We start from the raw sequence: 288,358 nt of genomic DNA, 5'->3' as shown, positions 1-288,358 counted from the left end.
CCCAGAAATTAGGATGTAAAGTAGACATGAGAAGGCACATATATAGAGAACGCAGAAGAATGCTAACGGATTTTGGGTTTTGTTGGCTTCAGAGAGACAAAGCCATTCTGCAGTGAAACTGCAGCTTGCCCGCACGGGCATGGGAGATATTCTTTGTAAGAGAATTGGGCTGAGTGGAGCTGGGAAGCTACATCGCTAGCTGGGGGGAATAATGGTAGAAGCCTTAGGTAAAAGGAGGCTGTTGCTATTTCAGGCCAATCAACACAAGCAGCCTGAGGCATAGGCAGATTCCGAGGGCCCTGCTCCCATGGGTACCCATCATGCCATAGCCTCTGGGTACATTTACAAATATTATTTTTAGATGTCATTTTTTGTTGCTTTCAGAACTTCTAGCTGCAGCATCACTGTATCCTCCAGCTTTAAATCTGTATCTCCCCCCTCAACCCCCTTCCCCCATGGAACTGTCAAGGAGTCTATGATGAAACTGCATCCACTCAGCTCAAAATTCCTGTGAAATCACCTCTTCTGAATGCTGTTTCTATTTCTCCTCTGTAGCACACGGGTTGCTTGGTTTGAGAGAGTTGAAAAGGGAGGAAGCCTTTGTTAAGAGTTGCAACAGTGGGAAATATTTAACAGTATGTAAATCCTGCGGGCAGATGTGAGGCTGAGAGGGGAGGAGGGGGCCACTCTGCTCTTTTAAACAAGGAAACATATTAAAATGCCCTCATTAGCTCATGGAGTGTTCTAGAATTGGCAGTTGCCTGCTGGGAGTTTGGGTTAAGATTCTCTGGGGGCATTACTAAATTGTACAACCTCTTGCAGAGGAAGACAAGAGAAGAGCATCTCATCTCATGATTTGTAAAATTCGGAGTTGCGGAGGGGAAAGCCTCCCCCCCCCCCCCATGCCTCATTCTCAGGGAAGATGAGGACAGGTTGCCTGAAACCAGTCAGGTAGGAGTTGCTAACCGTAGGGAGAGCTAGTCTAGTGGAGCAAGCTGAGGACTGAGGACGACAAGGTACCTTGTAAAACAGTGTTTGGAAGAGGAATTTATCACTGTTTAGGATTTGTGGGCCATTGCTGAGGAAAACATAGTGCAGAAGGAGACCTGACCCTTGGACCTGCCACCCTTATGCCTTAGTGCTGGTGACCCTCCTCTGGTCTTCATCCATCCCCCCACTTAACCCTCTCTTCCTATCACTCCTCCTTCCCCTTCACATCGCAAGCATTCTGCTAGCCCCCATTCCTTAAGATCTTTCTTCCTGATCCTCACCCAAGCCTCCAAGTCTTTTGGATTGTAAATGTTCCAACAGTTCAACGCTAGCATCCACATGTGACAGAGAACATATGGCATTTGTCTTTCTGGGCCTGGGCTACTTCCCTCAGCCTGATGGTTTCCAGATCCTCCCATTTACCTGCAAATTTTGTACTTTTGTGTTTTATTTACAGTTTAATAAAACTCCATTGTTATAATCTATTCACAAGTTGATGAACATCCATGTCCTAGCTATTGTGATTAGATCAGTCATCAGTTGAACATGTCTCTGCTGTAGGCTATAGAGTCCTTTGGTTGCTATGCGCAGGTGTGGGAGCGCTGGGTCCTAAGGTAAATATATTTGTAGCTTGAGGAACTGCCACACTGATTTCCACATGAGTGGTACCAGTTTATACCCCACAGACAGTTCATGAGACCCTCCCTTTCCCTCACACCTTTGCCAGCACTTTGGTTTTTTGTTTTTCTAATATTAGCCATTCTGAGTGGTATAAGATGAAATCTCAAAGTAGTTTTAATTTGCATTTCCCTGATGGTTAAGGATAAAAGTCTTTTGAGACAGATTCTGTCTATATAGCCCCTGGCTATCCTAGAACTCATTATCTAGACCAGACTGGCCTCAAGCTTCCAGAGATCCACCTGCTTCTGCCTACAGAGTACTGGGATTAATGGCAGTGTGGCACCATATCTGGATTCAGTAGTGAATACTCTTAAAAATATTTATTTGCTGTTAGTTTTTTTCCTTCGAGAATTCTTTGTTCAGTTCTATATCCCCCTTTTTTTCTGTTGAGACAGGATCTCACCATGCCCCACCCCCTGGCCTTGAAATCATGAAGATATGCCTACCTCTGACTCCTGAGTGATGGGAAGGCCGCCTCAGATGGACTGACACCCATTATAAATGGATTCAAATATGCAGTTTGGTCTCTCTTACCTTCTGCCCTAGGATGAAGACCCTTTGAAGATGCTGTTCTTTAGTCATGGATCTCTTAAGTCTGCATAACTATAAGAAATAAATTTCTGGTCATCAGAGGCTACTTAGTCTGTGGTATTCTATTATATCAGGAAATAATTTTCTCAGCAGAAATGAACAAAATAGACAAAATTCTCATGCTGGTAGAGCAATAGTTCCAAAACAAACCAACAAACAAACACACAATGAGCAAGAAGAACAATTTAAAATGTGGTACAATGGGTGACGGCACCTGTGAAAGAGACATGTAATAAGATGTGGAGTGGAGGTGTAGATTTGTGGCAACAGTCCATTTAAATGATACTAGTGTGAGAACAAGGAGTAGGTGCAAACAGGAAATCAGAAGCACAGCTGGGGAAGAATATCTGGAGCCGAGAGACTCTGCAAAGGTTCCTGATGAGCACAGCTCTGATCCATGGAGAACACAGAGAAAGGGACCATGGGCTCAGAAAGGATGAAAGAAGAGGCAGGGAGAGACTGAGACAGCAGGGACTTAGGAGTGATGTCCAAAGAAATTGCCATGAATTTGAAGGTTCAATATGTACTGCATTGGCTTGAGAAAGTATCTCCCCAAGGCCCTGAGTTCAAGGCTTGCCAGCCTGTGGTGCTTCCGTGTTGGTGGAACCTTAACAAGGTATTGCCTGGTGGAAGGTGGGTTGAAGGGTGTGCCCCTGTTGGGTGATTTAGAGCACCTCTCTCTCTGTTTATTACTTTCCTTGGTGCTACTGGGTGAGCACATGCTCTTTACTATGAAATTCTGACTTCCCATGGGCCCAAGAAGCAATGGTACAGACCTCTGAAACTCGAAGCCAGAGCAAATGCTTCCTCCTTATAAACTGATTGAGATAATCTGAGATAGACATTGTCATGCCCACATATCATGTCAGTTTCATTGAGCAGGGTCCGTGACAGCATTCTCTGTCTGCATGTTACAGGTTTAATTGGAGTGAAGGCCAAGCTACAGTCTTACCTAGAGGCTCGACTAAGTCCACTTAAAAGCTCACGCACATTGTTGGTAAAACTCGTTCTCTGTACTTGAAGGCCAGCAAGCTTTAGGCTGTTTCCTGAGGGGAGAAGGGCGCCTTCATTTCTTTGGGGTGATGAAGAATTCTCCACATAGCAGCTCAAGGCATAGCAGCTTGCTTTTCAAGACAGTCAGGGGAGTCCATGCATGTCAGTCATTTTTGTGATTTTTACAGTAAAGGCAGTTCTTTAGGTCACACTATAAACTGGCTCCTACATGGTTCTGGTGAGGGCCTAGTAACCCTTGGAATCATGATGATGATATCTGTATGGAAGAATTCAGAGGAGGAACCAGGTTCCCTCATAAGTCCATTCTTATAGGAACCAATCCAGTACCACAGACCTGACACGGTCTTTGAGACCGCATCCATGTTTATAGGAGCTCACATGACCTCTCACTCTCACTATGCCCACCTCTGATAGACAGTGCCGTGTCTTCAATTGCATGAGGCCCTGTGTTCGGGAACCAAGATACTAAGAGTGAATAAGATAAAAGATAGCCAAGTTGTCATTGCTTCTAGTGGTGGCTCATTAATCCTGCAACTTAAAATGCCAGTGAGCTGAACAGTTTGGATTCCAGAAGGTTGATCTCCTTGACTCTGGCAACACGGGAATTGCATGAAGTGAACTCGAGGCTGCACCCTGGTCTATGACTCAGTTTCTTCAGGAAAGGAGACTATCAGGAAGGAGTCAGCTCTGATGTTTACAAATCTATGTAGGGTAGAGGGGTAGGAGTGAGAGGTTCACAAAATTCAAGGAGGAATTAACAAGGCATCTTAGAAGCAGCCCCAAGTGGTGAATTCTGTGGTTGTGAACCCAATATACCATGAGCAGACCCCTGCGCCTATGCACATTGTCCCCTTGATATCAACTGCAAGTACAGTGAGCAGTTCCTCTATGTGCTTCAATGGTTGGCCTCCTGTGCCTTCCACATCTATTTTTCTTCATTAGAAGAACTTCCTCTGAAGATATAGTACTTCCTTCAGTTTTGGACAGTTGGCAGGAAGTTCATGAGACACAGCACTTCCTGGAGCAGGCTTAGAACAATAGTTAAGAATGAAGCAGGACGCTGGGAAAGGAGCTCAAGGCCAAACATCCAAGTTACTCGAATATATTTTGTGAGAACAGAGGCTACAGTTAAAGGGAAGATGGAGGGTTCACAGGGCAAAGTCTGCAGCACTGAGGAAGAGGGATAAGAAAAATAATACCTGGGTGTCAGCTAGCCACATCAACCAGTTAGAAGGAAGGGTGGAGCCAGAGATGGCAGCCAGCCCAAGCCCTTGGGGAATGAGAGAGCTCCGTTGTGTTTTCACAAGTCCTTGCTTCAAACATGTTACTGATGTTAATAAATCAAGTGAAGACAATTTCTAAAAAAAAAAAAAAAAAACCCTCACCAACTCCAGGAGTCCACCCCACACCATCTTACAGACACATGCCTATGTAAGAACAGAGACAATGTCAGCTGCACTTAAAGACACTTGCAAGGCCAGAGGTGGCAGCACCAGTTTGTGACTAGCAGCTAGTAGAGCACCGAGGTCCACAGCACAAGTTAGAGATGGAAACATGGCGGCACTTCAATCTCCTAAACTTGGAGAGTGGTACCTAAAGCGTACATGATCATCTACATGGCTAGGCCCCCGTAGCATACACAAAACATGTGAGCCTTCCATTGGCTAGATAATCTTACACAATGACATCGGTCAGGTCTCCGCCTTAGCCCGGTACAACCCTCACAATGAAGCTTGATAACTTTTTCTGCTTTTGCAAACTCCTCCATTCCTGGCAGTTTTTCTCATTTTCCTCTATTTCTTATCTTTCTATAACCTTTCTTAATGAAGTTCATTTCTTCTCTGCATCCTCCCACGAACATCTGTGTCTTTAATCCTCATTGACATAGACGACAAACTCAGGCCTCTGTCTTAGGTTGAGTTTGAGTAACTGTTGAGTGTCCTGCACCTGAGGATCCCAGGTCAGGCACAAATGGGCTAAGAAAGGTCATATTATATTCAAAACCTCTGTATCAGTGGAACCCACAGACTCACTGTGGATAGATGCATTTGGAGTTGCTCTGTAAATGGATCTATATGAGTTTCCAGTGGGATTTAGGCTCTGGTGTCTGGGCAGCAACCAACTCAACAGTACAATTCTACATTGATATTCCATCATCTCTCATGTGTCCCCTTCCTGGACTCTTCTCTTAGGGATTGCCTCAGATAACCCAACCTAAGACACCAAACCCTCTTCTGCCCACACGGTATGACAGCATCTGCTTTAATGGAGAGACAAAGAGATAGAGGCAGACAGACAGACTGACTGACTGACTGACTGGCTGGCTAGAAACACTCCTGCCCCAGAATATTGCTCCATGATGCACTTCCTCCAGCCTGGCCCCAGGTCCTAAATATTCTAGAGTGGATTCATTACCTTTTCTATTGCCTTGACACTACTCTGGCCAAGAAACACTTTGGAAGAGAAGGGCTTGCTCGGCACACAGGTCTAGGTGGGGATAGGTCAGAGGCAGCTGACCATATTGCAGCCACAATTAGGAACCAGGATCCCACTAGCTAACCTCCAGACTGGCCTCCAGTGACCCAGTTCCTCCAGCAGGGCTCCACCTTCTAAAGCTTCTACCATCTTTGCTACCACAGTCACCAGTTGGGAACCAAGTAGTCAAATACAAACACCTGTAGGGGACATTTCACATTCAAGACCCAACTCTTTGCCAAACAACTCTACCACCTGGGGACCAAGTATGCAAAGAGAAGAGCCTATTGGAGAATTTTCATATTCACATCATAATAGAGTTTAAGACCTGTTCCTGCCTGGAATTGAAAAGGAGCCCCAGCTTCCCTAGCCCTGCCCCAGATAGGCTGTTATTCATAATCCCTATCTTTAAATCAGATTGACTGTGCATTTCACGTAAATAAATACACACGCTGCATATTCATGTATCGGTTATTGCTTTTAAGCTGACGTTCCCGTTTGATTTACATGATCCCCATTCAGAACGGGAATCGCCTAGTAGGCAGGCAGGAAATACGTCTGCCTTGTTCTCCTTGGTATGCAGTGGCATATTTACTCTATATTTCTTGTGCTGGCAGAGAAGTCTTTCCCTCCTGTGGAGGATTCCCCTCTCCTGACTCAGTTATGAGTGGGCAGTACAAAATGCACAGCATAGAAACCTTTAAATCTTAAGCATTCCCTCATCTCAATCAGTTCGGAACTATGATGTCTAGAGAAATGTCCTCAGTATTGTCAAATCTAATTTCCTAGAGATCAGAACACAGGAGAAAAGACCGTAAAGGAAGATCTTTGGGCTTGCAGCCTCCCAGGCTTCTGTGGGAAGGCGGCGTGTGCCAGATACAGTGGTGACACACATGTGTCCCTGTGCTGTATGTACTTCATACCAGCTCCTACATTGTAAAACACACCTGCTTTTTTTAGTTCTCCATCACTTTTGTTGGGCGGTGGCATTTCCCATGATTTTCCCTTCTTGGCGGCAGGGGGGGGGTAGGGGCCGGGGTAGGGGCCGAACACAGTCCTGTTCTTTCTGACACACTGTGCTTTACAGAGAAGAGTGGAGCTGAGTCTCAGAGCAGCTTGTCCCTTGATCAAAGAGAAATTAATTAATGAAGGGTCGGGTTCTCTGGGGTGTGATGATCGCCTCTCCTAGCAAAGCCACTCTTGATAAGAGGAAGAGCCCACAGCGTTTTATGACAGGAGGCTTCTGTCCTCAGAGACATGCACCTTTCCTTCTGTCCTTGGAAACATGCACTTTTCTTTGTTTTTTATTAGATATTTTCTTTATTTACATTTCAAATGCTATCCCCTTCCAAAAACCCCCTCTTCCATCTCTCCTCCCCCTGCTCACCAACCCACCCACTCCTACTTTCTTGTCCTGGCATTTCCCTACCCTGGGGCATTGAGCCTTCACAGGAACAAGGGCCTCTCCTCTCACTGATGTCCCACAAGGCCCTCCTCTGCTGCCTATGTGTCTGGAGCCATGGGTCCCTCCATGTGTACTCTTTGGTTGGTGGTTTAGTCCCTGGGAGTTCTGGGGTACTCTCTAGCTCCTCCATTGGGCCCTTGTGCTCAGTCCAATGGTTGACTGCAAGCATCTGCCTCTGTATTTATCAGGCTCTGGTAGAGCCTCTGAGGAGATAGCTATATCAGGCTCCTGTCATCGAGTGCTTGTTGGCATTCACAATAGTGTCTGAGTTTGGTGACAGTATGCACCATTCTTGAAGATGTGGTACTGGGCTGTTGGGAGCAAGGAATGTGACCCAGGTTCCCATTGTTCACGGGTGGGGCGGGGGTGTGTGTCACAGACCATCTGTACCAAGGAGGTGACACAGCCATCCCAAACGTGTCTTCTGTTTTGATTAGTGCTAGAGACCAATTAGAGTGACCACAGCTCAATCGTGCAATTTGTTGGTGATAGTTTTTTTCTTTTAATGACACAGAATTTGAAACGAAACAACCATATGTACATTCATATATATGTATATACCACATTATTATATTTATTAATTCATAGAGCACTGCTTGTTGCTGGGTACTCCTTACACTTCACAATAACAAAGACCAGGCTTGGTTCAGCAGAATGCTTGCCCAGCGTGCTCATGTTCCTTCCACAGCACCGCAGAGAAAAACAAACAAAGAACACATCAGTGCATGCCTGTAATTTAGTACTTATTAGTGTAATTTCATCCTACGTCACATAGGGATTTGGGGCCTATATAAGACCCTACCTAAAAACAGAAAACTTGATTATCCCAGCCTCCACCACCAAGGAAACCTGATTCTGGTCCAGGTGTCTCTTGCTGGGGTTGGGTGATATCTGAGCAGCATCACCACCCGGAAGGTGGAAGGAGGGCTGAGCGCTGCCAGACCTTAACTCTACAGCTCCCCAAGAGCAGGGCCAGCTCCCCCTCGTTCATTCTGGTTTATTCTTTAGAGTTGAGCTCAGGTTGCCTCACTCCCCAAAACGCATCTAAGGATGCTCATCATCGTCCATCATCCTTCTCTCTCTGACCGCTCAAACAACTGCTGTCTCTGGCACCCGCCCCACAGTTTAGTCACGGGCCTTTAGTATTGTTCCTCTGCAGTCACTGCGTTTACATCCCATTTCCTTCTTCACATCTGTATGTTCTTAAGAATGAGCTTATCAACTAAGCCCAGAGCTGGGAAAACAACGGAAACTCAACAGTAGATGTCAGAATGGAGGGAAGAAAGGAATGAATGCATGTGCCAAGAGAGGCATGGCACATATGGGTGACTTGGCCAGTTCTGGGATAGCTTCCGCAGCTGACTCACCCCAAGGATGGCTCAGAGGAGCTCGGGCTTTGGCAACCATCATTGTTAGAAAGACAATGGCCTGCGATAGCATAGCAGGACATGCTACATGGTGGAGGGGGTGGGGACAGGAGGTGGCCTTGTACTCCACGTGCTCTTAAAGTGATATCTGAGTTATTATTTATTAGTTATTATTTTCAGTTTAGAAAACACAAGTAACAAGCATAATACTGCCCCCCATTCATTTCTTCCTTTTTAAAAAATGAAATAAAATTCAATGAAGGAAAAGAGGTACCAGGTACCACCTCTGCCTCCATCACAGGCAGCTCAACACCCTTGAAGGTCCTCATTGCATGGGTCTGACTTTTGTGACCTGTTTTCTCTAAGGTAACTACAGGATTCAGAGTCTACTGTTGGAGAAGCAGGCTGGTCTCAAAAGTCAGGTCTCTTCAAGGATTCTCCTCCTCCTCCTCCTCTTATTCCTCTTCCTCTTGTTCCTCCTCCTCCTCCATTTCCTCCTCCTCCTCCTCTTCCTCCTTCTCCTCTTCCATTTCCTCCTCCTCCTCTTCCTCCTCCTCCTGTTCCTCCTCCTCCTCCTGTTCCTCCTCCTCCTCCTGTTCCTCCTCCTCCTCCTCCTGTTCTTCCTCCTCCTCTTTCTCCTCTTCCTTCTCCTCCTCCTCTTTTTGATTTATTGCCAGGCGGTGACACACGCCTATAATCCCAGCACTCTTGGAGGCAGAGGCAGGTGGATTTCTGAGTTCAAGGCCAGCCTGGTCTACAGTGTGAGTCCCAGGACATCCAGGGCTATACAGAGAAACCCTGTCTCGGAAAGCAAAAAACAAAAAAAAAATTATATAATTTATATGAGTACACTGTAGATGTCTTCAGACACACCAGAAGAAGGCATCAGATCCCATTACAGGTGGTTGTGAGCCACCATGTAGTTGCTGAGAATTGAACTCAGGACCTCTGGAAGAGCAGTCAGTGCTCTTAACTGCAGAGCAGCCATCTTCTCCAGCCCATCAAAGTATATCGCTAATCTCAAATTCTTCTGGCTTTCTTGCTTTGTATTGAATCATAGGCATCCTTTTAATTATGACAGTTTGTTTTTAGTTAAAGATGGGAAAATGTTTTCATCAGATTTGATTGAGTAAAATATCTTCGAAGCATTAAAAAGAAGAAACAACAGCAACAACAACCAAAAAAAAAAAAAAACCCTCAAGTTGGGTGTGGTAGTTTAGACCTGTAACCCCAGCATCCAGGTAGATACAGGAGAATCAGGAGTTCTAGCTAGTTAGGGCTATGTGCAAAATATAACAAAACCAAAACACTCAATTTTTTGTTTAAAAAATATGGGCGCCTGCTATGATGGTGCATTCCTGTAATCCCAGCAGTTGGGAAGCAGGGACAGTAGGGCATCAAGTTTGATGTCAGCCTAGGATAAGTTGTGAGTCCCTACCAAAGAGAAACAAAAACAGAAAATAAACAAACAAAAAACCCTCCAAAGGCTGGATCTAGATACCTGGTCTTGGGTGGATTTTTCCCCCCTTGTCCAGTCTTGTTCCAGTTTGCCAAGGTCTGCTAATTAAAACCTCAGGAGGCAGAAGTTGCCTGAGATGCATTTAGATCTTGTTTTAAGGTTTGCTTCCTGGATAAGGAACAGGACACGGTGAGCCTGTTAAAGCTTATGTTACATAGCAGCGCTAACTTAGCTATTTTTCCCGTTGCTGTGACTAAACACCAGATATAAGTAAGCAATGGAGGGTGAGAGGGTTCTTGGCTCATCGCTCAGGGACACAGTCCGTTGTGCTCAAAGGGCAGGAGCTTTAAGCTTGCTTTATCACAGGAAGCAGAAAGCTATGAGCACACACATGTGTTTAAAGCGCTTTCTCCGTCTTGTCTGTTCAAGGCTCGCTGTCCAGGGAACAGCTGGCCCATGGTTAACATGTGTTTTCCCATATCAATTAACCTAATTAGGACAACCCTTTCTACAGGTTCAGGGAAGGGAGGGTCCCTCACACAAGTACAAGACAAGGAGAGTTGTCTCCTCCATTATCTAAAACCTGTCAAGTTGAGAATCACCACTAACCTCATGACTGCCCTGTAACTTGCATCTCAATCAGGTCCCAAAGTTTTAGACAACCCATTCACTGTACCTCAGGAACGCAGAGGTTGGCCCAGTGGCCTAATTAACGTGGCCTATCTGCTTTGCATTAAAATGATATAAAAGTTAAATTTCAGTGTCTATTACTGGAGTTTTACTGGGCAAGGTTATATTGATTACATCTGTCCACGTATATAACAGCTATCATATTGATGGGGCAGACCATCACTGACAGATTGGTTTATACTGAGAAGATTGTCCCTGGGGTTTTTCACCAAAGTTTGGCAGCTGCTTTAGACCTGTCCATTTTCTTTCACAGAGAGAACCCTGTTGACCTGCCCTGGTTGACCAGTTCCTAGCATTTTATTACCTTTAATTCCAAATTTTTAATACTTGTAAGCTTTTGTTTATAAATCCACATTGAGTATTCCCCTTCTTAATTTCAATAAATCCACTTCCAAATAGGGCAGCCAATGTGTAAGATTGGTGGTCAATGTCTGAGCCTGTAGAATCTGACCCACACCAGACAAGTTCTGTACGGCTGGCCTCCCCTCTCTTCCCATATTATTAGGTAGTTCTTGTAACTTACCACATACATGCTTTGTGACTGAGACCAGACCCAGTTTTACAAATTCATGCAAGAAAAGTAGGCTAACTTGTGATGATCATTATAGAAACTAACTATACAATGAGGGTTTGTGACCGAGCATTGAATGAATGTAATTGTCATTCTCAAATAAATAAGGATGGGTGGATTACAGCCATCAGAAAAGGGAAAGGCCAGACAGCCTGGACCGGGAATCATGTCCCTTGACTGCCAGGAAAAGCAAAGGTTCACGCACAACTGATTCCAAGAGAAGAATTGGGGCTAAGTTGGGGCTTAAGCGATCTGAATGAACCATAATGACGTGCTTCCTTGTGGTAGAGCTATAAAGAACAGGAAGGGAGTTTAGTAACAGATCATTCAAGCCAACTGGGACTCTCCTCCTTGGGATATTTTTCAAATGGAATTAAAAAGCACTTGTTTCTGACTAATTAGTTACAATTCACCTGGGGGGCTGAGTTGGTCATAGAGGAGAAAAGCTGACAGCAACTTTTAGAGTCACAGTCAAATGTGCATTCATTTCAAAAGAAAATAAGTCATAAACAGTGGATCTGTGGGTCCCAGCTACTTACATTCTAGAAAATGAACTTTTATCTTCTTGGGGTGCTAGGAGTTGAATCCAGAACTTTGTGCACATAAGATGTGATTTCAATACAAGATGTCCCCCATAGGCCATGTGTCTGAGCACTTGGTCCTATGTGGGTATTGTGGGGAGGCTCGCTGGAGGTGCTGGAGGCTCGCTGGAGCCTTGGTGGAGCTCACTGGAGGCTCGCTGGAGGCAGGCCTTGCTGTCTTATAGCTGTCCCCATGTCCTGTTCTCTTCTTACAGACAGAATGAGGATACAATGTCACCAGGCTGTTTCTTGCTCCTTCATGCACTCGGTCCCACTTGAGAGCATCTATCTCTGAGGATTTGGGACCACGATAAACCTGTACAATGTTTTCCTCACAGTAGCTTACTGGACAGCAGCAAGGAACTGAAGTCATGACGCAATTGCTGGACTGTTTCCTCCACCTGTGAGAGTGTCTCTGAAATGCCTTTTCTAAATGTTTCTATGTTATGAGTCACGATTAAGTTAACTCCTCCCCATCTTCTATAAGGTTAACTCAGACCCAAAAGGGCATGCATGGTATGTACTCACTAATAAGTGGATATTAGCCAAAAAAAAAAAAAAAAAAAAAAAAAAAGAAGAACAGAATAACCAAGATACAGTCCACAGAACTCGAAAAGGTCAACAAGCTGAAGGGCCCAAGTGAGGATGCCTCAGTCCCACTTGGGAGGGAGAAGAGAGCAATCACAAGGAGGGAGGGAGGGGCCTGGGTGGGAAAGTGGATGGGAGGGAGGAGTGGGTGGGAAAGAGGGGAACCTGATCTGGTATTGGGTGAGGGAAAAGGACTGAAGCCCTGAGGGCCAGCAGAAAGAATGGAAACAGGCAACCTCAGGAGATAGGAGGTTGAGGGGACCCACCAGAATGAACCAGAGACCTGGGAGGTGAGAGACTCTCAGGACTCAAAGGGGGGGGGGACCTTAGATGAAATGCCTGACAGTAAGGAGAGGGAACTTAGATGGAGTCCACCTCCAGCAGAAAGACAGGGCATCAAGTGAGCAATGGGGTTGCCATCCACAGTCATAGCTCTGACCCATAAGTGTTCCTGTCTGAAAGAACTGCAGGGATGGAAATGGAGAGGAGCCTGAGGAAAAGAAGGTCCAGCAGCAGGCCCAAAGTGGGATGCAGCTCAAGGGGAGGTCCCAAGGTCTGACACTATTACTGAGGCTATGGAGTGCTCTCAAAAAGGGACCTAGCATGACTGCCCTCTGAAAGTCCCAACAAGCAGCTAAAAGAGTCAGAAACAGATATTTGCACAGAACCAATGGACAGAAGCTGCTGTTTTCTTCTGAAAGAAGCTGAGGAGGAGGGGGTGACCCTGTAGGAGGACCAGCAGTCTCAATATGGTTCCCCAAGATCTCTCAAACACTGGATCACCAACCAGGCAGTGTATACAATCAATAAATAAATAAATAAATAAATAAATAAATAAGACAAAAAAAAAGAATTAACTCTATTTTCTAATTTCCTCCAATGGGCAGATATTGTTTTGTGATTGAAAAATGATGTGGATCTGGAGACACAGCTCTTGGGAAGAATGGCGGCCTAGCACACACACGAATCTGGGTATATGCCCTAATAAATACTTACAAACAATAAATAAAAGGTAAGTAAACAATAAATATGTGACAGCTTACAGAGAAAAGAGTGAAATAGTTTGGAAAACATGATATTAATATCAACATTTTGGGCAATATTTTACTTTAGATACTATTAAAACTATAAGGCAAACATCATACATAACTAGACATAGTACTATATGACTGCTTTCAGTAAACAGATATGAGTCAATCTGAGTCCAGAAACATGTGACACATTCTAACCATTTTATCTTGATTAAGCCATTAATTTCCACAAAGGATAGAGAAGCCTGGTTTGTTTAAAAATCAGTCCTGGTACACCTAGTCGCCCTTTGCAACAGCTGTGTGCATGTCCCTTGTCTTGCTTTCTGGTCGGAACACCCAGACAGACCAAAACAAATAACCTCTAACACAGTGCATACCTTATGCCCAAGAGAGTCAGAGCCCCAAACGCCAGCAATTAAATGTGGAGACCAGTTTTCACACATGATAAATTATTTGGCATAAATGATTTGCATTAAAATTCATCCCTCAAGGAACATATTTATCACCCTCAAACACGTCACACACACATACACACATACACACACACACACACCACACCAACACCCCCTCAAAGACCCAATAAAACCAAAAGCAAAAAAAAAAAAAAAAGAAAGAAACAGAGGTAAAATAAATTCAAATTAATATTATTGAAATACTATTTTATAAGATTCAGTAATTCCTTAAGATAACAATTGTATTAGAAAGATTTCTAAATTTCTTCCTGTGGGTAGTGATTTTTGATGTTCACTGGCCATGGCGAAATGTATTTTAAATCTATCACCTCCATAGCTATGCTAATATTTAAGGATTAAGTCATGACTTTAATTGAAGGGTTACAAATACTTTAAAACTTTTTATTCTTTTGTTTGTTTTGTAGTTTCTCAGAAAAATAACAAGGGTCTATAATGTGTAATGAGAACGAATACTCACAGAGCGGTCTGAGGGCAGAGCTGTTGCGTCTGCTCAGGAGAGCGGCTGTCTGCTCGTCCCCTTATCCCCTATCTTATTATAGGGGTTTAAAGAAAAATCCTGTCCAACCATCTTCTCCCACCTCTGAAATAACAAGACTCCACCAAAGATAACCCTGAGTGAGCCGTCAGAGTGGCTGAGGCCTGACATCCCAGCCTTTGGGAGCTAGAAGATCGGGAGGTCAAGGTCACTGTTGGCTCCTTAGGGAGCGTGAGGCCATCTTGGTGTAGCTGTAACCCCATCTCAACAAATGATTCAATAATATCAAGTGATAGTCTAGCAGACGCCCGCCCATTCTGTGTGGCTGCTTCATAGAAGCATGGAACAGATGAATGGATTTGGGGAAGAGCATCATCCAATAGCCGGTGACTCCCGAGTTACCTTTATGTTGCTTTAATAAGATAGCATAGCTGTGTTGGTTAGTGTTATGTCAACAAACTAGGGTCAGCAGAGAGAAGGGAACCGCAACTGAGAAAATGCCTCCAGGAGATCAGGCTGTAGACAGCCAGGTGGGCATTTTCCTAGAGACTGATGGGGTAGGGCCCAGCCCACTGTGGGTAGGACCACTCCTGGACTGGTGGTCCTGAGTTCTATGAGAAAGCAGGCTAAGCAAGCTACGCGGAGCAAACCAGTAAGCAGCACTCCTGCGCGGCCTCTGCATCAGCTCCTGCCTGCAGGTTCCTCCCCTGTTTGTGGTCCTGTGCCGACTTCCCTCAGTGATAACTACAATGACATGGAATTGTAAGTGGCATAAACCCTTTCCTCCCCAAGTTGCTTTAGCCATGGTGTTTCATAGCAGCAGTAGTAACACTGACTAAGGTGGTGGTGACCAAGACAACTTATAGAAGGAAGAGATTATTCATCGCATGGTTCTAGAGGAATCAGAGTACTCACGACATGGAAGACTATAACAGCAGGCAAGCATGATGGCTCCAGGTAGCTGGGAGATAACATCCCCCATCTGAGGCAGAAAAGAAGAAACAGAGTGAAGCTATAAAATTCCCACAGTCCCTTCCCAGTGACAACCTCCGCCGCCAGGCTGGGCCTCTAGAGCTGCTCCGGAAAGTGCCACCTGGGGACCAAGGGTTGCAAAGCCAGCACCTAGAGGACATGGTCCCCATTTAAACTGTTCATCCTCTTCCATTACTCACTTCTGCTACATCCTACCTAATCCCATCCCTACCTAATCCCATACCTACCTGCATGCTTAACCAGTCCACACCCACTTCTAGAACCTTCCCTGACTCGTTTCTTCAAGTCTCTCAGGAAACTTGTAGTTTCTTTAAAGATTTATTTTACTTATTATACATGTATGAGTACACTGTAGCTGTACAGATGGTTGTGAGCCTTCATGTGGTTTCTGGGAATTGAACTTAGGACTTCTGCTCGCTCAGGTCAACACCGCTCACTCCGGTCAGTCCCTGCTTGCTCAGGCCCAAAGATTTATTTATTATTATTATAAATAAGTACACTGTAGCTGTCTTCAGACACACCAGAAGAGGGCATCAGATCTCATTATGTATGCTTGTGAGCCACCATGTGGTTGCTGGGATCTGAACCCAGGACCTTTGGAAGAGCAGCCAATGCTCTTAACCACTGAGTCATCTCTTCAGCCTGAAACTTGTAGTTTTACAATCCCCCTTCTTCTCACATCTCTAACAAGTCCTGCCAGCCTTATCTACAAAACACGCTCAGAATTTACGACTGTCCTAACTATCCATTATTAACCTGACTAAATTTCAATCTTTCTTGCCTGATCTCTTTATACGGATTTCACTGCTTTCTTAACTTTCATCCTTCCTAACTAAACAGCAGTTAGTTCCTAAAATTTCTGTGCACCAGCGACTCCCCAGGTCCTCATCTCACCCAGAACCAAGCACTGGTATTTGTGGTGTGCAAAAGTCATGCCCGTCTCCCCCCCTCTCGCTTCATCCTTAGGTCAGCCTTGCTCCCTCTCCTCCAGGCAAGTGTTTTAGAATGGGAGAGGAAGTTGCAGACACCTTCCCTGCCATATTTGTAGTTACACAGTCTCCTCAGGGCTCTTCATCGGCTCTGGACTTGGTCTGCTTCCTCATCCACTCAGATGATACACCCTGGCTATCTTATCGTATAGACTTCTGGCCATTCTCCCAACCTCTGCCTCTTTACCCACCAGGGAGTCCTCTTTCTTTGTCTGTTGAAATTGTGACACACACTTTTTTCTTATCTGTCTCACCAGACTAGCAGTTAAGTTCCATTGAGAACAGGGACTGTAGTATCCACTGAGAACAGGGGCCATTGTATTCCTCCAGCCAAGAATGATGTCTGCTGTGTTACAGGTACTTAATAGGCATTTGCTGAGTAACTTTATAAATGTATGAATGAATGGATGGATGGATGAATGAATGAATGGGTTGCCATTCATCTCCCTTCTCCCTCCAGTGCCCATCCAGTCATTACTAGTTGGGAATGCCTTACCCAAAATGTTTGAGACTTTGGAATATTTTCAGGCCTATCATGAGAACCTCACAAATCAGAGCCAAATCTAAACACAAAACTCATTCATGCCGTACGCGTGCTCCCACACAGACTGAAGGCAAGTTTTTTATTATGCCTTTGATTACATCATTCCCTCCTTCCCTTTCATTCCTCCAAATCCTCCTTGCTCTCCTCCAAATTCACGGCCTCTTTTTCATTGTTGCTGAATGCATGTCTATGCATATCTATCCCTAAATACAATTGTTCCAATCTGTATAATGTCACTTGCATGTTTTTGTTTTTTTTTCAGGGATAACCCTTTGGTAGTGGATAACAAGTGGTGCACTCTTCCCTGAGGAAAACTTTCTCCTGTAACCAGAGTCCACCAGTTGCTTGTGGTTCTTTGTGTAGGGCTCATGGGAGTTTTCCTACCCACTTCGGCATGTCCATCGATGCTGTCCTTGTTCAGGTCTTCTCGGGGCAGTCATGTTGGGGAGACGTTACGGGTGGAGCATCTGACACTACCTGGAGACAATCTCACAGCAAACTCCCTGCTCTGTGACTCTTAAAATCTTTCCACCCCATCTTCCTCGGCGTTTCCTGAACCTTTGGTGCATTTGCTTTTATTTTTATTTTTTCGTAGATGTATCCATCAGGGCTGGACTCCAGACTCTGCATTTCAATCAGTTGTGGTTTTGTGTGGTTGTAATGTAAAGGAGAGGGTTTCCTGATGAAGGGTGAGGACTACACTTACTTATGGATAAGTACACATATTTTTTTCTACATTCTTTGTTTACATTCCAAATGATTTCCCCTTTCCCGGTTTCCCCCTCCCCATAAATCCCATAATCCCTCTTCCCTCCACCCATTCCCCAACCACCCCCTCCCACATCTCTGTCCTGGTATTCCCCTACATTGCTGCATCAAGCCTCTCCTTCCTTCTTCTTGGAAATCATTTGATATGTTAATTGTGTCTTGGGTATTCTGAGCTTTTGGGCTAATGTCCACTTATCAATCACTGCATTCCATGTATGTTCTTTTGTGATTGGGCTACCTCACTTAGGATGATATTTTCCAGTTCCAACCATTTGCCTAAGAATTTCATGAATTCATTGTTTTTAATTGCTGAGTAGTATTCCATTGTGTAAATATACCACATTTTCTGTATCCATTCCTCCATTGAGGGACATCTGGGTTCTTTCCAGCTTCTGCCTATTATAAATAAGGCTGCTATGAACATAGTGGAGCATGTGTCCTTATTGCATGCTGGGGAATCCTCTGGGTATATGCCCAGGAGTGGTATAACAGGGTCCTCTGGAAGTGTCATGTCCAGTTTTCTGAGGAACCATCAGCCCAGACTGATTTCCAGAGTGGTTGTACCAGCTTGCAGTCCCACCAGCAGTGGAGGACTGTTCCTCTTTCTCCACATCCCAGTCAGAATGGCTAAGATTAAAAACTCAGAAGACAGCAGGTGTTGGCAAGGATGTGGAGAATAAGTACACATATTAAGAATGTTGTTAAGGATTGTGCTGGTTTAGTAAAGTGGAAGTTGTAGGTTCTCCTCCAAGATCCATGACATCAGGAACCCTGGGTAGTTGGCTAGGTTTCCAGTTCCAGGCACAATTTTCCTCTTGTTGAGTGTGCCTGAGCAGAGAGCTGGTGGTTACTGGTGAGACATGTGTGCCACTACTGTACCCTTAGGATCATCATGCCAGGCTGCTTAATATTGTGGCTCAGAGGTGACATAGCTATGTAGGACTGTTGGCTACTTTCCTCCTTGGGTGTATGCATGGTGTTTTCTGGTACCATGAAAGTTAATCCTCAGGTAGAAGGTATTCAGATCGGAAGAAAACTTTTATAAATCATTTAGAATATTTTAGGTTTCGGATTAAGAATGTCCATGCATAGGACCATCTGTGTGTTCTTCAAACTATTTGTTATTCATCTCATTTCCTTTCATTCTCAAAACCACAATCTTGGTTAACCCTTTATCCACAACAAAACTCTGTCTGCTTATACTATCTGATTCCACCAGTGACTATCACACCTGGTTCCAGCACTGACGAGCACATGTGGTTCCAGCACTGATGAGCACACCTGCTAGCTGTGATGAGTACAGCTGGTTCCAGCAGTGATCAACACATCTGTTTCCAGCAGTGATAGGCACACCTGGTTCCAGCAGTGATGAACACACCTGGTTCCAGCTGTGATAAGCACACCTGGTTCCAGCAGGATGAGCACACCTGGTTCCATCAGTGATGAACACACCTGGTTCCATCAGTGATGAGCACACCTGGTTCCAGCAGTGATGAACACACTTGGTTCCAGCAGTGATAAGTACGCCTGGTTCCTGCAGGATGAACACACCTGGTTCCAGCTGTGATAAGCACACCTGGTTCCAGCAGGATGAGCACACCTGGTTCCAGCAGTGATGAACACACCTGGTTCCAGCAGTGATAAGCACACCTGGTTCCAGCAGTGATGAACACACCTGGTTCCAGCAGTGATGAACACATCTGATTCCAGCAGTGATGAGCACACCTGGTTCCAGCAGTGATGAGCACACCTGGTTCCAGCAGTGATGAGCACACCTGGTTCCAGCAGTGATGAGCACACCTGGTTCCAGCAGTGATGAACACACCTGGTTCCAGCTGTGATAAGCACACCTGGTTCCAGCTGGATGAGCACACCTGGTTCCATCAGTGATGAACACACCTGGTTCCATCAGTGATGAGCACACCTGGTTCCAGCAGTGATGAACACACCTGGTTCCAGCAGTGATAAGTACACCTGGTTCCTGCAGGATGAACACACCTGGTTCCAGCTGTGATAAGCACACCTGGTTCCAGCAGGATGAGCACACCTGGTTCCAGCAGTGATGAGCACACCTGGTTCCAGCAGTGATGAACACACCTGGTTCCAGCAGTGATAAGTACACCTGGTTCCTGCAGGATGAACACACCTGGTTCCAGCTGTGATAAGCACACCTGGTTCCAGCAGGATGAGCACACCTGGTCCCAGCAGTGATGAACACACCTGATTCCAGCAGTGATGAGCACACCTGGTTCCATCAGTGATGCGCACACCTGGTTCCTGCAGGATGAGCACACCTGGTTCCAGCAGCGATAAGTACACCTGTTTCTTTCCTGATTTTTGGAAGAACAGCCTTGGATCATCATTAGCACATAGTGACTACTGGGGTAGTGGCTCTGACAGTTAGTTTTCAACTGACTGGACAAGATATAATTCTGAATGACAGACCTTGGTATGACATGAACTGTGTTAGGACTCTTGGAATAGTATGAGTTTGCCTATCTGTCAGGCTAGTATTTATAAATTTTAGCTGCCATCCATGCACTGGACACCTAGTTTGGTCTTTTTGGTTTGTGTGATGGATACTTGCTGGCAGAAAGAAGAAGAATTTCATAGACTTTAGAAAGACTAAGCAGCAGAGTCACATTCCACTCAGATGGCACTTAGAAATTGTCTTCATAAAGTGTTCTTTCCTCTTAAATGTAATCCATTCATGTAAGCTAATTTTTTTCTTTAACAAATATGTATGTACCTTCATTTGTACAAGAGTTTTGTTTGCAGATATGTATACATACAATGTGCATGTAGTATCCACAGAGGTCAGAAGAGGGCATCAGATCCTTGGAAATTGGAGCTACAGATGGTTGTGAGCTGCCTTGTGGGTGCTGAGAACTGAACCTGAATTCCCTGCAAGAGCAGAAAGTCATCTCCCCAACACTTCAGACAAATTTAAGTCAAAAGAAAAGCAAAAGAGCCAGCACTTCTGGAACCAAGAGTCATAATAAACTTCCTTTCAGGCATCTGTCAGGGTGACAGAAAGCCTGGCGTATGCAGCTGCCCAGGACAGACTGGGAAATAGAGACACCTTAAAGCAGCAGCATCTGTTCCTGTGGCTGAAAGATGCTAAGCAGCACGTTTCCATGCTGGGCTTTAACTTAAGGTAAAAGAGTGCTTCAGTACCAAACCTTTACAAGCTCATTTTCTTGCTTGGAGCTAAGAATCAACTGGTGTTGATTCCTGTGTGCCCAGAGCCATTATTTTAAAACATATTTGCAAAGTCTTAGAAGGTTTTCATATGCCCAAAGATGACTGAGGAATCATCTCTTTATTTAATATATGCCATCACCTGGTTATAAAGAACAGGCAATTTCTCAGTGTCTTTCAATGGAACAGGAGAGATTGTAACAGTCAAGTTGTCACTCATCCTGACTGTGACATCAGAAGCAGACTTCTCAGTCTCCCTGCTAAAGCTACGAGATCAGCAATCAGTTAATGAAATGTTTTCATAAATCATGGACGAGAGTAATTCACTTCAGTGTTCCTGGAGTCTCAGAGCCTATTCTGGCTTGGGAAGATAAAGCTATATGCAAACTTATATAATAACGGATAGCTTCCTGTTCCTTGCACTCCATCAGCATTTGGTAGACTTGCCTTTGGAGTTTGAGAAATGACTAGATCATTTTTGAGATGAAGATTTCTGAGCTATAAGACAGACTTTTAGCATATGCTTTACTAGGTATCAAATAATATCCCTACTGGCTATTTGAACTTCTACTTGCATATAACTATTGTATATGATAATAAGTTTCATAGAACTTTATCTATCATTCTAGTGTATCATGTATTTTGGCCATATTTTCTCTTTCTTCACTCTCCTCCTCCTCTTCTTCTTCCTCCCAAACATTCTTTTTTTCTATGACCATCACACACATACATACACACACACACACACACACACACACACACACACACACACACACACAATTTTATGCACCTATACAAACTCTTATAATGCACACTTGAGAAAAAGCATGTAATATTTGCCTTTGGAGCTCCTGTATATTTTGCTCATATAATTATCTCTAGCCGCATCCATTTTGCAGCAGATGACATAATTCCATTCCTCTTTGAAACCCCACTGTTTACACACACCACATTTTGTCTCTGTATCCACATGCTAACAGATACCTAGGCTGATTCTAGATCTTGGCTCCTGGGAACATTAGAGCCGTAAACATGGATGTGCAATCCATAAGTATAACTGTGATCACTGACTTTAGGTACTGATCCAGGAGCATTATATCTGGGGTCATATGGATTCTCTGCTATGTAACATATTTAGCACAATATTGGGGCCAAATAAATCCCTACCTGCAGTGCATTGGGCTTCTCCCCCCTAACCATCACCATCCCAGTTCTATTATTTCCTCAACCATTACTTTCCGATTGGTTTGAGATATAATCTCAGTGTAGCTTTCCTTTACATTTCCCAGACAACTGAGAATATTGACTATTTTTCACACTTATTGCCCATGTATACTTTACCTTTAGAAAACTCACTGCTCATTTCATTAGCCCAGTTATTGAGTGAGTTGTTTGCCTTGCTTTTTGTAGGTCTTTGAGTTTTTAAAACATGTGCCTGTTTATATAACCTTTTAACATCCATACAGACTGCAAAGATCTTTCTCCTGTTCTCAGACGACTTGTTTTTACTAGATTATTTTCTTTGCTGCACAGAGGCTTTAATGCCAGGTTATCATGATTATTAGTTCTTGAGATTATTTCATGGGTTATTGGATCCTCTTCAGAAAGTTCTTGCCTGTGCCTATATTTCAACATGTTTCCCATACATGGCCCTCTAATTTAGAGGTTTATGGGTTTAGGTCTTTGACTAATTTTAATTCATTTTGTGAATGTGAGAGGTGGGGATGCTTTTATCTTCTATATGAAGCCATCTGGTTCTTCCATGTGAAGAGAGCCTCTTCTCTGGTGTCTGGTTTTGGCATCTTTGTAAAGAACCAGGTGGCTGTACATATGTGGCTCTTTTTTCGAGGTCCTCTGTTCTATCCCAGTGACCTGGCATCCCCCTACACTGGGGCATTCAGTCTTCATAGGACCAATGGCCTCTCCTCTCATTGATGTCTGAAATGGCCGTCCTCTGCTACATATGTAGCTAGAGCCATGGGTTCCTCCATGTGTACTCTTTGGTGGTTTAGTCCCTGGGGGCACTGGTGGTGGGTACTGGTTGGTTCAATTTGTTGTTCCTCCTATGGGGCTGCAAACCTCTTCGCCTTCTTGGGTCCTTTCTCTAGTTCCTCCACTGGGGACCCTACGCTCAGTCTATTAATTGGCTGTAAGCCATGGTTATTTTGATCCACCTTCCAAGAAGGATCAAAGTATCCACACTTTGGTCTTCCTTCTTCTTGAGCTTCATGTGGTCTCTGAATTTTATCTTGGGTATTCTGAGCCTTTGGGCTAATATCTACTTATCAGCGAGTACATACCATGTGTGTTCTTTTGTGATTGGGTTACCTCACTCAGAATATTTTCTAACTCCATCCATTTGCTGAAGAATTTCATGAAGTCATCGTTTTTAATAGCTGAGTAGTACTCCATCATATAAATGTACCAAATAAGGCTACATTGACTTCTCTCTTTACTGGTTTTATCAATTCTCATCCCACTGTTTTTTTCTTATTGCTCTAGTTTAGACATTTTAAGTCTTTTCCATTTAGAGCAATATTGGACTCAGGGTCATCATAAGTAGTCTCACTGAGACTGAGTCACTAATCAAAAAGTGTACACAGGACAGTCCTAGGCCCCCTATACATATGTAACAGATGTGCATTTGGTCTTCATGTGTGTTGCCTAACAACTGGAGCAGGAGCTGTCTCGGACCCAATTGCCTGTCGAGTAAAGACTGCCTTTGGGCCCAGGTTAATTCATTCTGTAGGTTTTCTTGTGGTGTCCTTGACCTCCCTGCTCTTTCAATCCTTCCCCCTGTCTTCCACAGGATTCTCTGAGCTCCCCCATTCTCTGGGCTATTGGCCTCTGCACCTCAGTTGTTTCTATCAACTGCTGGGCGGGCCTCTCAGAGGACAGTTACACTAGTCACCTGTCCACAAGTGTCGTAAATATGGCCATCTTATCAAAAGCAATCTACAGACTCAATGAAATTCCCATCAAAATTCCAACACAATCCTTTAAAGACCTGAAAGAACAATTTTCAACTTCATATGGAAAAAACAAAATATACAGGATAGCTCAAACAATCCTCAATAATAAGTGAACGTCTGTAGGCATCACTACCCCTGACTTTAAGCTGTACTACAGAGCACCAGTAATAAAAACTGCATGGTATTTGTATAGAAATAAACAGGTTGATCAATGAAATCAAATCAGAGACCCAGAAATAATCCCACATACCTACATACACTTGATCTTTGACAAGCCAACACTAAATAATGGGAAAAGAGAGCATAATCAATGACTGTGGCTGGTCTAACTAGATACACTAAATCTAACAGAGGAGAAAGTGGGGAAGAGTCTCCAATGCATTGGCATAGGAGACAACTTCCTGAACAGAACACAAACAGCTCAGACAAATCTTTTACTGAGAGTCATATGGACCAAAACTGGATGCACTAATTTTACAAAACAACCTACTGATTTAAAGATACAGATTAGTCTCAACATAATAATAGTCTGTAAAGTCAATTTCCAGCTCTCAACAATAGACAGATCATACAGACAAAAAACTCGTTAGAAACATCATAATTAAATGATATTATAAGTCAAATGGACTTTGCAGACATATGTTGAATAGTCTTCCCAAACTCTGTAGAATTCACACACACACACACACACACACACACACACACACACATCAGAGAAATCTCAAGTGACTTAGTGATATACCTCAAGGTCTTAGAAAAACAAGAACCAGTCAAAGCACCAAATCAATAGGTGGAAAGAAATAATTAATAATAGTATATAAGTTAATGATATGGAAATGAATAATAACACAGCATCAATGAAAAACAAGTTGGTCCTTTTAAAAAATAAATGAGATTGAAAAATCCTAAGCAAAACTAACTAAAAGAGAAAGATTAGATCTCAACCCATAATACTAGAGACAGAAAGATGTACAAGGTGGTAAACACATGTAACTCCAGCACAGGGAAAGGGAGCCAGGAGGATCAAGGACTTAAGGCCATTTCCTGCATCCCCATTTAAGTCCACCTGCATTGACCTGCCTTAAAAGCATCAAACGAAAGGCAAGAAAGGGGAACATCAGAACAGGTAACAACAAAACCAGTGGACCATAGGGGCATACTTTGAAAACCTGCATTCCAACAGCTTAGAAGATCCTCAAGAAATGGGTATATTTCCACATACACACAACCTGATAGAATTAAACACGAACAGGCAGAGAAATGGAAGCACTAATAAAATGTCTCCCATCTTACAGTGGCCTGTGTCCTGGTGGATTCAGGGCTGAAGTCTGCTTTATATTTAAACAAGAGTAAACACCTCTATGCCTCAAGGTGTCTCATATGCTAGGAAGGGACACTGCCAAACTCATTTTTATGTATCCAGCACTACCCCAATATCCAAACTGGGTTTAGATACTCATTGGCCTTTCAAAGGAGGGTTTTACAATCGAAACTTTCAAGGCCCCTTGTCTCCATCTCGTGAAGTCAGATTTTTAAAAGAATCTTTAAGAATCTGTGTCTCTTACAGACACCTGTCACACCAGTTCTCTTTTCCTTCCTTAACTCTGTCTCCACTTTTTATTTATGTTTGTTTGTTTGTTTGTTTGTTTGGCTTAATTACAGAAGACTGATCTCCTGCATTCACTGCATGTGGATAACTGTGGAAATTATCCCTTTGGTTCATAGATAAGCCTTTCTACTGTTATAAGGCAAATCTCTTTTCACTGCAGTCTTCCTTGTCATGACACTTCACAACGTGAGCTGCTTATCACAGGAAACCTTTAAATTCGGCACGCATCCTCGTGTGTTCCTTCTAGGAAAAAAATGCAGGTTGTTTCTTGAGCTTTCACTTATTTAAAGTTTTCATTACATTTTCTCTTTGTGCGGATGTGGATAGCTGTGTGTGTCTGTGTGTCCATGTGCCATGGGGTGTGCACATACAGCCGCCTGATGACAACAAAGGTTTCTTCTCCCACTGTATGGGTTGCAGGGAATAAACTCTGTCATTTGGCTTGGATGTGGGTGCCGCTACCCTCTATGCATGTTCGGATTCTGTCTAAGCTCCACCCCACAGTTACCTGGCAACAGTCAGGTAGGTCTGGCCCACTATAAAAGGGGCTGCTTGCCCCTACTCTCTCTTTTGTGTCTTGTTCTCTTGTTCTCTCTTGGCCTTTTCCCTTTCCTCCTCCCTTCCCCCTCTCTCCACGTGGTCACTGCCAGCCTCTACTTCTCTCTCTCTCTCTCTCTCTCTCTCTCTCTCTCTCTCTCTCTCTCTGCCTCTACTACCCCCTTCACTCCCCTCCCCATGCTGTGAGTAAACTCTATTCTATGCTATACCATTGTGTGTCTGATCCCCCAGGGGAAAGAGATACCTTGGCATGGGCCTGCTGAGGCACCCCTTTCCCCCACATGCCCATAGAACATATTCTTACCCCGCTTTCTCTTTTTATGTTCACAACAATGTGGCTACCCCAGATTTTCATAAACTGCTTTTTAATTCCAATTGTTGTGCTTTCTGTGTTTCTTAGGAGTGAATGAATTAAGACTAAAATGGGCAATTCCTTTGCTTGTAACTGCTGAGCTTTCTTTCCTGGTGTTGGAAACAGAACGCCCCATTTTTCATGAACAGAGATGCAGTGCAGGCACTCACATGACTCTGCTGGGCAAGCCTGAGGACTTGCATTGCATTGTGCTAGAGTGGAGGAATCGCATCGGATAGGACCCACCTGGATCCTGCTGCTCTCTGAAATGAGTATCAGAGTCCTTGTCCCATGGCTTGTCACTCTCGACCCTCTGCATGCTGCTGAATCGGCACCTGAGCACACCACTTGCCATTGCTTTGACCACTGCTCAGCAAGGATACCACACAGGGCAAGCAACTTCAACCCTAATGTGGTATGGCTCAATTAAGGGAGGGTTGAGTCAGGGGAAGAAAGAACATTGGTATAAGTCAGAGCAATGCAACAAAAGCCCAGTCATCCTGAGAGAAGTCTGGTGTAGACAATGGAGCTGAAGATGCTATGTGATGGATGGAGGGATCTGGGGCTCAGTGGGCTCTAGATGACACAGTAGCCCTCTTTCAGCATCCTCTTGTGTCTTAGCCATCAGTGCCAAAGCCAAGTGGTGAGCAACGATACAGCTTCGCCAACATGTCCCCGTCTCTCTCATCAAATTAATGAGGTTGATTTTAATGTTACTGCTTTTTGTGGTTCTGCTTGTAATTAATCTGTAAATTTGGTTTGGTTTTACAACTGTGAATGAGCCACAATCATAAGGAGCTTAAACCTAGTTTCTAGTTTTATGTTTCCTTATATTTGACTAGCAATATCAATATGAGTATATGTATGTGTATGTGTATGTGTGTATATGTATATGTATATGTATGTATATGTTATATCTGACACCACTGACTTTGGGACCCACCACTGGTTACATGGATTTCCTCTTTGATATCTAGCCCTTGGTGATGTTTTCAGTTATTCTTCTACTATCTAATACGGCTTCCCTTCCTTCCGACTTCATGTCTTCAGCATGCTTTGGTCAACACCATTAATTTCTAGCGACAGTCATATGTCTGAGGTAAGTAGAGGATTGGAAGAATTTGGGGAAGTCATAACCAAGACCCCATAAGCTGAACTGGAATAGATGTGACCAGAAGATGACCCCATCTTTCACTGAACTCCACGAGGCTGATGAACCGATTAGCTCAGTGGTGGCTGTGGAGAGGGTTGAGAATGTGGCAGATCTGGAACCTCATACTTTATTTCCAGCTGTCTTTAGTCCCCTTGGCCATTCCATGTGCACCTCGGGGTCTGACCTAGCATCCTGTGACTCTCAGGTAAAACCTTCTAGGGTGAATTAACTTAATAGATCATTAGCTCACAGTGACTGAAAGGCTACAATGGTCAGCAGATAGAATCTGAAGCATCTAGCAGCAGTTTCCCACTTAGCTTTAACCTGCCTATCACTGTTCCCACCAATTTATGACAAGTTTTGCTCTGTTTTCATAAAAACTTCATGATATCTAGAGTAACCTGAATCTCAGTTCCTGGTCAGTTTGACTTCAGAATAAACTCTGTGTCTTCGATTTTGAGGTGAGGGTGGTGGTTTTTTAGTTGATTTGTGGAGAGGGTAGCCTGAGCAACCCAAAAGAGTTATCATACACACTCTGCTTATGCTTCCTGTAAAGGATGCTGCTTCCTGGATGCGGTGACACTTTCTGCCCAGTGTCTCTCTCTGGACTGTGAACACAGTGGTACTAGCACCACCCTGGGAGGGTAAAGTTGCTGCCTCTACCTCTGCAGATGGCTGCTTCTCAGAGCTCCGCCTTCTGGTGACAGATAGGTGTGTGAGAGCCTGCACAGCCACCCCACTCATCCACACTCTAGCAGCAAGGAAGCAAGAAGCTACACATCTGCCCTCTCAGTATCTAGTTTTTGAGGTCAGCTCTGCTTCTCATCAGGATTTGTTATATAAGCAATCACACAAACACAGGAATGAGGTTCAGACACTAGGCTGGGAGAAGGAGGAAAAAGTTAGAACCTCCCCTCTCTTCTGCCTTTATCCAAGAACTTGTGAAGCATGTAGCTGAGGACCTGGATGAGGACAGATGAGTTGGCAGGCCCTCCTGTCTGCCCATATGGCTGGCTAGTGCGACAATTCCACGGGGCAGACCCACACAGCACTTGACATTTGCCCCTGCTCTCTGCCTTATCTCCAAAACACATTTCCATCCAAATTTCACATTCATGAGGGGAGGAGGGGGGAGGAGACAGGAGGAGCTGCATGTTAATTCTTGTTTCCCTTGCGTTCTTTCATCTATGGAGGTGCATTTCCAAAACCTTGTAAATCAATGGATGTTTTCATTACTGCAATAAAGTCTGCCTTTGTACCTAGCTCCCCAAGGAGTCGGAACACAAACAGAGCCTCCACAATTCACACTTCACCAGCTCAGGCGCAGTGCAGTCTTTGTTAAGACTCTGTTTGATCATTTTGCTTTTGATCTGCTTGTGTGCATGGAAAGAGCCATCTCAGTCAGCCAGGGGCCCTTCTACAGCAAACCCTCTGAAGAGGCCCTTTCAGGACCCACACCAGGTGTGATGCTAATTTTATATGTCAACTTGACTTGGCAAAGGGATGCCCAGATAGCTGGTAAGACATTATTTCTGGTTATGCCTCTGAGTCAATTTCCAGAAGTGATTTGTGCTTGAATCTGTGAGTGTGGTAAAGAAGATTGCTCTCAGCCAGGTAGGAGTGTATCCTCCAATCCACTGAGGACACACAAAGAACAAGAAAGCAGAGGAAAAGCAAATTCACCCGCTGAGCTGAGCTGAGGTGAAAATCTCCTGCCCTCAATCTAAAAGCCCCGGGGTAGACAGAGACTTAAGCCCACATGTACCACCGAGGCTCATGCCTTTGATTTAGAGAGGACAAAGTAGGCAAATTATATGAATAGCCTCTGGTGGCCTTTAACTGGTCAACTCAAGACGAGCTATTTTCCTGTTGGGATTGGAATGAGGAACAAAGAGGGTCCTGAAAGAAAGAATGAGTGATATTTTCTCTCTACTTCTGGTATGGAAATGCCTCCATAGAGGTAAGGAGGTCTCAAGGAATGTGAGTCTATTAAGTGGTTCTTAGTTATCTTTTCAACAAACAGTGCTGAGGCAATGGAATTTATAATGGAAGCCGCACCTTATACCTGAATCCAGGAAGTCACTAACTTTCACATGGATGGTTATCAACACTGAAGTCTGAGTACGGTGGGTACTCAGACTTGCCCAGTGGTCCAGCAGCCTCATAAAAGTCTTCATGTGTCAGGGATCAGCTACCAGCACCCAAGGTTTAGGGAATCGCAGTAGGACATCCCTTTCTCAAAGAGGTAGACCCTTCCTCTTGCCACATGCCTGAGGCTGAGGTGGCAGACAGTCTGACAGCCACCAGCCTTCAGGTTCCCAGACATGGAACAATAAGGAAAGATTTAATTCTCCCTCTACCCTGAGCATGTCTTAACCTGGAAAGGAATGTAGCCAGGTGCCCATCCTATGGGAAACTAAAGCATTTTCTTGTATGAGGTAGACTGCAATTTATAGAAAGGTATGGGTATTCAGCTCTCTGTCACTGTGACAAATTACATAAGGGAGCCAACTTAAAGGAAAAAGTTTTTGTTTGCTTGATTTGTTTTTGTTTTTGCCTCACACTTTTGGAAACTTTTAGTTCATGATCAGTTATTCCATTTCCTTTGGGTCCGTCTGTGGTGGCTCCATGTTTGGAAGAAGCACATTTACCTCAAAGCTAATTGAGAGGAGAAAGAGAAGAGACAGGGTTTCTAATATCCTATCCAAAGGGATGCTTCCCAGGACCAGCATATCTCCCACCAGCCCAATCTTTCAGAGGTTCTATCACCTCTCTGTGGCATCTGGGCCCAGGCCAAGCCTTTGGCACAGCCGCTGCTGGGAGATACTTGCCCAAGCCACGGCACATGATCAACCACCTGTTAATATTTCATAATTTTCTAATGTCAAAATGTTAGTCCCAAGTTGACATCTCATTTTATGCAGAAGAACTCTTTATATTAGGTGTTTTAAGATGGGAAGAGATAGCTCTGGAGTTTTCCCTAGCTGTTTAAAGATGGGAAGAGATAGCTCTGGAGTTTTCCCTAGCTGTTTTAAGATGGGAAGAGATAGCTCTGGAGTTTTCCCTAGCTGTTTTAAGATGGGAAGAGATAGCTCTGGAGTTTTCCCTAGGTGTTTTCAGATGGGAAGAGATAGCTCTGGAGTTTTCCCTAGGTGTTTTCAGATGGGAAGAGATAGCTCTGGAGTTTGCCTGGCCTTGGACGCTGGATCTAAGGGCAGCTCATTCTGGTTGCTGTCCTCACTATCCAGCACAAAAGAACTTGGATAAGAAAGGTGCAAGTAGAGACACAGGAGAACTGAACCTATGTAGGGTCAGCCCAGCTGTTGTCAGACTGCTTAGGTAACTAGAAGGATTCTTACTAGACATGATAGAGGCAGATTCACCATGAGTCAGTGAAAATACACTTGTTTTTTAATCATTGGGAAGCAAAATGATGTTTGGCTAATAATAAGGAGCTAAGGTGCGCGTGCGTGCGTGCATGTGTGTGTGTGTGTATGTGTGTGTGTTCGGGTTTGTGTATGCACGCATGCAGTATGTATGTATGTAGTGCGTGTGTGTGTGTGTGTGTGTGTGTGTGTGTATGTTCAGGTTTGTGTATGCACGCATGCAGTATGTACGTATGTATGTACATATGTATGTGTATTTTCTCCTGGTGACTTTGGACAACTGTCCAGCAGCATGTTTATGTACCCATTTACTCTAATGACATGATTTTGCTCATCCTAAGCAGGGGAGGAAGAACTCAGAAAGTTTCCTCCAGGTAGGAGGAAAGTACTTGATCAAGTACTTGTCTTTCTCTCTGGTGATGCTCCCTTCAATATTGTCTTAGTCAGTGTTCTACTACTGTGAAGAGACACATGAACAAGGAAACTCTTATAAGATAAAGCAGTTAATTGGAGGTTGCTTACAGTTTCAGATGTTTAGTCCATTGTCATCATGGTAGGAAGCATGGAGGCACACAGATGGGCACTGGAGCAGTAGCTGAGAGCTCTCCATCCTGATCTATAGGCAGAAAGGCAGAGAGAGACTGGGCCTATTATGGACTTCTGAAACTTCAAAGCCCAGCACTGGTGACCCACTTCCTTCAATAAGGCCACCCCCCCCCCAATGCTTCTAATCCTTTCAAATAGTACATTCAAATAGATAAGCCTATGTGTGACATTCTTATTCAAACCACCAAGAATTCCACCACTATATTTATGTTTAGCACATAAACTATCTTAGGGGCTGTTAAGAGTGAATCCATCTATACTCATTAGATTTTATTATCAAACTTAACAAAACCTAGAGTAACCTAGACTGATCAGATTGGCCTCCCTCCCCCTCTCTCTCTCCCTCTCTCTCTTTTCTCTCTCACACTTATACACACACACACACACACAAAATCAATCAACCAACCAACCAATCAATTTAATGAAATACACTTTCAAAAGAAAGAAATGGGAGGTTACCTAGAAAGAGCTGTCTACCCGTATCTCCCAGGGCTGCAGTACCTGATCTACAGCTGCTAACCTGTGGTCAAAATCTTCAAGATTCTGCTGCCTGTAGGTAGGATTATAGGATGGACAAAATTCAGGCACCCGTTTCTTACCATTTTCACCTTGCTGTACCATACCTTAGACCCAGAGGCAACTGAAACCAACATAGCACTGGAAATGACCATGGTCTACATTGCTGTGAGCTTCCTGTTGCTAGGGTGGACTTGTGCCCCTAAACCACTGCACCTTGCTGAAAATGCTGCTAATTAGAATAAAAGTTCAGTACTCTGGAGCTATGTGCCTTACTCTGGCATTGGGGAAGAACCAGAGGTGCTGTTCATAGGTGAGCCTAGAGATGGAGCTTAGAATCTGTTCCATGCTTAATGTTACTGGCCTAGCACTAACTTCCAAGGGGGAAGGCTTGCATTTATCACCTCTCCTACTCATGTCTTTTCACCCATGTTATGCTGTTTGAGTTTCAGATACTGTTGGTAATGGTGTCTCTTGGCCATTGGGGCTGACAATAAGTAGCTGGCAGAGGGGGGGTACCTGAGTCTCACAGTTGCAGGGCCTGTAGGCATAGGAGGATTGTAAATGTGTTCTAGGCCCATCTCATGCCTGAAAAAGGATGGACCAGACCTTCCACTCTTGAGTCTCCCTCACTGATGTCATTGGTGTCACTGATGGCCTAGACGCTCTATGAGCCCCGCTGTTACAGCTTCTATTGAGTGCAGGGGCTCCCTGGAGTGGGCATGGTACTGAACTTTAGACTATGTATCTTGCTAGCTTCAGCAGGAAAAATCCTGCTCTGGATGCTGCAGCAGAGCCTGAATGAAGGGGTGTGGCTATAGTCAGGTGCTTTGCCTAGACATGCCCAATGCAGCTCCAGGAGTTCAGTTCCTGGGGTCCAGGCATGGGACAGGGGTCTTAGGGCTTTGCTTCACACTAGGCTGTATATGGTAGACAGAGTACTAAGGTTCAAGTCTTAACGTCTTGCTCAGGCTGGAGGCATCTCTCTCCAGTCTGGGCCACTTGGGTTGGGGGAGAGATGACTGAGAACTACCTATGTCTCCCTGCTTTTCCTATGCCTTCCTATGTCAATCCAGCCTTCCCTTGTTGTATGATAAAACCAGACACTAGGTTCCACCATTTGATCTCCTTAGCTCTGCTGAAGGTGACTGAAATCACCAGAGGGTTTGGGTCACCATCTTGCTTCTCTTTTGTAATAGTGGAAGGGAAACCAATTTTCCCCTTTTGTAATGGTAAGCTTGTTAGCTAATGCTATACCATAGGAACACTCATCCTCCATGTCCAAGAGCAAACAATAGGATGCTTATGTTTAGCCCATGAGAACAAGGAAGAGAGACATCCATGAACATGCCCTACTGTTACATCTCAGTGAATGCTGATATCAATATTGACAGGAACATTTTTACCCTTCCAGACAAATGGAGGACAAGATCAAAAATTAAGAGTGGAAATAAATGTTAAGAGAGTGTCGGGGGCAAATGTCAGGGAGTAGAAATCTCCCCTGCTTGGAATCTTGTTAATAACTAGTTCCTCAGGCCTTCTGAAGAGTCTTATCATTATTGTTAATAACATCGCTTCACGCTGAATTCTTCCAGTGGGCCAGATGATATGCTAAAAGTCTTTGCCTACGTCACGTGTCCTTCAACGCGATTTAGTGAGTCAGCCATGCAAAGGCAGTACAGCTCGGGCCAGGGAGCCTCCAGCCTTCATGATGCCTCACCCACAGGAAGCATGTTCTGGTTTCTCCCTGGCGCATATCTGACTTACATCGCCAATTCTAGCTCCTTGGGACCATCACTAGGTGAGGTAAGGAAAACATGGATGTAAGCATTGTGGTATTGAGAGAATGGATCTGTTACCAGAGAGAGACATTAGCTATCTAAGGACAGGAGCCTATCACATTACTTTGAATGGTGTCATTTTAAACACATGGGTTGCTTATTTCTGTACTTTTCCATCTAAGTCTATTGAATTACTGCTGGGTTATGGATAACTGCAACTGTGCGGAGCAAAGCGACAGGTTGGGAAGGAGGGAGCCGTAGTTTGGTAAGTCAGAGCAAAGGCACCTAAGAATACCATTTTGGAAACCAAGTTACTGTTTTTAAACAGCACCTAGATCTTACACCACCACGGTCTTAGTGTTTTCCAAATACAGCGTGTGGTGTGTGCTTTAGTTAAAGCAGACTGATGTGTGAGTCATATGTTGTGCTTCTTAAAATGTAAAGGAAGGGAATCCTGTGGGCTTTGTGGATAATCACCCAGGGAGAGTGGGATGCTGATGGCCTCCCTGTCAGCGCTTCCAGGGATAGAGTCCTGCATTGTCACTGACCTCAGAGTAAACTAAATCAGCAGCTTAACAAAACAGAAAAAGGAAAAAAACAGAACAAAACAAAACTTACTAAACAATCACTGTCTGTGGTTCTACCAGACATATAGCTCCTTAGGAATTCTAGCAGGTCCCCTTGACCCTCCCCCAAAGAGGCTGAAGATGCCCAATCCAACAGGAGCAGGGTGGGAACTTGGCAGAGACTCTTCTAAAAATGGGGCTCAAAGAACATGTGAACCAGTTTGCTTCCTCCTAAATTTTGGGTGTTTTGATGTCTTTAAATAACAGCAATTACAGCCGATGGTAATTATGGTCTAGACGGTAACTTTCCCCTCTGCGGTGAGGACAGTCGAGTTGACTCACGTATTGGGTTTCTAGGGTCCTCGTCACGACAGGTGCACGTGAGGTCAGATGCCGTGTGAGGGGTCAGGGGGGACCTTTAGCCCAGGCTGCTCTCTGCATCTCACAAGCTGCTGCATTTTTATTACATCTCTGATGCTGTCACCATTGCAGAAATGCCATTATTCTGAAAACTGGTGAGTTTTTAAACTTGTTCCTAATTTTTAGTGTAAAGCACAGTCCACAGAAGGACACAGCCTGGTTTTAGAGAAGTCATGGAGGAGGGATAATGTGTCTTAGAATCAATGAGAAACTCACTGTTCCTTGAAGCCTCCCACCACATACTAGATTTGCACATGTAACGACAGTGTTAAGCTTCTGGCTGTTTGTTTTGGTTTGGTTTTAGTTTTGTTTTGTTTTATTCACTTGGTTTTCAGACAGGGTCTAATGTAAACCAAGGTGGGTTTGAATTCCCATTGTACCTGAGGATGTCCTTGAACTTCTGATTCTTAGGACTCTGCCTCTGTGTGCCGGAATTACAGGCGTGTACCTCATGCAGTCTTTACAGTCCCAGAGCGTTGTGCATGCTAGGTAAGTAATTTACCAACCAAGCTACACCCCTAGCCCCCAGCCTTGAATCTTTAAGCAGAAGATGAAATAGAAGGAAGGACCACAGAGCAGTGATGGGGCATGCGTGTGTCCACAGAGACACTGAAGTCAACACAATGCCTGCTGCTGCCAGCCAGAGCCTGGCAAAGGTCGTATAGATGGGTCACCTGGACAGACTCAAGGGACTGTTAACCCGGGTTGCAGGCTCCCTGGTCAGAAGGAACGGGGAAGTAGCGTGAGCCTCTTTGTCTCATGTGCGCAGGCTAAAGGGGCAACAACTCCCCTGGGAAGGCGGGACGGCTCTCTCGACAGCCTCCAGGTCCACAGCTGGTAAGGAGATGGGAGCAGGTCCATCAGGGTGAGGTTGTGGGGGCTGAGAAGGGGGAACGATGAGTCTTAGTCTTTGAATTGGACCTAGAACAATCGGTCTGTAGCTAGCAGCCCAAGGTGGCATGCTGAAGAATAGCCAAAGTATCTGGGTCGGATAAGTCTCTCTCCAGGAGAAACTGGAATTCTCATGAGCAGGTACCTGCAGGCATTGTCCTTTGATACCATCCAGCGTGCCACATGCGCCAAGCTCAGGCAGGATGTGGATGGAAAAGAGCTAGTCCCATTCTGTTCAGACATGGTGGCAATGTTGCAATGATCCTGTTGTTGCAACAGACAGTGGTGGTTGTAACTGAGGTAGCCCAGGAGCAAAAGACGGCCTAGCTGTGGGCTACCTAGGGCAAAGGAGAAAGTCTCTGGCTATGGTTGTTAAGTCTTAGGTTGGAGGGTGTCATCTCACACATTGGTAGCTCTGTGATGACCCACCCTCCTTCAGTGTCTTGCCACAGTGCTAGAATCCCAGGTGTCTCCTTTCCAGATAATAAAACACACCTGCCTTCATGCTTACACGGGCAGAAGTTAGTACACAGGGAGCCTGCTTGCTGGGAGCTGCTCTGACTAGAGGTCAGCAGGAGGGGCAAAGTTCAAAGGTCACTCAGGGACAGGACAGGTATGAAGTGCAGGTCCTAAAGGAGATGGTGTGGAGGACCAGGAAATACAAAGCGTTAGAAAGTGAATGGCTAAGTCAGATAAAGCTGAGTGAAAATGAGGGTGTATAATCACCCAACTGCCAAGAAAAAAAGAATAAAATGAGGAGGAAATTAACCCAAACAATGCAGAAGTGGGCCAGGAGAGGGGGAAGGGCCGGGCGGGGCAGAAATCCAGAGAACCGAGACAACAGAATGATAAAAAACGAAAAATGACTGCGATGACTCCAAATGTACGTATGAGCACTCATCACCAACTTGAATATGACAGATGGCTTTTTTTGTTAGACTGACAATAAACTTAAGACCTGGCTCAGAAGCTGAAGAGTCAGTAGGTGGCCTCAGGTCTCTGGGGGAGGCAGTTTGTATGGGGTGGATCTATTTCCAAGAAGGCTGTTTTATTCTAGACTGCAGCTTTGAATTTTAAGTTTGTTTGTTTTTTTAAACTCTGCAGCCTGGCACTCATTTTCCACACAAGCTAAATTAAGTACCCGTGGAGCAGGAAGAGAGCTCGACTTCCTGCTTCCTCGACAGTCCTGCAGGGCACCTGAGAGCTCTGCTGTCCTGCCCAGTGTGGATATGAGTCACCAGCTAAGGTCTTGCTGCCACAGGAGATGGATAGATGGTAGAGAATTGTTTCCAAAGTTACACAGAGGAAAGGCCAGGTGTTGAACACAGGCCCCATGGCCAAGATCCCTGAACCCAGTGTTTCTTCCACTCCACTGATAGCATTATCTTCTGGAGGCTTTTTGCGGTCTCAGCCTGGCCCTGGGGCTCACATCTACCCACCCCACCTGCAGCTCTTAGGATGCTTTTCTTGATCTTTCTCAGGGGCAAACGTGAATTAGTTAAGATCATCAACCCCTAATTTACTCACGACACAAATGAGCAAGCAGAATTATGTGCTTCTCTGACAGCAAATGAACAATAGGTGTCCCCAACTCTGTCAAGGGTGGGGGTGGGGCAGAGGCAAGGGGACATAGTCCTCTGGGATCGGGGCAGGTGATGTGCAGACTGGGGCACTGATCCCAGGGTCAGACAGACAGGCTAGCATCAGTTCTCAGTGCTGTTTTGTGAACTTCTAACTAAGCTTTATTTCTGAACCTCAGTTTACCCTTCTAAGACAAAAGTGGATCATCTTTCCGAAAATCTGCGCAGACGTATTATTAGCCTCTTCATTGCACAGAGAAGGAAGGAGGAACTGAGCTAGAGATGGCAATCGCTCTCTCAGTCACAGCCTTGGTCCTTGTCAATGACCACCACACAGTGCTTTCCAAGGTGACAGTGCCATCACAGAGCTCTCGTGGAACACATGCTGCACAGCCCACACATGACTGTGCTCAGCCACAGTGTCTATGACCCTTCACCTACCGCCGTCTGTACCCTCCCTCACAGCTATCCCCTTCTGGGGATCAATAGTGGTACTGTCTGTGAATCTGATAGCATGGAAATCTGAAGATGCTCCTTTGACTGCACCTATTTACCCAGAGGCATCATTGATTTATGGCACGTAGGTTAGTCTCTGTTTATACATTTCGTACATTGTGTGGATAAAGGGCTTTTTAATTTCCTGTCCCCCATCCTCTGAGTCCTGGAAGTGGACTTTACCCATTCAGGAAGCAATGCTGTAAGACAAACCTGCCTTCCTTCTGATGGAAGATGCCATTGTTTCATCCGTGGCAATGACTGTCTGCTAAGCCTCTCTATTAAAAGACTCAACGGTCTCTAGAGAGACTTACCAGACAATTATCCTCTAGAGACCGATGCTGTGATACCAGAGAGCAGCCAATCATGCAGCCTGGAGAATATGCCGAAATAGAAGCCAATTATTACATGCAGACCCCCTTTCCCCTTTTGTCTTTATGCCAGTTCAAATTTAGACTGAATCAGGAAATAGGAAGGGCCATGAGGGGTTACGGAGAAGTCCGTAAATGAAGCCACTGCTCCAGCCACCGCCGAATGGATGCCTCGAAGCTCCTGATGCCTTGCTCACATTCTACTTGAGCACACCGTGACTGCTGCTACTGCTGCCCTGAGGGGCCGCAGTCCTCAGCTACGCAGACCTGCGATGTTGTATGGAAATAAGATCATTCCCAAGCCCGGCATGTGAGTCCAAGTCACCAGCTATGTGCACCCACATGTCTGGGGCAGACAGGGAGCTGCACTGTGGGTACTGGTGTCAGAATGGCTGTGACCCTGGGACCTGGCTAAGTTAGCCTTCAGAAAAATGGAATTCCCTTACTCTTAGCCTTCCTCTAATGGGATGTCAGTCACCAGTTCAGCTGCTTACATATTAGCTGAAATTGAAAATTTTGAAACGAGCCCTTAAAGGGAACCATGAGACAGCACAGTGAACTCTTGTAAACCCAGGACTCGGGAGACTTCATAGGACTGAAGGTCCCAGTTTTGAAGCCAGCCTGGCTACCTAGGAAGATCCTAGCTAAGGGTGGGGGCGGGGAAGAAAAGGAGGGAGATCAGACTCCAGACTCGTATTTTGCTGTATTTCTATTGCCTTTGTCTAAAATGCAAATCAACCCTAAGTCGACTTCATAGATACAAACTACCCAGGAGTGCAGAGTCTCTCCAGAGTATAAAGAATAAGGATTCCAGATCAGAAACTTTCCGTGCTGCTGAGCTAGGTGGTTAAGACAAAGACGCCCTCAAAGAGACTGGAGATGGTAAGGATGCTAACAGAAGCCATGAGGATACTTGTTCCTTTCGATGTTGTCTCCACATTCCAGGGTCCCAGCCTTCTGATAGCTAGGTCCTCAAAACAACAAAAGTTCCTGTGTTGCTGAGCAAAGCCAGTGGGCCATGAAAGACTACTTCCTGTCAGCTGGTTTCTGTTTCTTCTTTGTATTAAGCCAGAAATGAGCAGACAAAATATCCTGTCAACCCTCGCTTACCCGGAAGAGTGGTCCAGCTCCTCCGGATTTGTAACCGGACCTTCTGGCTGTCAGTGAGCATTATGTCTCAGCATACTTTGGGTGAGAGGTACTCTGTTTTCTGTATGAATGCTTCACAACAGGCCACAGATGAGTCCCAGAGAGATCTCTGTGCCAGAGGTTTTTGGGAACATGTCCCTGTGACCACATGGAGGTCAGTATTTGTAGTGGAAACATCTGTCACTGCGGAACAATAACATGATGTTGTGGATAGTTACAGAGCCAAGTACCTGATCTGCAGGTCAGATAGAAGATGGAAGCTTGGTGTCGTCTCTTATCACGAGTGAGCATGTTTTATAGAGTGAGTGGGAAGTGTGAGGAAAAGCTCCCTCAGCCACTTTGGACAGCCCCACTGTTGCCATATTTTTCCAACCCAATTACCCAGTAAAAAAAAATCTCAACTCTATCAAGACAAGCTATATGCCTAAACTGGGCGGATCTCCCTCTACACTATTCCCACCTATGTTATTCAATATCACTTGCGGTTTGTCCAGGCCATGAGCTTCTCTCTATCCTCATCCTTAGTCCGTTGCTCTTCCAGGTTCCCTGAAGTAGATCCTTTACTCCTCCCCCCAAACCTCTCAGCTCCTCCCCCTTTTCACAGCAATCCTTTTCTCCTCCCCCAAACTCTCAGCTCCTCCTCTCCCTCCTGCGCAATCATTGGCTCTAGCCTTTATTTGAAAAGTTAAGGTAGGGAGAGGGTTTACAAGGCTCCTGGAAACCTTCAACCTCTCCCAGGAGTGGAATTAGCATCAAAATGCAAGCCTAGGACCATCCACAACAAGATGGCTACTGAGATTCTACCTCATTCCAAATCAAATTCAAACAGCCTGCTAAGGACCGACTTTCACGTCTGCAAAGCATTCTAAAACTTCTATTTATTTTTCTCATCTCTAAGATGCTGTCTGGATGGCTCTGAAGGAGCTTTAGTATTTTGGGGCCTGAGCTACAGGGAAATGAAAGGGTATGGTGCTGGCTGGGGTTCAGCACATACGGTTTCAGAAAAGTCCTTTGAGAGAGTGCAGCGGAAATAGACAAAAATCCACATTCATGTGTCATCAAAGGGACCGAATGAGCACCCAGGGTGGCCGCAGTATGCAACAGCTAGCCTCTAAAAAGACACCTGCAGTCCTTGGGAACATTGGCAGAGGCCTGGAGAAAGAAAGGCTTTCTGGGGACAGATGACTGCAGCAGGATTTGTCACTGGTGTACAAAGGGACAAGAGAAGCAGATCTCCAACCAGGACAACTGCTACATCAAACTCAGCTTCCAGAATGCTTAAACTGGGTCTCGCTGTTCCTTCAATGCCCTGATTTCTGTGCGAGAGGGGAGCTGTGGAAATGAGTCCAGCCCAATGCTGGACTGCAGAACTAGATCAGAACAAACCTTAGATACTTAGAGCCTTAGAAACGAAATTGTTCCCATGTTGATTGTAGAATGTTAGCAGAACATCAGAAAAGCCTGGTGCACTGTGAGTCCACAGCAGTATATAAAAAGCATTTGTCTGGGTGCCACAGATTACAGATCTGAACTGGATCTACCTGTTTCCTGTTCCTAAAAGGGTAGGGTTGAGAAGTTCACCCACTTTGTACAGGCTAAGGAGGAGCCGCCCTTTGGAAGCAGATGCTGAAGGCTCTCCCATAGCTTAGACTGTTGTGTTCAGGAAGGGCACAGAAATTGTAGACTGGTAACCAAGACACCTTTCATTCCAGCCTCTAGAACTTGGATCTGAGATGACAATGTAAGCCGCACACAGCCCATGAACTGAGGGAGAAAGGCAGGAGCTGCCAGTGACCATGTCCTGGGGGATGGACAACTTCCTAGTGCAGAGAACATTTTGGCCTCAACATAAGAAAAAAAACATTGACTGATGTACCCAAGGAAAGATTGGACAGTACTGGACAATACCTAAATACTAGAGGACTAATAGATTTAAATATCAATGGTGGTAAGAGGTAGTATCGGTTGACCTTTTGGAAGAAGGTTGAGAGGTGCTGGGAGATGCCTACCGATTGAGAGAATTTATCAAAGAGGATTTCAAAGGTTTTTTGTTGTGTTTTTGTTTCCTATAATGACAGCACTATCAGAAGCGATGTAAACTATGAATAGAAATAATAATATTTAGTAATCTAGTCACAAGGGGAACTGTCAAAATTAAATAGTCCTATTTAATTTTAGTCCAATTTTAGATTTTTTGCAACAAAAAGAAAGTAATAAAGATTGTGGCTAAAAACTTTCCCCTCCCACCTCCTTTTCAAAACACATATTCCATAATTAGAACTAATTTTTCCCATTCTAATGAAATGGCATGGGGGCCTGGGTATTTGAAAGAGGTGGGTAATTCATTACAGAGTCTTCACAAGAGTTCCAGCTTCCTCCTCAGTGGACCACACCATCCAGGGTGCAAGGGCACATCCAATCTTGACTTTGGGACCTTTGCATTTTGTCCTGTCATTGGGTAAACTAACATGGGAACATTGAGCTGTCATAGCTGTTCTGGTTTACTCTGGAGGTGGGTGTGTTAGTATTTGGGTGTCAGATGACATCAATAAGATGTTGATTCATCTTAGGTCACCTAGAAGCTCCTGGAAACTCTGAAAGTCAGGAGCTGTAAGCAGTTTGGAAAGGGTGGAAACATTCAAACTCAGAATCTAATAATTAGCTATCTCCAAAGAAGATTGTTGGCCTGGGGTGTAGTTCAACTGTTGAGTATGTGTTCAACCTGCACAGGCCTTGGGTTTGATCCTGGGCACTGAAGAAAACAAAGACCACCCAGGGAGAGGGAAACAGCTGGGTGGTGGTCCTAGGAGATCTTAATCACCATCTACAGCAAAGATAAGCTTCTCTGTTGTTTGTGTATTGAGATGTATCTATCTATGATGCGACAATAAACCATTGGATGTTGGTTTAACAGTATTCCAAGTTAACAGAGTGATAGTACTAAGCTATCTCTGATGGCCTATGGCCTGGCTAAACATGGGTTCTTGACCCCACAATAATGTAGGTGTGGGTTTTATGTTGAGGAAAGGGGGTTTCATTCAATCTACTCAGAAAGTAGATTATTGCTCCCATGAAGTTTGTACCATTACTATGCCAAGGGGAACATCTTGCGAGGTCAGACTTTATTGAAGCTCACAAGGTAATTAACACAGAGACCAGGATGCAAAGAATAAGAAAGCTTGAGTGTTCAGCCTTAAACTCAACATCTACATCACACCCCTCCCTTCAAGGCTCAGGGATCATTGGGGAAGAGGGGATAGAAAGACTGAAAGAACAAGTGGTGGATAAATACAAGGAGACTGTATATTTTAGATATAACGGAGCAGCTACACATATTATCATTGTGTAGCTATATATGCATACTTCCTATACAAGCTCAAGGTAGACCAAATCTCAGCTTGGTAAGGGGAGGAGGACAGGAGGTCTCACCTCTATCTGAGAAGCTATTGATGATTAATAGCTGCTGGGAAATAGTTTTCTTTAAGAATGTAGCTTTTGTTGAATTGGCCACTTGCCAGCAGAAAGCCACATCTCCATGACTACATGTGCAGCATGAATGGAACTTGACGCATGACAGAACAGAGGACACAAACTTGCCTGGGCAGGAAAGTGTATGCCTGTCTAGGTGGGGTCAAAGGATGGGTGAACATGACCAGGACCCATGGAATGGAATTCTCAAAAAAAAATAGTTTGAAAAGCAGAGATGTAAGGCTCATGGTGAACCTGTGTGTTAACCTGTATTTTTTCACGTTCTTGGTACACTGGAATTTGGGGAAGGGTTGCCCCTGTAGAGCTAGCTAATTCCTAGAGAACACAGTTAAGCCCATAAAATCCTCCCTGCTTTGATATACAATCAATCAATCAAGAGCCTCACCCTTAACTAGAATCTATTAAAGTCTCACACAGTAAATCAATACTCCCGATGGCCCAAGTTACCCCAAGATTGAACAATTAGGACCATCCCAATGGTCTCGAGACCATCAGAGTGAGTTAAACTATCAAATCCTTAAAATGACACAGCATACCTACCATGCCTGATCTATCCCACCCTTGGAAATCCAACTGAAGGTCGAGAACATGTTCTCTCTCCTCTATTTCTGCTCTTGATCAACTCAGTCCTGCCCCCACTTGACCTTGCATGGTGTGCTTTGCCTCTTGCTTGAGTATGGCTGTCTTTCTTCTGCAAGATGCTTTCAGTGCATTAGTCTGTCAGGCACAGACTGAACACACAGGATTGTGGACCACCAGAATCTGGCTGGTAGCTCATCTGCGGCAGTTCTAAGGGAGTGGGTCAGTAGACCTTTAAGCCATGGCTGCAGGGACAGGGGTAAGGCACAGGAGACCATTTCTGTAAGGACTCTTCTGTGGAAATCTGTGCAGGGTGGTCTATATATTCAAATTAACAATGAAGGAACTGGGAACCTTGTTCATGTGGGCCTGATCCTGATTCTTGAATCCCACAAGGCAAAAAAAAAAAAAAAAATAACAGACCATTGAGAGTTGCCCTCTGACTTTTGACCTTTATACATGAGCAGTGGCATGCCTGCACTTGCATGCATGTGTGTATACACACATTTGCATATACGCACAGTAAGTAAATAAACACATGAATACATAAAATTAACAAAAGAAGCATGAAGACTCTCAAGATGTTCTGGGTGGACCATCAATAAAACGCATCTTGAAATTGAATTCCCAGCATACAATGGGAACTTTCATCATGAATAGGGCAATTTGTTAATGATTTGATGGGATGAAGAACTAACAAACTACTGGGCCAATAGGTTATCATGACATTAAGTCTGTGATCAAAGTTAGTTTGGTCTACTGCTGTTTGCAACCTCTTGCAATGTGAAGGCCCTGAACTGCCTTGACCCTCTGCAGAGTCCCCAGGAGCAAGAGGCTCTTCACCAGGTTCAGCCTGTTAACCTTGGACCTTAAGGTACCAGAAGCATGACTGAGTAAAACCTTATTTTCATACAAATCACCAGCCTGTGGTATTTAGTCATAGTGACAACAGACAGTAGACTAAGATACAGTGGGAAACAGAATAGCTAGGAGCAGATCAAGAGGAGGCCTTTTTCTTTAAAACTTCCTTTTTTAATACAGCAACTTCTATTCTAGAAACTTATCTTTAGGAAATAGCTAGATTTGTCAAATCTTTTTGAGAATATTTTTATGTTGCCCATAAGTTGGCACTAAAAAAGAATCCCTTTACAGAAAGAGAAAGTATAGGATCTGTCCATTACATAATGACACAGTCGCACACTGTACAACTCAGCTGTCACCTGTCGCAGTGCTTCGCACCACGAAAGGCAATAATAAAAATTTCACAAGTAGTTTACAATTTTTATTTATAACATAATGAAATGGTGTTCTTTTATAGTTCCCTTTCACGAAATGCACACAGCCATCCACGCAGAGACGACAGTCAGGAGATAAAGCTAACTCACGCCACAACAGTTAGCCCACGTATATGTTTATTTTTCAGTATTTTCCAAATTACGGGTGATGAACATACACACTCATGCCACGCGGTGCTCAGACCGGTGCTCCCTTGTGAAGGATATGGAAACCTTGAGTTCCCAAAGGATTTCTGTGGCAGTTTCTGTAGAGCCAGAGTTAGAGTAAAGACTATTTCCAAAGCTGAGGACCTTCCCACACAGTGAGGGCAAAGGCTGTAAGGAATTGTTTTCCAGGCTCAACAAGTGATGGGTGAGTTTCTAACACATGGCAAGACTGGACCCACCACACCATGGTGACTGGAGTCTCAGCAATCAGAGTGCTATGGGGATGGGAGGTGGGGGTGCTGTCCCGTGTCCCCATTAGGGCAAAAAAAATTCATAATTAGCAACAGCAGGGCTGCAAAGCAAAGCCAGAAAGAGAAATAAGAGGTGAAGACATCTTCTACCAGCCAAATGAGAGCAATCACACTGGAGAGCGACGGGGCAGCCAGCCCTTTGGTAGTCAAACGTGAGAGTGTGCCCATTAAGTCCGCTCCAGAGGAGTCAGTGTAGAGCCAAATTATGATAATGTTTGAAAGGAGTAAATAGAAATGAATAAAGTTACAAGGAAGGGAAAGCGGCATTAATTCCCTTCCAGTTCTCCTTTCCTAATGAGGAAAGCATGATATGCTCAAATTTCAGGATGAGGAGGTATGCCTGGCCCTTGTCAATCTTCAAGGAAACACTAGGATTCAAGAGCAATGCCCAGACCCGGAAAGCCAGATGCATGGAGAATGAATACTGCAAAATCATTTGTTGTATGAAATTAAAGTTGCATAGATTTTTGTTATTACAGAGGATTATTATCAAGATGCAGGCACCCCAAATTTTAAGTCAGTGTTGGTCGTCACCAGCCAGCTGCTTTCTGACAAATAACGTGTGACAATTTCATAACGCACCTCAGAAAGCTCATTAGGCCGCTTGCATGGTGCCAGTGAAGGACCGAAGGGCTTCCTGGGGCTTGCGAGAATGTAATTAGGCAAACCACAGGCATCTGTGAATATGGTGTTTTTGTTCCAGATGGGCGTAACCTCAGGGTACCCCAGAGCTTTCCCAAGGACAGTTTCTCTCAGTGTCAGTGACTTGAACACACACCTGAGATGGTCTTTTTGATTTTGTGAGAGGAGATGTTGCCAGGTTAGCAGATTAAAGAGCACTTGGCTGCTCTTAGTTCGCCACCAGTCACTGACAGAGAAGCTAGGAGAAGCCAGAATGTCTTTCGTCTTCCAAAATGGTCCTGATAGGACAGTCTTGAGGCACTAGGCCTATAATATCCCTGCATGCCGGAAGAGCCGGTCCTTGCCTCTCCATCCGGGGTAGACAAGGCTTCTTCCTGAGGGATGAGTGGGCCCACTAGTGTGTGCCACAAACTCGTGACTCAGTTGACAACAGAGGAGAGAAAGAATGTGTCAGCATGCTCTCTCCTCCTTAATTCTGTGGGGAGACTGAAGCTCAACACACCCAAGTGACGGGCTGTCTCTCTCTTTCATGACCCTTGCTATGCATCACCTTATTTAGTGTTCTCTAAGTAGTCCATCTTTAGTGGGTAGAATTATTTTCCTAATTAAAATTGTATGAGGATTAGCCAGGATAAGGCGAGGCATTTTGAGAAAGTATCCATTTGTGTGTTCCTCACACCCACCCACTTCTCCCTGTTAGGGTGTCGTTACGTGATCTTCTGTTGAGGCCTCTTAACCCCATGAAATTTGAATCAGAGGGAAACAATACACTAGATCCTTGCCCTTTGATGAAAGACAAAACAGAACCAAACAAATCCTTAGTGAAGGAGCAATGCAAAATGTTCTTCCCAGGGACACTTGAGAAGGGAGGCTTCTCAAGTTCTCAGAGAACCACGCTGGGCTCCCATTACCCTACTAGACTGTCTGGAGATGCCCTGTCTAGGGCACAGATAAGGAGCCTGTGAGTATGGGTCCAGAGAGGTGACAAATGGGGGCTTTCTGAAGGACAGTGTGTCACCAGTACTCACAACCTTAACTTCCCTGACTGCAAATGGCACACTACCTTACAGAGTAGACAGATGCATCGTAAGGATGTCAGAGACCATGGGTATTTAAAGTACTGAGAAGTCCAAAGACACTGAGTAGGAAGAGCTCCAGCCAAGGCCTCATCACCTGGTCAGGCTGTCACTACCATTAGAAAATAAATACCTGGTTATCGGCATCACGTTTGCAGGGGAGACTGTGGCTCTCTCCTGAGATGCCAAAGAAAATTTTTGTGCCTTGGCTTCAGTGAGAGTCTTAAAAAGGTAGATACTGGCTGGTATCTCTCATATGTCAAGCATAAGATAGCCACATCTAGCCTGGGGTGCATTCCAGGCCTACCCTCTGCCTCTTCTGCAGGACCTTGTGACCATGGTGAAAAGAGTCTCTAAGGAAATCCAAATCTGAACAGACACTCATGAGTGACCACAACCACTGGGGACTCTTTTCTCCCCTCAGCTCTGAGAGAAGCCAGACCAGCACAAGGATCCTAGGACAAAGGACTCACAGACTTGCTTCCAGGAGGGACCAGGAACCCACTGGAGAAGGACCCGGCACTGGAGCTGAGACATGACAGGCTATGGGGACTTATTCTAAGGGCTCTGTTGGAGACAGGGGAAGGCCTGTAAATGTTTGGGCTCAGGTGGGAGATGTGCTCTAGGGCCTACGGACCTTGTCAGAGGGACAGAATGGCATTTAGACTTGCTGTGCTGAGGGAAGGCAATACACACACACACACACACACACACACACACACACACACACACACCCATGGACCTCCCTGTGAGCTCCCTGCTGCTGAAGAATCTGATGATGATTCATCCTGCTGATGAGTGGAGACTGGAGGCATCAAACCTCCCATCTCCTGGTCAGTGTGACTGAAAGGGCCTAATGGTGACTGTTTTCTGGTGTTGGGTAGAACAGGGATTGAAACGAAAGCTAAGTCACAGCAGAGAGTATGAAGCATGAGGTAAAAGAGACAGGGACAGAAGATACACCGAAGGAAGCAACCCGGACTCGGAAAGACAAATGCCATATGTCCTCTCTATATGTGGATGCTATCTTCAGATTTTTTAGATTGCTGCATTTAAATTGGAGTGTCTGTAGAGACCAGGAAGGAAAAAAAAGGCTAGGGGAGGGGCTACGGGGTAATAGTTAAAGCACAGAGCATCTGAAAGTGGTGATGGGGTATGTGTGTGTTTGGGGGGCAGAATACTAGGTTGAATAATTTAAATGAGTAGGCGAAAGTTGACCAAAAAAAAATCCCAAAACTAAAGATGCACATACAACCTACTACATTTTAAATAGGGCATGAAGGAGCCAGGTGGGACTGAGGTGGGAGCCCTCCTTGCAGGCTAGTGTTCACAGTGACAGAATATGCTACGCAGGCTGCTCAGGAAGAAACCAGCAGATGAGAACTAAGGAAGTTAGAAAAGCTTCGGTCAGGGCATCCACGTCTTGCCAAGCAAGCTCATTAGCAGCACGGCACCTTATATTCCGTTTTCAGTGGGGGCAGGAGGGGCCGTGAGACGGGGCCAGCAGAGGCTCTCACACAGGGCGCAGAAGCCGGCAGGACTCTGATCACGCAGTGTTGCATAAAGGGAACACAGGATCTGAAGAGCGCCACAGACTGAGCACTCAGCGGCTTGGGGACTGAGAACTGCAGAGCTTGAAGATGAGAAAGAGCTGGGTTCTTGGGATCCAAAACCAAAGCTATTACTGGACTTACCAATCACGTTCCTGGGTGTAGGCAAGAAACTGAATTCCTTCTCCATCCATCAGGGACTGAGGGAAGACCCTTGAGTGGCCAGGGTCCCAACACAATACCAGAGTCTGGGTAAGGTATAAGGAAAAGAGGTTTATTTGGGCTCTGAGTTCTGGTATAAGATAAAGAGGCTATCAGGTGGTGAAAGAGTCTCTAGACACTGCACTTGGTAGCGAGGGATGGGAATGCAGCGGATGTCTAGCCTAACTGGATTCTATGAATGAAACTTTCGAGGTCAGATGCCATTAAAAGCATAACAGATACTCATGTCCCTTATCCAGGCTTTGGGCCAGAAGGCCTTCACTGCCCTTGTTGACAGGTGAGGAATGAAATACACACACACACACACACACACACACACATACACACACACACACATACACACACACACACATACACACACATACACATACACACACATACACACACACACACACACATACACACACATATATCTTCTATCATCATCTATCATTATCTATCATCTATCAATCACATATATATAGTAATTATATATTATATATTACATATTATATTATATTACATATTACATATTATTCATCATATTAATTATATACTAATTATATATTAAATATCATATTATATATTATATGTTATATATTTCACAACAAAATCTAATTCTTGGTTTTTAACTTAAAAATGAATATATGTAGAATGGAAGCATGAAGTTCCTGGGAGAATTCCCCCTTGCCTTTTCTCCTGACAAGAGAACAGAACCTGGACGGCTGGGAAAGGAACCAGAGAACAGTCAGTGATACCCTCTCTGGTGGAGATCCAGGTAGCCCCGGGGGCTGGTTGGCAGTGACAAAACCTACAGTGTAGGCCTTCTTGAAAGAAGGGTCTAGGGGCCCCAGTGTGGACAGCAGTGGGGGGAGTGGCCCAGGTCCTAGCGCCTGCTGGACCCTCTGCGTTTGAGGGTGTGGAACTCACACAGGGGCAGCTCTGACCTGATGCTTCGAGTCCTTGCTGCCCTCAGAACCGCGAGCCACTTAAAGGAGTTTCTGCCCTGAAGAGAGGATGATGTAGGAGAGGGTGGCGGCTCTCTAGACAGGCTGTGATGCAGAGCCCTGGGGGCTGCACTGGAAAGGGTTCCGGATGGACTGATGCCGATGAACATTAGCTGTGGTCAAGGAAAAGGCCGCCTGGGAGGGACTCTGTGGGCTGAAATGATAGCCGAAAAACTGCAAATTGCTTAAGTTGACATTATCTGCCATCCATGAAATGGAGGGAGAGCCCGAGAAAAATGAAGCACGCTACGGTGTCTTTTGTACTGAAGTGAATGGCAGGGCAATGAAATCCTTCCCCACAGTCAAAGTGCACAGAGTTTTATAGACCCTCCGTAAATTATGATCTCCATTATTATATAAGCCCAACTACAGTGCTCAGCAGCATAGCGATCGTGACGAAACGGCTTCTCGGAGTGGCCCTGGAAACATGGCTCAGTCACCTTTAAGGTCGCTAGTGAGCCCCTGATGTGGTCATCCGGTTACCACTTCCCACGGAGGCGCCCTGCTCTAACCCTGAACCACCCAAAGCAGGATTTAGAGAGGGGGAAGGGCTGCCTCTCCTTGACTCCTCTCGGCTATCCTTGTGCTATGGACCGCCACCTCCATCCTTCATATGTTGCACCCACAACATATAAATTTCCGATCTCAGAGTCAAGCGCGTGGAGTGAAACATCCCCACGCGGTGTTGCTGAAACCCCGTTTCTGCCGACGGCACCGGCACCGGCACCAATCTCGCCATTGTCAACGGAGCGTGAACCGTATTTGTGATGTTTCCCTTCCCCAGGGTAACGGAAGCATCAATTAAGCACCATTATAAGGAGTTACTGCCTCCTCTCAAGCTGGCTCAGTTCTGTGTTGGGGCCGATGACACCGCAATGTCCACGGAACGTGGCTGAGCTCATGTGCTGGTTCTACAGTTCTACATATTTCCTGGGCTTTGGTCTGGAAGTCTACTGGTCACCCCGCATCTTTGCTACTGTCTGTAATCACCATTTTAAGGCCCTCTCCCAGTAGTCCCTCGTTGGACTTCTTAGGGTTGGAAAGCCTTTGGAATGGCTTCCTATCATTGCTTTTCCCTAGATCACTCTAGGGCAACATTCCCAGTCCCCTTAAAATCTCAATGTTTTATGATAATAAAGGCTCACAGTAGCACCCCTTTCCCTGTAAGAGATGTGTCCAAAACCCCTGATCTTGGCACCACGGACAAGAGTGAAGTCTACACATGCTGAATTTTTTTCTATATAACCATTCTTACCATAAAGTTAAGTTTTAAAAATTATACAGTAAGAGCTTAATAATATTAATGAAATACAATTAATATAGCAATATATTATACCAAAAGTTATAGGAATTTATTCTCTTCTCTCTCAAATATTATAATGTAATTATAGCAACCTCAGCATTTACACACACACACACACACACACACACACATATATATATATGTGTATATATATTTTTTAATTAAGTCACTAACTTTCACTTAAGGAAAGCAGTTTATAGGTTTCAGTTCAGCATATCCAAATTAGCAGACTAGCCTTGCTCTGCAGGCTCCGATTAAGTAGGTCTCTTGCTCGTAAGCACAGTAATAAGACAGAAGCTGACCAGATAAACAGCATCATACCACCAAGCGACCAATGGGAAGGTAGCGTATATAGTAGGGATACAGGTTCAAAGGCAGGAGTCCTTGGCAGGACAGATCAGGACAGTTCGAGATCCTATTAGGCTACTCAGAACAGTGTGCAGTTGCAACTTGTGAGTTGCTCATTTCTGGAATTTTCCATTTAATTTTAAAATCGCAGGTAAAAGAACTTTCAGAAAGCCAAACCTGACATAAGAGGAGACCCATCTATTTCTTACTCACTCATCACATGACCCAGACAGAGGAATAGCTTGCATGGGGGAAAAAATCTTTTGAGCTAATAATGTACTTTGTAATATTCTGTTTTCCTTCCGGGAATGAGGGAGACTCAGGGCTGAGTGTGGCAACGGTTCAGCTCACTGCTGAAAACATCACAGTGTTATTTGTATGCTGCTAGAGGCCTGGCTGCCTGGCTGGCTGGCCTGCCCTTGGCTTCAGGACTAGCTGTCTTCTTTCTCTTTGATCTGTGTGTGTGTGTGTGTGTGTGTGTGTGCATACTTATGTGGAGGCACAATCTTGGGGCTGTCATTCCTTACAGATTACCCAACCCTTTCCACTGTGGTGTTATTGCTTTGGAGGGATTCTTTTTTTGTGAGGCAAGGTCTCTTACGGGCTTGGAATCCATGGAGGACGGTGGGCCACCTATCAAAGAGTCCCAGGGATCCACCTGTTTCCGGTGGCCCAACACTGAGATTTCAAGAGTGTATTACTCTGCCCAGCTTTTTAAATGTGATCCTAGCAGACTGAATCCACATCTTCATGCATGCTTGTGAGGCAAAGTTTACCAACTAAAGCATCTCCCTGCCGTCAAGTTGCCTTCCCATATGTCCTCTTCGTATTTGTTCAGCATGTGGCCGACTGCTGTGCTCTTCTCTTCCAGGTGTGGAGCAGGACCTCACGCGGACACTCACCCACATATGTGCTTGTTCCCTTTGGAGCTTCGCACTGTGACAACTGCAGCCTTGGCCATACACTGCCAAGCTACCTCAAGTTCAGTCATCAACCTTGTTCTTGTTCATCTGCTGGTCTCTGAAGGAGCGGGCACCACTGGTGTGGTGAGCGGAGGGTAAATACCAAGGCTTACCTCACAGTTGGAGAGCACGCTCCTTGTTCTATCCTGCTGTCCTTTGAAACAGAGAGAACATCTTGCAGGCATCCTCAACTTACCCTGGATGGCTGCTGTCCCACCTCCCAGCCCCTGACAAGCCCTTCAACACAGCAGTCTAAGATTGAAGGTTTTGTTGCTCTGTGAAGGGATGGGCTCCCCTGCTTTATGACCAGTGAGCTCCCCAGAACTCATCTTCAGCCCCATAGCAGGCTCATGACTGAAAGACCATCAGCTCCCCTCAATGGAACACCTCTCTCCAGCATTTGCTCCCCTCCCCACTGTGCTGACCATTCATTCATATTAATCTCTCAGAAGGACAGGCATCAAAGCCTCGGTTGGCTTAAGAGCCACCAACAGGCTGGGCACTCCTCCTGCACCAGGCTCAGACTGGCTCCCTCACAGTCTTTCTCCATCTGTGTTTCAACAAACCTCACAAAGTCACCTGCTGGGCCAAGTCGCCTGTCTGTTCTCACTCCGTTTATTCCGTTCCCTCTGCTGGACTTCTCACCTATCTCATGACACACTTTAAAAAGCATGGTCTCATCATGGAACTGAGTGTTTTCAGTGTGGAGGCACGGGCTGGCTTCCTCGTACCTGCCTGCCTCCAGAGCCTCACGCCCTTTCTTCCCCAGATCCTAGAAAAGATCATTTTCTTTTCTCAGTTCTAAGACTATGCAATTAAGACAAAGTTCATTTAAGAAGAAAGGAAGGAAGGAAAGGAAGGAAGGAAGGAAGGAAGGAAGGAAGGAAGAATGGAAGGAAGGAAGAAAGGAAAGAAGGAAGGAAGGAAGGAAGGAAGGAAGGAAGGAAGGAAGGAAGGAAGGGAGGAAGGAAAAGAGGGAAGGAGGGAGGGGGGAGGGAAAAAGGAAAGACAGGTGATGAGACTTGAATGCTCTTGCATGCATTGTTAGCCTCAGAGTTTAAAAAGTCACACAAGGCCCTAAGAGTGGACCTGGTTTCTGATGTCATCTGCTTTCATGTCCCAGACTGTGGCCTCTCTAGAATAATAATGACCACCATTCTCAAGCAGCTGCTGTTTGCAGCACATGAAAATAAAGATTATGCACAGATTAAGTCCCACCCCATGGTTTTGTGAGAAATAATCAATTACCTTTCCAGTAGGTGACAGCTGTCTGCTGGCCAGCAGCAATGTGATGTAAGCCGCAATCCACCACCACCACCTTCCCTCAGGTGATGGTTTATATATGCTCAGCCCAGGGAATGGCACTATTAGAAGGTGTGGCCCTCTTGGAGTAGATGTGGGCTTGTTAGAGTGGGTGTGGCCCTGTTAGAGTGGGTGTGGCCTTGTTGGAGTAGGTGTGTCCCTGTGGGTGTGGGCTTTAATACCCTCATTTTAGCTGCCTGGAAGTCAGTATTCTGCTAGCAACATTCAGATGAAGATGTAGAACTCTCAGCTCCTCCTGCATCATGCCTGCCTGGAGACGGCCATGTTCTCACCTTGATGATGCCAGACTGAACCTCTGAGCCTGTAACCCAGCCACAATTAAATGTTGTACTTCATAAAAGTTGCCTTGGTCATGGCGTCTCTTCTCACAGTAAAACCCTAACTAATTCAGGAAGGTAGGCAGGAAGGAAGAAAGGAAGGGAAGAAGGAAGGAAGCGAGGAAAGAAGATAGATAGATAGATAGATAGATAGATAGATAGATAGATAGATGGACGGACGGACGGATGGATGGATGGATGGATGGATGGATGGATGGATGGGTAGATAGATAGATAGATAGATAGATAGATAGATAGATAGATAGATAGATAGATAGACAGATTAGATAGATTAGCTGGGCAGGTACTCTGGGTCTGTGCATAATCTTTATTTTCATGGGCTGCAAACAGCAACTGCATGAGACTGGTGGTCATTATTATTCCAGAAAGGCCTCAGCCTGGGACATGAAAGTAGATGACATCAGAAACCAGGTCCACTCTTAGGACCTTGTGTGACTTTTAAACTCTGAGGCTAACAATACACGTGACTGCATCCAAGTCCTACCCCCATGGTTTTGTGAGAAATAACCAATTACCTTTCCAGTAAATGACAGCCATCTGTGTGATCAGCAGCAAGGTGATGTGATCTGCAATCCACCACTGCAACCTCACCCCAGGTCGCAGCCACTTTTCGGAGTCACATGGGCTTGTTTTGTGCACGAGCGCGATGCCGCTTGCTTCTAATTCTTAGTAGATGCATGCCAGAATCTTTTTATTGTACTCAAACAGCATCCTTTTGTCCTGTGAGGCTAATGAAGGCTTTGGAACTAGCCAAAAAATAATAGTTGGCTGTTTTTCACCCACTTTATTTCTTTTTAGAGTGGCTTCTTTGGGGACACAGAATGATTTGAGTGGACCTGCCATACTGGACCACACAGAGGAAATTAATGTCAAGTGTGACAGCCCATCTCTTGGTCATTTTGGTTTTTAATATTCGACAAGTGTAATCATTTCTCGAGATTCTATTCATAAGGAAGGTTTTTAGATGGCTGGTGCCCTTGTCATTTTTATAGGCTAATGGATACTTCTCAATTTAATAACACCTTACATCTGAACTGACTTTGCAGTCTCTAAAGTGCCATTCCTCTGTAGCATCTCATCTGCCTCTGGGACATTTTTGTGAAGTGGATGGACAGTTACCTCATAATACAACTGGACAACGCAGGGCTGAGGCGATATATGTGCCTATGTGGACGGTGAAGAAACAGAGCCCCCAACTCCAAGCTCTGCCGTCAGAATGAAAAACCATTTACCATCTCACACAGGGGACACTGGGAAGTGCAAGAAGGAGCAGGTTGGTGAAAATGACACACAGAAGTGGACTTGTGTGCACCTCTGTGTTAGTCAGGGTTTCTATTCCTGCACAAACATGACCAAGAAGCAAGTTGGGGAAGAAAGGGTTTATTAAGCTTAAACTCCACGTTGCTTCATCGCCAAAGGAAGTCAGGACTGGAACTCAAGCAGGTCAGGAAGCAGGAGCTGATGAATTCAGAGGCCACAGAGGGATGTTACTTACTGGCTTGCTCCCTCTGTCTTGCTCAGTCCAGGGTTTCTTATAGAACCCAGGACTACCAGCCCAGAGATGGTACCACGCACAATGTGCTCTCCCCCCTTGACCACCAACCAAGAAAATGCCCCACAGCTGGATCTCATGGAGGCACTTCCCCAATGAAACTCCTTTCTCTGTGATAGCTCTAACATGTGTCAAGTTGACACTCAAAATCAGCCAGTACAACCTCCATGGTCTGCTTACACGAGGACGTGAGAAGGCCTATCACTTAGGAGATGAGTTCATAAACTTCCACTGTGGGGTGTTACCAGCAAGCACCATGGCCTCCACAGAGAGGGGACAGTGTCTTCATGTCTAGAGACACACATTGTTGTCTCAGATCTGAAGGTTGCCACTGGCACCTACAGGGTATAGGACAGTGGTGCTGATACATTTTCTAGAACATTCAGCATGGCACTGTAATAAAGAATTTTCCATCCCTGTGACAAATCTCAGGCTCACAGATTTACTAACCAGTCATCCAGAATGTCCTCGAGAATTATCATGTGGTTGGCTTGAGGGAAGTGTCCCTCTTTCTGCATCAGAGGATCACAGATGGCAATAGAGTCTCCAAGAACTTCAGTTTCAGAGTGGCCTGTCCCTTGCTGTAGCAGGCATTTTCCTCTTTTCCCAAGAGTCAGCATGTAGGCTAATGGATTTCTGGCTGTGGTGACTCTGGCTGTGATCATTATATAGCTTGAATGTGTTCTCCAGAGGTTTGTGTGCTGGGAGCCTCTACCCAGACCCATGAGAGCGGAGTAGGATACCCAATGTAACAGATGAAGATACACTATTAACTATTAACATTAAGAGATGAAGTGCAGCAGGATGTTACAACAGTGGCCACACCCACTTTGTCTTCCTGTCAGTCCATGTGCCCTGTTACTCTTGCATGACACTGAGGTACCATTAGTCACAAAGCAATGTAGTTAAGGGAACTATGATGCTGTGGTATTTGGACTTTCATCCTCCAAAGCGGTGTGCTGGGTAAACCTGTTTCCTTTATAAGCAGCTAGTTTCAGGTACATCCTTGTAAGAACATAAAGGCCTAATGAAACTGCCCACCATGCGACAGAAATAAACTATTTTAAAACAATGGAATGCGGCATGAAATGCATTTCTTCTCAGCACTTGGCAATGCCCTGTGAGTTTGCTTTTTTGAGTATTGCCTCATTTGAGTCGGCGTAATCCATGAACAGCAAACTAACCTCAGGTCCAAGTCTCAAGTACTCACTTGAAGTTGGAAACTCTACTGGAGGGGAAGAGGAGATGGCTCTGCTGAGCCTGAGTTTAGATCCCCAGTATCGACATAAAATACACTCACATGGACTCATACGTATAATGCCAGCCCTGGGGCCACAGAGACAGGTGGAGTCCCACCAATTTGAGAAGCTCTCTCAAAACTAAAGTGGAGAGAGATCAAGAAAGACAGTTGGTGCATTTGACCTCCAACAATTATGTGTGTACACCTGCTTACATACATGTGCTCACATACACATAACGGAACATACATGTACCCATGCACTGAAAAGAAGTATTGCTGGTATTGAAAGGAATTCGAATGTCCTGACTAAACATCCAGCAGGATAGCGTGCGAAAGCTTCCACCTGCTTGAAGCAATGGCGTGTCTTACATCAGAGAGAACTGGTGAAGCCTCCTACCTAGAAACAGCTCATGTGTCCCATAGCTGACACCATTTCTAGACACAAGATTTCTCATTCTCTGTGGCACAGAAACTCTTACATCTTGATTAGCATGTCAAATGTTCCTTTGTCCCTGTGCCCACAAAATTGTGTTTTATAAGATCTTGTATCAACTCTATCCCTTTTCTAGATTAACTTTCTAAATTCTTTTCCTAGATTCATCTCACAGTTCAGTAGAAACATAGAAGAGCACAGAGCCAGCCAGCTCTCAGACACAATACTTTATTTGAATGGCTATAGGCTGTTAAATTGTAATACATCTCCCTTTTCTAATCTCTATGCATTGAATATGTCCAAAATATAGATAGTTATTGCTAGTGTTATTGCCCAGTTTGTACCATTTCCAGTGGGGCATGACTTCTGTGGGTGAAAATAATCTCCTCCTTTCTCTCTCTATCTGGCCATTACCCACAGGAGCCCTGAAGGAGACTGTAGTCCTTACCTTCAGTGTTACCCTGGATTATTTTGCCTCAAGCTCAAGCCTTGCTTGCCAGAGAGAAGAGAAGTTTGCTGCAAATGAGACACTTAGAAAACTCGAAAGAAGACAATTTCTAGGGGAAAGTGATCCTTTGGAAAAATATAAAAGCTAACCAACCCTTCCCATGAAAGCAGATAAAAGGAGTGGCATTAATGGGTTCTGAGGCTCATCACCTAAGGTCCACACCATCCACTCCCAGGACAGCCAAAAGTATTGTTTTACAGGCACTCTGCTGCCTGGATGCCTGGAGGTCTCAGCTCAGCTTCTAATTCAAGTGCCCTTATTGTAAAAGCTGCTGTCGGCTCTCCTAGGCTCAGGCGGAAGAGTCCAAGGAGCTGGGCTCATTCCCTATTTCTTAAGAGTGAGTTCTTCCAGCTCCCAGTTTAGCTTATTGGTTGTTCCAAAGAGGGGCAGGTAAACCATATGGCCCTGTAAGCACAAATGGAGAAATTATCCTCTCCAGATATTTTGATACAGCATCTCTCTTTAAAGTCAAACTCACTGAAAGATACGTGAAGAACAACACATGCCCCATTAGCCAAGTTGGTAATCCAGGTGGAGGGAAGGGTCCCTCAGTACAGGAAATGGGCCCCTAGCCTAATGTTAACAGCGAGCGGTATCTTCCTAGCTGGCTTTGGTAGACTGATCAGCTCCATCTTTGCTGGTAGATGGCTCACAACGGCAGACAGAACAGCACATCTTCAAGGCCGTATTTGTAGAGCATCAGATATCTATGTTATGATTCATAACAGCAGCAAAATTACAGTCATGAAGCAGCAATGACATAAGGCTATGGTTGGAGGGGGAGCACCACATGAGCTGCATTAAAGGGTGCAGCATTAGGAAGACGAAGAAACACTGGGTCTAGAACACACAGTCTAGAAGCAGGGATAAGGATCAGCAGACTCTGAAATAGTGGGCATAGAATAAGGGGCTTTATGTTCTAATGCACACCAAATGTAAAGTGTTGACTCTGTAAGAAAATGAAAGGAGGGAAACACATGACTCAGAACCCTTACATCTGGCCAGCAGCGAGGGCATTTGCCAGGGCCAAGTCTCATGATCCAAGTCTCATGATCCAAGTCTCATGATCCAAGTCTGATCCTCAGGACCCATGTGGTCAAAGGAAGAGAACAGACTCCTGAAAGTTGTCCTTTGACCTTCACACATGCTCCATGGCACATGTTCACAGAAACGTGCATACAGAAAAAATTAATAATTGTTAATTAATTAATGTAATTTGAAAAAGAATACATAGTCCTAGGGTTTGAGTTCTAAGTCTTTCACCTCTGGGTGTGAGATCCAATGAGAAATTGTTTAACTTATCACCCATAGACTGGGGTGTGCCCAGGTTCTGTTATTTGAGTGGCTAAAATTGACTTTATAGGCAGCAGACCATCCACATCTGGGCCTGAGATTCCTTCAACAAATATTTATTAAGCATCTACTAGAGTTCAGGCACCATTCTCAGCATTCGGGGTTCAGCAATTGGCCAAAGAGACGATGATCACACAAAGATGACCAAAGCTCGCAAGGTTTGCAGTGTAGAGCAGACATTCGGCAACTATAAGGAATTAGTAGTAGTCTACAATACGTCATTGATATTTTCCCCTATCTTAGCGGAAGTACACATACTAGGAAAGCCTGAGTCCTGGATACCTAGGTATACTGGCCAGGAATGGTAACCACTCCCTGAAAACCAACCTGATTTTCTGATGAATCTTTCCTAATTTTTATTGGATATTTTCTTTACTTACATTTCAAATTTTATCCCCTTTCCCTGTGTTCCTCCCCTCCCAGAAACCCCCTATCCCATCCTCTCTCCCTATCCCATTTCCCCTGTTTTTATGAGGGTGTTCCTTCAGCCTCCAACCCACTCCCTCCTCCCCACCCTCAATTCCCCTACTCTGGGGCATAGATCAGGCCTTTATAGGACCAAGGACCTCTCCTCCCATTGATGCCTGACAAGGCCATCCTCTGCTACATATGCTTCTGGAGCCATGTGCACTCCTTGGTTGATGACTTAGTCCCTGGGAGCTCTGGGGAGGGGAGGGGGTCTGGATGGTTTATATTGTTCTTCCAGTGGGGTTGCAAACCTCTTTAGCTCCTTCAGTCCTTTCTCTGACTCTTCTATTGGGGACCCCACACTCAGTCCAATGGTTGGCTATAAAAATCCGTCTCTGTATTTACAGGCTCTGGCAGGGCCTCTCAGGAGACAAACATATCAGGTACCTTTCAGCAAGCATTTCTTGGCGTCCACAATAGTGCTGGGGTTTGGTGTCCATTTCTGGGATGAATCCCCAGGTGAGACAGTCTCTGGATGGCCTTTCCTTCAGTCTCTGCTCTACACTTTATCTCCATATTTACTCCTGTGAGTATTTTGTTCCCCTTCTTGGAAGAACTGAAGCACTTTTCTTTCTGGAATCTTAAACACTTCATAAAATATAGCTCTGCTAGCAGTTAGGGAGATGGGGCAATGAGTGGACCCACTGTTCTGGGTTGAGATCCTGCACAAATTCTAACAATCCATGCAGCCCTTCTCAGGGCTCAGCACTCTGGACAACGCATGCCTAGCCAGCATAGTGATCCTCCCCTAATTCCCAAAGCTCTGCTAGGTACAAGATTTTGGCTTCACCGGGACACCCGAGCAGAGCATCTGTCCTGATAAGCCATAGGCCCCGTCGACCTTTCTGGTGCCTTTTCTGTAGTGTAGTTTGTAGTGTCGTGTCTGAGGCAGTGAATAGAGGCAATGGTGATACTGGCTCCACTGACTCCTCTCTGGCTGCTTCTGGCTCAGCCCCTTGTCTGCCTCACAGATCACAGAGCCAAGTCCCGTTAAAATGACCCAACACCCAACGCAGCGTCCTTCCTCCTCCCATGGGTGCTGGGATGACCAGAGCGTCTGACTGCTTTCCCAGAGCATTGCAGCTCACTGTTGCTAATCTCCTTCACATTTAAGACTGCATGCACAGCTATGCTAATTAGCAGAGACTCATAAGCTCAGGATTTGAAAGAAATTGAACTAATCTGAAATGATATCATGGATGAAGTGAGAAATAAGAACTAGACTTCAGATGGAGGCCATGCTTCCCGGGCGCTAGGCGAGCAAGGGTGTAAAGAGTGGGATTGCAGCCATGTTAGTTTTCAAGCTATCCGGAAGGTGTCTGCAATGACAACATAGGCAGCATTTCTATCTCGTGTATAAAATCTAAAGCATTTATCTATATGGGCACATGAAAGCACACGAACATACTGATGTATTACATTACTGATTTGGTAGACACTTGGCTTATATGAATGCAACCTATGTTAATGCTGGGTTTGTTAGAGGTGGCTCAGTTACAGACTGTTCTTCCATAGGACTAGAGTTTGATTCCTAGCACCCACTTGGCAACTCACTCATCTTGTCACTCTAGTCCCAGGGGATCTGATTCCTTTTCCTGGCCTCCACACTATGTATACATGGTACAAAGACTTGTATGCAGGCAAAACACACACATATAAACTGAAATCAAAATGAATTTTACATTATGTTATTTCATATGGCTTAAACACATTCATTCTTAGACAGTTTGGGATATGCACACTGTGTATGCAGACCACTCTGAGCCCCACTCCCCATCACCCTCCTCTATGCCCTCTGCAGCTAACTTTTGAGGATGATATAGCTGAGGTAACTTATAAATGAGATAAGGAATAAATATGACCTAGAGAGTTGCTGAACTGAAATAATTAACAGCATGCCTGCTGTTTAAAATTACTTTTGTAGTCTAAATTCTTATGTTAAAATATTTTAGTTTGTACATGGATTTGTCTTTGGTGTACTGAATAGATAAAATGTAAAAATATATTTATAATGGCTTACGAAGGATTAGGTTTCATGACAGTATTTTTCAAATCAAGTTTTTTCCTGTTATTCCCTCTCCCAACTCCTTTTCTCCTTCCCACCCACACCCCCAGTTATCTTCCAAAGTTCCTGCCTCAAATGACCTTTGGCCTACAATCTCTACACCTGGGTTCCTCCTGCCATTTCCTATACAGTGTCACAGTCTGGATGCATTCTCTCAAGCTTTATTTATAAGCAAGTAAGCTAACATTTAGGATCAGCATATGACAGAAAACACATGGGCTTTGTCAGGCTAGATCTTCTCACAATAGAATACTTTACAACAGTGGTTCTCAATCTATGGGTTGTGACCCCTTTGAAGGAAAATGGGCCCTTTTCCAGGAGTCATCTAAGACCATCAGAAAATACAGATACTTACATTATAATTTATAAGAGTAGCAAAATTAGTTATGAAGTAGAATGAAAATAATCTTATGGTTGGGGTCACCACAACATGAGGCTCTGTATTAAAGGGTCGCAGCATCAGGAAGGTTGAGAGACACTGCTCTACAATCTAAATTCTGTAATTTTTTTCTTAATAGCTGCATAAAACTCCATTGTATAAGTGGGCTACATTGCCATTATCCATTATTGAGGGACTTTGGGGCTGGTTCCGTTTCCTAACTATTGTGAATACTGCAGCAATAATATGGGTGTTGTGAGTGGATTAAGATTTTTAAATTATGTTGTTTAGTTCAGCTTAGACTTGGGCTCTAAAACACTGGAGCTGCCATTAACCTGTGAACTGACTCCACAGGTGGAGGTATCTCTAGCAGATACAGATATTTCTGACATTTTACCAAATTAACTATAAATTATAAATTGGACTCCCTTGAATTTTCATCAGACTTATCAGACTATAACCATGAAGAGGATATGGGGGGCATGTAATGTAATACACAGATTGGGTCAGAAGCTTCCAAATAGCTGAGACTTAATGCTTTCTTGAGTTTCATATCTCCAAAGTTAGACGCTACAGGGGGCAGTTGTTGAGGAAGCTCAGACAATTCTCAGCTTGGCCTTTCCCTCTTGGTAGTGTTCTTTTCTGAAGAAGCAGGCGCTATATTAAGATCTCAGTTTGAAGTTTCACCATATGGCCAATGGGATGGCTCAGAGATTAAAGGTGGTGACCATCAAGCTGGAAGACCTGAGTTCAATCCTGAGGAGCTGCATGCTAGAGGAGAAAACTGTCCAAGTTGTCGTCTGTGTAAACACACATGCACAAATACATTCACATGCACAGAGACACACATGCACAAATACATTCACATGCACAGAGACATACATGCACAGAGACACACATGCACAGAGACACACACACACAGACACAGACACGCAGACACACACACACACACACAAGCACATGCACACAACCCTGAAACCACATACAAAATAAATAATGCAATCAATGTCACTCTAAGCCACATTGAGACAGTGATCTGTTTGGAAAAGGCTGTCCTGAGTGGAGTTCAGGTCCTTTTTGGCACTGCTTCTATCTGCTAAAGCACGCCTGAGAAAATGATGATTTTTGTTTCCACTGCTCTGAAAAGCCTTGCTAAATAAAAGTGACCTAGCCACTGCTTTAAAATATTGCAGTCTTTTAAAAAAGTAAACCTAACACTTCCTTTTGAAAAACCGGTATTTTCCAGCAAGAAGCAGACATTAATGTTGTTTACTTTTGTGCATTTGCCTCTTAATTCTCAAAGTAAGATAGTGACAGAGTCATTAAAATAAAGGTTTAAAAAGAGCCAGCAACGACAATTGAACTAATGCTCTCGGCAGCCCAACCCAGGTTAATGGATCTTTTCTGCATGCGCCGTTGAAAGCTATGAAACATTTCATTTATAAATCTCGTGTTCCTTTTTTTTTTTTTTTCATTATGAGCTTAGCTCGGCTTGTAACGACTCTTCTCACTGGTATTTTCAAGATCCTTACAGCTGGACATGGGGTTGTGAGTGGAGCAGAATTTCAGGGTACACGCCTATCCCCCCACTCTGCAGGAAGTAGGAGAGAAGCAGAGTGGACACTGAAAGGAAGGGACAGTGTATCTGGACACACAGTCCTGGTCCAGGGTCCTCTCGTCCTGATTTACTCAGCACAGTGTGTACACACAGGCCCCAGGCTCAGCTGCACCAATCCAACCTCAGGCTGCAGTTCTGTCCAACAGATCTGAGAAGTGTGTCTCTCTTCCCCTTAGATCTCTGTCCTCAAATGCTCTGACTCCCCACTTGCCTCCCACCCTGCCTGTTCCTAACTGGCATCCCGCATATGAAAAAGACATGCCTATGAAGATGCTAAGTTCCTCCCTAACCTTGTGTGGGGTAGGTCTGTCAACACGGCTCTTTGGACTTCGTCCGTCTCTCAACTCCTCATGAGAACAGGAAGAAAACACTTTTGTCTTATGAGGAAAACTGTCGGGAGCAAATAGTGTGGCAGCTGCGAGGTAGACAGGCCAAGGAAAGCTGACAGAGATGGTCAGGGTGCCTACTGTGTGTGTCAGAATGCACGCTGCTGCTCACTTCAAACACATCAAGGGTGGTGATGGTGGTTGTTACTGTTGTTGTTTTGTCTGTGTTTCTCTTGTGGTCTGAGGGTGGAACCCAGGGCCTTGCACACCTGGGAATGCTGAACCATTCCCCACTCTCCTTTGACTTTCAATGTCAAGACAAAGTCACACTGAGCTGTCCAAGATGACCTTGAACTCACTCTGGAGCCCACACAGGGCTTTACCAAACTTGATGTCACCTCAATCAGGATGACATTCTCTTATTCCACCCACTTGCCTAAGAATTTCAGAGGATCTCTTGTTGGTCAATAGAATAGTTAGATCCTAGTAGTGTTTTACGCAGTTATAAAAGACTCCTCATCAGGCAATTTTAAGAGCACAAAGTCAACTACCTACCTACATGAGAGGCAAAAAGCAGGATTTGAGGAACAGCACAGTTTACAAGACTGTACAGAAAGTGAAGATTCCACCCTTCTCCTCCCAGGAAAGGCCTGGAAACCTGTCATCCCAGGTGTAAGACAAAAGCAGATCTCTTACCTGTGTGCTGACTGGGGCTCTATCCCAGCTTCGTGGGGGGGGGGGAGGGGGGGGAAGAATTACAACTTAAAAGCTTACTATTTTCTTTTACTTATTTCCTATTAACGTGATATCTAAAAACATCTAAGTCTTGCAATGGTCTCCTTTTCTCCATCAGATCAGGGAATTAAACTGTAGCACTGACCAACTATCATAAAATGTCTATCTTTAAGTCTGTGTCCCTGAGTTACCTGGGATCATCTCCTACCACAGGGCCATTTTCATGCTACCTACTCAAGGATGCCAGGAAGAGCGTCCCTGTGCCTGTGTGGGTAGCAGTTCTCTGCTGCTGGCCTGCAAAGTGGAAGAACCTGTAGGCTAATTCTCCACAGATTCAATTAATGGATGGAATTTCACACAGCAAACAGAAAGACCTGCTGTTCTCTCTGCAAACCCAGCCTAGCCTTGAAATAACAGAGTCCAGCGCCCTCTGGGGAAGGTACTGTGCATAGCAGGAGCAGCCCAGTTGTGGCAAGAAGCGCTGGAAACTCCTAGAAAGATCTCTGACCTGACTCCTAATAAACAGAGCCCTCACTCTATAAGCCCTCCTGACCTCAGCCCCTCCCTCTCATGCTGTGAGGCTTCACGATCCTTCTTTTTTTTTTTTCTTTTTTTCTTGGTCCTCACTGTTTTTAAGTGTGGCCCCGGGAGAATTAAGGATGTAACTTAACGACCAGAAATTAGGAAAACACTTTGGAGTTCCTTTCTGAAGTCATTCCCCCAGCCTTATCATTGATTCTTGGTGTAAACCTTCTTTCTCCTCCCCCTCCCTTTCGACCTGTTACAATGTCATAAAATAAATATATGTTTTATTTTTTTTCTCTGTGGGTACATATTTCATCCATGCACACAATGAAGAAAGATAATCAGGATTGTGCTAGATGGTGGACTGGGGACCAGAGGGCCCCCGATCGTGATATCAATTCATGACATACTTTATAATCTAGCATGGCGCTTTTTTTCCTACTGGTAGCTAAGAGGGACAAGTTGTTACTGAGGCAGATATCATGGCCACTGAAAGCAGACTGCGTGGATGTGCATTCACCCCCCTACTTCCTGGGGGTGTCCTTGCACGATCCTTTGCTTGTGGAGGACTTTGCAATGTTTTCCCTGCACAGCTAAAACACTGCCAAGCAGCTAAAAGCTCATCAGCAGTCAATGATGAAGTGGGAGCAGCTCTAACAGGAAAATGGCTGGGTTGACATTTTCAGAACGTTACTTTCAGTTTTTGTTATCCTTTATATATTTATTATGGGGCTGGTGCAGCACATAAGGGCCTGGGGTAACTAGGGAAGCAGTCTCCACGCATATTCTCAACCCTCACAGCAGAACACTGGGAACATTTTCCATTTAGTGAGGCCACTAGCTAGAAGAAACATTTATTATTTTATCACAGGAATCTGCACATCGCAGCATGGATAAACACAAAAAGAAATCTGTGTTGTTCCAAGAGGCCATGAGCCTGGGGGAGCAGTACAGATTTGAGGTGTCAGAAATGGTTGTGGTTTTAAAAAAAAAAGAGAGAGAACAAACAAACAAATCACAGCCACCTCTGCAGCCTGATCTGGAACTAGAAGTGTCTGAAGTTTAAATTAATTAATTTAATTAAAATTATCTAATTCATTAAATTGAAATAATTTAATTGATTATTATATCTTAATTAATCACTTTACTTTTAAATAAGTCACAAATAAAAGCATCAAACAACTAGTGTTTCTGACAATAAAATGATGTATTCTTTATCCCATTTGGAACAAACCAGAATTTTGATCAGGTGGCTTGGTCTAAGGATTGCCTATTAACTGGAAACCCCTTACTCTTCAAGGCATCAGAGTTGAACATGAAATAGAGTTAGAAGCAGACACTGAAATCTGGAAGTGTAAAGTGGGATGGTGCTGGCCTAGGGGAGCATCAGCGGCTTAAACCAGGGAAGATGCACTTCACACAGTGAAAGGCTGCTGGAGTAGGAGGGTCTTCAAGAGCTAGGCTTGTGATTGGCACAGAGCTAAGGTAGAGCCTTGTTTCATTGTGGATTGTGTTCACCCAGTGACAAGCACAATGAAACTAATGGCTGAATCATGCCCATGAGAGAGAGCATGTGAGCAAATCGTGTGTGCAAGGAACAGACACATGTGCATGGGCTGGTGCTTGTGCACAAGGCTAGAAGAGGAAGACCGGTATCCTGTATTAGTCTCTGCCTTGTTTCTTTGAGGCAGGGTCTCTTACTGAACCTGAGCCTGCATTTTCTCTTGGGGCTGGCTGCGAGGAAGCTCCAGGGATCCTCCTGTGTATGCCCCTCGGTGCTAGAGTTACAGGCACGTGTTCATGACTGCACCAAGCTTTTCTGCAGGCACAGGGACCTGAATTCAGCACCTCCTCTTGACTGCTGAGCCATCTCTCCAGAACTGCCTGCCTTGGTGTGTTTCCCTTTGATTCACTGAAAACTAATTTACACCGGGCAGTGGTAGCACATATCTTTAATCCCAGAACTTGGGAGGCAGAGGCAGGCAGATTTCTGAGTTGGAGCCCAGCTTGGTCTACAGAGTGAGTTCCAGGACAGCCATGATTACACAGAGAAACTGTGTCTCGAACACCTCACCCGCCCCACACACAAAAAAAAAACCAAAAACAAATAAACAAACAAAACTAATTTACAGTTGGTTGAAAGTTTGGAAATTTAGGGTTGTTCTGTTTTTGCCTTGCAGTGGGAAAACCAAAGCAAATAACACTTGGAGGTTACAAATTAGTCCCCATGGACACAGAATGAATGAACACAAAAGAGATCCAACAGTCACTCCGCAGTGTGCGATTTGAGCTCAGGGCTCTGGTGCTGTCTTAACTCTATGTGACACAATCTTAGTTTTCTGCTGAGAGGCAGCCACCAGAGTAGCCGACTGGGTGCACCCTGTGAGCCCTGAACTAGGCCAGGTGCTCTCTATTTAAAGGCTCCCCTAAGCCTCATGCCCTCTCAAAGACAGGTTCGGGTTTCATCCCAGTTTAGAAAGGGGTACTCTGAGTGACAGTGAGCCGGGGAAAGCCCCTGAAGGAAAGTCACGGAAGGCGTTGGGAATTTGAGTTCATTTCCACAGAGAATTGTGGCCTTCTCTAAGTCGCACAGAGACTTTGGGGAAAACCACATAGATAAAAGGAAAAGCATAAAAATGCCACATGAAGTCTAAGCCACCTTACCAGTATGTAGCAGCAGCTGAGGATGCTAATTTTATGGTAGCTGAAAACAATTAAAATCCTCTCAGAGAGTTGAAGGCACTATCGTTTAGATATGTTAATTCAAATAGTTTCACACATTTTTATGGGCCCGAGGTAGCTTATTTAAATCAAATAAATAATTAACATTGTTAGAACTTGACCGCTTACCGATGTGGATCGATTTCAAAACCATACCGTGGAGTGAGAGAGAAAAGCGAGCCACAGAACTTGATGTGTCGGCCTGGCTCACGTCTGAAAGGTTCCCTCAGCTCCTGCTTTAAACACATGTTCCCAGCTGGCACACTATTTTAGAGGCTGTGGCGCCTTCAGGAGAGATGGGACCTAGAAGGAAGAAGTACTTCTCAAATTTTCCCTGTCCAATTACATTAGTGCAGAGAAGGTCTGTGATTGGACAGGGAGAAGGGGGCGGGCCTAGGAGGCTGAGAGCAAGTCAGAGGAGAAGTCAACATGGAGGCAGACAGACAGGAAGAAGATCCTGACCCCACATGGCACAGAGGAGCCCCCGTGGCTGTTCTGTGTGCTCAGAGGAAAAGTAGCCAAGGCCATGGTGCCAATCTCATACCTTAAAAGTTGAGTGGAGGGCACATAAGACATAATTAGGTCACTCTCCATTTTCTCCCCGATTAAAGGCTCTACAGCTTCATAAAGAAACGTGTGGAGGCCAAAGCTTGCTTTGTGCTGCGTGTTACCCAGTCTGTGATCTTCACCGAAAGCAGGGCCGACACACAAAGGCTCCGTGAGTTCATATGTTCTTTATGGTATTGCCTGTTTAACTGATAGTGAAAAAAGAGGAGGGAAGGAAGTGACTGAGACTGCAGATGGCCCCCGGGGCTTGAAATATTTATATCTGGCCCATAGAAGAGGCTCGTCTGCCACTTTGCTCAAATTAAAGAAAACGCGGCTTGCTATCTGAAAACCATATGTCACAACTCTCTGCGCTCAGCTCACATTGGATCCTGAAAAGCTTTAGTGCTTATGTGAGTGCCATTGAGTGAGTGGGACAGTAAATTGTGACACACAGAGGTGATGTGGTTGCTTCGAGGGTCACAAAGCTGTTGGGAAACTAGCAGTCTTATTCTAGAACTCATGCTTCTAACTATAGCCTAAGTTTGCTTCTCCATTGCTATGATACGCCATGCCCAAAGGCAACGGAGGCTGGGTGGATCGGGGAGTGGGTAAGGAGAACTTATTGTAGCTTAAAGGTCCATAGCCCAGGAAAGCCAGGGCAGGAGCTTCGACAGGAACCTGGTGGCAGGGACCAAGGCAGAGGCCTGGAGGAGTGCTGCTCACTGGTTTGCCCTCCATGATTTGCTGTTTGCTTTCTTATACAAGGTCTACCTGCCCAGTAGATGGGCATCCAAACATTCAGTCATTACTGAAGAAAATGCCCCCATAGACATGCCCACAGCTACATCTGAAGGAGGCAGCTTCTCCATTGAGGATTACTTTTCCTAGGTAACACTGGCTTGCATGCAAGCTCACAAAATAATAGTCAGCATATAGATCTACTTCCTTGCGCATTTCTTTCTCATTTTCTTTACTGTTAGAAGTATTTTCTGAAGGAAAGAGTGCTCTCTGGGTCATGATAGTGAACGGATGAAGTCATACTTCATATTCTATTGTCTGGTTTTCAAACTGAGACAAAGAGACTGAGACCCATATTTTATATGTCGAAACAGACGTGAGCTCCAGATTCTTCCAGCATCCATCAGTCCCTACCTGACATACCCAACCCCCAACCTTGAGCTTTCCAGCCTAGGGGCTGGGCTGCCCTTTCCACAGAGGCTTCTCCCTATATAATCCAAACATTTTGGCCTTTCCTCCTCTTCCTCCTCCTCCTCGTCTTCCTTTTCCTTCTCCTCCTCCTCCTCTTCCTTTTCTCTTTCTTTTCTCCCCTCCCATCTTCCCAGAGCAACTCCTGTGACCTCAACCCTTAGGACCCAGTGAACTCATCAAAGTGTAGCTTCCCAATAAACATGATTTTAAATAATGTAATCTAGCTTGAATTGACCCATTTCACCAGTGGAGAAATAACCTAACCCCTGCCCTCCCTCCCTGTGTGTGTGTGTGTGTGTGTGTGTCCACCACATCCTCCCACACTTGAGGATCAAACCTAGGACCTTGCATCCAGTACTAGGCAAACACTATATTGAGTTACAGTTACACCTCCCCCCTTTTTAAATTTTTATTTTGTGACACAATTTCACTAAGTTGCTCAGGTTGACTTTGAACTTGCCCTGTGACTCAGGAAGGCCTTGAGCTTTCTACCAGCAGACCTGGCTCACATTTAGTTTTATTTGGTATTTATGTCTGCATACATCTGTGTGTGCCCGCCCATGCATGCATAGTTGCAGCTTTCAACAAATGAGATTCGCAGAAAGACAGTCATACTGTCCACGAACTTCACTGCTGGGGAGGGGGCATGGAGTACCCACATAAACAAGGGGCTCTCACTAAGGAGACTGAGAAGTGACGTCCTTTTACAATGTGAGGACCCAGGACAGAAAAGGGACATTGATAGAATTTTGGGTCAAAATTGTAAAAAGTTAGTAGTTGGTCAGTAAGATCATGCCAATGTTCCTTTCCCAGTCTTGATAAGAGGGGCTCAGGAGAGGACTCAGTTAGAGAAACAGTTGCTGTAGAAGCGTGAGGCCCCAGAGTTTGAACGCTAAAATCTAGGCAAAAGGCTGCCAACCAGTCCCTGTAATCCCAACATGGAAGCAGAAACAGGATTTGCCAGCTGGCCCACCCGTCGAAATTGGTAAGTTCCAGATTGAGTGAGAGGCCCATTCTCAAAAAAGAAAAACAAAATCAGATGCAGGGCAATAGAGGATACCTGCTGTCTACCTCTGGCCTCCAGAGGCATGCCACCCACCCACCCACACACACACACATACACACACACACACACACAAAATCAAACACAGAAAAGACGATCACGCTAAGGCTAGAACACATATGTGAAGAGCATCCTCGAGGGTAGGAAGTAGAGTCCACATGGTTTTAGTAACTTTAAGCCTAAATGTTTCAAAAGGAAAAATTTAGAGAAAGAATACAATTGCCTCTTAAGGACTTAATAAGGAATCTGATGACAGCATCAGATTAGCCAGTAAGCACACACTCAAGGCTGAGGTGTGGCAGTTCATGTCACTGCAGTCACCTCAATCTGCCAGCCGTGGCCTGGAGCCCAGGCTGAGTACAGCCTTCTAGTCATACTGACAATAAGCCAAGGCCCATGAGCAGAAGCCATTCTCTGGTGATGGGTCCTGTGCTCTGCCCCTGAATTCTGCAGAGGATAGGATACAGCCTGAAGACCTTCAGGACACCACAACTTTACAGTAGTTATGTGGCAGTGTAGAAGGCCACTGGACAAAGGATGGAAAATGGCCACTGGTGTGATGGAGGCATTTGGGAATGGGGACAGCTGAGGACAGCCCTGAACAGACAGAGGATGGAAGTCTGCCTGGTATAGGTAGGGACAGAGGAGGAGACGGCTCTTTTCACAAGCTTGGATGGAAGGAATCTGAAACACTGGGTATTAGCTAGAGCGCTGTGGGAAATCTGAAGCCATACCCTGCCACTGGCTCTCAGCAGGGGGCTTTGCCTGCATACTGTTCGACCTGACCACACCACAGTGAGTTGGATCTGGAGATGGTTGGTGCCTAATTTAGACAAGCTCTCAGTGCCCGTGACAATGGTCTGGTGGCACAGGGATGGGCAGGCCAAACTGATGTGGTTCTTCCTTTAGGGTACCTTGAATCAGAGAGTAACGTCCTCAAAGGGACAAGCCAGTTTTCAGAAACACTTCTGTGAGTTGAAACTTCATATTTCCTAAATGTGCAAGTGTCTGAGAACAATTCAACCCGTGCTGGACTAAGAATATTAAGCACCAGTGATGACTGTACCTATGAGCATATAGATGGGCATTTGTGTGAGCTTTATCCTTGTCATTGTCCCCTATAACACAGCAGAAAACTGTCATGTACCATGTACCCTGCCGTAGGGATTACAGGAAACAGTTCAAAGCATCAGGAAGATGTGCATAGGCTTAAATGGAAGTGCCTCTGCTTTAGATGGATCCAAGAACCTGTGGGTTGTGCAGGCAATAGGGGTCCCAGAACCAATCTTCTACAGATACCAAAGGACAGCTGTTCAAGGGCAGGTCAGACGTTTGTGTATCATGTGGAAGACACCATGGAGCAGACAGAGAAGGCACAGTGAGATAAACCATAGGACAAGTGTCGGCAGAAACAAGACAGAATTATCTCAAGGTCACAGAGGCCTTCAGGCTCTGGGAAGGCTCTGGAGGGGCATTAGGAAGTGGGCCTGCACCCCATTTTGCTCGGTCTTCAGAAGGGAATTTTATTTTTTCGTTTCAGAATGAGGCCTGTTGCTCTTTTCTCAATGAGTTCTTTTATCATCTCAGACTTGTGTTTTAACTGCATTTTACCAATGACTCCAAGACACAGCCGGGAGCATAAGGATACAGAATTTAGTGCTTAATAAAGGAAAAGCAGGCTCCGACACCGAGTGTGGTTTCCACCATCTTACCACCGCTTCTGCAAAATTACAAGCTATAAATGCCTGCGATGCTACCAGATGATCCCGTCTTGGAATGTGAGGTTTTAATGAAGGCTGGGCAGCTCAAAGCACAAGGCCAGGGATGCTGACGTCCATGGAGGGCACTAACTCCATTTAGGAAAGGCCTGGGCAGGTCGGTGAAACTATGACTCAACTTATAGATGAGAGAACCAGGCCAGAGGGCGAGAGAACTCATTCAGAGTCACATGGAGAGAGGCTCCAGGGTGGTGACATTTCCTCTGTGCACCAACAGCAGCCTGGCAAGTCCTACACATTCAAGTCAAATGCCTTTATTTCATTTTAAACATTTTTGTACTGTTTGACTGTTTCATGCACTTAAACCATAAATTTTAGCCATTTTCACCCCACCCCTACTCTCTCTTTTTCACTACTCTTTCTCTTTCTCTCTTTGGAACCCCTCTTCCCAATACCTCCCTATCTCCATGTTTTATTTCATGCGACCCACTGACTTTAATTAGCATCTCATGCCCAAATGTTGGTGGGGTTAAAGGACAATTTATCGATTGCTACATCCCTGAAGAACATGAGCACCATGCCTAATGAACATTGGAAATAATTCCTGGGAGAGAGAAATATGTGCAGTCATGGCTCCTTCCTGGGGCCAGACTTAGGCTGGTGAGCACGGCAGCAAGGAGTTCCTGTGGTTGCTGATTGCATATGTGCTCTTGGTTAGCATACAGTGAACACAGCTATCTCACTAGTATTAAGTAGAAGGAACTTAGTAAGTTCAGAGCTTTGATATTGGCGTGTTGGTGCACAGCTGGTGCCCTGTTTTTGTTTTTATTCCCAGCACCCTGACTCACCCAGGAGAGAGGTCACAGGAAGCTCTGCTTTGCACATTGATGTTTCTGTGTTTGACCACCCCTGAGTGCTTCTCTACAAAGGGCTTGGGTACACAGATGCAATCATCTCAGGAAAGACTTATGAAGAGGGTGACAATGGAGCCGCCAGTCATGGTCTCCACTGGCCATGCCTCTTGTACATTCATTCTATTATATGACTTAGGAGGAACCGATTAAGGGGAGGAAAGGGTTATGGTTCAGAACTTGTGTCTATGACCTTGGGCAGAACAACATGGCGGAGAGTGGCTGCAGTTGGGGACAGCTGCCCATTTCATTGTTACCCAGCAGCTTCCTCAGAGACAAGATCTTCCACCTTGGAGGGAAGTCCCTTAAGATACAGGAGGGGGAAACATCTTCTCCTGCAGAGGAGATCCTTAAGTTTCAGGAAGTCTCTAAAATCTACCACATTCACAGGCTTCTCCCTCCTCAGGCCTACCTAAGCCCAAAGGATGCCCGAAAGACACTGGAGGGGCTGAGTGGTCTGGAAGAGGCTCAGATCAAATATGCTGAAAAAAATGAAACAAAACAAAACAGCCAAAACAAACAAACACAGAACAAAAACAGACAAAAAACTATTTCCTGCCTATTGAACTGTGTGCAAGCCTTACCGTGTGTCCAAGGCTCCTGGCTTTCACAGAGCGTTACCCATGGGTGGGGTGGCTTTTGGTGATGTGGTTGCCTTTGTTTTTTTCTTTTACTGTAAATAACTTTCTACCCATACTCCTGTAAAGAACTTTAAGAAAACTCATTGATCACCAAGTTGGACTTTGGCAGTCTCCTTAGTCTAGCCTTGGTTCCCTATCTTGAGTGAGAGTGACATAGTGCCACACAGTGACCACCACAGGCAGGAGGATGAAGACAGGAAGCAGCAGCAGGGATATTGTACCCCCAAGGTCCTGCCACCAGTGACCTACTTCCTACAGCCCAAGCTCCACTTCCCAAAGTCTACAGGACATCCTCACAGAGACACCAGCTGGGTGGCTGAAGACATGAGTTTATGGGGATGTTCATATTCTAACTACAGCAGCTGCCAGGCTCCTCAGAGGAAGAACCACTGAGGCTGAACCCCAAATCCCTCAGACTCTAGCAGGACCAAGGTGCCCATCATTCCCCAGACCATACAGTGAGCCACCTGAGAGCCCCTGTTGACTGCATGTATTGGTTTCAATATGGAATGTCCCTAAAAGCCTCATGGGTTGAAATCTTGGTTTTCACCATTGAGTGACACCCTTAAGATGTGATAGAAGTTGGGGAGCCTTGTTGGAAGGAACAGATCAGTGGAGTGACCTCTGGGTGGTAATAAGGAGATCTCACTTCTTCCTCTCTCTTATTTGTTTTCTCCTATGCAATTATCATGAGGTAAACAACTTTGTTCCATCCACACTGCCCTCTGCCAATGTGCCCCTCATCTGACCTGGTCATGTCTCTAGCCCAATGGTCACCTTAGCTATCATCTCAGACTGACTTCTGTGAGCTGACCATGCTTGTCAGTTGGGGTTGTCATCTCTTTTATGATTCCAGAGAACATCCTAATACACACAATTTTAAACATATAACTCAGACATTTTTCCAATGACAACTCCATAGTTAAATGACCCTAGAGATGGCCCATCCTTCCTTGAAAGCCCCCATTCCTGGCTTCACCAACTGATGCCTGTCTTGGGGTTTTACTACTGTGAACAGATACCATGACAAATGCACCTCTTAGAGGAACAACATTTATTGCAGCTGGCTTACTGGTTCAGAGGTTCAGTCCATTATCATCAAGAGGGGAGCATGGCAGCATCTAGGCAGACAGTGCAGGAAGAGCTGAGAATTCTGCATCTTCATATAAAGGCCACTAGGAGAAGAGTGCTTCCAGGTATCGAGGATGAGGGTCTTAAAGCCCAAGGCCACAGTGACACACCTACTCCAACAAGGCCATGCCTCCAAATAGTGCCACTCCCTGGGCTAGGCACACTCAAACCACCACAATGCCATTGCCTGATGTAGCCTTATCTACCCAACTTAGTTCCTCAAGGACAGAAACTAACTCATATCGTCAGATCCAAACTCTAAAGTAAGCATGTGCTATGCATTAGAACCCTTGGAAATGTTCTTCTGCATCTATAACATGCATATACAAAGAAACTGAAACACACTGGGAATGTATAGTTCACATTTGTTGAAAACTATATCTATGGAAGAAATCCAGGAGCTTGGGGGATCTTTTGACTTACTGCTTCAAAGATGCAAAAACTAAAACATATTTGGTTTCTATCTTCAACCTTGGATTTTTGATAACAATTAAGCAAATAACCAGTTCAGTCACCCAAACCTAGATTAAACATTGTATGGGAAATATTAGAAGAAGGGGAAATGCTCCCCTTTAGAAGCTGTTTCTCTTTAAATTTTATTTTTAATGTGTTTATAAACTATGTTTAACAGCCAGAAAATACTATTTAAATACTTATACAGTGTCCAGACAGCTAGAGTAACATCAAACAGAGACAGCACTGAAGAAGAGAATTTCCAATCTGATTCTTTGGAGTCCAGTGTTCCTGGCTATGACTCAGAGGTTATTGTGGGATGCTGGGAAACAGGTTCCCAAGATGGCACCAGGGAGGGTTCTCTACTTGCTGTGGGCTCCGATCTCATCAGTACCTGTCATACACTGTTATAGAAGTGGTCGGTTCTCACCTAACAATTCATGTAGACACAAGCATTCGATTGGCTCTCTGGATAATGTATCCCAAAACTGATGTCCACCTGTGAGCTCCGAGACTCATAGTCAACTGGTAGTTTCCTGAGATCCCTCACAGGGGACATTTCCTTCTTGCCTGATCCTTGCCCGCAGGAACTTCTTTATTCTCATGTTATTGAAAGCAGTTTTTACCAAGCTAATTTTCTGGTAGCCTGAAAGGCTTCTGGACCCTGTTGTGTGAAAGCTACAGGCCTGGAGACAGTCAAAGCTGCCAATGGCCAAAGCGTGGAATCAATGCTCTCCCAGCATAGTGGCTCAATGGGGGAACCTAGAGAAAGGTTGTGATCCCATTACACATGCCCTGCCACTGTCCTGTAGTGCAGAGACAGACAAGTGGCTCCTATATAGTTCATCAAGTAGGGATTCAGTTACATTTTATTTTCTTAAGTTAAACACAAGTAAGTAGCTCGATAGATGTTAAACCGTGTGATTAGTGGCAAGTGCTTTTGCTCAGGGCCTCTCGACAGATCATTTGTGATTACCCCACTGACCCTGAAGCTTAGTCAGATGAAGCCCTTACAGACATGTCTGTTCAGAGCAGACCCTTAGAAGCCTCTCACATGCAGACACACACTAACACACAAACACATATGCACAGACTGCACATGCTCACCCACATATGTCTCCTAAAGACAGTGACCCATGTTGGAGAGGGCTGCACAGGGTCACCTTCTAGTCTTCCAATGCTCACATGCTTAACTCGAGTGATAGAAAAGCACATTATTTTTCATTACATTCCCATAGTTGCCAAATGAAGGGAGGGAGGAATGCACAAATGCACAAATGAACCAAGGAAGCAAAGAAAGAAAAAAATAGAAAAAAGAAAAAAAAATGTCAGTGTTTAGGAACATACTTCTACACTGAGAAAGCCAAACTGCCATTGTATGATTAGCTTCATCTTCTTTGCAGCCAGCCCTATATTTGATTGGATAAAAAAAAAAGTAAGGAAAGGAAAAACAACTTCTTGCCCTTATGTGGAAACCAAATAAGTTGACCTCAGAGAACTAGAGTAAAGATCACCAGAGTTGGGAGGGATGGGAAGGGAAGGGCGAATGCTGGAAAGGGTTGGCTAATGGGCACAAGAATACCACAGTGTGATCACCTTTAACAATACATTATTGCATATTTCCAAACATCCAGAAGAGAAGGTTTTGAGCCCAAAGAGTAGCTACATGCTGGAGGTAATAGATGTTAGTTACCATGATTTGATGAACACATATTTGATACACCATGCCAAAATATCACATCTCGCCCCATAAATACATATGCAGTAGTGTGGAGAAGCAAAGTGCCTGTGTGAGGCTGGCGAGGAATCCTGTTCCAGCTGTTTGCCTCCTCCAGCTGTCCGGTCTCTGTCCGGCCTCCTCCCTGACCCAGTCCTTCACCCTTATCCCTAATTCTTGCTGGTCTCGGTTTCCCCAAAGCTGTACACTGCAGTTCTGTCCTGCTTTACAAAGACGATCGTACCTCAAAGGCCAAATCTCGTTTCAGAGAAGCCTGTCTTTTGTGCCCGTTTTGGACTCCTCTTCGAGTCCCCAGTAAGAAGAGGACCAAGCTTAACATGGGTATACACAGCTGCGTACAGACGGTCAAGGAGGGAGAGAGTCGCCAGTTCTAGCCAAAAGGTACATTTCAATATTTATAAGGCTAGAAAATCAACTGGATTTTTCAACCTAAAATCTTAAGAAATGATGGAGACAAAGAGGAAAGACTGAACTCAGCCCCTCAAGGTCCTGGGGCCTCATGCATATATGCAGGGCCTCTGTGGAGAACAAATCTTGGCAGGAAGTGGCTACCTGTCACATTATCAGAGTGCAGAAGCACACTGTACTTACTGGATGCTATAAAAATCATTCCTCCTGCACACAAGAAATATGTATTTTCTATCTTCCAAGTCTAAAGAATCTCTGCAAGTTCTCTCATTGGGATTTCCTCTGTGCCTTTCGCATACAGTAAATCATCCCATCTCTTTGCTGTCTGGCACATTCTAATAAGAGCTCCCCTTGGTCTTCGAGATGACTCTCATGGTGAGGACTCACAGCGTGGCTATTCATCTTCTGTCTTCACTGCGTCTTCCAGACACCAGGTTGCCTATAAAGAAGTGTGTGTCATCCATGTGCATGTTCTTAACCAAAAGTATCACCATGGACAGGCTGGGAGACGGCAATGAACATAGTTCCGGTAGCTGTATGCTGAAGGCTTTATGCGTCTCAGGTGGGGCATGTATTCAGTGTGAGATGTGGGTAGGTAAAGCTCTTCCTAGTCAGTTGACCATGAGGTTTCCTGAGCAGCATTCTAGGGCAAGATGTCTCTGCTGGTTTGAATGCAAAGGAAGCACATAGGCTCATATGTTCAAATGCTTGGGCCTTAGTGGACCTGTTTGGGAAGGATTAGGAGGTGGCCTTTGGGGAGGAAGTGTGTCACTAGAGGACAGTGGGAGCTCTGAAGTTTCAAAAGACTACGCAAGGCCCAGTCTCATTCTTTCTACTTGTAACTTGCTAATCTGATGTGAGCTCTCAGCTACTGCTACTGCTCCAGCGCCATGCCTGCCCGCATGTGGCCATGTTCCCCACCATGACATTCACAGACTCACCCACTAAACACTAAGCAAGCCCCAAGTTGAATTCTTTCTTTAGAAGCTGCCTTGGACATGGTGTCTCAGCACAGTAGTAGAAGAGAGATTAAGACAGTGTCTCTTTCTTCCTTCTTCTGCACTGTTCTTTCCCCCATAATCCTCATTTTCTTCCTTTACTCCATCCCCACCTACCCTCTCTCTCTCTCTCTCCCCCACGCCCGCCTCCATCGTCCAACCACAACAACACCTGGAAGACAAGTAAGGACCATGTCCTACAGGGTTCAGAGACAGTACTAAGGATCTGCATGGAATCCTCAGTGCAGTGGGAACCACGTGAAGAATGTTAGCTGGGGTGGGGGTCCCTGTGCACCGTGCAAGGCTCCCTGAAGGTAGTGGTGAGTGAAGCTGGGGCAGGGGTCCCTGTGCACCGCACAAGGCTCCCTGAAGGTAGTAGTGAGTGGAGCTGCCATGCCCCTCATGGACTTCCATCTAGTAAAGAAAGAAATTAATATACAATTTCACACACACACACACACACACACACACAGAGAGAGAGAGAGAGAGAGAGAGAGAGAGAGAGAGAGAGAGAGAGAGACAGACAGACAGAGACAGAGAGAGAGAGAGAGAGAGAGAGAGAGAGAGAGAGAGAAACAGAGAGACAGAGAGAGACAGAGACAGAGAGATCACCACTACCACCCATACAAACATGTACACAGGTCAACAGTCAAAGGCTGCTTTATGATACCCAAGCTGATCAAGAAAACAATGAAGAGTTAATTGGACAAAGGAGGGAGCAGGGAAGAACATCCCAGGGGTCCAGCTCCTGTGAGCGGCTGAGGTGAAGCCACTGAGAGAAGCCTGGTAAAGCAGGGGAGAGCCTCAGCGTGCAGGGTTCAGAGATCACATTAGACCCTCCGAGCAATGGGAGCCACAGAAGGGCTTTGGCTAGGAACAGGGTTCTTGAATAGAGATTTGGGTTTTCTTAAACCTTTTAAGTTGTACATATTTTTATTTTTATGTGTATTCTTATTTTGTGTGCATGTATGTCTGTGTACAACATTTGTTCCTGGCACCTGAGGAAGCTAAAAGAGGTTAGTCCCCTGGAACTGGAGTTACAGATGTTGTGAGCTGCCACGTGGAATTGAGGAACCCAATTCAGGTCCTCTGGAAAAGCAGCCAGTTTAACCACTGACCAAGCCATCGCTCTGGCCCCCAGTTCTGTTGTGTCTTTAATTAAAATATAATTATAATTACATCATCTTTTCCTTCTCCTCCTCTTTACAATCCTTCTCATGTCCCCAACAGATCTGCACACATTCCCTCTTGAATTCATGGCCTCTTATTATTATTACTGTGTGTGTGTGTGTGTGTGTGTGTGTGTGTGTGAATAAATAGGTAAATACAGTCTTCAGAGTCTATCCAGCATTATTTGAACGTATTTGCTATTTAGGCATGACCATTTGGTTTTGGATACCCAGTTAAAGGGCTCATGCGTTTCTCTATTTTACCCTATTTCTAATTGTGTGTGAAAGTCTGTGAACATATGTTCAGGTGCCCCTAAAGGGTAGAAGAGAGCTTAGTAACTCCTGAGGCTATAGTTAAAAACAGTTGTGAGCTGCCCAACATGAATGCTGGGAATTGAATGTGGGCTCTCTGGACCAAGCTCACAGAGTGTATTGTAAAAAGAACCTTTACTGCTATGTAGATGACAGATAAATTCTCCACACACATCTACACATATATATGAGGTACATGTACATTAACATATTTAGATTTTATTTTAGAAATTCAAAAAAGTACTAAGCCAGGAGTGTGAGCATACCTCCGTCCTAGTGCTAGAGCCTGAGGCCCAACACAGATCCCAATATACGTCAAGAAGAGTCATAACCTATGTGTACTTTCAAGGGATGAATATGACGATGAAGATAAATGCTGGCCCAAGTGAACAATGAGGGTAAACATGTTTAACATGACACCTGATGTAAAGACCCGAGTAGACATGTCAGAGTGGGGCTCTGCAAACATGTTCATATGACTCTCAGAAAAGCAGGAAAACTAAAAATGAGGACAAGTAAGACATGGTATAAAATGGCAAAATAATTAAATAATAATAGTTAGCTATAGTAAATGAAATAAAGTCAGGTGGGCTGGGAAAGCGGCTAGGTGATTAGGAGTGCATGCTGCTCCCGCATAGGGCCAGAGTTTCATTTTCTATACCCAAGGCAGGCAGCTCCAGTTCCAGTGTTCCTACACCCTCATCTGGCATCCACAGGCACTCACACACACACACACACACACACACACTCACACATACACACACCTACACACACATACATACATACACCTACACACACATACATACATACACACACATACACCCACTTATATACACATACACTACACACACACATACACCATACACCACACACATACCTATACACACATACATACATACACATACACCACTCATATACACACACATACACACATATACACAATACACGTACACACACATATACCACATACATACACACATACAAACATACACACCTATACACATATACATACATACATACATATACACCACTCACATACACACATACAAGACACACATACACATACATACACCACATACACACATACATATACACACACACTTTTAAAAATAAAATACATTAAAAAAAGAACAAGAACAGGAAAAACAATTTGATTCTTAAACAATTTTATAAAATGAACTGATATTTCTTTTTAAAAAGACCTACAACTTGACAGAAGCACGTGGGAAAAAATATCAATGCCACCAATGATCATGAAAACTCAAGTCAAAGCTGCAGTGCGGGAAGCCCTGATTTGAAGGATTCGGCAAGTGCAGACTAAGACCTGGCAAAAGTCCCTGCCAGCGCATTCCAGGTGGGGATGCGGGTTAGAGCAGCTGCCCTGGAAAAGCATTTGGAAGATCACTAAGAACTGAAAATAAATTCTATTATCCAGTAATTGCACATTGTAATGTACACCCAAAGGAGAGGAAACCAGTCTATCAGATATGCAGGATATGTGAGTCTTTTGTGATAGAATTAACATTCACAAGTACCAAAATATGTATTCTATTTGTCTTGTCTTGAGTAAATAAGTAAAAATGTGGTATGCATGCATGATGGAACATAGGCGAGCCCATTATAATAGTGGCATAAATGTTATGGGTGTAGACAACAGCTTTCTGCTTGGATTTAATTCCCTTTCCATAGAAGGAGCTCACAGCTGGCTCTGTAAACCTGGCCAGTTACCATAGCTAGGGAGGAGGTCTCATGCCCTAGGAGAGAACCTACTGTTGTTGCTTTGTTAAGTGGACATGATATCAACCTGTCTCCTAAGTGCCTGAGGTCAGGGAAGACTGGACCGAGAGTGTCCTCTAGACATGACTGCGCCTCTGCACTCATGACCTCATATTGGCTGGGATTGCCTGCACTGCACTCATGACCTCATACAAGACCTGCAGGATCAAGCCAATCAGCATCGCAGCAAGGATGGGAAGGGCCCAAGGATATCTCACCGGAGCTGAGAGCTGCCGGCCATGGTGGATGCAAGGGGAAGGAGAGTCAGGGTTCTTGTGGCTTGGTTGGTTTTTGCTTCTGTTTTCCTTCAAAAGCATTATCCAGAGCATCATATTTATATGCATGCAATTTTTAAATGAAAAAAAATACAATAGACAAATTAGGGACACAGTTCAGTGGTGGAGTACAACATGCTCAAGTCCTGAGTTTGAATGCCAGAATCAGAAAAAAATAAACTGAGGAATCACACTATTAACAGTATAGCAACTATATTATATTATGTGTGTGTGTGTGTGTGTGTGTGTAGTGTGCCATATATTTGCTATATTTACTTCTACATGCATATATTACATTATATGTTTATATTTATTACTAGAGGATCCATAGACACTGGACAAAACAGCAAAGGGAATCTGCACTTTGGATTTCAGCAGCTGCAGTAAAGTAAGTTACCTCGTTGAAAATCACAAGCCACCAATGTTCACTCAATATCTTATACCTACTAAAGAAGTATATCGAACTTACAGATGGAAAACCCTTGAAAAGATGATGTGTTAGGGATTTTTTAAAATTTCCATTTATATAAATAAGCATGAGTTAACAGATGATTGAACAACTTGAAAAAGGTCCCACAGGTAGTCTGAAAAGGAACACAGGTAGTCTGGCTCCAAAATGTGGAACTTTAATCACTACCAAGCTTTTTTTTTTATTAGATATTTTCTTTATTTACATTTCAAATGTTACCCCCTTTCCTCATTTCCCCTCCAAAAACCTCCTATTCCATCCCCCTCTCCCTGCTCACCAACCCACCCACTCTTGCTTCCTTGTCCTGGCATTGCCCTACACTGGGGCATCGAGCCTTCTCAGGACCAAGGGCCTCTCCTCTCACTGATGTCCTTATTGAGGCCATCCTCTGCTACATATGTGGTGGAGCCACAGGTCCCTCCATGTGTACTCTGTGGTCGGTGGTTTAAGGTTTTTCTGTTTGTTCCTTTGTTTGTTTGCTTTCATCAATCATCCAGGCTCTGGGTTCTTTTAGAGAACAAGACTGTGGAATAGCCATGAGAGACTGTGTGCCTCAGGTTATCCCCTGAGCACGCCTTGACCTAGGTTAGGTTAACTAGGTGGAAGACCCTCTCTATGGAAGTGCTCTGCTTCCTGACCCAATATGACCTGCGCTCCATGCAGCCTCTGCTGCCCTGACATCCCTTCCATAGTTGACTCCACCATTGAAGGGGAGGCAAAAATAAACTCATTTGCCCTTAAATTGCCTTTGTCCTGAGAACTTTACCACAGCAGTAGAAAAGGAGCCAAGACAGATGAACTCAGGGGAACCTCGACCAAGACATTAATAATTAATATCTGTGAGTACAGCAGAAGATCATTAGGAATCACTCCATTGACTTTTTTTGTTTGCCGGTCATGATTGGTTCTATCGTGGGTCCCCCGGCTTTCCAGCCTCTGGTCCCTGGCTCTCCAGGCAGTGAGTCAGGGATGGGCTTCCTCTTACGGCTCGGGTCTCAAGCTGGACCAGCCATTGATTGGCCCACCCCCACGATTTCTGTGCCACCTTTGCCTAGCACATCTTGAGGAGAGCACAGAAGGTGAGGCAGTGGACCCAAGTTATGAAATAGAAAATAAAACTAACTGCTTTCTTTTTAAAAAAAAAAGAATTGATATCAAATTTGTATCATCTCTTCCTCCCCAAATTAGAAGACAAAACTTTCCAACCTAGAAGGCTGGTTTTCCTTTGATACTTAACTCTGACTCAAGTATCAAAACCATAGGGTTGCATCTTCCACAAACACAGATCTCAACAGTCTTCAGCAAAGTATTAGCCAGCAGAATTTAACAACTCAAAAAGGTTATTACTGCCACAACTGAGGGGGATTCATCACAAGTATACATGGCTATTTCAGAATTGGAAAATCATTCTATGTCGCCTACTGTATTAGCAAGGAATAAGTAAATCAGTTTAGCAAGGAAACAGGTAGACAAGATTCAGCACCCACTGTTTATGTGGGTGACAGATGATCTGCTTCTAAAATTTCAAAGATTCCCTGAAAATCAAGCAAAGGCAAAGGAAAGTCTGGGATCAGCCTTTAGGTGTAGAATGGCCATGGAAGACAGAATCGACAAACAAAGCTTTGTTTCCTGTGTAGCACACGGTCCTCGGAAAGTGAAACATGTCTCCACACATGAGCAGTAAGCCTAGGGGGGATGAAACAAAAATATTAATTGCAGTCACCATGGGAAGAGAGAGAAAGATTGGCTGGTGGGATGGCTCTGTGGGAAAAGGTCAAGTCTGAAGACCTGAGTTCAATCCCCAGGACCCACATGGTAGATTCAACAACATCGTGTTGTCACTCCTGAGAGTCATTCATCATATTATCTCAAAACAATATGCATGATCCATTATGCTTCTGAACAATTTACCTTAGAGAAGTGAAAATGTACATCCACATAAAAATACGTATATAGATATTCATAGCAGCTTCATTTTTCAGTAGCCCAGATCTTGGAGTAATCTAAATGCTACCCTAAACAACCAGTAGCCTAACAAAATAGTACAGCCATATACCATAATGATGGAATATTACACAGCAATGAAAAGGAATAATATTTAAAGGTAACACCTTGGTGGGACCTTTGTTTTATTGAAGTCATTACAGTGATTACACAAATTTACTCACATGAAAAAATTCATTGAATTATATGTATGTACATACACACACACACACACACACACAAATCATGTGAAACAACAGATACTTGAGTAAGGTATTGGGTTTATAAGAATGCTAACTTCTGGGGTTAAATATTACATTATGATTAGATTAGTATGATGCTACCATCACAGGAGATGGGTGAGGGAGACATAGGACCTTTCTGCAGTAGCTTCACAATTGCCTAGTTAATTAAAATTAATTCAGAATAATAAAATAAATACAGAGAAGTGGAATGAAACAGAAATTCCAGCCCTCCCTAATAACCAGCCTTCAACGTTATTCTTTATGACACGTTCATCATCTTTTCCTTTTTGCATGTAAGTAAGAATGTGCTTACTAAGAGGGCTTATGATACTCACAGTTTGGTTGCTATTTTGAAAATCCTATAGTACGTCACACAAATTTCCATGTTCTAAATATTCTCCTGCAACATCTTCTCGTGTCTCACTGGTATTAATAAATGAACAGCTCCCTGTGGTTTTCAAACCGCTTTAAGCAGCAGACTTCTCTTTAAAGACTGGTGTGTGTGTGTGCAAGAACCCAGATCTCTTCAGCACCAGGAGTAGAAAGCACAGTGCTGTCCTTGTCATTCCCTGTGATGGCTGTACCCCACCTCCAGGCCATACAACCCCCAAACTGCACATTTAGGGGAAAAATGGGCAAAATGCTGTGTGAAAAGCATTCAGTAAAAATATATTTGTTTATGTGTGTGTGCATGCGCATGTGCACATGTGGGAATCCTCATGTGGAGGTCAAAGGACAACCTGCAGGAGTCAGTTCTCTCCTTCCTCTGTGTGTTTTCCAGGGATCAAAGCTGGCCTGTCTAGACTGGATGAACCATCTTGTTGTCCCTGGTGCTAAACTGTTCCAAGGACTTAACTTCCGGTTGCTTCCCCTTTCCTGGCTGTCACTGTCATGCTGACTTGATGTATGACGCCATAAAGATGAAGATGGCCGCTTGCAGCCATCGCTCAGTGTTTTTTTTTTTTTTTTTTTTTTTTTTTTTTTTTTTTTTTTTTGACATTTTTTTTTTATTTGATATAATTTATTTACATTTCAAATGATTTCCCCTTTTCTAGCCCCCCCCCCACTCCCCGAAAGTCCCGTAAGCCCCCTTCTCTTCCCCTGTCCTCCCTCCCACCCCTTCCCAGTTCCCCGTTCTGGTTTTGCCAAATACTGTTTCACTGAGTCTTTCCAGAACCAGGGACCACTCCTGCTTTCTTCTTGTATCTCATTTGATGTGTGGATTATGTTTTGGGTATTCCAGTTTTCTAGGTTAATAACCACTTATTAGTGAGTGCATACCATGATTCACCTTTTGAGTCTGGGTTACCTCACTTAGTATGATGTTCTCTAGCTCCATCCATTTGCCTAAGAATTTCATGAATTCATTGTTTCTAATGGCTGAATAGTACTCCATTGTGTAGATATACCACATTTTTTGTATCCACTCTTCTGTTGAGGGATACCTGGGTTCTTTCCAGCATCTGGCAATTATAAATAGGGCTGCTATGAACATAGTAGAGCATGTATCCTTATTACATGGTGGGGAATCCTCTGGGTATATGCCCAGGAGTGGTATAGCAGGATCTTCTGGAAGTGAGGTGCCCAGTTTTCGGAGGAACCGCCAGACTGCTTTCCAGAGTGGTTGTACCAATTTGCAACCCCACCAGCAGTGGAGGAGTGTTCCTCTTTCTCCGCACCCTCTCCAACACCTGCTGTCTCCTGAATTTTTAATCTTAGCCATTCTGACTGGTGTAAGATGAAATCTTAGGGTTGTTTTGATTTGCATTTCCCTAATGACTAATGAAGTGGAGCATTTTTTAAGATGCTTCTCCGCCATCCGAAGTTCTTCAGGTGAGAATTCTTTGTTTAACTCTGTACCCCATTTTTTAATAGGGTTGTTCGGTTTTCTGGAGTCTAACTTCTTGAGTTCTTTATATATATTGGATATTAGCCCTCTATCTGATGTAGGATTGGTGAAGATCTTTTCCCAATTTGTTGGTTGCCGATCTGTCCTCTTGATGGTGTCCTTTGCCTTACAGAAACTCTGTAACCTTATGAGGTCCCATTTGTCAATTCTTGCTCTTAGAGCATACGCTATTGGTGTTCTGTTCAGAAACTTTCTCCCTGTACCGATGTCCTCAAGGGTCTTCCCCAGTTTCTTTTTTTTTTTTTTTTTTTGCTGACTTGATGTATGACGCCATAAAGATGAAGATGGCCGCTTGCAGCCATCGCTCAGTGTTGAACAGAATCTGGGAGGCGGACCCTTTAGATTCTTCGGGAATTGCTTTTGTACAAACCCATTTTGTGTAACATTCCTGCTTCTTCATCTCTCTTGTTGTGGACCTGTCTCTATTCTACACCCTGTCTCCTTCCTAAGGACCTGGGTTCCAGTGTCACACTCTGAGCTGAGCGACAAGGAACTTTTCTTACAATCGTGGAAATTATGCCAATACTTCCAGAATCATTCTAGCAGCGATTAACTAAAGTGTGGCCTATGTGATTTCTGATACCATAGTTGTAAGTGTGGCACTATTTCTTTAAAAGTTAAAACATTTACTAAAACAGTCAGCACTGAGGTATTGACCCCTGCTACATGCACAGGCACTGCAAATTATATCTAGAATGTATCTTCCTAAGAAAACAATTAACACACCATGTCGAGTGACGCAATTTCTTCTAAAACTGAGTGAAAAAGGCAATGTGCTCTCGGTGAGACCTGCCTTCAGCAGTTCATTCCATTTTCAGAAGTCTCAGGTGCCAGATCCGCCACTAATCAGGTTTTCTATCTCAGCTGACAGCTCAGGTGCAGTGACATGATTTCATTTTCTTGTCTGATTCAATGTCAGGATTCAAAACTTGAGCGAGAGGTGCAGCACCTCCTCGTGCTGCCCAGGAAAAAGTGACCTGTGGCTTCCATTTCAATGTGCCCATAGTGTTAGCAATACAAGTATTAAAACCCATTCCCTACCACCAACCGAAGAGCATACACAGGCTGGACCTAGGCCTCCCCACACACATGTAGCAGATGTGCAGCTTGGTCTTCATGTGGGTCCTGAACAACTGGAGCTGGGGCTGTCCCAAAAGCTGCTGCCTGCCTGTGGGATATGTTCTAGCTGGGCTGCCTTATCTAGCATTTGTGGGAGAGAAAGCGCCTAGCCTTGCAGAGACTTGAAGTGCCAGGGTGGGGCATATGCAGGAAGGAAGGAGAGGGGTGGGGAAAGGATTGTGGGAGGGGTGACCAGATGGAGGGCAATGGGCAGGATGTAAAGTGAATAAACAAACAAAAATAAACCCTCCCAACAAAATAATTTATTAAAAAATAAATTATTACTACTAATATATAAAAAAAAGTGGACTCCTGGGATCAGTCCTTGTCTTTGGGGACTAATCACCAAAGGCAGAGCGTCTTACAGGAGTAAGCAGCCATTCATTGTGCAAAGCCCAGGAATCACTCTCCCTGCGCTGCAGTGGGGTTCCCGAGGCCTGAGCATCCAGGGCAGATGCAGAGACATGTCCACCTCCTCACGACTGCTTGTGAGTTCCCATTCGGCAGCTTCAGGTTGAGGACTATTGCAAGCACATTCTGAAACACAGTCTGATTAAGTGAATCTTAAACCGGAAGCGTGCTTTCGGTTCATTTCTTCAAAACCTTGATGGCTGAAGAAAGCAAGTGAGATGTGAGAGGAAGATGAGAGAGGATGCTGTTCCTGTGGGCGCTGCTCCTCCTAAGAAGATGCTCTGCTCGTGCTGGGAAGCTACATGGGGCCCCTCCACCCAGGCCAGCCTATCTATGGGATATCACAACTATTTCTTTTAAAACAAACTTAATTCATTTATTTTTCTTGTATAAAAAACCCCTATGTGGTAGCCACAGCTGGAGCCTGGGTCCTCTGAACAGAGACTCTGGTGTGGGTTTTCACAAGATGATCAGTGACTTCCTGATAAGGAGACTTGGTGAACACAGCCTCTTTCCAGAGGTCAGGGGTCAGGTAGCTGTAGGTCTTGGAGATGGCATCAAAGGTGGCCTTGGCAACATTGCCCAGGGTGGCAGTACAGCCTCTGCTGATGTGTAGTAGTCATCTATACCGGCCATCATCAGGAGCTTCTTGGACACAGGAGCAGAGACAATGCCAGTGCCTCTGGGGGTAGGGATGAGACGCACCAGCACAGAGCCACAGCAGCCAGTCACCTTGCATGGAACCATGTGGGGCTTGCCAGTCTTGTTCCCCCAGTAGACTCTCCAAACAGGGACGATAGAGAGCTTGGCCAAGATGATGGCCCCTCAGATGGCAGTGGTGACCTCCTTGGAGCACTTAACACAAAGACCAACGTGACCATTGTGGTTCCCAATAGCAACGAATGCCTTGAACCTGGTCTTCTGGCCAGCCCAAGTCTGCTTCTGCACTGGCATTATTTTCAGAACCTCATCCTTTAGGGATGCACCCAGGAAAAAGGCAATGATCTCAGACTCCGTAATGGGCAGGGAGAACAGGTGGATCTCCTCCAAGGTCTTGATCTTCATGTCCTTAACCAGGCGGCCCAGCTTGGTGACAGGGATTCACTCCTTGTCTTCAGCTTCACCTCCACAAGCCCCATGGCTTCAACCACATCCATGGCCTTGACCACAGGCCCCTGCCCCTAAGACAGCTGCCGAATCCCGAATCCTCCATGGAAGCCACCAGGGCCTCCTGCGCTCCTGGGTCCTCCTGCCCTCCGGCTGCACTGGCATCATCCGCCACTTGGTGTTTTCCCGAAAGAAAAGAAAAGAAAGAGAGAAAGAGAGAGAGAAAGAAAGAAGAGGAGGAGGAAGAGGAGGAGGAGGAGAAGAAGGAGAAGGAGAAGGAGGAGGAGAGCAGGAGGAGGAGGAAGAAGAGGAGGAGGAGGGGGAGGAGGAGGAGGAGGAGGAGGAGGAGGAGGAGGAGGAGAGAGAGAGAGAGAGAGATGTCTCAACCCTTAAGGGCTGGGAGCTTTCAGTTACCCAGAAAGCAGACAAAGTAGCGATGTTTCCATTAGTGAAGTCAGGGTTTCCTGTAGTGTGGACCAGGTTCTAAATGCACCCCACAATTCCAGTATCTGGTGATGCCTTAGTCAGGGTTTCTATTCCTGCACAAACATCATGACCAAGAAGCAAGTTGGGGAGGAAAGGGTTTATTCAGCTTACACTTCCACACTGCTGTCCATCACCAATGGAAGTCAGGACTGGAACTCAAACAGGTCAGGAAGCAGGAGCTGATGCAGAGGCCATGGAGGGATGTTTCTTACTGGCTTGCTTCTCCTGGCTTGCTCAGCTTGCTCTCTTATAGAACCCAAGATTACCAGACCAGAGATGGCACCACCTACAAGCCCCCCCCCCTTGATCACTAACTGAGAAAATGCCCCACAGCTGGATCTCATGGAGGCACTTCCCCAACCGAAGCTCCTTTCTCTGTGATAACTCCAGCCTGTGTCAAGTTAACACACACAACCAGCCAATACAGATGATGAACTCAGTCAGGGTTACTGATATGATAAAACACCATGACCCAACTTTTAGCTTACATTTCCACATCACTGTCCATCGCTGAAGGAAGTCAGGACAGGAACTCACCCAGGACAGGGACCTGTAGGCAGGAGCTGAGCAGAGACCATGGAGGAGTGCTGCTTACTGCCTTGCTCATCCTACTTTCTTATAGAACCCAGGCCCACCAGCCGGAGGATGGCACTACGCACAATGGGATGGGGCTCTGTTATCTGTCATTAATCAAGAAAATGCCTCACAGTCTTACCTGCAGGCTGATCTTGGAGGGTGATGTTCCCATCCCTCAAATGACTCTAGCCTATGTCAAATTGACCAAAAACCAGCCAACGTGAGGTCTAGGGATAATCTTCAGATTCCTGGGGGCATGTCTTTGCAGGGAACAATGTCACCCTATCCCTGAATTTGAACTTGTTCTTTCTGACTCCTGAGATGGTAGCTTTGCTTTGCAATCCCAGCCCACTGCTCTGCCTTCCCACAGCCCCATACAATGAGGCACCCTGACTGTGGTGGGACCTATAAAACTAAGTGCTATGTGAACCCTTCTTGTTATAGGTTGCTGACCTCTGGCATGTGCTGTAGGAGGGATGAAAAGATGGCTGCCTTTGGGCTTGTCCTGTTCAATTTGAATCTTAAGCTGAGGTTGAAAACCACAGAGTACTTGCTCTTAGGAACACCAAGAGTCGACTGAAGAGGAGGTGCTGGGTGATTTGGACCCAGTTAAGATGCAGAGACCACCTTGGGTTGTGCACGCTGGAGTCAGGCTATATATTACTTATTTGATTCCTGGAGTTGTCTCTTTCTACAACATATGGTTATCAATTTACAAGCTGGCGCATCATGCATTCTGAGCAGTGCACACTGGCTGCAGCACAAAGACCATACTTATTAGTGACATAAATCAAGAGTTTCTACACCTGAATAAAAATGAACCTGTAACCCACACCTAGGGCAAGGAGAATTGGAAAGCGGAGCTCCTTGTCCCTGTAGCAAACAGTCATCACTCCCTTCCCCGAATGCTGGCCCTAACTGCTTGCATCCTATTCCATGGGAAGAAAGAACAAACAGCTAAGGACTGCCTTCAAATCAGGAAGCTCCTCGGCGGACCCCAGACACAGGAGCTGGCTTTTTCTTAACTAGGATACATTTTTGAAATGGAGAAGGCAGGCTCTGGAAGGGGCTGTGACTCGCATAAAAGATGCCACAGGGGCTCTTGCTCACAAATAAGAGCCTTCTGACTGCAGGATCTTCTCTCAGGGGAGGGCGGATTGTCATTTGTCTCCACAAGCCACAGGTGGGAAACCTTAGCTTGAGACCAGTGGTACTCGCATTCATTAAAGGTGCAATGATTTGTAGTGTCAACTTGAGTCAACTTGAATCTCGGTGCCAGATGATCGCCCATAGGAAGTGAATTTACACGTCTGGTGAGTGTGTGTGCGGTCTTGCACTTGGTGGGGCCATTTTGTGAAATGGGGCACAGGGGAACCACCACTCGACACTGCCCGAGAGGGTCTGGTGTGGTGTATGCTGCTGAGGCTATCCCTCCAGATGTTGGCTGGGGTACAGCTGGCTGAGCTGTGGACCGTGTTACCCAGGGCATGTGCTGTCAGCAACTACAGACCCAGTGCTGTGGGATGGAAAGGCTATAGTAACATTGGGCAGACAGATCCAGGCCAGGGAAACTCAGTGGCGCAGATATTCCCAGTCGGAATATACTACAGTTTTTAACCAGACTCAAAACCCCACCTCCTCATAATAATAACCTACCCACATAGAAGATTGTGTTATGAACAAGCAGGAGAAAAGATGTGCTCAGGGGCTTGTTTGACAGCAGATAAGGAAACTGTATTTGTTAGAGGAGAGCAAAGGGCATGTCACGGTGACTGACACACAACAGTGGCGGGGTCGAAGGCACAAACAGACAGAGTAAAGCCCCCAGGCAGGGACATCATTCCCAAGACTGTCATCTGTCAGACACGTGAGAAGTGACACCCGTTGTGTGGTGTGCCTGCCTCTCACTGAAGCTCTCTCTCAGGAACTCCCTCCAGGGTGGTTAAGCTTTTCCTGACAAAGCCAAAAGCGGAATCCTCGGTCTCTGTGAGGCTTTTTCCTTTCTTTTCTCTTGTCTCTCTTTTTTCTCCCTGCCCCTTCTTTTACCTTTAAGATACTCTGGGAAGTAACTAACTTTCTCCTTATTGGCAGAGGCATTAAAATGTTTACTGTTGGCGCATTTGCTGCTCTGCTTGTGCTCCCAGGAGCCATAAGTAGAGCCATAGTCCCCTGCTTTATGGGGCTGTATTTATAGAGAAACCTCTCCCTCCCCACTCCTCCATTTCTTTCTTTTACTATGCAGGGCTGATACTTTAAAAGGAGAGGGGGGCTATCATCTCTTGCCTTCCACCGAGTGCAGGCCACTAAGGCATGCCTCATGAGTATAGCAAGTTCCATACTTAGCCAATTCAGCCTGTGACGTCCTCTTCCCTCAGAGCCTGGTCCTACCAGTTTCTCTTGTCTCTATTCATGAAGACTCCGGCCCCCTGACTACTCAGGCCCAAACCCACGATGTTACATTCACTCCAATCTATCAGCAAACACTGCTACCTGAATCCCATCCTTGCACAATGCCTCAGCAAATGGAAACCCTCCGCTACAACAAGACTTCAGTTCACACAACGCTCCTGGATACCATATATTCTCAATATACATTTATTGGATGAAAATATAACCACTTATGACAATCGATTTAGTGATAAATTAATGTATGTCCTACTTTTTATAAGAGAGATGATATTACACTATATTTCCATTATTAGGCTTGAAGGAAGATTAAAATTTATTGCCCAGAGTAAGCTGAGCCCTGAGAATAAGATCCATTCTAGGGAGAAATTCAATGCCTTCCAACAATGTCCGTGAACTCTCACGTAACCTGGAATAATCTTTGATCCTGGCTTCTTGTGATTAAGTCCACGAACTCTTGGTCTTCCTTCCCTTTTGACTCTTTCTCTGACACGGAAAGTCACATAAGTGTCATTTCCTGTCCCTACAAATCCTTCTGAGTATAGCCTAGTTTACTATATAGAACTGCCTTATAGGAAGGGTGACATACAGCCACGGGTGATTTCAGATTGTATGCCACGAGCCATTCAGTCATACTTTACCCGCTTAGCACTGGGCTTTCGTCAGCTCCTTTCCTCCATGGGCATCCTCAACACCATATCTATCTTTCCTGTCTTGGCCTCCTCTTGCCTGTAGCTTTTCACTACCTAGCCTTAGCTCTGGGAAAGGACAGTATGCTACCAGCCCTCATCTAGCTTCCCCAGAATCCACAGGGACCCGGAAGTCCCACCTATTCCTTCCGCCCAGCGATTGGCCCATGGCTTTTTTTACTGACAGATCAAGAACCAATTGGAGAATAGAATCTTAGCATCAGACCCGCCCCTACAGCCTCCTCCATCTCCTCACAATGGGCAACCTGGCTGACTCTGTTCTCACTCTTCCGAGGAGACCCAGCATCTCTTGTCATAAGAGATTCCTCCATTTCTTTACTTTTTATTATAAATTACTTTTTGTCTCACGAACAATTTTAAACATAAAAATATAAAGAATGGGGCAATAGGCACCCCTGTCTTACAAAACCATGGTCTAATAACTGTTCATGCTTATCGTATTTAAGGTGACACATAAGATGACATTTTGGATTGCCATACCAGCTTCAAAAGCACGGGCCTGCGCTGACACAGTGACACAGAGGTCACACTGATCTTGTAACTCTTAAAGGTTATTTTTGAATTCTCACCTGTCCCTAAATAAACTATTTTTCACATTTGAGACTGTTTGTATGTTTGTTTGTAGTGTGTGTTGTATATTCTATGTGTGCATACATGCAAGTGACTGTGTGTGTGTGTGTGTGTGTGTGTGTGTGTGTGTTCAGGTACCCTTACCCATCACTGAGCATGTCAAGACTTTTTTTTAAATACAGTATCTCTCTCTGAACCAAGACCTTACCATTTCGGTGAGGCTGGCTGGCACCAGCCCATGGGATCCACCCTGTCTCTGCCTCCCCAGCGCTCAGATTCCAGGTGTGCACGGCCATGGCTGGCTTGTTCTTGGGAGCTGGGGATCAACTCAGGCTTGTGCACCAGGACTTTCCCTACTGAGCCATTTCCCCAGCCCCAGTCTGTATTTAATCCAGCATCGTATTATTATAGGAAGCATTTTTAAGATTCCTAATGCTTTTCTTTATACATGATGGAGACAAACATGAGGCCAAATGCTCCTTATTTAATTACCAGTTGACAGAAACAAGTGTCACCGAAGTAGGGTTTCTTATGCAGACGGTCTAAGATGCCAGAGCTCATATGTTTGTTAAATTGGGACCTGTAAACAGGAACAAATGTGAGGGAGAACAACAGAAACAGCAAGTCACAGAAACACTCTCCATATTACAGAGGCAAGGACTTTAGTAGAAAATGCATGCTGCCCTTAGCAAAGGCTTTCTGGGGTCCCCGTGGCTGTTACCTAGCAACAAGCCCATTACGCAGGGGCACACTGGAGTCCAGTTGAACAGGGAAGAATATGCAGGTAACAGAACTAAATTTCTCCTTTTATACTATGTTAATAACGTAGGTCTCCCGCAGTCTTTCAGGGGCATGTGTCTGAAGAAATCAGCCTTGTATAATGTTTCCCGGTGTTAAGGCCCCAGAAGGAGAGAAATGGCTGGAGTTTAATTTGCTCTGCACATGTCAGCGCTTCAGCGTCTGCAGATCCGTGTGAGTGAAATGCGCCAGATGCAAATCATCCAAACTCAAATTAGTTTTGGTTCATGGTATAAGGCTCCTCCGCCCCGCCCAAATCGCCCCAATAGCAAGTGAAGCCTGGGTCGCAGGATGACTGTTTTTATTTTTTTTCATTTTGCTCTAAAATCCGCTTTTAAATGCATTGCCGCATCTTTCTTCAGATAGGTCCTCCCTCCTCTCCGTGTTTGTCTGAGCTGAGGGACTGTTTCTGTCATCTGCTTTTTTAAACTTTGTCTAAGGAAAAGTTTGGTTGCATGGCATAGTATTTTAATTATGTGATTATACCAAAGGTCTTTAGTAACAATACTACTTTTTAAATAAAATATTGAAATTCTTTCCTTAATTTTTATCTTTTAACCAAAGCAGGCTAAGACAGAAGTTAGCCTGAGTACAGAAATCTAAGTTCCCCAACCCCAGTCCTAACTCTTCATTCATAAAACTGTTTTATGTTTTTCAAATTAGCTGAGGTGGTGAAAATCCATCTGCCCTAGAATCACATCTCAAGCACCCCAAGTTCTACAAACCATGGTAGTGAGACTTAAATTGTATTTAAAACACAGCATCTGCTCGCATGGTTGTTGATCTGTGTATTATTTTAGAAAACAGTCTCTGTCGGTGTGGAGAAGTGTCCAGGCATCTGAAACAAGAGGAAGGCCATATGCCTTACACAAACTAAGACTAAGTGTTTGTTGGGGACGGTCCATGATTTTCTAAGACGATTCTCACTCACTCTTCCCCAAACAGCATCCAGAAGAGAAGTGGGATCGGGACCTGGAGAGCAGAGCCCAAGTCCCACTGGGACCCCAACCCGAGTCCTCCTCATTCAGCTGCTTAGTTCTTCCCGCCTTTCTCAGGGCATCAATGCCACAGGCACTGGGGATCTGAGCATAAGCAAGGGAGACAGGGCTGCATAGCCAAGGGCTTGTCACCAGTGTCTGAGGACTCCAATGCCGGATGCTGCAGTGACTGTTCCTGCTCTACATGACCTTCGTCATTACAGACCGTTATGGGTGACAGGCACAGAATAGGTGTTCTCTCGGGGACAGGACTCAGCCCATCTGTAGGTTCAGTTTTTTTCAAACATTTGATGGACATACTTTCTATGTTGATGATACAGGCACACCCCTACACACGAGCACACATGACAAGGGCCAGCTAGAAGGGACTGAAGCTGTGTCGTGAAGATTGGTGACAGGGCACACACCTGGGTGGTATACCAGTCACCACAAAAAATAAGATGAAACAGTATAAAATAAAACAGTGCTTAAAGAGCTTGAAAGAGGTAATGACCCCAGCAACGGTGGGTTACAGAGGAGGGATGCTCTTAGGATGCCCCCTCCTTCTTCAGCCTGCCTGTGTGGGAGTGCATATGTGATTTGCATCTGACTTTTTGCTTTTGTGCTGTAAGATTCATAAGAAGTTCTTGTAAGAATATCTTCTCAGAGCGGGGGAGACGGCTCAGTGGGTGAAGTATTTTCTGTGTAGGATGAAGACCCCAGTTTGGATGTGCAACACTCACACAAAAAGTTGGGTGTGGTATCACACATTAGCGATCCCTGAGTTCTGGAGGTAGAGACAGGAAGATTCTTGAAGCTCGCTAGCCAGCCAGTCCAGCCAATTGGTGTGCTGCCCATTCAGTGAGAGACCCTGTCTCAAAAACCAAAGTGGAGAGCAACTGTGGAAGGAGAGAGAGATTTTTAAAACACACACACACATACACACCTGCACACATACACATATATACACACATGCATACATATACACAAAAAATCTACACAAACACACACAGGCATACATAGAGATAGGTACACACAGACACACAAAGATATATGCACACAGATACATATACAATGCACATACACACATGCATATACATACATGCACATACATACATACATACACATGAAAATCTATATAAACACACACAGGCATACACAGAGATAAATGTACGCAGACACACAGAGATATATGCACACAGACACATAGATACATATACAATATACAAACACACACACATACATATATACACACACAAAAATCTACAAAACCACACACAGGCATACACAGAGATATATGCACACAGACACACAGAGATGTATGCACACAGGTACACATACAATACACACATACACACACACACACACTTTTGCTCACAATGCCCCGTGAAGACTATTTCACCACCTCCATGGTGAAAGCTATTCATTTACCCATCAACACAGCTCCTGGACACCCTTTGCAATCATCACTGAAGAGTTAAGTGCAGGGGTGAGGTAGAAGTTAACGGGGTCTGGAGCAAGGAAATCAGCACCCCTTTCCTGTCTACCAGCAACACTTCTAAAGCATCCTCTTGTTTCCAGAGTGATACTGTCCATTCACCAGAAAAGATGAGGCACCATAAAATGCGAGATTCCTGAAACGCCTCAGCCATGGGGAGATGACTGACCTCTCAGCAGTCTGCCTGTGTGCTGGCCTTGGGGTTTACACACGGTGGAGTTCAGGCATCACTGCGGGAATGTGCCAGACAACAAACATGGTGGAGTTCAGGCATCACTGCGGGAATGTGCTGGACAACAAAGCCTTTCTTTTCTGTCTTGCTCACCGTCTTTCAGCTGCTTTCCAAGGAAATTACTTGTACCTCAGCCCTTGTTAGGAACTGTCCTTGGTCCAGTGTCCTGGCAGGGTCATTGTATTTAGGTCCTGGCTGTCCACATATGCAACCCACATCTGTCTGTCTGTCTGTCTGCAAATGATTTTCATGCAAGAGGCTGCATGACGTGGCATGCTTCCATCAAAGCCCAGAGTTCTCAGCAGGTGCATTTGCGCTTCAGAAGCCTGGGTTGTCAGTTACCCCCGACTCTCAGCCATCTATCTAACCTGTAACTCATTTCATCACCCCAGAGCCTGGCCTTGAGTGCCCCACATTTGCTGCTGCTGTGGTTTGAATACATGTGTCAGAGACTTAATCCATATTGTCACAGTTTGGGGACACAGCATCTTTAAGAGGTGAATGGGTCACAGAGGTGCTGCCCTCGCCAGTGACTAGTGCATTATCACTGTAGTGGGCTGGTTTTCATGGGAGCAGGACCCTGATCACAGAATCAGTCATCAGATTACCAGAGATACCCCTGTCCTCAGTATGACCGTATCTTTCTGATGAGACAAATTCTACCACAGTTAGGAACTGGTGCCGCAATAATACAGGGCTCAGGGGTACATTTTCTAACCAGAAAAGTGTTGGTGTAGTGCCGAGCTGAGCTGTGCAGGATTCTGAACACAGAAGGGACTGGAAGGTGGGCATGGATGAAAGTGCATGGAGAGTCGGCGAAGGCTGACAGGTGTGGGAGGAGAGAAGCGAGCAGAACAGAAACCAAGAAGAAACAAAGCTCACCAACTAGACACGTTCTGATAGCTTTGCCCTGTTATGGGAGCTCCACTTGGAAACCAAAGCCAGGAGAGGAGACAGAAGCAAAGTGCTGCACCGCACAGTGGACTGGCAGACACGGCTCCTTTGGAATCTTTGCTTTGACAGTCGTCCCTCTGCTGTCATTGTCACTCAGGGGTACACGGGATCTGTTTTACCCTTCTCATGGAATTGTTCACACATTGAAAGTGTCAAAAGTAAAAGCCATGTGGATTCTGGCTGTATTAAGGACCACCTGATGGTATCTTGGGAAAAAGGAGGAAGCTAACACAGGTGTGTGAATCCCGGTCACCGCTGCTTTATTTTCCTGGGTTTGCTACTCTGAGCTGAGGCTCCCTGGAGAAGCCACACCCACGTTAGAGATTCTGCAGATGAAGCTTCATGAATACAAAGAGAATGTTGTGGCTCTAGAACCACTCTCTCTCTGGCTATCCTTAGGCCCCTTAGCACCCACTTACTACCGACCTCTGCCTGTCTATCTTCTAACCAGGATCAGGGCAAACCATTAGCTTCTGCCAACATCAAAGCAAAGGCATCATCGTACAAAATCTGCTATAAAGCATAGAGCTGCACCCCCCCTCATTTTTCTATCCCTCCCATGCTGCACTCTGGGATTATCTGGGAGATAAGCCTATTTATTAATTTCTTATTCTTTGACCACATGAGCTTACTGTAACCTATGACAGTGCAATTTGCCATTTGGGTGGCTTGAATCCATGTTCTGAGGCGTTGGCCCCTCATATTTAGCTTCGGATGAATCTCTTTTACTCTCATTAGAACTTTGACGGTACTGTTCCTCACCACCCCCACACACACCCAGTGCCATAATGTGTTTTATTCCCAACTTGTCTGAATCTTCATCAGGCAGAAAGTGAATTACACCAGAGAGACCTTTCCTGCCTGCAAATGTGCAGATTTTCTACATCCGGTCATGGAAGGAAGTCAACCTCACTTGTGTCTACCCATTCTCCCTCAAAGACTCACCCTCCTATCTGACTAGAGTTCCACAGGCACAGATGGTCAGTTCTGCCCAGGGCTGAAGATATTGATCTCCCCACACAGGTCCACACCCATCACCCAACAAAGTCATGGACATACAGCAACCTCTTGCTCTTCTGCTGCTAGAGCCTCTTCAGTCTGGGAGAGTTACAGCTGGCAGGTTTACAAACCACTCAGAGTCACTGCACATCTGTGCGAGGAAAGCATCCAACCGGAGCCTGGGATAAACTTTGCACTGTAAAAATCCCCGTGCCATATTAAATGTCCACAAAGAGCAGATGGGAAGTTGCTTCCCGAGGTCTTGTTCTGAAGACCCCTCCACTCTCAGTGGCGGAGGGTCTGTCTGGAGTCCCGGCTAAGGAGGAAAGGCTGGTTTTGTTTCTGTTCCAGCCTGAGGTTTTGGCTTTGGCAGCATTGACTCTTTGTAGGAATCTGGCAGAGTAGGAAGGCAAAGTCTCTATTTAGTTCTGCCCGGCAGAGCAGGCTCTCTTCCTGTTGAGTTCCAATGCCGGCTTGTCCGGACAGATCACACCAGGCCAGCACAGTTCCACAGGAGAGGTTTATTCGGGGGTGGTGGGAGGGCAAAGGAGACGACAAAGAAGGAGAGAGGGCAAAGGTCAGGGGGCTCTGCCTTTTATTTGGCCAGTGACGTAACCGCACACAGATGAGGGCAGGTGGATGCTGGAAATGTACGGCCATGGCAACAGACGCGTGGGTCCCTGTTGCCCATAGGTGACGTCATCACTGGATTCGGAGGCTTGCTTCTGATGCCAATACTTCCTGTCTGTGAATCCGGTGAGGATGCTGACCTCAGAGGATGGTTGGAGAGTTCGTTCCCATGCAGGGCTTTGGGTTGGTGAACTGAAGGTGTAACTTTGCTTATGATGTTACTATTATTTCTGACCCACTGCTCAGTGCCCTGTTGTTCCTGTCTCATGGTCCTTGCGGACCACACCTGCTGACTTCACTGTTTCCAGTCCACCAGGCCTGGCCCCCTAGGGTCCTCACTGAGTAGGGCCTCGGTCACGTGCTCTGGTATTGTTGCTTATGAGTGAAATGAATACTCACAGAGAGTAATCTCGGCTCAAGACTTTCTGTTTTAGAACGGAAGGTACGCCTTGTAGACCTTACGTTCCTGGGTGATATATCCTATGTGTAAGGACCATGGAGACTGGGGAGGGACAGGCAGCTCAGAGAGGTACAAAGCTGGGTGACAGTTTGAAGCTGAGAGTCTGCCCAGCACTCCGAATCACAGCGTTCAGGAGCCCCTCCTTACTACTGCCTGTCCTGCATTGCCCCGTATCTTTTATTATTATTCCGCTGTTTATATTGTATAACTGTATGGATGTGGCCAAACTCCCCTGAATGCTAAGGGGGTGGTGGGGTTCATTAAGATGATGGCCAATGGTGAGATAGGCAGAAGGCTTTTATCCTACCTTGCAATAAACACATTTGATGGGTGACGAGGGACTTGTTTCTCTCCTGGACTCCCAGATGAGTGCTTGGTTGGAGGTGAATTTTAAGCATCAAAGAAAGTCATATTCCCTCAAACATGTAAGGAGCTTTGATTGGCTGGGGGAGGTAAGTGGGTGCATCTGTAATTTATTGGTGGGGAGGAGACCCTCTGGCTCAGTCATGCCTACTTGGTGCTTTCCCCCAAAGCCATAGAGGACTAGCAAAGAAAGAGAGTTACAAAGACCCATCCTGTGGAATGCTTGCTGTCCCTCAACACAACTGCTAGAGCCATAACCTGATAGGCAACAGCCCTAGAGCAGCCTTTTCCAGAGAGGTGAGCAAGGCTCCTAGTTATATGTTGTGCTTATAAAAAGATAAGGAGAGAATATTTTTTTGGTGGAGGTGTGGTCAGGAGTGGGAGAAGGTGCCTCTGAGGGCTCATGCTGAGGTATCCCTTCCCCCTGGGGAACCAGCCACACATGACGGTGGCGTAGAAGAGAGTTGATTCGGGGCATGGGAAGGGAAGTTGAGAGGGTAGTAGAGACAGAGAAAGGAGTAGGGGAGGGCGGGAGGAAAGGGGGGGAGAGAGAGAAAGGGGAGAGAGAAGAGAGGTAGGGGTCAGCCATGACCACATGCAGAGGGGGAACAGGTGTGAGGTGGAGCAGGAACAAGAAGGAAGGAGCAGGAGAGAGCAGAGGGGAGGAGCAGCCCTCTGTAGGGAGTCAGGCACACCTGGCTGCTGCCAGGTAACTGTGGGTGGGGCGCAAGGGCCTAAGGTATGGGGGTCAAAGACTGCACTCCTGACGTGATTCTCAATACTTGTTCTATGTTCATAATTTTGAAGAGGAGAATTTGGAAGAAAAGAAACTTGTCCAGTAGTGAAAAATCTTAACATCCTAGCATCCTTAATGACGCACTCTATAGATTCAGAACAACAGAGTCAAGATGGACACTTGTGTGCTTGTGTGTGTGTGTGTGTGTGTGTGTGTGTGTGTGTGTGCATGAGTAAGTCCCATCCTGGACTGCTCTGTGATACCCTGTTTTGACACATGAAATCAGTCTCTCCCTTGCATGTCTCTTTACCACTGTAAGGCCATGAGGGTGTCGTGAGAGCCAAACAGGAGCTGGCTCCATGCCCTTGAGCTCTAGAACTACAAGCAGATTAACCTCTCTCTGAGTCCGCCTGCCTCTGGGATTTCACAGTTGAACAATACCTCTAGCCCGTTTTTGATCCATCTCATAGACTTCCAAAACTCTTCTTTCTTTTGGGAAGAAAAACTTCCCTTAGCATTCAGGGGAGTTTGGCCACATCCATACAGTTATACAATATAACTTCCAAAAAAACTTTCCCGGCTTTTGGGAACCAGTTTCCCCATTTACGTGAACCAGAAGCCCTGAAGCTTCCCCCCCCCACCCCGCCTCTCATTTTGCACTGCAGTGCACAGAGCCCCCTCTCAAAACTTCCTACTGCCCCTCCTTCCAGTCACCACCACCCAGTCTCAGACCCCCAATCTCCCGGAACCCGGAGGACCACAGCAACCTTCTAAGTAGACTACCTGTTCCAACCGAGCTACTCAGTCCACCTATGTGGTACAATAACGAACAGTATTTAAACACCACACCAGCCTCACCTGCTCCCAGTCATTTGCAGGAAAGGGTGCCCTGATGCAGCCTTCAGGTAACTCTGATGAGCAGGACGCAGAAGGACCTTTGTGCAATTTCCATTCACTCTCCTCTGCAAGCCCCCAAGTCCCAACTATGTAGCTCTTACAGCTGCCAGAGCAACATCTCTCTCACTCACCCTGTGCATGAGGACACGCTGCCTTTGTTTCCTGCTCTTCCAGAGCAATCCTCTCTCTCTCTCTCTCTCTCTCTCTCTCTCTCTCTCTCTCTCTCTCTCTCTCTCTCTTTCTCTTTGTGTGTGTGTGTGTGTGTGTGTGTGTGTGTGTGTGCCTGATTCTAACTCAGTGTTTAGCTCTTGGCACAGATGCTACTTCTTTCAGAGATGTTTTTCTACCCCGAGATTAGATATTGCCTCAGCTCCAAGGCCTCACACAACACAGTACCACAGTTATATGATACCCTGTGAGTGTCCAGTGTGTGAAAACTCCAGTCCCACTGAGGTCAGGAGGCCCCACCCAAGGTGAGGGAGGTTCAGGAGGAAGGCAGACACGGGCCATGCTAGCTTATGAAACTATGCACGAGTCTTTTTTACTCTCAACTCAAGAGCTTTCAACTATACTGTGTATTCTTTTTAATCTTTCCTATTTTCATTTAAAGTCTGTTTTCTTGTTCAAGACTATACACCTGTATGAGCACAGTTTCCCAGACCACAGAAAACAGCAGTTTACATCATACAGCTAGAAATAGGGTTCAGGGTACAAGCCCCAGCACAGTGATGGTAAAGGCTGGCCTTTAAATCAATTAGGCATGTGTACCGAGTTGAAATTGAGCCAAATGAGATGTTATAAACATTTTCCCCTGGAGATTGTTGTCCAGTTAGAATGGTCTAGTCTGGGGTTGTATAAGGAACTGTTCACAAGAGACACTGGATTTGGGGGAGTCTGTTCTTCAAGGTAACTTATCTTTCCACTGAAGATTCTGGACCTGACAAGTCAAGTAGGACTCATGAGCCAAAGACTCCTCCCATGTGGGACCAACTGTGGTGGGAAGTGCTTGCTGGGGGGGCACTCTTTCTAGGTGCAGTCCTTTCTTTACTTTATCTCTGTAGCAGGAGTGCTGTGGATTTAAGGAGCTTAGGTCACTGAAGGAGAGGCTCAGGAGTGAGGACAGAGGAAGGAATTAGCTCAGCTTACTGAGCACATTATAGAGCCCCAAAACCTCTGCCAGAGTCTCTCAGGATCCAGAGCAGCTAGAAGACAGCTACCATCACCCCCAGTCAAAGGTCAGAAGGTGTAAAACCAGTCTTCTGTCTGACATCGCTTTCATTGAAGCTATACGCATACACAAAGAGGCATTCGCGGGTACTACAAGATGGCGCCTCACAACTCACCACTCACCACGCATGTATGGCTCCTACAGGCACAGATAGCGGATGGGACATCCTGCTGTTTGCTGAAAAGCAGGAAGCCTTCTCCAGGATGTCTTGCCTCCCTCTTCCTACCAGAGAAAAGATTATGTAAAGGGCAAAACAGCGTGGCTGCCTGCATAGTGGGTGCTGCAGTCTCTAGCCAGCACCCGAGATCCAGACTCCTGTATTTCACAGGACACTAGTCTGAACACTTTGGAAAGAAATGAAGAGCTATCATCAACGCTTCAACATTGTCCTCGGGGTGTCAGGCTGAAATAGGAGTCAGTGTGTTAATTCTTGGTGCTTTTCACGCCAAAGTTTTGGGCCTCCCCACCGCCCCCCCAGGACAAGATGGCTTCCAGAAGAGGCAGCTGGTGTGTAGGCTCACAGGAGCATATGTGTTTACTGTGTTCACAGAAGTCAACATTTTATTGCACACCCTCCCTGGGCCCAGAGCTGGACTGAAGCAGATCCAGGGGCTTAGCATTGGCAGTCTGTATATTTGCCTCCAGTCTCGTGACAGCTGACTAACAGGGCGCAGGAGGATCTCCTCTGGTGGACATGCTGTGCCCACTAACAAAGCCGCTTCTTCCAGGGCTGTTTCTTTCAGCTTACTACCCTACCCTACCCCACCCCTAACCTCTGTGGGTTAGCCGAGGGAGGCTAACAGAGTGCAAAGGGCAGCTGTGGGGGTGGGGGTGGGGTCTGAAAGAGGGGTCCCTTCGACCGTGCCTGGCAGAAATTGACTTACTTTTAAATTCTTGACACACAGTACTTACTACCCATCTGAGCCCCTGCACACTGTTTAATACAACCTACTATTCAGTCCTCCTATTAACCGTACAAGGGAACAGAGGCACCGGATAGTTAAACAAAGGGAGTGAGGTTGCACAGATGTGGATTCTATCCGACCCAGGACTCGGAGTTAATATTTACCAATTGAGGATTTTTGCATTAAAAAAAAAAAATCTGGATTTGTAGAGTTTCCTTAAAAACCAAGTCGGATAACATGGGGCTTCCTGACAGGCAGAACTGGTCTGGAAAACGTAAACATGCATCAGTCAGCATTCATAAGGAGCCCTGCTGAGGCCATGTTAGGTTTGTTTTGTTAACAAGGGCACCCGGGAAAACAGTGTTTATAAAGGTTTCTCTGATATGAATTCGAGCCAGGGTTTGTATTCAAGTCCCTTCTGGTGGAATTACATGATATTATCATCCTGTAAGTGGCGAGAACTCGAAGGGCTAACCAGAGATTATTAATGAGCTACTCCAGGCCAGTTCAGATAGCAATATTTAAAGTGTTTAGGAATGACGGCGTCCGGTCAGGACCTTCTAAGTGGAAATCAACCATCCCTGAAGTATGGGTTTCTAATTTGAAGATTACTTCAAAGGTTAACTGATTGTGTCTAGGGCATAGCTTAAAATCACAAGAATTTGATGAAGACTTTTAAACGTTCTAATTGGGTATCACGGTCTAATTTGCTATTGTCCCTACCATTCCCTGAAACTGTCCCAGAGTAGAATCCATTGCTTTTTGTCATTATCTCTACCCTGTCACCTTTCTAGTGGGCGTGTGAAGAGAAAAGCATAATAAATAAAAACAGAGTTAGGAAGATTGTGTGCCCAAAAGAAGGCGGTGGTGGACTTCATGCATAACCCTTGTAAGGGGTGTGTCATTGCTATTACTATACAAAGCAAAGAGAAAACATAGCCCAGTACATTGTGTGATATGGGCTGGGGTGTTCTCTTTAGCTCCACCCTATGTGACACTGTGAAGTGACCAGCCTTCTCTTGAGAACAGGTACACAGAGAGGAAATGGGGTGGTGGGCTTTCCTGGAAGTCCACAGCTCACTTGTCTGCACATATTTCTTGTGACTCTTGGCAAAGTGTCCACAGCACAGAAAGCTGGGGGGAGGGGGGAGGGGCTTGCAAACAGATCAACTTCCTGGGGTCAGGGTGAGCAAGACGGAGCTTACGGGATGGAAGAGTGACTGACAGACAAGTTCAGACAGAGCAGAGGAGAGCTGAGCTTCAGGTGAGGAAGCCAGGCAGAGAAGACATAGAAAGCAACACAGACACTTGGCTCCAAGCTGCCCTTCGACCTGCTGGATCAATAACATAGACAAGGCATATTCTAGGGCTTTGAGTTCAATAGAGCCATGCCGTCCATGAGCGATCGTGTGAAGCCGTTGTGACCTTTAAGATCTGCCATGGTTTGTGAGATCCAGACAGAGCCACCGTGACAGTCTTTTGTTTTGCCCATTTCTTGTCTGTTTCGGCCATGGCAGAGTGAGCGGGAGCCTTCCCGCTTTCAGGTTTAATCACTCTTGGAGTCTGAGGCCATGAGGTTTTCTCACCCAGCTGGTTCCCTTCACCCGTGTCCATGGAGAGTAAGCACCTGGTTTCTGCTGATCAAACATCTCCACCCCCCCACCCCACCCCCACCCCCCCATCACCCCCCTCCCCAAAAAGGACCACTTGAGCCTTCCTAGAAGGCATCTGAGGCCCAGCTCCCCAAAATGTGTGAAATTTATACCTAAGAATGCTCAAAAATATATTTCAGTTTAACAATTTGAATTACTTCACACCTCTAAAAGATTTTTAAGAGGAGATAAACTGTCACTCCTGAATGTCTAAGGGACACGGTGGCCTCGGCATGACAGGACCTTGGTAGGAGATTCCACGGGTCTGCCTGTTGCTGTCACCCAAGGACCCAGCATGAGCCATCAGGGGCCAACATCCATCTCTCAGCCCCATGCCTCTCTGGTCTCACCAGTTCCCGCTCTGACTCCCACACCCCCAGCCCCACCTCCAGCATTTGATGCTGTCTTCATCTCTGATTTGTCCTTTTCAATCATTTGCTGGTTTGATTTGTCTTTTTCTCTCCCCTGTGTCAGGGCACACAGGCAGGCTCCATGAGCCCCCTTTTCCTTCTAACTAGGAGTCAGGGGAAACCAGGCCTAGGGAGTTTCCTCTAGCCACTTCCTTTTGATCACACAGAAAAACTCCCCAGTTTTGCTGGTCTCCAAGCCTTTGTCACCACATCTGTCTGGGCACTATGTTGTTCTGTGTATTTTTCTCTCTCCAGCATCAGAAGGCTGCCCGTGCCTGACTAACAGATCTTCGTGCTTCAATAGTGATGGGGCCCCACCACAAATAGAGTCTGCCCTTCCTTTCTCCATATACCATTTGCACTTTACCCCTTGGTGTTTCAGAAATCCCCGTAAACACGCTCACACACACACACTACACACAAATAACTCCACACTTCTTATAATTTTGACATTTTCAAAACAGCAATTGCTTCATATACCATTTACCTAGGTTCCACCCTAATGGGGCAAGATCACATAACAACCATTTTCTAGTAACTCAACAAAACAGCTGAGTTCAAGTACCACCGTTACCAAGACCCTAATCCATTGTTCCAAACAATTAAATAGCATTCCTATCAGACAAGGCCATCTTTTTCCTGCCAGAGGCCAGTAGACTCTACTTCAGTGGGGGAGACACATACAAACCGGAAGCCTCACCTCTTCCTCTTCCTCCATCTGGTCTGTTTGCCAGGACGCCTCTGGAAAAGCTGTTCTCCCCTGGGCTGTACTCAGCAGAGCTGCCTGGTTACTTGAGAGCTGGCCTCTGCTCAAGGCGAGCCTGCCTCCAGCTCCCCTGAGGTGTTTATCTCATTCCACTTCCTGAGACCCAACAGAGCCAGTCCAGGCTCACACACTATCAGATGGGACTTTTCCCCTGCAGATATGCATGGGGACAACTTTGCAGTATAAAGACTTTAAACAATGAACATTGTTTGAGATAGAATTAGGGCTAAGTCCTGTACAAACAGCTGGATGAAATACATCTGTATCTGCCACTGTCTCTGTTTTAAACAATACATAAGATGTTTGTTCAAAACTTGGCACAGCTAGACGTGCCTCTCATTATGAAATGTGCCCAACCCCTCCTGGCAGCAGCTGGGAGAAAATGACATTTTTCCCTAAGACCCGCTTCCTGCTCTTCTGCATGCACTCCCTCCCAGGATAGCACCAGACGGTTTTTTGAGATCTGCCACTGCGCCCTGCTCATGTAGCCTGGCAACAGTGACCAGGTCCCCCTGCTGGAGCATGCTGCCTCTTCCCAGGCAGGAGACCCTGGGCAGTTATCACCCACTCACTCACTCAGCTTTTCCTCCTCTCTGGCTCAGAAGCAGCCTACCTAGAGTCAGCCCTCAGCGTGGCCTTCCCATGTCAGCTCTCGGCTGGGTGAGAGTCATGAGAAAGCTGCAGATGAGACACAGTGCTCCCTCTGGGCCTCGGGACAGCGGCCTTGGCAGGGTGTGGTCTTGGTTGTGGGGCTGTGTGGAGTTGGGGAGATGTGGGTCTCTGAGGGTCTGCGCATATTTGGACTACCTCTGATTTCATCATCTCTGTTCTTACAGCTCTTGACTTCCTTTAATGTCTCCTTGCCTCTTACAGAGAAAGAGAACGTAGACCATGCTACACATAAGCATGTGCTCACCTGTGGTCCACTTCTCTAGCTGGGGGTGTGCCTCTCTAGAGAAGGATTCTTGCCATCGTGTGGTGTGTATACACACATACACACACACACACACACACAAAGGCATACACATACATGCCCACAATACACAAATGCACACATATACACCCACAACACGTGCATACAAACGCACACTCAATTGCACACATGCACAGTTACATGTACACATGCACACAAACACAACTACATTTACACATGCATCACATATAAATACACAGGAACAGACACACACTCCAGGAAACCTGCACCCCAAGAGAAGCCAGAGAGCCACCATGAGGCAAGATAAGAAATCCGCAAAGTGAGCCAAACCCACATGAGAAAGGGCCTGGTGCTTTCTGAGGCCCCACCCTCATTGCCCCACCCCCATTGCCCCCACCCCCATTGCCCCCACCCCCATTGCCCCAACCCCATTGCCCCACCCCCATTGCCCCCATCCCCATTGCCCCACCCCCATTGCCCCACCCCCATTGCCCCACCCCTATTGCCCCACCCCCATTGCCCCCACCCCCGTTGCCCCCACCCCCATTGCCAGCAGAGGTTTCACAGCTACATCTTCTCCAGTGTCAGTATGTGGGGATTTTGACAAGCATACCACGGAGGCCTCATCCTGGAACATGAAACTTCCCTGGATGTTGCAGACAGAGAAACACTTTAGGGAGATGGCTGTGGCCAGTGCGAGCAGGCATAATATGTAATAAGTAATAGATGTCCCAAGCTGTGGGCGTCGTCAGAAGCTAAGGGGTCCACTGTGACTGCTGGCCATTCATTTTCCTGTCTGCATGTCATGGTGACTGGATTGGGCCGAGGGGCAAGCCTTGTATGGAGTGTCAGTTGACTTCTTGATAGGAACTGGGCAGGCTCTACACTAGTGGTTGTGTGGTAGGAGTATTCATATTCTGTGCAGCCAGCACCCTGTAAAGCATTGTGCTGCTAATTATAAACCCAGGCCCTCCAAACCCTGGCTTCCTCCCATTCTTCCTACATCCTCCAGATGGCCGGCCCTTAGGACTGCTCACTCGCAGGCCCCTACAATGACAGCTGGTGGCCTGCTAAGTCAGTGTCTGGGGCTCAGGCTGGAGGATGGACTATAAGGCTAAGATTCTGTGAAATATCCGTCCCTCCTTGCAGAAGCCATGAACAGCCAATTGCTCCTCGGCTACGAGGCAGGGCCTTGTGAACTCCTCCTCCATCCACACTGGAGTTGCCCAGTGCTTGATTTCCTGCAGGTCTTGTGCAGGTGGTACAGGGCAGAAAGACAACAGAGGTGTTGTCACCTGTGTGTTAGAAACCATTTGCCCTCCCCAACTGCAGGATGTTTTGCAGGCCCCGCCCCCTAATTTCTGGGCATCAGCAACTACTTCCTCTGAAACTAGTTCAAGATCAGGAATTTCCAGCATTCCTATTGGAAGAAAGCATTAGACCTCTTTGTTGTCACCTCCCAACTCAGGCAAGAAGTGTATCTTCAAAGCAGTGTACAGAGTCTACCCTCAGGGGCTCACACTGCAGAGCAAGGGACAGGTGACACTGGAGCAAAGAGCTCTATCCTACCCCAGGACAAGCACAGACACACACACACACCCAGCCCCCATCATCTCCTCCTCAGAGAAGAGTTTGTATAGAGCTGCCTCTTCAGATGCCCGTTGCCTCCTCCCCTCTTGGCAGCTTGTGCTTGGTGACCCAGTCAGGCCCTGAGCACAGCCACCTGACTGGCTGCTTCACTCCTGTTTCACTCACATGGACTTTGGGAGGGACGTTATTTGCTCAAGGGGCAACAATTGCTCCCTAGTGCTCCCTGACACCATAGGGCCTTGAAGAGTCTAAACCACACTCTATGTTCCGCCCCCTCTGGCATCATTTTACGTACATACAGCTAAAGATAATTATATACACCATTTATATGCTATTCCTCATGCACCTGGAACTTGACTATGATGTTGCATGAAGTCAGGTGTAATCTGGAATATGTTGGATATTAAACAATTCCCTCTTAAGAGGACCCTTCTCCAGAGCGCCTGGGCCTCCGTCAGCCACACTGGCAAGCGCAGGGATGCAGCTGCTCCCTCTCCCGCTCCCCCAGCTGTGAGACGCAGCCCCAGAGGCATCTTCTCCTCCAGTGTGTGTTAGGACAGACAGGCATTGCTAACATAAACACACCCTTTCCCATCTTAGGCTTCCGGGGCAGGGTCCACTGCCAACGCGCATCCTCTCAGAGGCCGCCAGCATCCATAACAGCTTCAAGACAACAGTCTTAATGCTTGCACCAAAATCATCCTTTATGCCCCATAAAACAAATGGCTCCAAAGCCATCTTTCAGCAGCTTTATTTTGTGTTTGCTAAATTACTTATTTTACAATAAACCTGATGAGAGCTATGCCTCATTATTCCCCAGTCCTACCCCAGCAGAAATGAAATAATTGTAGACTCAAGCGCCTCTGGGTTGCTCGCAGGTCTCATTCATCTTCTGGTCCTCTCGCTCCCTTCTGGCTTCACTATGGATATAGGTCCTGCTGTGAGTGGGCTCTCCACCAACCCCATGGCTTTATAGTCCAAAGGGTGACCATGGTCGTTGGGAAGGAGTTTTGTTGAAATTGGTAGCATCCATCCCACAGTGTAAAGGGCCCACCGCATATCATGTTAAAAGTCAAGCTTCAGCTAGAATGGAATGCTACATATAACACGAGTGTCTAATGCAGACACGTGTGGCTGATAGTCAACATATATTGGGTTTGAATTTCAAAACCCAAGTCAATGCTTTAAATTTTTGTCCACAGGCCAACGTGATCCCCAGGAGCTACATGGTGCAAGGGAAGAGTTAACGAGCAAGTTGCCCACTGACCTTCATGTGTGTGCCATGGCACACATGGGCATGCACATACACACCATAAATAAATAGATAAATAAATAAATATCTGTAAAAAAAATTGACCATGACAGTGTGTCTCCTACCCCAAAGGCGCGGAAGTCACATCTGAACCAGCCATGGGTCTTAAAGTTCTTATTCAAAATGTATTACCATCATTGATGATTACCCTGCCCAGTCACAGCACAAACAAGGAAAGGAAGGATCTGGGCTGAGGGTGTAGCTCGGATCTTACCTGGCATGCACAATCCCCAGGTTCTGTTTAAGCCAAAGCTTAGCTTTCAACTCAAGAGAATAGGGGACAGTTTACTGTGGGGTGACCATAGCCTGGGAACTCAGTTTCAGGTGACCCCCAGGTGGCCCCGGTGAATGTGGTCAGTTTCAGGTGACCCCCCAGGTGACCCCAGTGAGTATGGTCCAATGTGTAAGGGTGTAAGTTTTTACAGCAGCAGAACAAATAAAATGGAAATCAAGGTGTCTTTAAATACATTGGTGGGAACATCTGGTAGAAGGTCCCGCCACTGTCCTGATGTCTGTGTTAGAGCCGTCAGGTGTCACTATATAGGTGCATAGCCTTTGGGCTGGTAGAAGCTATGGACTCTCTCTGTATGACCCATGAGTGATCTTACCTAATACCATGACCATGTTAGGTCATCTACACAGGTCAGCCATAAATGGCTATTAAGGAAGCTGGTAATGACCACAGATAATTTACCTACAGACCTTCTGTGCACCAGCTCTCCTCCATCATGGGGCTTCTGTCAGTCGGGCAGCCTTACAGAGTCTTACACAGGTGCAGCTTTTCACTGTGGCCCTACTTCAGTTTGATCCCCAGAACCATATGAGGCAGTTCAGTGACAGGTAGGGGCGGGAAAAGCAGATCTTCAAGGCCATCCTGCTTACACGGTGACGTCAGAGCAGCCTGGACTACATGAAATTTGTCTAATTAAAAAAAATTCATAACATATTAATACAGTTTAAATGATTGTTTTTGTTTTTATGTTTCATTTCCCATTAGCTGTGAGCCTAGCCCTTAATCGTTGAGCAAATGCCTTCCATCCATCCTTTTCCATTTTGGAAAACACATTGGACATCTTATAAAAGAATTGCTAGTCAAAAACCCTGTATCAACTAACAATATTTATATTTTCTTTAAACTTCTTTACCAACAGTATGCATATATATATATGTTGAAGATAGATTTTTTTCATTTAACATATCCTTCCTAAAATTTTTTAAAAGGTGTATGTTGATGAGGGGATGGAGGAGGGCGGAGTGGCCTAGGTCCTCTGCTGTTTCCGGTTCATCATGTGTATACACACACACACACACACACACACACACACCTGCGCAAAGCTAGCACCTTAGACACTGGAAGTGAGAACCTGCGAGGTGCCAGAAAAGAGTTGAGAAAGCTTGGTGAAAACTCATATCTTCCATCCCTGTGGAGACAGAGTAACGTGGCTCACAGAAGCCCATCAACACCAATTTCAGTTCTTACCCACTCTGCTTCCCATTTTATGTGAATCCCCCCCTCGGGCCCCAGAACACCCCACCTTAACTTGCCCTGGGCTTTACTTTTTAATGGCTCAGTACCATCTTTCTCCATGGACCACTTCCTCTGTCTTTCTATAACTTCCAGTAGGATTGCCCTTCCTGAAGCCAGCACAAAATGCAAGGGCTTTTTGTGTTTTAAAGCGCAGTGTGTGTCAGTTTCAATCGCATAATCGACTGAGAGGAGACAGGCTGGAAATGTCACTTTCCCCTTCCACCAAGGAGGAAGTCTATGTTTGGGAAAGAAGGACGGAACTGTGGGTAACAATGAGCAAGCTAAGGAAGCCTCGAACAGCTCCACGCAGAGACGAGGCTCTGCATCAGGATTGGCTGTGGAAGAGCCCACCTCCCATCCAACCTGCCCTTGGCGGGTGAAGTCCCAGCTGAAGCCACGCTGTCCTGTTTTAGATGTGGTTAGAGTGTGAGGAGACGGTCCTAAATCTATGAGGGTCTAGAGAGAGAGCATGTTGGCACCCAGAGAGCAGAGCCGAAAGGGCCTCTGCTGTTAGCAGACAGAACAGCTAAGGGATAGGAAACAAGATGGAGCTGCCTCTGTGTGGAGGAGCCAGGGTTGGAGTGGGGTCTAAAGTTCTCTCTGGAGCCTGAAACTGTTCAGGGATCAGGGTCTGAAGGGCTCACCAGGAAAACTGTTCATGGAAAATGAGGGGGCCCAGTGTGGGAGCAGCTCTTCCGGTGCCATTTCTTGTCAGATGTGTAATATGGGATAAGACTTTTCTGTGGAAGATGCCGCTCCACAGTGCATTAATCTTAATTTGGTTTTCATTCTGATTTTTATAGTTCGTTAAAAAAAAAAAAATCCAGGGAGCTCTGCTTCGAAGATGGGTTGTAACCTCCATACTGTGTAGCCTCCCAGAGATGCTCGGGTGGGAGGGAGCCAAGACTTGCTTGTGTGTGAACATGACTCCTAGGAAGAACAATCGGGGGAGAAAGGAAATGAAAAAAACGACTGCGAGTGCGCATTCGCTATCAGCTCCGCTCTGGTGCAGCGTCCTGAATACACAGGAAGTTTCATCCTGTAAGATCCTGGAAAGATGTCAACTTTATGAACAAAGTCTGGGACTGAGACAGTGTGGTCAGATGGATACACTTACTCCAGCCTGCTGTGAAGCTGGGAGAGAACTAGCTGTCTGATTCCTGTGCCTACCGGGCTTTCATAGCACAAGGTTGCTGGCCGAAGACAGGCTCCCGCTCCGCCCCATCCCTATGTGGGAGAGCCTGAAGTTCTATGGTCCAAACTTAAATGCTAAAGGCTTGAATTTGTGTTCAAAAGCAAAACTCAATATTTGGAGTGAGGGGAAAAAAGAGTCTAGACATCAGGCAAGCCTGTGTTCCTAGTGACAGATTCATTATTTCATAACTCTGTGGCTAGTGAGACCAAGTCCTGAGGCCAAGGGCCAGACCCACTGCTGCCAAAGGAGGGCACAGCAGGAACCGCTGCGGACTTAGCAGCCCCACTGGAGGGAAGCACCAGACCGAATACGAATGGATGGAGGGTGATCCAGAAGGAAGAGAGCCGATTAAGAAATAACCTAACAGCCTGGAAGCAAGCAACACAAAAGGAACAATATTTTACACATTTGGAATTTCAGATTTTTATTCTCTTAAAGTTTGCATCATAATAGAAGTGGGTAGCACCTGGGGAAAACTGAATACACCCAGGGCGTCATTCGAGAAAGTGGCTGTAGGAAATGAGTTAAGTAAAAGGTTATGTGACGAAATAATATATGGGTAGTGAAAAGAAATGACCTAGAACCTTAAGAGACCAGGTGCATTATGGGAATATCTGTTAGGTTGAACAAAGGTTACATATTTTACCATTTATGTAAACTTAAAAAAAAAAGCATGTAAGTAGTTTAGTCCTCTGTGTTTATAAGATGTCTAGGCAAATGCAGCGTGAGCATAAAATTATGCATGAGACTGGTGAATACCAGACCTAAGGCCATGGTTATCTCCAATTGGTCAGAGGACTGGATATTGAGTGGGTGCGGTTTCCACTGATTTTGATATTCATTGTTTAGGAAGAGACAAGTAAGTGTTTACCAAATTATCCTCGCACTTTAAATCGAGGCACTTTGAGAATTTTTATACTACATTTGAAATATTCTCTAACAAACGGGAAGTGAGGGCCCTAGAGATGAAACCATCGACCTGGTGAAGGAAAGAGGACAGTTCCAAGTGTGACACCCTCAGGATCGGGCGTGGTGGATAGCTCGCTTGCCCAACAGGGTGTTCAAGGGCGACACTGGCGATCCTTTTAGCTGCCATAGGGAATCATCACCGTCTTAGGGCTCCATCAGTGCAAACCATGCAGCTGACTCAGCATGGGTGTTCTAGATCCACAGTCAGAAATTGATACCTTCTTTCCTGGTCTTTTCAAGTTTGCTAAATCGTATCTTCCATATCAAGCAGGAAGAAGAAGCCTTCCTGTGCCATGGGGTCCTTTGAGGAGCATAGTTATTTCAGCAACAGAAGGCAGCATGTGGGGCAGGGTCGGAGAGATGTTCAAATCACTGGCGGCCATCCTTCCTCCTTCCACGTTTACCAAATTGTGAAGGACAAATGATGAGAGACAAACGCCCTCCTCTCATCTCTGGATTTGAGGCTGGTTAAAATGTTGTAATAGCCTTTGCCATACAAAAAAGCTTCCATAAACCTAAAAGAAAAAAATCTCTAAACCCTATGCAGGCTATTTTATGAGGTCTAGATAGCCATACCTAGGTCTAAAAGTTAATGCTCATGATTGTCAAAGATGTGCCATGGGAAAGCATGTGCCATGGGCATGCAAGGGTTGTTTTCATGTATTACCCAGCAAACTCCAAAAGAATTGGAAGCCTTTGGAAATGCGACACATCCACCACAAGGTCCTCGTGTCCTATGCTACTATGAATTCCTCTCTTAAAACAAGAAGCGGTCCCATGGATGGAAGGAAATATTCTCTTCTTTTTTCTGTGTGTTATGAATTGAAATGTATCAGAAGATCTATTTGCAAATTCTCCAAATTCCCACAACACAAGTAACTGAACTCCCTCACTTGTTTGCTCTTTAGATAAGATGTTCAAGGAAATTATCACAATGCAGCCTGTGGTATGGACTTAGTCAGAACTGGATTTTCCCTGTTCCACCCAAGTGCTCATCAGATCAGCTGCTAACAAACTGGACTGCTTCTGCTTTTTCTAATTTGGTGTAGATGAAGCAGCAGACTCAAACTCTATATACCAGGCTATAGCAGACTGGTGTGTTACACACAAGCAGCACAACATTTCAGAAATCTACAAACTCACGATGCACACAACTGGGGGGGGGGGACAGAAATCCAGAAAGAAGCTTCAGATGATGGTTGGTCACAGTACATAGCTCAGTGTGGACCAGATTCTCACTCTAGTGTGGACAGTATCCCAAAAGTGACACAGCCCACTCTACTCGATTAGATATTAGCTATTAAAAGCAAAAGCCAACTTGTAACTTGGCAGTGTAAGGGCAAGGATGAGACAGAAAGATCTGGAGGGAAGGAAAGGAGGCAGAGCCGGAGGGAATAAAGAAGGTAGGAGATCCTCAGGCCTGGCTCTGGATTTCTCAGGCAATAATGAGGGAAGCCACCCTAGAGAGATGTGAATGGTCATGAAGCCAGGGGCACGAGGGGATGCTGGGTTTGCCATGTCTACAGGAGCATGGGTGTCAGTCTTTGAGAGCCACCATCCTCTCTATAGCTTGGGCTTCCTACAGTGGTGAGTAGAGTAGCGCGCTCTCCAAACGCTCTCCAAATAGCGCCACCAACCTTTCAATACTGAGTCCTTCAGGGGGAAAAAATGACTAAACCATAACCACCACGGCAGCAGTCTTGCCTGGAGATGCAGGTCAGGGCCTGTCTTCTCAGGGATCTAAGTCCCCACTTGTCATGCAGTGCTGAGGTAGATAGAGACAGCATCTGGAGTATTCCCTGTGGCTGCCACAGTGCATATACCATTTGTGTTGCAAGAATAGGTGCAAAGAGATTGGCCTAATTAGCTTTAAGATAAGCCTATATTTACATACATTAATAAAAATATTACTTCATACAAAAAAAAGTGAGGTCCACAACCTTAACAATACCTGTGTTATAAATGAGCCAGAAGAAATTATCCAGGGGCGTGATAGCTCTTGAATACATTTTAAACTAAGCAGAGCCCCAATAAGTGCCCCTTATGTAGAACAGCCACAGAACTGTTTACTAACCTCTCACTACAGCACAGACGGGCTTGTCATCCTCACCTTCAGACCCGCTGACAGGTTAGCACCTTTGCTCGCCTTGGAGGGTCCAGGGCTCATTTTCACTTTCTCCACATGGTTGTGAATCTGTTACTTTGGAATCTTCCAAGCAAGCATTCTGACGGTGTCATGGTGAGCAGACTCCTGGGGCCTAGCCTGGGAATCTGAGTGTCCCTAATACTGTTTGAAGCAATTTTGGTTCAGTATAGCTCAATAAATGAAGAATGTGTGTTTTAAGCGTTCAATGCCCCACTATGAGTTTCCAGGTTCTGATGTTTACTAAGGGTCTAACCTTGGACACTCGATGCCCTTTTCCTTAGCTTTCTTATCTATAAAATGAAAAACGATCCTTGTAATCAACTTTACACACATGTTTAACTCCTATGTGATAGTTTTTATCTTATTATGTTTTATTTAGTAATATTTTTATTATCATCTCTTATAAACCTGTTTTTCTTTTCTAATCAGAGACAGAAAGGGAGAGGATCTGGGTGGAAAGAGAGATGGTAAAGACCTGAGAGGAATAGAGGAAGGGGAAACCACAATCAAGAAATATTATGTAACAAAACACTATACTTTCATTAAGAGAAACAAAAGAAAAATACTGTTTTCAAATAAAAACAAATGTTATGGACTGAATTGTGTCCCCCTCTCCAACTCATACTTAGAAGTCTCGGGACTTCAGAATGTGACAGTCTTTGAACACAGGGCCTTGAGGCAGGAGACTGGCACCAGGCATGGCGGCTTATGCTTGCAATCCCAGCACTAGGGAGGCTGCAGCTTGAGGTTCCCAGTCTGAGACCAACCAGAGCTGCAATGGCAAGTTCTTGGCCAACCTCAGGACAGCACATAGTGAGGCCAGAGGGTCGGGGTAGGCTCAGGGTAGGTCCTACAGAATGCCTGCCACCGATATTAGGAGACATTATTGGACTAAACACACACACACACACACACACACACACACACACGAGATGACATGGGAGAAGAGAGTTGTCCACCTATGGGTCAGTGATAGGGATCTCAGAAGAAATAAACTCACAGATATCGTTTCTGGTATTTTGGTTGTTCAGCCCCTGGCACATTGAGACAGGACTCCTTGCAGGATCCTTTGAAGGTTCCAAGAATGTTGCTTAAAAGGGGCCTCACACAGGACTCTCTTATGAAGCTGATGACATCACTCAAGAAAGTATGTCCTGAGTAGATACTTATAGAGATACTTTATAATCAACACTTAAACACATTCTGTGTGTGTATGCATGTATATATGCCTTTGTGTGCATGTATGTGCATATATGTATGCGTGAGCACATGTGGATGTACCAGAAGAAACATATATATCTATTCAGACTATAACTGCCCTTTGAAGATCTTTACATATGATGTTCATTTGTCCCTTCATTTGTGCCAGCAGTGTGTGTTCATTTTGAGCCAGGAGTAGAACAGAGCAGTAAGGTACCAATGTACCTGTAAGGCAGATGGAAGAGAACCTCTCAGGACAAGCTAGAGCTCACCCCATCCTGGGAATATAAGCTTTCTACAGAGGCTGCCTTGAAACTGGGTCCTTCCTGGGACATTCAGAGAAGAATGGCCCTAGAAGATCAAAACCATCATGCCTGAGGACAAGAGGTTGTGAACAACGTTAGCTCCGGCAGTAAAATCACAGCCGGGGCTCCAGGGGCAGATGACTGTGCAGTCTAACTGAATCCGCCAACACAGACACTGCCTGGCTACTCTCTAGCAGAAGGGCTGCTTACATAGCTGCATCAGACTCCTTTAAAATGACAGTGGCAGCCATTGCAACTGTCTTTAATGTAGAGCTAGAGAGTAACACAGCATCTCTATTTTCTAAGGCGGATCTACGTATGATTGACATGAAACAAACCAATCGTGCCGCTGTACAAAATCTGATGTGTTGATATGGGATTAAAGCAGTACAACATACACAGTTAGGGCCAGCAGTGTCTGAAGCCTGTGTATCTCATCGCAAGCCACATGTGCCCTCTGCTTGCCCCTAGCTATCACCACCTTGTCCCTGTGAGTTGGCTGATTTGCCTTCTCCTGCTGAAGTTTCTTGGCACTTCCTGGAATCGCATATGAGGTGACTTATACCATGTTTGCAGTTTTCACCTGCTCTGTATGTGTTTATGTCTGCATGTAGTGGTGTGTGGTTGGGAGGCTGCACTGCATGTGTGTGAAGGCTGAACAAGCGTCGGACTTTGGGTATCACCCTCAGTTTCTCTCTGTGGTTTTTTTGAATGAGAATGGTCCCACAGACCCATAGGAGGTGCCCAGTTGTCGAAATTGTTTAGGAAGGAGTAGGAGGTGTGACTTTGTTGGGGGAGGTGTGTCACTGGGGGAAGGCTTGAAGGTTTCAAAGGATCCATGCCATTCCCAGTGTGCCCTCTCTGCCTCCAACTTGTGGAACAAGATGTGAGCTCTCATCTGTCGTTCCAGCTGTCTGCTCCTTCCTCTGTGTCATCATGGACTCTAACTCCTTGAAGCTGTAAGCCACAAATAAACTCCTTCTATTATTAGTTTCATTAGTCATGTGTCTTACCACAGCAATAGAAAAATAAGTAATATACTATCTTTGGTACTTTACTTATATACTATCTATCTTAGTTAGGTGTTTACTGCTGTGAACAGACACCATGACCAAGGCAACTCTTATAAAGAACAACAGTTAATTGGAGCCGGCTTACAGGTTCAGAGGTTCAGTCCATTATCATCAAGGCAGGAACATGGTGGCATCCAGGCATGAAGCAGGAGCTGAGAGTTCTATACCTTGCTCTGAAAGCAAACAGGAGAAGACTGGCTCCCAGGCAGCTAGGATGAGGGTCTTAAAGTCCACACCCACAGGGACACACCTACTTCAACAAGGCCACCTCCTAGTGGTTGCATTCCCTGGGCCAATCATATACAAACCATCACATTACTTTTTTTTTTTTTTTGAGAAAGTAATTAAACCTCATTACTCTCTCATTAAACCTGAGTTTTCCAGCTCAACCAGCCTGAGTGGATGGAAGGTCCTGGCGATCTACCCATCTCTTTCTCTCTCTCAGTGCTGGTACACAGGCATCACCATCAAACTCGGATTTTACATGGATGTAGAGGACCAAACTTCATGCTAGCTTGAAAAACACTTTACTCAGATTCATCCCCCTCAGCCCTTATTGTTTTTAAAGATTACTTAGCATAATTATTTTTATAATACTTGTACATGTTCTTATATGTGCCAAACAGGTCTTATCAGCTGTTAATGAGTATCTGGGTCTCCCAGCTTGGACGTCTGCAAATCACACTTACTATAAACACCCATGTCTAGGTCTCTGTGTAGGTGTGTGCTTTCTTTGTGTGTAATAGCAATATATTAAGGTTAAAGGAATGGGACCCATAGAAAGAATAAACAAATGTGTCTACATATGTATGGGATTTATTAGGTTGGCTTAATCAGAAGGACCATCTAAAAATGACTGCCTTTGTACTAGATAGGCTTGGCCCATGTTTAGATATTCAGTCCTCAAAGCTGGATGCCTCCATAGTCACATTCTGCCGCTGGATGCCTGGAAGATCCCCTCATGCCACTAGACTTTGGCCCTTGCTAGAAGCCCGAAGGAGCTAGGTTCTATTACCAATGAAGGAATGCAACCACAGCAGCAGCAAGGTAGATGAATTTGCCATCAAGACAAAAGGCATGTTGGGGGGGAAAAAGGGCAAACTTTCTTCTTTTATCTCCTTTTATCTGTGGTGCCAGCAGAAGTTACCGTCCACATTGAATGGGCTGGGTCCCTACCTCAAGTATCTCTCATAGGCATGCCCAGAGCTTCGCGGTTTAGCTGGTGTTAGATCCAGTCAAGCTGAGAATCAAGAGTAACCAGCACAGGCAGATTGTCTGGCAGGACAGTGCACACCTTTTGAATGAAGTCCAAACTGATTTCTGAGGTAAGCTCTGTCGATTTATATTAAAAACCAGCAATAGAAAAGATTTCTGATTCTCATTGCCTGTGTGATGTGATCAGCCTTTTGAATAGTAGTTGTACATTGTTTCATATTACATTGCTCTAATGACTAATTCTGAAATGTTTGTTAAAACCTTTTGTATTTTTATAGTTGTTTTAAAAACATATATTTAAACTTTTTACTAATTTTTTTTGAGACTGGGTCTCTCTATTATGTTACTGTACCTTTTCTAGAACTCTCCATGTAGACCATGCGGCCTCAAAGTCACAGAAATCTACCTGCTACTGCCTCCAGAGCGCTGGGATTAAAGGTGTGCACCACTACACCCAGCTACTATAAGTCTTTGATCAGGCTTTACAAATATTTTCTAAGGATTGCCCTTTTATTTTTCTAGACTGTAGAGCATGAAGAAAACGATTTTTAACATAATAAAATCATGTTGGGACTGGAAGGATGACTAAGTGGTTAAGAGCATTGATCATTCTTCCAGAGGTCCCGAGTTCAATTCCCAGCCACCACATGGTGGCTCACAGTCATCTATAATGGAACCTAATGCCTTCTTCTGGTGTGTCTAAAAAGAGCAACGGTGTACTCACATAAATAAAATAAATAAATAAATTTAAAAAAAATTAAGGGCTGGAGAGATTGCTCAGCGGTTAAGAACACTGGCCTTTCTTCCAGAGGATCCAGGTCCAGTTCCCAGCACCCACATGGCTGCTCACCACTGCCTGAAACCCCAGTTACAGGGATCTGATGCCCTCCCACCAATGTACACAAATAAAAATATGTAAATGAATAAATAAAATCATGTGTGTCGTGTATTAGTGTCACAGTGAGGAAATTTTTGCCTCACATAGTTTACAGGGGTTTCCCCTATCCTTTTCTAGAGGTTAGATGGCTTTAGGTTTCACATAATCAATTAAAATTTTAGTTTTTAAGATTCATTTTAAAAATTATTTTTAGGCATGTGTATTTGTGTGTGTGTGTCTACATGTGGATTTGTGCATGTGAGTGCAGGTACCAGCAGAGCCAGAGACATTGGATGCCCTGGAGGTATAGACAATTGTAAACTGGCCTGTGGGTGCTGTGGATTTAATCCTGGTTTTCTGGAAGAACAGCAAGTGGTCTTAACCACAGCCATATTCTTATTTTGAGACAAGGTTTTATGTATCCCTGGGCTGGCCTCAAACTCCCTAGGTAGCTGAAGCAACCTTCAAGTTCTGATCTTCCTGCATCCACCTATTGCAAGCTAGGACTGCAGGCTTGTGCCACCATGCCCAGTTTATGAAAAGCAGGTACTCTACCTCAGGACCTCCCGATGCTACAAAGCACGCTCATCTGGTTTTAATTTACATCACTGGATGAATTTGTTTTTATTAGATATTTGCTTTATTTACATTTCAAAAGTTATCCTCTTTCCTCATTTGCCCTCCAACCCCCCCTTATCCCATTCCTCCTCCCCCTGCTCACCAACCTACTCACTCCCACTTTCCTGACCTGGCATTCCCCTACCAAGCCTTCATAGAACCAATGGCCTTGCCTCACATTGACATCTGAAAAGACCATCCTCTGTTAGTATGCTGCTGGAGCCATGGGTCCCTCCATGTGTACTCTTTGGTTGGTGGTTTAGTTCCTAGGAGTTCTGGAGGTACTGGTTGATACATATTGTTGTTCCTTCTATGGGGCTACAAACCCTTGCAGCTCCTTGGGTCCTTTATCTAGGTACTCCATTGGGGATCCTGTGTTCAGTCTACAGGTTGGCTATGAGCTTCAACTTCTGTATTTGTCAGGCACTGGCAGAGCCTCTCAGGAGACAGCTATCTCAGGCTCCTGTCAGCAAGCACTTGTTGGCTTCCACAATAGTGTCTAGGTTTGGTAACTGTATGGAATGGGTCCCCAGGTGAGGCAGTCTCTACATGGCCTTTCCTTCAGTCTCTGCTCCACACTTTGTCTCTGTATCTTCTCCCATGAGTATTTTGATCCTCCTTCTAAGAAGAACCAAATATCCACACTTTGGTATTCCTTCTTGAGCTTCATGTGGTCTGTGACTTGTATCTTGAGTATTCTGAGCTTTTGGGCTAATATCCACTTATCAGTGAGTTCATACCATGTGTGTTCTTTTGTGACTGGGTTACATCACTCAGGATGATATTTTCTAGTTCCATCCATTTGCCTAAGAATTTCATGAAGTCATTGTTTTTAATCGCTGAGTAGTATTCCATTGTATAAATGTACCACATTTTCTGTATCCATTCCTTTCTTGAGGGACATCTGGGTTCTTTCCAGAGCGTCTGGCTATTATAAATAAGGTTAACATAGTGGTGCATGTGTCCTTATTACATGTAGGAGCACCTTCTGGGTATATGCCCAGGAGTGGTATAGGCACACACACGCACACGCACACGCACACGCACACGCACACACACACACACACACACACACATATATGGGTATATGTCCAATTTGCTGAGGAACCACCAAACTTTTCCAGAGTGGTTTTACGAGCTTGCAATACTACCAGCAATGGAGGAGTGGTCTTCTTTTTCCACATCCTCACCAGCATCTGCTGTCCCAAGGTTTGATCTTAGCCATTTTGACTGGCTGGCTGAGTTCATAATCTAAGATGTTGGTATTGTTTCTGATTTTACCCACCTGTGCTGTCTGTCAGTGAGAGAAGGCCCTGAAGTCTTTGACTATAATTGTGGGTTGGTGTGTCTCCCTTGTGCTTCTGCCTGTCACTTCTTCTGAAGCCCTGTCGTTAGGTACATGTTGAAGACTGCTCTACCTTACAGATGAGTGACCCCGTTATCATTATAAAATGACCTTTTCCTCATCCCTGTCAATAACATCACTGAAATCCACCATATTTGAAAGTTGTACAGTCCCTCAGGTTTCTCTGGAGTCATCTGATGGTGTGATACATCCTTTGTTTATTTTTAATCTACATCTTCACATTTAATTTGTTTTTAACAGCAGCCTGTAGATGTCTTGCTTTATCCACTCCAACAGTTCTCTTTAGTTGAGATATTAAATACCAGGTATTTATTGTGGATACAGATAGCTATGTTTTCATGTAAATCTACCGACTTCCTCTTGTGTCCTTTTCTTTTAGTTTCTTCTGTGCCTTCGTCCTAAGAATTAAGGAATCCTCCCTGCTCGCCTTGTCTCAATGCTGGTATATTAGCTCTAATTCTTTGTTTCTCAGGCAGACTTCGGTTCCTTTGGACTTACATTCTGCATGAGTGCCTTACCTTAGTGAACCTTCCAGTGAGCTCACACTGTCTTCCTGCACTCCGCCGTGAGAACAAAGTTGCTCTCTGAACATCTCTGTGCCTTTGTTGCCCACAGTGTAGCTTCACATATGTTACAGACCGCAAAGACCCACCTTATTACTGGTTAAAATGACTGCTAATCCTTACCCACATTCTAATGACATTGTATCATTAGTGTCTTTCAGATGCTCCTCATTTCTTTGTGTAGGTCCATGTTTTATCTGAAGGACATGACTTCCATTTCTTACCAATCTGCTGAGTGATAGGGTCTCACAACTCCCGTGCTTCCAAAGCCTTCCCTGTATATCTGTGTACATGTGGGCATGTAGGAGGGAATTCACATGTATATGTGAGAGTGCATGAACATATGTGAGAGTGCATATACATGCATATGTGAGCATACATTCATATGTATATGTAAGCAAGCATATGTACATGTGTGAGTATATACATGTGTAATGTAAACATGCATGCATGTGTATATTTGAGAGTGCATGTACATGTATATGTGAGCACATGCATGTGTATATGTGAGTGTATACACACATGTATATATGAGCATGTGTGCACATGCATATCTGACCATATATGTATATGTGTGAGTGCATGCACATATATATGTGAGTTGGTGTGCATATGTTTATGTGAAAGTACATATACATGTACTTTCATCTTTAATAGAAGCTCGTGGGATCTTCCAAGAGTTAGGAAAATCTCTTCTGAGGGTACACCCCAATGGGCTAGTTGTATTGCATTAGGTCCCACGTCTTAAAGGTTCACCACCTCCACCTTGACACAATGGGAACCAAATCTGCAACATGTGACCTTCCGTGTGGGGACACACAAACTGTAACTGAGCCATAATGCTTTTCTTCCTGGTATGAGAGACTCTAGCTGTAGGACACAGAGAATCTTCCATCCATCACCACCATGGGCACAAAGTGCAGACCAATCAGCTGTCAGCCTCTTGTCAGGTCTGTGTGCCCCCTGGAGACTTCTGGCTTTCGTGACCCCCACATGCAGTCGCTTAGAGACGGGTCATGGGCCAAAATGATCTCTCCACAGATGCCTACCACTTAGTCCTCTGTGTTCGTTTCAGACATCTACAATGACCCTTAATCAGAACCTCATATTGTCTCAGACAATGTTGGCTTTTTGGAAGTCACAAGGACTCTTTTGAGAGACTTTAAATAATTTATTACACAAGGCCATCTCCTGTCCGGGGAGGTTTTCATGTTGAATTCTATTAGTGGCTTCTGTCTTCTGTATAATGCATATATTAACAATTAAAAGCTATTTAAAATAATTGAGTCAATTCACTAAAGCCAACAAATTAATTAACTGATGCATAATTAATTGGAGCAGCAAGGCATCCATTCTTCGGGGACTGGATAGGGGAGCTGTGATTTGCGTGCTCACAAACGGAGCAGAGAGCAGTCAGCTGTGCTCTTGAACTGCATCCTGATACAATCAGGGTCACAGTTTAAGACTCCATGGCCATTTACACACAGAAGGAGTGCCCAGCCTTGGCAGAGCTCCTCAGCTCAAGGAAACCTTGCATTATTGATTCACCAGCTCAGTCTGCCATAGCAAGGGGAGGCCCCAGCAGAGTGGCTAGAAAGACACATGTATCCACCTCCAGAGGAGGCTGCGTGCTCCAGCATTAAGATAAGTGCAGATCCAAGTCCTGGTTCAGGCTCCTTTCCTAACTTCTTCCTGCGTCTGCATTGGGTGAGAAATTTCTGTGCTCTCTTCCTATTCTATGAAGAATACAAATCTCCTCACAGGCTTTCTTGGACAATCACTCCACAAATCCCAGCATATTCTGATGTGACCCAGTCTTCAGTCCACTTCTGGTTCATGAGGAGATGGATCTAGAAACTGAGGGTCAAAAATAGCAGTTCCACATCATGATTTGACAGTTGAATCTAATATTTTATTAGTGAGGCTAGTTTTTATCCTTTTCAGTCATTTTTATCATAACTCATATACAGTGGCTTATGAACAATAAAAACAGCAGAGCAAACTGGTTTTTATTACAGATATTTCTACAAAGTACTACCTTGAAATATTCTAGAAATTTTTAGGCTCAAATTTTACATAATATCCCTTGGTCTAAGCATGTTCTAGAGGTGAAACATCAGCTCTACCCTCTGCTTGCACCTAGTGAGAAAATGGGGTTTGAGCCGTCTTGAGTTTGTATGTGGAGTTTGTATGTGGAGTTTGTATGTGGAGTTTGTATGTGGAGGTGCCACTGTGTTTGGCAGAGCTCAGGGAGATAAACAAGTCCACAGCAAAGGCACTTGTAGATTATCTACCAGAGAGGGCATTCCAGCAGTCAAAAGGACGTCTCGTAGCCCACTGGCCACCATACTGCATTTCCTGGACCCAAGTGCTGTCCTGAACCTTTCTCAGGATGGGCTTTTAAGCACAAAAATTGCATTCTGTGTTGACATACTTCACGAAGAGCAGTTAGCCAGAAGCAGAACTACTGAAGCCCAAAATCAACATTAGTACATTTAGGGATTTCACAGAACTTTGGACTTTGATGGATTAAGTTGTTCTCACTTTCTGGCCAGTGGTGCTGCCTGTATGCCGGGTTCCCAGGCCTGAATGGTACATCTATAATGGTGTCCGTTGTGCTAAGATCTAGGAGCCTGTTACACCCACTCAGGCTATAACTAAAGGAGCGTCCTTGACACTGCTTTTGGATATGTGCCTACTGAGAGGGCGTGAGTTAACTGTGAAAAGTCATGTATACAGTAACCAGCTGCTACTTACTATGCATTAGGGGAATGGTTTTCAACCTGTGGACTGTGATTCCTTTGGGGAAAATCAAACCACTCTTTCACAGGGGTTATGCACCAGATATCCTGCATGTCAGAGACTTACATTATGATGCATAACGGCAGCAAAATTGCAGTTATAAAGTAGTAATGAGATAATTTGTAGTTGGGAGGGGCCTCCACACCATGAGGAACTGTATTGGAGGGTCTTGGTTTTAGAAGGCTGAGGGCCACTGCATTAGAGTGTAGCAAGTGAATTAATGTCCCGCTCAGAGGACCAGAGTGTCAGGGGCTGAGGACAGACATTCGGGCTTTTAGTAGGAACGTGCCAGAAGAGAAACCTGAGCCTTATTACAGGGTTAGTGACACTCTGACAAACAGGTGGGAGCCAAGGTAGCATCTTAGTCCATTTGCTGTTGCTGATACAGCAGATGGCAGACTGGAGAAATTACAAAGAGGCTTACTTCTGCTCGTGGTTCTAGTTCAAGGTCAAAAGGTGACTGATGGCTTTTTTGCTCAAGTCCCGATGTGATGCAGGGAATCACATAAGAGATGGATAAACTGTGAGACTGAGACAGACTGGCTTTTACTGCAGACTCATGCTGGAAATAACCCATTATTTCAGTAAGGCATTACTCACAGGAATGCGTTTGTGCATTCACAAGGGCAGGGCCACAACATCCTGCTGTAGGCTCCATCACGATGGTACCTACCATTTCACTGACAAAAGGGTGACAAGGATGGTGGTGGAACTCAGTGGCAAAGGATGCGCCTAACATGTATGACACCCTGTGTTTTATCCTTTCCCTCAAAAGTTTGTGATAGTAAAGCCATGTTATGATTTCACACGGAATATTCTAACAAGAACACCTTCTAGCAAATTTCCCTAATGCCTTTTCTTGTGCTGTCATGGGAATAAGAGCATCTGTGGGATGCCAGGTGGGCCTGTCATGGTGATCGATGGGTTGTTGTATATGCATCGACGGACCACAGGAGATGACTCCCTATGGCCGTCTAACACAACTCCTTGCTTGAGCGTGCTGTGCACAAGAGCTTTGACTCATGAGTGAAGTATCCCTGCCGTTTGACTTTGTGCATGAGTAGTCTGTGAAAGACGGTGGGAAGGTTCAAAGGATGAAACCAGCACTCTGTAAATGAACAACTGACACATTGCCTTATTAGAGGAGAAGGTAGAAGAGACAGGTAAGGACATCACTCACTGGAGTGTGGACCTGGCACCCGTGTAGCTGTATGAATGGAGTGAACAGATGACTGACTTAACATGCACAGAGCTTTTGTCATCACACAGAGGCTAATGTAACTAACCTCCATGCTTCTTAGCACGTGACAGTGACCTTCCTTTGACCTTAGACCGCTACCAGGTTTATAACACAGACTTGAATACACTTGAAAAGCCAGCGAGTGGCTCGTGACTGTGCGGACACCCTAATGCTCACAAGTGAGACTCCAACCCACGGTGCTACAAGAGATGGTGGAATGTTCAGGAACTGGGCACAGAAGGAGGAAGTTAGGTCACTGGGGACATGCACTTGTAGAGAAATCGAGGTGTAGCACCTCTCTACCTCCTCTGGCATCCTGGTTTCCAGGAGCTGAGCAGCTTCCCACCATGCATTTCTACCACATATCCTCCTTCACCACAGGCTCAAAAGGATGGAAATTTCTGAAGCTGTCATCCAGCCTCCCCACCTCCTTATGGTCAGCCTCACTATGACAGGTACATAGTACTGTGACAGGAAGCTGGTCACCACATGGACACTCATAGAATGCTCTCTTTATACTGCCCCTGTGTGAAACACCTAAATGTTTTTCTGCTTGGCTTAACTGAAAACATTAAGGATATATGCTGTGATAGCCAGATACCCAGATTCAAACTCAACCATTTCCACTTTAGAGAGAAAGCCCATATAACCCTCAGCACTGAAATAAATGGAGTCACAATCTATTTGTTACTATTAAACTGTACTCTGCTGGGATGGCCAACGACTCCCTAAAAGAACAGGAGTTGCCACAATCTCAGGCTCAATCCCAGACCCAAACAAGGAAGAGAAACAGGTTTACCTCTGAGACAAGTTTTAGACAGGGAATTGTTCAGAAATATCCCTAACATGTTTCCTGAGGAATGGATGTTGCACAAAATATACTCCAGGGGACCCATTGTCATTCATTCTGCTAGGATGGTAACAAAGCTCAAATATGCACGTCCCCAGTGGTCCACGAAAGCATTTCAAACCAACAGCATGTGAGGCTATCAGATCTTCATAGCTATTGTCAGAAGACACTTCAAATACAGAGAGGCAATGGTCTCCCTGTGTGTGTCAGAAGATGCTACTGAAAGACAAAGGCTATTGAGGGTAATTGGAGGGCATTTCAGCTTCACCTCTGGTTGGTACAAGTTATCTTCACCCATCCACTCATAGATTCTGTGTCATGAGCAAAGGAAAGAAGCTTCTAGAGAAAGCATTCTGTGCCTCAGTACAACTTGGCGAGAACTATGCTTGCTGCTTTGCCACACTGTGCCATCTCCCGGAGCTGGTGTCCCAGGGTTATTCTTCCATCTAGAATCCTCTCTCTGTTTCTGCTCTTCAACTTTTATTACATATGCTTATCAGTTATCCAAAGCAATCTGCTATGGTTCAAATCCTCCCCCTACTCTGCACAGCTGCCTATCCTGGAGGGGAAATACTGAATCTCTATGATCAAGGAGCTCAAAGGACCAGCAAGGGTTACAAAGAATATTCCTACGTGGGCCTGGCAGGTGGTCAGCCATGAGGTATTGGTCTTCAAAGTCCATCCATTCCAGCCTTCAGGTCATTAGACAAATCAAAACAAAGTGTCTGAGACTTGACATAATGAAAACCATAACAGAAAGTAGAGCTGCCCTGTGTTCCTGGTATCCACTTGACTCCATCCAGGAGAAGGCAAAGGTTGTCTCAAGAAGCATGAGAGGCCCAGCCTCAGATAGAAGCACATGGGTGGAGCCTCTTCCTCAGCTGTAAGAACAGCATTGTGGATGCCTTTTGGGGAAAGTTGTGTGCTATTCCCACTACAACACCATCCTTTCTCTCCAGGCCGATGTCCTTCTGGACAGCAGCCTATGGGTGGTAGCCACAACTCTGACCATGGGCGGTGGCTAGCATTGACTGTGTCCACAGGGACTCAGGCCATGCTGTTCTTCTTACCGTACCAATCTCTTTGGTCCTCTCTGTCCCAAGATTCTCCAACTACTGAAAGAGTAGCATCTCAGCAAAGGTCTAGACCATGTGAAAGAACTGTCCACACAGATTATAATCTCAAACTGTTGCAGCTCTGTGCAGCCGTCTTCGAGGTTGGCAGGTGGCACATTCTCTGTAACCCCTGGCCAGTTACATGCCTTCTGTTCTGTGTAGTGATTTCTTCTTGTGATGGAATCCTCAGAATTCCAATTCTTCAAAGAAATTCAATGCTGATGCAGTGGGGGATAACCCACCCATGGGAACTCCGAGCCAGGAAGTCTTCCTTCCCTGTGAAAGGATGTCTACACGTGCACCTGTTTTATCTTCTCCACATGTGATGGAGCTGTGAGAAAGGCAGAGATCAATGGAGAGCTTCCCCTAGTTCTGATCAAAATTAGAAGTAAAAGCATTGTTTTGTATCTCTATGGACTGTGTCATTTTGATTTAGACAGATGTCCAGACCCAGAGCTGGGTCTTATAGCTGGGGCTCTGGTATCATTCTGGTAGGATGTCTACACATCCTCTGGTACACATGAAATCATCCCTGCTTGACTTCCAGAGCTCCTTCAGCCATGACTCTCCCTGGGTGGCTGTCGGCACTACTGGGGTCATGTAGTGAGATTCCCTGGCTTCTGTAAACTCTGACCTTTCCTTAACATGAACATTTCCAAGGTCAGCCATGCCTTACTAACCTTCCTCAGTGCCTCCTTCCTGTTCTTTCACATGACAAGATGACAGGGTAGGAACAGTTCATTGAACATCTTTGAACTGTACATCAGTGGCAGACACCTGACAACAAATAGTAATATATTTGACAGAAAATAGTAAATATAGTTTATGTGGCAAAAAAATATCACCAGAGAAATCTGTGGAGGCATGGTTGGATACTGGATGAGAGTCCTCTCAGCATCTACCATATGCTTAAAAGAGAGAATAAAAATCCGTTGGAGACTTGAGTTCATGTTCTTGTTGAAGAAGAATGTGCAATATTTGTGAACAGAGGCACTAAGCATTGTAGAAGATTAAATAGCTCAGTTCTCTCTGACCTTCTCAGTGCATCCTGTAGAGAAGAAGAAGAGGCCTCAGGAGGTGCGCTCCAAGGTGCATGGTATATAAATCTATATAGGCAGCAGAAGTAGCTGAAGAGGAAAGAGAAGACCCCTCCTGAGGCATGGAAGGAAGGCCAATGGGTCCACGTGGAAAGATGATTCCATAAGGTGAGTGGCCAATCCTGAGCAAGGCTTACAAATGAAGGTTGGGCTCTTGAAAGCCTGGAACTCTAACCTCTGTACCCAGATCAATAGAAGGCATGGAAAGCTGCTCTAGAGAATGACGCAGATTGGAAGTAGAAAGCAGAGAGACAGGACGGAGAATGGAGACTGCCACTCAGAGGAGATCACACTCCTACCAGGGATGGGGAGAGGAGTTAAAGACGGGACGACAGGACAGCTCATCCACATATCCTCCTCATACCCATGTCCCATCCTGGTTTGTACCAATTTTGCTGTCTCATGATTGATGCATTGTCCACTCTGCAAGAGCTTCAGGGTGGGGCGACCATCTGAGACTGTCCCTTGGTATCCTCAAAGTATTTATTCCTGTATCACACCACTGTGGAGATCCTAGTCAAGGATGCACAAGTTCCACAGAAAAGTTGGTGCAGCACTTGAAGATATCTGCCTGAAGATAATCATGCACATATTTTGTGTGCATCAGAGCCTATGTTAAATATATGCCTAATACATTGCCTTGTAAATAGTTTACACACTGTTTTCCTTAGGGAATTGTGTTGGTTACTCTTTTTTTTGTCCACTTGACAGAAGCTATTATCATCTGAGAAGAGGGAACCTCGATTGAAACCATGTTCCACTGATCAGATTGGCCTGTAGGTGAGCCTGTGGGGGCATTTGCTTCATGGCGGATTGAGAAAGGTGTCTCCATGGCTCATGTTCTGTTCCTGGATGAGTTCCTGCTTTGCTGATGACTGTGACCTGGAAGCCAAACAAACCCTTTCTTCTCCAAGTAGCCTCTGGTCCCAGTGTTTTATCACCACAGTGACAGGAAGCAGACTGAAATAGAAATAAGGACCAGAAATATATGGTCACAATTTTAGCCCTGTGCACTTCCTAGGTGTGGCTGCTTTGCCCTGTGGGCCTGGAATGGAGAGACAAAGCTGCCCATCATGACCACCCCAGCCAAAGTGCTGCTGCCCGGACCTGGGGGCAGCAGGTTGTGGTTGGTGGGGGGATCCTGGCTGTGGAGACACTGTGCTTGAAGTAATGGTTGCACTTCTAATGGGGAAACCGTGGTAAGAACAAACAGAACAGCTAAGACCCTCCAGCTCTCTCTCCGCGTCAAGTGCAGTTTACTCTTCTCCACTCCACCCTGAGGAGTTCAGTTCAGTCCTTGCTTTTCACATCATATGATTTTTAAACAGATTTCAAGCTTTGCCCCGAGAAAGAATTCAAAACAGACACAAGGATCAGCAAATCCTCAGGAATCGAGTGATGGAGAGAGGTCCAGGTGTGCTGTTAAATTGGCAGGCAAAGGCTGAGGGTGTGAGAGGAAAGAGGAAACAGCAGGAAGATGAGGTCGGGGAAGGAAAGGGGGCATCTGGTTGCCATGGGGAGGCCCGAGTATCAGCATGGTAAAATGCATATATGACTGGCGTAAGCTTGCACGGAGAGGCTTCTGTTTGCCGTGCAAACCAACCGAGGGTACTTGCTGAGAACCTACCCAGTGTGCTATGCTGCAGGACAGTAGCATCCATGTGCCTGCTGGAGTCAAATGTCACTAGCCCAAAATCACTGGCCCTTCAAAAATACAGTGTACCACAGCTCATTTTCTCTGGTTTCGTTTCCATTCTTACCTTTATTACCTCCACATAGGCCAGTATGTGAGGAAACCCTATGTGTATGTGTGCTTGTGTGTGTGTGTGTGTGTGTGTGTGTGCTTGTGTGGGGGGGGGAGTGTATGTGTGGGTGGGTATATGTATGTGTGCTTGTGTGTGTGCTTGTTTGTGTGTGTGTGTGTGTGTGTTTGTGTGTTGGACCTGGAGCTAGGATGATAGCCAGTGAGACCAAATAATTTGATCATGTCTGTATCCACAGTACTAGGGACCATAGGCATAATTGTATTCTGTTATGTTCAACAAGTGTGTGCCAGGCATAAAAATCATGTGCACATAACTGCACAGCAACAACTCTTACTCTATGATCTGTATCCTCATTGCAAAAATGTTTTCTTAAACTGATAAGAGACACAGGGTTCCTCATCTTAATACCACAGCTACTTGAGGCTGGAATATTGAATGCTGTGACTTGTCCTCCATGTGGTAGGACTATGAAGTAGCCACCCTGCCTCCTACCTGCTAAGTTCTAAGCGCATGTTCTTTTCCTCAGTTGTATAACAACAACAACAACAACAACAACAACAACAACAATAATAATGATAATCAATATCTCCAAAATTTTCCTGATGCCTTGAGACAGCAAAATTTCTCCCATTCAAAAAATCACCATGATAAACCCATTCATACTCAGCTATTAGTGACATAATTCTATTTCTTCAGCAACTATTTCTCCTCTGTAGAAGGAAGCAAGGAGAGGGCAAGCATGCATGCAGAAATCTCTCTCTCTCTCTCTCTCTCTCTCTCTCTCTCTCTCTCTCTCTCTCCAGCCAGACAAATCTCAAAGATCCCACACAGCAGAAGCACGCACTGTGGAACAGATGAGCCAGTCCCTTTTAGGATGCTTTTGGGCAGTTTGGCCCAGGATTTTGTTTTTTGTTTTTGTTTTTTCCTGGCTCGTGCACTGTTTGCTGTATCATGGGAGAATTAACCCAAGCCTTTCCTTTTCCTCTGCTCCCAGCCCTGGCTGCACAGAGCTCTAGTGAAGCAGATGTGAACAGCATTTTTTTTTTTTTTTGGTCCTCTCCTCGTTCTGCCTCTTCCCAACTCTGGGGGAGAGAGAAAGAAACTCTTGAGCTTAAAAGCCAAGAATTTGCTGTCTTTGTTCTCTGGCTCTGCCTTGGGACTTCCCCAAGACAGTGATGGATCACTACTGGTGGCTGGGCTGCAGGAAGGCCCAGGGGGCCAGGGGAGAAATCGACTGGAAAGAGAACACATGGCTTAATATCGCTCTGCCCTCCTCCCTCAGCACTCCTGCAGGTACCAGGCCTGGAGCTGAATACAGAGCAGGCATCTCTAGGTAGATGCTGCCTCCTCAAACCACAGGGTGCTCAGGGGCTGCAGGGGGTGGGGTGGGGTGGGGTGGGGTCGGTGGTGGTGGTGGTGATGGTGGTGGTGGTGGTGGTGACACATTCTGTGAATTCCACCAGGCTCTCAGATGGTGATCAGAGCCACTTGAGTGGGACTTTAGCAGATCCATTTCTCATTGTCCTTCATCCAAACACTACAGGAACCACATTTCCAGTGTCTTTTGAATCCCTCTGAAGCCTTGCCAATAGCCATGGGAGTCTGGGAAGGTGTCAATCTGAAGACAGATGTTACTCCGCCTGTGTGTTTGACCTATGGAGAGCCCTCCATCCCTCTGTCTGAGACATACTGTCTCTTTGTTGGTCTGCTCCTAAACATTCCCAGCACACTCATGTCTTAGAACATTTGTTTCCCCTGCTCCAGAGTGCTGTCTCTGGGCTCACAGCATCTCACTTGAAGCCTCTACCCCAAGCTCACCTTTTTAACTAAGCTATTGGAAGTAGCCCCAGAACAGTAACCCTGGCCACCTCCCATGAGCCTTTGCTGTTTGTAATCTTTCTGCTACTTCATTTTACATTTTTTCAGCACTGGGCATAGAACCCAGGCCAGCACATTCTAGACAAACATAACCACAGAGTAACATCCCGAGCCCTGCTTCCTGTTTTAGCTTTTATCTCTACCTATTTATTTTTAAAATTTATATTCATCTCATTCCCTATCTGCATCCTCAGTGAAATTTGGGCACCGGAACAATGCATGATGCATAGAAGTCAGATAAAAGTTTTAATCATGAATGAATTAGCAACCCTGGATGTAGGTACCCTGAGGCGTCATGTCTATACTCCCACTCAGCCTTCCCTGAGTCATGGAGCTAGGATGGGGGCGGGGTCATGGGTGAGGCTGGGTAGAGCTGGAATGGGACCAAGGGGTTAGGAGTGGGGCCAAAGGTGAGTTTGGGGTGGGGCCAAAGGTGGGTTTGGGGTGGGGCCAAAGGTTGGTTTGGGGTGGGACCAAAGGTGGGTTTGGGGGTGGGACCAAAGGTGGGTTTGGGTGGAGCCAAAGGTGGGTTTGGGGTGGGGCCAAAGGTGGGTTTGGGGTGGGGCCAAAGGTGGGTTTGGGGTAGGGGAACCTGAACCCAGATGCAGGATCTCTGATTCCAAAGTATTTACTCTTTCTGCACTGTGCATAAAGCTTGTGCATACACATACACACACACACACACACACACACACACACACACACACACACACATGTACTATCTGCTGGCAGCAGGGCCTGTTGGCTGTGGAAATGGTAGCTTCAGCTCTGAGTGTACACTTCTGGCTGGCATGGCTCAGAGGTGGCACCTGGCTCCATCACAGGCTTCAGAGGGAATGCTAACCCACATGGGGCTTCTAGTCTAGTGGTCCACAGAGGAGACAAGGGCCTTGGTGACAGTGAGTCCAGCCTTAGCTGCAGACTTTAGGTGGAATAGCCCAATTTTAAACAGATTCATAGTTCATTTCCCCCACATTCATGTGCACTGATGAACAGGGGTGGTCGGTGCAAAGAAAATCAATAGGGTGTTCATTTTTATAGCTGGTGATAGCTTGGGCTGCAGACTGTGGAGGTACAGACTGTGGAGGTGCAGACTGTGGAGGTGCAGACTGTGGAGGTGCAGGCTATGGACGCGCTACTGGAAGCTGATCTGATTCTCTCAGTTTGAGGGGGAGATGCCAGGCTCACGTGCCCAGAACTTCTCCATGACCTGCTTTTGTAAGGGCAAAGAATTGCCAGTGTGTGGTACACCTCCTCAGAGCCTGGCACTGTAGGAGACTCCGTCTGCATGTGATCTCTCAGCGCTACCCTCTGAGCTGCTTGGACTTCCTAAAATTAAGAGAGCGATTACAAGAGAGGGTGCTTTCTGATTCTGTCATCTTCACCAGCTACTGACACTCACAGAATAGATTTGACTTGCCCGCTGCTCAAAATTCACAGGGGAAGCAAGGAAAAAAGGGGCAAAGCCATCCCCATACAACGGGGAGAAGAAAGCAAGACTTTTCTGTCAGCCTTTCCTTACATTTGTTTCCTTGTCTCTTAAAGAGAATTGGGCAAATAACAGGTTTGCTTTAAAATACTCCAGACCTCCCAAACAAAAGTATGTGTGTGGTTTGGAAGCAGATGAAGCAATTTGACAATTTGACAAAACAATGATTTTAAAGCTAGATAGAACAGTGATTGTATGCATAATTATCCCTGTGCATTTCATAATCAAAAGTAAAGACACAACAAGATTTGGCTAAAGGAATGTTTACCATATAGTTCTTGGGACCATAACTTACAAGTTGTTGTAGATAGCCCTAGGCTTGTATTTTGTTGCTAATTCCACTCCTTAGAGGGGCTGCCTATGAGGAGTTGCCTTGTGAACCTTCTCCCCACCTTAACTTTTGGGCAGAAGGAAGGGGGAGGAGCTGAAAGTTTGGGGGAGGAGAACAGGATGGGGGGGGGGGGGGGGGGGGGGCGTTGGGGAGAAGGGGGAGGAACTACAGAGGATCCAGGGGAAGGGGGAGGAGTTATGAGGGATTGATGGAGAGGCTGCAGAGAGAGAAGCTCATGGCCTGAAAAAATGGCAAGTTATCTGTGATAATATAGATGGGAATAGAGTAGTGTAGTGGGAGATCTGCCCAATCTAGGCTTCTAGCTTGTATTGTTACTGATTGAGTTAATTTCTGTTGAAACAAAGTAGCAACAACAAGTTCTTTGTTTCTAACAGGGAACAGCTAAATCAAAGATGACATACCTGATCTACCCAATTATATGTCTACAGGGACCTATATGAAATATAAGAGAAAGGCATACATACTTATGAGACAGGGTATGAGAGCTACCTGGTGGCAATATCTGTTACCTCATTGTTCCTTTCCTCCATCACTGTTCCTGAAGCTATGCACAAGACTGAAGAGGGCTACCTTCCACAAAAGAGGATTGTGCTTTGGCCAAGCGTAAATAAGAAGCCGTGTGCTCCTGAGAGAATCTTCAAATGAGCTTGCAAGATTACAGAGGTTGAATGTTCATAACCTGGTCCATATACTTTGGGCTGGTGGTGCTTTAGATTTTAGATTCTAGAATATTTACATATGCATAATGAAATATCTTTGGAATAACTCTAAGTCTAAAGATGAAGCTCATGCTCAGTATATATGTATGTGTATATATATGTGCATATATATACATATATATATATGTATGTATTAACATATAACATATACCATATTGCCAGGAGTTGAAATAATTTTTCATATCTTTGATCAATGTGCATTTTATTTGTGAGTGGCCACATGAGGTCAGGAGTGGCATTTTCTACCTGGCTTGTTGGCGTTGAGCCCTCTTAGAATTTGAACTATTCTAGATTTCAGACTTTCATACCAGGGATGCTAACCTGTCATAAAATTTTCTTTTTTTTATTTGTATTTCTATTGTTATGCTTGGAACATAAAAATTCTAGAAAGAGCAGCTTTCTCTAGAGACTTAGGTTTGTGTATTCAAAAAGTAAGCATGCTTTCAAAATAAAGACACAGTGCCAATGTAGCTCTAGCATATGACACATTTAAAAAGCAGATTCCAGGAAAATAGGCATCAACATATCCAAGCTGGATCTGGACATAGGATGTGAAGACAGAGGGACCCTTTCCTTCCTGGAGACGGGAAGTGGACTTGTAGCTCAGGGAAGTGCCAGAGTCAGGAGACACTAAATTAAAAATGCTTCCAGTGGCCGGGCAGTGGTGGAGCACGCCTGTAATCCCAGCACTCTGGGAGGCAGAGGCAGGTGAATTTCTGAGTTCCAGGCCATCCTGGTCTACAGAGTGAGTTCCAGGACAGCCAGGGCTACACAGAGAAACCCTGCCTCGGAAAAAAAATTAAAAACAAACAAAACAAAACAAACAAAAATGCTTCCAGTGACTCTGCTCAAGAAGTATGTGTTTCCTGAAAAAATAAAAATAATAAAAATAAAAGGAAATGTGGTACCCAGACTGTGAAGTTGTAACAGAAGATCTTCCCGGGGAGAGAAGGGAGCTGGGGGTGATCTTTCACTCCAAGGAGAGGCCTGGGATAAATACGCAACTGTATCTGAGTGCCACGCGCACTCAGGGGGACTATAATTATAGACATAATCACAGCAGCAGATCCTCGGTGTCCGACTAAATGGAAAATCTGTAATTCAGACCATGACAGAGGCAACTGGGTTTGTTGCTTTAGATAACATAAATCTCAGGCTAGAAGTCTTCCCCTGGATGCGCTGCCGCGCGAGGCTCCCAAGCGGATCCTTTCGCCATCAGTCGGGAAGATAAGCTAACCCATCAATGCCTTACTAATGGGACTCTGCGGGTCCCATTACTCAAGTGTCTCGGATCAATTAGGGGCTATAACTTAGTCATTCCAACATAAATATCCGTTAATACCAATTAGGCCACTGTTAGTCACCGTGATGGCTTGATCATGCCTTGTGGGGGATTTTCTGAAGTTTGAACAAGGAGACAGACAAACTTCAGGCTCCTTGACCCACTGGTGTGTAACAGGAAGGTCACCTGGATTATAGCTGTGCCATGCTCTAATGTCACTGAGCTGGGTGTGGGTAGGGGACAGTTGCTGAAAGAAAGAAATGTTTTTCAAAAACCTGTTCTGAACAGAGGACTTTGCCAGACCAGAGGTTTTTATTTGATAATAATTACTAAGCCCATCCACGGTAGACTTTTTAAAGTAAACAGTATCCATAAGTATTTAAATGAAAAACAAAAGGTGTTTGGTGTTAAAAAATTATAACTTCTGATTCAGGATTGGATTGTCCTTTGACAAGAGGGAACCATTCCTAGACTCATGCTCCAACTCCTCCACTTTCTTCCCTGTATGGAAACCTGAGGCAGGAGACTTTTCTTTTCCAATAGCCCCATGATGTCATACTCCCGCTAACGTGAACTATCATAAGACAAATGGCTTGAAGAACAGCAGGCTATCAAACACCTTCAATCATACCAGGCCATAACAACCACTCAGAAACTCCCCGCTATCACCTACTGAGCTGTGGTTCTTTCTCCCACCTGGAGTGTACTGTGTGCACTTTCAGGACCTCAGGATCCCAGGAACCATTAGAGGACACCTGGTGAGAGTTGATCTGCAGGCTGCCAATTGTCCACATAGCCAGTCAGACGACTACCTGCTTATCTGGGGAATCTGTAGTTACCCCGCTTAGGAAGAAGAAACCACCCTGACAAATCACAACTGATATTCAATGTGTTTTAATTATTCATTAATAGCCTGAGATGTTATGAGCTGCACAGATGCTATACATAAGCATTAGATCAGCACTTTACAAACATTTATACTCTACCCCACCAGCAGTGAGTTGCAACCCTCAGCCTTTCTAATGTGTATATACGGTTCATATGCTAAACACCACATGTACACTCCAAGATATACATACAATAAAAAATGTAAGGAATTCTCTTAAACTGCTACTCATCCTGGAATTCTCTCCCTCTATCGCAATGACAACTTTATATGTCTTCATTTGGAGATAGAACATCCTATAGACAAGGAGTTTGAGGCTGCTGCCTATTGCCCCCCATGTCTGTGAATGTCTGTGATTGAGGAGATATAAGATGGGAGGCCAGCTTCCTCATGGGCTCTCTTTGGGGTGTGAAGAGGTAAGATTTTGTCCTAGATAGGGTTTTACTGCTGGGAAAAGACACCCTGACCAAGGCGACTCATAAGGACAACGTCTAATTGGCTCACAGGTTCAGAGGTTCAGTCCAGTATCATCAAGGTGGGAGCATGGCAGCATCTAGGCAGGCATGGGAAGAGCTGAGAGTTCTACATCTTCATCTGAAGGCTGCTAGCAGAATACTCACTTCCAGGCAACTAGGGTAAGCATCTTAAGCCCACACCCACAGTGACACACCTATCCAACAGGGCCACACCTTCTAATAGTGCTATTCCCTAGGCCAAGCATATACAAACCATCACAGATTTCCTTTGTGCTTTTCCATGAGCAGACAGTGTGCTCTTGAAATGTCAGGGTCTAAGGAACAGACCTTCAATGAACTTCAGGAAAATTTCTCCATTAAACCCCAGCACAAACAGGGATACCAAGGTGGTCAAGGAGAATCCTTGCTGAGGGAACTCACTGAAGGAGATGAAGGAACCCTGGGATCCTTGCCATTGGGATGATAGAGGGATAAAGAATGCTGGAAAAACTATTAAAGAAGCAGATCTCGTCCCTTCTGCTGCCTGTTTGCCTAGGCAGCCTTTCCTGGAGGGCACTGACAAAGGTATCAGAATAGTTTCACAGATGCAGCCTCAGCCCGCAGTACCAGGATAAATAAAGCCATGAATCCTGCCCAGTGAACTTGCCACCAATGCTGTAGCCACAGACAGCAGGCTGCACTGCCTCTGTAAGAAGCTTTGAATACAGAATGATCTGATTATATCTAAATATGTTTTATCCAATTTGACCTTAGTAACATTAGTGGGCAAAACAATAGTGAATGTTAAAAGAGACATAGGAGATAGTCTATTTAAAGAACCAGCAATTCACTCCCTCTCTCTCTGGAGATTGTATTCTCTTTCTGTTTTCAGGAGTAGATCAACATGGGTTTTTGCAGCTGTTGCGGGATTGATTTAATACCCTTGTATGCCAGTTTCAATGCCAGCAGTGATTTTCTCTTTCTCTCTCTCTCTCTCTCTCTCTCTCTCTCTCTCTCTCTCTCTCTCACAAGCTCTTGGGTCTGTGTTCCAGCTTCTTTTTCTTTCACCACTATATTTTGTGCTTTCAGGGTGTGATGAACGTGGAGAATGTTGTAGACTGCTAAGTGGTCTTGGGTCTCTGCGAGACAGTGACCAGCGTACTGTACCTCTCTGTTAATCTGTTTTATGTGTATTGTGAGGCTGGAGACTTAGGGACAGAAGCTTCAGCTCACAGGTTTGGAGGCTGAATGGGCACACAACACAGCATTGGCTCCGCCAAGGGTCACTGTGCCAGTGTTGCATCATGGCTGCTTATGTGACAGGAGTGTATGCACTAGGAAAACATTACAGGAGAAGACAGGAAGCCAAGAAGGAACTAAAGTCTCCTGGAGGGATGCTAATCCCTTCTATGGAAAGTGACCTACCCACCTCCTGCTAATCCCTAACTCTACCCTTTTAACACTACCCCCCCTCCCCCGAGAGGGGGCGGAGACCAAACTTGTAACATACAACTCTTCAGGGACACACTTAAACTACATTTATACCATAGCTTGTCTAAATGGGAAAGACCAGAGCCTTCCTCAAGTGCATGTCTGTCTATAAAACCCAAATAGCTTGACTGGCTCAGAGAAAGGCTTCCACAGACTTGGGGAGATCTGGGATTGCCACTCCCTGTTGTCCATGTCACTTGAGGTCTTCTGGGACTCCATTCTGACAGTCATCCCCACCTGAGGCCTCCATTTTTAGTGCTCACTACTACAGTCCTAATGATGTTGCTCCTGGAGGATGTTGTTCCTGATAGCACGGGAAGTCACAAAATGATCCATTGTTGTTGTTTCCATATTGAGAGCACAGACATGGACAGAAAGAGATCATGCCAATATGGACCCTGAACAAGTCTCAGCCTCTTTAGACCTCTGTGTCTTCATCTGTTATTGAAGAGAAGAACCGCTCTCTGGGTTAGTCAGCCAGACCAGGCTTCCCCAAGGGGGACTAATTATAGGTCAGCAGAGACCAGAATCCTCATCACAACCCACTCCGTGCAGTGCAGGAGAGATCTCCTGAGAGAGCCTGGGCAGGAAGTGTTGTTCAAGGGCTGGTCAACATCAATCTAGAGCAAGGTCAACATCAAGGACGCTGCTGCTGAGCCTTGGTGTAGACATAGCATTAGTTCTGGACAGTAATTTGCCCTGGCTCACAAAGGCTAGACTTAGGCTTATATAGGAGCCTAGTGTACACACACGCACACATATACATGCATATATATATATATATATATATATATATATATATATATATATATATATATATACACACACACACATATACACAAACAAAAACAATACACACATATACATGCATATATATGTGTATATATACATGCATATATATGTATACACACAAAATGCATATATATATACACATGCACATATATACATGCATATATAAACACACAAACATACACACATATATATGCATATATATACACACATACACATATACATGCATATATATACACACATGCACACATATACATGCATATATAAACTCACAAACATACACACATATACATGCATATATATACACACATACACATATACATGCATATATAAACACACACATACACATATACATACATATATAAACACACACATATACATACATAAATGTATACACATTCATATATATACACATATACATATACATGCACATATACACACACGCACACACACCATTGTAGCTACTTGACTCTGGCACTTAAGTAGAGGCCCAGAGGCTGAAATGTCCTAAAACCACTATCAGGACTCACTTTCAGGAACTTGCAATACTGTTTTCCCCTTTTGCTTCTTCTAGCTGGGAGAGAGGTGGGCAAGGAGGAGGAGAGAGTGCAGCCTGGCGTTGCATTTCTCTACACTCACTACCACTGAGGGATCAGCACCCTGAGTGCTGGTGCCAGCTCCTCTTGCACCCTGTAGTTTTCTTGTCACAATGATTCAGTCCAGCCTTGTCCAGCCAAAGCACTAACACCCTTCTCACCAGCTCCCACCCTGCGTCCAGTTTATTCAGCTGTTCTCTAAGTCACGTATCCCCGTCACACGGGACATTCCTTACTGTTTGTGTGGTGCTTTTCCCTCTCAGGAGGGCAGGTTCTTCCATCCTGTCCACAACGCTAGCCTGCCCGGGAAAACACTGACTACTATTTAGAAGGTCTCAGTAAAGTCTGTTTTCCTCCCCAAATACACACATCTGTGGGCAGAGCACTCTGCCCTGTGCCCTGTTTATTTCTTTCCTCTTCTGGAGGCTTTTCACAAGGTTGACAGCCATTAATAAGCATTCATATGAAAATGAATAAAAATCTTGGCCATGGGGCTATAAAATAGTTTCAGCCTGTGTATCAGTTGCAGTTGGTATTTCTCTGACTCTAAAGCTCTGGCTTCTTTTAATTGGCGTAGGAATTCCCCAGTCCCGCCCATCTTTGAGGAGATTCTGGAATCCCTCCTATCCCCAAGAGATCTACTTCTTCCTGGAATCCCAGGCTCCACTGCATGGTCAGCCCTAGCCAAGGAGATTCTGGTGAGGCCTTCCCTTGGCTGCCTCGCTCCTGGGTCGCACTTCCTCCCTCTCAGGCGCTTGTGCAGACTGAGAAGCAGCTCTGGGAATGAGCAGTGGTTTCGGTTTGGCTACAATTTAGGAACAATGCTGGTTTTGTTTTTTCAGTCTGGTTCAGGCTCACGATTGCTTCCACCTCCTTGAGAACTTGCCATCAGTAGAAAGATTGAAACCATTTAAGGGTACATTGTGACATGCCTGGGACTTGGTTTAACTCTTTAGTGGCATGGTCCATTTTCTTTGTCATAGCGAAGTCCCAGTGCTTGGGCAGATTCATCTGTCATGATTCTGGGGAAACTGAGGTTGCTCAGGCCCTGGAACAAACCCTCCTCCAAGCTGCAAACTGTCTACTCTCTTAGCACCCTCACACCCCAGATGACAAGGGAGAGCTCTCTTTGGGCTCACCCTTTGTTCCTTTCTTATATAAATGAAAACATTTAAAAATGTGCATTGTGTGTATGTATGTGTATGTTTATATGTGTGCACACACATGCCACAATATACACTGTGGTTTCCAGAGATGGAACTCAATTCGGCACACAGTAAGGACCTTTACTCATAGAGCCATCCTGCAGGTCCCTCAAGTCAGACCCCAAAGGCCTCACCTCCTATTTTTGTTTTGTTTTGTTTTTGCTTTATTGTAGGGATTGTCAGAACTCTACATCTGCTGTACATAAACATTCAATTGCAAAATTATCAAATAAGATGGAAACCAAGATTCCGGATGAATCTGGCAGGATTATACCATGCACTAATGGTCAAGATCCAACATGCTTACACCACTTAGTCCCCTGCAACGGACCAGAACCTCCCTTTCTGAAGGCAGGAGATGTCCCTGCCCACGCTTGAAGCAGCTCACCCTCGGAGGCAGCAGGAGGTGGCTTCAGTAATGGGAGTCCTTCTGTGGCGTCGCAGGGCAGCCAACAGTGGGCCACTCACAGAGGTGACAGCAAAGCAGTTGAAATAAGAAATGGCACCATTCTTCAGCAGCACCACCGTCTTCTTGCCGTATAAAATTTCTAAGGATTATGTGTTATGTGTGCTCAGGGAAGCACGGCAACCAAGACGCTGTCAGCATTTCCAGAGAGTGAGTGTAATGAGTCAGGCATCCCAGAAGGATGTGGTGAGTGATTTTAACAGTGAGAGACTTTGACTAGCTGCAAACTCAACTAGAACTCCATCCTCTTCTCTGTCCCAGCCAGGAAGCCATGTAGAGGTTCTTCTTGGAGAATCTCTATGAGACAGTTTTGGGTCCTCTCTTTCAGCTAGGCGCTTTATCGCTTCACAGCTAAGGTGCCCCAGAAAGAGGACTACAGAAGGTTCTTTGACGCTTCTATAGAGATCTATCTGTGACAGGGACTCACATAGCCTGGGCTAGCCTTGAGTTCACTATGTAGCCAAGGATAACCTTGAACTCCTTACCTTCTTGCCTCCACATTCCTGTCCTGGGATTATAGGAACCACTACCCAACACGGCTTATGTGTTGCTGTGGATCAAACCCAGGTCTCCCTTTAAGCTTGGCAAATCCTCTGCCAACTGAAAGGGCATCCCTAGACGGAGGTGTTCCACTGGAGATGTGACGAAGAGAAGGTAAACAAAGCTAAGAAGAATTAAAGGTGCACCCAGCTGGGGATGACTCTGGGACAAGGGGGAAAAGCTTTAACCTTGAGAGGACTCTCTCAGCTGTCCCTGAAGAAGTAGCTCAGAGAGTCTAGAGAAGAATGACCACCCTCTTCCAAGATTCCCCAGTGGTCCACCACCCCTCCTGGCTCTGTCAGGTCTATTACAGCCCATAGCCAAAGTCTACACATGGGGCCAGGTGTGAGGGTTCACACATCTTGCCAGCAAGATGAAACAGCACGATACAAGTTCAAGATCAAAGTGAGCTTCCTCCCGCTCAGCGCCTAGACCATGTGCATGCAGCATACCCAGCACGCACAGACTCCATGATGCCTCCCATCCATACTTCTCAGCTTCTCCGAGCCTCCCTGCCCCGTCCTATGCAGACCTCATCATTGGCTATATCACCATTCCCTCACTAAAACCCCTTCTCCTTGCCCCATCTTGCAGAAAAGCAATCCAGAGGACTTCCATAATTTGCGCCTCCCTACCAATCACCTGAGGTTACACTTGGCGTGTAGAACAGAACCGGAAACCCAAAGACTTCTCAACGAGAAGTATTTCCCCTCATCAAATAAACTGCAGGGGTAATATACGTGTATGGAATGTTCCACATTGCCCTTCATTTTGGCTCAGTCTTGCTATCACTTGGTTTTGTCCCCGTGTTTGCTGACCCATGATCACAACATACATATATATCCTTGTGCCTGCATTCCAGGTTTTAAAAACAAGGGAATCATAAAAGGCTATTGCTATTGAGTGTGCCCACAAACAAATATATATCTTTAACGAAGCAATAAAAGGTTTGCACTTATATTCCTGTTGGCCAGAACGATCTCAGGCTTCCCCTGGCATGCAGGCAGGTGATGGTGGTGTGGCGCTGCAGGAAGGCGGCCTGTGGTTTTGCTATACTGGTGATGTTGTCCCTTCACACAGAACCTCACTCAGAGAGGGCAATGGGAAAGTGGATCTGGGTTAGATCTGGCCTGTACTCTCCTCTCTGCCCAACTGATGGCAGTGGACGACGACTCATTAAGATGTAACCTACTCCTGGACTTGGATGCTACACGACAGGAGATATCCAGTGGGGCTCTGTTTCCCCCATGCACTTGGCGATTTCAGTTAGATTGTGTGTCCCCGGCTGGTTTTTTTATCAACTTAACACAAGCTAGAGTCGTCAGAGAGAAGGAAAGATTGATGAGAAAATGTTTTCATAAGGTGGGGCTAAAAGCAAGCCTGTGGGTCATTTTCTTAATCAGTGATGATGGGGGAGGGCCCAGTCCATGGTGGGCGGGGGCCATCCCTGGGCTGGTGGTCCTGGGTTCTATAAGAAAGCAGGGCTGAGGAAGCCAGGGGGAGCAAAACCAGTGAGCAGCACCCTCTATGGAGTCTACATCAGCTCCTGCCTCCAGGTTTGCCACCCTGCTTCAGTTCCTGCCCCCGAGTTCCTTCAGTGATGGACTATAGATGTAGAAGCAAAAGCTAAATAAACCCTTCTTCCCCAACAACCCAAACCAAGAAAATCACCTTCATAGATATAGAGATAGATATAAATATAGATATATAGATATATAGAGATATAGAGATAGAGATATATAGCTATAGATAGATATAGATATAGATATAGATATAGATATATAGATATATAGATAATATATATGTGTGTACATATATACATATATGATATCTCTGTGTATATAAATATACACATATATGTGTGTGTATCTGTGTGTGTATATATACATACATATACATATATGTGTGTATACATATATGTGTATATATATGTGTGTGTGTGTGTGTATTTATTTATTGTAGGGAATGTCTAAGGTTCTAATATATTAGGTTTCCACACTGTCTTAAGGTTTTACCATTGTGAACAGACACCATGGCCAAGGCAAGTATTATAAAGGGCATTTAATTGCGGCTGGCTTACAGGTTCAGAGGTTCGGTCCATTATCATCAATTAGGGAGTATGGCCACATACAGGCAGGAATGGTGCAAGAGAAGCTGAGAATTCTACATCTTCATCTGAAGGCTGCTAGGCAGAATATTCACTTCCAGACAGCTACAGTGAGGGTCTTAAATCCCATACCCACAGTGACATACTTCCTCCAACAAGACCACACCTTCTAATAGTGCTGCTCCCTGGGCCTTGAACATATATAAACCATCACACATACTGCCCACAAATGTCCCTTAATTCTAGCTGTCTCTCCCCATATTCCCTCCCTTATTCCTCTCTCTGCTCCTCCCCCACTTGATCCCTCCATTCCTGTACCCTCCCTCCTATCTATTCTGTTTCGTTTTCCCAGTTAGATTTATCTGCCCGCCCCAGTCCCTTACCCTATACCTAATCTCTGTTGTTCTACATATTGGATCTTGGTCATCGACTTAACAGCTAATATGCAATTATAAGTGAACACATACCATATTTATCTTCCTGGAACTGGGTTACTTTATGCATGACAATGGTATCTAATTCCATTCATTTCCCTGAAAACTTCATGGTTTCATTCTTTTAAATGGCAGAGTAATAGTCCCTATGAAATATACCAAACTCTATCCACTCATCTGTCGAGGGGCATCTGAGTTGTTCCCAGTTTTTTAGCTTTTATGAAGTAGAGCAGCAGTGAACATGGATGTGCAAGGTAAGTGTCTCTGTGGCAGGATGAAGCATCCCTTTGGGGATATGCCCCAAGTATAGCTGGATTTTAGGGAGGTTGAGTCCTTCTTCATGAGGAATCACCACACCAATTTCCATAATGGCTGTACAAGTTTAGACTCCCACCATCATCCACAGAGTGTCCCCTTACGCCTAACCTTTGCCAACTGTGTTCTTTTCAGAAAGTTTTTCCAGTGTCCATGAGTTCAAGGAATATTCCACACTTTCTCTTCTATCAGGTTCAGTGTCTTTGGTCCATTTGGAGTTGAGTTTTGTGCTGGGTGATGACTGTGGGTCTTTTGCATTCCTCTGCATGCAGACATCCAGTTAGACCAGCTCCATTTGTTGAGGTTTCTCTTGATTTTTCAACTGTGTATTTCTGTCTTATCAAAATTCAGATGTCCGGAGGTGTGCAGACTTATGTCTTGGTCTTCACTTTGATTCCACCGATTGACACATATAAAAGGTAACTTTATTTCTCCTGTATTAATTGTCTCTGAGGCTTATTGCTTCCTTCTGCTAATGTAGGCCTGGTCCTGGAAGCTTCTAGCCTCTGTAGAATCTAATCTAAGCCTAGAAGGTTTACGGGTCTCTGAGACTTACTGCCTAATAAATTCCCCCTTCCTACCTCTTTCTGAGCTCTGGCTGGCTGGTCAGCTCAGCTGCTCTGGCTCAGAACTCCTCTCCTTGCTGACTGATTCAATCTGGCTTCTCTCTCTCACACAGCCTGTTCTGAACTGCTCTGCTTGGCCCCATGTAACTTTGGCGATCTATTCTAGTCTTCTGGCTCTGTCTCATTCTCTGGGTCTGTCTTCACCTGTGTCTAGCTTGTTCTTTCTTCAACCTGTCTCTGTGAAACTCTCCTGGTAAAACTGCCTCCCCTTCTTTCTGCTCTGCCCTCTCTTAAGTAGCCTCTCTTTTCTCACTGTCCTTGCAAGAGTTGGGCATATTCCATTTTGTCAAATCTTTCTCTGATTCTGTCACTCAATTAGACATCACTTTTAAACATGGGTACTTCCTTATACAAACTTATCTTACCTTCATTGTTGGGGTTAAAGGTGTGTTAATAAGTAAGAGAGAGCCACATCACAAGTGGAAATAGGTTTTTTTCAGTAAACAAAACAATCTCAGGGTTCACAGTGTGAGAAAATATCCTGCTACAAACATATCTGCTTTTGTGCCAATACTATGATGTTTTTCTTACTATAGCTCTGTAGTACAATTTGAATTCAGGAACAGTTATATCTCCAACATTTTTTTTATTTTTTTTTTCAGAATTGTTTCAGCTAACCTGATCTTTTTATGTTTCTATATAAAGTGGAAAACTATTTTTCAAGATCTGTCTGAAGAACTGTATTGGAATTATGACACGGATTGCATTGAATCTGTAGATTGCTTCTGGAAGGATGGCCACTTTTACTATGTTAACCCTACGGATCCATGAGCATGGGAGATCTTTCCATCTTCTGATAGCTTCTCTTACTTTCTTCAATACCTTAAAGGTTTTGTCACTTGCTTGGTTAAAGTTACCTCAAGATATTTTACGGTTTTGAGGCTATGGTGAAAGATGTGGTTTCCCTGATTTCCTTTTCATTCCATTTTTTTGTTTGTATATAGGAAGGTCAATGATTTGAGAATTAATTTTGTGTCCTGAGACTTTGCCGAAAGTGTTTATTAGCTGTAGGAGTTTCCCAGTGGAATTTTTAGGATCCCCTAGGCATACTAACATATCATCTTCAAATAAAGACACTTGGACTTCTTCCTTTCCAGTTAGTATTCCCTCCATCTCCACCCACTGCTTTGTTCCTTTTGCTACAACTTATTTGTCTTAAATACCTTCCACAATGGGCTACGCCTTCCTCCATCGATCACTAACTAAAAACGTGTCCTACAGCCGGATCTTATGGAGGCATTTCCTCAGTTGAAGTTCCCTCCTTTCATACAGCTCTAACTTGTTGTCAAGTTGATATAAGACTAGCCAGCCCAACTGACCCCTTGTCCACTGGACACACAAACACTGCACTATTAAGCCACACCTTTTCTTTCTCATTTATCTCCAAGATCTCACATTAAAGATATAAACAACATTAAAAGGCCCCTAGTCTTTAGAAATTCAAACACATTTGAAGTTTCAGTCTCTTTAAAATATCCAATCTCACACACATACACACAAACAAAAAAAAAAATCTAAAAATCTCTTTTAAAAGTTAAATGTCTTTCAGCTGTGGGCTTCTGTAAATCAAATTTAGGTTAAAGAACTTCTCGCTTCAGGAAAGAAGAACGAGTCACAGTCTGAACAAAGCAAAACACAACACCAACAGTGCCAACAACTCGATGCCCAACGTCAGGCATCTGCTCACGATTTCCTGGGCTCCTCCAAAGGCTTGGATCACTCTCCTGCACCTCACTCTGCAGCACACACAGCTCGTCTCCTAAGCTCAGGCAGGCTCTGCTCGCCGGCTCCCTTCTCAACGCTCATCCCATGGAACCGGCATCTCCAAAACTGCTGGGGTCCCTTCCTGCACCTGGGATGCACATTCGTTCACCAATATCCTCTCCTGGGCTTTCTCCTGGGTCTTTCCAGGACTTTGGCCCTGCTCCACAGTACCCAGCTGCTCTTCATAAGACCCCTTCATACCTTAAAACCAGCGCCACCTGGCTGACTCTTACACTACCAAGTTCATCTGCCAACAGGAGTAAAACCTTGGTTGCCCTGAATACCCAAGGCACAAATTGCATAACAAATGACTCCCATGAAGAAGTATGGAGAGGGTCCTGATCCTGGAAAGGATTGATCTAGCTTTGGAAGGGAATATAAGGACAGAGAAAAAGGAGGGAGGTGATTGGAGAAGGGATGGAGAGAAGAAGGTTTATGGGACATATGGGGAGGAGGGATCTGGGAAAGGGGAAATCATTTGGAATGTAAACAAAGAATATAGAAAATAAAAATATTTAAAAAAAAAAAAACCTTGGTTGCCTCTAGAACACAGCTTCTGTGCTCAGAAAACATTTCCCAGATTTCACCTCAAAGACATTGGTCTCTTCTTAATCACCACTAATGTCTCAGCTCCAGTCCACCCGCATCGAATATCCCAGGGAAGCAAGGTTTCACCTTACTACTTCTAGTATCCTGTAACCCACAGCTGATTCTTCAGCTCCAGCAAACAAGAACCACAGAATCTCAATTCAAAATAACAAATGGACCCAATAGACTCCTTAAATGTTCCTCGGAAATGTTGCAAGCCACACCTCTAATCATCTGCATTGCCCTCAACATGCTTATCTTCTGAGCTCCTACACAACAGTTCCTTGGTGGCTTTCCTTGCGAAAAGTTCCAAAGTCCTTCACAACCCTCCCCAGAATATGGTCAGGTCTTCCACAGCAACCCCGCTATGCCGGAACCAACTTGTCTTACTTAGGGTTACAATTTCTGTGGCAAAACACCATGACCAGAAAATAAGTGCGGGGGGGGGGGGGTTTATTCTGCTTATTCTTCCATATGGCTCTTCAGCACTGAAGGAAATCAGGGCAGAAACTCAAGCAGAACAGAATCCCAGCGGCAGGAGCTGATGCAGAGGCCATGGAGGGTGCTGCTGACTGGCTTGCTCCCCATGGCTTTCTCAGCCTGCTTTCAAGACCACCATCTCAGGAGTGGAACCACCTGCAGTGGGTGTTTTGTGTAAGGAGTTTAAATTTAACATTTTCCTTGGCCGAGGTATCTATTTGATTCCTGGGATTCTCTTCTGCCTCTTATGCTCCACTGGTGAGGCTCGCCTCCGAGGCTCCTGGTGGAGTCCCTACATTATTTATATCTGGATTCCCCTCAGTTTTGGGTTTTTTTTTTATTGATTCCATTTCCAATTTCAGGTTTTGAACTGTTTTATTCATTTCCTTCCAGTGTTTTTGTGTTTGCATAGATGTCTTTGACGGATTTATTCATTTCCTCTTTAAGAATCTCTGTTGCATTTCTCAGGGCGGCTGTGATCTATGGAAGCATATCAGCCTGGCTGCTATTGGCTGTTTTAACCCCAGTGTCCAGGCATTTGGGCTTGGAGAAATTCTAACCGCAGGTGCTTATATTTCCTCTTATCTCCTCGGGTCTGTGCTTCTTCCTTGATTTCTGTTGCCGTCTTTTACTGTCAGGAGAGTGGCGGCTGTATGTTGCCTGATAGAGAATTCTTCTGGGGTCCTGATAGGTGTGGCCACTGGGGGTTCTGGGTAAGATGTGTTTCTGGTCTTCTCAAGCACTGTACACATTGTGTACTTACCTCCTCATTCATGTGGCTCTAAAGGCAGAATCTCTTTCCAGAACGTGGGGCCAGTTCTCTGTGGGATGAAGGAGGGATACAGCTAAGCAGCGACCCCCTCTCCACACACTTGTAACAGCTAGCCTTGCTGCCTCTCTACCAAAGAAGGATATTAACATTCTCAAACAAAGATGGTGGCACAGGCCTGTAAACCAACACTTGGGAAGTGGGGAATCAGGTACTCAGGGTCACCATCAGCTCCACTGTGGATCTGAGGCCAGCTTGTGTAGGCATAAGCTTTTTCCAACCTACATTTAATAAACATTCAACCTCTCCACTTGCTCCCCCACCCACCAGAAGCAGTAGAAGAAAAAGTTAATAGAATATGGGGGAAGTGGACCTGTTTAGAAATAGTTCTTTGGGGGCAAGTTCAGTCCCATAGCAAACACCAAAGATGAATCAGCAGTTATAATCTAGTTCTCTCACCAGGCAGACACCACACACGAATGAGCAGCTGTGGTTCAGTCCTAAAGAAACCCCAAGGCTCGCCCACTGGCCTGAGGTCACTGAAGCTACAAGAACCTATGAGAAGTTCTTTGGCATTTCTCTCAATGATGGTGTTGCCACAAGTGGAGCTCAACAAGACTATGTATGGCGAACCAATGCATGTGTGCAGTTAGTGAAAAATAGAAGAATAGCAAGTGGGAGCAAACCAAACCAATGCTCAGTACCCATTGCCTGCTGTCTGCTGAGGGGTCATAGTTATACCCACCCACCAGAGTGACACCCATCACATGTCCTCTCATGCATCTGCTCCAGCAAAACATACTCTCACCTGTGTCTGCCTCAGGAAAACATTCTTTCACATGTCTGCCTTAGCAAGACATCCCTTCACCTGTGTGCCCCAGCAAAGCATCATTTGACATAACTGTCTTTCCAAAGAAACTAGAAGTTTCTACTTCAAGCCTGAGCTACGTGAGACCCTTTCACAAAGAAAGAAAGAAACCTCCTTCCCTCTAATGGAAAGATGAGGGCAAAGGCTAGACCTCTCTTGGCCCTGATTAAGAAGGAAAGGGGTGGTTTGACATGATGCAGAGTGTCTAGAGGTCTGCACAGACAGACCAGGAGGGTCTTTTGCACACTTGGCAAAAGAGGGTGATTATCCTGGAGCTACAGCTTCTCTGCTGTTAAAGTTCCCACTCTTTAGCCTCCTTTCCACAGAAACCCCAAGAGTCAGAAGTTAGCAGAGGACTCCAGTGGTTGCAAGATAGCCCCACAGAAAGCACCAAGGAGGAGTGCTCTACACTGACTTCCTGTCTCCAGGAGCTCAGCACAGTAAGGATCTCCCAGGACATCTTGGGTGTCTCAATTAGCCTGTGAGCAGGAAGTCCTGCTGCTGCTGGGATCTTCCTTTCTGGAGTGACACCTTCCTCTTCTCTTCCTCAAAAGTCATCAGGACCTGGGGCAATGCCTGTACTTTAGCTCTAGACAAAGACGTAGTGTTCCCTCCTACCACCTCTTTACTCTGAGAAAGCTGTTAAAAGATTAGAGAAAAATCTTAAAATGGAAAGACTACTACTACTACTACTACTAATAATAATAATAATAAGCTTTCATGATCTGTGGCTATACTTTTGTGACCTAAAATTGTGGACTTCAAATGTTAGAATAAAATAATTAATGAGGACCTAGGAATATGAAGGAAGCCCCAGGATTTGACCTCAGCATCCACACAGGGTGGATCACAACCATCTGCATCTCTGGCTCCAGAGGATCTAACATTGTCTTGCAACCTCTGTGGAGAACCAAACACATGTAGTAATTAAACACATAGATGTACACTCTATTTTTTACATGTAAGGTAAAAAATGCCTGTACAGACATCTGGATATGCAGACTCTCGGCTCTGGTCAGTAGCTCCGTCTTCATTGTCATCTCCCACAATGCTTTTCCAAGGGAACCCGTGCCTCCAGCCACCGGGCTGCCCCTTCTAACCACACGGCTTATGCCTCTGACTTTTGCCGTGTTTGTGTCCCGGACCACTTTCATTTACCTTATTCCCAACATCCCTTCAAATAAAAAACAGCAGCCTTCCAGAAATGATTGCAACAATGTCAGCAGCCTCTTCGCCATTAAAGGAGGCAGAACAGGCCTGGCCTGGAGTTCTGCCCAGCTCAAACTCGAGAAATACCACCCTTAAAAAAAAGAAAAAAATCACATTTTTCAGACTTGTCTTTATTTCTCCCTATAGGTATTTTCTCTTTTTCTCTCAGTGATACAAATATAGGTTAGATCAAACTGGATTAAAAGCAGACAAATACAGGTTTACTAAGTGCTACTCCTGAGAAGGTTCATTTGTCTCAAAGAATGGGGCTGGGGAAGTCCAGTGTTCAGGCTAAGGCGAGGAGATTTTATAGGCTTCAGGTGAGGCGTGATGAACTCAACCAGAAGCTGGGATTGTGTCCAATGATGTCAAAAGCTCAGGCCCTGGGCGGGCACGTGGGTAGGCCAGCGATGTCAGAAAGGCAGGTTTTATGGGCTGCCAAAAATGCAGAACCGGGCTTTTGGTTCAGGTCCTTTGCTCAAAGTTTTCTCAATGCAGGCAGGGCTGGGGGAGGGGCTGTCCGCAGCTTGTGCAGGAACAAGTAGGGGCTCCAGTTGAACCCTCCCGACTCAGGAATCCATGTTTGAACACGACAGTCAGGAACAACCTGTTCACAACAATTAATAGCTGTTGGCAACAATTAGTAGCCATTTTTAAACACTGCCACTTCTTACAGCAATATCAGCAATTAGTGCTAACGAGAGCCAGCAAAATGCTTAAGGGAAAAAACCTGGAGGAGCCAGAGAGCTGTAGTGAATTCTGAAAAGATGCAACACATTCCTGGAAAGCTGGGATGCCCACGTGCACGTTCAAGGTTTATATCTGCCCAGAAGAGGTAGAAGACCCCAAATTCCAAGCGCCCGCATTAAATCCTTCACCGCCAACCTTGGGATTCTGCTCAAGCAGAAAGCAAGAGCAAAGTGACCAGTGAGCATGAATCTTCAAAGTGATGTCTGCGCATCCACAAGGCCCATCCGCAAAGGCCAAGGTTCAAGCCATTCAGAAACGTCTCCGATCACACAACCAAACAGATCATTTAGTTGACACAAAACAGTAAATACTTTAAATTTCACAAATCTAATGCAGAAAGTTACTGAGCAAACAAACAATAACATCTACAACAAAATTTGAGTAGCTTGGGAGGGATGAGGTATTAAGGTGTGGTATAACAGTGTAAATTTCTAGTTTAAATTTAACTTTTAAATAGCTGATTAGTTGTTTTATTATAATTATGTTTTTAAAAGGTGGCTGGCCCAGACTAATCACAAACTCTAAGACAAAGAGGGCCTTGAACTCGTGATTCTTCTCTCTCTACCTTCCAAGTGCTAAAACTACAGGCAAGCACTGCGTACAGTGTGTTGTTGAGCAAACACAGCCTTGTGTATTCTAAGCAAGCCTGGCTTAGCTACTAAATGTCTGGTTTTAAACAACAAAAATAAGAATGCAGGGTTCAAACGGGTTAAAAAGCAGAAATGACAAACTTTTCTTGAAAGAACACAGGCAATAAGTTTACTAGATAAAATGTTATTTTAAATGTAACATTTTAATATATCCCCGAGAATTCCAAGTGGGAGTGTGTCTTGGACCCAAAAAGAAAGAAGTTAATTGTTTTATGATTCATTATAAACATAGGTTTGTGTGTGGTGTAAAAAGAAGGAAAAAATTTACATCTCTGATAGCTGTATGTTTTCTGAAAGTTGTGATTTGGGCATCTGTGCTTCCAGAAAGACAAACAGAAACAGGGCAGCGACTGGCCGTGGTCATGCTCATAACCGCTTGGATGCTGCGAGTCCGTTCTTCTTCTCATGGCCCTGTGTACGTCTCCCTGAAGTCCAAGGGAGCCATAGCCCACGGCTACAGGGCAAATGTTCTGTGGTGCTTAATGGATTTCTTTATAATCCTCCACAAAAGCATGTATTGGTGTTCATCAAACTAAAAGCATGTAATCCATCCTATATTGATATTTATATTAAAAGCACCACAATGTAGATGATTAAATGGTACAAGTTTCACAGTGAAAAATTTTGTTTTCAGATTCTAATTAGAACTGAAGCAAGTCTATGAATTCTCATTAACCCACGTGGATTATCTTGTACCTTATAATGTTAAGAACATTCCTTCTCTGTGTTGTTCCAAAGGATTCAAGAAAGAAGATAGGAATGCTTGCACTGGACAGTTTTCTCCCACATGGGCTGGGGACAGGCCTGTGCCAGACACAAACACAGCTGTGATCCCCTCTGAAGGTCACCACAGAAGCTCACCGGATGCTGTGGGTGAGACTTAGGGGGCAGGATATGCTGCTGGGTGACCTTAAGTCACCTCAGTGTCCTGCTATCCCAGGCTATTGTTCTGGAAGAGAGCCAGGGGCTAGGGCACAGAGAAGACTCAGCTGCTTCTTTGCAGAAAAGGTCCTTTCCCTGACGCTGAGATCTTGGGTCATAAGAACTGCTACTGGTTTAGGTGATCTTCAGCTGGTGTGTGGGGGGTCTTTCTGGCTTGCTCTCTGCTTCAGTTCAACTGTACCCTTAGAATAGACACACGTGTGCCAGAGCAAAGAAGCACTGGCTCACTGAGCATGCCAGAAGTCACTAACATGCCTCAGCAGGAGTTCATTCCGAGCTCTGCCCACATGACAGGGGAGGTGGCGACTATGCTATCTCTCAAGCCACGGGTCTGTCCCGGTCCTGGTAGCCTTGGTCTCTCTACCTGTAGGTGAAGAACCGGGCCAGAGAAGGGGGTCTCCTGAGGCAGTGGAGGTAGCTCAGTTAGGTGAGGTTGTAAGTCTCTAACTCTAGAGCCAGGCCTCAAAGACAGACAGGCAGATCCCTGCAGGCTGCTGGGTGTTCTAGTATTCTAAAGAAGAACTTGGATCATGAAATAAGATGGAGGGAGAAGATAACCTATTATCCCATCTGTCATCAGAAACAGGACTCTGGAAGAGGGGTCCACTCCCATTCCGATGGAGACAAAAGCTACAGCCAGCATCACAGGAGGGGTCTGGAACTGGACCCATAGCTCCATGGAATCTGACCTCTCAGTCCCCTCACCCCACCCAGGATGCAAATATATTAGGAAGAAAATATTTTCTCCGAGAGTTTGTTAGCTTCCTCTCCCTCCAGACTTCCAGCCTCACGTTGCTCTCTACTCAAGACCATTTTCATACAAATAAGGGATTCGCTGTGACTCCTTTGGCCAAAGTTAAAATTCCATTTAAAAATAAATTGACTTCCTGAAATATATGTATTGGCAGCTGTGGCTGCCCAGAGCTTGATCGCATTTTACATTTAACAAGATGGTGTTTGCCTTGACAGACTCTGTTCTTCTTCATACATAAATCAGCACGGTGATGTTAGAAGAACCCAAATCTATCTTTCACTGGCGCCCCCACTCCGAACCGGCATCCTGAAGTGGGTGAAGAAGTAACTTTTGAGCCGATGTCATTTACCAGGACAGTGTTATTTACGGGGTTGGACTGTAACAGTACCAGCTGTAAATCCAGACAGGAACTGCCAAGAGGAAGAGCCAGGAATTGACTTCTGAAAGGAAGCATCCTGGTGACAGAGATTTTAAAAATGTATGTGTGTACAAGCATGTGCATGTGTGGGCATGTGTGTGTGTGTGTGTGTGTGTATACATGCAAGTACATGTGTGGGTAGTGCAAATGTGAGTGTGTGCCTGTGTTTGAATGCTTGTGCATACATGTGGATGGGTGTGTATACCCAAACATACTCGTGTGTATTTTTGTACATATATGCCTGTGTTTATAAGTATGAAGTAGGGCGTTTATTGTAAGCTGTGCCCCTGCTCCCAGAAATAACAACTCTGAGGCTTTATTATGTTTAAAAACCCCTTCACCATAGGTTTTGGCTTGTTCCCCAACTAGCTCAAAACTTAGTATTCCATTTATTCTAATCTAAGTTCTGCTACCTGGCTAGTTACCTCTGTCAGTTCCCATGCTTCTGTCCTCTTTCATGTCCTGGGGCAAATCTCCTGATTATTTTTGCATAATTCCTTTCCCTCTCCCTTCTTCCCCTACCCCTTTTCACTCTCTCCCTTTCCCTCCCTCCTCCCCTCTCCCTCTCCCTCCCACTCCTTCTCCCTCCTCTTCCCCCTTTTCCCTCTCTCCCTCCCACTCCTTCCTCCTCCCTCTCCCTCTCCACAGGATGTGTCCCACCTTCTAATTCTGCCTCAGCTCATTGGCCAAGGCTTTTTGATTGACATGACAATGCTTCCACATTGCGCAAGAGATTCACTCTACATAAGTGTGCACATGTGTTGTAAGTTAAGTATGCCTTAATGTAGTTTGCTTTTCATATCTACTTTCCGTAAGCTGCCAGGGTGCTACCTGCAGCTCAGCTTGTATAGGATAGGTACATCTCTCCGGGAAGATGTCTGGGGCTGCGGCTGACCAGGTCTTTCCCTTGGGCCCCTGTCTTTTGTTGCTCATGTTGCTTCACGTATTTCAAGAAAGGGGGCTGGTATCTGCAACTCTAAACATCCCAGTCTGCACCCCAACTGTCTTGGAACAGTTTGCCCTTGTTTACAATGCCCACGGTGCCAGGAGGTACTGTGGTAAAATGAGGGTCCATTCATTTGACATCTACACAAACACCTTTCATGCAGACGCCCGAGTGTGGCCAGAGAGCATGCTCTGTGGTTTGTAAAGGTTTTCAGGAATATGTGTCAGGGGCCTTCCCTCTTCCCCTTTGTGTCAGCCGTTTAGACTGACATTAACTTAGCAGGATAGTGGCTGTGGTGCGCATGCTTAGGACAGTGAGGAGAAGGAGGAGGAGGAGGAGCCGGCCAGTTGAAGATAAACCACCAGAGTGAGGTGAAGGGGCAGTACTAGGCAGGGAATGAGTATGGGTGGGAAGGAGATGCGGGGAGGAACTGGAGAGGTGTGGGTTTCTCCCACCTGAGCGGTACCCGAGGGGACTGGCATTTGACTCTGGAAAGGAAGGATTCTCTAGGCCCTACCCAGTTTCCTCCCTCACCTATGGGAGGAAGGGTTCTTTTTTTTATTATTATTCGATATATTTTTATTTACATTTCAAATGATTTCCCCTTTTCTAGACCCCCTACTCCCCGAAAGTCCCATCAGCCCCCTTCCCTCCGCCTGTTTTCCCACCCAACCCTTCCCACTTCCCTATTCTGGTTTTGCCCTATACTTCTTCACTGAGTCTTTCCAGAACAAGGGGCCACTCCTCCATTCTTCTCATTTGATGTGTGGATTATGTTTTGGGTATTCCAGTTTTCTAGGTTAATATCCCCGGAGAAAGGGTTCTTAACAGAGCACCATGGTTCAGTGAGGAACGTCAGCCTCAAGTTCTAGTGTGTGGAGTTTATCAAAAGGATGAGCTGTGGCACCATTACAATGGAATGAAGGTAACACTTTACTGTTACATTAAAAAAAAAAAAAGATAAATTGTTGCAGGATATTTGGTCATACTGTGACCCCTGAGATTGTGCCATTTACTGGAAAAACCCTGCTTCTAGCCCTGGCACACACCTTTACTCTGAGAAGTTTCTACTTACTGTAAACAAGATTACATAAAGTCAACTATAGGTAAAGAGGTAGAGCAAGCAACCACTTGATAGGGAGTGAACATAGGAAAATACCATAGAGAGTGAGAAAGTCAGGAGGATGGCTAGAGAGACGCACCGGAAGTAGTATGACAGGGCATTCAGTTTGAGAGTGTTTTGAGCCTCTGTGGAGAAGAGCTTCCTTGTGGGACGTGGGCTGAGGAGGAAGGTCAGCTGGGTGCTTTCTCTGCCTCTCTGAGCCAGCAGGCTCTCACCCCAGCATCTGGCTCCAGAGTCTTTCTTGATAATATTGAACATTTGAGATTTGGTTTAAAACAATAATAAATGGTGTGTAATATGTTTTTTTACTACAGAGTAAAGTGACTCCCTGTTGTGGGTTTGCTTTATTGCTTATATTATGTTAATTGGGTTCTCAAATTATGAGGAAATTCACACGTCCACATGTAAGATGCCGCAGGTCCCTGTCCCCCAATTGACGCTAATTGGTAAATAAAGTTGTGGCCAATGGCTGGGCAGAGAGACAGAGGTGGGACTTTACATTCCCAGGCAAGGGGACCCAGGGACGAAGGCTTAGAACAGCCGTGGTCGGGAGGCAGAAAGATTAGGCCTGCGAGCTGGAGAGAGGAGAGAGCTGATAACCATGAAAGAGCCCGGGAAGAGTGGCCCCAAGCGGCCTCCGTCTGGTTCTAGGGTAGCGCCGATGGCATTTAGATTTTAGGAAGAAATAATTCAGGAGTATGGGAGGGGAAGTCTTAACAACTTGAAGTCTGGGAGTGGCCCTCTGTTGAGCACCTTAGGGCATATTAAAAGTAAGGCTGTGTGTGTGTGTGTGTGTGTGTGTGTGTGTGTCTGTGTGTGTGTGTGTCTGTGTGTCTGTGTGTGTCTATGTGTGTCTGTGTGCGCGCACATGCGTGTGTATGCGTGTATGTGTCCCTGTGTGTGTGCCTGTGTGTGTGCGCGTGTGCGTGTGCGTGTGCGTGTGTGTGTGTGTGTGTGTGTGTGTGTGTTTCATTCCAGAATCCAGAGCATTTTGGCAGGTGTTGAGGAAAGTGCGCTATCACAGGTGGCGTGATTTGAATAGCATTAGCAGTTAGTGCAAAGACTCACAGCCTTATTTTCTACAACTGGGTGACTGATTTCAAACAGGGGAGTTCCGGAATCTATTCACACTTGTTAGTTTTTAGTGCCTCAGACAACCCCAGCAATGCTGAATGGGGAGCCTGCTCAGAGGGGCCATTCTGACAGTGAGGCTAAGAAGGGTGGGGAGCAGAACTGGATGCTGCCCAGGGCCTGCTGTTAGCCTGGCTCCCGTGACAAAGCCACGCCAAGAGGTTAGGGATGCTTCAGAAGTTCCAGGGGACCTTTGCTGGTCATATTCCAACTTCCTTTGAAAAGGTTTTGGTCCTCCCCCTACCCCCACCCCCACTCCACACCTCCCCACCCCCACCCCCACTCCACACCTCCCCACCCCCACTCCACACCCCCAGAATATTTTATATTGTCTGAGGAGGGTTTTGCCATTATTTTCTAGTGCTTGAAATCCAATCCAAGGCCTCCAGGATGCTGGGCCACTGAGCTGCAACCCCAGGTCTGCGGGAGTTCATGTGTTAAATTGGCTGGGCTAAGGGGTGCACAGGCAGCTTGTGAAGCATCTCTGGGCGCCTCTCCGAGGGTATTTCAGAAAATGCCATTTCTAAATCAATTGGTTGATAAATATCTGCTCTCATCAATGAGGGTGCCACCTTCAAGTTTATAGAAGGTTCAGCTTGAATGAGAGGAAAAAACACAATTTATTCTCTCTTCCTGAGTCTGCTCATTGTCTTCTGTGTTTGGAGACCCAGCTATTGTATGCTAAGCCTTTGGTCTCTGGGACACACACCAGGAGCCAGCTTACCTCCCCCTTACTTCCTATCCACTCGTCTCCCCCCTCCCCCACCTCATTCCAGATGCCAGGTCTGACAACCTCTGAACTGCTTTGCAAAGTCTTCCCTGGCTCTCTATCTTGCAGACTGCAAATTGTGAGACTCTTCAGCCTTTAAAACCACAGAAAGCCATGTCCACATTAAGTCTCACAGACATCTCCCCCTGGACCATTTTCCCAGGAGAATCCTAACTAGCACCCTTTCTCTGGTCTTTTCATAGCTAGATTTTCCCATGGTTCATTCTTTTCTACAAATCATATTCATAGAAAGAGGAAACCATGAGGTCTCAGGTTCCTGCTTTGGTTAGCTCATCTAGAGTAGGGGTTCTCAACCTTCTTGATGCTGTGAGGATTTAATTCAGTCCCTTGTGCTGTGGTGACCCCCAGCCATGAAATTACTTCATTGCTATTTCATAACTGATTGTGCTACTGTTGTAAACCAGAATGTAAATATCTGATATTCAGAATATCTGATAGGAGACCCTGTGGGGTCCACCCATGGACTGAGAACCAGTGATCTCATCTAATCTGGACATAAGAAATGACGGCCATTTGTCTGCCTCTCTAGAACATACAAGATGCCGCTGTCCCCTTTATCCATTGGCAACATCTACCCTGGTGACATGCTGGACCAATGGCCAAGGCCGTGTGTGTGTGTGTGTGTGTGTGTGTGTGTGTGTGTGTGTGTGTGCATATTCCAGGTAAACTGAACTTGAAGATTTTACTAAGAAATGAGACTATTCCATTTTTATTGTCATAAATGTGCACATTTGGTCACAGAGCACCATTTGACACACACCTTGAAATCTCCCTCCTACACACTTATTTCAAATTGCTCTTACACTAATTGGGAAATAATCTAGTTGTGGAAATACTGACCCTCAGTTCTAAAACATGCATGGTTTTGGGGGGTTTTTTTGTTGTTGTTTTAATAATTCTTAACACAGAAATTAGTGCTTTACAGTTGAGGGCTTGCAATTGGTAGCATTTTTTCCTTCTTGGTGTTATGTAAAATAATGGTACATCTTGTAGTCAATGGTGATTTAACGCTGACAAAACACACTGTGTCCCTGCCTATCATTTATCACATGCCTATCTAGTAATTCATCTGTAATTCCATGCTGTGGCCTTTACTTGATAAATGAGCGTGGAAGGACTCTATAACTTAGAGCAGAATGTGACAGTTTTTTCCTCTGCCTTCACTGCAATGGGAGTCACTGACACCCCCAGGGGCTCCACTCGGGGGAAGTGTCAGTAGTGGAGAAAGAGGAGGTCTTGCATAGGGAAAGTATCTGGAGGGAGACACCCGGGTGGGGTAGATCCAGGCATAGCTCCTTTGAGTAAGGTCTGCCAACATATTACTTTTTTCTTGTTTCTTATGTTTATGTTGGCTAAGATTTTACAGTTTTTGTGTTTTATTGAAATTCTAAAGCACTCCTATGCATTAAAGTCTCATATATCTGGGTTAGTGATTTGTCAACCTTCGCATCTTTCTCCCTCTTATCAGCTGAAAGCTGCAACATGGACGTTAAGCATACTGGGAACGGGATGGGTTACCCAGCATTGAAGCAGCAGCATGGACGGGGAGTAAAGCATGCTGGGAACGGGATGGGTTACCCAGCACTGAAGCAGCAACATGGATGTGAAGTGAAGCATGCTGGGAACTGGATGGGTTACCCAGCACTGAAGCAGCAGCATGGACGGGGAGTAAAGCATGCTGGGAACGGGATGGGTTACCCAGCACTGAAGCAGCAACATGGATGTGAAGTGAAGCATGCTGGGAACTGGATGGGTTACCCAGCACTGAAGCAGCAACATGGACGAGGAGTAAAGCATGCTGGGAACCGGTTGGGTTAATTGAAGCAGCAGCATGGACAGGGAGTGAAGCATGCTGGGAATCAGATGGGTTACTCAGCACTGGGATTTCAAAGGATAGTTTTGGAAGTAGACTACTCCAGCCTTTACGATAGCACAGTGAACCAAAAGAGGGCAGGTGAGGGAAGTAGGTGATCCATCGCTGGCCTTCCACAGGGAATGGGAAAGTGTTATTCCTTCCTCCTTGCTTCCTTCTTTCTTTGGTGTAGGTGTGATAGATGGTGGCACTGTCCTTGGTTGCCCAACATCCATCCTTCTTTAATCACTCAAAGACGACCCTTCCCTTTTATATCCAGGATCCCAGGGGCATCTCAGCCCTCCTATCCCTTCACCTTCTTCAGTAACACATCTCGTGATATAAAAAGTGTTTTGAAATGGGCACAATACCCAGCTTGGCTGCCGTGATTGTGTATGCCAGAGAAACATTCTCTGTTAGCACCCGAGAAAGGCACGGGTCCTTTATCAGTGTGGTATAGTGCCAGGGTAGCCTGCTATCCTCTAGGGCTATGTGGATTTTTGCAGAGTGACCTTAAGATACAACCAACATATCTATCATTTCATTTTTAAAAAAAATCATCTTGGCAAAAGCTAGTTGCTCAATACACCTTTTGAAAAATGTCCTGTTCATCCACTAGGGGATAAAGTTGGTCAGTCATATGAAATAGGAGTCATCGGTACATGCCAGAGATGCAGAGAATCTTCTCTGTCATATTTCAAAAAATAAAAAAATTCGGAGTGACATTGTGTCCTGAAGTGATTTATTAGAATTGAAGGGAATATGACACTTCAATATAAAAATGCAAGAAACTGAAGTAATTTATGAAGTGCTAGCAGGCAGCCTCCCCTTGACTCTCACTGTGTGGGCACTAAATTACTCTGGGTGCTTGGTGAGAAGCTTCAGTATATTGTTATGAAATTCTAGGTACAAGGTCCAGTGATAGGAAATAACCACTGATTCAAGTTCTGGAACGGGATCTGCCCAGCCTGGGGCTTGGCATCAGTGCCAAACAGTGTATTCCAGCTGAATCCAGCCCAGGACTCTTGGCAGTTGAGTCCATGTGGGTCCAAGATGACCCAGAAGGGGCTTGCCTAATGACTTATGATTTTCAAACTCATACAATAAGTGAAATAATAGCAACGCCCAATGGCTTCAGCAGGTTCACAGCTCTCACAGTTTCTTGGTGTCTGTGTAGCCTTTGCTCTTAGGTAAGAGACAGTTACACAGAATAAGACAGGTCTCTCAGAACCTGGACTCCAACAGGCTTCTGACTCATGAACAGAAAACCAGATTTAATTAACAGAACAGATTTTTCCACTGCATAGTGTGGGCTTTACTGACTGGAGACCACCATGACTGAGTTCCTTTGCTTCTGCCTTCCACGTTGTATTGCATCTCTGCAATCTTCTGCCCTCTTCATCTAACCTTAAATGGCTAGAAGGAAAGACAATCTCTAACACCCAGTAAGTTCCCATAGACATAGCTGTCTCCTGCTTCCTTCTCTGTTTGCAGCTAAGGATCCCTGCCCTGTGCACATGACAAAGCTCGTGTCAGCTGCTGGTGGTTTGGGCCTTTCTTCTTTCCCTTTACTCTTGGAGGATAAATCTCTACCTGCACCTGCCTCTGCCCCTGCACCTACACTGCACGGAACACCTGTTCCCTTCCCCAGCCCAGCTTTAGTCAGAACTCCAGATTTAGCTCCTCTTATGCCATGGGAAACCATCCCAGTTCAAGCCACAGTTGCCCTCGTTTTGGAGTAGACTATGACAGCTTAAAATTCCTATATCAAAGTCCCAACCCCAATACTTCAGAATGAAACAATATTTGAAGACAGGGACTTTGAAGAGGCATTTAAGTTAAACTGGGGTCATATGGATCCTGTCCTAATATAACTGGTGTGGTGCTTTAAATATGCTTGGCCCAGGGAGTTGCACTATTTAGAGGTGTGGCCTTGTTAGAGTGGGCGTGGCCTTGTTAGAGTAGGCGTGGCCTTATTGGAGGAAGTTTGTCACTGTGGAGGTGGGCTTTAAGACCTGCATCCTAACTGCCTTATGCCTTTGGAATAAGTTGTAGAACACTCAGCTCCTCCTGAGCCATGTCTGTCTGGGTGCTGCCGTGCTTCCTGCCTTGATGATGATGGACTGAATGTCTGAACCTATAAGACTTAAAATTATGTTGTCCTTATAAGAGTGACCTCGGTCAAGGTGACTCTTCAGAGCAATGGAAACTCTAACAGAGACAACTAGTGTCACTGGAAGAGAGCAACGGACAGAGATACCAGGAAAGACTATAAAGAGCATCATCTGCAAGTTAACATGAGTTAGCCAGTCAGCACCCAGACCACAGACTCCAGCCTCCAAAATCAAGACGATACTTTTGCTATGTAAGCTGTCCACCTGTGCTTTGTTACAGCTGTGAAGCCTGGAGTATTACAACCCTCAGGATACCCAGTCACATTCCAAGGCCCCGGGCTTCTCCCTTTAACAACATATTGCTACTTTGTTTCCAACCCAATTTCCCCGTAAAAGAAATCTCAACTCAATCAGTAACAAAGCAAGCTATAAGCCTAGACTGGGCAGATCTCCCACTACACTACTCTATTCCCATCTATATTATCCCATATAACTTGCTGGGTCGCCAGCCATGGGCTTCTCTCTTTGCAGCCTCTCCATTGATCCCTAGTAGCTCCTATCCATCCGTTGATTCCAGCCCCCCCCCCCCGCGGGCCCCCCCCCCGTGGCTTTTCCCCTAAACTCTTAGCTCCTCCCCCTTTCTCCTGCCCAATCATTGGCTCAAGCCTTTATTTTAAAAGTTAAGGTATAGAGAAGGTTCACAAGGCAACTCCTCATCTGCAGCCCCTCTGCGGAGGGAATTAGCATCAAAATACAAGCCCAGAACTATCCACAACAACAACATCCTTCTGCCTGATAGCCTTGGTTACTTTTCTTCTAGCTGTGACAAGATACTTGACAAGAAGCAACCTGGAGGAAGAAGGGTTTATTTTGGCTCACAAATTGAAGGGGTGCATTCCGTTCCAGTCACAGCAGGGCAGAGGGAGAGATCAGTGTGGCTGCCCAGCTGGCTTTCTCTTTTTCATGAAGTCGGAGACGCCAGCAGGTGGAAATGGTACCTCTCGCATTAGGATGCACCCTCCCACAATTCACCTAACCTAGACCAACCTTCACAGGGATGCCAAGAGGCTTGGTTCCTGTGACGATCTAGCATGGTGGTGGTGGACCAAGGATGGGAACAGTATCCCTAAATCATCACATGACTGCAACAACCTTCTAGAACATCCCAGCGTGCCTTTCCTGCCTGTGTGATGAGTTGGAAAGCCTCCTGATACATAAGACTCTCCTAGTGTTACCTGGGCCATCTAGCCTGGCTCTCTGACCTTCTGAGGTGAGCTTTCCCTTTCGTTCACAATCTGCAGTGTTTTCTCCACCTGGTCTCAAGCCTCTGTGCCACCCCCAACCCCCATCCTCCCTGTCTATACTTCAGAGCTAAGGCCAGCAGAACATGAGAGGCGCCTCTTAATTCCTCTTCCAAATTACAGAAGACATCATTCTCTGACACATGGGACACGTCCCAGCTTGTCTAATTTTATAGTTATGTATGCCTGGGCTGTAGCTGCAATCACCTGGAGGCCACAGATGGATATGTCGTGTTTCTTTTCTATTTGTTTCCATGTGGGGTGTCCTCTGTACTTCTCGCCAGAATGGCTTATACATGGCAAGGGCTGAGTAAGCATCACCAATAAGTTATTAACAACCCACGACCGGGTTAAAGACGGCCCCCATTTCGTTCTGCCTTTCTTGTTAATAAAACTAGTATTTGGAGGGGTCATAAAAACAGGATTTGAACTTGATTTCTCCAAGGGCTCATCTTTGTTTTCAGGAGACTGTTGCCTGTTTTATTTTTCTATCTTCTGTGTCTTCCTGTGGATGTCTTTGTGGTTTGGTTTGGTTTGGTTTTTTTGGTTTGGTTATAAAGAAGCATGAGAATAGAATACTGCACACTGTACTTGAGTTCCCTCTTAATTACTTCTGTAATGTATTCATTGCAATATTTGAAGTAAACAGTTCCTACGGGACCCCCATGATTGAGAGCATTCATTTCATAAAGATCAGGGAAATGGATAGCAAGCCACTTTTATTATATGTGTTACTGAAGAACGCATACTGTCGCCTTAGCACTTTTTATTTGGGGAGAATTTCTTCTTGTTTACTGGATTGTGAATAATCCTCCTGCACCCTACCCCAGATGACTGCAGAAGAGTGAGAACTTTGGCAGTTCCATTGGGTAGACAAATACATAGCTGCACCTGGAAAAATGTCACAAGAGGGACAGCTCTGGGTTTGCAAGTAGAGCAATTAGCTCTAAGGGTGAGGCACTGTACCCAGTGTTCCTGAATCTCAGTGACAGATAATGTTGGTTTAAGCCAGACATCCAATAGTGCCACGTGGGCCCCCTCCCTGCTGATAGCTACCAAAGATGATTCCCTTCTAAACTGAGTTCTATTACACCCAGGTTTAGCTGTGCAGAGTCAGGTGTGTGTGTGTGTCGCACATGTGCATGTAATAATGAAATATCCATTTTCTCTTTATACTTCCTACACTATGATGAATTGTGTGCATGGATAACATGTGACTCTTTGGGAGAATCACCACAGTGAGCAGAGGGGTCGGATGTGCCAACCACAGCCTCTTCCTTAGGAAAACTGCTTTGCTTCAGCTCCCATTGGTCCTCATGGGGACACTAACCACAGTTCCTGAACATCTGGTTTGCCTGCCTGAAAAACCACTACCCCGGCTCTGTTCCTGATGACGGATGGACCAACACAGAAGCCGTAAACGACAGAGACTGTCCCCAGGAGTTCTACAATCTTGCTTGGTTCTGCAGTTGCTCCTCTTGACACATGTCTGGGCAGGAATAGTCACCATCCATCCGTTCAGAGAGAAGAAAAGAAGCCAGATCCTCACAGTCTGAAAACACAGGGATGGAGATGGAAGAGAAAGTGCGGTCAGCACCATTGCCCAGCCTGCCCACTGTCCTCCCGACTACAGGAATGCCTTTGCCTTGCTTCCTTGATACGGGCCTTATCCCTTGAGTGGAAGACGGCAGTGCTGGGTTTCAGAGGAGCAGGGCACAGACATGCAGTGAGTTTTGCTTTTCTTCTCTTTAAAGTCTGTGTGCTTGGCCATGCCAAGAAGGCTGGCACAGGCCATGCCAAGGCTGGCACAGGGCTCGCATATTTCCTCACATTCACATAAGCTAGGCTGCCAGGTTGTCTAACCACAGCGGCTGTGCATGGCTCCAGCTTCTACTCCTCAGTCAATCTCAGTACTTCCAAGGAAGGAAAGAGGAAGCACCCAGAGTCACCCCAACTGTGTCATTCCTGTTCCGTACCACAGGAGTGGTGAACTGTGTAGGGTGCTACTATAAAGAGTCACGGAGGGCTTCCTGGAGGTGGCGGTCCTTCATCCTTCTTTCATTTTGGAAGACCAGCTAGAATCTGTAGTCTGATGAAATCCTCCTCAATGGCAAGGCCGTCTCTCTTATAGCCTCTTAGATTTCTAGAACAGCTAGAAATGTTTATTACTTTACCAGCAGGGTTTTCCTTTTCTCTTCTATTGTAATTGTTTCAAGAATTATATAAACCATGCCAAAAGTGTAAGCAGAGTTTAGTAATTGTGACCTTGGTTACTCATTGTGGCCTTGGCTAACATCTATCCCTGCAATGAGGTCAGCTGAGGGAAGGCCTCTACCATGATGCCCAGCACCCATGAGGCCAAGCAATGCGATATCTAAGTAGCAAGCCCCAGAAAAGCCAGTAGCATCCAATGCATGCTAAGGCTCATCTATGATCGCCTCCCCAGCTCCAGCGCTGAGTCGGATCTCTCCCATGTGCCAACCACACCCTTTCAGATTTGTTCTGACAGCGGCTCACAGTGGCCATTTCTCAGAAAGACCAGATCAGACTGACCTCGGGCCCATCCAGACGGGGGCTCTAGAGTGACCTCCAGTGTGCTCTCAGAGCGAGGATGTCCCACGGAGACAACTACCTTGAGAGATCAAAGTCACGGCATGCCAATAAAGCACATGTTTAACCTTTTGTGATTTCTATTTTTTTATATTGATAAAATATAATGAGTATATAATCATGAGTTCATGCATGCCTAAATGTTTAAAACATATTAAAACATTTAAAGTAAAAATAAAAAGCGCCAAATTAGCTGGTAAACAACAGCAATCCAGGCACTCAGAGGCTACACAAGAGAATCATTTGTCCAAGGCTACCCTGGGCTACATAGTGAGTCGGAGACCAGCCTGGGTAATAAGAAAAACCAGAAATGAGGTGGGAAAGAGAGGAAAGAAGAGGGCATGGAGGAGGGAAGAGGGAGGAGGGAGCAAGGAGGAGGGAGGGAGAGATCCTGCTTCTAGAAGGAGAGAAAGAGGAGGAGGAGGAAGAGGAGAGAGGAGGTTAGGCTGCAGAGATGGGGACACTGACAAAGTCATTAGTTCTGAAAGTCCGAGCACTGGAGTTAAAATTCCCAGCATGCAAAGCTAGATATAACCTTATATATCTGTTATCCCAGTACTGCTGAGACTGAGACTGAAATCCCAAGATTCCGATTGGAACCGCAACCCTTCAGTTGAGTGAAAAACCCTGCCCTGCTCTGGCCTCTGCATGCAGGCACACAGGAGTACCTGGATGTGTGTGTGTGTGTGTGTATGTATGTATGTGTGTTGCGTGTGCACACCCTACGTACACACGTATACACATACACACACTTCACTCATGTACATATACATGTACACATATAAGCACACACTCCCACATATATGCCCACACACTCACACACATATGTCATTTATATGTTCTCACACTCATGCACACACTCATATATGTGATAGAACAGAAGAGAAACAGAAAAGGCCTATTTGTGAGATGTTTTGTTTAGAATTTCAAGAATTAAGTTCCTTGCCTCAGTTTTGAGACAGGTATCCTTAGAAGACAGACTGAACAGGGGCCAACTCTGCCCATCCCTTCTGCACATATTGTGGGAACCAGAGGGTGGGTTCTCAACAACAATGTCTTCCTTCCTGGGGTGAATATGAAATTTCACACTTTATAAAGGGCATGAGTCTGTACTGCATGAAAAGAACCTGGTTGGTGTCAGCTCTAAGGACCTTATGTAAGAAACACTCCTGGTTTCATTTCCTGCCTCAGACTGGGAACATTAGTGGCCAGTCCCTCCTCGTGGTTATTGTGTTTTAAGGCTACTACAGGAGTGTTCTAATCTGGAGCATCACAAAAGGTTAATGCATTTCCCAGATCAGACTTAAATCTGGACATCAAGAAATATAGACAACACAATTTCCACAAGTCCTGGAAACTTGTCTAATTACCACACCAATGTTGACCTCATTCATTGGATAGCATGATTATTGGACAGAATGTGCCTTTTTGCCTGGATACTTGTGCCTTGATAACCATAGGGAAATATGAAGGCTTTATATAAAACTGTATAATGTTTACACACATATCCTAGACACATCCTCCTGCATATTTTATATAAGTTCTGAAATACACATAATTATTAGATATAATATAAATACTGGTGACTGGTCAGATGCCATACGGTTCTGTCAGGGGATCCTGACAAGCCGGGAGTCTGTCCTAACTCAATACAGAGACTCCATCACAGACCTACCTACATGGTGCAAACTTGAACACACAGTTAAACCCTGAACAAGGAATGAGGTAGGTGAGGCTCTCAGCATGCTTGCTGGAGAAGGATTATGGATTTGCAGCTGTCGCTGCTGTGGATTCCGTGCAGTACCCTATGTGCAGCAAATTCAAGTTTTTCTCCTACCCCTAAACTTTTCAATCTGCTGTTGACTGGCACTCTGGATGCCTCCATATCTGTCTCACCACTCATCTGACTCTGTCTGCATCTGCGTGGGAAAATGAGGACCGTCCTAAGTTGGCTAACTCTGGAAGGAATTGGACAGAGTGAACCCAGTATTTCCAAGATCATTGGAAGCCTCAAGTGGAAACCTCGAGGGTCTCCAGCACACGCAGGCTGTTTGCTAAGGGTAGCTGCAGCCCAGGGACTGATGGGCAGATGCTGGGAGTTTGTGGAAGCTGTAAGCCCTCAGTCAAACAGATGAGAATGTGGACTTGGGATGTCTCACAAGGACACAACCATCACTTCTAGAGGAAGAATCCAGTGGCTTCTGAAGAACAACAATGTAGCCAACAAGCATGGGACACATAAGACAAAACAGACGTGGGAGCAGTGTCACCAGACAGCCACCTATCTCCATCTTAAGCTTCCCGGCCTCCTTCACTCACACATTCCGACTCCCTCCCCTCCTGTGCTCTGGCCCCATCACTGCTGGCCTGCAACAACCTCCCAATGGGAGTGGCCAAACTGTCCTCAAATTGGATTCTCATTCTTGTCTGTCTCCCAGGGACCTGGACCTACCCGACCCCTCCGACGTCTGCTTTTTCCGAATAAAATCTCTTGCAGAAGTAAACATGCCAGCAAAGGAAAAGGATGCTTCTGTGTCGATTTATTAGATAGGGCAACCGAATCCCCACTAATGGAAGCCATTAAAAGTGTAGTAGCCACTTAAGAAATACATTCACTCAATCCCTCATTCGTGTCTGTTTTGGACAATAGCCTGACAAGGACATCTTGCCCCACAGTCCTCCTTTGCATCCGGTTTCTATGGAAGATAAAAGCAGGGCCAGCAGCTGTGAGGAGATGGGCTGAGAAGGCTGAGAATGTTTTATGTGACTCTTCCTGCAAAGAGAGGAAGTCAGTTGCCATGCCACACTGCAGAAGAATGAGAGGCAATGAGTCAGGGGCTCCTCGCTGCAGGCCCACACAGCCGCCGGATGCTTCTGTTTCAATGGCTCCTCCATCTCTTGATGGTCACAGGTGGGAAGGTGGGGTGGGGGAGGGGCGGCGGGCAGCATGGGAGAGACATGATTCAGCTGGTTTTTTTTGTTTTGTTTTTTTTTGTTTTTTGTTTGTTTGTTTGTTTTTTGTGGGCTCCAAACCCATCTCCTGCCCTGATTTGGTACCTGCTGGTTTTCTTCTTTCTGTATCTTCTAAGTTTAAAGCTTTATTTGTAGCTTACAGTTCCCTTTCTGTTTGCTTTTGTTTTAAAGTTTTCGGTTTCATTGAGACAAAGTTTCACATAGCAAGGGGTGGTTACAGACTCAGACCTTTATCTCCAGACCCTTTTGTGTTCCATGAAGCTGAGATTCCAGGCCTACATATACCACATGCCTGGGTTTACAGTTTGTGTGCGTGCGTTTATGTGTATGTTTAGTCATGCACATGTCTGTGTATGTGTCATATGTGTGTGCACATGAGTATGTGCTTTGTATGTGTGTACATGTCATGTGTGTGATGATGTGCATTTTGTGTAAATGTATGGTATGAGTACATGTGTTATGTGTGTCTTTGTATGGTTCTGTGTGTGTATGTGGTATGTATGTGGTTTGTATGTGTGTGTGGTATGTGTGTGTGGTATGTGTACTTCATGTATATGTGTGGTATGAGTGCATGTATCATATGTGTCTGTTTATAGTCATGTGAGTGTATATTGTGTATGTATTATATATGTATTATGCATGCATGTATGTATGTATGTATGTTCAGGTACACATGAACCTGTCTTCATAAATGTAGGAGCCAGAAATCAACCTCCAGTGTCATTTCTTGAGTGCTGTCCTCCCTGTCTGGAGAGGCACTCTCTCCATGGACCTAAAGCTCACTGATTCCCCCAAACTGCTTGTGAGCACCTGAGCTTTGTCTGTTTCTATTTTCCAGCTTTGGGATTATTAAAGCGAGCTACCATGATTGGCTTTTTAAAGTGTTCTGGAGACCAGGCTCTGGCTTTTACACTCACACAGTGAGCACTTTACTGGCTGAAGCATGACCTCTCTTTAGGTTACAGTCTAGAGCACCTTCCCTCTATCCAGACGGAGGGAAGAGAGCCCGCTGACCAGCTGCGCTCACACCAAGAACTCAGTGATGGTGGGGAGTGCCAGAGGCTCTGTGGATTTGTTAGATGATCCAATGAATAAAGGACTGATCGTCGTACTAGTGTCCCCAAGCCCTTTGCCTCTGCTGGTGTTCTGTGTGCGCTCAGCAGGCAGGGATAGAGGTGCTCTCTCCTTGTGAAGGAGAAGTAAGCCCCAAGCTTGCAGACTGGTCACCTAGATGTCCACCTAACATTCTGGGACAGGGTCATTTATATGTTCTCTCCCCTAACTCTACTTGCTTCAGGCAGGGTAGCAAATAGTTTCTGCACCCTAGAGTGAGCATGCTATGGGCTGACGTGCCCTTATGTCTGAAGAAGCCACTTGGAGCCACCAGGAGGGGCAGCTACTCTGCAGGTGAACACAGAATTTCTGTTGTTTCTGCCTGGCTTATACTCTGGATTCCCTCAGAATTCTGCTCTAGGAAACAAAGTAGCCGGGGAGAAGTCTGGCTTCCTATTACCCAGTTGAAGTCACACAGTAGGAAGCAAACGAACCTGATTAAAGAAAATGGAGCACATTTCTGCCTTGGCAGAGAAAAAAAATATATAAATTTTTAAATTCACTTGATATTGTCTCTTGGTTGTGGTGGCTTTAGGAGCGGGACTACTGAAGTTAGAGCGCCACCTGCTGCCCAGTTATAAGGTGTTTTTGAACAGGTGCCCACAGAACAGAGCAGAATAGAACAGAACAAAGTCACAGTTTTAGACACAAAGGTCTGCTACTGAGAAAGAAAAGCAATCAACCATATGTGACTGGCTGAATCATGCGGCTGATTCTAGAGAGGGGAGATTCCCAAGAGTCGTGGCTGCAGAAAGCAGATTTGAAGGGTGCCCACACTTTCTAGGAAGACTTGGCGACCGAAACTGGAACTGAACGGGTAATAGGTGGAAATAAGCAATTATGGCTGCACACTGGATCCGATTAGTTTCCGGAAACCTTTTCCATGGAATCACAGAATTTTATGTTTTATGCATGAGTCACAGGGAGCTTTGTGCGTGGGTAAGGTCACTCTCTTATGCACCTTACTTTAGGGTGTTGGGGAGGAGATAAAGGCTGTGGGATTACAAAGTATCGGTAACAGCGACTTGAACATCGTTTGTTTACCCTCTCCCTGAGCAAAGGCAGACACCTTTCTCTACCATTCCTAACTAGAAATGAAGCTCTTCTAGGCAAAAATGAAGCACAAGATTAACATATAAATATCTAGAAAAAGCTAGCAGGGCAGAGAGGAGAGCTCTGTCAAGAAAGGACCTTAGTTCAGGTCCCACGTAAAGAGCCAATTGTGGTAACGTGGGCTTGTTATCTCAGACTTGGGAGGAAAAGATAGGCTGATCGCTGGGCTCCTTAGCCAGCCAACCTAGTCTCCTGGGCAAGTATCAGTTCACTGAAAAGCCTGCCTCAAACAACTAAACAAACGAGCAAACAGAGGCAGGGCCTGGAATGATAGCTCAGCAGTTAGGACACTAGTCGCTCTTCCGGAGAACCCAGTTTTGATCCCTAGCGCCTACCTCATGCATTACAACCATCTGTAACTCCAATTCTAGGGAATCCATGTCCTCTTCTGTCATCCACCAGCACCAGGCACAAATGTGATACAGAGAACAGACATGCAGACCAAACACCCATACACACGAAATAGTAACAACAATAATGCTAATGGCTGACAACATCTGGCCTTTGTAAGCCAAACAAACACTCGTATGTGCCACATGTGCACGTACCCATGCACACCAAAATGAAGGAAAATACAGGTTTACATGTGTTGCTTCAAAGAGCAAAGGGCTTAAAATTAAATCCTCCCCCGAGACCTGTTTGAGGATATCTATGTGTGAATACTATGTCTTTTGACGCATTAGAGCTAGGGATGAAAATACAAAAAGAAACTTGATGAGGGTGAATTGAGAGGCATAGGAACTAGAGGAGACAAAGTCTGCCTTGTGATGTGTGCTCTGCGGGGCTGACGTCAGGTGACTGCTTTGGTAAGCTTGCTGCTTCCCTCTGCCGATTCAGCCCCTCAGCCCTCATCCTAGACAATCTGGGTGGAGTAGATGATACATGGTCTCCGGTGTAATCAATCCTTTGCTTTTTCCAAGTTCGTACCTTTTCCATTTATTTCCTGTGGAATTTATGTCACACACACACACACACACACACCTATGTGGTAGACGTATGACTCGACCCTTGTCCTACTAACCCTGAAGCCCCCCATGGTGAGCGCCCTGTGTGCATGCCACCTCTATCTTTCTACCACAAAATTGCTCTCAACCTTATTAACTGGCACCCAAATGGAATCAAGTGGCATTTGCAGACAGATGCCAGGGGACCCTAAGTGCTTCTAGTCTCTTGCAATTGAATTATGCTCAGTGAAATTTTGATGTCAAGGATTTTTTTTGCACTGTAATTTTCTAAACAGAACATCTGCATGGCTAAATATGACATAACTGACTCACAGTCTAACAGGATCTAAGAGAGCCTGCCGTCATTTACTGTGAGAGTAAATGATGAAGAATTTGTTCTTTTTCTTTGCCAACACAGAGTTTCATTTGTTGGCAACTGAAAGCTTCTGAGTAAGACAAATGGACTTTAGAGCCTTAAGGTAACTCTGCAACATTGTATCAAAGCACACAGCTACGCTGGGCAGCTCCACGATTTGAGTTGCATGGAATGAGCATCATTGTGCAGAGGCAGCCAGACCTCAACTTTGCTCAGCATCAACTTCACAGGAGAAAAAGAACAGACGAGCTGTGGTCCTGGCCTTCTTGGGATACTTTGTTAAAAGTTACCAGCTTCTTGGTTTAAAACAATTCATCTTTATAAATTAAAAGGAAAAGTTGGCTCTTCTGCAATCTTTCACGCCAGAGTCTGTCTACACCATGAACCCAGATTTTCCTCCTCCACCAATAAACTCTGAAGTATCACAATGTGTTTATAAAGCAACAGGATGCGAGGACACCTGCAAACACATCACAGCCAGGCATGTCTTTTCCCTGTTGGTTTTCTGTCTCTCCTGAGGAGTTTTCCTCCCTGAGACCTCAAGGAAGAGAATCACGGTATAAGTATACAATGAGTGTCTTGACTCAGGAATGGTATCGAGCAAACCTATTAGAATTTTTAAATACTTTCTTTTATATTTTTCCAAATTCTAAAGAGAAAACAAAAAAACCAACAAAAAAACAAACTTAGATGTTTCTGGCTTATGAAAAAATGATCACTGAAATTTAGCGAGTATCTTAATTACTATGCATGATGCATTTGTAAAAATGAAACATTTTGTAAGCCATGTCTATCTTCCTAATTCGTTCATTTTCTACTAAATTAGGTGCCTCACATTATTAAACACAGCCCTTAGGCAGCCACCTTCCACTCTGTAGTCACCCCAGCCTTTCCACAGTGAGATGTATAAACTTCACAAGTCATTAATTCCAACAGACTGGGACCTGAGCATTTATGTTAAGTGATTAGCTGGCCATCATTTATTGAGCTAACTCTGAGTGCCAGACACGAATCACCAGCGTTTTGAACATGTTTAATTTTACCTATCCAAATGGTGAAGAAAAATAGTATTCTCATTTTGAAGATAAAGACCCATACCTCGGACCACATGGCTAATAAAACTTGATCCCGGAAAAGCTGCATAGACTCCTCTGAGTTCCAAATCCAGACATGGCCATTACACCCATGTATAAACTCTTTATTACATTAGAGAGTATCTAACAAATGTGTTATCTTTTCCCACATAAAACAGATTGCAGATAATCTCATTTAAATAAATCAATAAGATGAATCTGTCTATAAATACAGCATCTATGCCATTAGTCGATCTTTTAAAGATTAACTTACGATTCTCAATTATAAGTAGTCAGAGCAGGCCAGGCGGCGGAGGGGGATTGAATGGTGGGCACAGTAACGTCAGGGTGTGCTGAGATTGTAGGTGCTCATTTTGGGGTGAGATAAGTTTGGGATATTAAAAGATTTAAGGGTGCAGTGAGTTCAGGGGTGCTGACTTAAGAGGACCTGAGTTTGGGGTGCTCTGCCTTTAGGGGTATAAGAGTTCAGATGCTCGTGTTATTGAGGATTTAATGAAACGAAGAGGCCAACAGTCAGGTCAAGGTGCTATGATTTAGGTATAATAGACTAACGTGTGTTATGAGGTCACGGTGCTGACTTAGAGGGGCTGTGAGCTTGGAGGCTGACTGGAGAGGTCTGTAAGCTCAGGGATGCCATGAACTATGGCAACCCTGGGGAAAGAAAGAGTTCAGTGAGCTCCAGCTGTTGGGAGCTCAGGGTGGGGCCATGTTAAATGTTCGTGAATTGAGGCCAGATAAATGTGGCTTTCCTATCTCCTGAACTTGCACTGTCTGGAAGTTAGTCACCCACATCCTTTGCAGGCTAGGGTAAACGTCTTTTGAGGAGTTTGCATCTTCTGGGCAATTTGCATAGACGAGCTAGCAAAGACGCCTGCCTGTGACCTCTGATGAAGAGAAGAAAGGCAGGACAGAGGCTGAGCTGAGGCTGGGTCCTGGCCACACAGCTCTCGGGGAAGATGCCACAGACCCCCTGAAGCCTGGCTTTCTGTGAACTCACCTGGCCTGCCTTTCCTCCCTCTGCAGCTGGGGATGTTCTAGTTGGTTTCCCTGCACACAACAGCAGCAGATTTTCTTACAGAAATCAATGTATCCCGCCCAGCTCCATTCAGTACTTTCTCTAGCACATACGTGCACGCACGTCTACACATGTGCTAAATTAGGATTAAACTGGATACCCAGACTATATGTCTGCCTTTACCCTGATGGATGAACTCTTCGGCCCCTTGCTAAAGCAATGTTTTAAGACTTTGCTAATGTGTTTGATTTTTCCTTTGTAGATGCACTGCAGAGCACTGGAAGTCACAGCAACATGCACTGCTTCGCATGTGCTTCTGTTCTTACAGGAAAGCCGCCATGTGTGCTCAACAGGAGAGGTTTCAGCACTGGCTCCCTTTAGCCTGTCTCCATACCCCAAGTTTTATTCATAAAAATGTGTTTAGTATATTACTGTTTTTCCTACTCAGTATAATTCTGTCTTAAATTTAAGGTTTTAGTATTTTTCAGACTAGATTTATAACAAAAAGATTTTCCTAAATCTCTTAAGTAATGTATTGTTTTATTATGTGGTGTGTGTGTGTGTGTGTGTGTGTGTGTGTGTGTGCTGAGGGGAGATGAATCCCACAGAACACACATGGAGATCTGAACACTACCTGCAGGATGAGTTATTTTCTTCTACAGTTGGGTCCTGGGGATCAAACTCAAGCTGTCAGCCTTGGTGGCAAATGCATCTACCCACTGAGCAATTTAACCAGCCTAACAAATGGATTTTATGCAATATTCAAACTTTTTCATTTACCATTAATCATTTGGGTGCTCTTTATGCAAAAAGTTTAGCTGCATGTGTCTGTCGGGTACAAACACAGTGTGTCACATTTTAGTACAATGCAGAATGTTTAAAAATCAAACTAATTTCCATCTGGATCACCACTAACATTTAACATTGCTAACATTTAAAATTGACTTTCCTCCTAAAATTTCAATGTACAGTACCCAATTACAGCATTTTCCATGATGTCTCGTTGCCAACAAAGGAGAGAAACATCGTGCTTAGATCTTTGAAAACGAATCCTGTTGAGAAGCAAAGGAAGGGTCTAATAGACAGTTCTCTGAAGAAGACAGACAAGCGCCTTCAGAGGCACTGAGAAACTCCCTGCACCACTAATCATTAGGGAGCTGCAAATCAAAACAATAATGAGCTAAACCCTCACACCTGCTAGGGCGGCTGTTATCAAAAAGATGAGAGTTAACAAATAAGGGTGGGAAAAGGAAATCTCGCCCACGGCTGCAGGGAGGTTAATTAGCCCCATGACAGGGGCCCTCAGAAAACTACACATAGAGTGACTGCTGGGTATTTATCCCAAAGCTTGAAAATCAATTTATCAAAGAGATGTCTACACACTCATGGGAATGGCAACACTACTCACCATGACCCTAAGCGTCCATCAGGGGTGGATGGATGTATTCAGTAAATATTGTATGCAGCCCACCCAATATTCAGTTTTGTGAAGAAGGAAATTCTGCTATCTGCAATGACAACAATGAAACTAGATGGTATTATCCAGAATGATCCAAGCATGGAACCGGAGACACTACCTGTTTTCACCTACATGGAAAAGAGACTGCAATGTGTGTGTGAATGAGGTGCAGGTCCCTGGTCCTCGCCACACCCAAACTGTTCATTTGCTGATCACTCGAGCAATGTCTAACTTGGCGAGGAGACAGCTAAAGCTCTCCCCAACCTCCTTACACATGCCAGACAAATGCTCTACCACTGTGTGACAGCTTCAGCCTTCGATTTCTAAGAGAGGTACTTTCTATTTAGTCCAGAATGACCTCGTGCTGATACAGATGTATATACAGTGCACCCAACTCGCAAAGCAATGCTCAGAGGCACGGAGCATCCCTGCCTGTTTCCTGAATGTTGCGCATTTGGGGAGAGCTTCTGTTGTCTTTGTGTAAAAGGCAACTCAACTGAGCATATATTTGGGGTTCCCATCTAAATGGGCAAAGTTACTTCTTCTGGCTCTGGCATCTGTGGCTCTGGAGTTTTTGTAATTAGTGGACTTCTATAGGGAACCCATGTTTTCTGCCCAAATGCTTGTTGGATTTCCTGTTCCTAGTCCTAGTAGTTCATAAATATTACAATAACATATTATGACATTAAATCTTCTAATGGGACGATCAAGCATTTCTTTCAGCCTAGAGAAGTTTGCGCTACCGTGCCCACTGTGGCTTTGACGATTACTCTGGACAAAATGGCAGCTTCACTTGTTCAATCTCCTTCCTGAGAAACAGCACTAATCTCTCTCTCTCTCTCTCTCTCTCTCTCTCTCTCTCTCTCTCTCTCTCTCTCTCTCCCCCTCCCCCTCTCCCTCTCCCTCTCCCTCCCTCTGTCCCTATTCCCCTCTGTTGCCCTTCCCCTCCCCTCCCCCCTCTCCCTCTGACCATGTGTGCTGAGGAGGAGTGCTGAGTGTTTTATGCCACCGGCTGTATTAAATTCTCACACTTACCATTTCCCTTCCCTCGCCTTGCCCATCTGAAGTGGTTGCATTGTCTGTCCTCAGATGAAAGACTCAGCCAAGTTCACAACTGCAGTGTGTGTGGGGCCGAGAGCGTCCCCTGAAATTCCAGCCCTGTCTCCCACGTGTGTGTTCTCTTCCACTTCTGTCCACTGAATCCCATCCCCTTCCAGTTGGATTGCCTTTCTCCTCTCTCCATTTCAGAGTGCATCTTGGGTTCATTTCTGTAGCTAAATCAGGTTTTCCCAAGTGTGCCCCTCTGATAAGGCATAGTGAATGGGGAGCAGGCTCCAGAGAAGCCCCTGCTGGCCATGCAGGCTAAGGGCTGTTGCTTTTTGGTTTGTCAGATTTAATCAATGGTCAAAGGTCAGATGGTCAGGCTAGAAAAAGCTCCTTAAGAATTCATCGGGGATACAGCTCAGGCACAGAGATATGGATGTGTGTAGACCTCACACTGAGATAAAGAAAGTTCTTACACATCAATCATAGCATGCATTTTCTTATAGTGGTGGGCATCTAACCAATGGCACAGGTGCAAATGAGCTCAGTTTATTCCCGAGGTCCACGAGCACAGTTGTTTTTTGGGAACTCTCCTCCTGTTCTGGCAAGAGACTGTTAGCTCTGCTTTGCCGGGTTGCAGATATAGTGGCTTGGAGGACTGAACAAGAAACTACTGACTGGTGACCTGTAGATGAGACATCCTCTTTGCATTTCCCTTCTCTAAATAAAACACCCGAGTCACTGGCTAACCCCGGGAGAACTGAATTAAGCTTAATCAATAGACAGATCAAAAGGAATTATGATGCCACCGAAGTGCCTATTGCACTGTAGGAAAGCTAGAGTAGCTAGGCTCTGGCTCTACAGTGGTAAGCTTGGAAAGTAATAGAATCCTCAAATGACAGGGTCTGGTGGAAGGTTCTTGGGTTGCTAGGGAATTTCCTGCAAGAGTTTGCTTCTTTTGTTTCTGGGTTCTGGCATAAGGAGGCTTCCTGGGCTACTTTCTATCTCCTTCATTGCTACCATAGGCCTGAAAGTAACAGGGCCCAGCTACCATGAGCTGGAACTTAAGGCATCCCAACCCAGACAATGACCTTCATAAGATACGACTCTGCTCTTACACAAAGTTATGGGAACGTGCAGAGGTTAGTCCTGGCCAGTGCGCGGTCAGGACATCTACTTTGGTCACAAAGTGGTAGTTTTCTTGTTCTTGACTCAAAATGGAGAACAGGGATTCCATGTGGAGACTCCAGGGCCTACACTACCAGTAACATGCAAAATTCCAGAGATACTCATACTTGTCCACAATGTAAGATTTCTCTACCAATGTCCCTACTAAATGCCCTCCCTCCCTACCAGTGCCCCCACTAAAAGCCCTCCCCAACAATATCCCTCATTGAAAACCCTTCCACAAATTCCTCCACTGAAGGTTCTTCCTATCAACGGCCCACTGGGAGCCCTGTCTTGGTCTACATTGTACTAAATCTGGTGAATAGCTTTTAATTAAATCAACCCATTCTGAAGACCTCTCTGGTTGTTACCAGAGGGGGTGGGGTTTCCATCATGCTGCAACAGCATTGTGCTATGTATTTAAGTTGAATGTGCTGTTTCAACTGCCAAACAATACCCTTTCTACCACTGAGAGAGCCCGAAGGAAAGACAAGCTGTTATGCTGTTACTTTGAATCATTAGGGTCTGTTGCCAGTTCCTGCAGTTCTTGTTAAATGTTCAAGTGGTGTAGCTGCCTGGACCTGAGCTGCTACCTTCCATTCCTGGAGTCTGTGAGGCCAGGCTCCCCATTCCTCATGCCTGTATCCACAGAACAGTCATTGCAACACTGCAGGGGTAGCTGCTCTGCCTTATAGTTATGGAAGAGTCCTAAAAAGATTACAAAGTACTGACTTAAAATCCAAAATGGCAGCCAAGGTCATTGTCCTAGCTAAGATTGTCAACTTGACAGAGTCTACAGTCACCTAAAAGGAGTCTTAACTGATTATCTGTCATTATCAGGTTGGTATGTTGATGTGACTGTGAGGAATGGCCTTGATAGTTGATATTGAAGGACATTGAAGCATTTACTGTGCACACAGTCCTTGGTTATGTAAGAAAGGCAGCCAAGAGCAGGCCAGTGAGTGAGCCAGCAACCAGTGACCCTCCGTGGTTTACACTTGAGTTCCTGCCCTGACTTCCCTCAGTGATGGGCTGTAATATATACTCTGACCTGAGTTGCTTTCAGTCATAATGTTTACCATGCAACCATGTAACCAAATGGAGCCAGAACAGTCAAGTTCACACTACCTGATGCTCATAGACTCGAATTCTTGACCTGCCTGAGGCTCAGTTTCCAGTAAGAATTTATACTTGAGAAGAAGATCCCACAACTCTGTGTGTGTGTGTGTGTGTGTGTGTGTGTGTTGGCCATGGGTACTCTGACATTTACTTGCTACTAGCAAATAGATGATAATTTTCAGCCTCTAATTCCTCATCTATAAGTTCAGACAACCATGACTCTTTAGTGAAGAAAAGCCTGGAACTTTCCCAGTACGCTTGCATGGACCGAAGTGTTGATCAGAGCTGTTCATTTTGTGACCATTTGACTTTGGTAGACTCAGTGGACTTCCTGGTCCCACCAAACGTCTAGTGGTAGAATTTTGGTCACCCACATTCTATCCTCTGTCCTAAAAATCTTCCAGCAGAAAGAGAGCCATCAGATATCACCTTCAAAGGAAGCCCCTGGGCCTTCTGCATCCATCAGTGTTCTTAAGAACACTGGGGCTGGAGGCTCAAGAGAAAACCAGCTGGAATTGGGCTTTCAAGGAAAGCAGCCCCTCCGTTGGTAAAGAACCTGTTTCACAATCTGAGTCCCATTTCCTAGAACCCATGTTTACAAAACTGGGCATAATGCCACACAGTGTACCCATAATCCTAGTGCTGTAGACACAGAGGCAGGAGGATCCCTGGGGCTGACTGGGCTGTCTGGCTGCATTGGAGATCTCTATGTTCAGTGAGAGAAACCTGTCTTCAAAAGTAAGAAGAGTCACTAAGGAAGACACACACGGTCACTCTCTGGCCTTCACACACATGCACACACACATGAACACGTAAACACATGCAGAGAGAGAGGCTTCAATCCTAGAGCTGGGGAGCCAGCCTCTGGTGCCATTTTGGTTTCTCTGGTCCACTTAGACTTCTGTGCTGTAGTATATTACTTCAGGGTTCGTGGCACGAAAGGGCAGATGTGCTCAGTACACACGCACTTTTCCCTTTTTATTAGTAAATAATCAATTCTACAAAATGACGGTTTGCTGTGATGGCTTCAGACATGTATAGGGTGTTTTGATCCTGTTTATCTTCTTGTTACCTTTTCTGTTCCCTGGTGTATCCAATGCATGTATGATAGAGTTTATGGATACAGAATCCAAGGGCACAGGGGACACCCAAGGACACGGGAGGAACCCAAGGACGCAGGGGTTGGCTTGCAGTTCCCAGCGCCCACATCTCCTTCCTCACAACTTCCTGTAAATGCAGATCCCGGGGATCCAATGCCCTCTTGCAGCCTGCAAGGATACCGAACTGGAGCGGCCTGCACTTACACAGACACAACCATGTAAATAAAAAATAAATATTAGAAAAGAATCCCCCAGGTGAAAGTTAATGAGCTCTAATTTTTCCCTGGGCTCATTATTGAATTTTGATTAAACATCAAACTGAACAAACAAACAGAAAAAGCTCACAGACACAGAAGGCCCACTCTATTTCAAGCATGTTTCCTTTGGAGCCTTGTGGTTTTCTACTAATTTTCACCTTGTAGATTGAAGAGAAAATGCTGGGCAACATATAAAGGGAAAACAGCGGAGAAGATGGAGGGGCGAGGATACGCTCTCTGGGGAACAGGGGCGCGGGGCAAAACTGATGCAGGAAGCTAAGGGTCAGGCAAAGAGGGGCTAGATGGGGGAAGCAGGAGCCACGCCTTCACCTCCGAAGGCCTTCCCATGGTGGATGACGAGTCAGAGAGAGAAACTGGGCATCAGAAATGAAAATATATCAGAAGCCCACATCAGAACTCTCACGGTTTCTGTTACCAGGATGTCTGGCCTAGAGGCTTAAGACAAAAGAACAAACAAATACACAAACAGAAACACAGTGACAAGTGACTACAGACACCCATGAAGGTCTTCACTCTCTGGCTGGCACATCCCAGTGTGCCTGACCTTCCCAGAAGCCCCCGGGGCAGGTCAGTGGCTTGCCATCATCAGCCCTGGCAGAGGGTGCTTCAAAACAGCTGTTTCCAAGCCCTCTGCTAAATAAGATAATGTAGCTCCCATCAGATCCTGATCTGATACAAACACTTCATCAGTGCAGCCAGTAAAATCAATAGCCTTTGGCCTCTGAAGGCTTCAATGAGCCCCGCTAGCCCTGCCAACAGAATGGTTGATCATTCCCCAGCCTTTGATAGCTGCTTGGCCACTGCCCCAAACTGTCTGCTTGGCATCCTCTCCTGATATCAACCAGAAACACTAGACAAAGCCCTTGAATGTCCAGGCAGGAAGGAACGTGCTCTTTGGATTTGGCTAATTAGATGATTTTTGTAACCTAAATGCACAGCCTAAAATTTGCCCACAGCTCAAAAGCTGTAAGCAATGAATTGCTTATGAGAAGAACTAGCCTTCTAGCCTTCCATAGTCTCTAGCTTTGTTTTTTGTTTGGTTTGGATTTTTTGTTGTTGTTGTTTTTTGGTTTTTTGTTTTTAAATTGGGAGAGGAGGCATGCTCAGTTTGCTTCTAAGGGAACATGTACCTGGAGGGTGGGTAGAAGAATCCAGCCTCACTAGCAGGTACAGGAGCCACGTCACAGCCCTCCACGTCACAGGCCACAGGTCACTTGGCCCTTCCGTGAGTTTGCAGCTATTCTGGGGAAGAACTCAGGCAAAGGAGCTGAATGAACACAGCAACGGTTGTCTCTGCTTCCCTCAGGTCCAGGTGATCTTGGTTGATTGTAGAATAAACCCAAGTGAGACATGATACCCCTGCTTAAGGCACAAATCATCTTGAAGCAGTTTCTTCTACACATAACAGCTCTGTTTGGCATGAGTCAGGGAATTCTGAAACTGGGTTCCTATTTTCTTTTGGATTTTGAACTGTTAATTAGAAACCTGAGAGCTGAGAACTTCTGAGCAGGCCGGTGTTTTGTGAACAAGCCACACAGTACCAGGCTGGGAGTGTTTATTGTAGGTTTCTACAGTTTGCAGAAGTTACAAGGAGATGAACAAAGGCCATTTTACCAGCAGCCTCTTGGGCTTGAAGGGAAATGGGTGAGAAAGGGAAAGGGGGAAGAGGAGAGAGGGAGAGAGGAGAGGGGAGGGAGGGGAAGGGGAAAAGGAGGGGAGGAGAAAAGGAGGTGGAGGAGAAGGAAGAGAGGGAGAGGGGGAGGAAAAGGAGGAGGAGGAAGGAGAAGGGGAGGGAGAAAGATGGGGGAGAGGGAGAGGGAGAGAGAGGGACAGGGGAAGGGGGAGGGAGAGGGGAGGAAGAAGAGGGGGAGGGAGAGGGGGAAGGAGAGGTAGAGAGGGAGGGAGAAGGACTGGGAGGGGATGGGAAGGGAGAGGGGGAAGGAGAGCGAGAGGGGGAGAGAGAATTTGTAGGTGTTCCTAAATCCACTTCTTGTTAAAGGCCGGCTGAGGGTTACATCGTCCCCTGGGAAGACCAAGATGAAGGCTACCTTTCTCCATTTAGAGAGGCCATGATTTAGAGAGCTGCCTTTCAGCATGTTCCAGCACTCAGCTGTCTCATCAGGGAGTCCTTTAGATTAACAAATGTGAGCATTCGAACATCACCGGAGGGATTATTACATCGTGTTAAATATTTCATTTATCTGACATCACCCTCCCGACTCACGGCTATAATTTATTAAACTGGCCTTGCATAGAAACGATTTGGTAGTTTCTTGAGGGTGGGGCTCCCCTTTCAAGGTCCTTTCCCGTCATCTCTGAAAATGAGCATTTTCTTTGCTGCTTCTGTCCAGCTCCTCTCGCACACACGTGTGAGAGGGAATGTCCGGGTAGTGGACAGGCTGAGTTGTGGGGTGGCTTGTGTGACAGGTCCCCCAGCAAGGGTGGACATGTCAAGTCATGGCCGCAGCATGTGGCATATTGAAATGTGGTGGACATTTAGGAGGTAGGGTCTAGTGGGAAGCTATAGAGGGCGTGACACCTAAGGGGATTATGGGACAGTCCACCCCTTCTCTTCTTGCCCTGATCCTTGGCTCTTAAGGTTAGATACTGGTGCCACTAAATACACCAACCGTGGTATAAACTTCCTGCTAAGTCCCTAAAGACTGAGGCTGCTGGGTGATGAACAAGAACTTTCAGAAATGTGATCCAAATTAGCCCCTTTCTCCTGATAAGCTAATTCTTCACATTGTGCTAATGACGTGATAACAAAGATGGATGGGGAGATATAAGGCTATAGGGATTCAGGCCAGCTGGTATCAAGTCAGAGGTCAGAGGTCAGTCTGGTAGTGAGAATCCAGGCTCAGATACTGGGACTCCATAATCGATTTGCCAAGTTTGTGGTATCCTTTTGAGCTACGATGATCTTGGAAATGCTTTAGAAGCTGCCTCAGAACCAAGAGCCTTCTAAGCTTCTCTTGTTTCTCTTCCTCCTTGAAGGCAAAGAGCGATGAAAATGCTTTCCATAGGAAATACAACCCCACGTTTTCTCCCCAAGGTTCTCATCAAACAATCTGTTGTGAAGTAGCCACTACCTGGAAGACAGAAGCTGAGGGTCCTTGCCACACGCAGACAGCCTTTTCCTCAATTCTTCTGAAGGGAACTCTTAGAGGCAGGCTTGACCTATATAAGATTCTCTTTGATTTGGATGAATTTCAACTCATGCTACCTCCCTTCATTCCTCAGGACCCCACCCCTTAATTCCTTTGTCTCTGCCTATTGTCTGTTTTCTGGGTTCACCTATAATCTCCTGAAACTCCTTTTTTTTTTTCCTCCTCAAAATGGTTCGCACTTTCTAATTTCCCACTCTTCTATGAAGACAAGTACACACGCGACCAGGTCTTGGGATCTTGGGAAATCACTACTCTACCATGGCCCATGGGTCTGCCTAGCATCAGTTAATTTCAGCAAACCTCCAAGGGACAGAGAAGAAAGTTCACTGCCCCTGCACAGGTGGTGGGCATGGAAGGAAACAGTTCTGGAAGACCTCGATGCCTGAGGCTGGAGCAGGCAAGGGTATTGGAGACTCATCACTAGGGGTCATCAACAGGAATGATCCTATAGAAGGTCTGTGTATGAGGGTGGTCCTGAGGAAAGTGGCTGGGTCAAGCAAAGTCCCAGAGAGGATTGATTCATTCCATACCTAAGTACTTGACCTTCTCATTGGCCTGAATGCAATATTAGTTATTTTCCCTCATCCTTGTGACAAAAGCGACTTAGGAAAGGAAAAATTTTGAGGAAAAATGAGAGAGGATGCGGTTTGTCATTATAGGGACGAGTTAATGGTGGGAGAGTGAGGCAGCTCACATTGATTCTGCCAAGAGGAACCAGAGAAGTAGATGCTGGCTCCCAGCTGTAGAGTCCTGGCCCATGGAACACCCCTGCCCACACTCAGGTTGGTCCTCTCCTCTCATCAAACATCTCTGGAAACACCTTCCTATATACAAGACTTACCCAGTGTCATCTCTCCCTGATGACTCCCAACCCAACGAGGACTAACCACCACAGATGATCCAGGTCTCAGAAACCCCAGACAGTCACGTGAAACAACTGTTACTTCTCTTGTGACTGCACTGGTGATCTCATGCTTGGCTTTCCCAGAACCCCAGGGTGTCATAGTGAGCAGGTTTCAGGGAAGGCGTGGGGTGCCTTCTGTGAGTTCATACAGGAAGGATAGTTATAATTTCCCCTCTTGCTGTGATGAAACCCTCTGACTCAAAGCAACTCAGGCAGAAAGGGTTGATTTCATCTTATACTTGAGGTTATAGCCCCTCAGAAAGTGGGTGGGGACAAGAATGGAACGTGGAACTGCTTGCTGTCCTACACAGCACTGTGTCTAACAGGGAGTTAACTCACAACCAAGCACACACAAAACGTGGGGCACCCTGTTCATTGCCTGGATCGCTGGCTCAGGCTTGGGTGACTTTCCCATGCAGCTCAGAACCACCTTCCTGGGGAATGGTGCCACCCACGGTGGGCTAAGTCCTCTGCCACCAGTTAATAATGAAGACAATCTCTCACAGACACGCCCACAGAACAACCTAATCCAGACAGTCCCTCAGGTTAAGGCCTCTCCTCTCTGATAACTCTAGGCGCTGTCAAGTTGACAATTCAGGCTAACTAGGAGAATTAGATCTTTCATTTGACTCTGTAAGCTAAAGGGGGGTGTAACCCACCGATGCTTCTCACTGAAGAAGGCACAGGTAAGCATTCATCTATGCAGTGGCCTCTAGTTGGAGATAGCCAAACTTTTGGGACAGTACTGAGATTAATGGTCTGTGTTCTAGTTTGTCTCTGGAATCCATTCCCACACTTCCCAACTCCCTTCTCCCTTCACAGTTTCCCAGGTCATTCATCTCTCAGCCTGGAGGCTCTCATGGTAAGGGTACTGCGGCTATACACTACTTCAGGTCAGTAGACAATTGTCATCACTTTACGGAGATTTTAGTGATCTGGTTGAAAAGCTCACACTCACCGCAGTCAACCTGCCTGAGAAGAGAAGGCCAGTTGGAGCCTCTGCAAGGGGCCTGAGGTGCGTGAGTTTCCCTCACTGCCTTGGAGATTGACCTCCGGAGGGCTGAGCTTACTGAAGCCTGTTATTTGTAAAATACAAATGGCCCTTTCACTCCTCGCCCTGCCGTACCACTCTGTTAAATGAGGCTCAGACACAGCCTGCAGTGCCATTTAAACGATGACAGTGTCACTTCCGCACGGCCTTCATCCTTCATTGCTGGACACTGCACTGGCTCAGGGATGGTGCTGCTCCTCCAGTGACGACTCCCTTGTGGTTTTCTGAGTGGATTCTTTTGATTAGATCCACCAGGATAGATTACATGGAGGGATGTAGTATATCTTACAAGTAGTCAACTGATCTGCAGTGACCTCAGAATAGAAAAGGAGACTCACACTTCAAAGGAGAAATTCTCATTTTTCCAGTTAAGTTATGCGAGTTGTGATGGTTAGTATATGCTTGGCCCAGGGAGTGGCACTATTAGAAGGTATGGCCCTGTTGGCATAGGTGTGGCCTTGTTGGAGTAGGTGTGTCTTTGTGGGTATAGACACATACCCACAAGATCCTCCTCCTGGCTGCCTGGAAGCCAGTTTTCTGATAGCAGCCTTTAGGTAAAGATACAGAATTCTCTGCTCCTCCTGCACCATGCCTGCCAGGATGCTGCCGTGTTCCCACCTTGATGACGATAGACTGAACCTCTGAAGCTGTAATCTACCACCAATTAAATGTTGTCCTTATAAGAGCCTTGGTCATGGTGTCTGCTCACAGCAGTAAAACCCTAAGACAAGCATTAAAGATGAGGCTGGTGGTGAAGGCCAATGATTGTGAACAATGGTTTCTAAGATAATAAGCGCTTTAAACATGGAGAGACCAGACACAGTGAGATGTGAGGATTTGTGGGTGGTGGGATCGGGGGGTGCCTTCCTAGCCTGTTATCCTCTTCCATTTAATGTCTGCAATGAGCTGCAATCTTATTGCATCAAAGCACATGTAGTGGCCATTTTATTAAATCCTAGTTTATGAAATGCTGCCGGAAACATTCATATTTAGACTGTTTTTGTGTTGTTTATACTTGAAGTCACTTAAAAGCTAGACATCTGAACTGACACTTTCTGAAAGTGTGCGAGTTTTTGTCTCTACTGCCATGGAAAACGTCTGAATGGACACAATTCAGTTGTCTTAACAGCTGAACAGTCTGGGCATCATATTTTAAGGAAAAATTCAGACAAAGCAGTGTTCTTTCAAGGGATTCATGGGGAAGATAGTCTCTGAAGCACCATTATCCTAACAAAACCCTAACCAAATTGAGTCGAGCAGGAGAGCCATGTCCTCATGGCATTTGAGGGCACAGATGTTACAAGATGTTTCCTGTCCAATCACATTGCGACAGTGGAGGGCCTGTAATTGGACAGAGAGGAGGAGGTGGAGCTAGGAGTTGTAGCGTGCAGATGCTCGAGGGCAGGTGGAGGCGAGGCTCGTGAGAGGTCTGAGTATCAAGATGGAATCAGACGTCAGATTTTCTAAAGGTTAGAAATTGGGAAACTTTTATCACTGTAAAATGACATCTTGTATTTGTGAGTTTAATATACATAGATCTAATTGGCTAGCTATTTCAGATTAAGAGTTGTGCATTACCAGGTGATTGGGTTGAGTGGGCGCAGGGTGGAAGTGAGATGAACTCATGGGAACTGCTCTGGACCTCCACTGGAGAGACAGCCAGGCTGACAGGACTGACAGGGAATTTGGGTCAGGCAGAGCGGGACCCTGCCAGGATTGGAAGCATGGTCTGGTGCCACCATGGAATTGGGGGGGGGGGGTTGTTTGTTTGTTTGGTTTGGTTTTTAATATTTTCTGCTACACACAGGGACAATGAGGGCCAAACCTGAACCTGAAATGTCCCCAAACCAGACCTCTCCTCTAGAACATTGTCCCCAGGCCAGAATCCATGCCTGTTCCCCAGGCTGAAAGTGCTGAATCTGCAGACTAAAGAGGAAGTGGAAATAAAGCCTATATACTGTGTGTCCAGCAAGCATGCTGTGCACATCTGCCCCAAAAGGATGCTCAAAGCTTGAATTCTGTAGCTACCTACTCCCGACAACCTACAATCTAGGCTTGGAAGGATTCTTCACCTGATGTTTAGCAGCCAAAATTCACATTTACACAGAAACAAGGCTTATGGGCAACAGAACAAAATTAAAACTGAAATTAGACAGGAAACAAATACCAAGCAGGGGATATTTACTGCATTAGTCTGTTCCTGTCACTGTAACAAAGCACCTACAGCTGGACAATGTATAAAGAAACAAGGTTTCTTTTGTTTCTAGTTCTGAATGTCTACAAGTATCCTGTTAGTATCTGCTAGCTCTGGTAATAGCCAATGGAAGAAGGTGTCACAATGGTGGGAGTGGATATAAGAATGCTTCAGGTAGGAGGTCTTATGCTACTCTTTGTGGGCTACTCTAGCAGCCCACCCCCACAGGAACTGACTCCCTGTGACCAGCAGTAATTCCTATCACATCAAGTGTCACCTCCTTCTGCTTTGTCACAGCACTGAAAGGCTTTAGCATCTCATGCATCATACGGGGACCAAGCTCCAGTGCATAGACCTTTGGGAAACAAACCACAGTACAACTATAGCAGGCATAAAAGTGTTATTAATACATCAGACAAAATTGAAAGGTTGAAAATAACAAGAGACTAGAGGGCTCCCTGGGCAAGGGCACTTGCTGCTAAGCTTGCTGACCTGAGCGTGAAGCCCAGAACTCACATGGTGGATGGAGAGAACTGACTCCCACAAGCTGTTCTTAGATCTCCATACATGCACTGTGGCATGCACATACATACATGCATGCACGCATAGGCACACATGCACTTGCATGCACATACACACATGCACACACATACATGCATGTACATACATGCATACACATACACATGTACACACATGTCCACACAGGCACATCCTAATTTAAGGAAATAACAGATATTTTAAGAGAATTAAAAACTAAGGGCATTTTTCAATCATCGCTAAGATACTTTTCAAATCAAAGAAATTTCAAACGTGCACACAATGATTCAATACGACTGGCGTGCCGGGAGTGTGGGCTTTAGAAGGCAGGGGGAGCGATCCGTTGAGATAGAAGCCAACTCTGGGTAAACTAAAGGAGCAGAGACTGCATAAAGATTGTTAAAGTGTTCTCTATGCTTCGTACTCGAGCGAGTGGGGGAAATGGAAGCATGGCACGTGAACCAAGGGTACAGTGTGAACAAGAACGCCCGGAAGGAGGCTGTGCTGCAGAAACTGATGGACTAATTGGGATTTTTAGCCAGGAGGTTGGAATGCTGCAGGTCCCGTGGCTAGTTACCTTGTCTTGGACCATCTCCAGCCCTAGAACAGCCATCCCTTGCCCAATTCTGTGTCTGGTCTAACATTCTGTGAGTGATACATCAAAGAGCCTTGCAATTATTAACTTAGCAGACCATTAGCTTCCACCAACCCCAAAGCTAAGCATGTCATCAGATTCCATTTAAGATCCACTGAGAAGCTTACCCCATAACGCTGCAGCGTCTCTGTGTCACCCAGAAATGCATTCTAAACTTGCCCTGTAACACTGCAGCATCTCTGTGTCACCCAGAAATGCATTCTAAACTTGCCCTGTAACACTGCAGCGTCTCTGTATCACCCAGCAATGCATCTAAACTTGCCCTGTAACACTGCAGCGTCTCTGTATCACCCAGCAATGCATTCTAAACTTGCCCTGTAACACTGCAGCGTCTCTGTATCACCCAGCAATGCATCTAAACTTGCCCTGTAACACTGCAGCGTCTCTGTATCACCCAGCAATGCATTCTAAACTTGCCCTGTAACACTGCAGCGTCTCTGTATCACCCAGCAATGCATCTAAACTTGCCCTGTAACACTGCAGCGTCTCTGTGTCACCCAGCAATGCATTCTAAACTTGCCCTGTAACACTGCAGTGTCTCTGTGTCACCCAGCAATGCATCTAAACTTGCCTTGGTCTATGGCTCTCTTTGTTCCATAAAAAATATAAAAGCTTGGTGAGACTACTCCCAAGTCATAATGTGCAACTTAGGGCAACCAGAAACTGTGTTCCCAGGCCGTGGCCACTCAAAATGGCTACAGAATAAGCTACCTCTTGTTCCCTTTAAGATGAGAGCTGAGGTTTGGCGCTGACAATATTTAGTAAAGAAATGGTACAAGGCCTTCTGTTGCATGTGACTTTGTTCTCTAAGCATTGCCTGGGATTTGGTGCAGACCAAAGACATCAATGGGAAATTTCAGAAGGAAACAACTGAACACATCCTAGCCTGTCACTCACCATTCTGAGTAGGGGAGATCTCACACACCTCACTCCATGCCACCTAGAAAAGAGGTTGCCCGTCTGTGAAGTGCAGCCACACTGGGAAAGCCCTGTGTCCTGCCTCTGTGGCACTGGGGCAGAGAGAAAGGAAGAGGTGGGGGCAGAGGCGAGGGCCCTTATTCCCATCAGCTCATGGTAGAGTTGTTATGTTTTATCAGGACCTTTTATTCTTCTGCTGTGTCCAGTTTATACAATAAACTTTATCATGGTTTTATATAGGATATATGATACTATATCATATCAGGGTTCAGGCGACCACTGTGGGTCTTAGAATGTATCTTTGTGGATAACTGGGCCCTACCCTAATTAGAGATAAATCCATTGAAAGACCTTGTTGACGAGAGCTCTGGAGTCATGGATGGACATCAAATCAACACAAATGCACGATGAGAACACACTTCAGAACTTTTCCAGTTGTGAAGGAGAAGAGTGAAATCATAAAAGAAGTCAACTGAAAATACATTCAGGAGGAAGCAGTGATTATAGGAAAACTGGGCCAAGCGATGGGGAGAAGAACATCTCGAGTCCTTGTGGAATTAGAGATCACCAGCACTGTTGGCTGAAGGACAGTTGAGGATCTGTTTTCCTAGTCTCTCTCCTCAATCAGAACTTCTTGAGGCTGATTTCACAGGCTCACACTAACTGGGCCCATTCTCCAGCAAACGCTCACTGGCATCCCCTACTGCTGTTTGGTGGTTTATTCCCACCAGAGCCGCCATAGGATATCTGATTCTGATTGAGAATGGAGGGTGGGTACACTCTGCACTCCATACTGTGGGGGCACGTTTGTCTTGTGTATGGTAGAAACAGAAGGTATAGGTAGGTTATCAATACCTTAGCACAGGCACAAGAGAATGGCTTGAGTGTTCTGAAATGATTATCCAGACCAGCTGGGCATGGAGGGGGTAGATGATTGACACCAGCAGACACAAACTCTATTGTGTGTGTTTCAAAAAGTTTCTGAACGCAGACATCCTGAGGAGGAGGGAAGGGTGCAAGAGATGATAATGAGAGAGACACGGATGCCTCAGGTCTCAGAACTGCGGCTGACCACTCTGGACGAGAGGAGCAAGGCTCAGCTCCCAGTGATGGCTGCCTTGGATCTGCTGAACTGTCCCATGAAGTCTGCTGGCTGGAGATGAGAGGGGAGACATATTTCAGGTACTAACCAGCCTCCTTCTCAAATCTTTCCAAATGAAACCTTGCTTCAGATCCAGCTCTGTCCATTGGCATAGGTGACAAGCATCGCTTGGCCTGCCTTCTGATTACAATTCCCAGAGTTGGGAGGCTTGGGTCCTGAGTTCTCATGGACATGTCAAAGTGTTTCTTGAGAGGTCAGGTTATTTCTCCTGGGAACAACTGCTCAGACCACAGGTCACCTCTTCTCTGTCCTCCACATCTCTCTGGCTCACCTTTCCACTTCCTTTTCTGCTCCTCCAGGCCTGGGTCTCTAACTGGAGACACAAAAGTTAGCTCCATGCTCTTGGACACCTAGGATTTTTGAGCCAAAATAATCCTGCTTCCTTTCTAAAGTATGCAGCTTTGCATATTTTGTTATGGCAACAGGAAAACACTATAACCACAACTATAAAAGAATAAACCTCATGGTTAACGTCCTAGTTCAAAATCTGCCAAATACTTTTCTGTAAACATTTGAAGGCCACTAAGGTCTTTTTTGCAACCACTTGATATGGTTGTAGTATGAAAGCAGCCACATGCAATATGTAACTGAATGACTGTGTACAATAAAACTTTATTGGCTGGAGAGATGGCTCAGCGGTTAAGAGCATTGACTGCTCTTCCAAAGGTCCATAGTTCAAATCCCAGTAACCACATGGTGGCTCACAGCCATCCGTAATGAGATCTGACGCCCTCTTCTGGTGTGTCTGAAGACAGCTACAGTGTACTTACATGTAATAAATAAATAAATATTAAAAAAAAAAAAAGAAGTACTAGGAGATTATAGAAGCACAAGATAGGCTTCTTAATTGTTCCCACAAAAATTAGATCCTGAGAGCTCTGATCAAATCAGTGAATTATCAGTCTCCATAGTTGGGCCTAGGTGTGTGAAGTACGTTCCTGGGACTGTATCTCTCCCTGGCTGCTCCCGTCTTTCCTTTTCTCCGCTGTCTGTCTGGATCAGTGGCTCTCAACCTGTGAGTTGGGACTCCTATGGGGGCTGAGCAACCTTTCCCGGGGGTCACCTAAGTCCATGGGAAAGAAAACACAGAGATTTACATTGTGATTTATAACAGTAGCAAAATGGGACTTATGAAGTAGTAGCTAAATAATCTTATGGTTGGGGGGTCACCGCGACATGAGGAACTGTATTAAAATATCACAGCATTAGGAAGGTTGGGAACCGCTGCTCTAGCTGTATCTAGGAGTAAGAAAGCTGCTCTGTCTCAGGTTCCCACCACCATGATGCTCTGCCTGGGTGAAAGGGGCCAAGCGCCCACTGGAGAGAACTCTCTCAACCATGAAACCCAAATTAGCCCTCTCTCATTTAACCTGTTGATGTCACAGTGGCAGTGAGGAGATGCCCTCTCCCATCCAACAGCATTAATTCCAGTCCTTAAATGCACTTGGAAAGCCCCTCTTGCAATACGAATTCTGTGGCAACTGACCCTGCTGGCCACACCAAACCCACCATTTTAGGCAGGAGCAGGGCTGTGCCGGGCAGTTCACACCTCGCCATATATGGCTTCCACAATGCTACTCCTTGGCAGCAACTGTCAGCAGAAGGCATAACAGAGGCTGGCCACTCAGTGAGGCACCATCTTGTGAGAGGCATTCCTCACAGCAGGCTGCTGCAGCTAAGCTTGGGCAGTGCTGTGATGCTGGCCTCAAACGCTACAGAGACACCCCTGGGTAAAATAGCCCAGTACAGTAGCAGGATTAGCCCTGTCTCCATCTATCAACAGACACGGAAGAGGGCAGACAGGTGGCTCTACCTGAGACTCTGTAAATTAGAGGCACAGCAAAAGGATAAGAGGTGACTGACACTAATCCTCCGAAACCACTCAAGGGGGGAATGCCAGGACAGCATCTCAAGTGTGGAGCCTGTGGAGATATGAGGCCACAGAGCCAGGTCTCCTGGCTGGGGGGCGGGGGAGGGGACTATGGCAGTCCTACAGTGAGGAGGGGTGAGGGGGTGGAGGGCTCACTTGGACCTTGGCAGGGAAAGTCTCAGGCAGCCTAGCAAAATTGAGGGGACTCTGAATGAAAGGTGAGAGTCAGAGACAGAAATAGGAAATGCTGGGTTTCCAGAGGAACAGGAACTGATGGGATGGGAAGAGACAAACACTGTAATGGAAGTCTTAGAGACGCAATGCATAAAAAGCCTTGAAGCAAAGGACTTCAGCTGGTGACAGATTAGGGATGGGGCAGGGTCAATCTTAGAGAGGGCTGTGCTGCAGCAGGGCTCTGCCAGACCAGATGCCCTAGACCAGATCTTGTCAATTGTGTCCCATATGCCTGTCACATGGTCACACCAATGCCTGTCCTGTGGCTGTGTTTCTTGATTGACCAGCCAACTGAGAATAGTTTGCCTGAACCCCCACTGTTTACAAGAATATCCTGGAGCAGGGAAGTCCCCAGGGTCCAAGATCAACTTTGCCCTACATTCGATTTTTTTTTTTTTGACTTGAAATATCTAGTGCAAAAAGCATGGTCTCTGTCAGCAGCCCGAACAATCCATCTGGGGCGTGTGGTGTCATCCCTCAGAGCCGGCATTTTTATCCAGAATTCTGTCTGATGCTCAGAACGAGAGAGGCCACTAGACCTGTAACCGGCCTGCTCTGTTTACCATTCCATTTCACCCTTGATTGGCTGTCACTTTCAGAGGTATTGAACACATGATGGAAGGGCTGAGTGGAAGTTTGCCACAGCCCCTCAGTCTTGGATTTTCACAGCCAGTTATTTTAACAGTTACCACAACTGAAACGAAAATGTAAAAACATTCATTATTTTAAAAAAATATATACTTATAAAAATGGTGCCACAGAATCTGAGCCTTGGTTGAATTGGAAACAACATGCTTTATATGGGGGTAGGTTGGTGTCCTTAAACTGTGTTTGAGAAGGGTGCTCTGGAGATACTGTGTGGTGTGGCCACCATCACCATCCAGTACAGACTCTGGTCCTGAAGCAAAGCCTGTCTCCTTCAGGAAACATTCACCAGCTCTTCCCTTACTACGGCTGCATAAGCTGAGTTTCAGCTTCTTACTAAGTGATGAGTCAGGAATTCTTGCACAGTTATTAAGAGAAAAGTGAAGGGGACATCCTGGTGCCTCCTTTGTTCTGACAAGCATGGGTGAGCTACAAGGAAAAGATACAGGTTACATAATACTGGCTAGAGCCCATATAAGCCACTGAAGTCTTCCCTAGATTCAGTTCCCCAACATGTACAAAAATAGGAAATATGTAACAGACCTGACACTTGGTAATAAGGGGGTGTAAATGGGAAATATGTAACAGACTTAAATGGGCCTGACACACAGTAACAAGGAGGTATAAATGGGAAACATGTAACAGACTTGTGTGCACTTAAATGGGCCTGGCACATGGAAAGCAGAGAGAAAATGTCATGTACACTTGTGTTGACATCATTATTGAATGGGTGTATTTGATTAGTCCACACACCAGCAACTATAGACCATACACCAGCTGAACTGTAGAGGCAGGGTAATATCTGCCACCAAAGAAACAGCCAGTGAGGTAATACTGGTGGCCATCCTGTCCCCATGCTGATGATTTATTTAGCTCATGGCTGCAAGTGTAATCAGGCATGCCCTGATCTTGTCAGAGATAGCTAAATACCTGCTGCTGCTTCCCGTAGCTACCTTTCCCTTCTCCAGAACAGCATTGCGTGGCATACCATAACTCCGGTTTACACATCATTACATGGTCTTTGATTGAAGAAACAAATATTTATCAATATAAAGACACCTGCTATTAAGTATTTAAAATGAGTTGATGTTGTATGCTAAGCAAAGCAACCTTGAGATGAGGCAAAGAGATATTGTCTGTTATTGTGGTATAGGATAGAGTAGGAGAGGTACTACTTAAGTTGTAAGTGGGTTTGTGTGTATGTGAGGGCAGTGTGTGTGTGTGTGTGTGTGTGTGTGTGTGTGTGTGTCACTCATTACATAGTTCAGGCTAAACTTGAAATCACTCTGCAGCCCAAATGCATCTGAACTTTTGGTCTTGCTGCCTTGGAATTCTCAGCACTGGGATTGCCGGAGAACATCTATGACATTTAATTACACCTTATATTAGCAACGCGTTACAAGTTATAAGCAACACGGAATGATATACATATACATGTAATTTAATTAATCCAATTATACACACATGTAAATAGCTCTTCAACTGTGATATGAACTGAAAAAGCGTGGGAGAAGTCTTTCTTAACAAGGGATTCAGCCCATAGCCTCAAGGGGCAATGTGTTTTATTCAGGCAAAATATTCAGGGATATTTCTGGGTTGCAGAGATGCCTCACCTAGTAGGAGCACTAGCTGCTCTTATAGAACACAGAGGTTCTATTCCCAAGACCCACTTGGTGGCTCACAACCATCTGTAACTTTAGTTCCAGGGAACCAAATCCCCCTTTCTTGTCCTCAAGGGCTATATGCATCCACATGGTTCATATGCAGACATGCAGACAAAAAAAAAATCTGCACATAAAACAGAATGAACCTTTATTAAAAAGAGAAGATTTTCCAGGGCCAGGGCCTCCCGTAGGCCAATGTCAATCAACTTCAAGAACTAAAGAAGCCCAGCACAGTGTACATTTGTGGGTGGCTATTGTGGTAGACAATAGACCCGAAGGTCATCAGACCCAGAGTTTGCAAGGTCTTGCAGACTTTATTGAGGATTTTGGATTCTGCCATGAGAACATGTGGATGGGTTTTAAAGTAGTGGTGTCACGCCCTCCTATTTGCATAAACCCCTAGGCTTCTGTGAGAAAGATGGATTAAAAGGGAGCCTTAAAAGAGAAGCAGAGAGACCCGAAGAGAAAGAGAGACGGAGACAGAGACAGAGAATCTGACAGAGGCCAGCGAGGCGACTCAGCCTGTAAAGCACTGTAAGGCTGCTCTGGCAGAGAACCAAGGTTTGGTTTCCAGCACCCATGGTGGCTCCGTCTGTGACTCCAGTTCCATTGGATGCAATGCCCTCTTTTGGCCTCCTCTGGCCCTGCTTACACATGGCACACTTAGATACGTATGTAGTGGATAGGGAAAAAAGCCCACTTGAACTATAATATAAAGATAGATAAATCTTTTTTAAAATAAAAGGTGGATAAATCAAACTAGACTGTCTGTATGTGGTCCCTTTTTAATGATGCATCTAAGCATAGCTATTTGAATAAAGAAAAGCACATACAAAGAAAGAGAATTAAGGTTTGGCAAATCTAAAGGTTTGCCTTGTTTTTACTCTAGAATCAAAAACTATTGGGCAAAAATTAGATTGCTCATATTGAGAAAGTCATAAGCATTTGTTGGCTTTTTATAAACCAAGGAATACTTCTCTGTATAAATCTATCATGATTACATCATGATAAAATTTGAATTTTAAAGACTTAAAGTAGTAATAGTAATATTCTTAAAGCTTCATTTGGGAATGATGGTGTGAGTCCTGTACTGTGTGTGTACATGTGCAAGTGTGTGTATGTGTGCATGTGTGCATATGTCCACTCATGTGTGCATGTGTGTGTACTCATGTGTGTGCATGTGTATGTACTCATATGTGTGTGCATGTGTATATACCCATGTGTGTTTGTGTGTGTGCATGTGTGACCTTCCCAAGACTCTGCCAGTCTAGTTGGAAGGCAGAAGTACCCATAGTTCTCTAGGGTTAGTGATGGGCTAAGACAGCCTTGAATCATCAGCAACACTGGAAAGGCACCTGCTTTGTTATTTACCTTAGGAATTATCCCACAGAAGTAGCTTCATGCCATAACACATGCCCAGCAGAACTGGGGAATCCTTCTTCCAAAAATTTTACACTTACCCTTCACTATATTATTAAGAGTTTATTTTCTCTTCTCCTTTGTCTCTCATGTTCCCGAAGTGCAGTTTTCAGAGTAGGCTGTCAGCGAGTTTGTAGGCAGCTCATACACAGCTATGGCAAACGAGGACAAAGGTAAAGAGCAAGTTCATAATTGCTCCTCGCATTTCACCATGGGATGGAAAAGGGCCCATCACCATCAGAACCCATGTGAAGGGACTAGCATCCCACAGAAGGCATGCTTCTGTTTTCCTCTGCCACAGAAAGCTAGGCATGCTGAATTTGTCACAGAGTGCTGCAATTAACAACACATAAACAACCGTCCCAAAGGCAAGCAAGTGACCACTCCCAGAGGGTTGCCTTTAGTTGTCAGCATTGCTTATCATTCCATGATATTTCCTTCAAAAAAATATCACACACACACATGCACATACACTCACACATGCACACACATGTACACACATATGCACACACATGCTGGAGCACACACACATGTGCACACTGAAAAGAAACAGAAGGAAGAAAAACACTGGAAACAAGGGATCACCCCTTGTCTTGTCATTGAGCCCCAAAAGGATCTTCTCTTCTCTGCCTTCAGCAACTTGGGTGAAAATGGGCCACATGCTATGGTCAGGTTTCTAACAGAAACTCCTTCAGTAGCCTTTCTCTTTGTCTATGCTTTCTGGTTCCTCTACCTGTGGAGAAAATCCAGGATGAGGATGAAGGATCACACACACACACACACACACACACACACACACACACACACACACACACGCACGCACACACACACTGAGCGAGTGCCACAAGAAGCCCTCTGTGGAGAAGCATGAGGCACTCCTCAGGAGTAGCGTGCTCTGTATGACAGAGCTGAAGCCTGTTGGCTGGATGCTGATACCAGCACAGACAGCAGGAAATCAGAGAAGGCTCGGGGGAGCTCTAAGCTATTATCCTTCTGATTTCTCATTCCAAGAGGTGTGTGTTAGATTGACAGATGGAAGAGAGATTTTCCTGCTAAGAATTTTGAGAAGAAATGTTGTGTGATGGTTGTTTTTGCTGTCCTTTGTTCTGAGTTCAAGTCTATAGTTCGAAAGTGATCTAATCCAGCAAAGGATGGAAACAAATTGTAATAGAGGGAGCAAAGGAAGGAAGGTAAATTGAAACTTGTCCAATGAACTGAGATGCTGAGGAGATGACCAGCAGGGATTGACACTCGACAGCTGATTAGAATTGCTGTCAATTACGAGAGGGAGAGAGGAAGGCAGAGGCCAAGGCAGATGGGCTGAAGTGTCCACTTGGGGCCCAATCCCCTTCCTATGTGATTGGAGGACCTCCCCTCCCCCACCAGATGGCCATTCCAAGCTGTAAGAGCTAAAGTTCACACCTCAGCCAGAATCTGGAAAAATAAATAGTTAAAAGCATATGGTGATTTTCCAGATGCATGGGCATAATTTGAAAATCCCAGTACAAAGGGGAGAAACACATTTTTTAGCTGTTGAAACCCTCGACAAGTCCTGTATATTTTGTTTGTATAGTTCACCAAAGTTTCTCTCCAGTCCAGAATTCCTTTCTAAATCTCAGATCTCAAGGTCTTCTCCAACAGACCCATTGTGAGGTCAGCTTATGATTTCACAGTGATTGGTGTGTTCCTCTCTCCAGGAGTCGTCCTCCGCCAGAAGACTGTCTCTGTCCTTCTAGCTGCTCGTGTCAGACAAGCTGGTGGTATTTCTGGATCTCTCCACCCCCACCTCTCACCCGCTAGCAGCTTCTCTGCTTCTGTTGTTAGGTATCTCCGTGATTCAGCTCACGGCCTCCACTCTAGCTGCAGCCATCCCCAGCCATCCCCAGCCATCCCCAGCGATCCCCAGCGATCCCCAGCGATCCCCTGGAAGAATGCGCAGACTCCTCCCTGGGCTCACGCTACCCTACCTTGGTCTTTTCTCAGCCCCGTAGTCCGTGCGACTCCTCTAAAACGAAGTTCCAGTGTGGTTTTCATCTCCACTTCAAAAGTCTAACAGACTCCCACTTCACTCAGAGCAAAGCCAAAGATGGTTCTGACAGCCTGGAAGCTTGGAAGGGGCATGCACGATGTCACCGTGACCTTGTGACCCTTTCACACCTGCTCCATTCAGCCATGCTGACTTTCTTGTTCCAGGGCCACCTCAAGAATGCCACCACCTTTTCAAGTATGTTCTCTTCCTCCTGAGGGTATTAGCGCTGGACTTATCTACACAGCAGTACTGCAGGACTCTGTTCAAGCATGGTTTTCTCAACCACTCTCCTAACAGTCCTATGTCAAATACCCTCCAGCCTATTCTTCCTCCTGTTTGTCTCCGATGTCTGACACACTGTATTTCTTCGAGGTTCTCTAGAGAACAGAACCAATAGGATGTGTAGTCATTTGTTACATTGTAGGAGATTTGTTACATTGGCTTACATGATAGGTCTAGAGAGTTCACTGAGGACTCTAGAGAGTCCTCAAGGCTGGATGTCTCAGCAATTCCAATCTGGTGGTGAAGACTGGAAGGATTCCCGATGAGTTGCTGGTCGTTATTCTATGTTGGAATCCAGAGAAAGATGAGTCCAGATATCAGCAAAGCAGTGGCATCGATCGAGTAGCTGAAGTTGTTAGCACAAACATGCCAAAATACAACTTCCTTTCTCCACGACCTTTTATCTGAACTAACACCGGAAGTGTTTTCCACATTTAAAGTGAGTCTGCACACTTCAAAGTTCAATCTATGAAAATCCCCCACAGGTACGTCCAGTGTCTTCCCTTTTAGTTGATTCCAGATCCAGTCAAGTTGACAGCCAAGGTTAATTGTCACACATAGAATGATTCCTTGTATCCTCAGGGAACATCTTGCAGAACTTCTAGTGGACACTCGAAGTCCCATACCCCCAACCTTCATTTCAAATACAGAAATATCTCTGATAAAATATAGTTTGTAAATTAATGTAGCTGAGCTTTGCTGCATGGTGGTCTGGAAGAAAAGCATGGGACAGTCATGTGACGGTCCCACATGGCTGACCTTGGTTTCTTCTTCCCCAACACCTCCCAAGTTCACACTGGTGCCATGCTGCCCAGCCCCCTTAACCACAAATGTCACTTAGGAGATGGATTCTATGACATAGCTCAAAAGCCTAGGGACAAAGAGACACTGTTCAGGACATCCCAGTATTGTAGAGATCAATGTTAAGAGACTGTTGGAATCTAGATATGTCTTAGAAGAGGCATAGTCTCAATACCTGATTCCTCAGTTTGGACCCTCAAGCTTTTATTGCACATGTTCTCTGTGTTGCTGACAAACCCACACGCAGCCTCTGCACCAATGGCAGTGACTGTGGGGCTGACCTCGTGTAGATAAAAGATGCATCTTGATCCATCAGAAATGGAGCTCTGCTCCTTCTTTAACTATGGGAGAAAGTTGAAGTACAAGAAGATCTGTTGTGGCAGAGTATTAACAGGAGTCTCTCCAGGCAATTTGCAAACTATGCAAACTTGATTTCTTCTATCATATTTGATGGCTAAGTGAGCAAAAAAAATGTAGAAAACATATTATGTGCATTTCTGAGAGATAGAATGGATTTCTTGATATTAACTTCTAAGGAAGTTGGCTCATTAATCATCTCGCTGTTTCTGCTAGTCCTTTGAGAGTGTGGATTCTCAGCTTTCTTGTGTATGTTGGACGAGGGAGTTGACCCGAGAATTTCAGTGAATCCTTCAAGGGCTGTGGCAGCTGTGTTGTTCAAGGATTCTTGTCAAGCACAACTCGATCTCACACACATCTAAGTTTAGTCAACACAAATGTAAGCCTTTAACTTGTGATTTCTGTACTGTACTTGACATCAGTTTGTGTCTTTGACCAAACTTTTGAAGTGGAGAGGACCTTAGAAGGAGGAGTCATTTGCATCCTTGTGTGAGGATCCACATTCTCGTGTGTGTGTGTGTGTGTGTGTGTGTGTGTGTGTGTGTGTAAACCCCTTTGAAGGTGATGTGAATTTTCCACTGGTACCATGGGGTGCACAATGTTTTGGTTTGGGTGTTGGTATTGGTTTTGATTTTGGTGAAAAGATTTTTTTCTATAAGCTCCTAAAGCATTATCACTGAGAATCAAACCCAATGATGAGATTTTAAGGAAACAAACAGGTTATTTGGAAATGAATCTCTTCTAGACAGTTAAATCAGTTTTTACTCCATCAATCAATGAAGACGAACTGTCTTCTCCCTCCAAGTATCCATCCCCTGATAATAAAGAGTTAGGATCCCAGTAACATGGTTCCCAACAAAGCCTCTAGTCTACCCTACTTCTGGCCCAGCTCATTCTACATTTCAAATTTAAGAGTCCATTTTACCAAAGAGCCGAGTACTGCAGACACAAGCAAGGGCCTGTGCAGGCCAGGCAGGCGCTCACCCCTGAGCCATGCCCTGCCTCTTCCTTCCCATTGCACAGTTTTTGAATCAACTGAAAAGTAACATATTTCCTGTGATGCTGCAAGGAGACACCAGATTGTTCATTCTGATCTACCTCTGCAATGTGTTTCGCCTTTTAAAAATAATCATGATTATCACAAGCCCGGGGAATCTATGCACTGAGGAAAGCAGCAAAGTTAAAAGGAAATCGTCTCATAGAATCTCTTGGCGAAAGCAGCCGGGTAGTACAGAGGCCTTAGCTCCGAATAACCAAAGCCTGGAGGAGCCGAGTGGTGTGAACACACTCACTGTCTTCATTCATTCATTCACTCCGCCTGCCACTACTGTGTGTCTGTCTGCTCTAGACTGGGAGTGAAGTGACAGCCACCCGGGAGTTCGGGGCTTCCGGGGGTGGAAGCTGATTAGGCCTCCCTTCCTCGTGGAGCAGCTGGACGTGGGCCCCACAGCTTTCCCCTGTCCACAGAACTCATCCTGTTGGCTCCTGCTCTTTTCCTGTCTGCCTTGAGATGGAAGTGCCCGAGCGATCACTCCTAGCTGGCAGTGCCTGTCTCTCCTTCAACCCCATGGCACAGGTGCCCTCTCAAAGGAGGCAGAAATCTAAAATATTCCCAGGTGTCTAGATGAGTCTAACAGGGCCTCAGTAGGGTTCCAACCTACTGGCCAGGTTCAAGGACATGCTGCCTTTCCTGCCCTCTTCCCATTGCCAGGTGCCAATGACCTGCTTTGGCATCCAGGTGGGTAAACTGAGGCAGGCAGCTTGTTGGAGGGTCAGGGTTTAGAGTCAATGATAGGATGGATACAGATACCTACAGGGGCTGCTGCCAATGACAGACAGCGATTAGAGATGCTACTCAGCAGACTTTTCTTTGAGGGAACAAAGCTTAATTTACAGGGGCTGGCACTCCCTGTGGCCAGCGGAAAAATTATGAACTCTTTTGACACCTTGGGGCCAGCAAGAAAGAAAAGAAAAAAAGAGAAAATTCACACACACACACACACACACACACACACACACACACGTGTGCACACATACACTGAGTAGATGAAGCAAAAGTAGAGTCCAACTAACTTTATACACACAAACATATACATATATGCATAACATACATACATACATATATGCAGACCTACAGATAGACAGACATATACACATTCACACATAGGATGGTTAGAGCAAAGCTCCAGCAAGCAGGCTCCAAGCATTCACACACACACACACACACACACACACACATACACACATATATACACACATATATATACACACACATATACACACATGCACACACATATATACACACACCTACACACATACACACACATATACACACACACATATATATATACACACATACACACATATACACACATGCACACATATATGCACAGATATATACACATACACACATATACACACACACACATACATACACACACTATTGGTTGGTGGGGCAAGCTTACACCCAGGCAAACTTTACACATATACATACATACACATAGTTGATGGGTGGAAGGAACAATGTTCCAGCCCTCCATACCTTATTCTTTCTTCCACAACTTATGTATCCCAACAAAATCTTTCAAGAAGTATAAAATTACATGATTACATTTTAGTTTTTCTTCTCTTAAATGATCATGACAAAACAGTGTATTCCCCAATACCTTTACAAGAAATAGCAATATGCAGTACAGGTAAAGAAAATAAATTATTCCCCCAAACCCACGAACCTTAGTAACTAAGCAACCTGTTTGTTATAGATTAACAAAGTGCTGGAAAGTGAGGTAGTTTTCTCGGACAGTTTCTCCTACTGGCAGGTGGCAATTTGCAGTTACAGAGAAAGGAATAATTATTTTACTATTTATCTTTAAAAGTAATCCTGTAAAAACCTCTAAACTTTTACATAAAATTCAGTCATATCTACCTTAAATCCTCAGAACGTATCTACTCATCAGCATTCTTATTCAATCATATCAGGAAGCTGAGGGCAAAGATGGGCATAAGAAATCAGTCATCACCAGTGCAGCCTCAGAGAGAGTCACGTCAGCCAGGGCTGCCGATGCTCATGTTCCCTGACCTTGAAGATCCCTCGCTTAACTAATAAGAGTGTGCCTCTCTGAACTTCAAACTGTTCCCTGAGATTTTCTACATCAGAGACAGGAGTAAAACCATCTCAACCTAGCTTCAATGACAACTTTATTTTTCCATATGTTTTCTAAGGGTGGTGGTCATTTATTGACAATCTAAGTATCTAAGTTCTTTCCTAGGGTGGTGATAGAATCATTACTCTGCCCCAGCAGCAATGCCTGACAGAGATCAAACATTTCTATTGTGAACGCCAGAGATACTGCCCAGTGAGGGGCTGGACGTTCCCTTAGCGTTTCATACAATTCTTAGATTAAGTGGGGTGTGAGGGCAGCAGGCAGAACAGAACTCCATAATAACATGAAGTGCTCAGGACACACAGTCCTCGGGTCCATCCCACACTGAGGGTCACCCATGAGACTGTGATAACCCTTGGGACGCATTCCATGAGGTTCTAAGGGCATTTGTTGTTCCTCCTGCATGGCCTTTGGCTGCCATGTTCTGCTGGCCTCCCCACTGAGGAGCCTCTCAGCTGGCCTTCTATGCAAGAGCTGACATTGTTTGTTAGCCCAGAGAAGGCAACAGAATCACAGGCTACGGAGCCTCCACAGACTCAAAAGTGAGTCTCGCCCACACCAGCTACCTCGCAATCTCTCCTGTTCTTTTATGCAAATCTCACAAGAGACTCTGGTGAGAATCAACAACCAGGATCTTTGACAACCTGGGTCCTTTTAAGACCCTTGTCAGCCCATGATCTAGCAAAAGAAGGACTCAGGAGCACCTGTCTATCTCAGGACAGAGTCCCTCATCTCTCCATGTGACAATCCAACACATTGGATCTGGGATAAAGAAAAGAAAAAGGATACAAAGGAATTACAATGTGGACTTGCATTTGGAGAGTAAGATTTATAGATTCTCCAACAAGAGGCAAAGCACAGCTATGTTGGCTGCATGTACCCAACACTGTCCAGTGACATCACACCCTTGCCGCCTCCAGTCCTCCCCAAGAGACTCTACACTCACTCACACATCTCCTAGGCAGTTTCTGCCACAGTGATGTATTCTTTAGGCAAGCCTCACCGTCTTCTTCCACAGACCCGAGAGTGAGAGGCCAAATCTTTTAAGTTCAGACTCCATTTAGAGAACCTGACCTAAGTTTAAACTCAGGTAAACTAACTTACAGGCATTAGTTTCCAAGTTGCCCACAACAAAACCCGAGCCTAGCTCCAGTCTCTAGGCTAATCCCCCAAAGACCAGCGTCTCTAGGTTACACCCTCAACAAGACCTGCATCTCCAGGTTATTCCCCCAACACACCTGCACCCACAGGTTACAAGCCTCTCCCTGCCTAACCACCACCAACGCAGAGGGAAACAGAAATTAAGTTTATGATATGACTCCCAGCAGCAGCCAATTATGTTAAAGGCCACAATACCTTTCCAATTAGAAGTTTGCACACTCACCCCCTCTTACTGTTTACTATAAAGTCTTGCCCCATACACGTTCAGGGCTTCCCCACCACCCAAACTGTCCTGCCTGACAGTGGTGTTGGAGGGCCCTGAGCTAGCTTGGGGGATAGAATAAAGACCCCACTGTGGGTTGCATCAGATCGGCTCCTGTCTGCTATTTTGGGGGATCACTGACATTTCCCTGGCACTATAAGAGCACCTGGGAGTGGTAACCAACCGTCTTCATGATCCTAACATCTGCATAGTCCCAGGGCACACAGATGCAGAGCAGGTACAACCTGGGTCCTTTTAAGACCCTTGTCAGCCCATGATCTAGCAAAGGAAGGACTCTGTCCTAAGCCCTTCACAGCCCCTTGCTGGGCAGGTGCACAGTGCAGTGAGCATGGCATTTAGGAGTGTGGGGATTTCCTCAAGTGGCGGGGCCACTGCACTGATGTCTGAGGAACTCAAGTCACAGAAGACAAACGAATATGGCTGATCGATCGTGCTCTTCCTGGCAGCTCTGGCCTCCCTGTCAGCGCCAGCGCCAGCGCCATATGTATCCGTGATGGGTACATCCCTAGTATGGAGACATGCTTTGCTCAAGCTCCAGTTCACCTTTTATTTTCTGCCCTCGACTGAGATAAGGAGCCTTAGGAAATATGTCGTCTCCTTGTAAATAAATTCCTAGGATGCTACTAAAAACTCTGCGTAGCAGGCTTCATGCTAATAGCTTTCACTTATGCTGGCCCTAAGGACGCCTAGGCTCTCCCGGCTTCATTATGGGCCCTCTCTCTCTGCTGCCCCTTTTTATTACTGCGCTGCCTCTATTTTTTTAATTAGCGACGCTTCGGATTTAACATGTAACCTGATGTGTAACTTAAAAGAAACACTTGAAGAGAGTTCTTTCCCGTACAAGGTCAAGATGGCCCCCATCACTGTTGTTGTTGTTTTTTTTTTAATAGCTTTTATGTTTCTCTGAAGCTTATTTTGTTTTCTTAAAGTGCACAGAAGGGTCATATTTTGGTATTCTTGGATTCATCATGAATAAGAAATGGCATCAAGGGTCCTGGCGCACATGACAAGCAAGCTGGAGATTTTGTTCCTCCTGGGTGGGTTATAGAAGAAGGCTGAGGAGAACTTCTGAGACAGCAGGTTAGCCCTGAGATACTTAGAGAGGGGGCATCAACGCCAACGCTCCATGAGGTGTTTCCACATTAGTCTAAGCTAGCGGCTTATGTCTTTGCCTTTTGATTTGCATCTTTTTGAGATAATTTCCTGAACTTGCCCTCTATCTTTTAGCCATTAACCAGAATCTCAGGGATTCCGGGAGGCTGAGGCAGGAAGTCACTCCTGGACCTGTCTCTATGATGTCAATAAGCACTTATTCTGAAGGCTTCACCTGTCCTGTGGTCTCTGACTATTGATGTATCAGAATACGTCTCCAGGGGCAAGTCCTTTCTTCATCTTTTTCCTCTTGCTTGGCTATTAACACACACAATCGCTCAGTGCTTTGAGGCCTCTCAGAGATTTATCTCCAAGATGCAAATAGATACTATTGCTTGCTGGGGGAAAAAACAGCTACTGCTTAATCCATCCCTATAGATAATGATATCTGTACCATATTTTCTGTTTTCCAGTATAGGACATGTTCACACTGGAATCCAGGTGTGCTGTCCTGAAGTCACTCTGTCTTTGGTTCCTGAAGAGTCAGTTTATTAACCAAAGCCCAAGAATGGAGTATTGCTTCTACACTCCATGAATTAAGTCAGCAGCTCAGTGATGACTACGTTTCCCTTTCTGGTGTGCAGTTAGCGCTATTATTCCACAAACAGATGTGCCTTTTCAATCGTCCTCCTTTCTCAGGAGCATGGGGTTTTTTGCTTAATTGTGTGTTCATACGTTGCAACTGCTGTTCAAAAGGTATTTCTGAGCAAACGCTGGCGCGCCTGCACACTGAGAGCCCAGAGATGCTGGAACACAACACTATCGGGAACGGAGTCGCAGACTCCCCGCATCAAGCACCAATTAGTTCCTATTCTTTGACAGCATGAGCTCCACAGCCAGTGCAGGCATCCTCAGCGCTTTGATTCTGAGTTTCTGGAACACCTGCAATTTACTTGAATGTGGAAGTGTGGGAGCTGTGACAGATAGGCGAGAGGCGTTCCACAGACAGTCGGTAAACGTGGAGTTAGACTACAGAGACAGAGGTTATAGTCCCTCCACACTAGTATTTTGAATAACTAAGCCCATTAGCTGGGATTTGGCTCAGCACTTCCCTTTATCAATAAAAAGAAGTATTTACAAAGAATCAATATCTAAAGCACGTTGGGCAAACTGCTCAGCTTTTGTGGTTCCCCAGTGAGTGTTAACAGAGGAAAAAAAAAAAAAAAACCTTACTGTTACACTTCTGAAAGCTTCCAGCAGAAGCTGGCAACCGAATAATTTTCCCCTCTTTTAAAAAGTACAATGAGCTCATAGGTCACCTTCAAAATATGGTAGATCCTTTCCCAGGAGTGGAACAGTGTGGGATCAAATGGCTGAGAAGGTGGCGGAGGAGATAAAATGATCTCTCAGCAGGATGGGGACGGAGCCCTTGGCCTCACCAGTGTGTCCGCTCAGAGCAAGGTCATGAAAGCTCTGTTTGAGCCAAAGCTGTCCACAGCAGAGACACTATGGCCCTGGCACACGCCCGGGCCTGCCTGACAGCTGCGCGCACTTCAGCCCAAAGCTTCAGTGAATGACCTGCCCCGCTCTGGGGAGCAGAGCTCGCCCTGTAATTTCCCACTGAGTCAGGAGGTCAAGTGAGAATTCCTCTGATGTTTTTAAATAGTCTTGGCTCTGATAAAGCAAAGCGGGCAGGGATTTTGGAGTGTGCCCACGTGGGCTGGCGGAGAGCTGCTGGTCTCCCATTACTCCACGTGGGCTGGGGGAGGCTTCCTCCACCACCGCCTCCAAGAGACACAGGTGAGATCTGTTCGCAGCGTTCAAGAGAGGAGTGTGTGCGCAGTTGTGTTAATGGCACGGGATGTCTAATTATCATCTGTAGGAACTGGCTTTCTTCTTTTGTGCATGGGAAAATTGGTACTGGCGTTTGGGTAGAAAATCATTTGTCCCTGTGAGTTTGTGGACCCTGGCCCCAGTATCTCCTAAGAAAAGAAGGAAGGCAAAGGCAGCAGCACGCAGCAAGAGCCTTACCTCAGAGCTTGGCAGAGCCCCTGCCCTGATGCTTTATTGCCCTTCCTATTCAAGAGGGGGGGAGCAGGCGGGGAGGAGTGAGGGGGTGTGCTCAGGTCAGACGCCTGCAGGGCAAGGACAAGTTGCTTTATCATCTCTCCTGGGCTTTGAGCTGGCTTCACACTGCTACCAAGGCTCTGGGACTCAAGGCGAGCTACGCCAGAGTCTTGGTACTCTTGCTTCATGGGTATCTCAGCTTAACACACTTGTTGAAGGCCCATGAGAGTCCCTGTCTTTCACTCAACTTTGCTTTCCTTGGTAGAAAGCACAGGATATCATCTTGCTCTGAGCTCCAGCCTCATGTTGTGGCTCGAGAAGGGGCTATAAAAGTTTAATTCAATTGAACTAAAAGCATTAATGTGAAATTAACTCTAAAAGTCTTGCCAGCAATCTCAGACCCTAGAACTTGCTGTTTGTCGTTGCTATTTTCTATAAACCACATGCAAAGCAATGGGAAGAATCTGCTCTGGGTGGACTTGTAGGTACTTTTACATATTTATTTTTTTATGCGTACGAGTGTCTTGTCTACGGGTGTGCATGTGCACCATGTGTGTGCCTGGTGCCAGAGGACGCCAGAAGACATCTGATCTCCTGGAACTGGAGTTACAGTTTTGAGCGCTGTATGGGTGCCGTGAACAGACCCCAGGTCCTCTCCAAGAACAAGTTCTGTCTCCCTAGTTCCTCCGTTCTGACTCTCTAATCCCGAGGCCACAGGACAGCATGATCACGTGACCCAGGCTCACTGTCAAGACTTGCCCTTGCGTCCATTTGCCTAATATCTGTGCCCTTTTAAAAACAATACAAAGACCAGCTTTGGGCTTCGTTTGCTCAGATGCCCTTGTGTGAAACTCAAGTGGTGAACAGTCATCCCCCCAAACTTCAAGGGTAATCGCTGTGTGTGTGTGTGTGTGTGTGTGTGTGGCTTGTCCTTCCTGCCTCCTCATCCCCCACCTCTGGGCTGTTCTCACACACACACACACACCTGTGGCTAACCTTGTCTCTGAGAGAATAGTGAGAAGCAGGAAGGACAACTGTTGGGGGCGGGGCTGGGAAAGAAGACTGAGGCTGCACACTGAGACCATCATGTTTATTCCCTGAAAGCCACGGTGCCATCTGGTTGTCACCAGCACACACAACCACAAATAGCCCCATACAGATCCTGTAGCCGTCTTAAAGGAATAGTTCCTATGATCGTTCCCCCCCAAACCCGAAGGGACAGCTTTGCCTGTTTTGGTCCCAGACAGCACTGAGCCTGCCCCTCCTTACCCTTTCGTCCTGAAAAAAGCTTGCGTGGGGCTCACACGGGAACTGTCTTGCTGTTGCCACCCAGGTGCAGGTTATTGACTCGAATGGAAAACACAGGAAAGGAGGTGATTTCCACCCTTCCCACTGTGCTTGGCACACAGGACAGAGAAGAATATATTTGATCTTGGAATTACGTCAAGTTGGACTTATCATTCACACTACTGAGAACTAAGCCACACTGCTAGAGTAGTTTGTTCCTTTCGGTAAAACCCAAAAGCCTGCTTCAGGTCATACTTTGAGTGAGATGAACATACTTTCTTGGTCAGGGATACGAGATACTAAACACAGATAAAAGCAAATGTCTCACCTGGTCCGATGCTCCACAGCCACTTAGCAAATGGGAGCCCAGCACTCACAGACACTAACATTAAAATGCTCAAACTAGAGAAGGACCCCAGCTAACAGTCCACACCAGCTGACCCGTGTCCATGTGTCTGAAGTCCACGCCTCCACTGTGTGCCTCAGTTGTGCTTTTTGTCCTTCAGGTAGCTGTAGAGCATCTCCAGACCGCCCTCCACCAGCTCCGGCAGGGGCTTGGATAAAGGATTATGGGAAATGTGCAGCCCTTTGTCCATGGGATTCCACGCGATCCTCCCCAGTCTGCAGAGCAGGTAGAGTTCATCCGGAAGGGTCTGGATGTCGTTGTTGTTCAGGTTGAGCAGCTCCAGGCTGGTGACGAGACAGAGCGACCTGGGGAAGGAGCGGATGTTGTTGCTCTCGGCGATGAAGATCTGCAGGCTAGCCAGGCACTGGATACTCTCGGCGATGTTTTCCAGGCGATTGCAGCCCACGTGCAGGAAGTCCAGCGCCTTCAGAGAGAACACACAGAGGGGGATGTGTGCGAAGCAGTTGTTGCTGAGGTTGAGCTTCCGAAGTCTGGAGAGGTCTGCGAAGCTGGCTGGGAGCTGGGACAGGCAGTTGTGTGACATGCTCAGCACTTCCAGGTTTCTGCAGAGGCTGAGCTCGGCCGGCACCTCCACCAGGCAGTTCATGTTGAGGAACAGGACCTTGAGGCTCTGGAGGAGACTGACTTCTCTGGGGAGACTCTTGAGGCAATTCCCGCACAGGTTTAGGACCACGATCCGGGTCAGCCTGCCCACCTCGGGAGGGAGAACTCGGAGCTGGTTGTGGGACAGGTTGAGTTTCTGGACCTCCAGCAAGCCCCAGAGGAAATCTGGGATGTCCGTCATCCCTTTCGTAACTAAGCTGAAGCTGACGTGCCGCATGCCACGCTTCAGCAGGGACCGGGGGTCCTTCCCCAAGAGCAGGGTATCGTCCCACGAAGAGAACTTCTGTCTCTTCCCCACCAGAAGCCTCTTGGGGTCCTTGTCATTGGAGCTGGCCCTGGACTGTTTAGCCCCCATTGGGTCTTTCTTTCCTCCTTCAGGGTTAGATGTTGGTCCTGCCTGAGCTCCCAAACCTCGGACTGTGGTGGGCAGTGGCAGTGGCAGTGGCAGTGTGGAGGTGAAGACAGAATATGACCAGGGGATCCTAGCATGGATAGAGCTTGTCTTGCCAGGCCTTGCAGATGACCGAGTCAGAACCTGCTTGGTTGCAGGAGAGCTGTGCCTGTTTCTGGGGGTGTGGTGAGGCGGTTTCTCTCTGAGTGGACAGCAGGCTGTAATGATACCCTTGTCTCTGAGGCTTCCAAACAGAACTGCCAGCTTCCCTCTGTGCGCCACAAGACAGCTGTCACTGTCATTCTGCTGGAGTATTACTGACCTGGTATGTGCTCACAGGTTACAGGGTGGTTTCATATAACTGCTCTCTCGGCTCTTCTTTGGTATCACAGTTGAGCAGGGTGATTAACAAATGTGGCTGGAAAAAGAAACAAAGTAGCAAAATACAGCTGACTGCACCAACAGCGATCCCTGGCTGAGGGAACTGATCCCAGAGTAGAGAGGCCATTGCCACTCGCCTGGGCGCTATAGGTGGCGTCAGGTTTCCAGAGCCAGGGCTCATCGGATGTTGTCACTGTGCCCACTGCAAGTGTCAATGAACTGTGCTGGTGAAAAAATAGCAAAAGCTGCCTGGACACTTGGCCCTGCCGCAGGCAGAGGCTCTCCCTGTGCCTCCCAAGGGTGACTTAGTGAGGAGGGTCCATTTCCCTCGCTGCTGCTGTGACTATGGGAGCTCCGGTCCCTCTGTGAAATGGCAGAACACATCCTACAAGCACAGGACACTCATTATTCTGCTGGGGTAGTGCCATCCCCTGACTACCATTTCTCTCTGTCTCTCTCTCTGTCTGGCTCTCTCTGTATCTCTCTAATTGTCTCTGTCTCTCTCTGTCTCTGATTTTCTCTGTTGCTGTCTCTGCATCTCTCTTACTGTCTCTATGATTTTTGTCTCTATCTCTGTCTCTGTCTCTCTGTGTTTCTGTCTCTCTGTCTCATTGTCTATCTCTCTGACTCTGTCTCTGTATCTGTCTCTCTCGTTGTCTCTATCTTTCTGTGCATTTCTATATCTATCTATCTATCTATCTATCTATGAAGGCTAATTCTAAGTGTTTAGTGTTCATGGCTGCTCTTATAGGTTGCTAAAGTTCATATGACTGAAACCCTGACCCTTCAGAGTGTATTTAGTGGCACAGCCACATTTGAGGACCCAAGGAGAAGACAGGTTTCCATAAGCTGAGAAGAGGCCTCCCAGGAGGAACAACTGAGCTCAGTGTGCTCTGTCCTCAGATCTGTGAGGACAGCAAGCATCTGTGGTTGAGCTGCCCATCCAGTGCCTGCTCTGGGAGCACTGTGCTTGCGTAGGGGTGGACCCTGTGCATACGTGGAAAATACGAAAAAATATCTATTTCTATGAATGGAAAGAGAAGGGCCAGCCAGGTGATGATATAGTTCTGAGGAAGGGCCTGGCAGTGTTGGTGACTGGTCCGGGGTGCATGGCTCTTGCCTGCCCAGACCCAGCTAATGTGCAGATGCTGCTCTGGGACCCTGGCCTTGCCAGGCTGCCCATGGACCCAGGAGCTCCAGCAAGGTTCTACCTGGGAGCTGCCCAGCAGCCTGCGAGTCTATGCCTGTGCCTGCTGAGGGGACCTTCCTGGGGCAGGAAGGGCAGCTGTGCCATGGGATGCTGCTTCTGTCTCCGAGTGGTGTTGCAGAACCTAACCTCAGTGCCTTTTGTTAGCCCTGAGACTCCTTGAGGGACATAGAGGCTTTGGAAGTTCTTTGTATGCGAGGTTGAGTATTGGGCTATTAGAGCGAGAAAAAACAATAGTGGGGATAGATTTTTAGCCTGTGATTTTGGATCAAGCAGTGTCTTGTCTATGCAAACATCATAAAACAATACAGAGCTGCTGCTTAAAAAATGGTGTATTTCTTTTCTTACAAGATTATGTCTAGGTCACGCTGCTGAGGCACCTCAGCCTGAGGACTGACAGGGGATAGGATGGGTTTTAACAGCTTCCTTCCTCATAATGACCAGCTATCTCTCCTGCTTGAACACTTCCCCAACAGCATTTGTGAGCATGTCCTGATAGTCAGTGTCCGCTGGATGCTAACTGTGTGAGAACCGAGGCACGTGTCTCGCACTTGTGTAGAACAGGTGTTTCAATCATTGGCATTTTAAAAACGATGAAACAGAGACAGAGAAAGGTCAAGTTGCTTATGCAGAATCAACTTACTGTCCAGGAACCCAGGCAGGAAACAGGAAAAGGGCTTAGCCCTATGGAGATAGGATTAGTAGGGGAAAGAACATGGCTCCTTGTTTTCAAGCTCTACGGGGAAGGACTAGAAGAACACCATTAACATTGATGATGTAGCCACATCATAGAAATAATTAATTAGATACAAACCCTGCACACTCTTCCTGTAACATAACCAAAAAGAACAAAGTAAAAATATATGTATTTCAGAAAACTTTAGTGTGCACAGTTTAAACACCAATGACCATGGGTCTTGGTTTCCTCATGGGCGAAGCTGTCTATAGGAGTATGTGTCCAGAGCCCCTTCCTTCTCTGTAAAGCCCCACAGCAAGTGTGACTCCTGGTGGCAATGTGGAAATCCATTTATATTGGTTGAGATGGGAGATTTGTATTTTAACTCATGGTTTGGAAGAAATTGTGTACACTCCATCGTGGTAGGAAGGCTGGATGGAGTTCACGGCAGTGGGACTATTTGGTGGGAGCTCCTCAACCCACTGGGCTACAGGCAGAGCACTGGAGTCAGAAGGGAAGGCAGTCTGTGAGTTTAGGTTCTTGTCCCTGTGGCCTGACATTTGCTAACTAGGTAACATATCCCAAGTTCTCACCATCTCTCAAAAAAAAAAAAAAAAAAAAAAAAAACAAAGGTACTGCCAAGTAGCAGCCAGGTGTTCAAGCAAATGAACCTGTGGGGGGTATTCAGATTCAAGCCATCACACCACTTAACCCTTGACTGGAGAAAGCACACACACACACACACACACACACACACACACTCAAATCCAAGAAAACTTTAATCATGACTATACTAATAAAGTTTTGATCAGCTGACAGGAGCTTGGCTCATCTGAGAAGAGGGAACCTCAATTGAGAAAACACCCTCATTAGACTCATCTGTAGGCAGAGCTGGGGGCGGGGGAGCATTGTCTTGATTGATGATGGATGCGGGAGGGCCCAGCCCACTGTGGCCAATGCCAGCTCAGCAGGGCATGCCTACAAGAAAGCAGGCTGAGCAGTGTTTCTCCACATTTTCTGCCTTGAGTTCCTTCCCTAACTCCCCCTTGTGGTGCACATGGAAAGATAAAACAAACCCAATAGACTTTGCTCCACAAGATACTTTTGGTCATAGTGTCTCTATCACAGCAATGGACAGCAAGTTAGGGCAGTGGCTTTGACACTGGCTTTGTGTAATAAGCAGTAAGGGAGTAATATATCAGGGTCCTTAACAGAACCCACACATCTGGCTTTTGCCAACAGAGACTTTTTAAATGCTTTCCAAGTGGGTTTCAGGCTGGAAGAGATTTATAAGAAAACATTGCTGAACATTTTTTGAAATTCCACTCTGTACTGAGATTGTCTTTAAACCTCAAGGAGGTCAAAGACGGATGCTGGGCACACCCTAATTTTAACTGCATTTCCTTAACCTTCTGATTATCGTTCTGACGTATGAAAAAAAAGTCATCATTTAAAAGAAATCTGAAGTGAAATAAAACCAAAATGATTAGAGTGTAAAATCGCAGCTCATGTAAATAACTGGAGCAATTCCCAAATTTAAAATAACAAAACGTCTATTTAAAAACAAAACACATTATTTGGGGGAGAGGGCAAGCAGTGATCAGAGAAACCTTACCCATGATCAACGCACTTGCCCAGCAAGTCTGAGGCAGGAAGTAAGAGTCTCCCGCTTTCATGACTTCCGGCTTCCAGGACTTCCGGCTTCTGTCACTTCCGGCTTCCGTCACTTCCGGCCTAACTACCTCAGTTTACCCTTCTGGGGCTGTGCCCCCCTTTGACTTCAGGACATTTTGCTAGTTCCACATCTTAGGAGTTCCACGGTGCTTCCCATCACTTCCCTTCCCCACACAAAGTTTCCATTGTGGACTACTGAGAAATAAGCCTTGTATAAACCACACCACTGGAATCAGATTATTAATATTTTTTTTTGTAAAACAATAGATTTGGGGTGGGGCAGGTGGTTCAGTCAGTAAAGAGCTGCCACATAAGCATTAAGTCACAAGTTCACATCTCCAGCAACCAGAGACAAGGCAGGTATGGAGGTCTGCATCTGTGTCCCTCAGCCCGTAGGCAGTATAGGGAAGCAATGGTGAGCTTCACATCAGTAAAGGTATTCGCCATGCGAGCCTGACACCCTGAATTTGATTCCTTGGAATGATGGAAAAGAAACCACGTATGTCTGTGGGAAGAGGAACAGCATGGGGCATGAAGACCAGCAGCAAAGAGAAGCTGCCTCAAGGCAGAAGGCAACAAGTGACCTCCATACACACACGTCCATGCATGTCTGCAACTCACACACATACACACATGTCCATGCATGTCTGCAACTCACACACATACACACATGTCCATGCATGTCTGCAACTCACACACATACACACATGTCCATGCATGTCTGCAACTCACACACATACACACATGTCCATGCATGTCTGCAACTCACACACATACACACATGTCCATGCATGTCTGCAACTCACACACATACAGGCATAAACGTACCATAAATTTAAGATTGAGAGCTATAAAGAAAAATGTCTGACTTTGTCCTCTGCACTTACACCCATGTCTATGAACACCTGTGTAACACACACACACAGACACACACTTGTATATACCTACACAAACACATAATATACTACATGTACACACACACATACACAATGCTTGTACCTACATGAACACATGCATACACTGTATGCACACACACACCTGTGTGACACATACATCTGTGTGACACACATACCTGTACATACATACATGAACACATACACTGCACACACACATACATACACACCTGTACATATCTACATGAACACATACATACACTGTGCACACACACACACACCTGTGTGATACATACCCATACATACCTACATGAACACATACATACACCGCATACACATGCACACACACATACCTGTACATGCCTCTATGAAAACATACATATACTACACATACACATGCACCTGTGCATACCTACATGAACATATACATGCACTGCACTGCATACACACACACCTGTACATACCTACACAAACATACATATACTATACATACACACACACACACCTGTGTGGCACACACATTGTACATACCTACACGAATACATATATACACTGCACACACACACCTGTAATACCTACATGAACACATGCATGCACTGCATACACACACACACACACACACAAATACACACACATACCGACATGTGTAGGAAAACAGAAGCTACCATAAGGATGGCTCGTCCCTCTGGAACAAAGCCTCCCATAGCACCAGCCTGTCATGGAAAACCCAGAACTCACCAGGGCTGCTCCAGCACTTGGAAAACACAAGTCTTCATTTTTACCTGGCCAAGTTTTATGAAATCTTCCCCAACTCAGTTTACCTTTTAAAAAATGTTGCTTCTGGAAGGAGATCTGCTTTATGACCCAGAGACGTCCTCCCAGGAAGCCCCTCCTCTGCTGGACTGGCCTTTGTCCAGGCTACCTTCTCCTGCAGCCCTGTGTCTCCTCTGAGCAATGAGCAAGCAGGGCAGAACTTCCTTGGCCCTGATCCAACAAAGCGCAGGCTGCTTTGGCAGCACTAAGCTTGGCGTGGATGTGAGCCAGGACAGTAGAGCGCTTGCCCACCAATGCACACACCCTGGGTTTGATCCACGGCAGTGCAAAATAAGTTGGTAAAATAAATAAACAAATTTGAAAAGACATGCTGATTACAGATTGGGAGAGCAATCAGATAATCAGCATTCGGTGTGTCAAGTTTATTTTAGAAAGCAAGGTCATGAGTTTAAGAGCATCCAGACTCTAGCAAACCCTGAGGCCAAGGACAGAGCTTTGTGGAACACTGGGGCTCCTTCCAAGAGCTTAGAAACTCGTGTGATGTTTTAGGATGTAAATTGATGAATGGTAAAATCAGATACTTTTTTTTAAAGGCAAAGAGGCAGAGGTCAGTTAAAAAATACCTCTGAGACTTAGACCTTCCTAAGAGCTGAGGGCATACTCGGCTTATATTTTATTCCTACACTTGATAAATCCCAAATTGGAATCTCTTTCCAAGACTCTCCAAGGTCCTCAAGATGGTTTTCATTTCAGGGTTGTCTGTGTGCAGTGACAGAGGGAGCTCCTCTGCCTGCAGGGGTGAGGAGGGAGAGTACTCTTTAGGGGATTCCTGTGGGGCCTCGAGGGTTGAGGCTCTGCCTGCAGGGGTGAGGAGGGAGAGTACTCTTTAGGGGATTCCTGTGGGGCCTCGAAGGTTGAGGAGCCAGGTCAGCTGGTAAAGGCTGGGATGCACAAATACAGAGTCCTGAGTTAGGATCCACAACGCTCAGGAAAGAAATCACCTGTGACAGTGGGCAGCTGGAGCCCTGGCATTGGTGAGGCAGAGGCAAGAAGTCCAGTGATCCAGTCCAGCTGGTCTCATCCAGTCAGTGAGGCCCAGGAACAGTGAATGACCTCATCTCAAAAATATGGTAGAGAGTGATCCAGGAAGACATCCAGTGAGATCTCAGACCTAACACACACACACACACACACATACACATATACAGCACACTCACACATATACACACACACACACACAGCACACTGACACATATACACACACTCACATGAACACACATACACACACACACACACTCACACACATACACACACACATACACACACTCATACACATAGCACACTCACACATACATACACACACATATACACACTCATACACACACAGCACACTCACACATACACATACACACATACATACACATACACACACACTCACACATATACAGACATGCTCACACACATACACACAGTCACACTCACATACATACACACTCACATGCACACACATATGCACACTCATACACGCACAGCACACTCACACATACACATTCACACACACGTACACACATACATACACAATCACACATATACACACATAGTCACATACACATACACACATGATCACACACATATACACACACTCATACACATACCGCACACTCACACACATATGTTCGTGCTTGCATGCACATACAGGCAAAAGTACACACACACATACATACATGCATACATATACATATACACACACATGAACACATACACAGGCAAAATTACACACACGCATACCAATAAGAACATATATACACCCAAACACACGCACAAAATTATTTAATAAGTAAGTTAAAGAATTAGGTCTTAAAGTCAGAGAACTTAGGCCTGATCCCTAGCCCTCCTACCTCCAGGTTGGTGAATTTAGTCCGACCACTTAGCACTTCTGACTCTCAGCTTCATCTCCAGAGAGAAAGAAAACTAGCATGGATCTAAACACTAACAAGGCCCGGAGATGTGAACGAGAGAGAGCTTTGCAGCAGGGCGGGAGGAGGCTTGCAGAGCAGCCAGAGCTACGTGCCGATGGGAGAGAGGATAGTGCCTACGAGCTGTGCGACCTGGGCATGCGATCTGCGTAGGGTACCTCAGCTCCTTTTAGAAGTTAGAAATAGAGCACATGAGACCAGCATGGTGGCACAGTGGACAGTGTCTGCCACCAAACCTGACTGCTTGAGTGGATCCCCACAATCCACATAGTTGAAGGAGAGGCCTGAGCCCTGTAAACTGTCTCTGACCCTTCCACAGGAAGCATGGCATGCACACGCAAATACACACAAACACAGACACAGTCACACTCAGACACACATACTGACACACACAGACACACAAAGACACACAGACACACACACAGAGACATACATACACAGACACACATAGGCATGCACACAGACACATACACAGACAGACACAGACACACACAAAAACATACACAGACACACACAGACACAGAGACACACACACATAGGCATGCACACAGACACATACACAGACAGACACAGACACACACAAACATACACAGACACACACAGACACAGAGACACACACACAGGCACACACAGACACACACACACAGAGACATACACAGAGACACACAGACAGACACACAGAGACACACACACACAGGCATGCACACAGACACATACATAGACTCAGACACATACACAGACCCACAATCACATACACAGACACACAAAGAGACCCACACACAGACACAGAGACACACACAAAGGCATGCACACAGACACATACACAGACAGACACACACAGAGACACACACACACACTTTAATGATCATGGTAAAGATAGATAAATGAAAAGCAATAAAGAAAAAGGAATAAAGTGAGCACAATACAGGCCCAGCACTTGAGGCCTGTGATTGATTGACAGCTGTCAGTGCTATCACCATGGACATCGCTGTCTTGAGAGTCACTTGAGTTTTAATGATTGCGTGTTAGTTGAAAGAAGGGAATGAAGGCACTCCACACTTCAACACAACCGTGGAAAGGACTGAAATTATATAAAAACTGTATCTGCAAGAGGCAAGAACCAAAATAAAACAGGAAAAAAAAAAGATCATTTGGACGTTAGTGAGTTTTATTTTTTTAATATTACTGTGAATAATCACAATGCTTCACCTTTTAAAAATGTGTCAGAGTAGCATAATGAATCCCCATCTATCCATCATCTCCGTTCATAAATAATAATTATTTTTAATCATACAGAAAATGTGTGTTTGTGCTACAGCCCATTATAACTTTTGTCCGTGAGGCAATATGGTTGACCTGGGGTGCGCCGGTAAGACACACAGACAGAAAGTAGTAAAAGGATGAACTAGGAATGTCCAGTTTGTGCACAGTGGTCAGGAGCGAACTGAGATGAGTTCCTGACGTGTGGTCCCTTTAGTCACTTAAGTAGCAGCTGCAAGAACTGAGACAGCTCAGTGTTTAAAGGCATTTGCTGCTCTTGCAGAGGACTGGGATTCAGTTCCCAGCATCTACACAGCAGCTCGCCGCTCCAGTTCCAGGAGACCCAAGGCCGTCTTCCAGACTTCTCAGGCATCAGGCACATGCCCCGATGCAGTCAAAACCTTTGCACACGTCAAAGAAAAGTAAATGAACTCACAAACAGTATAAAAGGAACACTTGCTTGTTGCCAGGCTTGGCCACGCCCTCCTCCCCTCCCCCTCCCCGCCCTCTCCTTCCTCACCCTTCTTCCCCTCCCTCTCATTTCAGCCGTCTTACCCTGTAGTTCAGACTGGCACAGAACTTACTACATACCCCATCCCAGGCTAGTCCCAAACTCTCAGCAATCCTCCTGCCTTAGCAATTGCCCAGGGTCAAGAAAGCTGAGGCTGGACGGAGAACTAGGTCTCATCTTGTTGGCAGTTGTTCATACTTGAACGCACCTTGTCTTCAGGCTCACAGATTCTGTCTTTACCTGTAGGCTCAGGAGCTTGGGAGGCAGTGTCTGGGGGAGGGCCCAGTGGGGTACGACCAAAGCCTCATAGTGACAGTGTGGCACCTGTCCTCATGCTGGATGCCTCTCCCATCCTGTTATTGACATGTTACTTATTGTGCAGTTGGGGAAAGACCTAGGTACGTTTTTTGATTCAGTTATCTAATAAAATTTTGTATCTCATTCATTATCAGTGTACGCAAGTGCTTGTGCTCCTGGAGGCGACATCCAGGAGGGAGAGGCGATGGAAAAGGAGGTGCGAAGCCGAGAGCATCGCCTGAGCTTTGTGTGAGGAGTTGTGAGCATCACCTGAGGAGTTTTGTGTGAGGAGTTGTGCGCAGCCTTTTTGCAGGATGGCAGTTTTTAGTAACTAATTGCAAGGTTCAAGGAAATCCTAGGAGTGATATTTGGCAGGCTGAGGAGATTCTGTTCTTAACTAGCAGCAAAATTAGCCCCAGTGACACAATAAAAGTCAAGTTTAACTCAAGTTAATCAGCTATTGAACCCCGGGCACTTTCCCAGAGTGGAGCAGACATCGAACAAGAAATGGAACCAAAAATAGATGGGAACAAGGAAAAGAGAGACAAAGGAGGCAGACAGAATGGAAGAGGAAGGAGAGGAGGAATGGCGATGGGAGGAGGAAGAGGAGGAGAAAGAAATGGAGGAGGAAAAGGAGGAAGAGGAGGAGAAAGATGGAGGAGGAAGAGTAGGAAGAGGAGGAAAAAGAGATGGAGGAGGAAGAGGAGGAAGAGGAGGAGAAAGATGGAGGAGGAAGAGTAGGAAGAGGAGGAAAAAGAGATGGAGGAGGAAGAGGAGGAGAAGGAGGAGAAAGAGATGGAGGAGGAAGAGGAGGAAGAGGAAGAATTGAAATGTGAAGAGGAGAAGGAGGAGAGATGTGAGGGGTCTGGAAAAGGAAAGACAGGGCAGAAGAGTAGAGGACAGGGAAGGGGAAGGGTGTGGAGAGAAGGGGAGGGAGGAGAGGAAAGGGGAGGGGAGGCGAAAGGAGGAAAGGGGAGGGGAGATGGGGAGGGAGAAGGAGGGGAGAGAGGGGAAGGGGAGGTCAGAGTGTGGAGGGAAGAAGATGAGGGGAGGGGGAAGGAGGAAAGGAGTTGGAGAGGGGAGGAGGGGGAGGAGGAGAGGGGTAAAGGGAGGAGGAGAGGGGAGAGGACACAGGAAGGGCTGGACAGAGAACAAGCTCTCCCTGAAGGATAGCACCAAGGGCGCATGTTGAGACGTGATTCTCCTCACAAGGCCTCGCAGGCTATGACATTTACAATCAAGTCAACAGAGAATCCTCTGTTTTAGAACATGATTCAGGGATCTTATTTTCAGCCTCTTTTGAAATGGGCTAGCCACCATCAAGTTAATTACATAGAGTCCTGCCAAAGCATTTCACAACTCTCTTCTTGAAGCCAAGCAAATTATTTTTAACCAGTAGACACTGAAGTCTCTTTGAAGCAGAAGAACTCTTCTCACAGAACTGTGTCTTTCCACTACTGATTCTAATCTCATACTTCAGAACACTTGAAACATCTGAGGGTCAGCAACGGACACAGGAAACTTCATCAAAAAAAGAGAACAGCACAGGAAGCGAGAGGGCCTGAGAATCTCTGGTTCATTACATCTATGCTTATACATCATTGAGTTGAGACCCAGAACTGTTGAATGATGCCCCAGTCCTGGGGTCAGCACTTATTTTATTTTTTCCAACTGCACATTGGTTAGAAGTGGCTGACCCTGAAGGCTTGATCTCATGTAGGAAACAGAGACGGCATCCTTCAGGTAAGCTGTGCACTGGGGACTCTGCTCATGCCCAGCAGAAGCTCAATGCCTGCATGTACTTAGGCTTAAAAACAAAAGCCAAGCCTTCCTATTTTTCTTCTCCATGGAACTAAGAGGCAGAGCGTGGCCCCAAAGGCAAGACGAGATGTTTAAAAGAGACATTGTCTGAGCTAAAGAGAAGGCCAGGTAAGCCTGGGCCTTGTATACCCATGTGCACTTCTAAATTGCTCAATAAAAGATACCATCACTGTATGGGATGTGAAGACAAGAGACTGTTTCGATTCTCCCTTAGAATGTTCTATTTAATCTGCTGCATGAGTCCTCTTGGGGAGGTGTAAAGAAATTTATTCATCTCAGAAAGAGTGCCAATGACACACAAGGCCAATTGCAGCCAAGCTTACGACAAAGGAGCAGTAAGTTCAGCTGTGGTTCCTGTACTGGCTGGTTTTGTGTGTCAACTTGACACAGGCTGGAGTTATCACAGAGAAAGGAGCTTCAGTTGGGGAAGTGCCTCCATGAAATCCAGATGTGGGGCATTTTCTCAATTGGTGATCAAGTGGGGAGGACCCCTTGTGGGTGGTGCCATCTCTGGGCTGGTGTTCTTGGGTTCTATAAGAGAGCAGGCTGAGCAAGCCAGGGGAAGCAAGTCAGTAAGGAACACCTCTCCATGGCCTCTGCATCAGCTCCTGCTTCCAACCCTGCTTGAGTTCCAGTCCTGACTTCCTTTTGTGATGAACAGCAATGCAGAAATGTAAGCTGAATAAACCCTTTCCTCCCCAACTTGCTTCTTGGTCATGATGTTTGTGCAGGAACAGAAACCCTGACTAAGACAGTTCCTTACAGGAGCACAGATGATTTAATGAATCCAAGTGATCAAAGAGAAGCCTCCCTGTCCACACTGTCAACCTCTGGAGTCTACCTGAGGAGGTGTGGTCGCCAAGCATCTTGCTCTACCCTGGAGCGTCTTCTGCATCGAGAGTAGGTTGTTATTGAGCGCAGCCTTGTGGGAATCTCTTGAAGTTCTTCCCAGTCGCTGATTCCAGTGTGGCAGGAGCATCCATGTCTCTCCCGGAACACAGACTTTCTCAATACAGCCTCAGTCCTGAGTGCAGAGCAGGGCGTGGTGGGTATCACGCCGCAGAAGGGGGCATGGAGGGGCTTGTAAAGAACAGCTGAGACTAAGAATCGAGCTGAGCTTGCGTCACTTAACTGGATATGTTCTTCAATCAAAATGCATTATCTGATTCTTTTCATTTAGATGGAGAGAGTCTTGCTTTGGAAATAGGTGATTGTCACAGTATTTTAAAATGAGGCATTAGCCAGCGATTTACTGTGAGTGAATTCGACCTTAAAGATAGTTAGGGATGCAGAGGCCCCTCCAAAGCAGAGCTCCCGAATACTTTTTGCCAGAATAATGATGGTCTTGTGAGAAATGTTAACAGTTCAGCACCCATAACTTTCTAGTGCAGGTGAATAAATGTGTTTGTGTATGTGTGTGGTGTGTGTATGTTTGTGTGTGTTGTATGTATGTATGTATATATATATATGTGTGTGTGTGTGTGTGTGTGTGGTTATGAGTATGTTTTTGTGTGTTTGTGTTTGCTTGTATGTATGGGTAGTGAGTGTTTGATTATGTATATATTTGTGTGTGGGTTTGTATATATGTGTGTACATGCATGGGTATTTGTGTATGTGTTTGCCTGTATTCATATGTGTGTGTTTGTGTTTGTGTGTGTGTGTGCTTACGTGGTTGTGTGTGATCATATCTGTATGTGCAGGCACGTGTATGTGTATGTTTGTGTATTTGCTTCAAATAGAAATGATGCTGGACTTTTGAACCATTGAAAATGTACTTCACATACAGATGTGAGCATGCAGCTGTACCTCTGATGGGCCCATTAGAGAGCTGCTCTGGCCTGCAGAGTCCTTCCCGGGCCAGACCAGCAGGGCCCTGGAGCCCATTCCGTGACCCCAGTGACCTTCCCTCATGCTCCCACTGGGCTTGCTCCCTGCACTCCAGACTCTGACTTTCCACTCCCCTTCTCCTGCTCACCTCCCACTCAGCACTTCACACCACCCTGCAGGGCTGCCTTGGGACCTGGGGGCTGCCATTGTCAGGTGGATTCGTTTCCTTTATCATCTTTTCAGATCACCAAGCATCCAGGGAGAAGCCTGGCGTATCGTGCATCAGGATCTCTTTTGACTTGGAAGCAGTGATACAAATGCGTTATGATATATAATTGTTTTGTTACTTCTCTGATGCAGTTATAAAATACCCCAAGTAGGGCAGCTTCTAGGAAAAGCCTCTGATTCCAGAGGAAAACTCCACAGTGGGGGCAGGCGGTCAGAGTAGGAAGCTGAGAGACCAGAACAGGAAGCAGAGAGAATGAGCAGGACGTAGAGTTGGTCTCTCAGCTCTCAAAGCCTGTCCCCAGTGATGTGTGCCCTCCAGCAAGGCCACATTATCCCTCAAACAGCACCACCAACTGGAGACCTAGTGCTCAAAGAAAAGAGTTTTTTACTATTTCTCATTTAAACTACCACGATGATATCTAAATATATATATATATAATAATATCTAAAAATACACACAATATCTCACATATAAAAACATCTAAATAAAATATGTAACAATATATAAAAAATATTTGTTTAGTTTACTTGATTACTTTTGGTATTTTTTTTAAAGCACTACTTGGTAAGACTATTTGAACATTCTCCACTTACTTAAAATTTTAGACTGGGTTAAAGGTTTTAGGGTAGGCTGCAGAGGTCAGAAGTTGAAAACCAGTATGTTCTAAAGAGTTACGAAGCAAAAGGGAGGGAGAAAGAGTGTGAATGTGTAGCAGCAGATGACAGAAATTAGGATGAAGGAGGGAGGTAGAGATTATTCCAGGTTATAGTCCACTACTTTGGAGAAGTCAAGGCAGGAACCGGAAGACCACATCACACCCACAGTCAAGAGGGGAGAGACATGTGGACACATGGATTCTCACTCGCCCGCTTGCTTATTTGCAAGCAACTCAATTTCTCCAGCCTTAGGAGGCCTAGGGAGTGGTGCTTCCCACAGTGAAGTGGGTCTTCGTGCGTCGGTTAACTTAGTTAACACAGTGTGTAAGCCCACCTGTCCGGAACAGACAACTCCCTGGATTGCTGAGGACTGATGTTCACGTAAGCTAAGTCTGATGTATGTTTTCACTTCAGTACACAAGGTCTCTTGTCCCAACAGCACAGGATGTACAATGGGGGAATGTAGGGGAGAAGTTCACCAGGTTGTGTGCTTGCTTCCGTTAGACCAAGGTGGGAAGAGCCATAGCCTTGGCTGTGGCTTTTACGGGCACCTGACTGGCATAACTCAGTGCCATTCTCTGGGAATCCCGGGTATGGCCCTGACGGATGTCCATCTTCCTGGCCCGTATTAAATAACGCTTACTTCAATTAGACAATTATGGCTTTAGTCTTTCTCCTTGAAATTTTCAGGTTTAACAGTTCCTCCAAACACATTCTCGCCGGCTAATTCAGGGTACACAATCCAGACTCGCTTTCCAGGAGATTTTAGATTGTCCAGAGCTGACAAGTGGAGCTGACAGTTTCTTCTGCCATAAAAAAAAAAAAAACCTGGGGTTCAATTTCTGGCATCACCAAGAGAAGAGGGGTGAAGGAAATTAAAACGACAGAGAGCAATAGAATTTGCCTCACAGAGCTGCTGGAGCTGTGCGGCTTCCGCAGGAGGGCAGGCTTGCGACTGGAAAGACGGATGCTTGTGTCCTAGATGATGCTTTTGTGTAGTGGCCTCATTAGGTGACTTGGCAGATGTTCTTTGCGGCCACCATTGCAACTCGTTCCCTGCCTGCCTTTGATCTCCCGAACTCCAAGGGTTCCCAGGATAGAAATGCTCTTTGTGATTAATATGAGATTGCTTGGGGTACAGTGACAGGGACATGGAGCCATCCTATAGGCATCTCATGGAGAAATCTTTTGTGGGCTCTGAGCTCTGGTCGCCTATTTCTATGGGATGAGGGGATCAGTGTGGACTGTGAGCAACATATGCCACTGTCACACACTGATACAACAGGAAGTTCTAAAATGTCACCTGCTTGTGCCCCTCACTAAGACTCACTTTCATGGTGATTGATTGTACATTTCAAAGATGTCGCATAGCACAAAGTTCTCTTCCTTCGACCTGAGCATATTTTACCACGATACCTGTTCTTTCTTTTATTAATTGGTCATCTTCTTCTGGTCAATATTCCTTCACCATTTTACCAGTTATTTTGCCCTCAACTTTTTTTTGACACCTCTGAGACTTTCATGTTCTAGGGGTTTTGATTTTCTTCCAGTGATGATTCTCTTTAACGCATCTTGTCACGAAGACTTTGATTGCATTAGAATTAGTTCTGGTTGGAGTTGTTCCTATCACCTGTATCTGTCTGAGCAGATCTGTTTTCTTTAGTTTACTGCTCTCCCCTTTCCTGTCATCTTTGATCAACTGACTCTTTTATTCATTCTATTTCTTTTACAATTATTTTGGAGGGAGATGAATGACACCTTTTATTCATTAAAATGTTTTAAGCATTGTGATGGTTTGTATATGTTTGGGCCAAGGAATGGCACTATTAGGAGGTATGGCCATGGTAGAGCAGGTGTGTCACTGTGGGTGTGGGCTTTAATACCCTAGTCCTAGCTGCCTGGAAGCCAGTATTCTGCTAGCAGTCTTTAGGTGAAGATGTAGAACTCTCAGCAACTCCTGTACCATGCCTGCCTGGACGCCGCCATATTCCTGTCTTGATGATAATAGACTGAACCTCTGAACCTCTAAGCCAGCCCCAATTAAATGTAGTCCTTATGAGAGTTGCCTTGGTATTGGTGTCTGTTCAGAGCAATAAAACCCATCTAAGACAAGCATTAAAGTTGAGGCTGGTGGCAAAGGCTTATAATCGTCAGTGCTCTGCTTGGGAAGCTGAGGCAGGAGAATGGCACTTGCAAGACTTTCCTGAGCTGCAGAGCAATTTGAAGATGAGCCTGGTCAAGTAGTGAGACCCTGTTTCAAATCTAATCAGAGATAAATTTTGAAGCGGCTTTGTGTTGGTGCTAGAACAGTTACTTACTGTTTGTTAGGCCCTGGGTTCAACCTCCAGTGTGGAAAAATATGACTCTCAAACACTATCAGATGGGGAAGGAAGAGAGGGAGAGGGAGAGAGAAAGTTAATAACCAACTCTATTCTAGGTACTGCCACGGGTTCTCGGGAAAAGATTAAATGATATCACTATTCTTGTGACTCTCATCTTTGTGTGCCTTTTCATGCAAAATGAATCAACAACAGATATAATAAAAAGTAAATTAAATTACACACTGGAAAGTAATAAGCATTCTGAAAAATAAGAAAAGAGAAGATTAATGTGGAGTGCAGGGGTTGGGCGGAATCTGAACAGTTACATGGTGTGGGTCTCAGAGACAAGGTCCCCAGAGCAGACACAAAGGGGACGGAAGGATTTAGCTGTGCAGATTCAGAGAATAGACATCCAAGAAACCTCAGAGCAATGATAGGAATGCTGCCCTAGAGAACAGAAGACCATGCAAAGGCTCCCCACCCCCCATCCCCCAAAAAACAGTAACACTGAGCCGGGTGGGAGGAACTCATCGCAGACCCTTGAGCAAGACTGTGATAGGAGCTAGCTTAGACTTCTGAAGACAGGCACACACACACACACACACACACACAGGAATAAGCATCTGGCATAGAAAAGGTTGACACCTGCCATGCATGAACATGCAAACGGAACGGCAGGACGTGACGCTAAGTGAGCCTGGCACAGAGAACGCAGTGCTCTGTGTCCTTGCTCATCTCCAGAAGCCGAGAGCGCCGACCTCGCAGCAGACGGTAAAGCGATGGCTACTGGTGACTTAATGGGAAGGCGGGAAGGTGTACAGGGAGATGGGGGCCAGCATACATTAAATCAGAAGACCTGAGTTTACTCTTACTACAGTGCAATCAGGCAATGAAGGGCGACAACAGCTTTCCTTGTGCTTTGTTTTGGTGTTTTACTTTTACCTTTGTGACCAACAGATTTATATTCTCAAATATCTAGAAGATCAGAAGGTTCCCAACAGTAGAAATGGTAAGTGTTGAAGCCCCCTCATCTCCAGTTTTAATGATTTTGTTTTCATTCTTTAATTACGCATCGGGTGCACATGAGTACAATGGCCAGCAGAGGGCCCTGAGTTCTCCGGAGCTGGAGGACACTGCCTCAAGTGGTGCTGGGAACTGAAACTGGTCTTCGGGAGGAGCAGTGAACACTCTTAACCACATACAGTTCTCTTCATCCCTCCATCTCCGTCTTAACAGGGCTCATATTGTTTCAGCACAGGTTTATTTATAATGATTGAAAGATGCTACTTCGCGGGAATAATTGTCCAAGATCAACGGAGCAAATGTCCGATGACAGGTAATACTTATCCCAAACGCTGTAAGATTTTCACTCCCCCCCACATAGGGCCTTTTTTTTTTTTTTTTTTTTTTTTTTTTTTTTTTTTTTTGCCATGATGGATGTATTTGAGAGGGTTTCCCAGGATATAAATCCCCAAATCACCATTTCTTGAAGGAGCAAAAACTGTACATTAAGACGCTGTCCCAGAAGGCACACAACTACGATGCACTATTTTAGCCCCCACTAGAGTCTATCAGTGAAACAAACAAATCTCGATCTTTAGATCCTGACCTCTATAGCTAACCCTAGATTACTGGATTTCAACCTCTCTTTACAAATTCAAACAACTTTGTTTCCTCCTCTGGCCCCAAGTGTGTTCTTCCCATTGGTCATGGTACAGGACGCAAAGCACTCTGGGTCAATACTAAGTATCCAGCGACTGCCGATGGATGGCGTTTTTAATTTTTCTTTGGCGACATCTTGTGTGTATGAATCCAGCGAGCGCAGCCAGATCGTGAATGTCTTAGCACTAACCTGTGAGCATTCAACAAAGGCAAGGTCTGGAGGCCTGGTTTCTTTGTTGTCAAGTCCTTTGTGGTCAAAATGTAATACTTACTGGTGTCTTTATACCACTTGTGGTCCTGTAAAATTCTGGTCTTAGAATGTCTTCAGCTCAATTTACAGGCTTTAAGAACCAATTTTTCTCTTGCACTAACTTGGAAATTTGGAGACTAATTTCCCACCTCGATGATCGCATTGCAGGGAAAGACTGCGGGGAATGGCACAAAGCTGTTCTTGGCATGTTCAGACACAGAATGTTTCAAAAGGGAACGTTAGGCCATGTTCCTGTCTCAACATTTACTGTTAACCCCCAAATGTAGTCACTCAACAGTATTTACCAGCTTCGCATGAAAGCCCAAATGTAGTCACTTGACAGTATTTACCAGCTTAGCATCAAAGTCCAGTAAGAATAGCTACCATAACTGTGTCAGTACCTGACATTGTCAGGTCTGACAAAAGACCCAGTGCAGGTCTTTTAACAAATTAAGATTTGTGATTTCTCTGAGATAACTAACCTCATTTTAATTAAATCCGTGAGGAATTTTATTTTTCAAATTTAAGAGCAAGTAGCAGGTGGAATGGTATAAAGTCATATGCAGAAACAAGTGGTGTATTAAGTTCTTCGTGATTGTAATTGTCACATTTCAAGTTCTGCTTGTTAAACTCTAGGATAAGTGAGGATATGAAACCTGATTCTGCTCTGGCTTCCCGGTGACTCCCGAGTGAGCCCCACGGATCGGTTAGTACCACGTTCTACCACTAGGGGGAGCCGATGGTCCTCTGGGACTTGCAAACCAGCGGTGACCTCCTCCCAACTCCCTGAAAAGGCTTTCTCATTAGGAGCGGCTCATTATCACTTCAGGCTTGGCATAATTATGAAAGACCTCTCTAATCATTTGGAGAGGCCAGAAAGAAGCTAATAAAAGGAAACTGATAAACTCCATCAGATACCCTGAAAACTTCAGAGGAATGTTCCGCTGCCTTGAGGCTTACCATGAAATACTAACAGCTACTCAAACAGAAAAAGTCAAATTACAGAAAAGTTCACAGAAGAAACACATTTCATTAAAGATAAAAAGGAACAGTCGGTTAACAGTTACATGATGAATGGCCCCAAAATTGCTTATTGAAGAATAAGCAGCCATGAAAGTGTCAATCAACCCTGTCTTTTTTTCCCTTCCCCCATTTCTGGCTTTCCCTTTCAATCAGATTCAAAGAACCTGGTCATTCCAAAACCTCAGCAGCCGTGGGGCTCAGACAGTCACAGTAACACTGAGGTCTGAATATACTTGATTGGAGTATATTGTGGAGCCAAATGTGTTGATAGTTGGAGGTCTTTCACTAATTGTAGAAGATTCTCTGAGAACTCTGGCAATCTCTCTGATGGGAGCGAAGCCTCTGTCCCTTAGGATCTCTTTACCGGGGTCCAAATGGTGACAGGGCATAGAGAGCTAAGTCCCCCAGCAGGTCTAAGCCCTTCTTTCCCAGAATACAGAAAAGGACTTGGTCTTCACACATCCTATGTCCCATGAGCCTATCACGTATGTCTTTCTTGAAGTGTATCTACTCTGGGGGAGGAGGGGCAAGTACAATTCTCATCAAACGCTTTCCCTTAACTCCGCATGCCAGGCCTATCCTTGGCAGGCATTTGAATTTTGCACAAAGTCTGAGAAGATATTTAAAAACACTAAGCTGAACCAAGCTTGGTGTTACATGTTTTAGTCCCAGTACTCAGGAGACAGAGGCAGTCAGATCTCTGCCAGTTGAAGCCAGCCTGGTCCATATAGCAAGTTTCCGACCATCTGTGACTACATAGTGAGACTCTATTCCAAACAAATAAACAGAACAAATAGGGGATGTTAAACCACTGGACTCCTGGTTCCTTCTCCCATAAGCAAAGTTCCACGGCAGCCATTTTCCATTTGGGGAGCAGAGGAGGTGGATCGTGTAGGAAGGAAAGCACATGGCCAGAGCTCATGATTCTCATGAGAGAAGAGGATGGAGCATGTGGAAAATAGCAGAGAAGGACCTACTATGGGCTGGACCCCCAGAGGTCACATGTTAAAACTCTACCTGCCAGAACCTCGGAGTGTGGCCTTTCACGGAGACGGGACCTTTAAGAAGGTGACTGGGAAAAAATAAGCTCCTTGTGTGGGCTGTCACCCAGCATGATCTGTGCCCTGGGGATAACAGGAATTCAGATTCAGAGACATACTAAGAGAAGAAGCCATGAAGGAAAGGTCAGGAAGGAGGTAGCCATGGTGGTGTGAAGGGTCAGGAAGGAGGTAGCCATCACAGTGTGAAGGGCTAGGAAGGAGGTGGCCATGTATAAACTTTGGAGAGAGGTCTTGGAAGGAACCAACATTACTGGTACCTGATCTCAACTTCCAGCCTCCAGAGCGGCAAGGAAACCAATCCTCTGTCACAGCTGCTCAGGTAAACTGACTCAGGCTGCCTTGCCTCTCTGGGCTAAGAAGAAATTCCCTGTGATGATAGGTTGAAGAAGCACAAAGAACCGTAGATCTCTTTGTCTGGGTGACGCTGCAGGTCCCTCAGATCCTTTATCTGCTTCAGGAGTCCTGTTGGTGGAGTCATTAGCACAGTGGATCACAGAAGACAGTGTTTTCCCTCAACTCCTCCAAAAGCTACACTGGTAGGGGCCTCTGGAGGATTTGATGTTCACAAACATCTGGAAAGAGGGCAATGGCTTCTGTGGGGGAAACATTTGAACTCCACAGGCCAATGGAGCCCTGGTAAAGGTGAGGGTCAAATAGGAGGGTCACAATGACACTGCGGTAGCAAGAGAGAAGCAGCCAGCAGGGAGGTGCCAGGCTGGTGAACTGTGAGGTCCTGTCATGAGCAGAAGATGGCATCAGGGTGCGCGGTGGCCAGGTGCACAGTCACTATGGTGACCCACAAAGCGGCAGAGAGGTCCTGGACAGTCCTGGACTGTACGTGTATGAGAACTCACAATTTCACCTCGCCAAGGTACCATCTTGTAAGAAAAAGCGACTGTGAGTGTGAGATGCTGAAGACAAGAGAGCTTGCCTGTTAGAAGCCAAGAGAAGCTGAAAAGAACAGTATTTATAAATATAACTTTCTCTTCTACTGCGGTGGGGCTGGCGGCCAGGAACCAAGATGTCAGAACTGGATGACAAATGTAACCCTGGAGTTCTGTGTACCTTACCACTGTTCCTCTGGAGATATGTCAAAGGTATCCTCAGCACCATGCGGGAAGGGTCACTTCAGGAGCATGACATGATCACCCTATCTCTAGAGGAATGTCCCAATTGTCATTTTCTCTTTTCTTCTGCATTATCAAATGCTCACTCTTTGGAGTCATCACTGACACTGTATAGATAAGCACACAGGCTGTGTTTGCCCTCCCCATGAGGCACAGAGTCAGATATACAGGAGAAAGCCAGGGTCCTTGATAAGCTTCGGTGACCTTGTTCAGGGCGGGCCTCTCCATTGAAGGGGTATTGATTAGGGATGGACAAAGATAACAGGTCCAGAGTCAGGATGGTTGGGCATACCCAGGCAAGGATTTTGAGATAGTATTAGGGTGTAGGTCTTTGATAGTTTCAATTGAAAAGTTAGTGACTCTTTTCTGGGAGAGTCTAGAATGACGAGGTTACAAAGGCTTCACACTGTGAAACCCCATCCTGGATTTGAACTTGTAAACTAAAGTGCATCTACACATGTACCGAAACATTCAAGCTGTCCCAATAGCACATACACCACGGTGGGGGCACGGACTGTGTCCTGCAGCCAATCCTCATGACTCACAGTGCCAACCGAGGAAAAGGACTAAACTCAAAATTTTCTGAGCATGATTTCAATTAAATATATGTTGTTTGTACACCATCATAAGTCTGAAACTAAGTGTAGCCATTGTTAGTTAGAACCATCAATACTTATAACTCTCTAGACCAGTGTTTCCTAGAGAAATGGACTTTTATTAAGAAGGAAAAGTTGAATAATGGAGTCATGAGGACAGAGCGGGGGCACTGGCGTGTAGACAGTCCTGGTGCCGCATCTGTGTCGGTACCAGGGAGTTTTTCATGGCAGATGCAACACCAGAACTCCATTTCTAGCATGCATGTCTTGTAACTCGCCAACTGTAACTCCAGATCCAGGGGATCCAGTGCCCTCTTCTAGCATCCTTGTGCACCTGGGCACATGTGCTGGTGCACACAAACTCATGCAGGCACACATATGAACAAAAATAAAAATAATAAAAATAAAATAATTTTGCTTATCTTCTTAAACAAAATTAAGATTCAACTGAAACTGTGTATTTCCCAAGACATAATTCACATATCAAATCATTCCCAAGAAGAAGGAAGGAGAGGGCCCTAGTCCCGGAAAGGCTTGATGCAGCATTGTAGAGGATTACCAAGACAGAGAAGTGGGAGGAGCTTGATTGGAGGACAGGCGGAGGGAACTTAAGTGGGGGGGAGGGACCAGGAAAGGGAAAATCATTTGTAATGTAAACAAAGAATATAGAAAAAAGAAAGAAACTGTGCATTTTGAAGACCTCTTCTGGCTGACACATCCATGGGGCTTTCCTTTTCCACCCTCACCATAATTTCTCCCACGAAGCCCTTTTGCTTTATCTTCATCTTACCTTGCTGTTCTGCCTGTGCCTATATACACACCTTCTGTGTGACTTGTTTTTTCATAGTGAAATCCTGACAGCATTCTTATGCATGCCTAATTCTATCAACTGCATTAGCTATGAAGCACTTTAAACATTCCAAAGGGCCATGGAGAGAGCCTGACTTTTAAGCTGTCCTTGGGTCAAGCCCTGGTCTGTGTACTTATGAGCTCTGTGGATCCAGCCATGGGGCTCAAAGGTGAGTATTTGACCCCATACTCTGAAGTTAAGAGAACACCTTCTGTGTGGACACATGTCTTCTTATTACCTAGAACCAATGGATTGGTGCCTATGTTACTCCCAAAGTCTGCACACACAATGGGAACCCTCTCCTAGAAAACATGGGGATCACTTGACCCATTGGGCCTTGATATCGATATTCACAGTTTAGTTCTACCAAAACTTCTTCGGGCCAGTGTTATGTGGGGTAGACAAAGCACTCCATCTAACACAAGATGCAAGAGACACTCAAAACTCTTCATATTCAAAGTAGATGCACTTTTCTTGGCAGTGCTGGGAACCTAAGCTAAGACTGCACTGCAGCAGAGGCTGCCACAACTCTAGTGCTATTTAACATTTTATTTTGAGAATGTGTTACTGTATAGCCCAGGCTGGTCTTAAAATTGTGACTCTCCTGCCTCAAGTTCCACAGTGGCTGAGATTACAGGTGTGTGCTGCCATGCCCTATTCAAGTGAGACAACGCTTTATTGCGATTTCAGAAAACCATATCAGGTAGGCTTCATAGATGCAAGGTCAAATCCCAGCTTTAGTTTTAATTTTTGGTATTTTTTGGTGAATATGTTTTTTTTTACTATAATTCATCTTGATATCTACATTTTGGCAACCCCTTAAATTCTCCATGCAGCCTCTTCCCCTCACTCAGCAATGTGAACTTACACGAGTTATTTACACACCCCTTAGCTTCCCTGTGTATGGAATGCAAAAGGGGTGAGAGCATCTACTTCACTGGGAGACAGGTAAGCTGATACGCTCAAAGCATTTGTACCCATGACCATATACACAACTTTTCAATGTTTTTTGGGGGGGAGGGGCATCATGCATGTAGTATGACCCCTCCATGACCTTTTCATTACCCCCTTCATGACCCCTCCATGACTCATCTATGACCTATCCATGACCCCTCCATGACCCCCTCATGACCCCTCCATGACCCACCTATGACCCCTCTGTACCCAGTTATGCCTCCTCTTATACCTACTCTTTTCAGTCCGTTGAGTACAGAATGTGGTGAGCATTGCCTCAGACATAGTTCTATAAATTGCTATTCTAGTGTAGAGATGAATTGAGCTGATTTAAACAGAGAATAGAACTTTAATAATCCCTCTGGATTGAACCCACTCCACCAGCTTTCAGCTGCCATTCAAATCACCAATTTTGAAGCCGGATGCCCTAAGAAGCTTGCTATTAGCCTCTCCTGAGCTTTGCCGTGGATAACCATGCCTCTAGCGCAGGGGTCACGACAGTCACGATTCCTACATGTTGGTGTTCAGAAACCTGGAGGCCACATTTATGCAGCTCAAATCCATGATGTCATAGACTTGAGTCACATGAGGCAACCCCAACATTGTCAGCCATTTCTCAAGCATGTGTGCCCATGGACAGCCCCCTTGGGGACCACACACCCACCTTTCCTCGCCTCTGTTCACACATCCCTCCATCGTGACTCCCCTCGCCTCTTCATCCCAAGAATATTCTTCTTTCCCTGCTCTCCATGTCCATGCTTAGCTGCCTTGGGAATAAACTAGTCTTGGTGACGGTTGTACTGCATGATGGGTGTACTGCATGTGGGTGTATCGCGTGATGGGCGTACTGTGTGACAGGCGTACTGCATGATGGGCAGCACCCCTTGGTTATGGTTTCATCATAAAGCTAAATTTTGCAGGTGCTGCAAACCAGTCATGCCGATACTGTGAAGAGTCTAAGGCTGGAAAATTATGAGTTTTGGGTCAACCTAGGCTACAGACCAAGTCTAAAAAGGAGAGGCGGGGGTTGGGGGGGGGAGAAAAAGGAGAGGAGGAACAGAGAGAAGGGAGGGAAGCAAGTAGCTAAGGAGCCTCAGGTGTAGACAAAGGGGGACATATGTATGTGTGCGGAGCATAGGCTGGGGCAGAGAGAAGGGCCAACCCAGGACTCAACAGTCGGAGGCTGGTATACTTTGGGGTTGCTTGGTGCTTGTGAAACTGATATCTGATGTTGGCATCTGGCAGGGCAGGGTGGCTCTTTGTTGCTTCAGAGCTCCTCAGCCCCAGGTCCCTGCAGCACACTAACTGTGGAGGCAGCAGCAGGACATGACATTCAGGAATGGGCCTCTTCCCTTGGCCACTTGTGTCCCTATCTCAGTGCGTTCACCCCACTGCAGCTCTTGGCTGCCTATCTCTAATAGATTCGGTAAGTCATGTGCTTCAAAGTCCCTAGTTTTGCCCAGGAGCCTCTCTATCCATTGGTTCCCGTAATAGCTGGTCTGTGGGTAAACCTGGAGGTTCTCATTCCCTAAGCGCTTTCCCATATAAGAAAGCTTTCCACTTTTATTTTTTTCTCTAGTATGCAGGCGACTTGAGACTTTCCTGGTTTGGGGTGTGCCCTGTCTGGGAAGCCTCTGACTAAAGGCCAGAAAAATAGCCAATAATAACAATAAACAAATGAAACAAAAGCATGAGAATGTTTGAAAGAGGAAACAGACTTCTACCCAGAAGCCATTCTGTTCCGCAGGTGTGGGCCATGCAAGCTTTGTCTCTGGACATGAATGGGAAGCCGAGCCCTGTTCACAGGAGAGAACCGCCGATGCCAACCCAGACGTCTCCTTTAGATCTAATCCTCAGTGGCCACAAATGTCACAGTGGGAAAACAATGTCACTTACCCCATGGGGCAACTCCAGACACACTCAGGATGTATATCCTGTAAGGCCCCAGGCAAGACTCAAAATTCTAGATTCAAAGTCCTTAGGGACATTTCCAGAAGTTGCTTATGACCTCAGATTGGATCCTGGCTGGAGTTAACTGGCTGTAGCAAAGAAAAGTTAAGAATTCTCTGGAGAATTCTAAGCTGATGGTTGTAGGTAAGGTGAAAGTTCACTTAGGGAGGTGGGGCTAGCTATTGAGAAAGGCAGGTTACAGAATATTGTGTGACACTATTTCTGGAGAGGTGCAAACATCTACTCACCTCAGCTAGGAAACTGATGGGAGACCACAGTGAGGCTAGCACACAGTTCATCTTGAACTAGTGATCTTCATTGGGGTCACTTAGAGGAATATGGGTGAGAGGTCACTTACAGGAGCAAAAATGATGCAAAGACAGCTGCTTCACCAAGCCCACCCCAGCATGGGCGACAGCTCATACAAGCTAGGCACCTGGAGCTCACCGCACAGCCTAGCTGCAGCAGCTCAACAGATGGGAGTGTCCATCCCAATTGTCCAGTTGGTCTTAGCCTCTTGCAGGTGGCTGAATCTGAGTCACTGCTAAGCAGACAGGCTTGTCTAACAGGGACTCTCCCTATGCCTTACTGCTCATATGTTCTTAGGAAGAGAGGGTTAGTGAATCTGTTCCGTTTCAGGGACTTCCCAAAGCTGTTTTGAGTTCACTTCCTGTCTTGATCACCTCCTTAGAGAAGACATCCTGTCTTAAAATGCCAGATTGTTTCTCCTCTTTCACATCCTGTGTTTTCAGAAGTTTCCCTCCAAGATGAAAGGCTTTGACCTTGGAAGGAAGTACTACACATGACATAATGACACATAAATGTTTATGTCTAGAAAGGGTACACAGGAAAATAAAAATTCTCTCCTCTTTCCCCTGTCTCTCTCTGTCTCTCTTTGTCTCTCTCTGTCTCTGTCTCTGTCTCTCATTCTCTCTTTCACTGTCCCTCTCTAAAGGGATAGACAGGGGATAAAAACTCAGGACCTAGCACTTACTAGCCAACTGGTCTACCACCGATACACACTCAACTCTATTTTCTTATCTCTGCCTATCTATAACTTGTAGTATTGTTTCAGCAATATTTAAAGTTCACCTTACTTAAACAATAAATACAAGCTAATTGAATATTTTACCTTAAGAAAAAGAAGTAGGTGCTAGTGGCTGTCCCTGCCTGCAGGAAGGTGCCTGGACATCCACAGATGTCTTCTCACCTCTTCCCCTCACAACCTCCGATTACTCAAACTAGAGCACCCCGGAGCCCTTCCATAGCATGCTGTACATGTAAGCTGATCCCTACATATTTCAAAGCTGCTTCCTGATGCCTATTACAGAGCTGCCTTCCTCTAGGTCCAGGCTTACACATAATGGGAACCCTGAGGGGTCTTTACAATAGACAGCTCGCCACATTTGAGTTTCATTTTTGGCCTCTCATGTTAAAAATGTAGCCATTATATGTGTAAACACATGCTTATGCATATGACACACATGATTATTCATACTGCACATACATACATACAAACATACATACACATACAGATCACTACTGTTTGTAATAAAAGAAATACTGTCAACAAGGGCAACACACACATACACACACTAACCACCTTGCTGTTCACCATCAGTGATGGAAACATATGTCTCACATTATATAAAATGGCTTCTAAGAAGTCTCCCAGCCTGAAGTAGAGATTCAATGAAGCAAGCACCTGATACCTGCTTTTCTACATCAGCACAGGATATTCCTGTAGTAAACTGGCCTCCCACATTAGATCCTTTAAAACAATGAGTCTTCCAAACTGCAGCCAGCTTCGGTGTATCTTCTGCCCCTCCCACACCTCCCTAGCACTCTCTACAAGAGGAATCATTGAGGAATGGATGTCAGTTCCCTCTAAACCAAGTGTCTGCTCTATACACCCACAGCTTGATCATAGGGCACAACATTTTCTCTTCAGCACAACTAGAGTCTTGAACAGAAACTGTCAAGCCAGGGTCACCCACCTCTAAGTGATGTTTGCTACAGCTTTAATGGAGGAAAAGGCTTCCTCTCAGGAAGTGGTGCGGCTCTGAGAGGAAAGGTATCTTGGCAATCCAGAGCCAAGGAACATCAGAGGCATACCACATGTCAAACCTTAGTCAAGAGATTTACTGTGAGAGACACGAGAGAGTGGCTGCTTCTGCTTTGGCAAAAAGCATCAGGGAAAGGAGCAGGTGGCAGGTTTTATGTAGGGACTTTGAGGGGTGGAGTTTTCCAGGGAGGGGATTGGTGGGGTTTTGAGCTCGAGGATTAATAAGTTTGCAGTCTCAGGGATAGGTGTGTTTGAGTGAGCTTTCCAATGTGGAAGTGGGATCAGACCTTTTACCCTGCATTTGGGTCAAGGTTCCTGGGTGTGATTTGATTTTTTTCCCACCCACACAAGAAGGACATTCTCATGACAGGAGCAATTCAGTGAGTTAGTGCATTCAGGTATTTAGAATTATGCACATGTTTCCTTGACACCCAATAGGGACTTCCTCCATAAAAGTCACTTGTGGTTTGGGTGAGAAATGTTCCCTACGTTTCTGTGTCTAAACATCTGGCCTCCAGTGGAGGACATTGTTCTGGAGAGTTTGTGGTAAGATACTTAATACTACCTAAGGTTTTAATTACTATGCTTAATATATATCAAATAGTATATGGTGCAGGAAGAGAGGCCAGGAAACTCAACGTCCTCCCTGATTAGGAGACCCAAATGATCATACAACACATGGCTAGCAACTATAGGACCCCATAAGGGACAGCATTCCTAGGAGATAGCACCCATTAAAGACCACCCTGAGACGAAGTTCCCCCATTAGCACCCCATAATTACTGCTTCTACTAAATTACATTAAGCCAACATTGTCTCACCCTGTTTCCCAAAAATCATATGACTTTCCCTGTGCTATCAGACACAAAGAAGAATCTAAAGTAACAAGTTAAAAGGGGGAAGGTGAGATACTCTTGTTTTCTTGCAATTAAGTTATGTTAGTTTTGTTCATTTTATGCACTATAAATCTACGACCCTGTGAACGTATTTGCTGGATCATTTCTAGGTCTGAGGAGAAACTGAGTGGGTGGGGAGTGTGAAGACATTATTTTCCAGAGAAGTCCTCCTCCATTGGAAGGGACAGAAGCCTCAAAGGAAGCCTGGACAGGATATGTTTCTTTCTGGTTGCATCTCCACTCTCTTCTTCTTATTGAACCCAGATGCAATCTCTGTTTAGGCAGATTAAGGACTGTCTTTGGAAGATAAAGTGGATAGTAAAAAGCCACATATTAATGAATTAGAGCCTGCTTATAAAAACCTCATCATCAAAAATTAGATCTGAGGCAGATTAAAAAAAGAGCAATTTATCCTCAAACATCCCCTTGGAAACGGTGTGTGCAGAATGTGAACATTAATCTCCCAGACTTGTGACTCTATATTCTGGATGTGTGAGATGCCTGCTTCCTCGGACTTTCTAGACTCTGATATCCCCGCTGTTTACTGCTGCAGGGTTGTTGATTTTTTTCTTCAATCTTTATTATGTTTGGTTTTTTTTTTTTTTTTTAAACTACTCTGGGCAGCAGAGAGAGAGTGCAGAGGTCCTAATGCTTCCAGAGCATGAGCTTTGGCAAAGTAAAGTCACTGCAGGTTAATTAAGAAACTTAAAAAAAAAATCTTTCATAGACAACTCTTTGCCCTGAGAGGAAAGGTTATAATTAAGATAGATTCTATGTCATTCAGACCGTTTAAAATGCCAGCTCTTCAAAAAATAGAGATAATAAAGTCAGCAGGGAGAGCACACACTGTTCAACGGGTTTGCATCAACTGACCTTGCTAGCAGCAAGACTCAAGGAACTTTCTCTTTCTCCAGGGCTGCTTGCATGCTTGAACCATCGGATCTTAATCCCCGAGGCTCAGGAGATGCCCACAAGTTTTCCCTATGCCCAGAACAGTCTCCTCTGCAGACCTGAAAAGATCTCTCTATAACAAGAAAGTGTTTCCCAGCTCAGGCCTGGTAGGGTGTGGCAATATACCAGCCATATATGTCTGGCTTTGCCAGGGCAGGGCAGAGTGTGGCATGGGACCTAGAGGAGAAGCAGGCTTCTTGCATGAAGTTGGGTACATGGTATCAATGTCTTTCTCTGTGTGTTAGGGTCCCATGACAAGGATGTTGAGAGATGCTTCTCTGTGGTCTCCAGGGACACATAGAGCGGGAGACACCTAACAATCCCCACCCCTGGGGTTGTGTGGTGGGCAGTACACCCTCTTGGTGATGTCAAAACACTGATCTTTCCATCCTTTCCTAGAACACAGACTCCTCTCTTTGGTCCCTTCTCTCTGCAGGATGCTCTTAGGCAAAGGTGCTTTCCCCAGTCTGGCCCAGGTGTCCCTATCTCCGTCAGTGCAATACCCACCCACTGTGCCCCCTCTCAGTTCCTGAGATGCCACCCACTCTCTCACTCTCTCTTGCTTTTTGACTTTGCTAAGGGAGACCCATACATACTCAGATGAGGTAGACACTTGGCACCTCCCAGAAAGGCCTTCCTCTTTCTCGGTTTCTTTTTGTGACCAGAGCCTAGAGACTCTTTAGACAGCTCTTTGGCAAGAGATCCATGCAGAGGGCGGAGCCCCGAGCTTTGCCCACGCTGAGTTCATGTCAGCCTCTTGCTTACTACACTACCTCCCCAAACGTTGTCTTCTGGAGACAAGGTCTTACTGTGTAGCTCACAGGCAGCCTGTACACTAACTATCCTCCTGCCTCAGCCTCTGGAATTGCTGGGATCACAGGTACATATCACCATGCCTTGTGTTGTGGCTATCCCTGGTTGTCAACTTGACTACATCTGGAATGAACTACAATCCAGAATTGGAAGGCTCACTTGTGACCCAGATTTTGAGGCTAGAAGACACAAGTTTCTAACCTTGTATTCTGATCTTGACATGGAGATATCGAGGCACAGTGGCCATGAAAAGCTTAGGCCCAGGCAAGGTACTATACTCCTTTCATCCCAGGATACTGAGGCATGGAGATCTCTGAGTTCAAGGTCAGTCTGGGACAAAGCAAGTCCCAGGTCTAGGCATGGTGGTATACAGCTTTAAGCTGGGCCACACCTTCTGCTAGAGACCTACATAAGGACATTGGAAGAAGGGAGATTCGCTCTTCTTCGCCTGCTTGTGCTTCCTTGCCAGCACATCTCTTGGAACCTACTTCTACAGAAGACCAGCTGAAACAACTAGCCCTGTGGGACCGAGCAATTTATAGATTCTTGGACTTCCCATCCACGGCTGCCCATTGTTGGGTTAGTAAATCATCACAATAAATTTCCTTAATATACAGAAACATTCCATAAGTTCTGTGACTCTATAGAACCCTGACCAATACCCCAGGTCTGACCTGGCTTTCAGACTTGTCTGTCACATGCATCTTGTTATACTAAACACTGATGAGTGTGAGTTTGGTGAAGCAGTACAGAATTACCTCTGGGCTGGACTCCAGAGACCTCCTCTCCAATAGCTGACAACCACTATCTGGTAAGTGGGAGGGAGACATGGTCACTCACTGTTCACGGTGTTAGGGACTCATCTGAAACTCTCAGACAACAACATTCATGATGTATAAACATCTGTGCCTATTGCATGGATCTAGGGAGTACTATTCAAGGTGGGAATAGGGTGTGATGTCTTTCTACTCCAACCAAGGTCACCGTCTACAACAAAAAAGAAGAAAGTAAAACTACCCTGCCCTAGTCTCCTTGAAAAACTCTTCACCAGCATCTGATCCCCCATGGATGTTCAGATCTTACACCTGAAACAACAAAACTTTACTCACTTGTGAGAAAATACATCCAGAGACAGTGTGCAGCTTGCACATGTCTGCCTATCTTCTGAGTGACTGGGATTAAAGACCAAAGCATGACCGATGTTATTTAATTTTATGCTCACTGATTTAGTGAATGACTATAAAAAGTGTTGTGCTAGACCTCAAAGCTGTTGTCACCTCCAAAGCTAACTTCTCTGAAGTCTCTATGGATTGGTTAGATTTCTGTCGCTGTACCAAAAATACCTGGGGCTGGACTATTTTTTAAAGTATTTTTAACAGAGGCTCAATGTTCAAAATCAAACAGTTTTGGCTATTTAGCTTCTGGCAAAAGTCCCTGTGATTATGTCACCATGTTGTAGAGAAGCAGGAAGGGAAACTGACCGTGTAAGGAACAGGTCAACACATGGTGGCCTTCTTTATGACAATATTCTTCCTTAAGAACTAATACATTCTAAAAATTCAACATTAATTCCTTCCAAGGGTGCCTCCCCAGGGACCTAATTAGTTCCCAGGGGTTCCAGGTGTTGGGGGAATTATTAAAAAAGTAAAGCTGGCACATTGCCAAGTCTGTGCCTCTGCCCTGTGGCCTGGCCCACCATGAACCTGTTTTTATCTTGTGGAAACTCTCTGGCGCGGAGCTCCTGAAACATCTCCACCCAACTCGCTAAGTTCCCTCTGGCGAGTCACTGCCATGCCAGTCCAGTGCTTCAAATCCCCCACAACCTTTGTGGTACACCTCAGGACAAACCAGTCTTTGCCACCGTACCTTTCTCTCAGAACCCAGACGAGCCACCACGTGAAGGAAAACACAACACAGACTTAGTTCAGAAACAATGGTAACTCAATCTCTGGGCACAGCAACTAAAACCTAATCTTGTAAGCCTTATTAAAATCTGATTCCTCTGGTGGCAAATCCTTGCAGATCCTCCATGATACAGGAAAACTCTAGCAGCTACATTTTACCCTTGTGCTGTCTCCATTCTAAAAGGATCTCTCTCCTGTTTCCTCTCTTCCTCTGCCAGCCCAGAAGTTCTGCTTATTTGCCCAGTGATTGGCTACTTTATTCATTAGGGGATTGGTTCTCAAGAACAGCACCAGGCCCATTCACAACATCCAGGTCTTAATAATTCTACCACATCCATATTATCTCATCGGGAACCAAGTTTTCCAGCATGAGAAACTCCTAGGGACAAAAAACAAACCATATTCACACTATATGTGCTTTGAAATCTACTGACATGGAAAGTACATTGACTGTGGTCTGATTTACATGCCTTCATAGCTCCTCAACTTGGTGCGGCATGGAGGCCTCTAGGATATCACTGGAAATCAGAATAATATCTTTGAGTCTCACATCCGTGCTCAGAAAAGACAAGGGTATTGTGGCATCTAAATCTACAAAAGGGCCTGTCATGGGTGGGATGTTGTCAGGTCTCAAAGGTGATGGGCTTTGACGGAATCATGAGAACACAGAGGGTCCCAGAGAGCACAGAGGAACAGGTTGTGTGTGTAGGGGTGGGAGGGTGTTCCAGGGCAGCTGGAGATGGTTAGGAGGGACTCAGGCTAGGGTGTGGGAGGACCTGGTAGAGTCACCCTGCAGCTGCTTTAACAGAGTACCACATGGTGGTCATTGTCTACATAACAGAAATGAATTATCTTGGGTCTCTAGAAGCCCCAAGTCTGAGATATAAAAACATTAAGGGCTGTGCTGTGCCACAGGAGCCTTTCTGGCAGCTTCTGCTGGATGCTGTGAGTCTTGTCTCTCAACTGTGACACTCCCAGTCTGTCTCTGCTATGTCTTGGTTCCCTTTTCTCCTTATCTGTGGAAACACCAGTCATCCAGTAACAGCCTTCCCTACTCCCCTGTGACTCCTTCACACTTTAATTACAGACACAACAGCCGATTTGTAAATGAGCACAGGGTCTGAGGCCCCTTGTTAAGGCTTTATATGAGTGGCCGAAAGGGCAGCCCCGAGCCCGGGGAGGTCTGGAGGGACTGTGCCTCCTTCTAGTTCAGTATTCCAAGACCCTCACAGTGTGTCTCTGTTCTTGTTCTGTTCCGGTCTCAGCAGGCTAATTCTGAGCGCTCTTTCCAGCCTGGTGGGGCTGCTCTACATGGCCTTGGTGAGCTAAGCTTTCCCTTCCTCAGCCTGTTTACCCCTCTGCTGCGGGAACCTTTTCTAATCTCAAATTCAAGGCCTTCTCCAGTCCTGTGCACTCCTTCAGGCTTCCTCCCCCACTGAGAGCAGTCTGCAAGGCTGTTAACTAGTTTGGATCCTGCCATGTAGATTCTGGACTCCTTGGTGACAGTGACGAAGTCATCAGGACACATACCCATGTTCGAACACGTGCTGCAGCGGTTGCTAGCTGAGCTCAGAGGAGACTGCCCCACTGCAGGGCAGAGGGAGGCAGACGGCTTCATGCAGTAGAGGGTAGATGCTTCCAGAGACTAAACCCGTCAAGCAGGCACCATCAGGGAAGCTGGGTGAGAAGGTTTGGGGATCAGGGACTCTGACTGGGGAAGGGTATCAGTCAGGTTGTATGGAAGACAAGATGGGAGGGTATGAAAAGAAAGGAGATAGGAAAAGAAGCCTGCTACAGAGAGACAGGGGTGCTTCGTTCGACTTTTCCTGTAGAATCCTCAGAAGGACCCAAGGAAGGAATAGGGCTTGGATGAGCATCTTCTAAATGGTAAGGTGTAAGCTCTGTGTGTGTGTGTGTGTGTGTGTGTGTGTGTGTGTGTGTGTGTGCGCACACGCGCGCGCCAGAGAACAAGACCAAAACAGAGACTGAAACAAAGAGAGATTTCTGCCAAAGACCAAGGAGAGGATGGAACGACTCTCTGATGCCAACACAGGAAAGCACATTATCACAGTAAAACACAACCCGATTAGGACACTTGTTCTGAGAGCGCAGTTTCTCCAGCTGTGTGGATAAACAGCGCCATCTAGTGGGGCATCAAGCTAAAGGTCACAATCAAGCACAATGAAGTCCCATATCCTTCACACCAAAAACTAAGATGACTTCACTAAGAATTCAGTGCAATTTATTTCAGGTTAGATTAAAGCCCTAACTAGAAAACTCTCCATTTTACCTCTAACATTACTGAGAGGGGTTCTGGGGCTCTGTAAGGTCCAGGCACACCCAGGGAGGGCACTGGCAGGTGGTATCCACAATCATTTATGCCCATAGCTCATGTTGCTGTAAGAATCTGCTTCTCACAATTTGTGTTCTATGAGATTATTGGGAGAGAATCTTGAGCTTGCTTGGAAATGTTTAGGCTTATGGGTTTTTGTTTTCATTTTAAAGAAATGATTAGGCATGGCCCTGCCCCCATCAAGGGATGGGGCCACCCACCCATCTCCAAAATTCTAACCCAGAACTGCTCCTGTCTAAAGGAAATACAGGGACAAAGAATGGGACAAAGACTGAAGGAAAGGCCATGCAGAGACTGCCCCACCTGGGGATCCATCCCTTATGCAGACACCAAACACAGACATTATTGCAGATGCCAAGAAGTGCTTGCTGACAGGAGCCTGATATAGCTGTCTCCTGGGAGGCCTTGCCAGAGCCTGACAGATACAGATGCAGATGCTCACAGCCAACCATTGGACTGAGCATTGGGGACCCCAATGGAGGAGTTAGGGGAAGAACTGGAGGAGCTGAAGGGACCTTATGGGGCATCAATGAGAGGGAAGGCCCTTGGCCCTATGACAGCTTGATGCCCCAGTGTAGAGGAATGCTAGGGCAGTGAGGTGGGATTGGGTAGGTGGGTGGGGGAGCACCCTCATAGAAGCAGGGTAAGGGAGGATGGGATAGAGGGTTTGCAGAGGGGAAACAGGGAAAGGGGATAACATTTGCAATGTAAACAAATGAAAGAAAGAAAAGAAAGAAAGCAATTGTGCTCACTCTCTCTGTGGCCCCGACGGCAGGATCACGCTTGCTCTGCCTGCCTATCTTTGACTGTGGGTACTTTCTGGGCTGTCTTCCTCAACAATTGGGCTGCCAGCTTTGGAATGCAGCTGCTGCATACACATTGGCATTCCTGAGCCTACACCAGCTCCTCCAGGAGCCCACCTTATTTCCTAACAAGCAGGGTCATCTCCACCCAGGTGGCCGGCAGCCTAAAGTTATGAGCATCCAATCTTGAGCTCCTCTCATTCTTTAGTTTAACCCAAACATCCACCTAATCTCTGCACCGGCATTCCTGGGATTGCTTGTCTCCGTCTAGTGTCCTCTCTCGGGGGCCACAGCTGCTGCCTCGTGGAGGCACAGGACAGGAACTCTGGAGACCCCAAAGGAGCATATTGATCACTCAGGATTCCAACCAACATTACCTCAGAGGAGATGTCAATAGGCATGTAAATGATTGTCAAGAACATGTCAGCTTAAGCAACTGTTATATTTAGGGTTCACCCATATTTGATTGCATTAAGATTGTGTGATTGCTATATATTATTATTGCTACTATTATTTCTTCTTGAGACAACAACCTTTCTATATGTACAACCCAGGCTGCCCTCAAGCTTGTGACCCTCTTGTCCATGTCTCTCCAGGGCTGGGACCATGAATGAATGCCACCACATCCCATCTGTCTCCTTTCTTTGTCAGAGCACTTGAGAGTGCAGGTGGTCACGATTCACCAGAACCTGAGAACCATAAATTAAGTGATTGAATAGTTGTCAAATCATTTCAAAAATAAAATAAAAGAACATGTTCTCTGAGTTTTGTAACCCAAATTTTATCGTATACTTCATGTGGGAAGCCACATGGAGATGATTTAACGAGATGGCCAGCTTTAGCAGACTGGCAGGAGATGCCCAATGTTCTGTGTTGGGGTGTCAAAGGCTCGATGCTGATTTTGGGTACTGGTGTGTCCGCATTGAGATCAGGAGAGTGGACATATTCAATAATGTGCTAACGGTGCCTCATATCCCCGTTTTGCAACCCATTTGTTAAACATGATCTTTATTAAAGATTAAATAAAAACTGAGCATGATGGTCACACCATTAATCCCAGCATGCTAGAAGCTGAGGCAGGAGAATCATGAATTCAAGGCCTGGATAGGCTACAATAGTGAGCTCAAGGCCAGCATGACCTAGTGGGTGAGACAAAAACAAAGCTAAAACCAAGCAGAGCACACACAAAGAACAGCATCGTATAAAGGAATTATGAGATACATTGTGCGATATTTTCAAGATGACTACTCAAGTCTGTCAAGCTCTCATTATCTCACTACCTCGGCGAGGTGCTTGGCGTTCCTTTTGTCTGCGTATGTAAGTACGGGATGAGTTTCTGCGCATGCTTCCTGAATGCCTTCTGTGGCATCATGCTGGTGGCAGTCACAGTGAGATATTTCAACCACAATAATTGGAGACATTACAAATCAAGGCTTTCCCCCTAGAGAGCAGATAGCTAAAAATGTTGAAGGACACCGCACACACATCATCCTTGTCCAAAGGAAGATGGCCCTAATCCGTGACCAATGCTTGCAGGTCTGTCTTATGAGGCTGCTGTTATGGTTATGCTTTGGCCATTATTTATATCTAAATGCCTTGGTGTTTGTACCTCAAACTCTCACGTCAACCCTGAGACAAGCACTATTGTGATTCCCACTTCATAGGTGAAGAAACCAAGATACAGGTGTGCTAGGAGACTTAATTAAAGGGCTGGAGAGATAGCTCTGTGATATGGAGCACTGGGTGCTCTTCCAGAGGGCCTGGGTTCGATTCCCAACACCGACATGGCAGCTCACAACTGTCTGTATCTCCAGTTCCAGGGAAATAGACACCCTCATGCAAAAACATACATCCAATACATATGAATTTTTTTAAAAAGGAAAGAAACTTAATTAAAAGCTCATTGAGTGATTAGAATATATATATACATATATATATATCCCAATATATATCCTAAGATATATAATATAATTATATATTATATTAGGATATTGTGATAGTTTGTATATGCTAGGCAAAGGGAGTGCAACAATTAGAAGGTATGGCCCTGTTGGATTATTCAGGATAATCTTAATTCATATTATCTTGGATAATAATGGACTGAACCTCTGAACCTGTAAGCCAGCCCCAATTAAATGTTGTCCATTATAAGACTTGTCTTGGTCATGGTGTCTGTTCACAGCAGTAAAACCCTAACTAAGACAGATATACAGGATAAGTATAGCCCCAGCCTCCACCCATCCTAACCCCAGCGTTAACTTTGTGGAGTGCATTTCCTTAGACACTTGTCAGAGAGTGTGACTTCAGAGAGTGCTTGTGACAGCTGGAGCAAAGGATCCTGGGTCTTAAGGGTATTGCACAATGAAGGTCGCTTTCCCTCATCTTGCTTTTCAGTGCAGCCTGGCTGGAGCTCAGCTCGCTATCATCTCGTGGAGTCCCGGGCTGGGGGAGGCTCCTTAACCTATGTCCTTAACCACTACAGCAAGGATAAAGCAACATGTCAGCTCACACATGAGCTCTGCACATTTCCTCCTGGCAGTAGCACACACTGGTCTCGGGTCTGCCCAGAGAGGGTGACACACTCATGTCTAACATGAAGGGAGGTGAGGAGCTGTAACACTGTCCCAGTCCCTGAAGGAGAAGTGGAACATTTACAGATGGTTCTTTTTTTTTTTATTCGATATAATTTATTTACATTTCAAATGATTTCCCCTTTTCTAGCCCCCCCACTCCCCGAAAGTCCCTCAAGCCCCCTTTTCTCCCCCTGTCCTCCCACCCACCCCTTCCCACTTCCCTGTTCTGGTTTTGCCGAATACTGCTTCACTGAGCCTTTCCAGAACCAGGGGCCACTCCTCAGTTCTTCTTGTACCTCATTTGATGTGTGGATTATGTTTTGGGTATTCCAGTTTTCTAGGTTAATATCCACTTATTAGTGAGTGCATACCATGATTCACCTTTTGAGTCTGGGTTACCTCACTTAGTATGATGTTTTCTAGCTCCATCCATTTGCCTAAGAATTTCATGAATTCATTGTTTCTAATGGCTGAATAGTACTCCATTGTGTAGATATACCACATTTTTTTGCATCCACTCTTCTGTTGAGGGATGCCTGGGTTCTTTCCAGCATCTGGCAATTATAAATAGGGCTGCTATGAACATAGTAGAGCATGTATCCTTATTACATGTTGGGGAATCCTCTGGGTATATGCCCAGGAGTGGTATAGCAGGATCTTCTGGAAGTGAGGTGCCCAGTTTTCTGAGGAACTGCCAGACTGATTTCCAGAGTGGTTGTACCAATTTGCAACCCCACCAGCAGTGGAGGAGTGTTCCTCTTTCTCCACACCCTCTCCAACACCTGCTGTCTCTTGAATTTTTAATCTTAGCCATTCTGACTGGTGTAAGATGAAATCTCAGGGTTGATTTCATCTTACAGATGGTTCTTAAGAGCTTCCAGAGAGAGTAGGAATCTATTCCTGAAGACAGAGGTTCATGCAGCTGATGCCTGACTAGAACCTGAGACGAAAGCAGCCTTGTTAGCAGCATGGAGGGGTTGGGATGGACAAGAAGGTGTTCCCACGGCAGCAGAGAAGAAACAGGAGGTTGAGCATCAAGATAACAAGGCCTCACAGCTCTGACTATGTGCCCATCAGTGCCCAGAGTGATGTGCATTTTGCAATCTCTGGATCCCCAATGGATCAGGCCTAAGAAACAGAGCACAACAGGTATTTTGAGCAGGCTTCTGGGTGATAAGTTGTGTCACGCGTTGTCAGAAGATTGTACAGTAGTCTGATACTCTGCCCACTATCCAAACAAAACTGATAGCCTGAGGAGCCACATTCTGTTTTTCAGCTGAATATTTTGTTTGGTGGAACCCTACTTCAATTGGGTAATTGATTCTAGGGAGCCCTGTAGGCCAGCACACTGTTTTTAGACAAGTATTCCCTCCTCCCTAGACTTCATTATAGCCAAAGAACAATAAATATCTATTGTTCTTTAAAGAACAATAAATGAACACCTTGTTCAATAAAGAACAAGATGATCTATTGGTGAGATTCAACCTTAAGTCAACTTCTCTGATGAATTTGCGTGACCTTTGGCAGAAGCCCAACTGTGGAAGGAGGCTCTGGGAGGAAGTTATAGTCAGCAAGTAGGCAGGGTGATAGATGTAGAGGAAAGGTGGTCACTACATGACAGCTTGGATCTGGGACATTCCACAGAGTCCTATGTGGTGAAGGCTTGTTGCCTACAGTGGTGTTATTAGGAGGTGGAGAAACCTTTAAGAGGTGGAGCTGAGTGTGAGGTCTTCAGGGTTCCTGGGAACACACCCTTAGTGGGCGTTATAGGAGCTGGTGTTTTTCTCTCCTATTCCTGCTGTGAGGTGAGCAGTTTCCTCTGCCTCATGTCACCACCAGACAGACACTTCTCTACCCGAGACCCAAAGCAACACAGCTAGGTGATCATGGATTAGTACCTTCATTCTCTCCATAAACTGATTGTATTTGTGGTATTAATGGAAAGCTGACTGGCATAGGGTGTACCATACAGTGACACACAGGCTCAGTCACCCTGTGGGTGTCTGTCTACTCTGATGACTTGCTAGGGTGTCTATGTGGAAATCAAACATGTAAACTTCGAGGAAACAGACTTGGCTCAGTGGCGGCAGCTTCTAACACTTCGTCAGCCTGGCCTCCTGATATAGAAGAAGGTGAAGAAGCTACGTCAATGCTGCCATCAAGTAATGGAGCTGCATCACCATTGCCAGGATGGCTAACTCCTGCATAGCTTTACCAATGTCATATAAAGTACTCTACTTGTACAGTTGAAGACCCCCTAGCACAGAATGGGAAATGACTAGTGGGAAACGCATTCACATTGCAGATGAAGTACAACCCGACCACTGTGTGTGTGTGTGTGTGTGTGTGTGTGTGTGTGTGTGTGTGTAAGAGAGAGAGAAAGAAAGAACATGAGTGTGGATGTGTATGAGAGAGTGTATGATTGTGAATATGTGAGTGTGAAAGTGTATATGTATGTGTAAGAGAGAGACAGGGACAGACGGACAGACAGAAGAGAGAACATGAGTGTGTGGATGTGTGTGGAAGTGCATTTGGTTGTAAATATGTGAGTATGAGTGTGTGTATGTATGTGTGAGAGAAAGACAGGGACAGACAGACAGACAGGAGAGAGCATGAGTGTGTGGATGTGTGTGAAAGTGCATTTGATTGTAAATACATGAATATGAGTATGTATATGTATGTGTGAGAGAAAGACAGACAGAAAGAGAGAGAGAGAGAGAGAGAGAGAGAGAGAGAGAGAGGAAGAGAGAGGGAACATATGTGTGTAGATCTAAATTCCTTTGGTACCAGCAGAGATTATGTATGCTTTCTTTCCTGAAGTCATTTGCCAAATTTCTTACATGCTGAGAACCAGCACAGACCGAGGTATTTGCTGAGAGAAAGAGAATACATCTTCACAGCCATATGAATTGACCTGCTGTGCTTAGATCCAGAGGAGAAGCCCATGAATGGCAAACACCACATCATCAAGGCTGCTGTGTGAGGAGACTAGACTGACCTAGAGGGACGGCATTGTGAGAGCTCTGGTTGGCACATTTCTCCACGAGTATGTAAGAGCCCTCTCTGGACCTCTGTCTAAAACATGTAAGAATACTGGAGCTGTAGAAAAACACCAGAAGGTTGAGGTGATATGCATCCTATAAAATGTCTAAACAATGACCTTTAATACTATAAAGGTTATCAAAACAAGAGAAAGCTCAGACACAGTCTCAGTCAGTGGAGCCCAAGCACATACAGTAGTATCTTGAATGTGAACATGAATAGATATTAATCAGAAAACCCACAGCGACCTCTCTGTATTGACTGGCAGATCTGTAACAAATGCTTCTGCCTAGCATTGGATGTAAGTATTACTAGAAACAGGCAAGACAAACAAGGGAACCCTCATCTTTTCAGTGTTTCTGTAGACATAAAGCAATGCTCCAAAAAGGAAATTATTCAAATGAAATGATAGCAACATTTATGAGACTTGCAATCTGTGCCGAAGGGGGCTTCACAGCATGGATGCTGCACACGGCCATCGGCTGTTGGATTATATTATTGTTAAGGGAGTGGAAAGGGGAAAGAAAAACCAACCAACGATCAATAGTTCTTAGAACATACAAGTCAAGGGGGCGAACTAACATTTGAGAATCAACTTAGCAAACTAATGGGCTAAACTCAAATAATAAAGTAAAATGACTCACTAACACTCAGAAGTATTTCACAATGGAAGTTCATGGCAAATATAAAGAAATGCAAAGATGGAGGGGTCTTCAAAATGTCTTGTTAAAGTGCCAATCAGCCACGATTTTCAAAATGAGGCAAGTATGTCTCTTGCTAGTTCCTATGTGACATTTTAGTAACAGCCAATGTAATAAGACGAGAAAAATAAACTAGAAAATTTAAGGTTAGAGAAAAAGTAGGTCCCTTTTTGTTTGCAGTGATTGACTAAGTACAAATAAAACTCTAGCAACCACTAACTGGAAAACAAGTCAGCAAGCAATCCCACTTACTACTACTACTACTACTAATAGTAATAATAATAATAATATCAATAATAATAATATATCAGAGTGAGTCTAATCACAGGCCAGACCTTTTTGCTGAAAACTATAAATAATCTAACCTTAAGTTGCACTACAATCATGAGTAAGGATCCAATATTGATAAAATATCTATTCTTCCAACTCAATTATAAGAAAGCCAGCTGAGCAAGCCCCAGTGAGTGAGCCGTAGGCGGCGCCCTCCCTCCGTGGCCTCTGCATCAGCTCCTGCCTTGAGGTTCCTGCCATGTTTTACATTCCAGTCCTGACTTCATTTGGTGATGAGTGATGTGGAAGTGTATAAGCCAAATAAACCCTTTCCATGCCGACTTGCTTTTGGCCATGGTGTTTTATCACAGCAATAGCACCTTGAACTAAGACATAATCCTAACATAATTATGCAGACACTGGAAAGCATTTACAAAATTTATACCAAAAAAAAAAAACAAAAATAAAAACAAAACAAAACCAAAAAAAGACCTAGCAACCTCAGGAATAGAAAAAGGAAGAGGACATTATAAATCTCTATGGATTTCGTTATTACAGAGTGTTAAGAAGTGTCACCACAAAAAGGGTGACCAAATTGACCAATAGAGCAATGTTGGTTGAGTAGATTCCAACATAGAGTGTTGGTTTACATTATAACAGCTTTGTAACGCAGCAGGTAAAGACAGTATTTTCTGAAATACCATGAGAATGGGCCATCTATACAAACACTGTGCCTGCATTCTCAGCTACAGAGTTTGTCCGTGAGTGGCAGCCTTCACTTAGTTTACAAATATGTAACAGGACCCAGAGCTACCCTACAGTCAAAGTGAATCACTAAAGCCTTTGGAATGAAGACCGGGATCTTCGTTAGAACCTGGAAGTAAGCTAAGATTTCATTGTCTATTAAAAGCTAAGGCCTTTAAAATATTAACCAGACTGATGATTATCATTTATGGCATTTAAGAGGAAGAGAGTGGCACTCTGGATAAATACTGTCTGAAAAGTAAATAGAACACAAAATAACGAAAAGTGAGATTGTCAGAGATCCGGAGTGTGCATGGTGGCACGCCAGCAGTCAGTGCGTGGTGGCGTGCCAGTCCTGACCTCAGAAGGAAAGGAAACTAAAACCACAGTGTGTTATGTCAAAAATCTAATCTTTTCTTCAAGATACTCTTTCTGAAGGCCATGTGAAAGCAGGAGTGGCCATTGTTCCAAGGACAGCAAATGGGAGATACCACATCTGGGTGTTAGTCCTGTCTTAACTTTGCAGAAAAGTGCTCTATGGGAATCTGTGTATTTTGGCCAAAATCTTAAAAAGTAATAAAAAACAAAATTCAGGATTTATTTAGAAAAAAAACCATAACTTGGTTTCTATCTTGATTTGGAGCCTTGTGGAGGTTTGGAAGGAATCTGTTGCTATGGTTTAATCGGACTGTCCCTAAAGCCCAGTGTACAGGGAGCATTCCCAGCCTCTCTTGCCCTACTGGGACCGTCCGGTCATGGTGGCATGCCCTCTGAGCAGCTTACAGGTTCCCAGGCTCTTTCTCTTGTGCCACTTCTTACCTGGCTGCAAGAGATGAGCGACTTTGGTCCATAGTGTGGAGCTGTTATTAAAGAGCAGCACGTGTTTATCCCGTCATCCAGCCTCCTACCTCACCGTGTGCCGTGTCCTTCTCAATAGCTTTCCACTGTGAGTCATAGGACACACAGGGTGACCTTCATCAGAACCAAAGAGGTGTTCGTGTAATTCTCTTAGCTCTTAAAACTGTGTGCTCAAGAAATCTCTTTTCTTTACTTGGGTATTTTGTTACAGCAATGGAAAATGGACTAAGAGACGTGTACAGGGAGGAAAAGTCTAGAAGGGGAAATATGACTGAAACAAACCAGAATCCATGTGTGGATGGAAGCTGTCAATCGTACTGAAGTGCACTGGGAAACAGAGCCAGACAGGACTCTTTAAATTTGCCTGATAGACAAGAAGTGGGTGGCATTACGGTGCACCTGTTAGTCATTTACGTGAGAGATTGGAAGAGACACTAGACATAAGACAGCAAAGAGGAGATACTCAGCCTTGGAAATAGTAGACAGAGATGGTGTGTGGAGGAAGGCATGACGGAAGCGGCAAGAGAATCTTGAACTAACCCTGTATTTAGAGATGAGATGATAAATATTCATGGTAGAGACCCCTATTTCCCTGTGCTGTAATGATTCATCATGGAATTGCTGATTAGTTAAGGAACTTTGATTTTACCTCAAAGACTACATTTCCCAACCTCTCTTGCTCCAGGAATGGCCTTCTTTTGGACTATCACAAATGAGTGAGATTATAGATAGGACTTGGAGAACAGTGATGTTTATGGGAGCTGGATCTAGGAGTGTGGCTAGATGCTTTGCCTGTTATTTTAGCTGGGGGTGCAGAGATGATTGTTGAATCTCCTGCGGGTTTCACAGAGTCTTGTCCTAATTCCATTTCTCTTGGTACAATGAAGCATACAGGGGATGGTAACTGAGGGGGGAGGGGTCTATTTAGTATACAATCCTACATCACAGCCTATCATCCAGGGAAAACAGGAGCTGAAAACACTGCATCCAAGTCATGAGCAGAGAGACAAAAGCACACATGCCACCAGTCTGCTTCCTGCTTTCTTCACTGTTACGTAATTCAGGACCCTCCACCTAGGGAATGGTTCTGCCCACAGTGTCCTGTGTCTTCCTATATCAACAGTCAAGACCATCTCCCATAGGCTTGCCCACAGGCCAACCAATCTAGGTAACTTCTCATAAAGCCTCTCTTCCCAGATGATGTAAGGTTGTGTCAATCAAGTTGACAGTTAAAAGTAACTATTGCAAGCTAAGGGGTAAACTCTAATGAAGCTTTAAGTACTGAGAGATGGCTCAGTGACCAATATAATTGTCACACAAGCATGAGCACCCAAGTTTGATCCCCATAACCCGTGTAAATAGCCAAATGCGCTTACGAGCCTAGCATCGGAGAAGGAGAGATCTGTGGAAATCCCTAAGGTTTGCTTGCTAGCTGACCTTGTCAAATAGGTGGCAAATAGGCTAAGAAGAGGCTCCCACCTCAAAAAGTAAGATGGACTGCACCTTACAGAAGCTCAGCTGGTCTTAACCTTTGGCTTCCACATGCATACGCACAGATATAAATACACACAGACATGTGTATGCATACACACAACCACACTCAACACATGTGTGTACATACACACGTGTATACACACATGCACACACATGTAAATACACACATAAATACATACATATACACACATGTGTCTATAGATACACACAAAAATAAAAGGGAAGTTTCAGGATGGAAATTATACAGTAGAAAGTTAGAACCATCAAAAGCTGTTAGAGATCTCCTGGCACTTCACATCTGTTCTGGACCAGCTGCCTCGAGAAGTTTGTACATTAAAGCACTTTCTCTCTCTCTCTCTCTCTCTCTCTCTCTCTCTCTCTCTCTCTCTCTCCTCTGTGTGTGTGTCTGTGTGTGTTTGTGTCTGTGTCATGATTATCTAGGGTTTTCTATTAGGCACAGTGGAGTTTTATATCACTGGATATAATGCTGAACAAAGTAAGGACAGAACCCTAACGCTGGAAGTTGAGGCATCTACACAAAGAGTACGAGGCATTCAGATAGGGTAGGTGTTGACTCTAGCAATAAAGAGGGAAATGCTTTTGATGTATTTCATTGATTTTCTGTCACATTGATCTATTCTAGTTCTCTTTCCTTTAAAATCATTTGCTCCTTAAAGAGCAAATTAAATTAACTAATCCTTGTCTATCTATTAATCACGCACAGGATGCCCAAACCCTGTCATCAGTTAAGGCCATGTGTGCACCTCCTGCTCAGAAAACTTCACTCCGGATTCCTCAGTGACTCTAGGATCAGATGACTCCAGAATGCCACCCTCCTCTGTCACCATTCTTGTCACCTAAGATACCATGTCTTTCTCTGTACCATTCCCTGGAATAAGTCTGGCCTGAGGAAAAATGCAACTTCAGAAGAACTGTATCTGAAAGTTTAAAACACTGCTGTTGAAACCATTCTCCATTTTTAATTACAAAGAGACACCCATCCAATACCGCATCAACTTAACACTTAGCCTGCTGCCATTCCCCCCTCTCAGGGCCCTTTCTCCTTTCCTTGCTCTTCTGCCTGGTCCTAGCTTTCCAAAACTTTATCTTTCCAGGCTTTGAACAGAGCAAGATTTAGACCATTGCTACTTTAAAAAAATCCTATTCTCAGGAGCAGGGAAATTTGATTTTCTCTTCTGTAACCTCACCCATCGAGATTACTCCAGGGAGGAGACATTATGGTCAAAGAGTTCACATGGTGTTTCAAAAAACAAAAGGGACATGATTCCCAGACCTCTCTCCTAGGAACATAAAGGACTGGCCAGGGCTTTGAAATCAAGGTTCTCTTTGAACGTGAGCCAGGGCAAAGTATTCTCCCTCTCAGTAGATGGAGTCAATCGAGCATTGTTTGCATATGGTCAGAGCAGGAGTCCAGGGCTTGTGATTCCTACTGAGTCATTATCCACATTTACATAACACCACCATCAGTTTCCATATCTAGAATGTTTTATCATCTCAAACTGAACCTCTAGATCTATTAAACAATCTTCTGGCTTCCCTACACCTTGCTTTGGTAGTCACGATCCTGTCTTTACAAATTGGACAACTCAAGAACCTCATATAAGTAGAATTCTGCTTACCATACTAGCTTCAAATTGTACCCATATTATAACATACATCATAACTTCCTTCCTTTTTAGGATTAATCAAACTCCATTGTATGCTACCGTGCTTTGATAACTATCAGTTGGACACAACCTAGAATTATCTAGGAAGAGGATCTCAATTCTCGAGTTGGCTACATCAGTTGGCCTGTGGGTATGTTTGTTGGGGTTTCCTTGTTTCTAACTGCTGTATAAAGATCCTGCCCACTGTGAGTGGCTCCATTCCCTAAACAGGTGGTTCTGAATGTGTAAGAAAGCTAGGTGAGGATAAATCTGCTCAACAGCCAACAAACAGCTTCCGCCAGGTCCGTGCTACACTTCTTTGCCTATGAAGTGAGTTCCAGATGAAACTATAGTCAGTCTGTCTGTTTGCTGTCTGTCTGTATCCATCAGTAAACATTTGAGTTGATTCCCACTTTGCCTGTTGTGAATAGTTCTGTCACAAGCACTGCTGTAGGCTTCTGCTCTCAGCTCTTCAGGCTACACATCTTGAGTTGGGATTAGTAGATCACTTGCTCTATTTCATTTATTTGAGTTGCTGCCACTCTATAATAACTGCTCCATAAATAAAGGTATGTGTCTTGTAACCACAATCCCAGCCTAGAAAGTTGCTGTCAGGAAACAAAGGCACAACTTCAAAGCTTCTGCTTCTGTCTTGTTACCGTTTAATGCTTGGTTCTAGATGGCATTAGTACTTTTCTGTTGATAGTGTGTGTTACATTCTCATGAAAACACACATACAAAATCTCTATCATGTAAAGCAAGTGATGGGCAGTAAGTCTACAGTGGCCTTGCCAGAGCACTTGTGTCCTTTGAGGACATTTTCAGAGTGGAGAGAGTGTCAGCACAGCCTTACACACCTCTGAGATCAACTCTAACAGAATCGTGAGTAAATGGATCACAGAGCAGCCATCTTCTTGATCCATGTTCAGATCATAGCATGGTGTTCTAAGCAGCTCACCCCATACCATATGTGTCAAAGAGAGTTTGGCTGGCGCTTATCCACAGTTATGCAGATATGACCTCCAGATTGCCATCTTTCCAAAGTGACCAGACTTCTCTCTCTCTCTCTCTCTCTCTCTCTCTCTCTCTCTCTCTCTCTGTGTGTGTGTGTGTGTGTGTGTGTATGTGTGTACACATGTGCACATGGTCAGAGTTCATGCCACTGTGAGATTCAGCATTCAGAGTTTTTACTGATATTTCACACTGAACTATCATGTATGTGTAGGATCCGGAAGAGGCCAGAAAAACAAAACAAAACAAACTGTTCTCCTCTAGAACAAAAAGCAGAGAGGGGACCGGTGAGATGGCTTAGTGGTTAAGAGCACTGACTGCTCTTCCAGAGGTCCTGAGTTCAATTCCTAGCAACCACATGGTGGCTCACAATCATCTGTAATGGGATCCAATGCTCTCTTCTGGGGTGTCTGTAGAAAAAGACAGTGTCCTCACACACATAAAATAAATGTTAAAAATAATCAAGAGGAGATAGAAGCTAGTTACGCTGATTTAGTCGGTACATTTTGTATTCAGGTGTTAGGAGGCCATAGTCCATCCTATAAAGATGTAGACTGTTACATGCTGATTGCAGACAGAAAGTTCAAACTGAAAACTTGTATCACAGGAACCCTCCATCCTGTGTGTGCGAAGCGAATACGGTGAATTATCTGCCCTGTGACTAAGAGAGGCTCCTTCATCATGTGAACGCGTTGAACACAGGAGGCTTCCTTGGGAGGGCAGCGGAGTAGGAAATCAGAAGAAATAAAGCAAAGAGAGCACACTGTCCCTGGTTGAGGATGGAGTGGACTCTCTTCATCCCTAGAGACGCACACTGTCCCTGGTTGAGGATGGAGTGGACTCTCTCCATCCCCAGGGGAAGCACAGAGTGGCCCCTCCTAGAAGCTGAGCACAATCCTCAGGCAGCATCCAGACTGGAACCTGGCCCTTCCCCTGCATCATGCAGATCTGAATTCTGCCAGTGAGCTGTGGGTATTGTGTGATAGTTCAACACCTATATACATGACATGCTAAGCTAAGGGAATTAACATCCATATCTCCATGTTTTTATGTTTGAAGGCTTTAAGCTTGTTTCTACTAACTCTTAAATAAACATCTGTGGTGGTTTGAATATGGTTGGCTCAAGGAGTGGCACGGTGAGGAAGTATGGCCTTGTTGGTGGAAGTGTGTCATTTTGGGGGTGGCCTTTGAGAGACCTTCCTGCTAGTTGCCTGGAAAGCAGCTTTTCCAGTTTGCCTGGATGCTGCCATGCTTCCCACCATGATGATGATGGACTGAACCTCAGAACCAGGAAGTGAGCCCTAATCAAATGTTGTCCCTTATAAGAGTAGCCTTGGTCATGGTGTCTGTTCTCAGCAATGGAAACCCTAACTAACCCAACATCTAACAGGTTACTGTAAATTATAGCCATATTGCCATGCTTATAAGAACACTAGAAAGTATTACCTCATTATCCATCTCTCCTCTACCTTCCCATCACAGCCTTCAGTATCTTCTAATCCAGTCTCTCCTACTTTGAGGTCAGCTCTTGCAGCTTGGACATCTGAGAAAGAATGTATATTATACAGTCAGGTAGAGAGTAGTACTTCCTGAGTTTCTTGTAAGAGTCCAGCATGGCTGGCACATTTTCAGTCTTTGCAAACTTCAAGCAGTGAATTCAAGTGGACACATGTAGACCTGATATTTACAGATTGATAATTTCAGGTGTTTGCCATGTGGCCATCTGAGGCCAATGACTAAGGCAATACCCTTCGTACCTGAGGAGTGCAGACTGCTGGGATCCCATGGTCTTGGCTGCCTGGTCTGTAAAAAGAAGATACTAGTCCAGATGGGCTCATGGTGTGCCTTACCTGAGGCAGGGCATGCGAGAACGCTGTAGGCTGTAAAGTGTGCATCGTGATGTATTTCTGTGCTATGACTGAGCATGCTCTAGAACTCAGCCCAGCTGGCCCTTGACATCACACGGTCCAGTTAAGATGGAGTGGTGTAAGGTGGTTGAGGTAAGGGGCATGCAGTGGATACTCCCCAAGTCATCTGCATCCCCAAACCATACAGGCAAGATCAACACTCCTGCGTTCAAGCTTCCTTCCTGTTCCGAAGGCTAACAGTTCCCTGACGGCTGGCACTTGAGGACGCAGCTCATGAGAAACCACCCCTGAGAAACACACATTCGCAAATGCTTTTTCTTCTCTCTCCCAAAATGCAACAAGGAGATGTTCCTGCCCTTGCATTTACATTATCTTTGTCAAGCTGGGCAGCCATAACCAGGGAATTTGGGAGGCAGGGTCAAGAGGATTAGAAGTTCAAAGCCATCCTCAGTTACAAACCAAGTTCAAAGTTAGCCTGAACTACATGAGACCCTAATTCAAAACGACAAAGCCAAAAACAGCTGTTTTTGTTAGAGGTGGTTTTTGGTTAGAGGTGGTTTTTGGTTAGAGGTGGTTTGTTTTTACAGCCATTTACTCCCTGTGTTCTGTCAGCATCTTTTCAGAAATCCCCTCTTGCTTGAATGTCTGAGCTTCCTGTGTGTCTCCCTCAACCCCAACCTTCTCCAGCCTTCCGGAGTGTCACGGCCTTATTAATGACTCTCCTCCTGTGCCCGGTGCTTGCAGGGAAAACATTCCACTGAACCCATGACTTTGAGACTTCTGTCACACTTTCCACAGGATTTAAGGCCATCCGTAGACATGTTCTGACCAGTTCCATGCCTAATAAGAAGAAACGACTATTGTTAGAGCTGGATTCTTGGGACAAGAAAATACAGACTCAGGGTTTCCTCTAGATCCTCTTTTTCCAAACCAGGATCAAGATTTTTTTGTTCAGTAAATTAAATTTATTCCTGTCCATAACCTGATTTAGAAAAAAATAGTTTAGCAGTAATGAATTTTGAAATTAAAAAAACTTTATATTTGCGTCTAAGAGATGAGGATCTCTTTATAGCTTTTTTCAGTAAATAAATAAATAAATAAATAAAATCCTAAGAACAGAAAAAATTACAGATGCCCTAATTATATCCATGATATTCACACACATATACCTGAGTGACTAGATCAGTACCTATCCTTACCTATATAGAAGCTGGACCTTATTATGTCAGTACTGAACATAGGAAAGTGAAATATTGGGAAAGATGCCTGGGTTTTTTTTATTGTTTTTGCTTTCTCTTTTAATTTATATGCATACTTTAAAACATAATTTGCTACAGAAGACAGTAGGAGGCATGAGGGGTATCACATTATCCGAGGTCACCTAATGTCTTAACCCATGCAGATCTTCCTGAAGACTCAAATGGACTCACTCAACTCATTTAGTGGCTTGTTTATTTGTTTAGTGGTATTTACTCCAGTGCTTCATACTACACAAGTGTTCTAATACTAAGCCATAGTCTCAGATTTCTTTTTAGCATTTCTGAGATAAGTCCTCACTAATTTCCCCAAGTTAGCCTTGAATTTGAGAATCTCTTGCTTCAACCTCCCAAGAAGCTAGGGTTCACCAGTCTGCCTCAACTGCACTGGGTTATTTATTTATTTTACAGGTCCTTAAGATATAGCCCTGATCCTTAACCGCTGTGGAACTGCCATTTAGGAGTTGAGAAGGAAAGGAGACAGAAGGATAATCTAAAATGCAAACAAGTAAAATACATCTAGTTGTAAGTCACAGACGAAGTGAGAAAATACGATCTAAAAAGAAAAGTAAAGTTGATTGACAGGGAAAAGTATCCAGTAGTGACAAAGTATGAAGGATTGCAATATATCTGTATGCTCAAAAACTAGAGAAGGAGAACATATTTGATTTAACAAAAGAAAGAGAGGAAGGGGAAAAAGGAAGAAAAGAAGAAAGAAAGAAAGGAAGGAAGAAAGAAAGAAAGAAAGAAAGAAAGAAAGAAAGAAAGAAAGAAAGAAAGGAAGGAAGGAAGGAAGGAAGACAGAGGGAGGAAGAGGGAGAGAGAGGGAGGGAGAGAGAGAAAGGAAGGAAAGAAGGAAGGAAGAGGAAGGGAGGGAGGGAGAGAAAGAGAGAGGAAGGAAGGAAGAGATTGAAGAAGAGGAAAAGCTCAAGAGAGTTTCTAGAGATTGAAAAATAATTCATCAAAGTCAGGACTACACTGACGAATATTAGCATTAGATAATGAGAAGAAAAGCTCATCATATATGTAGGCAAAGTGATCAAAGCTACCAGAACCCCGAGAGAGAGAGGGAGAGAGAGAGAGAGAGAGAGAGAGAGAGAGAGAGAGAGAGAGAGAGAGAGAGAGAGAGAGAACAAAAGATCCTATGTCATGGGCCCTTTAACAGTAACCTGCAGGATAACTTCAAGCTGTGTACTGCATTAGCAGTTGAGATCCAGAAGAATACATACAAGGAAAGCCTACAAATGTTTAAAGAAACAATGGTCCAGACTTTCCTAATTCCGTCTACGCCCATGCCAACAAACCTAAGCATCACAGCGAACACCACCCAGTACATGTTATATAAGAGAAAAGTGCACTAGGTCGCAGCACCATCAAAGCACTGAGAACCACCAAGATTAGATTGTGAGAGCAGACAGGAGAACAAGATCTACAGCCCACATGGAAGCAATGATAAGACCTGGGGAAGACTGCATCTGAAAGCCCTCAAGCTGGAAGACAATAGAGTTGAGTCCCCCAAGGCCTGAAAGAAAACAGCTGACATCCTGGAATTCTACTCCCAAGAAAACCATCTTTCAGCACATAACAAGGTAGACAGCTAGCTGAATTGATGAGCTCTGAGCTCGAGGAGAAAGAACTGCTTCAGTAAATAAGTGGAAACCCACCAAAACGGACAAGGCATGCCTGGCCTCATAGGAAAAACTTACGTTGACATGACTTCCCTGATGAACTGCACTAGGCATTTAAATGAGAAACAATACAATCTTTTCTATACACAACCTTACAAATACAAGAAGAAACTCTTACAACTTCTTTTTGAAGCCAGTAATATACTGATACCACAACTATGATTGTATGACAAGTCAAAGAATACTATCAACTCATAGTCCTCAGAAGCAAAGATGCGAAATTCCTTATCTAAATGCCTGGAAATTAAACCCACATGGAATCAGTAACTCATTATCACCTCATGGTGCTTCCCCAAGAAATGCAAGGTCTGTTTCATATATTGGAAGGCTTTACAAAAAGGATCCATATGATTATTTTAACAGATATGGTTACATCACAAGTGTCTTTTTAGCTATATACCCAGATATCAAACTACAGACATGGAAGTGACCTATGTATACGCTAGCCTAATGTCTGCCTAGACACATCCTCCACAAACTCTGGCCATCTCTAGAATATTTACAACAGTCAATGCCATGCTTGTACATGTTCAGCATAGACACAGAATACTTTTTAATATCTTCAGAGTGGGTTGAACCTCTTTAGATGTCAAAAGCAGGGCAGTGTTTTCGACAGATATGGGATGAATAGAAAGAAGGAAGGCAAGAAGTCAGGCAGGCAGGAAGGGAGGGAGGAAGAGAGGGAGGAAGGAAGGAAGGAAGGAAGGAAGGAAGGAAGGAAGGAAGGAAAGAAGGAAGGAAGGAAGAAAGGAAGGAAGGAAAGAAGGAAGGAAGGAAGGAAGGAAGACATTTTGTGAGCGAGGAAGATGTCACATCAGGAAAGAGGTCAGGATTGCATGCATCAATTTCCTCATACAATCACCATTTCTGGCTTTTCTTTTTTTAAAGATTTATTTATTTTTATTTATGTGAGTACACTGTATCTTCAGACACACACTAGAAGAGTGCATCGGATCCCATTATAGAGAGCTGTGAGCCACCATATGGTGGCTAGGTACTGAACTCAGGACCTCTAGAAGAGCAGTCATGTTCCTAACCACTGAACCATCTCTCCAGCCCTATTTCTGGCTTTTCTAATACCATTAGATAGACACTAGTCATCTCTGTTAGGGAAAGAATCAGGTCAGGAGCCAGTTTCTTAAGCTGGCCAGTGGAAGAGCTACTTGGCCGATTTCCATCTACCCTGCATGACTCCAAGGGATGACAAAGAGCCTAAACCTCCCTCCAGAGCTGCCCACCTTGGATGTGAGTAAAATGGGGGTTCGTAGGCAAGAAGGAAGGTGAGCTCTCATCAGCATTATTCTCTTTCCTGGGTCAGCCCCATGCATATACACAGGGCTCCAAAGAATATAAACTCCCTTATTAAAATTAATCATATAATCATCCTATGGTTATCCAATCTTCATGAATAATAATAAACCATTGGGTCATTCTCGATAACCAATCCAGAATGAGACACTAATGGAAAAATAGCTTGCTGGTAGTCGAATGGTGCATACCAAGCCATTCCTGCAGCATTAGAGAGGCACCCTAAGGGGATGGGATGATGCCGTGACATTGTTTGGAACATGTGGTGTGTGACCTTCCTTAAACCTCCCTTCCCCTTCCTCCATACGGGTTGTTTTAGTTTCCGCCCTTGGCTGTGCAGTCCGACCCTCTGCTTTGAAGAGATGACACTTCTGGGCTAGCTTTAAGAGAGGGAAGGCATATGGAGCTCTTCCCCTGGAATGTTTATTTTGCTCAACATGAAGTTAGTTGCACCTTCTCTAATATCCTACTGAAAGTCCACGGAGCACTGATGGTTTTCATTAAAGGGGACCCACACATACCCACGCTCCGTTTGTATCAGACACTCTGGACCATTACTTTGTATGAGTGAGTAACAGGCCTACACATTAACTTCTCTTCTGCTATCTCTTGTTCATTATTGGCTCTTGGGAAAGAATTGGGGCATGAGTGCATGAGATATGGTATAAGCTCCTTCTAAACATCTGCCACCTGAGAAAGATAAGCTAAGTGAACAAAGGCCCCCATGCACTCCCCCCTCCCCCGCCCTAAACACCTCAGGAATGCAAGTAATCAGAAAACAAACAAGTCCGGCCTCATTATCTCTGTCTCTTCCCTGGGTTAATAAACACAGAAAGTTTCACTCAAAGAAGGTGACTCTGAGGACTTGATTGAACAATTCTGGACTTTGGAAACCAGAAACTAAAATATTGTCCAGAGAGTGAATGATTCAGAGTGTGAATTAATAACACTCTTGGGTTTATTCACCCTTAATGTTTGTCTCCTGGGATACACACACTTTTTAAACTGAAAATGAAAATGCATGGCCTTCGACATTTTAAATCTTGTCTGTGGCTGTCAAGAAACACAAAAACTAAGCCTACTGCAGAGTCCTAAATATTATATTAGGACCTTACACGCCCCCTCAGATATAAGAATGTTATGTATTCATTTTTATGAATATTTACTTTATGTATTTTGCCTGCGTGTATGTCTACATATCATGCTGGGTGTCCTCAGAGGCCAGAAGAAGGTGGCAGGTCTCCTAGAACTGGAGTTCCAACCCAGAACAGAGACTGGGCCTTGGGGTTAGAGAATCAGGACTCAGGAAAGCCCTACGCTGTTTGTAGTTGCTGGTAGTGTGATCCAGGTGTGTGACCCTGACACGCCCCCTCAGAGCTTCGATCCTAGGCCTGAGTTCTTATTCTCAGGTGCTTCCACCCAGGCCACAGTCTTGAGAATCTCTCTGTGGTCTGCACTGTCCCCATTTCCCCAGGATGAGTGAGCTCAGGACCACAGTCTGCTCTCATGTTATGTTAAGACCAGGTGTGACTAATTTAACATACATGTCAACTTTAGTGGAGGGGATGCGACTGACTTAGTTTTCTGACTTAGTTATTTAAAAAATGTGCTTTAAAAATAAACCTGCAAAGCTAGGTTTTGTGGCCAACGTGTTGTGATTTTAAAACACTTGGGAAGCTGGGGCTGAGGGATGGAAAAATCAAAAATAGCCTGTAGTAGATAGAGATTCACTGTGGAAAGAAAAGGGGGGAGGGGGAGGAGAGAAGGGAGGGGAAGAGGGAGGGGGAGGAACAGAGGGAGGGGGAAGAGAGGAGGGAGAGGAACGGAGGAAAGGGGAAGAGAGGAGGGGGAGAGAATGGAAGGGAAGGGGAGGGGAAGGGAGGGGGAGGGGAGGGGGAGAGAGGGAAGGGGGGGAGGGGAGCAGGAGTAGGCATCTCCATCCTTCAGCTTGGACCCCTGCATGCTGGCAGTGAACAGAACTCAGTGCCAGCCGGCAGTGATCCAAACAACTTTTTATTGTTTTAAGCCTCTGTAGTCGGGCACCATTTTTGCAACATGACCTAGCACATCCTAATGCCGGACCCTCTCCAATGCTGGTCTTTAATTTTTCTGCTTCTCAGTATCAGATACTCTATGTCTTGTCCCATGTTTCGGTAAATCTTTGGGGGACTCAGTTCACATTTTTTTTGGGTGTGTCCTAGTTTATTATGTATCATTATTCCTTATAGACCCAACATCTAGAATTATGACCCTGGGGTATCTGACTAAGATTGTAGCCCTTTGTAGCCCTTCCTTCCCCACCTTTAGAACATTGTTTTGTTTTGCATTGTTTTGTTTTTCAAATGAATAAAGTCAATGAACCAAGCCTTTGTTTCAAGGTGTACACCTCTGGGTCTCCTTGATGGAGCTACTTAGGGAGTTCACGCCTGATTTCTTGTTGGGAAGAAACAGTGCTAATAGGTACACAGTCTGGCCGTGTCTCCCTGGGTATCAACCAGCTGGGGCGGGAGAGCCCATGGGCTGCCTGACAGCTCTGTTCATTACTGTCTAGATGACCTACAGATAGCAGCTGCTTTCTACCAAATGCAATAGATCAGTGCCCATTCCTGCTCCTTGACATATTTTGTTCTAATTCTAATATTGACTGGCAACATTTGGCTACAGCAGACTCTGGCACTGAAGCCCTATGCCCTCAGTTCCTCCAAGCACCTATTCAGTGCACAGGCATGGGAAAGCCCAGGGAAGGTGCACGAAAGGCCTCCAACCGGCTCACACATGTGATCATCAGAGGGGAGAAATAATGACGGTTGCTTTAAAGCCATGAAGTTCGGGCGTGACTTTGCAACATTGCGAAGGAACTCACTTCTAGGGTTTAAACATAGCTTGTTCCTTCTGAAACGCCTGGAGAGATGCATAGCCTATGTACGGCCTGAGGGGTGTGCGTGCTTAAGTCCGTCCAAAGAATTAATGCCTTTGATCCTCTTTAGATTCTTTTTCAAAACAAGCTATAAAGTAAGGGCGTCCCCGTATTTCGTTTGCTTTGCAGATGGCTACTCACTTCTGCTTCATGCCCTGAATAGAAGCCACAAACGCTTCTGGCCCACGCCCTGTTCACCAGCTTCCCCTCTATCAGATTTGGGAGCCGGAACAAACCCCTCCCCTTTATGAATTACCTCATCTCGGCTTTCCCTCTAGCCACTAAGATATAGTAGAGACCTGTAATTGGTTGATTGAATTTTTGTTTGTTGATTGGTTTTTTTGGAGAGAAGCTTTGTTCTCTTGTTCATTTTGACCTTGGTCTTTAGATCTTTCCGACCCATCTCCTGAGTGCTGGGACTGGAGACATATGTCACTGCTGGGTACTTTAACTGCACAACCTCTAGCAAGCTGACTTCTCCAGGCTTCTGCCTTTCCCCCGTAGCCCTGAAGACCAAGTAGTCTAACCTAGCACACTCTCAGTCAAACACGTGCTCACCTACCATCCCTCCGCCTGCCCAGCGTGCCAGACACGAATGCCATTCTTTTCATTGTTTTTTAAGATTTATTTAGTTTTATATCTAAGTACACTGTGGCTGTCTTCAGATGCACCAGAGGAGGGTGTCAGGTCTCTTTACGAGTGGTTGAGAGCTGCCATGTGGTTGCTAGGAATTGACCTCAGGACCGCCAGAAGAGCAGTCAGTGCTCTTCACCGCTGAGCCATCTCTCCAGCCCCATGAACGCCATTTTTGATGAGCTTTGTTCTTTCTCTTTCTTCAAATTCCATATTTCCTGCGGCTCTCACCAACAGGGCTCGGGCCTCCTCCCACCCTCCCCCTCTTGAAGGAAGGTTTCCACTGTCTTTCAAAATTCTCAAGCCTACCCCTTTCCCAGTGCAGCTTCTTACTACCTGCTGTTCTGGGAGCAAGCAAACAAATGAAGGCCCAGCTGCCATCTGTCCTGAACCCCAGCTGCTGTTGTAACGCGGCCATCTGACTATCTGGGAACATCTAAACCACAACAATCAAGCTGTGCTCAGAACTTCCTGTGCCACTGGCTCACCTTCCTACCTAATAGTTTGCAGTCTCGGGGAGAAAAGAATGCAACACCCAGTTTCCTTTGTCATCTGTATCCAATTAGTGAGTGCCCTATGATTTCCTTCTGAAATCTCCCTTCTCTCTCCCCTCTGTTCCAGATGCTACTCACCACAGTCCTCCTTCCTGCCACCAATATCATGGCGGTGACAACTCCCATTCGTTGTCTCTTAATTCTCTTTCTGTTTACTACTGACAGATAGCTGTTCCTACCCACCCCTTCCAATTCCATGCTTAAAAGAAAATAAGGATTTCCCACTGCCTCTGCCCAGGGCCTCAATTCCCAGTCCCTCTCCCCTGTGCCTTCTTTCGAAGCTGGTTGGAATGTTGTGGCACCACCTGCTTCTTCCTCTTCGTTCTCCGCTCCGCTCGGGAGGGTCTTTCTCTCCGCTCCGCTCGGGAGGGTCTTTCTCTCCGCTCCGCTCGGGAGGTTCTTTCTCTCCGCTCCGCTCAGGAGGATCTTTCTCTCAGCTCCATCTCAGCACGAGGAGAACCGCAGCCAGGATGAAAATGCTGAGGTTAATTGGAGAGTTATAAATCCTTGGAAACAAAAAGAAGATGAAGATAGAAGAAAAGAGAGGCCGGGGGAAGCTGATACCCTGATCCCCATCATGAGACAGAACAGACATGCTGTCCTTTTCAAAGTGGGTCCCGCAGGCACGCGTGTGGTGGTGAAGCTTCAGAGTGGCTTGTCAGTCTCACTCGCAGTCTCCTCCTCCTTTGTACAGTGCACCGCACTGCCCTTCACGTCCACAGTCCATATCTGCCCCACCAGCTCCAGTCGGTTGCTAGTTCGGGGCTAGGAAGAAGTCTGATGCCATAACATGAATGTATAGCGTCTCATTCAAGCCCGGGGCTGCAGGTGGAGAGGAAAATCTCCAGCTGTCAGGAACAGCCTCACGGAAGGGCAAGCCTGTGTCCCAGACAGTCTTGACCATAGATTGACACAATCTAAACTGATTGGTCTCTTGACCTCACTAGAGCTATTCCATACCTTAGCTGTTTTGTTCTGAGTTCAAGTCCTTCCTCAGGATCCATGGGTGTACTGCTTTCAGGATTCTTGTGGTCACTGTGGATACCAGGATCCAAGATTTTTGAAGTCACTCTGATCAAACACTGCAGTGTTTATGTATGAATTACACACCTCTTCTTATATGCTTTAAGTCATCTCTACACGGTTGACAAGACCTAATGCATCGCAAGTGCCACAGAGGATAGCTGCTATCCTGAACTCACAGAATGTCAAGAAGAATGAATCTCCTCAGCTCCAGTGCAGGCACAGGCATGGTCAGCTTAAGTACGTGGGGCACATCAGGAACAATGCATGGTTGCCATTTTCTTCCCTGAGAGCCGTGTCCAGAGAAGACTGGTGGTATGCCCATCCCTAGGAACCGTTAGGCTCTCGGTGCCTTCTTAGTGGGTGAAAGGGCAGAAAGCAGGCTAGCTGGAATGCCGAGGTCTGGGTGCAGTGAAGAGAAATAGGAGATATCCAGTGTCAGCCTCTGACCTCCAAATGTGCACTCACGGTCAAGCATATCTGCACACAACTGTGAGTGACACACACATGTCCACACACGTATACACAGATGCACAGACAGGTGTTCAGATTTTGTCCTGCGGTTAGGGATCTGCTCTCCATTTGTCACTTCCTGCTCCGACTAGAAAAACAAAAGGGTTTTGATGCATTTCCTGTCACTGCCTTGGGCTCAGAGTGTGAGGCCAGCCCACCTGTGCCTGGTTCTTCAGGTGGTGAACCTTGAGTTACTGAAACAAAGATGCGACAAATACAAGATGGGCAGACAGCTCCCACTGCGGCTGACTGCTTTAGCCAGCCGGCTTTGATGGATGACCTTGGCTGAGAATTCTTCAGCCACACGCTTGTCACTGCCTTGGTTCCTGTTTGCTCTCTAAGCCCTAAGCCCCAGGTTCTTGTGGACTTGATGAGCCCCTCCTCCCTGCTCCTCTACTGTTTCTCAGAAAGACTTGGCCTGTTTTATGAAGTTAAAAACAATTGTAATTCAGAATGCTATAACTTCACAGGTTACATTGATGTCTGTCGCTTTAGGAATATTTTTGTATTTGTTTGTTTGTATGTATGTATGCATCTATCTATCTATCATTTGTAGTTAAGATCCCAATATGTAGCCAAGGCTATCCAGGAACTCACTATGGAGTCCAGGCTGGCCTCAAACTTTTATTTCCTTTTCCTCAACCTCAGGAGGGCTGGGATTCTAGGCATACCCATGCCACTACATCCAGCTTAATCTTGGGGCTTTGACAGCACTTGGAGATAGTTTATGTAATATGTTTAGCATAGCCCAGGATAGCAAAGACACATCTGCAACAATGAACGTTATTTTTATTTCAGCAAATATCAGCTTTCAGGCTGATAGGAAGGCAGCAAAGGAGGAAAAAGATGAAGTAGAAGAAGCTGAGTTTCTTGGGTAACAAGAAAACTACAGCAATAAAAGCAGCAGGACACTTGCAGCAGAGCTCGCATTTCAAAGTGTGTTGCTGACCCCAGAGGAGCAAGTAGCTGGCATTCCAGAAGAACCAGAAGGCTGTCTAGAGGAGAAGATGTTTGGTTTGGGCTTCAAGGATGAGTAGGACTCATAGGCCAGGAAAGGAAGAGTAGAGCTCATGGATATGAAAGGCAGTTAAGCAGAGAAAGGGTGTGGTCGTCCAGGGGGGATGTGGATAGTTTAGAACAGGTAGCGTGGTACGGTCTAAAGGGCCGCAGACAGGACCACGGGTGGGAAGGGAAGCAGTCTAAGTGGTTCTCTATCCGCATCGGCAACTTGGTGCTGTCTGTCCAGGTGGGTTAGATAGATATTTAAGAGGAGTTTGTCTTCATTGCCTTCCTTGACCTAAAGTTCTTTTTGTAGATATCTTTCATTTCTGTGAATTATCAGAACAACAACAACAACAACAACAAAAGAATAGATTGCAGAATATTGTTTTATGATTCAGGAGCTGGTAGCTGTGTCATTTTCCCTGTGGTTAGAAACAGCGCGTGGCCGTTGTTCTCGGGAAGAGATAACAGTTAAGTTTAACGTTTTACTCATGTTGTGGAGTGCTCATGCGGAGGCCAGAGGGCTGCTCTGGGGAGAGCTCTCCTTTTGCCCTGTGGGGCTCAGGGTTAGAACTCAGGCTGCCAGGCTTCATGGCAGGTTTGTTCCCTGCTGAGTTCTACAAGTGTAAAAGTGAACAACGTGTCATACACCTTTAGTCCTAGCACTCTGGAGGCAGAGGCAGGTGGATCTCTGTGAGTTCAAAGTCAGCATGGTCTACACAGTGAAACTGGACCACTACGGGGTTGTAAGTCCCTGGACTCTCAGCTGGATTTTTGATGGCTTCTGGATAAAAGGCTCTCAGAGGACCAAACCTTCTAGAATGTTTGTCTTTATCAGGTAGGAGCAGGATGTCTTCCAACCAAGCAGCAGATAGTAATGACACAATGGTATGCCAGGATGAGCCTAGGCAAACACCCTGACACTCCAGATACTTGGTACCCAGGCATCCCATTTCCAGTCTGCTGCTGCGATCGCAAGCTTTGATATTCCCGTTGAAGGGTTTTATTGTTCCAGACACTCAGCAGGCAGAGATCTCCTGCGGAGTCCAGGGGACAAATGCTGTTTACATGTCCCTATGAACAGCTGTCTTGAACCCCATCAATTTGGCTTCCTTTTCCTCTATAAAAGAAAAAACACAAACCGTGTTTCCTAATGACCAATTCCCTGCCAATTTTTTTTGTAAACTTTCTGCTTTTTTTTTCCTGATACAGCTGGTTGCTATCTTGTGGTCACACCCTTCCATACTTAGCTTCCAGAGAGGGATCTTCCTCCTTTCTCCTGTCTCTCCTCTGGGTCTCAAGGCTTCACTCAAACAAATAAGGAAGAAAATAGGGACTGTCTTGCTTTCTTGAGACAGAGTCTTTGCTGTGTAGATGTTGGCCTTGTGTTTGATCTCCTTGCCTCATCCTTCTGACTTCTGGGGGACCACATCATATCACCACACTGATAGTGCTTTGTCTCTACATGTTTCCTGCTTTCTTTAAGAGCAGCGGGATGCAAGCCTGCCCGTTACATTACATTACACCTGGCATCCCTGGCCTTCTGTCTTCCACATTGCTTTCTAATCCAAGTGATTCTGATTCTGAGATCCAACTAGAGAGGCTTGCTGTATGCCAGGCACTGTGCTAGAATTTTACACTCTACAAGGTCTCCTCTTCTTCCTCTCCCCTCTCTCTGTATGGGGCCTCTCTGCCTCACTCCATTGATCTTACTTTTGTCCACATATACCAAGCGAGGCCACAACTTACATACTTTTTTGTAATATCTGTCAAGCAAATATACAGGCTGTTGTTTGTCACAAGCAGTGTGTGATTGTGTGTGTGTATGTCACTTTCTACTATGTTTTTTCTCATTTAAAATTCATGTTTATTTCTGCTTAAATATATTTTGTATACTATACTCTAGGAACTAAGATATTTGATAAAAAATCTTTTCAAATCCCTTTACAAACCATAAGAAAGCAGATGACCCATGCCATCCCCTATGGAGGTAAATGGAAGAAAGATAAATTTTTTTCTAAAGTGTATTAGGGCTCTGTTTCAAGAGATGCCAAAAACAGCTAGTTGAGGAAACAGAAGAGACCAAGACAACCCTAAGTGTAATCATCTTAAAGGAAAGTCTGGGTGATCTACAGGTCAAGCCACAAAGGGGGCCAGGATGGGAGGAGGATGGGTAGGGCTAGGTTGTGCAAATTGAGTATTCTTCTGGTAGCCTCAGCTCCAAGAAAGGAGAGGCAATTATCAAAAAGTATGTGGGTGTGGTTAGGCCACTCTATAGAAATCCAGGACAATGGAGAATATGGGTGTGTGGTAGATTGTCCCACTAATGCCCAGGACAATAGAGAGGCTCTGCTATATCTCAGAACGCATTCTCTAAGAGTTATTGTCAAGACAAGGTCTAAATGGATTTCGGGGAAGCATCCTCAGATAAGGCAGTCCTGGGCTAGGCAGGGTGGGAGAACCTTCTGACCTCCTGTTTGTGCTTACTTTGATTGAATTTTAAAGTGTAAAAGTTGTTTTGGGAGTGAAGCAAAATTAAGATAGAATTCAGTGGGCAGAGCTGGGGTACAGTGATGTAACCCCACCAAGTAGGGTGCAGTGATATAACCCCAGCATGCGGAGTGCTGTGATATATCTCCAGCACATGGATGCTGGAGCAAAATGAGTTTTGTGAGTTCACTTTGGGGCAAGCCTGGGTTACGTGGTGGTGAGGGCTCCCTAGCAAAACCCTAGTCTCAGAAATAGAGAAAAAAAAAAGAAAAAGAAAAGAAGGAAAAGAGAAAGTAAGAAAGCAAAGAACAACAAAACAAACAAATCAAACCCTCAAAACAAAACAAAATAAAACCCCAAAACTCCAACTTCTGAGGCAAAGAAAAGTTGTGGGTATTATCTGAATATCTAGATACAAAGAAGCTTTTTAAATAGCGGCAAGGAATAAATCTGTAAATGGAAATGTAATTAAAGGGAAGCAGTTCTGAGCGAGGCAGGAAGACGTGCGCCTGAGTCGTCGGGGCTGAGACCCAGGTAAAGGCTCAGCTTGTTTTTCTTCCCACCTTTGGAAAATGATTTTCACAGAAGCTACCTCATCATTCAGTTAAGCCCAGTCATCTGTGCTTTTAACTGTATGACGGATCATCTGGTAGACAACAGCATTACTCTTGCTAACTGCATAGGGAGAGCCTGGCCACTCTAGTTATGACGCGGTGTAGAGGTGAGAGGCCTTGCAAACAGCCTCTGACAGTGCACTACTGGAGTGACTTTACAGTCCAGGCACAAGATGGCTCCTCTCACATCTCTGTCCTACAGGAGTGTTCTGTCACTGTGCAGGGTGGAAAAGGGGACAGGGCTAATGTCTGGTCCAAGCAGGTGGAGTTTGTAGGCGCTCAGAAAAGTCAGACATTTTATTAAACTCATTTTTCACCCAGGACTGGAGGCAATTTAGGTATTTTCCAAGTGTAGTGAGGAGTGGAAAACTCTGTGCTGTGGACATTCATAAAACAATTGGGGTGAAGATATTTTGACCCATTCCATTTTATCTGTGCGCTGTTGTGAAATTGTCTTTTGCTGAAACACTCTTGCTTAATTTTGAGCCGTGATTGTAAATCGAGACCTGTGACTCCTGAGGCTTCGGATCTGATCCCTGGAGGTGATGACTGTTCTTTCCCTTGATGTCACAAACCTGGGCCCTGTCTGTAGCTCCAGCACCAGGTGTGACTGACTGACCTGCAGGCTGTATTTGGGGAGCTTTCTGGACTTCAGGTCCTCTTACATTTAGGAGTGTCGTGACATACAGGAAACTGGGTGAGAAATCAGATCTGAGCTCTAGTCCCAGACTAAAACACAAGCAGGTAGGACAGGCCGGGACTTACTTCTTGGTCTCTCACAGGAGCGCCTCTAACTGCCCCTCTTAAAGAAAAATCACAGACATGAATGGTTTTTAGGATGTTCCATGTGTGTATCTAACACATAAGCAGGCAGTTATTTCAATGCAAAGACAGTTGTGATGTGCTAAACGTTTAATGCTTGAGTATTTTTAATGCTTATTTTACCCCATAACTTACTTGCCAGTGAAGTATTCAATTTAATATTTAAGTAGTAAGAACATCTGGGTTTAACCTTAAGTGTTGTGTTGAACAGCATTGCTGAGCTACGGTACAGCCTGCTCCCCTCCCATGATAATTTAGCCTGCGCTAATTACCCAGCGCATGCCTGCTCAGTGCCTGCAGAGGTCAGGAGAGGGCGTTGTGTCCCTGGAACTGCAGTTACAGAAGCTTGTGAGCCCAAATTGAGCCCTGATCCCTGCAAGAGCATCAAGTGCCCTCAGCCAGGGACCCTCTCCGCAGCCCCCAGTGTACCTTTTCAATGGCCAAATGCTACAGGTTTGCTTTGTACTTCTTGTTAACAAATAATAACTATTCTCATTAAAATGTACTCATCACATGATTAAGGACCTGTGCTTAGAGAAACCAGAGTTGGTAGAGTTTTTAAACTGATTTAGACAAACTGGATAAAAATTACCTCTTCCTATGAAAGAGAAAATAGCACGGGGCATTATGGGGGACAATATCATGTTTGTGTATAGTGTGTAAATGCATTATGAATTCTCTTGCGAGGAAACTGAACTAAAACTTTCTTAGGTTTAAAACTAGCGCTCCAAAATTCAACACTGAGACTTGGAGACTTCCCTTATACTTTAGTCCCAGCAACCGTCTGTGCGTTTCCTAGGCAAACAAGTTAGAAATTTGTTACTCATTTTCTGAAGGTGGCTGGCAAACAAACAAACAAAATTAAAACACAACTAATTTTGAGAGTGTTCAGATCAGGCACAGGCAGGGTATAGGGTCCCGCAAGAATGGACTGTGCCCTGCCAATATTTCTGTGACCGAGGGGACTGGCCAAGACTGCACAGCTCCAACTGGCAGAAAAGGGTCAACAGGGCAAATGCTTTCTTGGAATCCACCCTCCAGGGCCAGGCTTAACAGAAATTCACTTTTTCCTGGCCCCTGTCTCTCCACCTTCCTCCCTATCGGACACTGAATGTGCAGCTGCTCATCCCGACTGGAGTGCTGGGTCAGAGTACCACCCGAGAGGCACCCCATCACCTCCACCAGGCAGGAGAGGCCCCCTTGAGGAGGGACCCCTAGAAAGAACTCGGGCAGGGCGGGGCTCCCCCTGGAGGACAGACCTGGGCGCAGCGGGCGCCTCTGGGGGAGGTCCCGGGTAGGACAGGGGCGGGGCAGGCCGGCGGGGGTGTGTCCGAAGGGCCTGCGCACCAGGCCAGGGTCGAGCTGGGAAGAGCACACTCGCGCAGTGCCTGTGAGCGAGCGCGGTGGAGACCTTCCCTTGGAGCGCAGGGAGCGGCGGCGAAGGCGACATGCGCGGCAGCGGCACGGGAGCTGTGCTCCTGGTGCTCCTGGCTTCGGTGCTCTGGGTCACCGTGCGGAGCCAGCAGAGAGGTGAGCCCTGCGGCGGGAGCACCAATGACCCGCCCGCTGGCGAGCGGGAGCGTGCTGGTACCGCGGACAAAGCGCGGTGCTCGGGGCTGTGGGTGGGCACACGCACCCTGGCGCAGCGCAGACCTGCCGCGGGCCGCACCGCTCTGTAGGGACGCCAGCGGAAGCCGCCCCCTGAGGACGCTGGCTGCTCCCTGGAGCTCTCCGCTCTGGTTTCCTCTGACTCCAGGGGTCACCTGCTTTCTAGCTTAGTGGGACCTTGAGATCCAGGAGTACAGTGGGTTGCGAGAGTGGAGCGTCCGGCCGGTGAGAAGGGACACAGACTCCCTACTCAACACCTGAGTGGCTGCGACTGGTCTGAGACCGCCGGGCTGGTTGACTAGGCACTGCTCCCGGAATGAATGGGAACGGAGTTCTCCCGCATTCGCCTCATTGTCCTGTGCTGCAAAGAGAGACTATGGAAGGAGAAAGGCGGGCTCCCCTGGGCCACTAGCATCCGGGGTGGTCTAGCGGGAAAGACTGATGGAGAAGGGGTCCCAAGGTCAGCTTCCTGGGCAACTGGGGCCCGCATAAGGCGTCCAGGACACAAATGTGTTCTCTAAAGCGTGCTCTTTGTGTAGTTCGTAAAGTGAGCAAATAGACTTCCCACGCGTGTTTAAATCGTGTGCACTCAGGGTGGCGTAAGGGGCTAGGAAGGACGGACAGTGTGTCGTCTCTCTACAAAATCAGTAGCTTTCTTTACAAGGTTTGAGAACAGAAGCCAACCCAGGGTGATTTTACAGTGGGCATTGGAGATGGGAGGTGCAGGGACAGCGACTATGCCCTCCCACCCAGAGTTGTCTACAAGCCCCCCCCCCCCTGCTTAGTTAGGTGGTCACAAAAGTTTGTCCGAAAACATCTCAATGTATGCAACAAGTGACATTGAGTGTGTTCCCACACAGATTGCGCTCTAACAGCACAGGTTAAAAGTAGGAGGCCGAACTCGAAATGCCCTCGTGGGAAAAATGTGTGTTTGGGCATTGTGCAGAACCGAGAGCTGTGCAGGCTATGGGCATCCCATTCATTCATGCATTCATGATGAAAGCGCTCGACCGAGCTGGAAACGCAGCTTTGAATAGCCCGGCGGCTGCTCGGCTGCTCGGCAGCTCAGCTCCCAGAGCGGGGGCTGGGAGAGGGGGAATTTACATAGTTATCAGCGAAAGAATAGAGCCAGCCTTTGGGAAGGAAGCCTTTGACGCGGAGAGCCCGACTCCTGCCCGTGGGGTTGTTGAAAGTGATCGAAGCATGGTTCTCACAGGGTGGAGAAAGCAGCTTGCCTCAGTTTATTGTTTCAAGACGTTGAAAGTCTTAGACTGAGAGATGCTCTGGATGCTTCCCGTTCCCCCGAGGGCTGGACGCTTGGCCTGGGTGGCTATGAATGGTGTTTGGAGAAAGTGGACTGTGTGGGGCTTTCCTGTTTTGAAACTGCAGAAAAGCTAAGTCAGGCAGGGTCTTTGAAATGCTCCTATCTAGTCTATATTTGCCAATCCACAGCTTCCCTAATGAGCATCCTTGCAAGTTTTGTTCCCTGTATGCGGCTTGGACATCTGGTTCCATCCAATGAATGACGTTGCTTAAGGGTAATAAAATAATCCTGGCCTATAAATCATCTCTCTCTCTCTCTCTCTCTCTCTCTCTCTCTCTCTCTCTCTCTCTCTCTCTCTGTGTGTGTGTGTGTGTGTGTGTGTATGCACTAAAGCTACCTTGAATCTCATGATGTTGCCCTGGTTGGTCTTGAATTTATGGGTTCAAGTCATTCCTCTGCCTCAGCCTTCTCAGTGGCTTGGACCACAAGCACCCGACCACACCTAGTGGATGCTTATAGCTTTGAAACTGATCACGGATCTAAAAGCATTAGATCATTAGATCATTAGATGTTCCTGTTATTCCACAAGGGTCCTTTTACAACTAACACCGTCCGACTCGGGCTGAAATGTAAACTTCAAAGTTAGATGTCCTCTAACGATTGGATAAGAAGTGTTGTGTTTCCAGGACTTCAGGTATAGCATAGTGGAAGAGCATTTGATTAGCATGTAGAAGGCTCGAACTCTACCTAGCACAGCCCGAAGGAAAATCCAAGCTGCCATGTTTCTTAAAAATGACATGCTAATTTCACAGCTTGCTTCAATGGTAGGAAAACATCTATAAATAGAGTGCTCATTTTGGTAAGTAGTGTGTTAAGTTTTAGCAGGTAATTACTTAATCCTGTGGTCTCAAACAGTTTTCTGTTTCTGTAGCCCAGTTTTCTAAATACAGGGAATAAGGTGTTACTGTGACATTAGAAAGTAGGGTGTCCATCTTGACACCTCTGCCCTCTCCCCACAAAGCCTGTGCTCCCACCTCGATCTCTCCTGTATCTTAGACAGGATTATGAGGTCTGTGTTTGTAGTTATTCTGCGTGTGGAGTGAGCACAGTAGGGCCAGAGGGTGTGAAATAGAGTGTTGTGTAGCTCTTAGGACTGTGCATGATCAAGTGTGTGCGTGACCACTTCCCTCCCTGTGATGATGCTGAAGCTCCAGTCTGCTCCCATGATGCTCTCTGTCACTTACAGCAAACGTGACGGGAAGTACTGCGCGCAGTACCTTCCATCTCCAGGTACCTAGTTCTGTACTGGCCACTATCCACGGTGAATTACTTAAGTTCTCTGTGACTGAGTTTCAAGATAGTAAAATATAAGTAGTAATCATGTCTTCCAGGAAGGAATGTTCATGGTTAAGTGAGTTAATGTAGAAAAAGGTCTCCAAAGTGCATTAAATACAGCTAGGCTGTGATAAACATTATGTGTGTGATGATGATGATGATGATGATGGTGATGATGATGAGGAGGAGGAGGAGGCCCTTTCCCACTGTCTGCTCTTCCGAAGGTCCTGAGTTCAAATCCCAGCAACCACATGGTGGCTTACAACCATCCGAAAAGAGATCTGATGCCCTCTTCTGGTTTGTCTCAAGACAGCTACAGTGTACTTAGATATAATAATAAATAAATCTTTAAAAAAAAAAGAAATCAAAGTCTATATTTGGAATTAAATAGCATTGAGTTCAGCTGCTCAAATGCGTTACTTTGATTAGCCTTGACTTTGTTTCTTAACCTTAGTGGGAAGCCAATCTTTCATCCTCAGCAGAAAGACTAGCTTAAAAACAGTTGCTTTCTCTGCTTGGGTTTCTCCCATTTCCTTGTAGTCTTACTGGATGCTCCTGGGTTGACTCTCTGGGTACACAAACAAGTAGGCTTCCTCTATGCTATGACCCCACCTCTTCTTATTCCCTGTCTAGGACCACCTTACAGACTCAAATTGTACCCCCATTCCCTCACTTTCAGGATGCCCACAAATGCCACCATGGAGCTGTATCACACTGGGGTCCACCAGGGAAGCGGGAATGTACCCTGGCCTACTGTCTCACAGCAGAGGGTCTTGGGCAAACCTGTACCCGCTCACTGCTAACCAGTGTCTATGCACGCAGATGGAAAGCATGATCCATCAGTCTGCTGTTTGGGTCCTAGAGACCTGGAAGCCTTCCACACCCTCTGCCCAAAACTCCAGTGTTACAAAAGGTATTTGGGAATACATAGTTACAAAATACACTGGGTGATGGGGTCCGCCATTGTCTTTCAAGACAGCCACTGCCTGCTATTTCTTGGCTGTCCTGCCAACACCGAGTCTCTCCTTGGAATGTTTGAGCGCAAGCCATTTGTGAAAATTATGCCTGTGATAACTGTAATGATGGTTTGTTGTTAAAGCGTGGATAACGGAGACACACGAACCTCAGCCTCACCCTGCCCTCTACACCCGAGCTACCTCCACGGAGCTCCAGCGGTTTGTAATATTCCGCTTACCAACGTGCGCTTTTTCACACCGGTGACCTTTCCTCTTGCTCCATCCTGGACAGACAGGTGTTCTCAGAGCAGTGCTCTCTATACCTTTCAATTTCTAAAACCGCTTTATACCACTTCTAACGGTACTGATCACAGTAAGTAGTGTTAAAGGGCTGCTTCTTTTTCCTTTTTTTTTCCTCTTCTTTTGCACATAGGGAATGGGTTGACATATTTAAGGATGCTTTTGGAACAAAGAAAGGAACTTTTGGCATGATTCAGTTTGATGTTAAGGGCAGTGTAGTAGTGAGTTCTCAGACACTATGATATCACTGCTGTTCTATGGCAGACACAGAGTCACTTTACTCTTTAAGAAGTTATTGCTGATGAAAAATATTATGAGTCCTAAAAGCAATGGAAGACAAACAGCCAACACTGTGTAACCTAGGCCTGAGTTGAAGCATTAGTTAGCTCTGCCCTTCAGGAATGTGTGGATGAGCTAGACACACGGTGGGCTCCCAAGGAAGAGCTACAAAGCTTATTTACACGCTTGTAAGGGATTCTTCAACCCGCTTCTTTTCCACTGTAATAATCTACACCTCCAGACAACCAAGTAATCAATGCATCGTAAAATTAATGAGCAGGAAAAAGTTTCTTCCTAGACGTAGTTTAGTTAAGGTCATGAACTTTGGTTGTGTTGGAGCTTGCCTGTCAGGTAGCTATTGCAGCATAAAGCACCGCACACCAGCTGGCTTCACTGCATTCCCCTCCCCCCATGTGAGGGGAGACAGTCCCTGCTCACAGAAAGCTTTAATAATAAATAGCAGAGTCCTTCCACTTGGTCTTTGTTTTGTCAAGGCCGGGTCAGGAGCGCTTTCTCGGGTTAACTAGTTCCCACTCTTGTGGTGGGGGAGGGCACAGACAATGGGAGCAGTGTGGGGCTTAGTGGTTGATAACATTCTTGTCTAGGTAAGCATTTATCTCCAAGTGTTAACTCAGAAACGGTGGTGGCGGAGGCGTGCCACCGAGCTATCAGCAGCGTGCTATCAGCAGCGTGATTTCGGTTTGTGTGCACTTAAAAAAAAAGTCATTCATTTGAAGTTTCAATCTCTTCATTCCAGAAGTTAATCTGCGCGGTCTGATCTGCTGACTCCGCGGGCCTTAAATTCTTGTACTTCTTCAATCTCTGGTGGTAATATTGCTGTTCGATCAGCAGCGATTTATAGACAGGGCCAGCTTTTATTATTCCTGAAGGTCTTTCCTGAAAAATTTTCCATGGTTCCCTAATTTCCTGCTAGATCCTTAGGAAATTCTCTGCAATCATGCAGATGCTGGGGGACATTTACACTTACCGGATCATTTTTAGTTTAAAAGGAAAAATAAAAAAGGACATTCCAGGCCACAGAGGTTTCTCAGTGGATAAAGTGTGTGCTGCCCTGCCTGATGACCAGAGTTTGATCCTTGAAACTCACATGGCGGAAGGAGAGAACCAACTCCAGTAAGTCCCCCTCTGACTGCTACACATGTGCTGTGACAGAAGGCATGCATGCATGCATACACAAACATGCACACGTATACGGTACACACGTATCTCCACGTTGCTGGTTGCAAAGGATCACCCTTGAGATAAAGAGAGAACTTCACTTATAAAAGCTGGTGACTGCCTCAGGTCCAGAAGCAGGGCTTCTTCCCTCTCAGCATGGCTCCCTCCCTGATTTCTCGCCATTCACCTTATCTCTTTTTCCTTATTACTCTGGTTCAACTGTGCTTTCTAGTTCCTTTGTTTTTCTTTTATGCCATTTATCCAACTTGTTTTTCTAAAGTTTTATTTCTTTCTTCATTAACTCCCCCTACCTTTTCTGTTTTCATTGGAAATAGCCATTAGCTGCCTGAATTATCAGCTAGGTGATCTAGTGCCATACCAGTTAGACTAATCCTGCTAAAGTGACCACCCACTGTCACCCTCTGCCCTCTCCCCTCCTCCACTGTCACCCTCTGCCCTCTCCCCTCCCCCACTGTCACCCTCTGCCCTCTCCCCTCCCCCCACTGTCACCCTCTGCCCTCTCCCCTGCCCCCACTGTCACCCTCTGCCCTCTCCCCTGCCCCCACTGTCACCCTCTGCCCTCTCCCTTCCCCCCACTGTCACCCTCTGCCCTCTCCCCTGCCCCCACTGTCACCCTCTGCCCTCTCCCCTGCCCCCACTGTCACCCTCTGCCCTCTCCCCTCCCCCCACTGTCACCCTCTGCCCTCTCCCCTGCCCCCACTGTCACCCTCTGCCCTCTCCCCTGCCCCCACTGTCACCCTCTGCCCTCTCCCCTGCCCCACTGTCACCCTCTGCCCTCTCCCCTGCCCCCACTGTCACCCTCTGCCCTCTCCCCTGCCCCCAATGTCACCCTCTGCCCTCTCCCCTGCCCCCCTGTCACCCTCTGCCCTCTCCCCTGCCTCCACTGTCACCCTCTGCCCTCTCTCCTCCCCCCACTGTCACCCTCTGCTCTCTCCCCTGCCCCTACTGTTACCCTCTGCCCTCTTCCCTCCCCCCACTGTCACCCTCTGTCCTCTCCCCTCCCCCCACTGTCACCCTCTGCCCTCTCCCCTGCCCCCACTGTCACCCTCTGCCCTCTCCCCTGCCTCTTGAGCTTCATGTCTTGCCTTCCTGCAGTGGCTTCCCATACTCTGTCTAAACCAGCCTTATCCTAGCAGGACACCCGCCTCTAAGTCAGGCTGGTTTCTGTCTGCAGCACAGCTGATGAGGATCCCCTCTCCTGAGCTGCAGCCCAGTGCTCCACCTCAGCCGGAGCCTGTGTTACAGCCTGCAGCTCACTGCTGCCTCCTTACAGCTAGGGTCCACTGCCTCACTTCTAAATCTG

At 45.5% G+C, this 288,358-nt stretch overlaps 2 protein-coding genes and 1 pseudogene across 2 annotated transcripts in view; 1 reads left to right on the top strand and 2 right to left on the bottom strand.

The window, feature by feature from the left end:
- Window positions 1-88,722: 88,722 nt before the first annotated feature.
- LOC127692752 (40S ribosomal protein S2-like) lies at window positions 88,723-195,866 on the bottom strand (annotated as a pseudogene).
- An 18,499-nt stretch (window positions 195,867-214,365) lies between these two features.
- On the bottom strand, window positions 214,366-215,268 carry Lrrc30 (leucine rich repeat containing 30). The gene has a single exon (XM_052191984.1). It carries the CDS (start codon window positions 215,266-215,268, stop codon window positions 214,366-214,368), a length of 903 nt encoding a protein of 300 aa, XP_052047944.1.
- A 66,241-nt stretch (window positions 215,269-281,509) lies between these two features.
- Window positions 281,510-288,358, top strand: part of Lama1 (laminin subunit alpha 1) — a 134,513-nt gene continuing 127,664 nt past the window's right edge. Inside the window, exon 1 of the mRNA XM_052193520.1 lies at window positions 281,510-281,643. Within this exon, the coding sequence (XP_052049480.1) occupies window positions 281,562-281,643 (82 nt within the window). The 5' untranslated portion in view covers window positions 281,510-281,561. The remainder of the gene's footprint in view (window positions 281,644-288,358) is intronic.

Source organism: Apodemus sylvaticus, chromosome 9 (genome assembly GCF_947179515.1).
Source record: "Apodemus sylvaticus chromosome 9, mApoSyl1.1, whole genome shotgun sequence".
NCBI lineage: Eukaryota > Metazoa > Chordata > Mammalia > Rodentia > Muridae > Apodemus > Apodemus sylvaticus.
This window is presented reverse-complemented; position numbering and strand designations above follow the sequence as displayed.

Bases quoted from the DNA above. Each gene is read 5' to 3' on its own strand.
- Lrrc30 (XM_052191984.1), bottom strand. From the start codon at position 215,268: ATGGGGGCTAAACAGTCCAGGGCCAGCTCCAATGACAAGGACCCCAAG.